General features: G+C 36.3%; 1 protein-coding gene across 2 annotated transcripts; it reads right to left on the bottom strand.

Moving 5' to 3' along the window:
- Positions 1-116,216: 116,216 nt before the first annotated feature.
- On the bottom strand, positions 116,217-274,419 carry LOC118279288 (lachesin). Of its 2 annotated transcripts, none has more exons than XM_035598940.2 (7): positions 274,170-274,419; positions 159,926-160,058; positions 154,232-154,443; positions 151,482-151,695; positions 129,147-129,324; positions 120,220-120,356; positions 116,217-116,538 (listed from the first exon to the last, which is right to left on the bottom strand). In XM_035598940.2, exons 2-7 carry the CDS (start codon positions 159,999-160,001, stop codon positions 116,453-116,455), a joined length of 903 nt encoding a protein of 300 aa, XP_035454833.2. In that variant the 5' UTR covers positions 160,002-160,058; positions 274,170-274,419; the 3' UTR covers positions 116,217-116,452. The 2 variants fall into 2 exon arrangements, with proteins under 2 accessions (XP_035454833.2, XP_035454832.2); XM_035598939.2 differs by lacking the exon at positions 274,170-274,419 and adding an exon at positions 177,813-177,958 and having other exon boundaries at positions 116,224-116,538.
- Between the last annotated feature and the right edge of the window lie 11,893 nt (positions 274,420-286,312).

Raw genomic sequence — 286,312 nt, 5'->3', positions numbered from 1 at the left:
TATGATAGATAGAAGCCAAACGCATCCACAGCAACGTAGCATAACACATCTCTGGTGAAAAAGCACTCTTACATTCGTCATTTAACGTCAAACTCCTAACATAACGATATACATCACTGCCCTATACTGCATTCCCTTATTCCACTGAACCATCCCCTTCCCCCTCGCCTCCCAACCTGACCTCCAAACACGTGATGTTCCCCAAATATAATCCTCTTATCTCTTCTAACTTGTTGCCTCTTAACCAGTGTGTTTATAATTTTTAAGCCAGCTTTGCACTTTCTAACGACTTCTGTACCACATATTTTCACATTAATGCCGCTGGTAAACACTACAAGCTATACAGAACCAGTATAAACTGACCTCCCAATTTAGGAGAGGTTGTACAAAAGCGAGACCATGATAAATTGGTTTTGTATAACTTCATGTGCTGCAGTTACCCAGTCAAATCATTCCTGGAATTAGAGCTTACAGTTCAAAAGGTATGCTTAATGAATCATTTATATTCAACGGTGTTTGAAAGAAAATTTTATTTTCTAAAGTAATAATAATTACTGGGGAGTTTAGAGGTGAAAATTTTATTAGGATGGGATAGGATAAGCTGTGGTGAAGTAAGTGACCATTTTTATTTAAAGAAGCGTTTTATTTTTTCTGACAGTTTCACGTGTTTGAATATTGTTTTAGTTTTTTTTTTCTTGATTATCTTTAAGCCTTTGAGAAACCTACTCAGTTTTTAAAAGATCTTCAACGCATTTGTGACTCTTTTGGTGTTGTGGGTAAAGTTTTATTTTTATTTATTTTTTTACAAAAATCTTATAAAGTATTATAAGATTTTTGTCCACTTTTTATATAGTTTCTAGTTTAATCATCATCATCATCATCATCAGCCTGTTCTCGTCCACTGCTGGACATAGGCCTCTCCAATGGCATGCCACTGAACTCTTGTATAGTTTGGATACTGATAATTCGAAACCTTCTATCCTTTAACATCATTATAAGCCTAACCTTCTTCATAGTTTTCTGTCATACATTTCTTTTCAAGTAAAAGCTAAATCTGAAAGAAAAACCTAAAAGCATGTTTTTGACATAAGAATACAATATTTTGTTACTAACTAGTAATTCTCTAGTCTAGTCCATTTACAATTTGAGCCTAATATCTGTTTATGAAAGGCATATTTTTCGTTGATTTATTTAAATGCTGATTCAAACGCTTTTCTTATGTAATATCCAAAGCGATATGACTACAAAACTAAAGAATGAATAACATAAATTATTAAACACACTTAGTCAAAGGAATATCAAGCTTATTATTAAATTCATTAGTGAAACTTTTTCAATAACAAAGCTAATACGGGATCTCTACTGAACCTCTAGGGACAAAGAAATTGCGTATAGATTCTTTGGTGCCATGGATCTAAGAAATTCAATGGAAGAGATTAAGTACTTGAACAGTTCATTCAAAGATTATGTCTGAAAATGTCTATGCCATTTTTGGTTCTATGCGATTTTTAGATCGGGCCAAATGGCGATTGCTTAATCGGTTTCCGCGAGACACAATGTGTTTTCTATAGTTTTATTATAACCTTTGTGAGACATACTAAATTAATTATTATGTCATCGGCTTACTCACGTAACTGTTTGACGAGGAACTCGACCAGTTTCAAGCCATGCTAGAGGCTCATAAGCAGCGACAGTCACGCTGCTACATGATGAGCCTCGATTATAATTATATGCGATAAGCGATGCAACATAGCATTGCTATGCTACGTTATTGTGTATAGCAATACACATCTTCGGTGGAAAAGCCCCCTAAAACCTGATTTTGATCTATTCACCAATCAACAACAATCACAATAACAAATATTTTTAGGTATTTGTAAATTACTACAAAAATATCAAGGTTACAAATTTGTTTATTTTGTTTTTCATCACATTGAGGTTTATATTTTTTATTTTGCTTCAAATAAAAGGCTGGCTCTTCCCCACAAATCTAAGTATCTTCGTTCAGAACCTTTTTTTCTCCAACTTCATCGAATTTAAGCGAAAGATAAACTTGATTGAAAGCTTCACTAAGATTTCCTTCGGACGTGTATTTATTGGTTCATTCTTTTTTTTTTAAGTAAAATCTTTACATATTGTTTGATACAGTACGATTTAGTTTATTTCCGTCCATGGCTCGGATTCTTTTTAAGTTGATTGGAGTGAATTATTTGTTTTAAGTTTATTTTGTTGGTTTAAGGACGGTGCGTTGGTTGATTATAGAGTTGTTATTTTACAGTGATGTGAATACGAGGCTAGCTGAGGATTAATAGATGAGTAATATTTCTTTGGGTTTGAATGTGAAAGTGCTAATTAAACCATCGTTAACACGAATATATTTGATAGTCAATTATTATTGTGCATCAAAAGTGCATATAAAATCATACTCTATTGTGATCAATTCGTGAGTAGCAATGAGTCACCCTGGGTCACTCATTATTTCCATAAGCCTGTGACAGTTCCATACTAGACTATGGGTATTATTGATTAGAAAAAACCATGCGTACGGCGCGTCGAGTTCCACGCACGCCTCAAAGAAGCATCTGACCACACAAATGAGGCTCAATAAAGATGATGTGGACCCTGAGCTGCCGACTGCCTAGCGGGTTACCGGGGCTTCAGCTTAAAAAGCAGAAGTAGGCACGCCGTGGTTTTTAGTCAGTAAGAGTGTGATACTTCCTCTTGTGGGAGAGAGAAGTCGTTGAATGACATTCCCTTGTTACAAATAATTAATTTTCCACAATGAAAGTTCCTTAACCTAGAACTTCACACAATACAACAAATAACACAGGACCACAACAATATTTTCATCGAAGAATTTTCCATCCAATTTAATAGAAACCCCTTCCCAGACTTGTTATTTTGCTCTCACATCAAAACACGTTAAGTTGAAACACAAAGTCATTATGATTCTAGCAGAGAACGGTTCATGGAGTCGGGTCACGCTCTGCAAGAAGAGAAGACGACAATAATTGCAATATTCAAACCAACCATTACTTACCCTAAGGGACTACTATGAGTTTCTAGTATTATTATTTTATTTGTAGCAAGAATAACCCTATTCTTGCTTAAGATTACTAATTTTCATTCTAATGTCCGTCTTGTAGATTATTTTAAAACATTATACACGTATTTTTTATTTTCTTACGGAAACATAATATACTTTCGAAGATATATTGGGTTGAAATATCGCGTGAAGTCACTTCTAGGTACTATGTATAGGTAGAAATGACGTATTTGCTCCTACTCCTAAACTTTGATTCGTTTTAACTTACAACAATACAAAATCTTATACGATGAAACAAAAAGATACGTATCTGATATTGGGCCACCACACCCTGACGTATATCAACTGCTAACAACAAAAAGGTCATTGACATTTCCCAATTATATTCAAACAAGCACTCTCAATAGGTACTCAATTTTAATTAACCAAGCCAAATGGATTGCAAACATTTAACGATTGAGCGTTCGTGCCAACTTTAATGAACTACCTGTTCCTGCATACCTCTCGAGCCCAAAAATTTTTTTTCACATAGAAAATTTGAAACATATACCCGGTATGGGAATTTCTTTCTTTTCCATTCCATTCCTAGGTTTCCTCCAGGGGTTTGCCTCGTAGATCAAGTGATCGCAAGTGCGACTGCAGGAGTGTCGGGTTCGATTCCCAGTTCGGGCAAAGTATTACTGGGTTTTTTTTCGGTTTTTCGAAAATTTCTCAGTAGTAGCACGGAGTCTGAAATTGTGTCCAGTATATGGCAATAGACTCACCCCCTATTACATGGGACTTATAACACAAATGGTAAAAAGTTGGTGTACATTGTATAGCGGCATTACGTGCTGTAATGTGCACCTCTGCCTACCCCTTCGGGGATAAAAGGCGTGACGAGTATTGTAAGCTCTGGATTCTGTGACTCGTTCTGGTTTATAGTTGAACTTACTGGAATTCTGACTAATGTTATGACCCCCTCCCGAAAATATACTCCCTCAATAATATAAGGCGTGACGTTGTTTTTCTTTTATACTCATACAAAATGGTTAGAAAATTCCTTCACACAAAATAAAATGTCTCGATCGGTAAGATCCCTTGAAATTGCAATGTAAACAAGCAATTTGTACCCTAATTGGGAATCTCTTGAGGATAAAACAATAACCAATGAGGTCAGAGAAGGAAGAAGGGGCTGGGATAATGAAAATGTACAAAGGCTTTGGAAAAATTGTGAATAATAAAATATTGTGCATAATAAATAAGCTTGTTTTGTTTTATTGTTCTGGGCTTAAATAATATTGCGTGTAGACAAGAACAGAACAAGAACGTCAACTGGCGAGTGTTAAACTCGCGTGTTTATCAATAGCGCAGATTTCCTTTAATTTTGCAGTTATAATTAGACCATAATAACCAGTCGTGTGTTTGACACGCGCCAGTTGACGAATAAGTCGGCAAGATTACTGTTGGACAAACGTAAATGCATTCATCAACAGTTTAATTATAAATCTAATTCCTATGAATTTAGAGGTCACTATAAAACTGGTGGACTGGACTGGAAAAAAAGGTGGCATGTAAACTCAAAGAATTTTATTTTGATTTCACATTGTTGTTTCAATAGACTCTCTATTGCCCGAATACTCAAACGCTACTCAATTTTAAGACGCTCTCAAATGTAGTAGTGTCCCTATAAATTGTTTATAAAATGACAGAGATAGCACGATATTTAAGTACAACTTAAAATTGAGTAGCATTTGAGTATTTGGGCGTATGTATCATTGCTGACTCCTTCATCCAATAGTTTTAGATGCCATGAAATAGTTACTTTACCATTTTGCAAAACAATTTTAAAATCTTTTTGAATATTAATTTGGGTAAGTTAATATTATTTTATAATTTTTTTGAGAGGGAATTATCATCCAATTCCTTTCCCGCATAGGGTAAAGCGAGAGGGAGTGTCAGACTCTTACTGACTAAAAACCACCCCGTTCCTACTCCTGCTCTTCGAGCCGGAGCTCCAGCAACTAGCTAGGTAGTCCGCAGCTCCGGATCAGGCATCAGCCCTACTGGGCCCCATCTGCGGTGGTCTGATGGCTCTTTGAAGCGCGCGCAGAACGCGACGCACCGTATGCACGAGCCTAGTTCTGTAAACTTAGTGCAAGTTTGCTTTACGTTTAAAGCAATTGGCTCTGATTGGTTGGTTTATTCGAGCCGGTCACTCAGAGCGTCGAACGCGCTCTGATTGTTGACTGTTTCCATTACTTGACAAATTAAATTGCCTAAGGGAACAGGTCAGGGGGCCTACTCTAATTCAGTGAATGAACGAAAAAACTTCGCAGATTGCATACTACATAATTCACATTCTATTTATTGCAAATTTACGTGAACAAAAATGAACGAATTAAATGAAGCTAAATAAATAGGTTTTTGAAAAAATTAAACGTTATTTGAAGTAATTCTATTAACTTAAAACAATAAAGCCTACGGCCGAAGATTAAACGAAACTTCGCATTCGAGTACCGGAGTAGCCCCATAGGTGACGAGCTACTAATGCTCGCCGTCCGCAGACCCGCACTAGGTGATGTCCTAACACATGTCATGACGCGATATGTCAATAAAAACTAGAGAGAAAAATGATGTTGTTAAATGTTTGGAAAATATTTATTACAAGATTTTTTTTGTTTGTTTGTTTTTTTTTATCGGTAATCGAGCAGACGTATCACCTGATGGTAAGCAATCGCCGCCGCCATGAAACTTGAAACCCCAGAGAATCGAGGATTGGGAAGATTGGGAAGGGGGAATTGGGCCTCCGGTAATCTCACTCACATGAGGCAAGCCTTCTTTCACGTCGGTTTTCTGTGAGGCCGTGGTATCACTCCGGTCGAGCCGGCCTATTTGTGCCGAAGCATGGCTCTCCCACACTTAAATTTTGTATTGTTTGCAATATAATTTTCTTTTCCCTTTTTCAAACCATTATATTCTTTAATGGTTTCACACGACGAGTTTTATTTAAAACTTTTAATTACTTCAATCGTTTTCGAGTTAAATGAATTAATTTTCATTTCAAACGTGTCTCTGTTAAATTGAATACTACTGAGTTTTATAATGAGAACAATAAAGAGTATTTTATTTCGAATACTTTTACTTTGTCTGGTTTAAAACGGGACTAAGTTGGATCATATAACTAATTTTATATTTTTATTTAAATAGAGAACTTTTGCTTTGTATTTGTCTGTGCTATTAAACGTTTATGAGCTTTTATTCGTTTCAGGAAAGTGAAATGTTGACAACGGATTTCGTGAAGCATAAGTTTATTGTTTTGAAAAGTTTGATAAAAAAATAACTAAGAACAGAGAAGCACAAACGAAACCGCGTTTTGCTACTTGTGTATGTTATATAACCGATTATTCGAAAACGCCTGAATCGATTTGAATAATTCTGATTATAGACACACAATCAACACCCTTTCACCAAATAAATACAATACTACATACTACTACACATAAAATACAATACAATACCATTATGAGGTAGTTTTTTTTTTGAAGGGCCTAAATCATTCTACGTCTTCTCCCGCCTTGGGCGAGGCGAGAGGGAGTGTTAGACTCTTACTGACTAAAAACCACCCCGTTCCCACTCCTACTTTTCGAGCCGGAGCCCCGGTAACCCGCTAGGCAGTTCGCAGCTATTATTAGGTATTGAAATGTTTACTTAATCCTAAGATGTCATCAAAAACTCTTTAAAGGAAAATTCCTGGTACTTCATTGTTATTTTTCTCAAATTTAGAGTTCCTTTGGATGATCTTCGAGGAAATAGATTCTGTATTGAAAACTTTGTAGCCAATTTTACCTGTTTCTAAGAACAATGAGCGTTTTGTCTTGTACCAAGAGTTTGCCTTGAATTTTCAAAAGAATAAATATAAGTTTAAAGGAAATGAATTGTTCATTTTGTTTCAAAGGGAAAATTTTATTGATTTTGGTTTTTCCTTATTTGTGTTAATTTAGGTACCAGTTTTGAATAGCAAAAGTTTCGGTCGATACATCATTATGCATTCAATAAGGTAGTAGACAGGGTATGGAAATTAAAAATCTAATTAGTCTGTCAGTTAGATACTTACTTAAAAAAATAAATCTGACATATTATATTATCAGCCATAATATATTGGGCACAATTCCAGACTCCGCGCTACTACTTACTTAATATTCTGTCCGCTACTACTGAGAAATTTTCCGAAAAATCGAAAGAAGACCTAGCAATACTTTGCCCAATTCGGATAACCCCTTGTCCGGCAATCGCACTTGCAACCACTCGACCAACGAGTCTACGAATAAAGAACACCAATCAAAATCAATCCTCCACATTAATCCACTACAATACACCAATAACATTAACCCATCAATCACCAATCACCGCCTGACTTTAACACCATGTTCGATATCGAAAAAACTGTCGAAACTAGTTAAGCTGTCATCTCGGAAAATGTCAAGGTCGATCATCCGTCATCTTGTCCCATAGACTCGATTACAAGTCATCAATCTCGAGTGACGAAGGGCAAGGGACGCTGGCTCGGTATACGTCGTCGCCATGATTCTGTTTAAGGAAAAATAAGGGAAGCAGTTGTTTGAGAATGGTATTAAGATATCTTAGTTTGTTAACTGAAAGTCGTTAGAAACTTAAAAAAGTAAAGTTTTTCTCGTTAATTTACGTGACTGTTTTAGGTAGTTTTGTATGTTTCACGACAGTTATTATAAAAATGTAAGATTGTTGGGTGAAAAAAGAAATTAAAAAAGGGAACAATTTCATATCAAAACCTATTATATATATCTTCATTTCATTAAAGTTTTTTCGTTCGTTCATTTTACAGTAGGCTTCACTGAAATGTTGTCTTGCAACTATAATAGGACTTCGACTTGCATATCTGTCGAAGTTGTTTTTGAACGTTCGTTCGTGTGAATTACATCTTCTGGTAGTTGGCTCTCCTGATATGTGCCTGTCTTGCATTTGTCTACTATAATTCACTTCGACTTCATATATCTTTCAAGTCTGTTTTTGAACATACAAGTTCACATACACATGACACCCAGACCAGAAACAACAATTTGTGGATCACACAAAGAGTTGCTCCGTGCGGAAATCGAACCCGCTAGCCGTTGCGCGGCAGCCAGTTGCCCAGCCACCGCACCAACCGTGCAGTCGTATCAAATTTGCACACAACTTGAGGTGTTATGTTTGAAGTACAGGCACTTCACCATAAACAGCCAATTTAAAATAACTACACACCATTAAAACTAAACATAAGCTCATCAAAATAGTGTTACCATCGAATAAATCTACCTCCCAGTGGCTTAACAAGTGAGCCGTGTAGTCATTTGTCAATATGTTTGTTGTAGTATATTGGACTGGAGCCAAGGTCCCATGGGAGGCCTTGAGATAGGATCTCAGATTCCTAGGTCCTGTGAGATGTTGCTAGCCGAGAATGCTAGTAAATAGGAGGTGTATGGGACAGTTTGGACAATACAATTTTAATTAATGTTGTACATACATAACGTTTTAAATTATTGAAGATAGAAGTACGTGTATGTTTTTTAACACATTGAACGCCGTGGTGGTCACCGGTGACCGACGTTAGCGGAGGATTTGCCTTCAACAGTTTTCTATTGGCAGTCAAAGACTTAATATAACACCCATCTCATTTATGCCTTTAGGCTTAATATATTCTGTCTTCTGCATTAATTTCACCGAGGGAAATGGAAACTATCGATTTCTTTTTCTTCTCCTCTAATAACATATTCTGATTTATTTCGTTGCGGGATCCAAGACAGTCATTCATGTCCCTGAGATGCATCGGACTTCAGCATTCCGTTGTTTTCATGGTTGTATCTACGGTAGATACTAGCTTACAGGAGTTTCAGCGGTATGGGAGGTAACAGCGGGCTTGTCCCATATAAAAAATATTAACTATGTATTTACTTTTTTGTTTATTGATTTACAATCAATTATTGACAGCATATTTTACAACTAGCTTACTGTATAACAGTTATATAAGAGTTTTATGTATGGGGCTATGGAAGACATAAAATAATGATAGAAAGAAGTCAGTACTATTCAAAGTCAATTTTCTTACTATCCTATAAGCAAAACCAGGTATAACAGCAATATCCTTTCATAAACGATTCCAAATTGATCCCTAAACGATATGAAGGTATAAAAACCAACCGGTGATACCTTTATAAATACATAATAGGGTCTAAAGCTCTTGGATTCGGATTTATTTGCAAATATTTACTAAAAGACCTTAAACGATAACTGTATAAGGCAATAATAGTATTAATATTAGGTACTTTGGGTAAGAAAAACATTATGTAAACTAAATATTGTAGTTTTTCTTTGGATTAGTTGAGGTGTACGTACTATTTCTTTTTGTATTTATGTAATTTTTTGTGGTATAAGCCGGTAAACGAGCAGACTGATCACCTTTTGGTAAGCGATCTCCGCCGTCAATGGACACTCGAAACAGCAGAGGCATTCCTAGTGAGTTGCCAGCCTTTTGGGCGTTTTAAGGGTTGTTAGGAAAGCGGGGATTGGGAATATGTATTGGGAAAGGGAGTAATTGGGCCTCCGATAACCTCACTCACACAATGAAACACAACGCAAGCGTTGTTTCACGTCGGTATTCTATGAGCCCGTGGTATCTTTTATTAATTTTTTATATGGAAAGACGCGTGCTGTGGATGTTTGCAATAGACGACTTCCCTTCTATTGATACATCGCTTACTCGAGCTACGCATCTTCCTCGCACAGTTACAGCATAGCTTAGTATCACTGAAAATGATCACATAGTTTCACAGCTTATGCACATGTTAGATAGAAAAGCACCATAAGTATGTTTTGAAATCAATATGCTGATCAGTCTTTATCCAAGTCACAACAAAACCTTTTGATATATTACTTTATTATAGTGCAAAAACCCAAGCGGATAGCTTATAATGGGCCCATTGATGTAACTAACATATTCCGTAACTAGGGTGGTGCTAATATGCTATCCCTAAAGTTGGGGTGCGTTTAACAGCGGGGCGCAAGACTTAGCGGTGAGCGATTTTAATATATTTTTTTAGAGATAAGAAGTTAAGCGATTTGTCGCATAAAAAGTATAATGAATACAAGCAAGGGGCTATGACCAGAACTAGATTCGTGCGTGTGGCGCGTTGCGTTTCACGCGCGCCTGAAAGAGCCATCAGAACACCGCAGATGGGCCAGTAGGGCTGATGCCCGACCCGCAGTTGCAGAGTACCTAGCGAGTTATCGAGGGTCTAGTTCGAAGAACAATAAAAGGAACGATGAGATTTTTAGTCAGTAAGAGTCTGACACTCCCTATCACCTTATCCTAGGCGGGAGAAGACATTGGATGTTTTCCCCTCTCATAAAAAATATGATTTTATGTAGTCTAAATTGCGTCTCAATTCTTGAAGACTTCATTTTGAGCGAGACAAATACTTGTTGGCAATAAAATTGAGAATAATATTTTACAATAAATTCGCTATAAGAATGGTCCTTTAATATAACGAAACTAGTCTAAAGTAACTACAAATAAATGTAACCTTCACTTAATTTCTACGTCTAGACAAATTACAGGCGTTCTAGTTTTCTCCTCAAACTAGTACAGAATCTACAGTCCATCTTTACATTTGTACTAATATTACAAATGCGAAAGTGTGTGTGTCTGTTCATTTGTTCGTGTTTCACGGCAAAGTGGGGCGACGAATTGATGCGATTTTTTTTAGTGAAGATATTTAAATGAATGAAGAGTGACATAGGGATATAAGCCATAAAACATCTACTCCTGAGAAATTTTGGGAAAACCGAAAAACAATAACCAATTCTTTCTTTGCCAGAAGCGGAAATCGAAGCCGAGATCCCTTACCCGGAAGGAACGCTTGCGTTGTTTGAGTGAAGTTTTCGGAGGCCCAATACCTCTTATACCACTACCCTATCTTCCCAATCACAGATTCCCCAAATAACCCTTAAATTCCTAACCCAAAAGACCGGCAACGCACTTGTAACGCCTCTAGTGTTTCAGGTGTCCAGTCCATGTTCGGCGATTGCTCACCATCAGGTGATCTGTCTGGTCGTTTACCGGCTTATACCAGAGAAAACAAGTCGTATTAGCGACCAATCGGCCAACGAGGCAGTAAAACATGCTATCGCTATATTTAAAAGGAGGCTGAATTGCGAGTAAAACCGCGTGCAAGTAGCTAGTTTCAATATAAATCGTTTGACCAAAGTTTTAGTTAACATTGTTGCTAAAAGTTCACCGTTTCTATACAAAACGTAATTAGTCTTGAACTTGTTCAACAGTATTATTGTTGTAGGTCCAAAATGTTTGTTAATGTGAAGATTACATTCATTATTCGTTGATTTATTTATTTATTTTGTAGTCAGACATGTTTATGCAATGGCAAAACAATTTCATTTTATATGTGTAATTGTTTTAATGTGTTTAATTAATGTTGTTTTAAAGTTACAACATAAATGGAATGCGTTTATTTCAATACCAAACACACGTTCTCAGTTTGACCTGTATGTATGGAGCCATGTTTGTGCGCGAATATCTGGTGTTTGGCTGAACCGATTTTGATGCGGGTTTCAGCATAGTATTTTTCAGATTTAGGAGAAGGTTTAGGAATATTACCTGACTTAAAAAAGTGGTGCGGTAAAGGTAATTCAACGCGGGTTCCTTTTCAAAAAACGTTTTCGGGCCGTTGGTGTTTCTCGGAGATAAATAAATACCAGCCGATTTTGCCATTCACTGATAAACAAACAGTCTCAGTTAGAAATTACATATAACTCTAAGTCTCTAAGTCGCTCTGGTACTCATGCATGACAAGTCTTAAGCCCGAATATGATAATATGTTTACATTACAACGTCATTACTAAATCAAACGTTAATAACACGTGACCAATTTCTTAGTTTACCATCAAAAACTTGCACGCTATCACTCGCACCACACCATAACACCAACACGAGCGATCGAACAGTTCCTTTTTATCAAATAGTCGAACATCAATATTTATTTCAATCTATAACGAAAAAGGGAAACGTTTAGTTTGCATGATTCTCACTTTCAGTATTCAGTGAGGTTGATGTATTACAGTGAATGAACACACATGTCTACCGAGTTTTAGGATCAGTTATGTAGATACGATTAGTTTTGGAATATTTTTTTGTAAGATGAGAAGAATGGTAGCTGGGTTTTCCGGGTCGATCAAAGTGCTTTTGGGTATTTACTTCTATGTAAGGATAGAAAATCATCAAATTAAAATTAAAATTCAATATAGACTGTCAAACTTGCCAGCTCCTCTCTACATTAAAGAAGAGCCAATTTAAAAGTACCCTTTACCGACGAGAATGCATGAAAAGACTGATGTCTGTTGATCCTATATAAGATTCGTAGCAATTAGCGTTCTATTATAAGTCTGAAATCACCAACCCGCAATGAGCAACCGCGGTGATTAATGCTTAAACCTTCTCTATGTAATAAGCGGCCTTTGGTCAACAGTTGCCACTTATTGCCTGTTTATGTATGTATATGTTATGACTGTGTCTCTGCCTACCCGCACTAGAGACAGGCGTAAGGTTATGTATGTATGTAGTATTACTTACTATACACCAGAGTCTATCTATAACATGAAATTACAGGCACATCAAAGCTCTCCAAATGTATTGTAAGCCCATAATCTGTTTATTAATATGGAAATAAAGTCTACAGACGGTGGCTTTAATACTCAGTGCGGTATAGCGTTTAATACCATGGCGTGGATTAGTAGTAATGGAGTGTTAACGAAAGAGGGAGTTCTTTGTACTACAATTTTAGTAATAAAGCTTAAAGGACAATTAATTAACTTGTCATTTCAATTTGAACTTTGAATTGTATGTTGTATGGTACATTTTATAATGTCAATACAAAAAAGTGGACGGCGGGTGGCCAACGCGCGTTCGTGTTGCGATGTAATTGAGGCGCCCGCACGCTTCCAGGTTGCGCGGGTCGTGCGACAGCGACCCAGGTGGCGCTGAGCGATCGCCGAGCGAAACAAAGTCGCATCGCGCGCTTGCAGCTAGCCGTCAGCACGTCGTAAGCACGTTGGCAGCTAGCGGTAGCCATTTACAGCAATTCGAAACAACAACGCCAGGCTGGAACCATTCCGAACCCGTGCTGATGAATGGTGATCATATCTGCAGTACCACAGCTGCAATGCCGACCATACCGCATTATAGCTTATCAAATAGTAGTAGCATCTGAAACTCTAACTTATAAGTTGAAACGCAGCAACATTCTGACAGAATTTTGCTGTTTCTTTTTTTTTTAATTACAATGAATTTAATGGTTGACCTTAGATTTCAATTTATTTACCATAGCATTCTTGAGTATATTTTCAATCCAATATAATTTAAGTCAAATTCTGTTATTCATAAGAGCAACATGGAACTAATCAATTACCGAAAAATGGATCCTCCATTACATTTCTCCTCCACGTTCAAAATCGTAGGCTTTAAATGAAATTCTGTAGGAAATGAGTCGGTCTGTAATTACTGAAGCCTCCGATACGCTGTAGAAATCCTTAAGAGCTGAAAATGAGTTCATTTGAGGCTGTAAATTGTTTTCTTTTCAGTTTAACCGCTGGTCTGGGTTTGATTGCTTCCTCGCGTATTTATTTTTCATTTGCTGTTGGTTGCTTTTATGAGCTAGTTTTAAGAAAGGGTTATTTTTAATGGTTTGTAATAAATATTGCTAGATATATTATTGCAAGGAATTATTTTTATATTAATCCACTCCTACTTTGATGGCCTATACATAAGTGATTTTGCTATAATCGCCACGTCTGTTGTCAACAAGTCCTGCCAACCCACGTGGTGGGCTGAATTTATAGGCTTGGTTAGTATCTTGCTTGATGGAAAGCGAAGATGCGGCGTACGATGAAACACTCCAGCCCATAACCAACTTATTCACTTGAGATTTGAAATACCCTTCAGGAAACACAGACTCTGGCAATAGCTTCCACTCCATTGCTGTGCCACTTTCCGATCTCTGACTGACAAAGTATTGTATGAGAGTGTTATCAATTAATGTTTACCCTTTTGGCGAATAAAAAACGTATTAATCTAGCTCTCTAGCCACACCGACTACTAAAAAAATCATGAATTACTCAGGTACATTAAAAAAAACTAAAGCTTACAGCCTCAGTATGCTACGCGACGTCGCCGCATTTGCGAACGCTGCTCAGGATGGAGAGTCCTTCTGTGATTCGAAAAGTAGCGGAGCTTTTCTCCGTTAATGTATGTGATTAAACTGTGATTTTTTATTTAATTTTGTATGTTTCACGATAGTTATTATAAAATACACTGACTACTACTACGTTTTAAATATTTTGGGAAAACTCTTGTTCCATGTTTAGTTGAGCTAGTAGATTTAACAAAACAGTTTTTCAACATAATTTGGTTGACTTTAGGCCTCAAAATTAAAACTGCTCCCCTAATTTATTTACCCAGCACCATCCCTACCATTGAACAGCAAACATCTTTGGTACTGACAACTTCTTAAGACTTCACAATGTAGATCAAGGTTGCCACTTGAAATTCAGTGGAAGAATTGACAAATGGCTTATGGACTAATACCTTTTCTGTTTGTTCTTTACTAAAATGGTGAAGTAAATGCCACGGACACTTTGTATGAGCTTTGCTTGACAATTTCCACGTTGAATGTCCCTTGTTTATTTATTTTTGTGTAATAATAGAATGAGTTTTCTGAGTGCTGAGCTGAGTGACTGCCTCGTTGGTTGAATCGCAAATACGATTGCCGGACAAGGGGTATCAGGTTCCATTTCCGGGCAAAATAATTATGACAGTGCTTTATTCGGTTTTTCGAAAATTTCTCAGTTATAATAGCACGAAGTCTGGATTTGTGCCTAGTATATGGCAATAGACTCTCCACCTATTACATGGGACTTATAGCACAAACGGTGAAAAGTGGGTGTACATAGTATAGCGGCATTACGTGCTGTAAAGTGCACCTCTGTCTACCCCTTTGGGGAATAAAAGGCGTAACAAGTATTGTGAGCTCTGGATTCTGTGACACGGTCTGGTTTTTAGTTAAAATTACTGGAATTCTGACTAATGGTATGAATTTGAACGTAATTTTGTTACTTAAAAGCAACCAAACTCAGTGAAACAACAAACTTCGTAGAATACAAAATATTTATCTCATCGCTTTTAATCCCTCAGAGGAGAATAGAAACTCCTCGTCGACAGTAAACAAACACACGCATGAGTTTTACATAAACTTTTTGAAAGTATATTAAAAAAATGTCTGCGAACATTATATTGAGCATATTGATAATTGAAAAATTCAATGATATTTATAATATATTATATTATTATATAATAATATCGTCACGCCTTCTATCCCCGAAGGGGCAGGCAGATGTGCACATTACGGCACTGTACAATGTACATCCACTTTACACAATTTATGCTGTAAGTCCCATGTAATAGAGGGTGAGCCTATTGCCATATACCGGGCACATTTCCAGACTCCGTGCTACTACTGTGAAATTTTAGAAAAACCGAAAAAAGCCCGGTAATATTTTGCCCGAACCAGGAATCCAACTGTATTTACGACCACTCGGCTAACGAGGCAGTCCAATAATATTTTCTATACTCAAAACTGCAATTGCAAACACACTCAGCAATCATGAATGTACTCCTTCCGATATTCTGACTTGCTTATCCGAGTTACATTAGAAATTTTCGAAAATGTACGATCAATAGCCGCTTTCATGACCGTTAGCCGGCAATCTAAGTTGAAGCCTGGATCCGTGCCAGGGTAATGTCAATGGGCACTTTGAAAGGAAAAACTTGGTATTGGCTATCCAGAGAGTCAGTAAGTCAAAGTACAGTTAGATTAAATGCCAATTTTCGTACTTTCCTGTAAGCGTTACTTACAACAACAACCCGTGACAGTCCGCTGAACTGGACTATATCACGATACGGACCTCCTCTACATTTTTTTTCTTCCATGTGTATCTCTGTATTCAGTCCCAGAACTATGAGCAGACAAGCGGCCTACATATTTGGTTGACGGGGATTGCAATTTAAAATGCTTGAAACCTACCAACGGCAAGTACTAATGTGACTTCTTCCGAGTTATATGTACTTTCTAAGATTATTCAGACACTACTCACTAACGGTGAAGGAAACCTCTTTAGGAAACCTGGGCTTGTAATTTCTAATTTTAAGATTGAAATCGCCAACCCGCATTTAACAAGCGTGGGTATTAATGCTCAAACCTTCTCCATGTGCTAAGAGGCCTTTGGTCAGCAGTGGATACTTATAGGCTGTTGATGAGTTATGAATACCAGCACTCACTCTACTACTCTACTTATACTATAAGGCTACAAGATAGTCTATTTAAAAAAATAAATAATACCTACTTCAAGCAAATAAATTACTAACAACATAACAAAAATTCACGTCAAATTAAATAAAAAAGGAATATCCTAACAAAATATTATGAACAATATTTATTTTCTTCGCGGCTGAACATTTCGTTCCCCGGGGCCAGTGACTATTTGAACATCAAGGAAGTACTAATGATGGAGAACTTCCTCGTGTCTAAACTCGGAAATAAATACACACACAACGTCTCGCCCTTTTATCCCCGAAGGGGTAGGCAGAGGTGTACGTAGAGGCACGTAATGCCGCTATACAATGTACACCCTCTTTTCACCATTTGTGTTATAAATCCCATGTAATAGGAGGAGAGTCTACTAACGAGACTGAAATTATCGAAAGACAAATAAAGTACAGTAATATTTTGCCCGACCCGAGAATCGAATCCGAGACCACTTGTCCGGCAGTCACACTTGCGACCACTCGACCAACTTGACAGAGGAAAGTAATATTATGTGGGATTTTTTATAATGTTGATAAGTCTGCGTGTGGCCGCCAACCCGCTTACTAAACAGGGATTAAACAGGTTTACTATGTATGTATTAATTATTACATTTTTCGGCTTACTCACGTAACTTTTTGAATCTGAACCTGTAGCATAGCTTGAAACTTTTCCATTTCCTAGTCATATACGGGAGTAAGCTGAAAAACATAATAATTACTTTAGTATGTTTCACGAAAGTTTTAATTCAAACATACGTTGTTTTAGTTAAATAATTTGTATCTATGCATTTCCTGAAACATTTAATAATGTAGGTAAATGTGCTTAGCTTGGAAAAAAACCCTTAAAAAATTAGACATAGCGTACCGGCAAGCGTAGCGTAGGACGTCCACCCACAAGGTGGAGAGAAGACCTGATTAAGGTCACAGAGAAATATGTATATTTATATTATATACTAAAGTACAGCTTGACTGCAGGATTGGCGCGTTGGCTGGGTATAACCGGCTGCCTAGCGTCTAGCGGGTTCGATTTCCGCAAGGAGCAACTCTTTGTGTGATCCACAAATCGTTGTTTCGGGTCTGGGTGTCATGTGTATGTGAACTTATATGTCTGTAAATGTACCCATGACACAGGAGAAAATCCTAGTGCGGAGCTACGTTTTAAAAAAAAGTAAATAAATAAACTTATATTATATACTAAAGCTATATAGCCTTCTTGGCAGATGGTACGCCACTTTATAGTCTTCACATACTAGATTCATTGCTACTTCCTGTTTGTTTATTTATTTAAATTCAATACCAAAAAAGTCCAGTTCCAAATATTCAGTACGACAGCCAAGTCCAAACTTTCAACAGTATGTTTGTAGCGTAAAAAACTTAGCGGTTGCAGTGGAGAAACTCGCTGCATTCGCTGCATAAATCACTGCGACACCTAAAGTGGACAAATTCCTTCCTTTTAGCAGCTCGCTTTAAAGCGCTTTTAACTTTAAGGTAATATGACTATCTTGAGAATGCCATTTAACATTGAAATGTTTAGTGAAACGACACTTTAAATTCGTCATTGTTTGTCGTTTCGATTGGTTGAGTGGTCATAAATGTGACTATCTCACAAGGGTTTTTAAACTGACATGGTCACTAACACTAAAATTGGAACTTAAAACGGAATATTCGCCATGATCACGGATCAGTTTATCCGTGATCATGGCGCTTGCAACAGTGCCGAAATATCGGAAACTCATAATAATTGAAAAACATGGTAAATATCCCGTTTTAAGTTCCAATTCTAATCTCACAAGGGGTCTCGAATCCCCGGAATACTGTCAAACAGTAGATCCTTTTATTGAGTGAGGGAAATCATACAATAACTTCTCCCGGCTTGGGCGATTCTAGAGGGATTGTCACTCTTATTGGCTAACTTAGCCTTACTAAGCCCCATCTGTTGTGATCTGATGTCTCTAAGCTCTGGAACCACTACTTGTCGCAGGTCTGTGCTTACAGTGGCCGGAGATCTCTCTCTCTCTCTCTCTCTCTCTCTCTCTCTCTCTCTCTCTCTCTCTCTCTCTCTCTCTCTCTCTCTCTCTCTCTCTCTCTCTCTCTCTCTCTCTCTTTATACATATATGATTTCAATCTTCTTTAAATTTAAATATTTATGTATATGACGAAGGAGAAATCTCCGTGGTGTTTTGAAAAAGTGTGACGTCATCATTGCTGACGTCACAGTTGTTGTTCTCACGATGGTCACCCATTTTGGGACTTAGAAAAACTTCACGAGCACCGTATACCTAGCTTACTCAACTCCCAGAGAGGTCCGTACTGTACGGCGATCGGAGTGCAACTGCCTCGATTGGACGACGGGGCCGTCTCTACGTCCCCGACTGGGGGCGTGAGGACGCGCGATCCAGGCCGAGGCCTGTTTCGGCGGTTTCATGTCGCTGCCCGCGACTGCGGGCGAGGGGTTGGAGTAGTCGGGCCCCTCGCGGGGCCCGATGCGATGTCAAGTCAGTGTAGTCGCGCCGCTAGTGGCCGCGCTCAAGCCGGACTGGCCCAGCGAGCAGCAGGCGTGTTAGCGGAGCGTGGTCAAGTCCGGTGGGGAGCCTCTACCGCCCCGCCCTAGCTAGGGCGGGCGGGAGGCTCATGTGGCTGCGTCAGGTGGGTCGGTCGGGGCGACCAGGTCTCGCGGCAGACCGTATCCGTCGGGGGGGCGCCGATGGTATGGCGCCAGCGCCCGAAGGTGGTCGTGCCGCGACTTGCTGGCGCGCTCAAACATATTTGTGCTCAGGCGCTGCACGAAGTCGTCGACGCTCTCTACGCCGAGGTCTCTCGATATTGTCGCGTTCCGTACGAAGCGCGGGGCCTTGACTATGGTGCGCAGCGTGAGAGACTGCTGCGCACGGAGGCGTTTCTTGTTGGATTCGGACACGAGCGCGTACCAGGCCGGGGCGGCGTAGGTAAGCCGTGTCCGAATGTAGGCCTTGTAGATGCCGAGCTTCGCACGGAGCGGCAGCGACGAGTCGAGGACCGGGCGCAGGAGGTGACGGGCGGCGCGCGCCTGAGCAACAGCCTGCTGCACGTGGGGCGTCATGGACAGGGAGCGGTCGATGGTCACGCCGAGGTATTTAACTCTCGGCGCCCACCGTATTGGCTCACCCATCAGAGTCATAGGTTCCGGCTTCATGATCCCCACGGCGAGTGCTTGAGTCTTGGCCACGTTCACAGCCAGTCTCCACTTCTCCAGCCAGTCAGGGAGTGCATCTAGGGCGCGCTGTAGTTTGACTACTGCGTGCCGGGCGTTCAGCGACGTCGTGTAGAGCGCCGCGTCGTCCGCGTAGAGGGCGAGCTTGGCGCCGTCCACGACGGGGATGTCGTCCGTGTACACGCAGTAGCACACGGGTGAGATGCAGCTTCCCTGGGGCACGCCGGCTTGGATGCCGCGCTCAGTCGACAGAGAGCCTTCCACTGCCACTTGGAAGGTTCTGCCGTGCAGGAAGGTGGCCACGATCTTAACTAGTCGACGAGGAGTAGTAGATGTGGCCAGCTTGCTGAGCAGGCCGGCGTGCCAGACGCGGTCGAACGCCTTCTCCATGTCGAGGAATACTGCAGCGGCCCGCTCGCGCTTGTTACGCGCGGCGGCCAGGTCGTGCAGTACCCTCGCGACTTGCTGGGTCGTGGAGTGTTCGGCCCTAAAGCCGAACTGTTCGCCGCGTGGCTGGAGGTGTGGGCGCAGGTGCAACAGCAGCAGCTTCTCGAAGAGCTTCGATACGGTGTCCAGGAGCGTGATGGGGCGATAGCTCCCCGGCAGCAGCGTGTTCTTCCCCTGTTTGGGCAGCATGATAACTCTGCCGAGCTTCCACTTGGCCGGGAAGTGTCCGGTGCGGAGGATCCCGTTGAAGAGTCGGGTCAGCGTCGCGATTCCTCGCGGCGGCAGGCGGCGAAGGGCCTCGTTGGGGATGCCGTCCGGACCGGGTGCCTTGCGTAGTGGGGCTCGGAGAGCCATACGCCGCACCAGGCCAGGGGAGAACACGATGGGGTCCTCATCGGGGAGGATCGGCTGCTCCAGGTACCCTGCCTCGATTGCCTACAGTGCGGGCGTATTTATAGGACTCGGCGCACGAGCACGTGCTTACAAGTTTTAGGTTAAGTATTGAAATTACAATGATAACGTTAATTTTACATCGTATTAAACTTAAAATAATCAACTGATGATTAATAAACTGATTTTCAGGACAATCAAGTGAATTAACCAAACTTATTCTACTTTCTCTGATTAGTTGATGTGGTTGCGCCGACATATATCATTTAAAAAAATCTCGTTTGTCAAAATGCCACTTCTCCTTTTATATTCAGAGTTCCCATTAGTAAAAAACCCATTTTTATGTTTCAATGATTGCAAAGGGATATACATTTTCTCTTCGTGCGCTTATCAATCAGATTAAAATTTGTAAAACCGAAACCGATTTGTGGTTATCAACCGCAATTCCGTTTTCCGCATCACTGTTACCGCAATTTGTAATTTTTGGTTATCTTTTGTGTATAAAATGTCTGGTATTCGTTAAATCTTGACTTGATGGCAAAACATACATTATTTATCACCTTCCGTACTCTTCATGTGGGTGTCAAAAATTCGATTGAGGGACTTTACCTAAATTTAACAAGTATTAATTATTTAAACACTTACGATATTGTATGGCATAGAAATGATGACATTGTTTGAGCGGGATAAACAACCTGCTTCTTGGTCCTGTTCATCAAGCTGCAGCCCTGGTAACTTGTTAAGTCTTCCGCAGCTCGGACGTCAGCCCTAATGGACCTAATAACTCTATGAGGCACGCGTGAAACGCAACGTGTGTGAACGTACGCTTAGGTCTGGTTCTTGTACCCTTAGTACAAGTTTCCTTTTCGGTAAAGTTATTTTATTTGAACCGGCCAATCAGAGCGCCGCAACTCTCGTTTTGACTATTTTAAATGTAAAGCAAACTCGTACTAAGGGTTCTGGTCGAACTGCAAGCGAGAAATAATGGACAGACTAATCACCATCATCAAAAATTAAAAATTTAAAAAAACCCCCGACCTAAAAACTTAATTTCCCTTTAAAAAGTAAAAAATAATAAAAGAAACCTAATCTTAAAGTACCTAAGAATGTACTAATAATTCTAAAAAAAAATACGTCGCGTTGGGGGACCGCTCCTAATTATTTCTTACTTCTCTACGATTTTTTCATAAGTATCACATGCTTGGGGTTAACATTAAAGTTAATTGATGTTTAAGTATGTAAGTGTGCAGTCCGTATTCATGCGGTCCCCCAACGTGAAGTATTTTTTTTTTTAGAATTATTAGTACATTCTTATGTACTTTAAGATTAGGTTTCTTTTATTATTTTTTACTTTTTAAAGGGAAATTAAGTTTTTAGGTCGGGGTTTTTTTTTAATTTTTAATTTAATTTTTTATTTCATACTTTTTATAGGTAGGTTAGGTTAAGTTAGGCTTAGTATATTACATATGCTTACTATAATTTCAATTCTTGAAGGTTTTTTATTTTTAATTTTTTTTAATTATTTATTATTATTTTTTAATTTTTTATTTTTGTTAATACGAAAAAATGATATCTTTCAATATTTTCTTTCAGTGCGGTTTCATTTGAGACCCCATCCACAGCCCCATCCCAGTATATTTGCAGACCTTCGGTTAATCTCTCGCTTACGTTACTTTCACCGCCCATAACTTTAAAACGGCTCAACCGATTTTTATCAAACATGTCTAAAAACACTTGCACATAAGTCCCCTTTAATACGAAAACTAAATTGAAATCACTGCATCCGTTCGGGAGTTATGATGCCACAGACAGACAGACAGACAGACAGACACGTCAAACTTATAACACCCCTCTTTTTGCGTCGGGGGTTAAAAACTAAGACAGTTCACACTGTCGGACTATGGGTCTCCTCTACACAAGGACCACAAGGGTCTACACAACACACACTACACAGGGATCTTTGCTATAATTTCCAAGCTGTAGATGATTAATGATGGATATCAAAGGTGAGTTCATCAGTCGTATTTACGACTATTACACCAAAACAGAAATATGATACCAGAGTAATCTACTTTACAACAACAATAAAGTATATAGCACAGAACAGAAAAAAATAATATTTTTATTGCTATCGGGCTTCGATAAATAAATTTTATTTGTCCGGTATCGCTATTCCCCGCTCCCATCGGATCGGATCAGAAACGAATTTAAAAATGGCTGCATTGTCTCAATCCGGGCAATAAGTCGTCCAATTCCATTTGTTAGATGCTTTAAAGCTTTGAAATCACTGGGCAACATTTAGACACGTGGATTGTTGCGCAACATTTAGGCATGTGGCATGTTGCGCTACATTTTAACTACTAAACATATTGATAGTTAGCGAGGGACTTTCATTTCACCCAATTCATTTTTAATTTATCGGCTTACACATGTGAATGTTTGACGAGGACCTGAGATAAGACGGCCTCACAGAAAACCGACGTGAAACAAAGCTTGAGTTGTGTTTCGTTTTGTAAGTGAAGTTATAGGAAGTCCAATCACCCTTCCCAATCTCCCAATGGCCAAAAACCCTTAAAATACTTACCCTAAAAAATCAGCAACGCACTTGTATCGCTTCTGGTGTTTCGGGTGTCCATGGGCGGCGGCGATTGCTTACCATCAGGTGATCCGTCTGCTCGTTTACCAGTCTATACCATAAAAAAAGATGTGTAACGTTGCTGAGAATGCCTTACGCATCGCGTCAAATGTTGCCTCGTTGATACGACGCTTAATAAAATTGTACCAAATGGACAGTCAGAGTCTTCTAAAATCAGATGGGACGAAATTGTAGTGAACAATTTTTTGTGCTACAATCTCAAATTGTTTGCACGGAAAATACTTCACATTCGCCTCGTACGTCGGAAGTGCAGTCCAGTTGCCAATTGAATTCGTTTTTTATTTACTTCAAGTGAGACTTGCTACTTTTTTAAAATGTTCTATGATTGTATTCTCTGTTGATTTTCACACTAGCGAGTATTTTGAATTGAATGAAAAATTAGTGTAAGTAAATTTTTAGAATGAAGCATTTTTTACTTTTAAATGAATCGCGTTTTGACTTGGATATTTATTTTAGATGTTATGTTTTATGAATAGCTTTATATCTTTAAGTAAATGGTTATACATTTCAGAAATCAGCTTCAAGGGTCGCCGTACACGTCAAAATCAACTGTTTCAAGCTGTGACTGTATAGAAAACTATAAACTTCTACGTACATACATATACGGCATACTCGAATAGTTAAGCTAACTGGTCGAGCAGTTATCAATAGCAGCTTCAAACTGTTGATTCTAACAGCGAAAGCGGTGCATGCATGTGAATCATTGGGTAACTCTGTTCGAGTAGTCCGTGTACGGCGATTCTAATTGTGCTTAACTTTGACTTACGTGAGATTAATAGATGTATTTGATGTTGTTATAGAATTAACCGGTAAACGAGCAGACGGATCGCCTGATGGTAAGCAATCGCCGTCAACAAAGGACACTTGAAATATCAGAGGCGTTACAAGTGCGTTGCCAGTCTTGTTAGGAATTTAAGGGTTGTTAGGGAATCGGAGATTGAGAAGATTGGGAAGGAGGGGAAATTGGGTCTCCTGTAACCTCAGTCAACGAAAGCGTTGTTTCACGTCGGTCACTCCGTTCGAGTTGGCCCGTTCGTGCCGAAGCATGGCGCTCCCATAGTTGAAATATTAGCAAACTTTTGTCTTACACTTTATTCTAAAAATTCTCCACTCCAGACTACAAACAAGTCTGTAAAAATACTATCACTCTTGAATCTTCTAATCGAAAATTTAAAAAAAAATACACCCTATCCAAATCTATTCAAAGTTAAGTCAAAATCAAAATTATTTATTTCAAATAGACCAGGAAGGCACTTTTGAACGTCAAAGCAAATATGATAATATTAATAACGTCTATCTGTCAGTCAGTCCTCTAGTGAAGCTATTTGCTCGTTCCAAAGTGTAGATTCCTATGGAGAAGAACGAGCAAGAAACTCCATAGGTTACTCTTTTTCAATCAGATTCACAATACAATTCTTGGTTACATTGTTCGTTGTCAAATACTTCCATATTTCAAATCAATGGTCAGCCTCAAATTAATCCGCATTGGTTGGCGCGGACGGTGTAATCAATAGAGAACAATACCGCCGTATTACTAATGACGGCTTAGACAATGGTGTCTAATTAATCAAGGGCTGGAATTAGATGTCTTCGTAATATGATTCATTATTACAGGTTGATGTTTGACTGTGAGTATGTATTGTGACGTAGAACATTTGGGAGTTTCGGCTGCGATACCTGTATGTTATCTTCGTTGTCTTTAAAAAGGTAGGAGGAAAATCATCGCTTTGCTATTTCCTCTTTAGGGAAGAAAATCATCCAGTGGCTTTTCCCGCCTTGGGCGAGGCGGGAGGGAGTGTCAGACTCTTACTGACTAAAAACCACCCCGTTCCTACTCCTGCTTTTCGAGCCGGAGCCCCGGTAAACCCGCTAGGTAGTCTGCAGCTCCGGATAATAATAACCCTGGATGTTCACATACACATATCACCCAACCCTCGCCAAATCTCCAGTTCATAACCAAGCTTGTCTACAATCGAAAATTTCAATACGTTCTACCCTATAATCAAGCTCGAAATTCCATTGTCAAACTCCTCAACTTGATCAAAATTATAACTACACTACACACATATTTCGTGGAACCAAAATTAACTATGTACAAGCAAATTTTGATTTCGTAGAATCGCCAAAATCTATACGCACCGAAAGAGATACTGCTAACTTTAGCCGCACGTGTGTAGTTCGTCTATACAAAGTATACGAAACAACGTGTTCAGTGGCTGTCGCTAGTGCGGGTCTGCGGACGGCGAGTAAGGGTAGCTCGCCGCCCGACCAGATCCAGACGCCATGCGTGCAGCGCGTTGCGTTCTGCGCGCGCCTCAAAGAGCCATCAGACCACCACAGATGGGGCCCAGTAGGGCTGATGCTTAATCCGGAGCTGCGGACTACCTAGCGGGTGTATCGGGGCTCCGGCTCGACAAGCAGGAGTAGGAACGGGGTGGTTTTTAGTCAGTAAGAGTCTGACACTCCCTCTCGCCTCGCCCAGGGCGAGAGAAGTCATTGGATGGTTTTCCACCTCAAAAAAAAAAAAGTGGCTGTCGCTAGCCATCAGTAGATGTGCTCAAAGCCCCGTTTGTATCGACACTAATAAGATAACTTTTCATTTATTTTAAACTATTTTGTCGATTGAATTATTTAGACGATAATAATTTATCTCAAATCAACATCTTAGAGGCTGTTTTGGAGTTTCTCGTAGGGATACCTGCAGTTGCAGTTGCGCAACTATTATAGAGGCATGACCGACAGACAGACATTTTGGTTAATTTTTAATCTTATAAAATTTGCTTTGACGTTCAAAAGTGCCTTCCCTGTCTATTTGAAATAAATAATTTTGACTTTGACACCCAAAACTAAAAATAAACTTCATAAAAATATTAGATTATTTGGTATTTTGAACTAATGCACACTACTACATAGACGAAACTTATAACATCGCTTACGAAGAATCAAAAATATACTTTCATACTTCTACCTCATTAAAAATTCATAAGAATCAATACCCCTGTCTTCCCACCCAACAAGAGGTCATTCACCCTGTATTCACCAGTAAGTAACCAAAACGTTAATAAGTTAAGCAAACTTGAACTCAAGTAAACAATCTGTAATTACGTTCTCATTTTCGCATTCATGGAATTTCGGAACGCGGCTAAGATTCCAGCCAGCAAAGGTCAGACAGGAAGATTTGCTTCATTTAATATGCAGTGGTATTTTGGCTGGCGTATGGTATGGTAAATCATCTTAAGAGAACTACGACTATACATACATACATACAATCGTAACGCAAAAGAAGGGGTAGGCAGAGGTACATAATGGCATGTATCAATTGCCGGTATCTACAAACACCCACTTTTCACAATTTATGTTGCAAGTCCCATGAATAGGGTTGAGCCTATTGCCATATTATACCGGACACATTTTTTCATGCTACCACTTTATGAAATTTTCGATCCGAAAAAGCCCAGTAATACTTTGCCCGACCCGAGAATCGAACCCGTGACCCCTTGTCCGGCAGTCGCACTTGCGACCACTCGGCCAACGAGGCAACTAAAACTATACTACTATTACGACTATACTAAACTAGTATACAACCTGTAACAAAATGTGGGTATACATATCAATTGCACGGTTCTATAATATAACATAACAAACGATACGGAAAGGGTTTTTCAAACATTTTCATGGAACGAAGTTATGAATTTTTCCAATAGCTACGCACGCGCCGCGATACCAAGTATTTGGTACTAATTATTTGAAACACAGTTTTATCTGAAACTTCGTGTAGAGATTCTATTCAACCTGTATTCATCAGCGCTTCTTGATGTATATGGTCATTTTGTTACACGTTGTATAAGTGTGGAAGAGCCTTGCTTTGGCACGAATGGGCCGGTTCGACCGGAGTGGTACCACGGCCTCACGGTAAACCGACGTGAAACAACGCTTGCGTTGTGTTTCTTTGTGTGAGTGAAGTCAACGGAGACCCAATTACCCCTTCCCAATCTTCCCAATCCCCGATTCCCCAATAACCCTTAAATTCCTACCTCTCAAAAGGCCGACAACGCACTTGTAATCTTTCAGTTTTAGGTGTCCATGGACGGCAGCAATTGCTTGACCACCTGCTCGTTTACCGGCTTATACAGTAAAAAACTATGATTACGATGTGAATTAGTGAATAGTTATTGTTTTGTAAACATCACAGAACTATTTCTACCCTTTTTACCCACGTAATAGTAAAGGTATTGTAGGTGTTCGCGTCTAAAGACCTTTTTTCCGGTCATTTCACAAACATATTAATTATTTAAAACACCTTCAACAAGTCATTAGCACCCTCCAATAAATAACACACCAAAACAATATAATTTTAAAGTTGACATTTCAATAACAACTTCGCACGTAACGAGTTTTGTTTTAACAGCAAGGAGTACAGGATTCTCGATCTTAATGTGATGGTTAAAAGGTAAATTTTCGTATAAACATACTGCAGAGTCTCAGTCAATAGATGACGAGCCTTATGGAGATTCAATTCTAAGTTTGTCAAAACGTGTAATCTAGTCGAGCTCGTACAAGTCCCTCGAGATCGACATGTACCGTAGCCAGCTGGTCAAGCTAGTTGTTTCTATATTCAGTAGATTTTCAATTCTATCTTTACGATGTAAAGTTGAAAATCGAATGAAGGAATTGACAGATTGGAGTAGGTTCACTTGCAGCTGCTGGTCACTGTACCTGAGATAAAAGGTCTGAATGGTTTTCCGTATCGAATGTACAATGGAAAATGTGCAAATGGAGTACTAAGATGCAAACTGTTCTTTTGTGAGTAAATAAAACTTTATTCATACATACATAACCTCACGCCTGTTTCCCATGGGGATAGGCAGACACAATGTAACGCCAGTTGCTACGATTCTTACACACTTCTTTCGCTTCATCATCAGTCTTTTCATGCATATTCGTCAGTTAAAAAACTTCATGTAAGTACCTACATAAGAATGTCTCGCTACAATAATGACAAGCAAGAAAGTTGAGATTTCTTGAGATGATAATAAGGACTCTTCAAAATGAGCAGCGTTCGCAGATGCGGCGACGTCTAGGCCTATATTGCTGAGGCTGCAGGCTGTTTAAAAGAAAGAAAAAATTTCCGGTTCATTAAATGCCAAATTGTAAGTGTGTCGAGAATATTCGTATAAAAATACTTAGGAAAATTAATAAAATATGGACAACAAATGCAATGAATCAAGTTCTTATTTAAACATTCATAGTCTACCGTATCAGTTCAGTATCAGATATGTACAATAAGTTCTTAATTTCAATACAATAGTGTTAAATATTTATATACGTTCACTACAACATTAAACAAAACCAACACCTTTTTCATTATCCTCTCATCAAACGTCCCTAACACTCCATTTCTTACGCAACCCATGTCCGATCTACTCAAAGGCCCCAAAAGTTTCATTGTCAACCTTCCTTAGAGAATGGATCGAAACAAGAGTGTTAGCAAGTTACTTGGCAAGATAATGGAATTTCTTTGATCTATATTTGGATCAGCTCAGCATGATTCCTTCGTATTATTGAATATTGTTATGAGAACTAAGTTTGTTGTATCGGTACTTGTTTCATTGAGACGGTTATGAATCGATGGTGGGTGAAGTATACCTTCTGTATGTTTAAGAAGATCAAAAGCGTGACGAAATAAATGCCCGACCATCAGCGGGAATTATTATTTTTATAAGCTGGTAAACTAGCAGACGAATCACCTAATGGTAAGCAATTGCCACCGCCCATGGATACCCGAAACACCAAAGGCGTTACGCGTTAGAGGAGGATGCCAGAATTTCTATGAAATCTAGTCCCAATGCCAATAGCTATGTGTGTTACATCATTGGATAGGTATTTTTGAGCTGAATAAAAGTTACTATGGTGCAACTTCCAAATCTTAGTCCGTTCAGAGTTATCCTTCATTAAACATGGCAGTTTTGGTAGTTTTATCTGTATAGCCAAGTAATGCCAAGTAATGGGCACAAAGGCGGTGTTATTACAAATAGTAATTTCCCCCAGACAACCTTTGGATGGGCATGGTGCAAAAGAAATATTTAGACGCGACATAATATTTTGTCTCTGTCTCTCCAATACAATTTCAAATACAAACAAACGTAGAAATATGTAATTAGTCGCCAACAATCACGTCGCAAGCTGATTTAATAAGCAATAAAGCCGCTTAAAGCGCCTATCGGCAGCGCTATTAACGCTGAAAGATATAAATGTAAACCTATTGAGCAAAGCTTACGGTACAATTAAAGGATGGGATGGAGAAAGCGCTGAATGTATTGGAAATTTATTATACAAACCGCTACTAATGGCTTTGCTTGCAAAAGGATTAGAAGGTAGGCGAAATTAGTACGTTTTAAGTGACTAAAATGAGTTGTTCGGGTACATTTCAAGGTTAGTTTTACAGCCGGTAATCTGTATAAAATTCTTCTTAAGTGAAAGTCAAATCATTTATTGCGTAAGACTAAAAACTTTAAAAAGTCAAGCAAAAATTACAAAAAGTATGTTATATTTATGGAATAAGCCGGTAAATGAGCAGACACTTAATGGTAAGCAATCGCCGTTGCACATGGACACCCAAAACACAAGAGACAAAACAATGATATTAGACAAATTTTTATTTTCTTACAGAAAAAAAACTTTCGAAGATATATGGATTTGAAGTATCGCATTATACGAAAGTTTTATACGTAAAAGTGACATATTTGCTCCCACTTCTAAACGTTGATTCCCTTTATCTAAGTACTGTTATCTAATCTAAAAAATAGGTTTTGAATTCCTATCTAAATAGGTTTCTAATTTTCATACCCCATCATTGTCCCTATTAGAAGTCTTAACAAGTCATCAAAAATATCACCTTACAAGAAAAAACAAAATCCAATCGTTACTACATAAAAAAACAAATGCTGGAAAAAGAACACAAAGTTCAGTCGAAGATAGTTCAATAACATTTTCCGATCGCTTATAATACAGTGCAACGGTTAGGAAGCTAAAAATAACACAGTATGAAACAACGAACCGTGAAGAAATTCTAAGAATTTTGTTGCTTTTCCTGAAACTTAAGTTGTGCAATAATATTATTATAGACTTGCTTGTATCAAGTCAATAACCGTAGCTGTTATATAAGGTGTTCTAAAATTAAAATTGAAAATAATATCGGTACGAAAAGGCTTTTTTTTGGGAAATCATCCAATGACTTTTACCCACCTTGTGCGAGGCGAGAGGGAGTGTCAGACTCTTACTGACTATAAACCTCCCCGTTTCTTCTCCTGCTTGTCGTCCGCAGATATTACCCTTTCACCGTCTCTGTCGCTTCGTCGTTCGTGAGTATTAGTAAAAAAACTTAATACGGAGTACAGTTCGTTTCTCACACGGAACAACTCTTCGTGTGATCCACAGATTGTTGTTGCGGGTCTGAAGGCTTTGTGCATGTGAAATTGTATGTTTGTAAACGCACCCACGACACAGAAGCAAATCATAATATGGGACAACATATTTTTAAAATGAAAATAGTAATGGATTTAAAATCTCCAACCAAAACCAAACCAAAGCATTTGTCCCATCGAATCTGATGTCAAAGGTTCGTTTAATTAGTAACAGTTTCAACGCTAGTCTTCAACGATTTCTGTATAAAACGAGGGTGCCTCTTGAGAATGCTTGGACTTCACTTAGTCCCCTCTCTAGGGACAAAAAGGGGATGTAAAGAATCTAGAATGTTCCGTTTATTTATTTTTTTATTTAAAGTGCTCTTTAATGTTGTATAAATAAAGTATAATATTGCAATTGATTTCTCTCGAAGGAGATTTGTTTAGTTTTATTTGTGTTTGAGATTTTCTAAGTCTGGAATTCTATAAATTAAATTCTGTGAAAAGTTATTCTTAGTTTTATCATGTTTTTGTCATGTCGGATTGCATTGAGCTTAGTATTGTCTTGATTATAGTTTATACAGATGAAGATTGGTAAACCAAATCACTCCAATCGTTATTATTACGAGTATGTAGCGTTTCTGCTTGTATACAAAAAAATAATAACATTTAAGCAGGAAAACTGCCTCCTTTTTCGAGTGGCCGCAAGTGCGACTACCGGACAAGGGGTCTCGGGTTCGATTTTTGGAGTTCGAAAATTTCTCAGTAGTAGCACGGAATCTGGAATTGTGCCCAGTATATGGCAAAAGGCTCACCCCCTATTAAATGGGACTTATAACACAAATGGTGAAAAATTTGTGTACATTGTATAGCGGCATTATACCGTAATGTGCACCTCTGCCTACCCCTTCGGGGAGAACAGACGTGACGTTAAGCAGGAAAATGCACTTCGACAAACAAATAAATATATTATTATCTTCAGTGTTTAAAACTTGCTAGACACTTAGCAGGTGTCCCCGTTGTTAGTTCACTGAGCAAGCCGACATTCACTGGCTGCCTGAACTTTGTCCATCTGTAGAAGCTTGTACCTACATAATATAGAGAAATTGTAACTAGTCATTGTTTGTCTATTATCCATGTTTAAGTGTGGAAGAGCCATGGTTCGGCACGAATGGGCCGGCTCTACCGGAGTGGCTTCACAGAAAACAGACATGAAACAACGCTGGCGTTGTATTCCGTTGTGTGAGTAAGGTTACTGGATGCCCAGTTACCCCTTCGCAATCTTCCTTATCCCCGATTTACAAACAACCCTTAATTTCCTAACCCCCAAAATGCCGGCAACGTTATTGTAACGCCTCTGGTGTTCCGGATGTCCATGGGCGGCGGCGATTGCTTACCATCAGGTGATCAGTCTGCTCATTTACCGGCTTATACCATTAAAAATGTTAAAGAATAGAGAATACAATATCTAGAGCAAAAAAAGGTTCTAATAAAATTAATAGATTTTTAAAACGATGTCTTTTAAAATTAAGTTTGTGTTTATACATAACTTTAACTGCACACAATAGAGTGCAATTTTCTTGAACGTCTTTCCAAAGGTCTTAACTAAAACATTCCACATTAAACTGCACTGTTTACAGTAACACAATAACGTTAAATGAATTTCCTTCACACATATGACAAACAATAACAACAGCAATTATAATATACATAGACTTCATTTTACCTTAACTTTAATTCAAAATTACTTGTACGAAGTCGCGAGTAAAAGCAAGTCACAAGATGAAGCAAAGGTACTGACGTTGCAAACTTTCTGTTATGCCTTGTTCACACTGCACAAGTATTTTAGTCGAGTGGCGAGTAGTTAGTAATTTTCTGTCACTTTTTTGCCAACATCGAAGCGAGAGATTACTACTTAATACTCGCTACGTATGGATCTGCTGATGGCGAATAAGGATAGCGCACCAGCGTCCGACCAGAACCAAACCCGAGCATACGGCACGTCTGCGTTTTTTCCGCGCTTCAAAGAGCCATCAAACCACCAGACATGGGCCCGTGGAAGACCTTCTACCGTCGGTCCGTTCGCCATCGATAGGGAGTTCTCCGATTGTGGAATGTGTTCCCTGCCGAGTTCTTTTCACTACAGCACAATATGGGGTACTACAAAAAGGGAGTAAATAGGTTGCAACCGATCATAGGCCACGGTAACCGCTTGTTATCAGGTGGGCCGTGTGCTTTCTTGCCACCGTCGTGGTATAAAAAACTGGTTACCAGGGGTCTGGTCTCCAGCAAGAATAGAAATGGGGTGGTTTTTAGTCAGTAAGCGACTGATACTCCCTCTCGCTTTTACCCACAGTGGGAAGAGCCATTGAATGATTTTCCCCATTTAAACAAGTGCAAACAAGCTATTAAGTTGGACGCTCTTTGCAGAAGTTGTAAGTCAGGCAAACTATGAAATGTTAAGAATATTAATTAAGTAGATACTTATTATTACTTTGATAGGGTTCGATTTTGTAAGACAGCGGATTGAGAAGAGGGTTCGATGTGAAAATGAAAATGAATCGTTTGAAGAAAATAAAACATTTGATGTTTCATAAAGCAAACTTGTTGATCGAGTGTTAATTTACTGAAAGCAAATTGTAGCAATTTTATGACTTTTGGCTTTTAGGTTTATTCTTATTTCACTAAATAAGGACTGCTTTTTTGAGTAGGGACCATCCACTCACTTCACCCACCTTGGGTGAGGCGCGAGGGAGTATCAGACCTTTACTACCAAAAAACCACCCCGTTCTTACTCCTGCTTTGAGCTGCAGCACCGGTGACCCGTTACGGTGTCCACAGATCCGTATCAGGCATGAGCCCTACTGAGCCCCACGGCTGTATGTACGGGCTTCATGCCTGGCTGGCAAAAACTTTGTCCAAAATTACGTCAGTCTCATAACAAAACTAATGAATAGTAAAGATTAGCACACATAGTACATTGCCCTACACCTTCGAAGACTGTAATGTGTAATTTTGTATTTTGTGATGCAAGTCATTTACTTTTTATAACCACAGTGAGAGATACTAAATTAACTAATAGTCACGGCTGCGATATGTTTGCCGCGTCTGCTCATGATGAAGAATCCTTCTATGACTCAAAACTAGTAGAGCTCAATTAATTTACATGAGTATTCCATCATTAGTTAATCAAGTCATTTATGTACGCTATTTCTTTATTTATTAGAATTTCCATCACTGTTCACTACTGCCGATTCTAGCATCAATTTTACATCAGTGTAAGTGGTTAGAGAGCCACTTCTTTGCTCCATTGTTACCGACAGCCTGGCCTCAGTTTCCGATGCCGCCTGAAAAATAGACGAGCGCATTGCACTAATTATTATTTTGCTCCACTTTAAAGAGATTTGCTTTAAATTATTTTAACCTCGTTTGTGTTATATTTAGTTTAATTGAAGTGAGATTCTGTTCTGTTATTAAAATCGTACTAACAGTTTTAATTTGAAAGTTTTTGTTTGTTTGGATGTTTGTTCGTTGAAGCTACTGAAAGGATTTTGATGAAATTTGTAATACGGACGGGGGATGACCTGACTTAGGAGGTAGGATATTCTTTGTCTCCTATGAAAGCGGGCAAAGCCGCTAGCAGAGCTAGACTTTTAACTCTCGCACTCAAAAAAAAAAAAAAACACTTCTAGTAGAGTACGATCTTATTTCAACAGTGGATTGTCACGAAATGGCATTTATTGATATGATAGTCACACAATTAACTATGTCATAACTATAATATGTAATAAACCTACTAGCTTACCAAAGTAATAAACAAATGATAATTTCCATGAACAATAAAAACCTTTAGAGCTAACTCAGTAGGTAATGTAATCGCGGAAAACAGATCTGTGAAAATAATAATAACAAATACCGATTTATAGACATCAGTGTTCGTAAAAAAGGTTTGTTTATTTCTCCCCTTCAATCCTCCAAACCAGTGGTTCCCAACCGGTGGTCCGCAGAAACAGAAGAGAAAAAAAAAACAAATACACATGACTAAACCTGTCTTAACTAAATGGAGAAATCTCTTTTATTTTTTAGTCGCAGAGGGACTCTCATCATGAGCAACGGCGATTTCGCGCAGCCTACTCAGTAGGCTTCAAAACTAGTAGAGCTTTTCTCCATTAATATACGTGTGTAAACCGTGACTTTTAGTTAATTTACTATGTCTCATGATAGTTCTTATAAAATTATACCGCGCTTTATAAATACTCTGGTTAGAGCTTATATCAAAGGAGACCACTAAGAGAAGTAACTGATTCCAATAATTAAAAAAACACTATCAAGAAAGTAATACTAAATAGTAACAGTGGTCCCTAACTTAACTAGAATTATAAAAGCGGTCCTTAACCAGAAAAGAGTTTAAAAGCCCTGATCTAGATGTAACAGGTGGGTAGACATTACACCTAATATATCACTTCTCAATAAATTTTTACACCGCTACAATTAAATTACGACTCTCCCCCTTTAGGCATGAGGTTGAAAATTGATGTTTATTGCTATTCTAATTGTTTGTTTGAAAAATGTTTGCATGAATGTGTGGAGGTGGTTTTAGATGTTGAGTTAGGATGATTTTTGTTTAATTTTTTTTACTGATTTTGGTTATATGCACCAGTCTGATTGATTAGAGCTCACTAAGAAGGTTTGGTATTGGCATTGAATGCTGACTTATTAGTGACTAGCTTTTGTTAGCGGCTTCTTACGCACAAATAGGGGATTTCCTTTCCCATAGGAATTTAGTCAATCTCTATTCTAATTAGGATATGTATGTATTGTATGTACACTTGTACTCTTAACAACCCCATTTTTCCCAACTAATTACTAACTCTATCCTAAGGTTGTCTGTAAGAAATCGCATTCTGAACCATAATTGTTGTCATTTTTGTTTTATGGTGTACACTAAAGTGTACAAATAAATAAATATTCCAATGTTTAATTCCAATTAATCAATTCCAATTATCCAACAATAGTGCAAACAAGCAAACAAAATTAATGATTCACATCATTAATTTTCTAACTTCACTTAACACCATAACAATATCTGCAAGTTAAACAACACCATTACTTCCCCTAAGACTTAGGGGAGCTCAGAAGTGACCCTAAGGTCCGGTCGGATCAGACCCCTTATGTACTGAAAACTACCACTAAGGAGCTTAACTTGGTCGAGAAAGGACATAATCCTTCCACTCTTAAGTTTCCAAGACGTAAAACATTGCATATAACAAGTAAACAATAAAGAGATCTTTTAAAAAGGACGGAGTACTTTTCAAGAAGTGTAAAACTTCTTTTTCGGTGTTAAACTAGTGTGGTCCTTTTATCCGCGGTTTTTGGTCCTTAATGTAACTTAACACTTTGCTAGGTAGGTTTGTTACAAGTAGTTTTAAAACCGTTAAATTTTAGTTTTTTGTTTAATAGACACCTTACCTTACCTTTCCTCACCTTTTCTCCTTACCTTTTCTAACATAATATTAAGTAATTAAATTATCTCAATGTACCTCTGATTCGCGTTATAATGAGTCTTATGTGTGACGTGTGTGTTTGTGAGAAAAGTCGAAAAATTTAATTGAACAGGGCAAAAATTTAATTGAATTAGATTGCACGGTTGGTGCAGTGGCTGGGCAACTGGCTGCCGTGCAATATTGAGTGGGTTCGAATTTTGCACGGTTTGAGTGTCATGTTTATACATGACCTAGGATTTTCTGTTGTGTCGTGCGTGGGTTTATAAACCCACGCACGACACAACAGAAAATCCTAGATTTGAGCAAGGTTTTTTAAAAAATAAATAAAAATAAAGATATTTTAGTAGAATAAAATTTAAAATGCTTTTTAAATTATTTATTTTGTCAACTCCGATACATGGACAAGAATTACACTCAGAGACACGATAGTATTATCTAAATCCAAAAACGCATTAGCGAAAGAAAAAGCGATATTTGAAACATTTTTCATTTGCAATTCGTTACAAAACTGTTAGTGGAATGTAACATAAATCAGAAGAAAAGCCTTGCAAACCTTTGAATTTATTGTCCGTGCATAATTTATACTTTTAAATTCTGTTTGTTTGTTTATCTAATGCTCTGTTCTCGGTGATCGAGATATTGCTAACACAACTGATTAGTATGAGGTTTAAAGTCCATTGACTGGAGTGATACGGCCCCACAGAAAACCGACGTGAAACAACGCTTGCGTTGTGTTTCATTGTATTAATGAGGTTACCCGAGGCCCAATTACCCCAAATCCTCGATTCCATAATAACACCTAAATTCCTAACCCCTAAATGGTCGGCAACGTACTTGCCGCCTAACGCCTCTGGTGTTGCGGGTGCCATGGGTAACGACGGCGATTGCTTACCATCAGATGATCCGTCTGATCAATTACCGCATTAAACCATAAAAAAAATAATTCAGTAAAACAAAGGATTGTAAAGGCTTAATTTATTTTGAAATTATCAGCGACACATTTATAGTACTAAAGAAAGAAGATTTTCTAACTGGCTGGACTAGCTAATGAAATCGAATATCGAATTGAAATATGTCTATTATATTTTGATAAATGAAGTGAACAATCACAAACACAGATTACCCAATATTCCTAACTAAATGCTGCACGCAAAATTAACCCTTATCATCATCGTTAATATCCTACAGAAAAACAGCCAAACTGCTCACTGCTAACGTTGGAACATAAGGTAAAATTTCGTGTAACAGCAATATTGTGCATTTGTATTTCGCACACGTGATGTCTATTAGCTATCATTATCTATACGTTAACATCTTTTTCCTTGTGGAGGTATACTAGAGAATTACCCGGGTTTGTCCTTATTTGGGGGAAATTTAAGAGAATGTACGAGAAGGCTGATTTGTATGGGTTACCTTAAATTATGCCTGGTTTTCCTCAATAGGGTAAAAATATATGTGTGGGTACTCAGAATATACGCTTTAGTTGTGCATCGTGGCTTAACTCAAGGATTACAACTAACCATGCCGTATAGCAACATTTCTTATTTAAATTGAAAGGCCTTATTTTAACTGACTGCACTGCTGGGCAACCGACAGCCGTGCACCGTATATCGCCGCCCGACCAGAACCAGACCAGGAACGTGCGGCGCGTTGCTTTCCGCGCACGCCTCAAAGAGTCATTAGATCACCACAGATGGGGCCCAGTAGGGACATGATCCGGAGCAGCAGACTAGTTAGCGGCTTACCGAGGCTCCGGCTCGAAAAGCAGCAGTAGAAACAGGATGGTTTTTAGTCGCCCTCGCCCAAGGCAGTAGAAGTCAATGGATGATTTTACCACATCATAAAAAGGGCATTGTCTAACCTCAACGGCTACTAGTCTCACGTTAAAGACTACAATTTTAGCATCCCTACACATACCAAACAATTACACCAAACATGAAACATGAACACACAAACAAACTTCCACATTAACTTAACTACAGACAATTTCCTATACGTATATTTACGTAACTCTGAACTTCGAACATTAGAAAGATTGGTTCACACAATAATTACAATCACTTCCCCTTCTTACCCGGGATTAGGGGAGATTGGGGGTATTTATGTCAAAGGCTGAATCCCTAAGGGGGTGAAAGATAGTGCACGTTTGGGGATGTGTGACCCTTTTCCTTCTTTCTTTCTTGTAGCGGCTAATTAATGTACCCATTAACTGATCTTATTGTCTTGTTGACTGGCTCGTTAGTCGAACCTACTACCACAATTATTAAAACTATGTGTTGTTATAAAGATCTCTTTAAAAAGGTAAGAAAGAGCACTTTTAAACTAGTATAAAAATACTTACCTACTATACTTTTGTTTGGCATAGATCAAGTGTGGTCCTTTTACCCATGCGTTTTGGTCCTTAATGTCACTAAACACTTCGCTAGATCTTTTTAATAATTTAAAATTCAAGATATAATTTCATAAAATATAACTAATTGACTATTTATCTGTTTTCTTTTTAATTGTTTCATCCAAAGGTTGTCTGGAAGAAATCAATTTGTACGCATATTACTTAAAATGTATGTAACCTAGGCTACTTAAATGTGTAGGTACTTTGTGTGTAATAAAGCATATATAAATAAATAATTGACTGCACCGTTGCATTGGCGTGGTGACTAGGCAATTGGCTTGAATTAAAAGTTACATATTTTTTTAGACTCGTAGCGATGCGCGTTCTATAGTCTTTACCTACCCCCATGGGAGACAGGCGTGAGGTTATATACGTATGTATGTATGTACATTTTTGATGTAACTAATATTTAGTTAAAAGCACTTTTAGTAAACAAAATCTATAATAAATCCATCCAAAATAATGGTCCTATTTATAACAGTAGGATTAGTTCGTAGTACAGATAACACGTTTATAGTTTGGATTTAAACCTGTACTAAAATGGCCTTATTTGGTACGTAATCGCTATTTATTGTTATGTATTACGGCTTAACTGGTTTGGGGAACTGTTTATTATAAATATGTATGTAGTATAAACGGTGTACAGAATTATAAATAATTCTGTTATATATCGTCATCATCCACTGCTGATCTAGAACCTTCCCTCTTTAGATGGGGCATTCCATAACCCCCATGCTTGGTGGATCATTAATGATCAGCATTTAGGTTACTTTAATCAGGTCGTCTATCTACCTTGTAGGTGAACGCTGAGCCTACCAGTACGTCGAGAACCCATCTACCCCAGCGGCACCGTTGGATCTCCGCACTATGTGCCAGATTCTGGTCAAGGCTGCAGGGAGCAAGTCGCTTCCAACCGGTCTATCTGGAAGGCATTGCAGGAGACCTATGTTCAGCAGTGGAAGTTTTATGGCTGATATGATAATAATGATGATTTAGGTTACCGTTAATTTTGAAAATATTATGATTGCACAACACTTGGTGACTGATCATAAACAAAGGCACACAACAAAACGATTTGGCTATGAGTAGTATAAAAAATAAAAGGAGCTTGAGCTTCAACCTCCAAGCTTAGTTTATCGTTACAAAACCAAATGCAGATAGTCTAAGAATAAAACTGATTTTGTTCTAAAAATTAAATCTAAAACTACATTCTAAGGCGGTCACCACAATTAGTACTAACAAGACACTCAAACTATAACGTCCTTTGAAACAGTCACCATTCTATTACATTAGCCAAACAGTCTAAAGCAGACGGACCGCTATTATCCTCCAACCAGGAATCCAATTCAGGATTCCACACTTAACATGCTTACATTCTCAATAGGAATAAGCTTCTTCTATTTTTGGTGTGATGTCACCAGACTATTGTATAGTATAGCATTCTTGAAAACAAATGTCAAATAATAAAATTTTTGTTAAAAAGCTTTCATGATGATGTCAAATCAAGGGTCAATTAGACGGTTGGACAAAATTCTCACCAATAGCACAGATACTAAAAATTTGGTTTAAGTATGTTTCCAAACGAACTACACTATTAAAAGAAATCTATCACCACCATAAGATGAACTGCAATGCAGCATCCAATTACCCCCTTACCAATCGCCGATTCCCCAATAACCTTTAAATTGCTAACCCAAAAGGCCAGCAACGCACTTATAATGCATCTGGTGTTTCGCGTGTCCATGGCGGCGGCAATTGCTTACCATCAGGTGTTCCGTCTGTTCGTTTACCAGTTTATACCATAAAAAAGCACGCAGTTGACACAACACAACTGTAACTGGACATTTGGCAAACAGCTTAATACTTCACCTCTACGCGTGTATCCGTTAACGAAATAAAAAGATGCGAAAAAAGACCTCACTTTTGAAGATAATCACTTCATTTGCAAAGGATCTCATGAGGAGTTTACTCCAACATAAGGTGTATTTCTTCTACACTTTACTAGACCATGGTCCTTAAAGAAACAGTGTGTACGCATTTTTTTCTCTTTATTTATTGTTTCTTATTAAGCTTAAACGTGCGAACGACCCCCGAAGTTACTAGCGTAATGATAACAATAGAAAGGGACTGTTTGGATGCGGTTGGGGCTATGAAAGAGGCGAGCGTGTAATGCAATTCTCTAATTGAAACTGTTATATTATGAAAGAGACAAAAAGATTTTGTTCTTGTCTTAACCTAAACTTTTTTTAGGGGGGAAAATGATCCAGTGTCTGCTCTCGCCTTGGGCGAGGCATAGGGAGTTTCAGACTCTAACTGATAAAAACATCTCGTTTCTACTCCTGCTTTTTGATCCGGAGCCCCCGTAAACCGTCTAGGTAGTCCGCAGCTCCGGATCAGGTATCAGACATACTGGGTATAATCCCACACTCCCTCTCGCCTCGCCCAAGGTGGAAGAAGTCAGGATGATATTCCCCCGTTCAAAAAAAATTATCTTACAGAAGATGCAATGAAGTTGGATATTTGAAGTGTAGGTCTTCAAATAATTTTCTAACGCCTGTCATCAACAAAAAATATTCATCCGCTGGTTTCCTACCCACACATTTACGGTCATTTCGGTGGGAAAATGCCACTGTAATCTTTATTTATCGTTTTGCGCCCAAATTTGCTTTGTTTCAGTATGTCGTTCGCTCCCCAATTTTGGTGCAATGCATGGGTTACATTCATACGTTCAAATGACCAAGTTAACTGTTATTCGGATGCTCTGAGATACGAAGTCTTGCGAAGGATTCCATTAAGATCCCTTCAAGATTATTGGGTGATGCGGACTAATGAGCTCAAATGACGGTCTTTTTGCTGTGACTTTTAGTCTTTTGGAGTGTGAATTATTCATGAATTGTCTGTATATGTCGTTTTAAAAGTGAAGCGGTTGCACTTTGTTTTCGTATTATCGCAGGATTTTATTTTGAGTGGTTGACCCATCGAAATTGATGATTCGGTTTGTTTTAGGATTGAACTTACTAGAGACATTTTCTTCTTTTGTTTTACTCACGTGTTAATCATCTAACCACAAGATTATATGAGGCACCGGGATGCGTTAGAGAACGGCCCTCCTCACGCCTTAGCCGTCAAGCCGTCTAGCGAGAACACCGGGCTTCGGGGCTCGTGCGACGATCTCCAGCTTTCATAAACACGGGTCTGCGGACGGCGAGCTAAGGTGTGGCGTGCGTCTCAAAGAGTCATCAAACCAGCACAGATAGGGCCTACCTAGCAGGTTTACTCGGGCTCCGGCTCAAAAAGGAGTAAGAACGGGGTGGTTTAAAAACTACCGCACCACACTCTTTAGTCAGTAAGAGTGTGACACTCCCTCTTGCCTTGCCCATGACTTCTCCCAGTCATTGGATGATTTTCCCCTCTAAAATAAACACGAGTATAATATATCTCTTACATTTTTAAAGATATAATAGTGTCTAATGCAGAGTTCCTTAAAAATTAAATATGGTAAACTAGTAAACAAAGAATTAGCCTAGTCCAACAGTAAGTTTCAAACGACTCCAAGGCGAACTTCTTGAGAAAACAATAAATAAACATCGTTAAAAATCTTTCCAAAGTACTTTTTTAATATTATGACCGTAAAATTAAGTACTCAATATTTACTATGACCTAAACAAATTGTTTTTATCGCTCCCTTTTTTGTAAGCTCTTACGATAATTAATAGAGGAAAAATTAGATGGAAGTGCTTTTAAAATATTTTTTTCTTATATTTTACATTTTACAAGGATCTTGTTGATGTTGAAGAGTTTTTAGAATATTATACTTTTAACTTTTATACTTTTTTTTAGAATAGATTAAAATCAATTTTATTAATTTCAATTTCATAATAGCTTAAGCTTTGTTCTACTGAAGCGAGTAATCTTTCCTTTACATGTTTATTATCGTTTATTGGTATCGTGGATTAGCAATAAACTACGAGATTATAAAAAATGGATTTACTAGCAATAAGTGATTGATATTAATTTCCAAGACCGATTCCATTCTTAGTTGTTATGGATATGGACAAACGGTAAAGGAAAACGTCATGAGGAAACCTAGGCTTATAATATCTTATTTTAAGTTTGAAATTGCTAACTCGCGTTGAGTAAGGTGATTAATGCTCAACCCTTCTCCGTGTCAGAAGAGGCCTTTAGTCAGCAGTGGCCACTTTTAAGTTGTTGATGATGTGTCTCGAGGATCTTTGGCCACCGTAAGCGAGTCAGCGGACTGCAAACAAGGATAGCTTGCCACCCAACCAGAACCAGACACGTGCGTGCTATCAGACCATCACAGATAGGGCCCAGTAGCCGACCCGGAGCAGCGAAAAGCAGGCTCCGGTTCGAAATGCAGAAGTAGGAACGGGGTGGTTTTTAGTCAGTAAGAGTCTGACACTCCCTCTTGCCTCGCCCAAGGCGGGAGAAGTTATTAAAAAAATACTTTCCCTCATGGTAACATAATTTTTCCTAAGCCAAGTAATAAGGTCCAAAAGATACCAAAAATGTACCCCGGACGTACTGACCAAAACAATGTATATAAGAAAGTGGGCAATATATTATGTTCTATTGACCTTGGGTCTTTGATAAATGGCGATCGTATAGACGGTACATCAGACTATGCTGTCCAAAATAACCTGACCTTATTTTATTTCATCCTCTCTTACAATGACGGGTCAAGGTAAACTGGTATATTCAGATGCTCTATAGAGTTATAGGCATACAACGTCTTTCAATTAATTATATTGTAGTAGCTTTGCTTGATTAGATTTCGTCAACGTTGGAAAGAGATGGAAGATGGGCATATTTCATATTTGCCCTCATCAGTTATGTTTGATTAAAACATGTTTGGATTAGATTAGACTCCTAGACTGTATACATGTGTTTAGTACATGTTTCGAGTAAAATTGTATTGTAGGTTAGACTTTCATTAATTAGGTAGCAACCTAATTAATATCACTGTTTGTTTTTTAATTAAAATAAAGTAAAAGTAGCCTAATTTAAATTAGGCTACTTTTAATATATAAGTTAAGTTAAAGAAAACTTTTAAGGATTAATCCTTAGTACATCAGTTTTCTGACAATAAAAGTCCCGTCAAAATTGGTCCAGCCAAACAACAAGCCAATCCCGCTACCCATTGCAGCCAGTTGCTCAGCCACCGTACCAACCGTGCAGTCAAATCAATCAGTCAAATTGAAATGATTTTTAGTTCTGGCTACTCGATGGTTTTCTTTCCTAAAAAAACCTCTATTGCAGAATAGACTACCATTCATCATTATCATCATCATATCAGCCATAAGACGTCCACTGCTGAACATAAGCCTCCCCCAATAACTACCATTAGATAAAATAAATTTTATTTCTACAATAAGCTTTGTACCAACAAATTTTGTTTGATTTATTATTTTATCAATATAATATTGTTTCTTATTACGTATTCAGGTTCCGTACACGGCAGTCCATAACCATATTTTCAGGGATCCGTCCAACATTAAAGGTAATAACAGTAAAATAAGGATTTTGATTTTCAATGTAATGTATTTTTTACATTGTTGAGTTTTTATGTCGTACTTTTAGGATTCAAATTCAATATCTATAAAGAAACAATAAGATATTATGGAATGGAAAAGGCTAACGAGGTCTTTTGTAAAGGAAAGGGCATTATTATGTCTGATTGGATGCCAATGTAGACTTTAATGGTTCTACTTTAGAGTCTAAAAGGTTATTGTTTTTGATGGGAATGGATACTTGATATTAGGAATGCGGACTACCTAGCAGGTTACCAGAGCTCCGTTTGGAAAAGCAGGAGTAGGAATGGAGTGGTTTGTAGTCAGTAAGAGTATGGACACTCCCTCTTGCCGTTTCGGCGGGAGAAGATATTGGATGATACTCCCCACTCAAAAAAAAGGCCCGGTCTTTAGTGCACATGATTATTTGGTTCTTTCTATTTCCAAATTCTCATAGTCTTTAATTTGCATCAGTTTTCAGCCTGTTCGTATAGTCTTATAGCCCATATGGGTTCAAATTCCTATATAACGGAAAAAACGCACTTGCGACCACTCGGCCAGCGATGCAGACCAAAAATTCATATCATATACCCTAAAAACTGCTCATTTAAACTATAGTACTTAGTACCCACTTAAATCTACCTTTCCAGGAAAAACTAAACTAAAAATTAAAAGCACCACAGCAAACGACAAACATCACACCATTCTCCATTAGCAACATTAACACCTCCCGTCTCACTAAATAGCATACTTAAATCCGCAGTCACCCCAATTTCGCAAAGTAAACAAAATCTCACATTTACATAAAACTAATGACGTCATTACCAAAAATGTCTCAATGAGAGGAAGATTATAAGCAGAGTAATGAAATATGAAATAAGAAATCGTGAAATTATACAGTATGCCAAAAAAATGCAGGGGAATCTGATGTGCTATGTTAATTTTCTTTTATTTTTTTGCTATTGTTTGTTTTGTTATGGCGTGTTTGAAAGACAGTGATATTTCACGCTCAATTTTTTCTTAATGAAATATTATTATGAGGTGCATTTATATGTCATAGCGGCCCGGAGATTTAAAACGTCCGCTTCTAATGCATGAAGGTGCGGGTCGAGTTATATGTGCTTTCTAAGATTATTTAAACACCACTGACAAACGGTGAATGTAAATCATCGTGAGGAAACCTGAACTTATAATCTCTGATTTTAAGTTATAAATCGCCAACCGGCAGTGAGCAAAATCGTGGTGATTAATGCTCAAACCTTCTTCATACGAGAAGAGGCCTTTTCGACACCAGCAATTTATACTACGCTAACTCGAAATTTGGAAAAAACTTTTTTTATGCCAAGTTGCTTAAAATGTGTGTTTACATACGTCATAAAAAAATTGAGAAGAAATATGCAAAAATAAGAAAGTTACAAATCTTATAAAACGCTAAGTAAAGGTACTTTTTGAAATCACTCGATTTATATTACGCCAACTATTATTAGCGGAGTGTGCGCGGGGATCACTTTGGTCAAAATCCGTGCAACACTGCACTAACTCATAGTTAGCGTAGTTTAGTGCGTTCGTGTGTATACTTGATCGTTTGTAAAATGAACGACTTAGCGACTTTTACTTATGAGTTAACGTATAAATTAGTTTATTAATGGTACGTTGACTATTCTTTTTGTAAGTAAGTACATGTTCTTTATAAAATATTGAAATATGCATCAGATGATTGATCATGCATTACGACGTCCCGTACTATACTACGCTAACATAAGTTAGACGTGTATAAGATGTAATTTTTTTTGGTGAATTACGTTTATATACGGCTAACTTGCGCTAAATCAAAAAATAGAAATAATTAAGAAAATATTAATATGAGATATTACAATGAATAAATTAAATATTAAGCATACCAAATTTCAAAAAAGTATCTTAATTAATGTAAAAGTTATCACGTTTTTCCCTTTAAAAGCCTCTACTGTAAAGTACGCTTTTTGAGTTAGCGCAGTATAAATTGCTGGTGTCGTTTTGTCAGCACTGGTCATTTATAAGCTGTTGATACGATGTGTGCACTTATATACATGCATAATGCATAATGGTATTTTTATTTGTTTGCTGATACATGTATATGAAACTGAGCGGATGCTTTTTTTCATTTCGTCAGAGTCTCAGAGTTTCAGTACACAGTCATGTAAATGGGTGATAGTCAATGTCAGCCTCATGTACACAATGATGTGGGTGATAGTCATTCAGCGCGGTGGTTCTTAGGAGAGGTCTTTGGTTAACGGTACACGACTGCTGATTGATGATCATGTTAATGATATGGAGGCCATATGAGGTAAATTAAATTCAGTACTGGTCACGGGTAAATGACCGCACGGTTGGTGTGGTGGCTGGGCAACGGGCTGTCGTGTAACGTGTAGCGGGTTTGATTCTCGCAGAAAGCAACTCTTTGTGTGATCCACAAATAGTTGTTTTGTGAACGTTTCATGTGTATGTGAACTTGTATGTTTTTAGACGCACCCACGACACAAGAAAAAGTCTTAATGTGAGGAAAAGTTTTCATAAAGAAATAAAAAGAGACCGAAGATTAGTATAGATATAAACTAGCTTCGATACATAATATATTACTATCATTATTCTAGTTCTCAGTTATCAATAAAAGCTTCTAATACTTTTTCCATTAGCATCCATTGAAAATAAATCAAGATACATTATTATTTTTCTTTAAAAGTAATGGATTACATGGAATACAAATATCCGTTCATCTTTTAAAATTTTCTTTTAGATAAAATAAGATTTCAATGTTCAAAATGTAAATGTTACAAATGATGCTTCAAAGACTCGTACATTGAACTATACCTATCAATCTCATGGATTTACAACCTTATTTCTTTTGCGAATAAAGCTCAAATCTCTTTTCCAATTTTGATAGTTAAGGGTACCTTCATGTGCTGCTAAATAAATTGGTACTAAGTGAATTCTGTACTCAAGATGTCACTGCTTTCTGCACATTATGGAAAAGCCATGTGATTTATTACGTTTCATAATATTGAGTTTTAGTAATAATCTTTTAAATTGATATAGAAATTGAAGTTTTATTTTCACTTTGCTAAAAGCAACAAAGCTTTTAGGGCTCATGATAGTCATTAGTTCACAAAATCTAAGTAGATTAGATACTCTTGCAGCACTAAAAGTTTATTTTTTAAGGGGAGACAATCATCCAGTATCTTCTCCCACCTTGGTCGATGCGAAACAAATGCGACTAAAAACACCCCGTTCGTACTCGTATAAAGCATAAATTAAAATAACAACAACACCTTTTATTAGGTGCGATTTAAAGTCCGATCCATTTGGATCCATTGGATTGAAATCCAAAAGTACCACCTGCAAGCAAAAATAGCCAAGATGTAATAAGAATTTTAAGTCCATTTTCCCCCACAGCTGTTCCACCTCCAAAACTATCCAGACATTTTTGTAACTCCCAACTTCCACCCCAGTTAGGCTTTCAACCGACTTGAGCTACACTCAGGTACAAGTACTAATTCATTTAAAACTCAAACCAATTCATTATACACAAGGTACATTCTAGATCCTCACCTTTTCTTAAATAAAAGGGAATTTTCTGTATAAATTTACGCAAGTCTCTGGGCGAAATAATCGTATTTTCGGTTCATTTAGCGCTTCCTGTGAATAATTTGCTATCTCTGTAAAATCGTACGTACAACCCTGATTTTATTCAGGGGCGACGGTTAAAGTGACGACCCTTTTTTATCTCCTCGACGCATGCTTTTGGTTTTTTTTTTGTATTATTCTACCTCAATTAGATGTTTAGGGCTGCGGTTTCTATTTGGTTAGGATGGTTTGCAGTAATTTGCATTTAATTTTTAAATTGGTTTAAAATTAGAATTTTGTGTTTTCGTCGGTTATATCCATGAAGCAAGTACAAAAGGTGACACATACGATAATGTGATTGTGCACTGTGATAAAAAAAGCGGCTGTGCCCAATGATACCATAAGTAAAAAAGTGTAGATGAGTTATAAGTGCTCAGAAAATGGCACATTAAAATGTAGACATTTGGCAACGTATTTGTAGTACGGGACCTCTACATGGAAAATAGAGAGGGGAGTGGTTTGTAACGCCCTGTGCTCCCCGTAAAGTGTCACGGGTTTATGTTCAAGGGAAATTCAGTTATTACATCTACTCTTTGTATTTACTTCATGGTAATATTCTTGTTGCACATGTATCAGATAGTTAAGAAGTCTGACTTGTTTGTTTGTTTAAATATCGTTACGTTATTTTAATATCCAAAGGGGTAAATAGAGACATTTACATTACAACATTCACTAATAGGCTTAGTATGTATGTAAAAATTACAATTTTAGACTTCGAATCTATTATGCTTTACTCGACAAGGAAATTTAACCCGAAAGCCCTCGATAAGCAATTGCATTTACAACCACTCGTCCAACGACACACAATCAAATTCAAAATTACCAAAACGACATACAATTGAACAGACCATTAGAATAAATAGACTCTTATTCTGAGCACTAAAACCAACTGTCAGTAAAATATTGTCTGAAGATCCACTGATGTTAACGATCGGCGATTGCAAAAGTGTGTTTGTGAAACTTTTAATAGGGAAACTTTGGTTTTAAAGTACCGACTGGTAAGAATAACGTCCCCTTATCTTGTAGTAGTTTTTACTGTGATTCCGCTTGCGTTCTCCGTGGGTTCTTTAATCAGTGGTGTTTGGAAAGAATTAAGGTATTAGATAGGTTTTTGAAATCGAAATGGTACTTAGAGGATTTTCTTTAAAAAACAAAAAAATTATTAAGAAAAACAATAGGAGATCTTTTTTTTATATTTGGTGGGTCGACGTTTGGCCACAGATATTATTTAAAAATTATACAAAATCATTAATTTAATTTGTGTATGTGGTTGACTATTTAAACAATATTTTGAAAAAGTAATTAACAATAATTATAATCATAATTAAAACAAATATTTGATTCAAAACTGGCTCACAGTTTGGCGAATTTTGTATGTATATATTATGTGAATAAACGAATTAAAAAAAATTTCATTAACAAATATTACTAAGAAAAAATAAACATGCTTACCACACCACTTTCTATAATAAACACTTTCAAAATAATATAAAGTACTTTGACGACAAATTCCAACCATCTATGTTCACAGTAATTAGCTTTTTTACCTCCCCACAATACGGAACTGAGAACATTACAGGGAAAATTGCAGGGAAATCAACATTTTCCTTTACGAAAAGCACGTTTAGCCATCCACGCGTTTGTTGGTTCTTCTTTCACTTCAAAACAGAGGATTGTAACGCGGAAATAATTAAAGAATTAATAACGTACGTAGGTATTTAATTAAGAACCTTTCTCTGAGCTTATAATTATAGTCTACTATTTCTGTGAGAAAATATTTATGTTGAATAAAAACATGCAAGGCAAGTCAAGTTAAAAACATTTATTCAAATTACATCCGATTTTTCTAACCAACAGATAACTTTAAGGGTGCTTATCCAACAGAGATATGCTATGCTACGTCGCTGAAGATGCGTTTGGCTCCCACCATTTATATTCATTGGTATAGATAGCTTAGTAGTGGTGGAAACGGGCTCAGTTATGTGTTTTATATAGAAAGATGCGTGCTATTGATGTGGCTTCCCTTCTATCGATACATCGCATACTCGAGCTTAGTATCTTAGCTTAGTAAAAATGTATAAAATCCTAAATTATTCCTTCGATAAACTTATTAGACTAGTAAAAGGCGCCCCTCAACGTCAAATGGCAATTTAGGACATCAAAACGTTTCAAAATTTATTAAAGATATTCACTATACGCCCATAAAACTAATTAGATATGGCGCTGTTGTAGTTTTAAAGTATACAGTCGTGTTTGTGTATCTCACTCTTAGTTACTCTGCCTTGCTAGTGAAGGCCCGTCGGCAACAGTTACCAATATTTATTAATAACGAAACTCACGAACAATATTTAATAGCCAAACTTTATAATACCGGGAACAAATCATGGCAATTTTTACTGACAAACATGGCCGTTTTTACTAAGAGAAAACTCTTATTCGTTGATATATTGTCGAACTTTTTATAGCGTTCGTTGTAGGCAAACTTTGTGGGTAATGGGGAAAAAATGTGTTTTCTCCATATGGTGCCTCTGTTTGGGAGATTTTTGGTTATTAAGCGGCGAACAGGCGCTCTCACATGTGCATCGTTCTTGTTTTTATGATGATTTTTGATGGTATTAAGTTGCAGATATGGTATTTTTTTTTAGGTTTCATTCTAGTACCTATAATAGGTCCCTATCTTTTTCTAGTCTAAGACCATTTTTCTAATTCTTTTTGTTCATTTATCTAGTACAGCTCCCTAGTTTTTTCTGGTCAATGACCACTTTTATAATTCTTGTTATATTAGGGAAGTTGTCCCACTAATTACTATTAGTTTTTTCATGTGGTCCCCGATTTGATTTTCTTATTCACTCATAAAAATAGTGACTTTTGGATCATTCAAATCAGTGGCTGGCCAACCGGCTGCAGCGCAACGTGTGGCGGATTTGATTCTCGCATAGAAGAATTCTTTATGTGATCCACAAATTGTTGTATGTGAACTTGTATGTTTGTAAATGCACCCACAAAAAATCCTAAAATGGAGCAACATTTGTTTTTTAATGGAGTAAGAACTACAACTCATTGAATTAACTGCGGAAAATCGAGTACATTGTCACTACAATCATCTCGTTACTATTGGAAACGTGTAATCGCGTTATCAAACCACAATTTCTTAGAACCTAATCCATACTAACAACCCAATATAAAGACGAACCCATTCAAATAATATTCTCATGAAATAATCTTGGCATTTCCCGATACAATCACTAATTAAACAAGAAGAGCTGCGGACTACCTAGCGGATTTAACGGGGGTCCGGCTCGAAAGGCAGGAGAAGGAACGGGGTGGTTTTTAGTCAGTAAGAGTCTGACACTCCCTCTGGCCTCGCCCAAGGCGGGAGAAGTCATTGGATGAATTTCCCCCTCAAAAAAAAAAAAAAAATCTAAACAAGAAACCATATTCTTTGATCCCTATTGTATCCTCACCTTTAGTTATCATAGGTAATTGTGGAGGTAAGTTGTCTAGTACATTGTGTTTACGTTTAGACGGTCGGAAACTGGGTCACTTTGGTTGTTGATTGTTATATCTTTACTTATTTGTTTAGTATGTGCCACGAACCAGGTTAGTGCGTGTTCACCTGGGTTTAGTATTTATTTTGTTGGTTTTTGGTTTGGGGTGTCAGCGATAAATGACAATTGGTTTAGGGTGATTTCCATTTCTGTGTGGAAAGAAATCTTCTGGTCGGTTAAGGATGAAAGAAAAATTATTATTTTTTGTTGTGATACCACGTGTGTGTTTGGGTGTTCTTTCTTGGATTAGCTAAAACCCTATATTATTTTTCAAATTACTTTTTTATGGACATTCGAAACTCCAAGGGCGTTGTCGGCCTTTTTGGGGTTAAGAATTTTAGGGTGTTTGGGGACCCGATTCCCCAATCCTCTGGTAACATTACTCATACAACGCAAGCGTTGTTTCACGTCGGATTTCACTTCGTTCGAACCGGCTTATTCGTACCGAAGCATGGCTTTCCCACGCTTAATAAGATTCAATTGAGTTAAAACAAGAAATTATTGGCAATCATACACCCAATAAAGTAAATACATGTAATCTTTAAAAACCATTCACGTATCCAATGTCAAGAATATGTGCTATTTTTAACTTAACAAGGTAATTATGAAAGGAATAAATGTAATGTACCTTAACTCAATATTAAATTTTCCGAGCCTCAAAATTAATGATAACCTTCTGTTAAAACACACAAAGAACATCAATTTCAGAAGGCACGTATAAAATATCAACACCGATTTCACTTCAAAAAACAGACATTAAAAAGGCAAAATAAAAGAACGAATCTTAAAAAGTTATAAAAAGACAAGAAAAACACGAGGTACATAAAATCTGCCTATTGTAATAAAACAGGTACATTATACCTTTGGTGAGAACGTTATGTACGTACGTCTGGCGTATTTGATTCTTCAAATATCGCTCTTATTACCCATATAATAAAGACGCCAAATTTACCACTGAAGGTCGGTTCAGCATCTCTATCTGCGATCGTCAATCTTTGATAAGATTACAAACTTTGCTCAGAGACCTTACCAATGACGGGCTGAGCTCTGCATGATCGGCAGAAAAAAAGTTGTTTCATAAATTTCATTAATTTTTTATAAGGGACGTTCCATTCCCCTTGGATCTCTATGAATGGATGTTTAAAAATACATTTGACCTAAATTGACGTTTCGTTGACACTTTACACTTTCGACAGGTCGTAATTGGTTTCGAAACGTTATGACGTTCGAAAAAAAATTAAACATATTTTATGATTTGCTTCGAGATTACTGTTCTAAGTTGAAGCAAGGTGAATGAGATTTCTTTTTCATCTCCTCTAATAATATCTTCTGATTTATTTAATTGCGGGATCCAAGACAGTCATTCATGTCCCTGGGAGACTGTAGATCCTGGCTTACAGGAGTTGCAGCGGTATGGAAGATTGTGGCAGGCTTGTCATAGAAAAAAAAAAAATTGAACGAGAATTTTATTCTAAATCTTGTTTCTGATATAAAAATAAGACGTTAAACACTGTTTTTCATATTGCTGAAACCTAAGAAATGATACTTTGACACTTACGTAAAGTAAATGTAAAGCTTAGACTACATTTTAGTTACAGGGTGACAAAAATATATTTTCAACTCTCTCTTTAAAAACTCAACGCTACCGTGCGACCTAAAAACAAAGAAAGTAGAGATTTTTCCCCCAACGCTACCAACACGTTCAATATTGAATTTATCGGTTTTTTATAATCAAATTTATAGGGTGGCCTGCAGGTATCTCGACAGCTTATTAATACCACAAAATTATTCTACCTGTATAAAAATTCTATTAACATATTTTTATTCAGTCGCCGTCGAAGATTTTTCCGTTGAATCCGAATATAATCTGCTTCACTTTATGGGGTTTGAATGGCTTATGGGAGAAAGTTCGCGACAAATTTATTAGACGTTACATTTTATTATTTATGCTGATGAAACTTTGTCCTTTGTAAGTTTTCACACGATTTTTCTCTTCGCTCCGTTCACGTAATTGGCGTGTGTTTGACTAGATGTATGTACGCTGAGGTATACAGAAAATTTTCTTCTTTCCAATCTGTAATGTTTTGCTTATCTCAACGTTATAGATAATGGTGAAATGTTCCAGTTTCTTTTTTGGCTAGCCAATTTATGTGGGTTTTTGTTTGTAATAGATGAAACTATTGTCATTCCAACAATTTCAACCTCCAAGATGATTACTGAAAATATTTACTATACATACATAACCTCACGCCTGTCTCCCATGGGGGTAGGCAGAGACAATTGATGACGATGCTACGATTCATCTCTTATACATCTTTTTCGCTTCATCAGTCTTTTCATGCATGATCATCGGTTAAAGGTACTTTTAATTTGATTTTGATACTGAAAATATCTGAAATCATAAAGGTAAACAATACATGACATACTCTTCTTAATTCGAGATTCAAATTCCCACATTTGCTTGGCAGTCACATACAAATTCCAAAAGACTACAATCTAACAACAACTTTTGTCTAACCCGCAAATAAAACCTCTTTGCAATCGACCTTATTATCAGACCAACGACTCGCTCAATATACAATTCCTATATTTCAGCAATTATGCACCATTTCACAGCATAACCCGTGAACTGCTCAAGTATTTCAAACTTAAGACAGGCAGTCTGCCATCAGTACTAAGTTTCATGTGATTACCGTCATAGAATGCATCGATATGCAACTCAGAGTATTACCGCTACCATGAGTTTAAAGCGATAAAGTCAAAATCGATGCTTTTATTTCAATTAATCCTTAAGTGTCGGTTTATATCTGTTCTGGCGTTACGTGACCGATAATACGCGATGCATGTTCCATCAGATAAACGAACGTTTAATAAGCACGTTTGAAACGTCAAAATTTAATTGTCCGACAGTCTGTCTGTCAGTGAAGCTAAGTGCTTGTTTTAAAGTGTAGTTTGGAAAGAAGAAGAACGAGCAAGAATCTCCATAGAATTTTTTTTTTTTCAAAAATTGCTTGTTTTTTAAAAATCCTATACATTATTTTATCTATATATACATACAGTCAGTCTTTGTCGAGACCCAAAAGCGACGGCGTACATTTTTTTTTCATGCCAAATTTTAGTTCCATAAGTGACCACTAGAGGCGCTGTAAAGTTTGACATACAAAAAATGTACGTCACCGCTATCGAGTATCGATGAATACTAGATGTAAACTCGTAGTAAAGGCACTGATAGTTACCAAGTGCTGGAATAGTTTAGATGTTTCCTGATTTGCGATGTAAAGTTATGATGAATATGTTAGGAATGGGGATATAGCTTCGAGAGTTTAACACTGATAGAATATTGGACTAAATTGTTGGATTATCGCGTTAACTTGATCTGGCAAATAATAACAGCGTTAGCGTTTTTTGAGCAGGGAAAAATCATCTACTGACTTCGCTCGCCTTGGGCGAGGCGAGAGGGAGTGTCAGACTCTTAGTGACTAAAAACCACCTTTCCACTGCTACCACTCCTGCTTTTTGAGCCGCCAAATATATTTGATTGAACACCACAGATACAATTTAATTGCTACATGCACACAAACGAAGCAGGAAGGCGGGCCTGTATCACATCAAGAGGCCATAAAAATCCATTACCTTATAATGCCAATAATGCAAAGAAATAATAATTGTTATAATTAATATTATTATATTAGACAACAATATAAAGATAAGGTCTAAATAACCCTCCTTCTGGCGCAGTCGGGTAAAAACGTATAACTCTGGCTTAAGAAATTGATGGAAAAAAGCGAAAATATGACCACCATGAATGATAACAAAAAACAACAAGGAAAATAATGAGAAAATACATCCAAGGATCATATTTCAGTACAAAAAATTCGAAAGCAGAATCGGCTTATGCGAACGATGGTGTTTCTTGTTGACCTCGGTTAAAGGAAAATAGATTATAGCGGCTGTTTAATTGGGTTTAATTTGCAATTTGCGAGAGGTTGGTAATTTGTAGAAACTCCCGCAATTGGTTGGTGTTGGTTTGTTTATACTGCTTTGACATCGCGCTGGCCTTTCTAAGCTTATTTTAATATGTTTTTAAAGCGTGGTAGGAATTTATTTGGAACTGTTGCACTGTTGTTTTGGTAGTTCATAATCACTACATAATATAAAACAAAGTCGCTTTGTCCGTCCCTATGTCCCTTTGTATGCTTACATCTTTAAAACTACGCCACGGATTTTAATGCGGTATTTTTTAATATATAGAGTGATTCAAGAGGAAGTTTTATATGTTATAATACATGTATAATACATTACCATTGCACCCATGCGAAGCTGGAGCGGGTCACTAGTTAGCTTATAATAATGTCAGATCACTTTCACTACTTTTTACCACCGATTGATCTCAAGTTCCCATGTGTCTCTTGTCTTCTTTTTTTACAAATTATATTACAATAAGATTAAAATAACGTCACATGGGTTGATCCTCTCTATCTATATACAAAGAACACAAACCATAACAAGTAAAAAGTGCATAAACCTCTACCTATCATTCCCTTAAGGAAAAATAAACTCTATATTACATCACTATAGAGTACATAATGTAACTTCAAAACCACCCCTCGCTATTTACATCCCCTAGATTCCATCATTATAATCCATCAAGCGGGCATCTGCTGAATTTTATGAAGTTTCCTTGCAATGAAGGGGCAGATGTAGTAAAGCGGTTCATATCATATCAGCATTATAATTTGGGGGCCATCTGACCTCTACATTACGTGGGTGGCTATTTTCTGGTCAATGCTTGAGACGGATATAGGTTAGACTGTGGTTTAAGTTGTAGAAGAATGGAGATCGAAAGAGGTATGCCAGAGTTTTCTTTTTTATTTAAAAAAAAAAAAAACGTTGCCCCACACTAGGATTTTCTCCTGTGTCGTGGGTGCGTTTACAAACATACAAGTTCACATACACATGACATCCAGACCCGAAACAACAATTTGTGGATCACACAAAGAATTGCTCCGTGCGGAAATCGAACCCGCTACACGTTGCATGGCAGCCAGTTGCCCAGCCACCGCGCCAATCGTGCAGTTGTAGCAATTGGCGGTTTATTGTCTTTGCCTACCCCCATGGGAGACAGGCGTGAGGTTATGTAGGTATGTATGTATAGAGATCACAATAGTTTGAGTAGCGAAGAAAACTCGGACGTAGCAGTAGTGTAGATCTACCGCGTAGTAGCGTCGATCTACGGCGTAGCAGCGTAGACAATTGGCGTAGCACTGCTATGGTTATGAACACTGTTCAAGAAAGTTGGAAGTAATCATCTTGTATTTGCATGGTATGTTTTTAGTGCTTCGCTTGTGATATTATTGTTTCTTAAACTAAGCTGTGCGGGATTTGTGTAGTTGTTAAATATCTTTTAGTAAGCAAACGAGTCAAAACATTGGTTGAAGGTATTCCACCATTATTTATGTATACATGTATATAGATTAAATTAAAAACATACTCGTATATTATGTTTAAAAGGAAACTGAAGAAGGATTTATTTAGAACCACCCATGACTTTCGTCACCAATTATCTACCTGTCACTAATGTGATAAAACACATCTCTCAAATATTTTCACCCAAAATTCAACAAAATATCTTCCTCGCTTCAACCTTTAATTGGGATCTTTGCAGTAATATCGCAATGTCAATCGATGGGCCACTATGGGCACAATACACGAGCTTCTAGCCGTCCTCCCATCGATCCATTTTATAACATGCCTTGAGAATTACGTCTCAAAGTCAGACACCATAATATATTGCCCATTGATATATTATATTGTCAATGTTTTTTTGTTTGATGTATGAATTGTTTTTGTGGTGAACTGACTTAATGTCCTGTGTCACTTACATAGGATAGAGGGCGTCCACTGAAGCTCTCCATTGCGTTTTGACTTGAGCTTCGGTTTCTGTTTTTATGGTATGGGTATATAAATGCGTTCTTGGACGAAATAGTTTTTTTTTCTGTCTTGAAAGTACATATGTATTATACTATTCTTTTTTATATTTTTTTGGTACAATATTATTTATTGGGTTTTGAAAACTGTGGTAATAATGTTTGTGGTGTATAAAAAGGTCATCATCTCTTTTGGTGATCATCTTCTTTACCGTCCAGTTTGTGAATTGACGTCTTTCGCTGCGGGTACGCACTTGCGGGTATAAACTCTTCCTCCTCCCCCTTCCATCAGGTAATCCGTCTGGTCGTTTACCGGCTTAAACCAATAAACTTCTATCAAATCCTAATAACGATATTATAATACAAACTAAACCCGATATGTTTTCTAGACTAGAAAACTAATAAGCCTAAAATTCTTAGAATACCAGTGTACCTACATTCATTGTGTTTACATCTAGCTTTATTTAAGCCCTATATATTATAACATGTACATATGTGTATATTCGACAAATAATATTAAAAACAGTATTACAATCTTCATTTCCGACCTTTTTGGAAACAAGATCCTTTTAATACACTAATAAAAGAACTCGACTTAGGGTTGTCGGATTCTAGGAAATTTTATTTATCTTGGAGGAGGCAGAAGTCAGGTCGTCTGTAAGGAGAAATGATTAGAATGAGTCCTGATTGATAAATTACAATTACAGTGATTCCTCGAGTATATAGATATTAAGTATCGTAATTTAAAAGTCTTAGGTAACCTAATCGTCGTTTAAGTCCTCTTGCATGAGAGTGCGCGTTTGAAACTTACAAACATTTATACTTTCTAAGATTATTTAGATACCACTGACAAACGGTGAAGGACAACATCTTGAAGAAATCTTATTAGTTTAAAATTGCAAACCCGCTTTGAATAAGCGTGGTGATTAATCCTCAAACCTTCTCCGTGTGAGAGGTCTTTGGTCAACAGTGGCCACTTATAGGCAGATGATGTTTTTTTTTAAGGAACACGAGCAGACGTGTTGCCTGATGGTATGCAATCGCCGCCGCCCATGAACACTTGAAACACCAGAGGCGTTACAAGTGCGTTGCCGGCCTTTTGGGGGTTGGGAATTTAAGGGTTGTTGGGGAATCGGGGATTATGAAACTTGGGAAGGGAGGAAATGGGCCTCCGGTAACCTCACTTACACAATGATGTGATGTGACATATTGTATTTAGTAATATAGTCTACGACCAACTTGATGTTTTTTTTTTTATATAGCTTTACCAACATAAATACCGCTACGCACTAAACATATTTTCAAACCACTTCTAATACATCTCCTATACTAACATCGAAATCTAATCACTACTAAGCACCTACTTACCCGTCTTATATGCCATATCAGACAGCGATATCGAGTAACCCAAAGTCGTGTCAAGTGGTAATCAATATTGATCTTAGAGGCGTAATCTAATTAGGTATATCTTTGAAGGGTCCATACATAACTGAGCGTGACGGCTTCGGTTCCAAGAAAGGGGAGACCGAGCTTAGTTAAAATTTATACAACCAGCTGTGTTGTGGCAGAGAAGTATAAATACACATATTATTCCCTGTTTAATTCCCACGGGAGACGCAAGAGTCGAGTTATCAAAGTCACATTCATTTATCCCAATTAAGTCATTATTATTTATTTTCAGCCATAGTCGTTCCACTGCAGGGCAAAGGCCTCCTTACCCTCCTTTCACTCGTCTCTATGCACAGCTTTCTGTGGCCAATCCTTCAATTAAACCATACATAGGTAATATCATTAGAACTTAAACGGATGGTGTACAATTCATCCGTGATCATGGCACTTGCAACAATTCCGAAATATCGGAAACTCACGGAGACTAATGAACATGGTAAATATACGATTTAAGTTCTAATGATATGTATATTTCTAGTAGCCATGTTACTTTAAAAACTTATATCATAAATAGGTACTTTTGATAAGACAATAAATAAAGAAATAAAAAATCGTCTGTCAGTTTGTCTGTTAGGTTTTCGTTCCAAAGTGTAGCTGGTAGTTATGGTAAACTAGCTTCTGTCAGTGGCTTCGGTCGCGTTTCCATGGGATAAAAAATTGCCTATGTGTTCCCGACCATAATCTATCGCTATTCCAAATTTAAACTAGATTCCCTAAGCCATTTTGATGTGATTAAGTAACAAACATACATACAAACTTAAAATTCTCTAATTTTACTTACTTAAAAAAATCCTTAAAACAACACTGTGATAACCCTACGCGTTAAATAACAAGTTTCCTCGTTATCTACCCGCCCTTGTGTACCTATTTCGGCAGATTAAATCGCTATTCGCATCTTAGCAATCGATACGATTCTCTCACAAATCGAGAAAATTGGTGCATGAAATTAAATCGAGTAAATCTTGTATTCGTTTATTATCCAATCGTCAATTTTTTCCTGTTTGAAATTTGTGTCCCAGTTTTATGGGAATAAAATGGCAATTCCATGAAAACATTATTATTTTTGTATTTTAATCCCTATACAAAAATCCCGTGGCAAAAAATATAGCGTTTATTGCAATTGGATTAAAATTACTTTTTGATAATTGAGTTTTATATAAAAGTCTCCGTATTACTTTACATAATTGAGATCGATATAAAAATCTGCGCATCAATCTCAAATGTTGATTTCCAAAAGCTATGTCCCCATTTTAATAGATAGACTTTCGTTTAAGATTATACCCAGTTAGCAACATCCCATAAAAAAAAAATAAACACAAATCACATAACACAAAGAATTTGTTTACTTTAAAACAGGCTCTAATTTACATCAAACGCGGTCCTACATACTCTAAGCGTGGATTAACCAGTCAATTGCGACTCTAAGCCCAAACAAAACAGTGGTCCTTCGGTCCGCAATATTTATCCCTAATTTCAAACCGAATTAGGACATTAACAGGACCACTAGGCTCATTTTGGAAACTTTTTTATGGGGTAAGTCGATAAATGAGCGGATGTTTTACCTGATGGTAAGCAATTGGCGCTGCCCATGGATAGATTTTTTGTGGATTCAGAAATTAAAGAGATTGAGATGGGAAGCAAAATGGGCCTTAGGCAACATTGCTCATACAGCACCCGCGTTATTTCACGTCAGTTTTCTATAAGACCGTGGTATCACTCTAGTGGAGTCGGCCTGTTCGTACTTACATAGCTCTTCAACATCACTCACACAGGAAAACACAGCACCCGCGTTATATCACGCCAGTTTTCTACGAGACCGTAGTATCATTCTAGTCGAGCCTATTCCTATTTATATAGCTGTCCCATACTTAAGAACTACAACAATTTAGAAACTAAACTAATTACGATGTAGTGATACTGGAAGTGGTTACCAAACTAAGCTGTGTGCATAGTAGCTACGTACATATTCGCACGCATTTGGCTCGTCGCCAACAAGTCTTCATGCGAGAGTATCTTGTGTTTATCCGAGCCTATTGCGATGTTACGCGAGAAGGAACCAGCTCATAACTCTTCAAATGTACACAGAAATTAATATTGAATTGGGACTTTGGTTTATATTGATGGTAAATATTGATTTGGAAGGGATTTTGTTGTTGTGATTGAATGAGGTTGTTATTGCTTGTTTATAAATTATTGTATGCAAATAAATGATATAATGATATGTGATTATGATATTGATGAATTATATAATAATAATGATATTTATTTTTGCAAATAGGTTACAATATAACTCTTTTACACGTCAACCTCTTAAATAACTAGATGAGGCCAGCCGGCTGGCCAAAGATTGTAGCATTAGAATAAAAATGGAACGATTGATATTTTCAATAATAGCTACAACGTAATTTTATTTTACTCCTGATGGAATAGATGATTACAAGATTGAACACGACTACTAGTAAAAGAATCCTTACCTTGAGATCAGATAATCATGTTTTATGTAACAGATTTTAAAAATCAAGGACTACTGGCAACTGAAAAATCAATTTCAAATTAGGTATTCAGGACAATTTTATTCAAAGCGTCAACTCCATACGCACTACTAATAAACAACCAAATCCAATGCCTTAAAAAAAACCTTACATTTCCAAAAAATAATATAATTTTCCAAGAAATTTTCCAAACCAGTTCTTTGGATCATCCAAAAAGCCTTTTTACAAAGGCAGAAGACAGACATTTTCAATCAAGAAAACCCCGACTACATCGATCGCTCAATTTTAATGTTAGATAGAAAAATATAATTACATTCCAATTTCATTTTGCTCTAGAACGTACAAAAAAAGAATATTTGAATTTCGTCGCCCCTTGAAGATATCAATTCATCAATCTTGTATGCTAAAAAAAGTATTCATTTAGCATAAAGGTCGTATATTACATGTCATTATTGACTTGTTAGGATTCTGTGTGATAGCTCAGAAATGAGAAATTGAGAACATTGTATGTAAGTAGGTTAGAATAAAATTGAATTTTTAAAATATAGATAAGTTATACGAATGTTAAAGTGAGTTTATTTGGGTACCCCAGTAACCTATACATGGGGCCCAGAAGGGCTGATGTCTGAACCGGAGTTGCGGAGTACCTAGCGAGTTTACCGGGGCTCCGGCTCGAAAAGCAGGAGTAGGAACAGGGTGATTTTTAGTCAGTAAGGGTTTGACACTCTCTCGGGAAAAGTCATTGCCTTGCCCAAGGCGAGATGGATTATTGGATGATTTTCCCTTCTTAAAAAATAACCTGAAATGTGCAGTATGTTCCTAATAAATAAGTCGACTTGCACAATAAGAACCCAATTAAAAAACTCGATACAGTTTGACGAGAAACTTAATCAGTTTCGTAACATAATATTTAAATTAGTATTTCTTACGAAAGTTTAATAGAAACTCGATATAATAATAATATTTTCGAATTCATTACTCGTACGTCCCATATTCTTCTATAATTGGTAATCTGCGCTATCCAGCATTGCTTTCCAATACACTTAAACCTGTAAAGTGTGAAAAACCCACTAATGTAGAGGAGTTTCATAGTTCAGCCAGTAAACGGTTATAGATTATTAATGAATCGACCATACGAAACTTTAGTTAGCGTAGTTTTATAAGTAATAGACCCAGAGAACTTTGTTTTACCTTGGAAATTTTCTGTGCTTATTTGTTTGTAGTTTTTTTCTTACACAAGAGCCTTCTCTAAACAATAACAACCACAGAGAATTAGCAAAATCAGTTCAGCTGTTCTCGAGATTTGCGCTGAGCATCACATTCTACGATTGATTTTTATATTAAAGAAGTTATGCTTGCTACAAAACACCACACACATTCCCTATTTCCTCTAATTCGTATAAAGTACCTTTCCCTAATTTACTCGCACCTCAATCGTGTTTACTCCACACCTTCGCATTTCCTCGCTAATAGGTTACGTCACAGTTTAAGACACGCGCAACACTCTAAAATTACATATTTAAGCCGCATCATCAATTAACATAACAAAGTTCCTTATTTGATCGCGATCAAATATCTGAAATTTCAGCACATGTTAAAGAGAAGGCTCAATCACTGATTAATAATTCAAAGCAGCAAATTGGTTCGGGCTCATTAATTATTTGACGGAGTTAGAAACCTTGTGTAGATGTACATAAAGAAAGGAATCCTTTGATCCATGTAATCCGAGTAATTAGTTGTCTTAGTAAACGTGTTGGTAGCGATGTGTTTCGATTAATCGGCTTTGACTCGATTTCCCGATTTATTTATTTATGTTTACCTGTTCGTGTAGTGATGTGATTGGGTTTTGTTGGATGGGACTTTAGAATGGATAAGATGGAAGTCCATTAGGAGCATTAAAAAATTAATTAAGTCATGGCGTTTCTGTTTACTATTGCTACTTTTGCCCTCAGGACATTATCATATTATATGGGAAACAAACAGAAGTCGTAATCCCACTCACGAAAGATTGCATGCAGTCATGGTAGCAAGTAATACATCTCCAGTCCAAACACAGTTTCCACATAAAAATATTCATTGACACCTAATCAAATACAATCAAACATCTTGTTCGTCGTTCAGCGCATGACAGAGTACTTGTGGTCATCCAGATTGCTAACAAGTAATACATCTCTACTCCTCACGTACTGGTAGCCTTTTTACATTCGTAAAGCGGACCATTGACTGCAGCTTTAATTTGATCAATCAATCGGTGACTTTCTCTCGCTCAGAAATACATTCTACAGAATTATCCGTAGGACGAAGTATATTCGTTTGAATTTTGACGTGTAAAAGTGCTATTTTTTAACCTATTTACAAAAATAAATTCATTGTTTCATTGATGATTTTACAATTTCAGTATAGTGATAGAGAAATCAAAATAATTTCCCACATTTTTGGTCCTTCGATCCAAAACAATGTTTTTAGTTAAATGTTACACATTCCCAGTAATTCATATTAATGCAACGCTATGGATTAAATATTTAATGGACATTTTATCGAAACAAAATTTATATTCAAATATTTATTTAGAATTCCATTTTAAAACTTAAGAAACTTGAATTGAAAACCTTTGATACGTCGAATTTGTTAGACACTTTTCTTACGAAAGTTATTAAAAATTCAGCCCTCATTCTAAAGAAGTAACTTTTTAGTAATTTTCTCGGGGTCACGTAGCAATGTTGTTATTCCATTGCATGCTTTAAGTAAATACACTTAAGTTCTAAAATACATTAAGTGATAATAATTTAGGATTAAATTTAATTTGATTCTTATTGACACACTGACACAGTACTATAGATTTAAAAATTACAAATTTAATATTACTAATTAAGAATATTAATTTTCTTTCTGTGTTTTTTAAAAAGGCCACTGCTTAATTCATTTTATATGCTTTTTAAGTTATATTTATATTTTAGTTTTTTACCTATATGCCTTAGTCTATATTTTAACAAAGGCTTTTTCTAACATTTTCAGTTGCTTTCTCTAGCGACCCTTCTCGAGTAAGAGCCAATTTAGGGTTTCAACTCATCTTCTGCCAAGTTAGAGATTATCATTATAATACTTAGGATAATACTGAGACTAAATATAGGTAAATAGAATGTTCCTGTCAAGATAGGCAATAATGTCTCTCCTTAAGTGGGTGTATTGTAATCTTCAAACACAACACTACCTCCCATTAAAGCCGTGGCAGATAAATTTAGATCACCTTATATTTATAAGATGACTCCAAATTAATGAAATAAACAGGAGAAGCTATGTGGAACTACAAATTCTGTATCAGATGTCAATTTGGACCCTCGTTTGTACAACTCAATTTTAGTAAGTAATATCGATAGTGTAAGACGATAGGCACTTAACTTTAGGGCTTCAAAACTTCTTGTAACCAACCTTTCAGCATCTCTATAAATATTTAACATGCTTCAGTAAAAAATGTTTTTCCTCAAAAATTATTAATCGACCCTTTAATTAATTAAAAGTGGAAGCGTCTTAATATTTTTTTAGAACTCTTTGGAGATCAATTCTGTGAATTGAGATAAGGGTAATTATTTCTTGTTATTAAAATGCAGGAAAAATATTGTATCTTTAGATCCGGAGCTGCGGATAACGTAACAGGTTACCGGGGCTCCAGCTCAAAGCAGGACGAGGAATGAGGTGGTTTTTAGTCAGTAAGAGTCTGACACTCCCTCTTGCCTCGGGAGTAGTAATTGGATGATTTTCGCCCCTCAAAAAAGAACAATAATATTGTATCTAGCGGATGTACAGGATAAGCTTTCAAAAAAAGATAATTTACCATCCAGCAACCGCGTTCTTATTCGAACAGAAGTAATCAAAACCTAGCTAAGAGCAAAATATCAAGTTTTAAAAACCGACTACAACAAAGCAAAATTTGACTAATAATTAAAATTTTACTCAGAATGCCTACTGTACGATAAAATGGCTTCCATATCATATTCACTTAGTTCAAACAACATATCTATTATCAACTCTATCTACAGCGTGTAACAAAATGCCCATATACATCAAGAAGCACTGAAGAATACAGGTTGAATAGAATCTCGAAACAAAGTTTCAGCTTAAAATACGTTTAAAAAAATTGGTACCAAATACTTGGTGTCGCATGGTTCTTAATTTTATTGTAAATCATACAAACGTATCATAACACTAGGTACAGGGATCAATCGCTAATAATTACGAAACATTTCTTCTGTAAATCTGATCGCCTAGTACCTGTATCTACCTAATTTTGATATTCGGTTTCTGGAATTTTATGTATTGGAAAAATTCATAACTTTGTTCCATGAAAACATGAGTTTAAAAAACCCTTCCCGTATCGTTTGTTATGTTATCTAGAAACCGTGCAATTGATATGTATACCTCCTTTTTGTTACACCGTGTATATTCTTATTAAACACAATTCTGCCTAACCCTCCAATTCATAATAGACCGTGACTCTTCGCAGAACAAAATGCTTCAATATTTTCTTGACAATATTTTTTTTTACTATCTCATTCTCCCAAACGCGTAACCTCATAAGTTGAGACTAACGTCCTCGGCTTCTCCTGTTGAGCTACTTTACAGCTGTTTAACAGCCTTTAAATCACCATCAAAATGTTATAAACCTTAATCGTGTCAGTGTGTGTATGATGGAGGGTTGTACAGAAGGACCAAGTTGATAAAATTAATACATACATACATAATATCACCTCGGTCTCCCATGAGAGTAGGCAGAGACACGCCAGTTGCTACGTCTCTTACTTCTTTTGCTTCATCAACAGTCATAAGTCTTTTCATGCATGCTCGTTGGTTAATGTTTTCGGTTAAATTACTAATAGAGGAACTACTTTCAGGTATATAGAATAACACTGTTTGTACAACATTGAGCACCTTCATTATTTTATGGAACTTATGACGACTTTGGATTTCCAAAATAATATTTGGAACATTAAATTTTTTCCATATTACAAATCATCTTACATTCAAAATTTCAATCCCAATATATAAATCTCTCTAAAAACCTGTCATAAGATCTTACTATAAAATACACATGAAAGTTTAAAATCGCTTATCGAATAACAAACCTTCTACACTAAACTGCGTATTGTCATCGTCAATGTGGTTAAGCGATTTTCACCCTACCCTGTAGTTTAACAGTGTATCGTTTATGGCTGGAAGACAACATAACTTGGGTCATTGTTGCTTGGGGGTAATATGGTATTTATCGGAATATTGCTGATGATCGCTACTCAACTTGTGGGAAGTTCTAGAGAGTTCGTATCAGGGTTGAGTGATTATTTTGCGTGATTTTGTTATGAGATGGTGATTTAGGTTGTTTATTGTATCAAACGTTATAAGACTTGTAATAATAATTTTATTGTTATTAGACAATGATCTAGGAAGTGTGATCCCCAGGTCGGGAAAGGTATGTATAAGGCTATCGGTCCGGATCTGCAGACTACCAAGCGGGTTTACCTGGTCTCCGGCTCGAAAAGCAGGAGTAGGAACAAGACGGCTTATAGTAAGAGTCTGATACTCCCTCTCGCCTCCCCCAAGGCGAGAGAAGTCAGTAGATGATTTCCCCCCCCCCCCAATCTAATTATTAATTGAACCTTTCGGTGTTTTGAATATACCGTAGTCGAATATTGTAGGTGTCTGTAATTCGTCTTTTATCCAGCCAATATTGCATAAGACTCATAATAAAACAGAACATAATATTCTTCCGTAAGATCTCACTCTTAAATCTATACTTAATATTATAAAGCTGAAGAGTTTGTTTGTTTGATTGTTTGAACGCGCTAATCTCCAGAACTACTGGTCCGATTTGAATAATTCTTTTTGTGTTGAATAGTGCCTTTATCTAGGAAGGCCATAGGCTATAAAACATCACGCTATGACCAATAGGAGCCAAGCAGGGCGGGTGAAACCGCGCGGAAGCAGCTAGTCAAAAATAATTAAACAATTTTCAATCTTCAAAAATTCAACCTCAAGAAACAATTTCCAAAAACAAAATGAATAACTAGGTACCCACGCAACATCGCTAAATCTAAAGTTTTCGGTCGAAAAATTTCCCAAAGGCATCATAAATATATCAGATGGATATTCTTGGTTCTTTAACTTATGGAGCTGTTCGTGAAATGTAGGGAAAAACAATGGTGAATGGCAGACGCGCGGACAATCGAGCTTGCTCTGGTTTAGATGACCTCAATAGCTCTTACGGAATGCAGTGGCTATTACGGATTTGCATAATACTGCTGATGACAGATACATCATTTTTAGACCATGTCCAAGTACAAAGTCAAAGTAAAAGTCATTTATTCCAATTAAACCATAAATAGGTACTTGTGAAAAATGACAACAAAAAAAGAAATAAATAATTGTCTGTCAGTCTGTCCGTCAGTGAAACTAGGTGCTCGTTCCAAAGTGTAGCTTTGAATGGAGAAGAACGAGCAAGAAACTCCATTCATCTCTTTTAATACAGAATCAAACATTTAATAGCTAGCTTCTGCCAGCGTCTTTGCCCGCGTTTCCTTAGGATGAAAAGTATCCTATCCACGAAGTTAGCCTGAACCCTGTGTGTACTAATGAATCTGATGTGTGCCGTGGCAAAGTTATTTATTTTTAAATCTTTATTTAATAAAGACATAAAAGAGTTTTATACCAAATAATTCATAATAAGCGATATAGACCTTATAAAGTTAGATGCCTGTACTAGGAAATCCCTGTGTTACAGGCGAAAAACTGCTATAATTCAAGCAATTAGTTATGACGTCTAAATCAATCAACTTGTTGATTTCATACTAATTGAACATACACGTTCTACGAGTATTATTACACGTTGAATTTGATTTATTTGACACGGCCTTTAATTGACTACATAAGGTAATTTTCTTGTAATTTCCTGTAATATTTCATGAAATAATTAGATCACATCGTAATATCACGCCTTTTTATGCCCGAAGGTGTAGATAGAGGTGCACATTACGGCACGTAATGTCGCTATAACATGTATACCCACTTTTCACCATTTTTATGTTATAAATTCCATGTAATAGGGGATTAGTCTATTGCCATATTATACTGGGCACAATTCCAGACTCAATGCTACTACTAAGAAATTTTGGAAAGGTTGCGATTACAAACACACAATTTGTAGATCACAGAAAGAGTTGCGGAAACCGAACCCGATACACATTGACCGGCAGCCCATTGCCCAGCCAACGCAATTGTTAGTAATAGCATGTTTAACTATACAGTCAAACATGCTATTACTAACAATAGTTAGTTTCAGAGATCTGTAGTCAAGCTTACTTCCAACCAAACAACGAAACATTCAAAACTACCGCTTTTAAGACGCCATTTATTTCTTCTTTTACCAACTTCAACGTATAAAAAGAGCAATTGAAAGTTTTAATGTACCATTTAATTGTCTGCACCCATGTAAAAAATAACTGGAAGTAAGAAGAAAAATACACTGGCTTAAGGAAACTTCTCGCTAAGTTAAATACACCAGTACTTAAAATTGTATCGCGAATTAATTTACACGACAAAGGAAGTATTGTGTTTCAGTACCTATTTTAAGTCAAGAAAAATATTAAGTAAATACTTTATTGAAAATCAGAAGAAGAATAAAGAGAATTCATTGTTCTACAATATGTCAACATATACATACAAAACAAAGAGTTTTAATGTGCAAACTCATGGAACGACTAGCTATCCGAAGCTACTCTTTGGCATTTTCATGGCAATGTTACTCACACCGCTACGTAGCTTAGTATCAGTGGAAACGGTTACATAGTTTCACAGCTTAGCTATTAAATCCGCGCAGCATAGCTACAGACCACGGATGGGCTCGTCCAAGACGAGAGAAGAAATTGGATGATTTTCCCTCCCCAGAAAAAAGCATAGCTACAGAGCAAATTTCTGGTGGCTTTCTACAAATCAAACAATAATAACATACGTTCATCTGGTCAGTCCAATCTGTCTTAAATATTTGTATAATGCACCTTTCATCCTCAGAGAAATAACAGGCAATGCAATTTACTATACAAGAGAGGAATTTTGTCTTCTATTTTATAAACATTGGTCTAAGATCGTTAATCTAGAAGACGGCGCTAGTGTCCACTACGGTGACACGCAAGTCTAGTGGTCTAAAATATTGTCTCTCTTTGTTAAACTAAAGTAAGGAAATGTATGGAGATCCCCTGTCTTATTTATGAATATGATAACAACAACGTCACGCCTTTTATTCCTGAAGAAGTATTCAAAAATGCACCTGCACATTACGGTACGTAATGCCAATGTACACACACTTTTCACTACGTATTATAAGTCCCATGTAATAGGAGGTAAGCCTATTGCCATATACTGGACACAATTCCAGACTCCGTGCTACTACTGAGATTTCGAAAAACCGAAAAAAGTCGAGCAGTACTTTGCCTGACCCGGAAATCGAACCCGATATTAGCTCGGCAATCGCGCTCGCGACCACTCGACCAACGAAGCAGTCAGATTTGATTGATACTACTGTAAACTCCGTGAAACAACGATTACGTAGTATTTCGCCGTGCAAGTGAGGCCCAATCAACCCTTCCAAGAAAACCTTGACTGTGCCCTTGTAACTCTTCTGGTAATACAGGTTTCCATGGACTGCGGATAATGTGTAATAAGTTACCGAGGCCCTTGTTTGAAACAGGAGTTGATACGAGGTTTATATTGGTCAATGAGAAGCAAACACTTTCTCACACAGGATATTTCGTAAATTTCTACCTTCAAAAAAAATTTTTTTTTTGGGACAATCCCGCCACGCACTCAAACTGACTCTGTAAGCTAAAACACCGGAACACTGAAGTCCGGCGCATCCCAGGGTCATTGATGACTGTCTTGGATCCCGCAACGACAGACAGAAATTTCAAAAACAAATTATACATTACACGCCTACGAGATTATTGCGTAAAAACTCTGCTACGCGCTACGAACTACGCAGTACGAGCTATGGCTGTAGAATTTCCCCGTAACTTGAGTGTGAAATTAGGGCTTATCGATTTAGGTCTGGGCATGTAGGGTTAGAAACTTGGCTCTACACGGGATCTGATTACTTTTTGACAGTGCGAGCTATACGGTCTCGTCTTGGCAACATTTAACATGAAATGTTTTTTGTGGGATTAAAAATATCTACTAATGCTCGACTGGATATTCCATTACATACCATTTGCCTACATCTCAAACTAACTGCTAACAGTCACACTAACTTTAATATAGGCACATGATTTAAGCGTCACTGCATTAACAGAATCGAAACTGTTCCACCAATTCCAGCACTTTGCTGCACGCTGCCAACAATTGCGATGACACGTGAGCTCCGACGCCATTTCCAACGCATTCAAGTCACGTCCATCTGCCAAAGATGTACAGAATAGTAGTGATTTTATTTTCCAACTAGCTGGAGAAACTTCAAAATGCAATTTCGATTGAGTGACGTCAGTTTAAAGTCGAATTTCATTTGCACGTTATGAGGTTATATGGTTTATTTTTGCTTGGGAATATTTGTGACAATTATGTGCTTGGATCAGGGTGGTCATTAGTGTTGGACATATTTTGGATATAATAAAATAAAAATCCTATCACCCAATTCAGCTCATACCCTGTCTTTATACCTTCATTAAAATTAAAACATTTCCTTTCAGTAGTTTCAACGTGATTGACGGACAAAAAATCCAAAGAAACAAACTTTCACATTTATAATATAAGTGTGATGCCTACTTAAACTGTTTAGGCATAATTGTTAAACACTAATTGAAAATTTGTGCTTATTTAGACCCAACACAAAGATCATAAGTAGGGATGGGAAAATGTTCCTTGATGTCGATACTGTTTAAAGATAATGATATTTGCTAAGCATTTTTTTTATTCTTTAATTGTTTTTCTTTAAATCAGTTAATGTTTTAAACCCACTAAATAATAAAATCGTAGACATAAACACCTGAAAATATATTACAGAAACTTCAAACAACTTTAATAAAGCAATACACAGATCATAACAGTCTTAGTATTGTTACCGAGATTTTTCTAAATTAGTAAATATCAATACTTTTCCCAACTCAGCGAAACAGCAGATCCTTTGCTGATATGCTTACAACTAGTCTAGCAATGACGCATTTTGTTTTAAAATTATTCTTTCGATATCTTCATCGACAAACCTTAATAATACTGCCCAACCCTTTTCCAAAACCGTGTCACAATTCCCCCCACTTTCCGGAATGAATATTTAATCAGATTACAAATACAAACACCGTACTATTTCCACCATTTTGCAAAGAGACCTGTTGTTATCTTTTTTGCCTCCAAAATTGGGAAAGTTTAAACAGCATCCTTTGCTCAACAGACATGCTTACAAGCAATGACGCATTTTGTTTTAAATTTTTTCTTTCGACCGTCAACATCGACAATGTATGCCCAACCCTTTCCCAAAATCGTGTCACAATTCCCCCCACTTTCCGGAATGAATATTTAATCAGATTACAAATACAAACACCGTACTATTTCCACCATTTTGCAAAGAGACCTGCTGTTATCTTTTTTGCCTTCAAAATTGGAGTCAAAATTTCGCTGGAATATTGTACTAATTTGCATTATACGTGGTTTCTAACCAGTGGTGCGTTGACCACCAGTGGTCTGTAGAAGGCAAAATATAGTCCGCGAAATGAAAATGAAACAAATCTGCTAAATATATAACTCGGTCAAAGCTAAAATCATACTTATGTCAAAGGAAACAACAGTAACTCAGCAAGCATTTCGGTTACCAGGGCTCGAAAAGCAGGAGTAGGAACTTGCTAGATTTTAGTCAGTAAGAGTCTTTAGCGGGTTACCGGGGCTCCGGCTTGAAAAGCAGGAGTAGGAACATGGTGGTTTTAAGTCAGTATGAGTCTTATAGTTCCTTGCCCAAGGCGAGAGGAGGCATTGGATGATTTACTCCCTTAACAAAAAGACAATGAAAAGGTTGGGAACCTCAATGTATAAGAATCTTAGACGTTTGGGTTTTGTTTTCTTAAATTTAAAATATGTTTCTGGGCTTTAAGAAACACGTGGCCTGGGTTTCGTCGCTTAAATATAAGTAGGGGGCTTAATAAGCAATATGATCTGTATTAGACTGCACGGTTGGTGCGGTGACTGGGCAACTGGCTGCCGCGCAACGGGTAGCGGGTTCTATTCCCGCACGTAGCAAGTCTCTGTGTGATCCACAGATTGTTGTTTCGGGTCTGGGTGTCATGTGCATGTGAATTGGTATGTTTGTAAACGCACCCACGACACAAGAGAAAATAGTAATGTGGGGCAAGGTTTAAAAAAAATTAAATAAAATTATGAGTCGAATATGAGGTTAACGTTTACGTTTAAGGATAACTACGTGTGTGGGATTTGGGAAAATATATTTTATATTTTAAAAAATGAAATGAAATGCTTATTTTCTGGTCTTAAGTGGATTGTAGTTAGTTTTGAGACTGGTTTAGCGGGAGCGGTATTTAATTTTTGTAGTAAATTTCTGGGTAGAAATTTAGGTAGTCTTAATCTGTTTCGTACAAATATTGTAAGTAAGATGTTTGTTAAATTATAGTTTCAGTTATAATTAAAAAAACATTATAAGTTATGAGGTCATATCTTCTTATCATCAGCTTAATTTCATTGATAATGAAATACATAATCATTTCAATTTGACAAAAATCTTTGTCACCAAGTAGAAAAATTAAACTAAAACATTTTTTTTCATTTATTTAAAGAAAATCACAAGTTAATCACACTAGTATTATTCAAACCTTTAAGAAAAGAGCTTACAAAAAGAAAAGGCTTTATAAAAGGCAACGCATCTGTGACTCCTTATGTGTTGCAGGTGTCCTTGGGCGGCGGCGCTGATCGCTTACCACCAGGTGACCTGCTCATTTGCCCTTTTCCATAAAAACTGCAAGTTTGTTAGTTTGGATGTTTATCAGTCAATCAAGCTGAAACTACTGAACGGATTTTAATCAAATTTGGTAAATAACTGACTTGATTAATAGGATACTTTTTATCCCACGAAAACGCTGTACATAAAAAACTCTTTCGATCCCAAAACCATTGTCGTAAAACAGTAAGTTTTGTAGTTCCACTGTATATCTATGTACAAAAGTTTTAACTAAATCCCTATGAGCTCGGTACGCGGTACTGGGAACATGGAACCAAGCCCAATTATACAACTAATCTGATATGCGCAATGTATGTACGTAACTGCAAACATAATAAATTAGGCAGGATTTTCAGCTACAGAAAGCAGGTGCACAAAATCATAAATACCTACCTGTTGTTGTAGTAGTTTAGATTTGGTAACTTGATTATTTTACTAGTAATAATGCACAGAGTATATTGCAAGAGTATAAGTGGGGAAAATCATCCAATGACTGAGAGTATCAGACTCTTACCAACTAAAAACCACCCCGTTCCTACTCCTGCTTTTGGAGCCGAAGCCCGGGTAAGCCCACTAGCCTGGTCCTATATTACATAGGAATTATAACACGAATAATGAACAGTGGGTGAATATTGTACAGTTGTACAGTGGCATTACTGCCGTAATATGCACATCTGCCTACCCTATCTGGGATAAAAGACGTGATAATTATAATGCATACCTGAAACATTGCTTTTTTGATGTGGGGAAAATCATCCAATGACTTTTCCTACCTTAAGTAATGCGAGAAACCTCAGAAAAATAGAAATTAACATGCACTGAAAACGCTATATTTTAGGTGTAGTAGCAAAACAGTAATATTATAAATTTTTCCATTTCACAATACAACTACAACACACACCACAACTTGCACCCAACAATTTACATACGAGTGAAAGAGACGGCACATAGCCATTACACATATTGCCGCATCAATGCACATGTAAGAGCGAGATGCATAATTTCTTCGCTTTCTATTCATACGTTGAAGAATGTATTGTCGCGATATTGGCGGGAACAAAACGCCAATCAATTATGGACGCAGTGATCGATCATTTTATGAACGATATTGAGATCTGTTTGAATTGTTTAGTTACTTGAGCAAGTTACTGGCTTGCTTGCTTTGGTAATATAAACGTGAAAGTAATTGAATCTAGACTAATAAACAAAATTAGGGGGTCTATTTGTGATATTGAAATAACCGCTTTATACTACATACATGTATATGAATACGACACATAGTATACAATTTTTGTCTAGCTGTCTATCTGTTTGTGCCGGCTTATCTGTGAAACAGCTGGACCGATTTTGAGTGGACTTATACTTGCAGATAGCTGTTATACTAAGGAATAATTTAACCTACTTTTATCTTAGAAAAAATATTTAATTTCGCAGGTTAGTCACAAAGCCCGTAATCCACACAAGCGAAGCCAAGCACATCACCTAGTTATAGAATAACTTCGAGGCTAAATTACGCTCATAGAAAATTACCAACTGTAAGACCAGACAAAACCTCCAAGCTGCTTCCTAAACTTTCATCTCTAATCATACAGAAGCCACTACTAGCTTTAGTACAAGTTTTCCATGAAATTAAGAACTATTTCACTCGACCAGCAGACCAAGCAAGTGAACTAGAACAATGTGAACGCTCCATACAAACAACTATAGGTCGCACGCGCTTAGCTTTTAAAGAAAAATCTCTTTAATGGCCCGGAATATCCGAGGACAAGATTGATAGCAGTACAGTCGGCAACACAGACTGCGCATTAACGTTTTTATGTACGGAACGTATAATTTACAAAGCTGCTGGGAGCATTGTACAAGTTTTATACTCTAGTATTATGTGGGTGCAATAATGGGTACGCTGGGGTTTTAAAATGTTGTTTTTTATTTAAAATAGATTCTATTTATAGTGACGTTGCGGTTTCTTTCCCCTTGGCAATAATTTAAAGCCTTGTTTGGCCTAGTACGCAATAGATCTGAGGTTTAAATAGAATCAAAAACTTAGGTACTGTATCGATTCTGATGACATTTGTTATAGCTGAAGAATATACTTTGAAAAAGATTAATTCAAAAGCCCAATTTCTGCGAGAAGTGATTATTATACGCGGATGAAGTCACGTGGCATCAGCATCAGGGGTTTTGGTTTTCAAAATTCTCAATTAGAGTCACAGAACGTCATGGTCACATGTCTAGTAATTTTTCTCCTTTATAGTGGCTACATACTTTACGATTTAACTTTAAAGTCGAACTGTTAATCTGTATAGAATTAACTGAAAAGAATCAAAAACAGATAAAACTGTACAGTTAAAACTGAACCATTATATCGTATCGTGTGTAGCGTGCATTAGCTAAAACTACTACCATACATTAAAAAAAAAACACATCTGTGTCATTAAACCACTGCAGAAAAAACATCATTATCGTCTACCATAATACAAAGAAAAAAATATTCTTACAAAAGCCTGGTGACACACAAAGCCCAAACTATATATTCAATATCAAAACCTAGTATGAAAACAAAATGGATGACTATAAATATAAAACATACCCCAGTGTAACATAACCTTACGTTTACGATCCCATATTGACGTGTTTCGATACAAGACGAAAAAAAAGGTAGCATTTTACTAGATTTTTTGCTCTAACTAATGTTACGTAAGCGAATGTTTGTTTGTTTGCAAAAATAACCAGTGCTAATTTATATGAACCTGCTCCCTATAATATTCTATAAGACTTCTGACTTTTAATTAACTGCTGAAAAAACTCTTAGGGCTGTATTTCACTGGGACACCACGGTGGTAACCGCTACCAACAAAATGTACATTAATTTACAGTTCTTTAGAGAGTTATTCACCTGGTGTCTGATGCACAATCAATCAGTGACCAGCTCGGACGGCAGCGCAGAATGTTACTGGTCGCACCGCCACTGATGACTATAACACTGTTATGGTCTGTCACTCAGCCAGTGCTATCTCTTCGAGATCAATTTTAATATTGTCGCAGTGTTGACTACATAGTGACAACCACGACTCGCGTCGTAGCTTAGGGACATATAATCATCACTACACCCGAGCTGCGTACTGTCGAGCGGGTTACCAGGGCTCCAGCTCGAAAAGCAGGAGTAGAAATGCAATGGTTTTTAGTCAGTAAGAGTCTGACTGTCCCTTTCGCTTCGTCCAAGCGGGAGGAGTAAATAAGAGGCATGTCGCCCTTTAAAAAAAAATCATCACTACCATATGGATAACTGAAAACCCAATCAATATATTATCAATACATAAATCGATTTTTGTAAGCAAAGCCACGACAAAAACTAAGTCCCTGTTCACATTTTTGTTAGGTATACCTCGTTTTCGCCATCCCGAGTGGTTGGGCACAAAATATTAAGTTTGGAAGCCTTCCTCATATTTCTTCCTTGTAATAGTGTGATCGGGGTATAGTTATTCTAGATTTAGGCACAAACGCGGGAATTAGGAAAACCGATCTTACTGCTAATGTAATAAGGATTATGTTCAAGGTCAAACATATTGTCACCACGTACGTTTTTTCTTTGGACATTTTCCAGATAGGTGAAGGCTGTGTGACTATATTTTAGTGGTTTTCCATTCGCTGCTAGACCTGTTGTTGTTTTTTGTGGTGTCTAGCTAGAAGTAAATAATGTGTTGTTATTTTAAGGCAATTTATTTGCTTTAAAAGCTATTTTTGTTGAGTGTGCTTGACAATAACTGTTGGCATTGGTCAAGTCTACATAAACATTTTTGTGGCATGAAATGGAAAGAAGATCGGAAATATTATTTTCAAGATAGATAGAACAGAATTAGGTATTATCGTTTTTCGTTGACGCGACGTCCTGTGTGAGCGATTTAGAAACGAACGCGAAGTAATGCGGCGTGGCGTGAAAACAACAAACTGTCAAAATCTATTGACGTAGCCTAGGTGTACAACTGCACGTGGGTGGGATGATCAATTGATTTTATATTTTCACGCAACCTGTACGCGATGCCGTGACGTTTTTGTTTATAATCTCAGAAACAGAAATAAAACGATACGATTTACACGCACGTAAGATATGGCTGCCGCGTCACACCGCATCGAGTTGAATTCGCGTTCGCTTCTAGATCGCTCGTGTAGGACATCACGTAATTGACTTCAAAATAAAAGAAAGAGTTTCTCAGTTTGACCTGTATATTGGCATAATATCGCATCTCAAAGAAAAGGGGGTTGAAACCGGTACTTTTTTTTATTATTAAATAACACACAACCCTTAAATTCCTAACCCCCAAAAGGCCAGCAACGCATTTGTAACGCCTTTGGTGTTTTAAGTGTCCATGGGCGGCGGCGATTGCTTACCATGACGTGACACGTCTGCTCGTTTACCAGAAAAAAAAAAACATTCTAAGAAAATCATCAAACCAAATACCCCACTCTCACTCTCTACACTCACAGCCCTTCAACGTCTTACCCAGGCAATAAAGTTAGTTAAAATTCTAGACGAACCTGTCTACTCGTTTCGACATCAATTCCTGACACCGAGCGCCGATTGTAATCACAATCGCACTCGTTACAAGTTGAAGAGTTCACTGTCTTATCTTTTGGAACTTTTATTAACTTTGTAAGAGTAATTAGAAGCTGGATGCTTGGGGGTGGAATCCTTTATGGATCTTCTTTTTTTTTTATTATTGTTTTTTTTTTTTATCCGATGTAGAGAATAGTAAGGTTTTGGTTTTGAGTACTGAGAACATGTGTTAAGTGATCGTAATCTCTAGAATTTGTAAATTTTGTTATTGTAATTGTAATTTTCGATGTGGTCTCAATTTAGAGATATTACACATGAGTGGTATGGTGCCAACGGCAGAGGTAACTGTATTATTTTTTACGGCCAAAAGACGGTGATATAAAAGAATGATTAAAATTGTATAGAAACAAGAGAAATTAATAAAACGGTGAAAGTATTAATTCCGTGCATTAAAAAAAAAATAGTAATGTTACTAGATCGATACGGAACCCAAAAATTATTAAAAATTAGTTTGTATGTCTGTATGCTCAAGCATCACGCTCAAAAACGACCTGTCCGATTACAATGAATTTATTTATTTCAAAAGTTACAACGGTAGACAACCAATTAAAGCAACTTATATACATAACTAAAACATAATTAAACAGGAATTAACAGCATTCATAAGTTCGCCTCGCAGTACTTCAGGCATTCCGACAAAATCTCCTTCCATCCATCCACGAACAGATCATTTGTTGGATTTGCACCAAGAGACCGAGCGCGGCCAGTTGCGAGGAATCGCCACGTGCGACGGTACGACATGAAGGCACGGCAAGTCGGTGCTTTTTACCTCGGCAGTAGTTATTCGGGACGTACAAGCGCGATAATGCCTCTAGTAGATCCGGAGCGTCAATAGACCACGAAGCGTTTTAAGGCTACTGCAAGTTGGTTTCTTGCTCTCCTTATCTAGCGAATTGTAACCTAGAACCTAACAAAAATGTTGTCGGAAGAGGTAAATAGTACCCGTGCAGTCGCTTGTACAGGTTCCTAAGGAAAGCTTTTTGGACTTTCTCCAAATCATAAGTAGTTTCGTGTGGGTTCCACACACAAGCTGGTTTCCAACTTGCTAGAACCATAAAAATAAACCTTAATGGCATGGACGGTGCGGAAATCACGACAATTACGCAAAACAAAACCTAACCTTTGGAAGGATTGCTTCGCTACCGTGGCTATATGGTCATGGAAAGTAAGTTTTTGGTCGAATGTGACTCCCAGGTCTTTCATGATTGTTGACTTCGTAATGCTGCTTTTATTTAGATTATATTCGAAATCATTGGGTTCCGCTTTCGACCAAATGTCATGGCATAGCATTTGGATGAATTAAACTCCATCTTATTATCTAAACTCCAGGTATACTGCATAATATCTTGCTGCAGTAAATGCTATCACGTTCAGAGTTTATTTCTAATAGAGCTAAAGGTCATCCGCAAACAAAAGGCATTTTGCATGTTGTAGAATTGCGGGAAGATCATTGACCATGATAAGGAACAACAAAGGCCCCAATATCAACCATGGCTTACACCAGAACGCGTATGGTAGGTAACACGTACACCCAGTTTGACAAACTGTTGTCGATCGCGAAGGTAGTCAGCAAAGAAACGTAGGAGAGATGGTGAAAACCCTATTTTACTAAGCTTCTCTAGCAAACTCTTCTATGAAGCAAACGAAGCCGCCGCCGTTAGCAGCTAGCTAGTATAGTAATAACACAGGTAAGTTGTAACAATTAATTAATTCAGTACAAATGTTGGCTTGACCGAACAATGGCTGAAAATTCGAGTTTCCCTGTTATCTGATGAACTTCGCTGAACAACTCCTTTAATGGAAATCAAATATGGCGGCTCGTTCAGCTGTTGGACTTGGAGGAGTTTGACCGAATCTGTTTTTATTTGCTCTAATAATAACATTGATAGAATATAAAAATAAACCTTATATTAAGAGGTGAAAAGTACAATCTAGAATTTCTAGATCTCGGAGCTGCGGGCTACCTAGCGGGTTTACCGGGACTTCGACTCGAAAAGCAGGAGTAGGAACGGTGTGGTTTTTAGTCAGTAAGAGTCTGACATTCTCTCTCATTTTACCAAAGGCGGGAGAAGATATTGGATCTCAAAAAAGGACTATGTATAGATCTAGACTAAAAAAAAATTAAGTGTCTGTTTTTTTTTGTTTGCTATGTATATAGCATTGCAGTGCATTGCTATATACATACGATACATACACCAAACAATATTTTTTACAATCTTCGTCTGTCTGTGTGAGTATCAGGAACTTGCTCTAATTGATTTGGACCAATAACTTATCCAAAACAAACATTTCCCATCGATTCATAATCACACATTCATCGCATCTCGTCAAATAATATAAAACGAAGATGTATAAAAATTATCTTCGTAAGGTACCGTACTTAGAAGATGGTAGTACATTATTTCTTTGAAAATTGACAGGTAAGACAAAAGAGAATAAAAATAAACATTAATGTGAAGGGTTTCGATAAAAAAAGGATGATATGAATAACTAATGGACGAAAATATCCACTAGTCTTTAAAAGATATACTATGTTAAAGTTGGTATTTATTTAGCTTGAGTTGTGAAGTTTGGTTAGCTGTATGGCAATAGTATTTATTATGAGGAAGGAAAGTCATCCAATGACTTGGAGTGACTATGGATGGAGTGTCAGACTCTTACTGACTAAAAACACCCCGTTCCTACTCCTGCTTTTCAACCGGAGCCCCGGTAACCCGCTAGGTAATCCGCAGCTCCGGATACTCTTTGCCCTAAACTCCAATTGAACTCCTAATCTAGTTTGAGGATAACTATAAAGAATGAAGACTATCAGTATATGTTATTATAATACATTTATCTACAACATATTATCATAGCCAAAGGGCAATGAACTTGAATACAGACATTTTTCACACTAACTTGTAATATTTTTTCACGCTTTTATTCTTAGTAACTTTCTTACCAAGGAGTGCATTGACCTCATAAAGTTCAACTCAGAAATGTACAGCGTACATCATAATAAAACTGAAGATTATACTCCAACGCAAACACCTCGAAGTATCCAGATTTACAGATAATATATTTTTATTATAGCTTTTCGTGAGACATACTAATTTAATGACTCATATCGACTGACTCACGTAAATATTTGACGAGGAACTCGACTAGTTTCAAGCCATGCTAGAGGCATATATTCTATGTCATTTCCTCATATACTATCTTGTTCGTAAGAAAAAAGTTTGGGGGAGCCCAGAGGGAGTGCTAGACTCTCACTGATTATAAACCACCTCGTTCCTTCTCCTGCTTTTTGAGCCGGAATCCAGGTAACTCCTGCATAGTGGGCTAGTCTAGTTAGACAGACAGGCCACCGTGATCGAAATTGATCGGGAGATTTATACTATGCTAATACATAATACACACATCGATAGCTCAAGTCAGTCAGAATCGTCACAAGCAATACCAAACAAACATCCATACATCTAACAAAAACAAAACCATAAAATATTTACAACTTCCTCGCACTATTTAATGCACAGAACCTTTTACTATAAGTCGATTCTATCAATCCTATTTTCCCCCCACTGTGCCAATCTGTCGTGTACGGGAAAAAACATTACAAATCTCTTTTAAATTTATTTCCATGTATCTGTCGCGTATGCCCATTGTGCTGTGGTTTCAAAGCGTGAATTTTGTATTTATGTGTGTGTTCGAAGTTTGGATATTACCTATGTGGTTATTATTTTATCTTGTGTTTCAATCACTGTGTTTGGTTTGTCATGACTGTTATTTGATATTAAATGAGCTGATAGATGATAGCAGAACTTTTATTTGCCCAACAGTAACGTCACACCTTTTATTCCCGACTAGCTTTTGCCCGCGACTTCGTTCGCGTGGAATAGTGACTTCCGGCAAATTTTTGGTTTTAACCACATAGTTCCCGATCTCGCGGGATCTCTTCAAAAATGAGATGTGGAAGATATTCCAGGGAACTCTTCAAAAATCAACATAATTAATGAGCTCTGCGTTTGATTTTAATAGATGTATACTCACTTAGGGCATTGAAAAAATAGTTAAAAAACGGACTTTAACTAAAGAAATATTATAATCTTTCCGAACTTAAGATGAAAACTAACTTAAGGCAGTTGTCCCACCAACGGCGAGTGAACGACTGACTATCGGCTATTTTCTCGCTCAAGAAACGTACAATAGATATACTTTCCGTGTAAACAAAAGAGATGCATATACAAATAGTTGATCGCTGACTGTTCACACTGCCGGCGAGTGCTCGCTTCACTTGTTTGTTTTTGTTTTCACTCGTTTCTAGTTCTAGCTCTACTCGTTACTCGTTCATCGTTGCCGGTGGGACAACTGCCTAAAACTAAAGAAAGCTACGAATTACGAATTTATAACAATTAAAAAAGAAATTATATTAGAACCTATCCTTTATGCTATAATAACCAAGCTTAAACTAAATAATTTAAAAGAAACGACTTAAATCTAATCTAATTAATTTATAAATTAGACTTACAATTTTATTAAAAAAACTAACTACAGTAACTACTAATAATCGATATCAAACTAAACCTACGTTAAAAAGTTTAACCAGAAAACCAGGAAAACCCAACAAATAAACTTATTAATTGACAAATACAACGAAACCAATTTAGAATATACGAAACAGCAGGACCACTACAGACAAATAATCATACGACTGATAATATAATACACATTTTCTACAATAGTACCGAAGCGCTCGGCCGATACCCAACCAAATAATTGTAACAAAACCATAGCGCAATCTACTTCGCTCCCAACGCCATCTATCGAGGATAAAGACAACTTGGATTATTTATTTATACTCCGTTCGGGCATTTTCTTTGTACAAAAAGTTTAATTATATTGATATAATTTTTTTCATACCTTTTTACTATTTGTTAACTTTTTTTCGATGAATTAAAACAATAACATGAACCGAAGTCGTGTAACGATCGACATAGAATTATCTATACTCCGTTAGAGCGTTTTCTTTGTACTAAAAGTTGTATTATGTTATATTTTTCATTGCTTTTTACTATTTTGTAAAAACAAATTTCCAATGAATTAAAACAATAACATGAACTGAACAATTGTAATTACACCATTGCGCGATCAACGCCATCTATCTACGGAGTATAGGAACAGCCCGACATTCAACGCCATCTATCTACGGAGTATAGGAACAGCCAGATGGCGCTGTATGTCCGGAATAAATTTATTTTTTATTTTATTTTTTTTTATTTTTATTTTATTTTATTATTATTTTATTTTTATTTTATTTTTATTTTTTTTTTATTTTTTTTTTATTTTATTTTTATTTTATTATTATTTTATTTTTATTTTTATTTTATTTTTATTTTATTTTTATTTTATTTTTATTTTATTTTTATTTTATTTTTATTTTATTTTTATTTTATTTTTATTTTATTTTTATTTTATTTTTATTTTATTTTTATTTTATTTTTATTTTTATTTTTATTTTTATTTTTATTTTATTTTATTTTTATTTTTATTTTATTTTTATTTTATTTTTATTTTATTTTTATTTTATTTTTATTTTATTTTTATTTTATTTTTATTTTATTTTTATTTTTATTTTTATTTTTATTTTTATTTTATTTTATTTTTATTTTATTTTTTGATTTTTGAAATAAAAATATATCTATGTCCTTTCTAAGGTTCTAAACTATATCTGTACCAAATTTCAACCAAATCCGTCAAATAGTTGCGGAGATTAATGGTATAAGCATAGAATGTTCGACGTGATTCTTTAATTTGACATAACTTTTTTATTTATGAACCGATTGACATGAAACAAACACTAAATGTAAATTTAAGCATCCCACAATATATTCGTGAAAACCGCATCCAACTCGGATCAGCCGTTTCTGAGATTAGCGCGCACAGACGAACAGACAAACAGACAAACAGACAAACAGACAAACAGACAAACAGACAAAAAAAAAGTTAATTACATTTTTGGGTTCGACATCGACATAACAATAACCCCTGCTATTTTTTTTATTTTTATTTTCAATGTACAGACAGCACTTTTCTACGATTTTATTATATGTAATAATAGATGTTTAGTCAATGTTTAGGTTGAGATTTCAACTCCATGAAAATACTTCACAGTGTGGGAGAGCCATGCTTCGGCATCCGGCTCGACCGAAATGATACCACGGCCTCACAAAAAACCGACGTGAAACAACGTTTGCGTTGTGTGAGTAAGGTTACCGAAGGTCCAATTACCTGATTCCCCAACTACTCTCATATTCCTAACCCTCAAAATTCCAGCAACGCGCAACGCCACTGGTATTTCGAGTATCTATGGGCGGCGGCGATTGCTTATCACCACATAATCTCTCTGCTCGTTCACCAGCTTATACCACAAAAAAAAATTTACCCGAAAAAAAGCAGTTTTAATTATAAAAATTCACGAGAAAAAAAAAGACATCGTGTCACGTAGCACAGAGACGGTTAGACACGAGTGTGTACCGAGCCTTACAAGTAGGTCGGCTTCGTTATAAAAAAAAATCTCACTTCTTAAGCTGAAGTTTAAGTAGAAACATACTTACGTTATGCTAGCCGACGTTTCAACGTGAAGAGATTATAAAATGTTAAATGGAGTAATGTTTTAAAAGTGTTTTAAAAGATACATCGTGAGACGAGATTTTCAAAGATCTTGAGTTTCTACTTATTAGATAATTAGTGTTGTGACGTGTGTATATTAGATGTTTATAAATAAATAAAATGATTATTGTCAAAGTCAGCAAAAAGTTACAGATTTGTATTTGAATCCTTTTAGGCAAACAATGCATGTGTTAGAAGGCTTCGCTTTTCCAAAACAATATAGGTTAGTTTTAGTCTAAGATACCAGGGCCCCTAGATGAGATGAGGGACCTTTGAAGTAACGAACCCCACAGTATAGACACTCCTATATTAGGTAATGAATAAGTAGTATTTTTTATGAGACAAACACGCCATTTTCCCCCGAAACCGCTGCAACTCCTGTTAGCCAGGATCTACAGTAGATACAACCATGAAAACACCGGAACACTGAAGCCCGGTGCGTGCCAGAGACGTGAACGACTGTCTTGGATCCCGCAACTAAATAAATCAGAAGATATTATTAGAGGAGAAGAAAAAGAAAACAACAGTTTCCACTTCCCTCGGTAAATTTAATGCAGAAGACAGAATGACTTTAAGTCCGCACAAACACAAAATGCACCACAAAATTACCTCAACAACAATTCTCTCCAGATTCTAGATTCCACTTGATGACTACAAAACAAAACAGCTTTTGTACTTCATTGAAATCATATTACAGAATAGGACAGTGCCACTAACTAAATGGGTCAACATTCGTGGACAATGAACTAGCAATATCTAACTAGGTATTGTACCACTACTATGAGTCTAAAAGCAACAGTATTTGTCGATACTCGATAGTGACGACGTAATTTTTTTCTATGCCAAGTCTTACAGCGCCTCTAGCGGTCACTTATGGAACTAAAATATGTATTATTATGTATACAACGCCACGCCTCATATCTCCGAAGGGGAAGGTAGATGTGCACATTGCAGCATGTAATGCCACTTTACAATATACATCCACTTTTCACCACAGTTCACCACACACAGTTTCAGGCCCAACAGTGGCCCAACAGGCTGTGACATACGGACGGACGGACGGACGTACGGACAGACATTTATTTCCGAAACTGTTGGGCCTACATAGTTGAAACTTTGTAAGATGGTTTCATATTTTAATAAATTGGTAAACCTGCTGTTAATTCGATGTAGATTTGTGAATAAAAATTTATTAGTAAATTTAAAAAGTAAAGATGGGACACTCCATACTGGAACTGATTACAAAAAAAATTTTTTATTAGCTTACATATAAGTGATGGGTGTCTATAGATCTTACCGGATCTTTAAAAAAGACATTAAGGTTTCTAAAACCACTTTTTGAAGGAAATCAATCGTTTGAAAGTTAGACGCTGGCTCCAAAGTGGAAATAATGTGTGTGGGGAACACACGAATCTTTCTTAGAAACGGTAATACTTATGCAGCTAACAAATGTACACCCACTTTTCACCATTTGTGTTATCAGTCTCATGTAATAGTGAGCCTATTGGCAAATACTGGGCACAATTCCAGACTCCGTGCTACTACTAAGATTTTTTTCGAAAAAAGCCCAACAATACTTTGCCTGTGCCCTTGTTCGGCAGTAGCACTTGCGACCACTCGACCAACGAAACAAATACTGTAGCTTTAAACTATAAACTCATGGTAGAGGTACTACTACTGGTTTAAATGCAACATTATGACATTACTACTGTCGCGACCACTACTGGTACTGAGTACCTGGTACTGATAACACACGAATACTCATGTTTTCATAATCATTTAATAAATTGTAATTGTAAACCTGTTGAAGCTGTTAATTCTGTTACATATCTTGGTGTCAAAATAGATGAAAGTTTTTCATGGTCCTGTCATGTAGATTACATTTGTAGTAAATTAAGAATATTACTTAGTAAATTTTATCATTTAAGTTACAAAGTTCCTATTAAAATATTAAGATGTTTGTATCTATCCTTAGTAGAATCAATAATAAGTTATGCTCTTGATAGCTACGGGCTAACGTTTAAGACTTACATAAATAAATTAGAATCATTACAAATAAGATTTCTTAAACTATTAGTTACAAAAAAGACTAAAGTAAGTTGCAAAGACGATTATAGAAAATTGTTTAAAATTTGTAAGATCTTACCGGTTCATTTAAAACATACATACCTTTTAGCTATAAACCAGCACGGCAGGAAGGAGCATGACTTATCTATTGTGACAAATAACTTTCGTTAGGCGTACTAAATTAATTATTATGTTATCGGCTTACTCACGTAACTGTTAGACGAGGAACTCGACTAGTTTCAAGCCATGCTAGAGGCTCATATTCATAAGCAGTATTCCGCGACACACGACGCTGCGATTGTCGCGCTGCTACTCGTCAAACAGTTACGTGAGTAAGCCGATAACATAATAATTAATACTTTGCCTGACCCGGGAATTGAACCTGACACCTCTTGTTCGGTAGCACTTGCGACCACTCGACCAACGAAACACTTGCTTTAAACTGTAAACTCATGGTAGAGGTACTACTACTGGTTTAAATGCAACATTATGACATTACTACTGTCGCGACCACTACTGGTACTGAGTAGCTAACGTGTATGGTTTTATAGCTCCCGGCTAGTTGCGGGTTATGATTTCATTTTGTTCGTTTAGTTATACTGTAAATTGTAAATAGGAGATGACTTTTTAGCTGTATAGTTTCAAATGCTTGGCTGAGATCGGATCTTGAGTTTAATTGGATTTTTATGTATATATTTTAAACCAATTCACTGTCACTCAACGTAACCTAAGTATACTTTCCTTTTCTCCTTGCGTAATTGTCTCCCAGGCGACACCCTTAATCCTACATACAAGACATTTTTCGCATATTGAGTTTGTTTCAAAATATTTTGCTTATGTGTAAAAAAAAGATAATACCTTCGTACTTATGTATGAGGAGTTGTACTTGGTGTTTTATAAATGGCTTCTTTTCATTGTCATAATTGGTGTGAAGTCGGCGACTAACGATAACAATATAAAATATTCAAAGTTATCATTTGGGTAGTCAAATTTGAACGACACAATTAATTGTGTCCTTAGTATTACAACATGCAGTCTTCTCCCACGGAGAAGGTTCAAGCATTAAACACCGCTTGCGCTATATGGGTTGGCGATTTTTAACTTATAATTATAAATAAAAAGCCCGACTTTCCTCACCGTGAGTCAGTGGTGTAGAAATACTCTTAGAAGGTACATATAACTCAGAAAAAAAAACACATTGGTACTTGTCAAGTTTCAAAGTTAAGAACATACTATTTTATAATCAACACTTGCTCTCTAACTTACATTTTAACACAGAAATGCTTGAAATATAGTACTCTATTAAATACACATAGATACAGCACTAACGACAAAAGAAAATCTTAGTTTAAGACAAAGTTTCACTTCGATCGAGCCACACAGCTGTTACTGAGTCTCGTGAAGGAAGTCCGCGCTACAAGAAAAACTGTGGTCATCCTACACAAAGGAATTCCAAGATAAACATTCTATATAATAATATATTTATTTATATGGTTCCCATAAAATTACATCTAAAAGACTTGTTAAGTGTTTTATTCTTTACTTCCTTGTAGTTCGAATAATTCTTTATTTCATGATAATTATTTTACTTAATGTTGGTCCATTTTCCAGGCAATGCATACAATTTTTCTTTCTATTGCAATGCTTCAAATAACATTACAAATATGAGTTACCATAAAAAGGTATTTCTAGGCTTGACTGTGGACTACCTAACGGATCATCGGAACTCCGGCTCAAAAAATAGGAGTAGGGACGGTGTGGTTTTTAGTCAACGAGGGCCTGACACTCTCTCTCTCTGCCATCACCATTCTGGTCCAAGACTAGATAAGTCATTGGATGATATTTCCCCCTTAAAACCTCCTTGAAAAAGTAAACCGATATTTTTAGTTGATGGAATAATCCATTTTATACACGATATTTAATATATGAGTTCAATTTATAATTTTAATGATGATATATGAAACGATTTAAGTCTTTCAACGAAGAGAGATAAAATTAAATGTAATTTATTCTGTGTTTGGCCACCAACCCGCTTTCTGCCACTTTCCTTTCTTTCTAATAATAACAACCACAATACTATTTTTGGGATTCGAATAATCTACCATGAGATATACTAAAATTAATTAAAAATTAATAACGGTTTACTCAGAAGAAATCTTCCTTATAAGCATCGTATGTGATTAAAACTCGAAACTAGTAGAGCTTTTCTCGGTATATTTACGTGAGTAAACCGATATTTTTAGTTGATGGAATAATCTCTTTATACACGATATTAAATATATGAGTTCAATTTATAATTTTAATGATGATATATGAAACGATTTAAGTCTTTCAACGAAGAGAGATAAAATTAAATGTAATTTATTCGATTGTGCTTGAATTATCGTAATATTGTTTTGGGTGTGTAGTTTAATTTAAACCTTATTAATATGGGATTTTGAACTGTTTTGGAAAAAAATGATTTTTTTTTTCAAAGGATACAGTGTGTTCTTGGATATAACCATGAAGCAAATACAAAGAGGTGATGTCTTAACTGGATTTCCCTTTAACATAAACGCGTGATTTTACGGGTAGCGCAGAATGTCACAAACTATGTCCCTCTCTATTTTGCATTTAGCACCTATAATACAACAATATAGCCAATTGTCTACATTTTAATGTGCTACTTTCTGAGCGTTTTTAACCTATCTACACCTTTTTACTTATAATATCATTGAACAAGGCCGTTTTTTATGTCACAGTGCACAATCACATTATGGCATCTCCTCTTTTAGCATAGCATGCTAAATTTTTACTAGAACTAGTTTCACAGTTTTGCTATTACATCTTCGTCGCATAGCTACATAGCACATCTTTGGTAGAAAAGCACCCTCATGCTAGCCCATTAGTAAACAGACAACTCTTAATAAACATTTCCTATTATTCTCACTGAGATCCTAGTAACTGAGTTAACAGTACATTATCACCAACACATACTTCTAACATAATTTTAATGCCTTCAAAAAGTAAATGTATCTGTGTGTGTGCGTGATATTTTACCGCAAAACAGAAATGTTGACAAAACATTAAATACTTTTTGGTAATAACTTTGAGTATGAATTTGATAAGGTTAGGTAAAGAAGTTAAACATGTTGAACTTCGAATTAGAAATTTAAAATTATTTATTTAGTGGTCTGGTAAATGAAAGCTTCATTTGTATTGCGAATTTATAACCATTTCTGAACCCATATGACTTTCAACCCTTCATGAAAAGAGAGTATTCCTTTTTAAAAGGCCGGCAACGCACCTGTGACTTCTCTGGTGTTGCAGGTGACTATGGGTGGCGATGATCGCTAACCAGGTGAGCCGTTTACTTGTTTGCCCCCTATTCCGTAATAAAGGAAATCTTAAACCTCATTTTTGCTTAAAAAAAGATAACAAAAGTTAGTCACATACGTAATACAGTACAAGTTTACAATGAAACTTATATTTTCCTAATAAACAAAACCTTTAAAAAGGTTTACCTGTGTAATTCTTACTTCAAAAAATTGTTCAAGATGCCTTCTCCAATTCATACTCAAACGTACAACAAAGTTAAACTCTGTAAAAGGACCTGCCAACCGCAACGAGATTAAACGTTAATATAACCGCACCTTTACTGCGAAGTCTTTAGAGTAACTTTTTGAATATCACTTATTTGTATGAAAATATTATGTTGACTAACTTATTGTTTACCAGTCTTTTTATGATACTAGTAGACTGATTACCTGATAGAGAGTAATTCACTGTCGCGTTCCGCGTGCCCTTAAACAGCTATCAGATCACCACAGATGGAACCCAGTAGGACTGATGCTGGAGACCGGAGCCGCAGACTGTCTAGCTAGTTACCGGGGCTTCAGCTCAAAAAGCAGGAGTAGGAACGGGGTGGTTTTGTAGTCAGTAAGAGTCTGACACTCCCTCTCGCCTCGCCCAAAGCGGGAGCATTAGATAAATGTATGATTCCCCCCCCTTTTAAAAAAGGGATTATTTTGGAGTACGTACAAGTAAAAAACTACAAGTACATTTCCGGGCTTTGGGAGGGGAGGGGGGCGTGGGTTCGGCCTCCGGTAACCTCACTCACACGGCGAAACACAACATAAGTGATATTTCACGCCGTTTTCCTGTGAAAATTACACATTGTTGGAAAGTTGTTGGTTTTCATGGGATGAGAGGAAAACTAACTGACGGATCACCTAATGGTAAGTAATTAACAGTAGAGGGGTTAAGGCTATTGATGTTTATGTTGATGAAAGGGTCTCAAATCTAATATAGATAGCTCGCTTGATGCTGTATCTGAGTAACTGGCTGCTACGCTACGTGTCGCATTTGTTATCGCACGGAACAACTCTTTGTGTGATCTACAAATCATTGGTCTGGGTATTTTCTTTTTTTTAGATACTTTGCCTCACAGTACTGTTTTCTCATGTATCATGGGTGCGTTTACAAGCACTTGATACCGAGACACGAAACAACAATTTGTGGATCACACACAGAGATGCTCTGTTCGGAAATCGAAACCGCTACACGTTGCGTGGCAGTCGTTTGGGTTAGTATATACTTATATGTTTTTAACCACTTAATTGTCGGTAGGTAAGACACAACAGAAAATACATTGCACCTCACTCAGATTTGCGTTTCGGCACACCTCGGGTTAAATGCACCCATGACACAAGACAAAGAGTAAGCTTTTCCGGAGCTGCGGATTCCTTAGCAGGATATCGGGGCTCTGTAAAAATCAGAAGTAGGAACTCCGTGGTTTTTAGTCAGTAAGCTTCTGACACTCCATCACGCCTCGCTCAAGACAAGAGAAAACTTCGTAAGAGTATCTCTCTTTAAAAAAAACATGCCAATTTTAGAGTAGGTCAAAATTAGTTTGATCAAACATCTTTAAAAAATTTATATCAAGTAATACAAAACTTAAGGCCACAAGAGCAATGACCTTGAACCCAAAATATAAGTATAAGTACTACAACCTAATCTGCCTAAGAACACAAGACTAATATGAATAATCGTTATCTATAATAGAAATTTTAGCTTACTCTATCCTATACATACATGAATTTGAAACTTAGTATGATTTATACCATCTGTGTAGGTAAGACTTGGTCCCTACGGAAATTAAAGAATTTTTCGACCAGAAAAGGGGCCAAAACTAACACCTTACGCTTACAGGGTTACTATGTAATACGAATTTTGAGAATTCAAACGTGTTTTGTAGGGTTAAGTTGAGGGTTGTTGCTGTGGGTGGCTGTCTTGTTTTGTTTTGATATCGGTGTTGGGTTAATTTGTGTGTGTGTGTGTGTGTGTGAGTAAATTTGTTGTGGTATGGAAACTTTTTTAAGTGGAACGTCAATTTATCCATTATCCATAGTAAATAAATCGTTTTGCTGATTAATATTTTTAAATTTAAACTTAAACGAACGAGTACTAGAACCGATCAATTTAAACATACATCACCACTGGTAATCATATTTTGTTTTTTTAATGTTATGAGCCCGTAAACGAACAAACGGATCACCTGATGGTAAGCAATCGCTGCCGCCCATGGAAACTAGAAACAACAGAGGCAAGTGCGTTGCCGGCCTTTAGTAATTTAAGGTTTGTTGGGAAATCGCGGATTGGAAAAGGGCCTCCGGTAACCTCAGTCACACAACAGAACATAACGCAAGCGTTGCTTCACGTCGGTTTTCTGTGAAGCCGTGGTATCACTTCGGTCGAGTTTTGTTTCGAAATCACTACATTTAACATTCACTACAGCACATAACATATTTTTACAATACAATTTAAACACCCACTTTTACGGACACCCCTGTGAATAAATTCAAAACGTAGGACGGATATCAAACTCTACACATAGACATTCTGAAATCTAAATTCGATTTACTACAACCTACTTCAGCTTGCTACTTAGGTACAAAATGCATCTTTTAGGAGTGTCTCCTTATTCGAGGTGACGACAAAATTCGCAAAATTTTATTTGGGATACGTCTCTCTCTTTTTGAACGTCTCTGTGTGTTGCACTGGACAAAATGGCGGATTAAATAGAATTATGTTTGAAGATGTGTGCTGAATACTTATTCGGGTGCTTTAGAGTGTTTATTAAGGTTCTGTTTGGTTTATTCATTTACTAGCTTCTGTCAGTGGCTTCGCCCGCATTCCGTGCAATAAAAAGTATTATTTCACCCAAGTCAGCTCATAAGTCTAAGCTTAGTCTGGTATAAGCTGACTTGGGTGATAGGACACTTTATACCAAATTTCATCAAAATCCATTACGTAGTTTCAGCGCGATTGATGGAAAAACATCCAAACAAACAAACACTTTTACAATATTAGTATGATTAGTGTGATTTTAAAATATTTATAGATACATATGTTATTTCAGATTCGACATTTAAGGCAGGTCGTTTGGGTCTGCGGACCCAATAAAAATATCTTACTAAAGAATATAATATTCTTTAATATCAACATGGTTGTCAGCCGATACATCTACGTCGACTGATGTCCATGCATAAAACGATGGCATATTTAAAATGTATCGTTCTCTTGAGCACATCCCTATACAGTAGCATAAAGATCATTGATGCATTATGAGTTTTCTCGTGGGGTTGAAGTTTTTTACGGTATAAGCCGGTATACGAGCAGACGGATCACCTGATGATATAATTAGTAATCGGGAATCGCCGCCGACTATGAACGCGCGAAACACTAAAGGCGTTATAAGCGCGTTGCCAGGATTTTGGGGGTTAGGAATTTAAGGATTGTTGGGAAATCGAGGATTGGGAACATTGGGGAGGGAGGGCCAGTATCCTCACTCACACAACGAAACGTAATGCAAGCGTTGTTTCACGTCGGTTTTCTGTGAAGCCGTGGTATCATTCCGGTGGAACCAGCTCATTCATGCCGAAGCCTGGCTCTCCAACATTTATTATAAATTCTTATCTTTCTTACAACTGATGTTCTTAACTGACTTCTTTACAAGACTAACAAAACAACAATACAACGCATACTTCCTTTAACGCTCACAATACGCAAGTAAACCAACATAAAATACCTAGTCTTTGTTATTTACACATCCTCGTCGCATTCTAAAACACAAAGACTTTGAACCTTACTAACAGAATACGTAACATTACGTTACGTCACGACATCGCCGAGATAACCAGAATATATTGCCCTCATATTTCTATGTGCCAATAAAATTGCTGAGTGAATTCGTCATTTGTGGATGGCGTGATGTAAGCTGAAGCTACCCGAATGCGGTCGTCAATTTTTTATTTTGATTTCGTGCACTGTCGATTTCTTGATGTTGGAAAGGTGATGTTGTGTTGTGTTGGCTTTTCATGATTTTTGGATGTTTAGTGTCTTGTATCTTCTCTTCTTCTAATCTCCTCAGATAGACAAGGATAGGCTGAGATACAAATAAATATTTTAAAACACAACATTAATTTTTTTACCAGTTAAATGAGTTCTTTGTAATAAAGGTAAGCCTATTGCCATAACACGGCATAATTTGGCTGGCAACCCACTTGTAACACCTCTGATGTTTCAAGTGTCCCTGGGTGGCGGCGATTGCTTACCTTCAGGTGATAAGTCGGCTTGTATCATAAAAAATTACACCACCGGACACAATTTCAAACTCCGTGCTATTTATTATTGAAAATTATCGAAACCAAGAAAGCCCTGTAATAATTTTCTCCACACGGGATTCTAAAATGAAACCGAAATTTCGGAAAAAATATTATAGAGTCGTCCAATTGACATTTTTAAGTCTACAACCAACAATCGGTATGAACCAATTTCGTTTGCGACAACCTTTATCCGTTCAATCGAGACCTGTGTCAATGATATTTTCGCTGACAATCGAAGCTTTTTTCGAATTGAATTTCAGATGAAATCTCAAGGTTAACTTAAAAAATAGAAACTATTTGTTTTTTGTGTAGATTTTATTTATAAAATGTTTGTATTTTCGACATAAGCCTATAAATGTGACAGTCGCAATCCTCTTTTTATCTCCAAAAGTTTAGACAAAAATTATAGCATTTAAATCCAGTATATAGGTATATCAGAAACTGCACTCATAATAATTTATTTACGAACGAGACTATCACATTCGACTGCATGGTTGGCGCGATGGTTGGTCAACCGACAGCAGCACAACGTATAGCGGGTTCGATTCCCGCATGGAACAACTCTTTGTGTGACCCATAAAAAGTTATTTCAGGTCTGGATGTGTATGTGAACTTGTATGTTTATAAACGCAACCACGACACAGGAGAAAATTCTAATGTGGGACAACGTTTAAAAAACATGTTTAGTATGCAAAACCCACCAACAAAAGCAGAACACAAAAGGAATGTGGGCAAAAAAAGTTAAAAAAAATAATCGTTTAGTACACAAAAACCACCAAACCAACAGTTGACCTTGAAAAAATCGATAGTGTACACCTACCCTTTTAAAATGAGACCTTGAAAATAATTGTAACGTTCTACCCTTATCCTAAAACTGGTTACACAGCGGGAACCTTTGTAACAAATAAGATAAACATTGTAACATATTGTTTGGGCTCGGTGGCGCCGAGACATAGATTTATATCTGTCTACACTCATATTGTAAATGCGAAAGTCTATTCTAATCAGATGTGGAGAATTCGGGATGATATAATGAGTTTGTCTGATGTATTATGTCATTGTGTTGGGTATATTAGGTCTTCTGAGAATGGATGTGTGAATATTAAATGGAACTACTACTGTTTCTGAGACTGAATCTTGAACTTCTTACTCAAATTAGGACGATATTGCGGTAAAATAGTTTTAGTGCGATTTTTTCTATTGTTTGTTGCTTTGGAGCGTTGTTAAAAGTTATTAAATACAAACTAGACATTGCATTTTTGTTTGGTATAAGCCAGTAAACGAACCAACGATCACTAAATAATAAGTAATCGCCACCGCCCATGGACACCCGAAATACCAGAGGTTTACAAGTGCATTGCCGGCCTTTTAGGGGCTAGAAATTTGAGGGGTTTTGGGAAATCGGGGATTGTGGAGGAGGGTAATTGGTCCTCCGGTAACTTCACTTGTACGCCGAAATACATCGCAAGAGTTATTTCCATGAGGTCGTGGAGTCACTCCACTGAGTGAATGGTTCATTGTGGACCATGGTTCTCCCACACTTAATGAAGCCACTGATTGAAGCAGACAAAAAATTATTAATTAACTATAACTAACTTATAACTCACCTCTTCTGGTATTAGAATATCCAAGCACAGAACTGAGTGCTTACCATCAGGTAATTCATCAACTCATTTGTCCTACATCTCATGACAAGAAAATACCCAGAAATGCCACACACTCTAATAAAAAAAGAACCCCTACACAGGAGGTAGCATTGAGCAAATACGTTTATCATGTGTAGACAAATTCAATCAACGTTTTCTTAGTCCGTCCGTATTTGGGTCAGGAGATGGTCTGTATCTTATTATTTACATAGGTTTCGGTAGAAATGCAGGACAACGTAGTCTACTCGTATTCTGTGAAATCCGTTTGACGGATTGTGTTGGTTCAGAAGTATTACAGGCGAAAATTCTATTTATGTCATAGTAAATGTTTTGTATTACGGTTGAAAATTGATTTGGCAGATTTTCGACATTTTTTCACAGATGTGTAAGTCATAGGAATTATCAATTGAGGGCGCTTTTTCATCAGAGATGTGCTACGCTACGTTGCTGTGGATGCCATTGATTGGTGGAAGCACCACCAATTATATTCATTGGTACACATAGTTTAGTACTGCTGAAAACAGATTGAACTAAGCTATATCCTTTTGTATTGAAAGATGGGTGCTATGGATATGTGCTATGGATGGACTATCGATACATCGCATACTTGTGCTGCGTATCTTCTCTGCGCACAATTACATAGTCTAGTATCAGTGGAAACGATCATATAGTTTCACAGCTTAGTTATTACATCTTCGTATCATAGCTACATAGCACATCTCTGGTGGAAAAGCACACTAAAACCCGTACATCTTTTACTAGATAATACCTTATAATGAACCAAAATAACTAAGTTGTCGTGTAATGACCACTACCAACGTTTATTTCTCTAAAATATTAACACTTATAAACTGAACAACAAAAGAATTTTAAAGCCATACATCTCATAAACGAAAAGCTCCTTGCTATGACCAAAAACGTCCGAGGCAGCTTGCCAACTCTGAGCTAAAATGTAAACCATACTACTAAGCAGACACCAGCATGTAAAACTACACCATTCCCTCACCCAACTTTCAACCTTATTCAACTTTAGCATTACAGTTGAAAATCCTTTAATCAGTTTGGTTTTTGAGGGTATTTTGAGGTGCTGGTGACTACAAAGGACAGATTAATTTGATATTACTCCGCGAACTTGCTTCGCCAACTACCGTACATGTTTTACATAACATTATGCTTGTATATCCTTAGGGGATGGGCAGAAATATACCTAGTTATAATGTTCTTGACTAAATGTCGGTAATAGTAAACCTTAGTGCTATGAACCTAGATTGTGTTTTTTTTTTGGAAATTAATAAGAACCTTTTTGAAAGTCTTGCAACGCGGCTGTGACTCCTTTGGTGTTGCGGGTGTCCAAGGGCGACGCTGTTCATTTACCATCCGGGTGATCCGTCTGCTCATTTACCCCTTATTCCATGAAAAAAGAACCTACTAGTTACTACTACTAAATCCCATCAAAAAATGTCTCGCAACTCAGTTTTTCTACTGTAAAAAGTTGTCAGATCCGTTTTATTACCAAGTCCGTTAATTTATTTAGTCCCTACTTAGGAACCTTCTGTCTTAAGTTATTATCATTTCAATATTGAAAATCTTTTGCGTTTTAATTAAACAGACCCACTTGCCCATCGCATAGCTTGGCTATCTGCACATACACACTCCATTATCTCGTAATTCGTCTTGATTTTTGCAAGCACAAATAATTTATGCTCTTATATGCTAATATATACTATTGCCAGCCGCTTCCGCGCAGGTTTACCCACTATCGGCTCCTTTTGATCGCAGCCAAACAAAACAAAAGGACATACAACATGAAAAAAAATATTCAAATCGGTACAATGGTTTAGGCGTAAAGAACAAAGGCGTGAATTACTTTTGTATTTATACTTAAGTTGTTTACCCACTTTTGTATTAATTAATTAATTAATTATTTGTTCTGTGTTGTATAGTATGCACTATACAAAACAGAACAAAAAAATAAATAGAATTATTCAAATCGGACCAGTATTTCCAGAGATAAGCGCGTTCAAACAAACTCTTCAGCTTTATAATATGAGTATAGATTTATCATCCATCACATTAATATAATTAATCTACAAACCCTTTAATTTATGTACATATAGCGCTATAATTACATTGCAAATGACATCTCTCGATATTTCGTTGACAGATATTAAATATTCATTTCAATTTATAACATTATTATGTAATGTATAACAAACAATTTGATAATAAAGCCTCGTTTATACAGGGCAATAATGTACGCGCAACATTAAAGAACCATCAGACCACCATAGATGGGGCCCAGTACGGCAGATGCTTGATCCGGAGCTGCGGACTACCTAGCGGGTTTACCGTGGCTCCGGATCGAAAAGCGGGAGTAAGAACGGTGGTTTTTAGTCACTAACTGCCACACTCAGAGTCATTTAATGCTTACTTAAATTATTCTTTAGTAACGATTTTGTATGGAAAACAATTGCTAAGGACTGGGTTAAGTAACCATTAAATGACTCTGAGTGCGCAGCGTAAGAGTCTGACACTCCTTCTTACCTCACCCAAGGCGAGAGAAGTAATTGATGATTTTCCCCCCTCAAAACAAAACACGTAGCGTTCAACGATGCAGCATGTTGCGTGTCACATATTGTAACAGTGTATACAAGGCTTAAGCTTTATTTCATGTATTTATTATTTTCACATATTTATTATTGTACCTGATGAATAAATTTATGAAGTGACATAAATATCAATCCTTTAACCCAATAGTTAATATTAATTGTACGGTATGATAAATGACGGAAAAGACATACATGTTTTTAATAAAAAATTAAACATGTCATCGGCACGTGAATAAACATAATCTATTCCTAACATTTTGTCGTATTGATTGATCACAAATGATATTTCTGAGCAAATTACAGAATTATTAAATGCTTTTTCTTTTTATTATAACTTTCATAAGACATACTAAATTAATTATTATGTTATCGGCTTACTCAAATAACTGTTCATCTGTAACTATTTAACGTAACTGTGTCACGCCGCGTCGTGTGACGCGGAATGCTGCTCATGAATATGAGCCTCTAGCATAGCATGAAGCTAGTCGAGATCCTCGAGAAATAGTTACGTTAGTAAGCTGATAACATATCTAATAATTAAATGATTTTCAATATTTCTAATTAAGTTTCTACTAGCTTAACGAATATGAATATTTCGTATACAAAATACATTAAAATAATCCATCAGTTATATTAAAAAATAATTTAAATTGTCATTGGAAACACACCCTTAATAACTATGTACATAATTCATAGAAATAATTACGAATTAATCTGACATAAATACAATTCTCAAAATCCAACCTAAATATTAAATACATTGAAATTATTTCCGCCTTATTGAATGCAAATGTCATTTATTTCAAAACTGCGATTTAATTGCTATTGTTATGTGAGTCAATTAAATAACTATAAATCGTGTCAAAACCATTAAATCTCACTGCAATGCTTTACAACACAATAATTGATGTCAACAACGACATCAATTAGTAGCCATAAATTATAATGTAAATATTTCCTAATGAACTCTTTTTCTAATACTGTACTGAATAAGGATTTTATTTTTTTTATACATAGCTTTTTATTAATTACTAAGTATTCGTTTACTAGATTTGACAAATCATTATCAACAGCCTATTAATGGCTACTGTTGACCATAGCCTCTTCTCACACGGAGCAGATTTGAGCATTAATCACCACGCTTGCTCAATGTGGGTTGGCGATTTCAAACTAATCAGAAATAATAAGCCCAGGTTTCCTCTCAAAGTTTTCCTTCATCGTTTGTCAGTATTATCTAAATAATCTTTGAAAGTACATACACCTAAAACTTGAAAAAAAATACTTGAAAGAATTGGTACTTTCCGTTGATAGGTTTTTTACCCGCACTGTCAAGCATGAGGAGCTATTCATCATGCATGTACCAGGCATACCAATGCCTCCCATTTAATCGAGCCATGCCAATTGCATAAAACCATGAAAATGCACATCGTAAAATAAATAGCTTATTAAGAAAATACAATTGGTAACACAAACACATTCTAAATACAACGTCAAAATCATTTCTATAACCCACTTTCCTTCAAAAGCTCGTCATATAGTAGAGCTATCAGGATAATGTTTTTGGGAATACTCTTGAACTAGTCTATTCGAAAACAATAGACGATATAGAGGCAAATTTGCATGGATTAATCGCTACACCAAATAGCGCCCACAGCTTGAAGTGTAGTGCATTTTGCTTGGGAAGTAGGTATTTTAGAATACAATGTGTAGCATGTATACACTGAGTAGAGTTAAAATACCGTTCCACAAAATTTTTGGTTGATTAAACTTGACTGCTAATAGAAAACTGTTGAAGGTAAATCCTCCGCTAACGTCGGTCACCGGTAACCACCACGGCGTACAATGGGTTAAAAGTCGGTTCATATCTAACGTAAAATACGTCGAGCGTATCATCAGTAGTACTGACGTGTCATCGGTTGAGTGTGAATAGTCAATTGTTTTTCTATATATTTGTCTGTTCTGGCGTTACGCGACCGATAGTACGCTACGCATGTTCCGTCAGATATGAACAGACCTCTTAGGGTCGGTTTCTTACTACACAATGTCCTTTCCGATGCTTCATTTTTAAATAAACTAAATTTATTTTGCTTTAACCTCAAAATTGATCCTGTGACACCTAACAATTCAATAGAATTTTAGTTTTCATTCCGCTTATAGTAGCATGGATTTCCGAAAAGTAATGCCTGATTCTATTCTATATATGAACTTGTGATCACTTCACTAACAAGACTGCGACAGGCAAAATAATCTACGAAATAAGTAAAACCTTTGAAAACTGGATAAAAAATACTCCACTACATTACATAGATCCTGAAAATATAATTCGGTCGAATGCTACCATGTGTATACAAAATGCTACCGACTGTATTATATGAATGCTACCCGTTGTATAACGCACGACGCAACTGCATTTGTCATTTTTACACAATGTTTATTTTTATGAAAATTGTAATTGAAAACATGACGTGCGAGCACACAGCGCTAGCGAGACAGATTTTAAATGTAATCGAAAACGTGCTGCATGTAATTTTCATATTCTTGTGACTTTATTTTAATGTAAATCTCACCTTTATTTTCTCATCGATATCATCATCATCATTATCAATATGTAACTGTCCTATTGCTGAAATCCACTCCACGAGACAGGAGAAAATCTTAGTATAGGGCAATATTATTAAAAAAATACGAAAATATTTTGTAGTATTATGTGGTATCAAAGTCAATTTATCGATTACGATTTTTTTTTATAAACTTCGCAAGCACCAATGTGACTCATTAAATTATTTATTACACTCATTTATATTAAATCATAGAGACTTATTTTTACATAATTTATTTATTTTATTTATATATGCTTTATTGTACACATTAAAGTAGCCTAGGTTACATACATTTTTAGTAGTATGCGTACAATGGGCGGTCTTATCACACAATAGTGATTTCTTCCAGACAACCTTTGGATGGAATATTAATAAAAAATAGATAAGGAGAAGATATGTGCACAAAAATAAATAAAACGAGCTTATAAATATACCTAATACACTAACAAGTCTAGAACATTAGTACTAGTTATTAGTTAACTCACCCTTAGTATTAAATTAAGTATAGCATGTTAAAAATGACTAGAAATAATTTAACTTAAAAACTTAATTTATATTCTAATAAATAAGACAAAACCTCTCTGATTAATTGCCTAAATTAAAATAAAAACTAAAACACCTCTCGCTCTTTCTTAATTTTATAAAATAACAAAAAAGGATTTTTCTTTGTCAGGTATTGTTAGCTGTAATCAACTGAAATTTTCTTTCAAACGAGTTATTTTAAGCCACCTTAAGCAGTGGGGTTTAAATTTAATTGTCTGGGTTTTTGATAAAAATCATTAATTTGTGTTGTGTACCTATAAAAATATTTATACTGATTAATCTGATTATATATCTTGTTTTCTTTCGTTTTATTTTGTTTAAAAAAACATTGCCCCATACTAGAATTTTCTCCTGTGTGCCTTCTTTTCTCCTGGGTGCGTACAAACATACAAGTTCACGTACACATGACACCTGAAACAACAATTAGTGGATCACACAAAGTTGATGCGGGAATCGAACGTGCAACGCCTTGCGCTGCAGTCGGTTGTCAAAATTATGCCGTGCAACGTGTAGCGGGTGTAGTCGGTTGTCCAGCCACCGCACCAACCATGCAATCAAATTTGGGATAGTAGAATAATTTGTCAGAACTACAATACTATTTTAGCTGACCAATAAATTAAACTTTAGACAAAGTAGTCGTAAAATATTAGTTGTACCTACATTAAACCTATTTCATTTTAAATAAAAGGTACAAAGGCATCACTTTGTAACTAAAATTCACAAAGAGAATGCATAGCAATATAGTTTGGCGAAGTGTAAAATTGTAATCGCATTTAGTTGAACTCTCCGAGACACCGAGTTGTGGATTAAAAAGTTTCGAACAAAAATCGCCTCGTTTACAAGTTGTAGCAAGTTTCAACTTAGTCATGAAATGGCGAAATATTTTTCGTTTATATACTTATATACTGTTTAATTTTTAACCAACTTCCAAAAAGGAGGAGGTTCTCAATTCGGCCGGTATGTTTTGTTTTTTCTTTGTATGTACACCGATTACGCCATTGTAATAATTTTTAATGTATACTATATTTTAATATATAATATACTAGCGAACCCAGCGAACTCAGTTTAGCCACCAATTATTTTTCCTGTTTTCCTGCTTTTTTCTTGAATATTTCCCGAATTTTCTTTGCTTACCTCACGGAATCCCAGACCTATTACTACTATGCAAAACCGTGGAAATCGATTCGTGCGTTCTGGAGTTGGAGCGTCAGGAAAGTACGCGTCAGGAGCGACGGTATTGTCTCTATATTTGTGACTGATAGCATAGATGACAATAGGCTGGGGTCTTGGTATTTTGCTTTACGTTTAACAAGATCAAAACTAGGATTTTCGACGCTGTGATTGGTTAGTTCATTGGAGCAGGCCAATCAGAGTCCCGAACGCGCTCTCGTTTTGATCTCGTTATACGAAAAGCAAAGTCGTACTAAGGTCCCTTGATCTCTTATTAAATGGAACTTACTCTTATAACATATTTGTTAGATTATGGTCGTTACTACCTGTATCTCTACTCTACCAACAACTTACCATATTAAAGTGTGGGAGAGCCATTTTTCGGCACGAATGGGCCGGCTCGACCGGACTGATACCATGGCCTCTCAGAAAACCGACATGAATCAACGCTCGCTTTGTATTTCGTTTGTGAGTGAGGTTACCAGAGGCCCAATTACCCCCTTCCCGATTCCCCATTCCCTAAGAACCCTCAAATTCCTTACTCTCAAAACCAGTAATGCACTTGTACCGCCTCTGGTGTTTTGGGCGTCCATGGGTGGCGGTGATTGCTTACCATTAGGTGTTCCGTCTGCTCTTTTACTGGTTTCCTTATCCTATGAGCTGATTAAAGAATCTAATTATTAATCTTTAGGGAACAATACAATAAAACCAAATAATTAAATAATAAATAATTTTATTGACACCATTATTTATTACATTGATTTTTATATTACGTTATAGTTTGGGAGATAGTGATGTTGAAATATAAACCAAATTATATTTTATATGCTTATACATAGAGTTCAAACTTGAAAAATAATAGTAACAACAACATGCTTATTCATAAGGTTCATCTATACATAAAATAAGTGTTAAAAGAAATGGTTAACTCAGACAAATGTTCGATGAGTTAGCTTTACTACCCTCCAGCCAATAGTTGCATCTCAATAACTATAGGCTCCTGCCGTGACTTGAAACTAGTCAAGTCGTATCATACAATATTTACGCACTTATTGAAACAATTCAAGTCATATAATGGAATATTTACGTATAGTAGTTAAGTCGCACAAGATAATTTTACATTATCAATTACAAAGAAATTGTTTTTGCCAATCTCTAGCATGAAACTCCACTAGTTTAGGTACTTTAGGTAAATAGTATAGTCATTTGGTTTTATAGAGCTCTTCAATGGGACAATATACCGGTAAAACAAAAGAAGCTCAAACAAAACTTGATCACATTCTTACCAAACGGCTTTAAAAAGTCAGTTAGGTATTTAAATAGAAAAATCTCTTAAAGAAAAATTTTGGCATGAATTTAAATTAGTACCGGGAACAGAATTTAGCTCGCCTCAAATGGCTAATCTAGAAACGATCCAAGAAAACTCCTCTACAGAATTCAATCTTATAAAAATAACAAATTGTTGAAATATCAATGGAGAAAGACCAGTCTTAAATGAACTGTTTGGGAGAACAAAAGAAATGAAGACAAAGGCCAAGAAAAAATGGATGTTTGAAGTATATTTCACTCGGTTTATAAACGGGACTAACTTAAACCCCGTTCGCAAGGATTTGGAATAAAAATTAATGCGAAAACGTTGTGATGACTTGGGCAAACATATAAAGATATTGGCAGTTATAAATGGTTGAAATATTTAAATGAAATAAGGTATGTTCAAGAATAAGTTTCTGCTCAGGTTACTCCGTTCCCTCGGGAGTGTTTAATACATCAGTTTTCTGGCACGAGTTAGAATTACTTTGGAGTAAAGAAAGATGTTAAAGTGCTAGATCTCAAATTGGTATAACAGTATTTTTTTCTTGTGAACATAACATTTTGCGTCTTTAAGCTTTTCTTAACTCGCTTGCTTTATGCTCCTATTATTGGTTGGTCTCTGTATCACTCAAGGGTTTGGCTGGTAGACAATATATAAATAATATGAGTCCATTGACCCCGTTCCATTTTTCAACATATTTGTATACAATCAATTAATTACAATTAGATACTTAAAAATCGAACATAGCATTACTGTCAGGAAACAAAAGTAAAAAGAAAAACATAATACAATTTTTCTATTTCGAAAATAACACAATTTTATTTACCATCATTCCATTCACAGTACTTAGTTATAAATGTAGTAAGTAATAGAAATATCAACATTTTTCTAAGAATCGATATTACGAGAGAGCCAAAAGTATCAGCTTTAACAATCGAAACGATAAGAATTTTCTAAGAAAACTTTATTCTTTCCTTTCACAATTGATCGTCATAGAAAAAATCGTATTCATAAATCACAATGAGACTTAAAAATAAAACCACTCTACACATTGTCAACACGCTGTAGCTAAAATTGTCTACACGTTGTTTAACATACACGAAAATGTCCAAAATGGTCTCAACAACGAAACTCAAAATCAAATCAAATCAAATGTAAATGCTGATTTAAACGGCAACCAATCAGAACAACCTTGAAACATTGTTCCCCAACCGATAAATGATCAATTAACAATCACAGATTAAAGCAAAACATTCCTAGAAACAGCTATCGGCCGTACAAATTACACGGACCATCCAATTTGTTGGATAACCAAAACAGAAAAGATAACAGACCATCGCTATCTCCCCAAAGTTTCAATAACTAACTACAATTCCTCTATCTATGTACAATGTAAATAAACCTATTTACATATTATATAGTTATAGTTACATATAGTTAGGATGGAAACAGAAAGTAATAAAAACTTGGTTAAATTTTAAACTTCATGATAAGCGTTGAAATAGGGTTGTCCAAAGTTGATAAACGGTAAAGCCGTGAGCATACAGTAACGAGGTAACGAGGTTAAATTTTGCAAGCCCTAATTAACGCGGAAATTCAGGTGTGAATGTCAACCCTGCATTGACATGTACGGCGTTCTGATTAACATGTCGTATTTTGGTTGAAATGGATGATTTATTTTTTAATGTAGCGTGATTTATGTTTGAGTTATACGTCAACGGTTTAACCGACTGCTGTCGAAACTGTTTCATTAAATATGACCTAAAAAAGTAAACCAAATAGATTTACTTTTTTTTAGAAATTTTACATGCATGAATTAAAAATTCGTTCATAAATATTTGCGTCATGAAATGTGAAAGGTAAAATTTTAATCATAATTATTTTGATGCGTTCAAACATTTTCGGCTTTGAAGCACTAAATGATAGAATTTAATTAAAAATGGCTGCTGCAATTTTAAATTTGTGGATTTTACTCGTTCAATTTAAATTCATGGCTTAGGCATTCATATCATTGTAATATAAATTGCAATATTTTATATATTGTACAGTCTGCAGAATTATTTGGTATACAAAAATAAAGATTGATTTTGTACGGACAAAGTTAAATTATCTACGTAAGGAATATCTAATAGGGATGATGACGTGGTATGAAAATTTAAAATCTATTTAGTCACTCAGTTACGTATTGAAAAAATATTAGACACGTATTTTTTTTTGTCATATAAGATAACAATACTTAGGTAAAACAAATCAAAGTTTAGAAGTGGCAGCAAATACATCATTTCTGTGTATAAAATGTACCTAGAAGGGACGTCACGCGATATTTCAAATCGAGATATCTTCGAAAGTATTTGTTTTCCTAAAATAGTAAAAAATACGTGTGTAATATTTTAAAATATTCTACAAGACGGACATTAAAATCAAAATTAGTCATCTTTATTGTACACTAATAAAAGTCATTGCCAATTTTCCTTTACCAAGAAAGAAATATTTAAATCTTTCAACGCGAATGCGACCACGAATTAATAAAATTTCTGGGAATAAAATATCTTCCAAGAAAGCCACCTTTAGTCGTTACACCACAACATGAATGTAGACGAAATACTTTAAAACTTCACGAAGCATCTTACCCTTAAAAGCGAGGAACGCTCAACATTTTTGCAAAACTGTAGCAAAATTTTCCGAAACAGATTATAATTTTTTACTAAGAATGTTGTTATATTTACTGCAAAAGCTTCTTTACTAGGAAAATGTAATTAGTCACAGTGCTTTTAAGGTACAAATTTCCGTGAGTTCTAATTATAAAGTCATGATTTTTTGTTGTACTTAATAATTGGCTTGAATAGTCCAATAGTCACTAAGAAGTGGGAATTTATGTTTTGCTTCTACGAATATATTTCGATGCTTCGTGCAAACCATTTTTTTATGGTATAAGCCTGTAAACAAGCAGATAGATCACCTAATGGTAAGCAATCGCCGCTGTCCATGGTCACCCGAAACACCAGAGGCATTACAAGTGCGTTGCCCGCCTTTTGGGGGCTAGGAATGTAAGGGTTGTTGGGGAATCAGGGATTGGTAAGATTGGGAAGGGGGTCAATTGGGCCTCCGGTAACCTCACTCACACAAAGAAACACGACGTAAGCGTTGTTTCATGTCAGTTCTCAGTAAGGCTGTGGTATCACTCCGGTTGACCCGGCTAATTCGTGTCAAAGCGTGGCTATACCACACTTAAATTCTTTATGTATGATTACACATGACAGAACAAAATTGACAAAAACCTGTTTTTCAAAAATCTACGCGATTGTTATATAACTAGCCTTTACAAATACCGTATACCCGACCCTCGGTCGCCGTCCGATTATTCACGAACAAGCAACAATCGTAAAATTAACAAATTTATTTCGGACCGACTCGATTAAAATTCTATTCGATTCACGGCACGTAATTATCGATACTGAATAAATTTTGCTCGAAAGCAATTATAGTCCGCAAAACATTAGCTATGTAGCTGTTGCTCTATTTATTTTAACCTTTATCGATAGTTCCTAGCCCGTATTGTTTGGATTAAAGTCTGAACACTTAGTTAAGTAAATATACTCTGGTTTAAACAATATTGGGGTTAAATAATCGAGACTTAAGAACAACGCTATTGAAATGGATGGTTTCGTTCATTAGTTGGTTTCACAGTAATCGATTCGTTTTGTAACGATAACGCGTTCCGCAACGCAGAGTCGTAAAAGTAGTGATCATGGATTGGTTAGCATAGCTGCATGCTGTGTTTATCATGACAATCTTGATTGGACAGACAGACATGTGATTCATCAAAACAAACATCACAATCATCATCAGCAGCCACTGTGACTAAAAGCCTCTTCTCACACGGACAAGGTTTAAGCATTAGCCACCACGCGTGCTCAATGTAGGTTGGCGATTTAAAAGAAGTAGAGGAATAATAATAAACAACCTTTATTGGGTAAAATCATCCCATGACTTCATCTGCCTTGGGCGAGACGAGAGTAAGTAGCAGACACTTACTGACTAAAATCCACCCTATTCCTAGTCCTGCTGTTTGAGCCGCAGCCTGGTAAGCCCGCTAGGTAGTCCGCAGCTCCGGATCAGGCATCAGCCCTACTGGGCCCCATTTGTGGTGGTCTGATGACTCTTTAAGGCGCACGCAGAGAACGCGAAATAACCTTGGAAATCCATTTTACAGAGAAACTAACCCCAAACATATGAATAATAATAATAATAGTAATATCGTGTATAAAATTGAAGCTATCAGTAGCGATGATAACGGTCGAGGTAATGTTAGTTCGAAACTTTCTTCATTTAACTATTTGATAAACTTTGTGTTGGTCTAAGTAATGAAGTTTCTTAAGGGCTAAGATCTTGCCAATACTCGGACTTAGGTCTCGTTTCAAGCATACCGACGAGTAATACATCATGGATGATTAAAATAGCTTCGTAGTTGTCTGATGCTCTGGTACTTGAGAGGTTTGAACATTCTCTATAGTCTTGTAAAATTTTTGTTTTATTTTTTTCTGTTGATAGTTGAAGAAGTATTGTATATACCTATCATACATATCTAAGGTCATTCCTTCTACGTATTGTGTGGAGATCTCCGTAGATCCATACTAACATATACCTTTGATGATAGAAGAAATATTTTAGGAATGTAGGTATTTACCACACATAAATAATATCATTCCTTCTATGTATTGTCTGGGGATTTCCACAGATTCATACAAATACATACCTAGATTTCTTTGAGAAAAATAAAAAATATTACAACTTCTCCTAACATTTTCATTTTCAATCTCTCAATCTCCGCTTATAAAGGCTTATCGGGCGATCACGTGATTATTGCACACAGAAAAGAAATGTTGACATTAAAAAACCTTTATTTTTAAAAAAATGGAATTCAACAATCAACACAGATCTCATACTAGCTACCTAAACTAACCAAAACAATTCCCATTTCAAACACAAACATTTTGTAAAAATCTCCCAAAAATTTCCATGCGAAAATTAGCCCATGCCACAAGGACGTAGCATTTAAATATTTTTCCGTTCTAAAAAAAGAATTGGGATAAAGAAACAATCTGCACAAAGCACATTTTTGCTTCCCCCTATCATACAAACAACATGTTTGGTGAATTCAAAATGGTCGTATGAAGAAAGAAAACAAAAAATGGCCTTAATTTTTTCTGTTCGCTAATTTTGTTTCTTGATATGCCTTATTTGTCATTTGTACGGTGTTTTCATGTACAGAATCTTATTCCCATGGGTTAGTGTCAATTTTTATTTTTACTTTTGTTCCTTACATGTTCTGTATGTATGTCAAAAATAATAATTTTATCTTGTATATTAACTGTTGTGGATTCCTGTTTTGTCTTTGTTGAAATATTTTGCGGTTTATTCTTTTTTGTAATCATTTGACAATAGGTTTTGTTCCTTTTCGCTCGCAATTATTATCACTGACAATTATTTTAAAGCTGAGTAGTGAGTTTAACACGGGACATGACTAAAAAAGTATGTTGCTAGGTACCTTTTGGCTTCTTTCAAATGTGAGAGAGTCATGCTTATAAATGCGTAACTAGTCGGCTAATGGGCCGATTTGACCGTAGTGATACCACGACATCACAGAAAACCGACGTGAACCAACGTTTGCGTTTTGTGAGTGAGGTTACCGGAGGCCCAACGCCTCTAGTCTTTGAGGGTCCATGGGCGTCAGCGATTGCTTTCCGTCAGGTGATCCGTCAACTCGTTTACCGGCTTATAACGTAACATAAAAAATATGCATGCCTATTAGTTAAAATCATTACTTTTTTCTCATAGTTGCATAAAATATTGAAACATCAAAAGGCGTGGTAGAATTCCGAGTACTTTTTAATTATGGATTCTGTGTACAACCGAAAACATCGACCCGAAGCTCAATATTTTTGAACATCGCAATAATTATGTAAATGAATTTTCTAAAAATGTTTCAACAAAATTTTACTTAAAACACTCACTTTTTTTTCATTGAACTTTTTTATTTTTTTTCGGTAATTGGAAATTGGGTGAGTGAAAAATGTTGGTGGCTATTTAAAAGAAATATTTATAAATGACCTGTCGCTGAAGAGATCTGAGAGTTGGGTAACAGGACAATATTAGTTTCATTGCACAATTAAATATATTCTATGCAACGTCACGCCTTTTATCTCCGACGGGGTAGGCAGAGCTGCACATTAATGCCGCTATACAATGTACATCCACATTTCATCATTTATTTTATAAGTCCCATGTAATAGGTGGTGAGCCTATTGTATAAATGTATATTCTCTTTAAAAAAAAATCAATGCCACCAAACTATGATTTTCTCCCGTGTCGTGAGTGCGTTTACAAACAAACAATTTCACATAAACATGACACCCAGGTCCGTAACAACAATTTGTTCCGTGGGGGAATCAAAATCGCTACATGTTCGGCAACCGGTTGGACACTCAACCGTGTTTAATGGATTAATAACAGTCTATTGATAATAATGTATTTTTTATTGATTGAAAGCTACATATGATAGCTCAAAAACCCGCACTTTCATGCATAGAAGCCGGCGTCTTAAATCTCTGTTCAGGGAACACCCGAACTTTCACGCATATCTGTGTTAATTTGCATGTAAACTTCGTATGTGCGATGCAGGATATTTATGATGTCATCCGTTGATTTGCTCGTCGTGTCATCTGTCATCTGTCACTTGTCAGAGTGTCGCCACATCCGGATCAAGATGTTTACAAGAATTGTATAAAACCAATGTTTCTGGCGCGTCACAACACGACACGAGACGTATGTCGTCTGCCTTTACTCACACACACACACACACACACACACACACACACACACACACAGGCACATTGTTTACTCAGAAGGTTGGAAAAAATACCTACAAACACACTAGATTAAGCAGGCGATTAGCTTAATGACGCGTGGCGAGGGGGGGGAGGGTTACACTGTCTTAACGAAAACATGCCTAAATATTACACCAGTGATAAATCTGAGGGGATAAATTTTTGCAGTAGTAACATGTTTTTATTGAGAAAAAGAATTTTGACTGTCTCTATAATAATATCAGAATATTGGCTTCGATTTTCGGTTCGAGTAAAGTACTACTGAGATTTTTCCAGTTTTTGGAAAATTTCTTAGTTCTAGAACGGAGTCTGGAATTGTGCCCAGTATATGGCAATAGGCTCATCCCCTATTACATGGGACTTATAATATAACACAATTTAATTTAAGTATTATGTCCCGTACCGTGCACCTCTGACCTCTGTATACCCATTAGGGGATAAAAGGCGTGAAGTTATAAATGTAAAATCTAGAAAAACTAGCAGTTAACTAGGAGAATAAATAGCAGTTTAGTGCGATATCAATTTTGAGCATTTGTCAACAAAAAATCGAAAAGAATCAATCACGTTTCGTTCAAGAAAATGTTCACCTAAAAAAGTCGTTTAAAAAACCTTGTCAAACGCAAAACTCTACAGTGAATAAACTAGAGCAACGATTTAAAATACCAAAATAATCGACTACGTTGTAAAGAAAGACATTAAACGAACTAGCCATCATGAATAACAAATGAACACCGATATAATAGAATTCAAGCAATATTTTATCCTTTTTTTACTTGACTTTGTACTGATGAAATATTTTCTTTGAAAAATAGAATTCCCAAGGCATCTATCATATTGGTCTAGCCACTATTTTTCATGTATTTGGTACCTAATTTACAATTGATAGTAATATGAATAGAAAACTAATTTCAAATTCAAATACGGTAAGAATTCGATTTGTTTTCTTTATTCAATTTTTTGAAAGTTTATCGTTCTATTCTTGTACTGGCAGTTTTCAATTATTCTTATTTGAAACTTTATTCAAGTGGTAAACAGTTGAACAATAGATTCTTTGGGATTCAAAAGTTTTACTTCAATTGTAACATTTCAATTAACTATAAGTTGTGGTAACACATGACAAGTGACAGATGATAGAAGTCGCACATAGACGATCGTCGAGCAAATCAACGGAAGACGTCATAAATCCTATATCGTGCATATGAAGTTTACATGCGAATGGTAAATGGTTAGAAAATCCCAACGAACAACAGTTAGGCAGAAAGCTCGTCAGGCATAATCACCTCGCTTGGTCAGAGGATCCTCCTTTTCTTAGGAAACTTTAATCTCTGTTCTCTAAAAAAAAATATAAATTGTAACCTTACGTAAAATTGTAGCGATACGGCTCGCGAATATTCTTAGTAATCTAAAGTATGTGTTGCATGACTGGGTGGTATATACCCTTACCATAAAATACTGGTCCTTCTCTTTCTACGAGTGTCATATGAGCCGCTTTGAATGAACCAACTAATGAGAGGGCCAAACGCTACTTTTTCTGAAGCTGCCGTATGAGCGAGCGCAAATGAACCAACCAATCAGAGGGCTGAACGATTTCGTTAAACGTAAAACAAACTCATACTAAGCCGTCAGAGGTAGATTAGACAGCAGAAAAATGGATGGATTTTTTATGTATTTTAAACTCGTTACTATATGCGTGTGGCTTAAAGTTCTTTTTTGTATAAAATGCACAGTTTATTTAAAATAAAAATTAGTTGAAAGTTTTTTTTCTATTTCGCCCAGTTTTTATTACTTTCGTATCTGAAATATAAATTACAAGTGAACATGTCCAAATATTTGTTTAAAAACAAAAAATAATGACATACACAATTTCAAGGAAAATTATTTTTTACATATTTTTCATTTACAAAAATATTTAGGGCTGTTTATATAACGCTTGATTTTTTATTTTAGTCTGATTGACGGACAATTTTACATATTTTCCTTACAGAAACTAAATCAAGCATTAGAAAACACGCCCTTAATATTTTTAAGCAAAAAAATAAAACATGACACTTAAAATACTGCCATAAAACAGAAAAAAAAACTCTTAAAAATATTACGACGCGACATCAACAAGAAACAACGTACGCAATTCCATTTTTAAAACCAAAACTTCAACAATATATTACTTTTTATAGTTTTCTTTGAAAACTTAAAGTGTCAGCCAGAAGGAAACGATGTACAACGAACAATCAACTTAACGTACTACGGAATAGAGATTAAAATTAACATTCTTTATTATTTAGAATTTTTTATAATACTTTAAGAGAACGAACAGTCGGATATGGTAGGATCTACTTTTAATGACTTCCCAGTTATTTGTTTTTGAATAAAAAAACGTTGAACTTTCGACTTAAATGTGAATTAATGGGTAGAAATTACGATACTTTCATATTGTTTTTTTTTTGGAATCAGAAAAGGGCAGTTCTTTATTGTTTTGCTTTGCAAGAGTTCTTTACAAAGTATTGCTGATTTTGTTTATAATGAGGTATTGGAGTTGCTTTGTGTATGTAATGTAATACTTCCAGTTACTACATGAGCTCTGTGTAACGTGTATAGGTTTGATTGACAGGATGAACTATGCTGGTATTAGAACTTGAAACGGGATATTTACCATGTTTTTCTTTTTCTATGAGTTTCCAATATTTCGGCACTGTTACAAGCGACATGATCACGGATGAAAAAAGGATGATCTAAGCATTATGTTTTTTTTTACTTTTAAACAAAGAAATTTAGCACTGCTAGTGCAGGGCTTTGAAGTTGACTTTGACTTTAACTTTGGCTTTGATTTATACATGGCAAACAAACAATTATTGGGGAAAATCTTTTTAGAAACTGAAAAAAATAAAATTGAATTCTTCTTCAAAAGACTTGACTAGCTATTGCTCTCATTCAGTGTTTGCATTACGCTAGTATTTTGTCAAGTAACGAGTATTTAGTAGCTCTCTCTCGCTTCGATTTTGGAACAGACGCAAAAGAGAGAGCAACTATGTACTGCACTAAGGCATTACATCCATTTTACTAGCGAGTCGGGAAATGAAAAAAATATATATCAATAGCTAATAAATGGTAGCAAACCACAAAAATATACAAACACAGCAATCAGATTAGTAACATACTGGTTTCAACATGTCAGCATGAAAACTATTCCATATTTATTTTTCACGGGAAAACCTAACTCACAAATACCATATTTTTATACACTTTTAATATTCATAGCAGTTTTAAACTTTAGTCAAACATTTCATCACACAATATTTGGAATTCAAACACGTAATATTTCTAGTTAAATTGCGTTTGTATAAACGTTTCTGTGTTTGCTATCATAAATGCATGAATTTTTCAAATTAATTGTTCTAAAACTGCCATCAAACAAATTCATAGAAATCTTTCAAACAAATATATGGAGAGAATAAAAATAAATAATAAATATACAAGGTGGATATGAATGGGGCCAACGGTAGAGGACGCCCTAGATTAATAATATATTAAAGAGAAGATATATCAAAGAACGGCCAAATTAAAAGTACCCTTAACCAACGAGCATGCATGAAAAGACTGATGACAGCGAAAGAGATATGTAAGATTCGTAACAATTGGCGTCCCATTTATTTATTCATTTGAATTTACATCAGGCAACGAAAGCCCATATTAATACAATAATACTATTTTTACCCAAACAAGAAACAAAATAAAAACATTAAACCCTACCCATAAATTCATCTGCAACTATAAAAAAACCCCAAGCATTAAGAATCAAAACGCCAAATTACAGTTAACCCATATTTTATGGGTAATAAATAAAATTTGACAAGTCATTATTTTGATGAAAGTTAGAGGGTTAGAGGCGTGTGGCTTCACTTATAAGAAAAAAGTAAAAATCGTATGTCTGTACATCATATTTTTTAATAAAACAAAAATAGGTAAAAGTAGGGAATGAAAATCGTAATACAGAATTTACAGAAAAAAATATTGTATGTCTGTTTGCACACGCTCATCATCAGAACTGACAAACGAATTTTGATGAAACTTTTTCTGTTTTATAGCTGATAAGCCTGGGCATAGTTTTTAACACCCAGAAGTGACTGCACGATTGACGCAGTGGGCAACCAGCTACTGATCCAAAAATTGTTGGAGTGTAATGTGACACCCACACCCATGACAAGAGAAATTCTAGTGTACCAAGACAAAAAAAAATCTGCCTACACGAACAAAGTAGCGGGCCAAACCTACTCCTAAGTAAGCGATGCATGGATGCGTGTGTGAAAACGATAGGCTATAAAACGGCTATAAAGATTCCTACGTAGCCGGCTGCGGCCATAAACTGAGTCTTGAGACCTTTGAATATCTTTTTTTATAGCCTCTGGTTGTCAATGTCAGGTTCGGTGGCGTTTCAAGTGATTTTTGATTGCAGTTTCCATGTCCGTATTAAGGTCTTTTTTTTAAGGCCGAAAATTGTTTAATAGGTTATTTTAAGGCGGAAAATTGTTTAATAGGTTATTTTGTTTATTTGATTTTCAGCCATGGTCGTCCCACTGCAGGGCAAAGGCCTCCCTAGATTTTTAGGGTAGGGAGAAGGGACGAATTTTTATTTTAATGACAGTCTTGTAGATTATTTTGGAATATTAGACACGTATTTTTTTTTCTTACGGTCATTTAATTTTGAACATTAAATCTTATGTCGTATGATATATTTTGTAACGTCAATACAAAAAGGTTGTAAGCGCGCTGCCAGCGTGCGGACGGCGCGCTTACAGCGTATAGTTTTCAAAGTAGAAACGCCGTGCCATGTCTATGCCATGTATGAGTGCGATGACCCCAATTATGATATAAAATAATATTACTGAGACGGATCACTTGATCATAAGTAATCGGCACGGCCATAGACACTCGCAATCCTAGAAGTACAAGTGCGTTGCCAAAAATAACTAACAAACGATAATAAACCTTATTCCTTAATCCATTTAAGGTATTTTCTTAAATATTCCAATACGTTATTCAAAAGACAGATTTATTTCGAATAAAATAAGGTATCTTTTAAATTAAATCTAAGCTTCATAAAATCCGTTGGCGGTAATGGAAATTTCTAGAAAAGTGTGTAGAACGTTTGACCTTAATTCCGTTGGTCTTACATTTTTCCTTCGAAGAGATAAGTAAGTGCATTAGTGTGTAGTGCTAAAGTAGACCTTATGTGTTACAATGTGGAGATGGTATTGCAGTGTGCCGTTTAGTGTGAATTTTTAGGTTGTGATCATTGTAAAAGAAGGTTTAGTTCAGAGGGATTAAAGCTTATTTTTGTAAATTTCCATGAATTTACAAATTTCAAACAGCGTTTAAATAAAATAAATATAAATAATAATGTCCTAATTTACTATCAAACAAATTGCAACGTTATTGATTTAAAAATAAAATACATTTCAGAATAATGAACCCCCTATTAAAATTCCAAGAACAGCTACAAGCTAAATCAAAACCAATTACATAGATATCAAAGTTCATTTTTCTGAGAAGTCATTAAAGTACGATACAACCAAATACCGACTGAGAAAGATTACTCTAGCGTTTACGAACATAGTAATTGCGACTAATATTACGATTATTACGCATTGTTGCGCGTCCAAAGCGCGCTGGCTATGTGTCAGCTGATGAAAGCGACGGTTACAGCCAGCAATGAATCGGAACTGCATGATGCGCCTCCCCGTTGCATCGCTAGCGGGTTTTCGCCTGTGAAAGAAAGAAATATATTAATGCTTTGTATTAAATATGCTTTATATAAATGTTAGAATAGTGAACAATAAGATTCAATCTCTGTAAGGATGCTTTTCCACCAGAGACGTGCTACGTGTAATAGCTAAGCTGTGAAACTCTGTGACCATATCTACTGATACTAAGCTATGTCGCTGTGCGCGTAAAATACGCAGCTCGAGTATACGCATCTTTCCATATATAAAACATAGCTTAGCTGAGTCCGTTTCCACCTGTGCTGTTATACATATGTACCAATGAATATCATTGGTAGAAGCCACAGCAACGTTGCAGCATATCTCTGGTGGGAAAGCATCCCTATGGATAATTTTAGGACCGTGTCAAAATCACGTGACGTCTTAATCATATAATAGAAGTTTGTTTAATGAAACTATCATATGCCATTCAATACTCAATACTTTATTGCATTCCATATAATGTACACAGATGGCATGGATGGATCAGAGCTAAATTAGGAGAGATAAATAATAAATAATCTCTGCGATGTCTTATGCACCGACTAAAAGTTTTGGCCAAAAATCGATGTGTTCATAATAAATTATAATGTTTTTCACGCTAAACACAGTCTAAAGACACGTTTCACAGAACGCTAGCTTTGAATAACACATTTTCTCCAATTCACGTCAAAACGAAGACGAATTACTAAATATAAAAGCAACAATCCATCTTTCGAGAATTTCAAAGAAAATCGATTCTTCTGATTCGATAATTCAATTCGATTCGGTTCAACTCGGCTACTCGATTTAAAAAATCGTCTCGATTTAATTTTGACTACGATTGTGGAATATTTTACATTACCGATGTTTCGTGTTAGGTCCATTGGGTCCGGGATAATGGAAAAGCCTAGTTTAGGCGTTTTCTTTTTGTTTGGCCTGATTTTAGGTTGTGTTATAGGATATTTTTAGATGCTCCCGTAAAGAGGGTTATTCTGTTAAGAATTAGAAGTAAATAAATGGTAAACTTGTGTTAAAATTGTCAAGTTGATAGTTAAATAGTAGTTTCAACCAATCAAGTGCAGGCCAAAATATGTAGACTCACTATAAGGATACGCTATAGTAGCAGTGCGACAGTCGCCGCGTCGTGTGTCGCGGAATACTGCTCATGAATATGAGCCTCTAGCATGGCTTGAAACTAGCTGAGTTCCTCGTCAAACAGTTACGTGAGTAAGCCGATAACATGATAATTAATTTAGTATGTCTCACGCATGTTATAATGAATTTAATAATAAATTCCTAAATATATTAAACTAGCTTATGCCAATGGCTTTGCTTGCGTTTCGGTGAGATAAAAAACAGCCTTTTTGTTATTCCAGCCCTTAGTTGCTCCGGAGCTGCGGACTACCTAGCGGGTTTACCAGGGCTTGGGCTCGAAAAGCAGGAGTAGGAACGGGGTGTTTTTTAGTCAGTAAGAGTCTGACACTCCTTCTCGTGAAAAGTATTTGGGTATTTTTTACCCTTAAAAACAGACCTTAAACCTACCACTGTTCCAAATTTCATACGCCTAGAATATACCATAAATCCCGATTATATCAAAAGCAACCACAACACAAAGTGATAAAGATCAAAATTCACGTTTTCGATACGCTTGTGTTACAAGCCCCTATGTTGCACAAAGGAGTGCTGAAAATCTGCGAGCCAGCTCAAACAGATGTAATGATGTATGTCCTAGGCTTTACACAGAGCTGAGTCTACTAGCTATGTATGGTGTATAATATAATATATACTTCCATGGTAGTATTAAGTGGTAAAAAACGTGGGAAAATGGTCAGGTGTAGTGTATTATGGTCTATGCCACTACGCGATGACGTCAAATTTTAGAGCGCCTCTTGTGGACACTTGCGAAACTAGAATTTGGCTAATTTTACGGCTTATACCCATCGAGGATAAAAGGCGTGACGATATAAAAAAATATATTTAACATTATGCAAATCGTACATTTTTAACTAAAATTCTATACCTACTGTAGAGTTTGTTTGAACCCGCAATACTCTGAAACTACTAGTCTGATATGCATAATTAAATGGTAAAATGCAAAAATATCTGTATTATGATTCCATCAGTTTGATTGATCTTCAAAATATTTTGATTGAGCAAAGCGTGTACGAAATATGTGTAGTATTTTGCGTATTATATATTTCTTTGACATAGTACAATACTATATAATATAGTACGGTTGGCCACTCTAGGGTAGGCAGAGAGACTATGGAACGCCAATTACTACAACACACTACATAAATAACTCTTTCGCTGCATACATAGCTAATTTAATGAAATACCGCTCAAATTAATGACATTAAACATTTACGTTTAGAATGCAATCTAATTAATATTCCGTGATTAATTATATGTATACAATTTGGACAAACAAAACTATCGTGTGATAACAGTGGATGGTTGTGTGAAAAACATTTGACGTTGTGATTAAAATATTATGAAGTAATTTTCACATTTGTTTGTTAAAGCAAAAGAGTGTCATTTTATTTTTTTACTAGATGGTGCAGCAGCTTCACTTGCATGGATTTCAGATTTTGTGACTAATAAAAGTAGCCTATATTCGTAACATTCTCTTTGCCTACCCTCATGGAAGTCAGGCGTGTGGTTATGTATGTAAAAGTAATGTAAGTTTAGTAATATTATAAATTCTAAAAGTAGCCTAAGTTACTCCTTAGTACATCAGCTATCTGCCAATAAAAATCCCGTCAAAATCGGTCCCGTCATTTTAGGAATAAACAGATCAATAAACAGACAGAAATGGTAAGACAAGACAGGCAAAATCGTTACTAAGGAATAGTTTAAGTAATCATTAAATGACTCTGAGTACGGCAATGTATTGTTCCTATTTTATTTTTTTTTGAGGGCGGAAAATCCAATCCAATAACTTCTCCCGCCTTGGGCGAGGCGAGAGGGAGTGTTAGACTCTTACTGACTAAAAACCACCCCGTTCCTACTCCTGCTTTTTGAGCCGGAGCCCCGGTAAACCCGCTAGGTAGGCCGCAGCTCCAGAATGTGCCGTTCCTGGAGGCATTCTAAACTTTAAAAAAATATAAATAGAGTCCATTTTCCTTACCTCTCAACACATGCACTGATACAGCGGACGCGGCGACGTCTGCCAGTGAGCATGTGTAGTTCCCTGAGTCATTCTGAACTTTAACACCTTATAAATAAAGTCCAATTTCCTTACCTCTCAACACATGCACTGATACAGCGGACGCGGCGACGTCTGCCAGTGAGCATGTGTAGTTCCCTGAGTCATTCTGAACTTTAACACCTTATAAATAGAATCCATTTTTCCTTACCTCTCAACACATGCACTGATACAGCGGACGCGGCGACGTCTGCCAGTGAGCATGTGTAGTTCCCTGAGTCATTCTGAACTTTAACACCTTATAAATAAAATCCATTTTTCCTTACCTCTCAACACATGCACTGATACAGCGGACGCGGCGACGTCTGCCAGTGAGCATGTGTAGTTCCCTGAGTCATTCTGAACTTTAACACCTTATAAATAAAGTCCATTTTTCCTTACCTCTCAACACATGCACTGATACAGCGGACGCGGCGACGTCTGCCAGTGAGCATGTGTAGTTCCCTGAGTCATTCTAAACTTTAACACCTTATAAATAAAGTCCATTTTCCTTACCTCTCAACACATGCACTGATACAGCGGACGCGGCGACGTCTGCCAGTGAGCATGTGTAGTTCCCTGAGTCATTTCTGTTGGCATTCGCTATGTACAGACGTGATAGGGCGCCGTTGGATGTCGCCTCCGTCTTTACACTGTGGACAAAGGAATTTGAATTTAATTGTAGTTTTGTTAAGGCTTATTATCGTTAGATCAGTATCTGGAAAAAAATCAATTCTACTTATACTACGTTGCCTGAAATGGTACCTGAGATTTGTATGTACTTCGGTAATTACATATGCGATCTAATACGCAGGAAAAGTTATTATTTAAAGTAACACAGACTTCATTGGTTATGTCATTACACTAATATTATAATGTGAAAGAATGGTTGTTTAGATGTTTCAATATTTATCCGTCAATCACGTTGAATCTACTGAATAGATTTTAATGAAATTTAGTATACAGACAGGGTAAAAGTTGACTTTGACTGGGTGATAGGATACTTTATATATCACGCTGGCAGAAGTTATTATGAAATAAAATTGACAAAAAAACTAAATTGGAACCAAACTCTTTTAACCTCCAGAAATTAAACAAAATCATCAACACCCAAACAAAAAAACTGCCATTCAATTTTCAACCCTATAAACATCCAACAACATCGCTATCCGATCCAAACTTCAGCTTGAAACAATTAAAGAACCAACAGATTCGACATTTGATTAAACGAGAACTCCGACCAGTCAGGACAGATGGATGCTACTGTCAATCCACCTGATTGGAAAGAGGGAATTCTGACCTAGATTGGGAGAAACTGAATCGAGTTTTCCGACAGTTCGTTTTAAGGCTCATTTTAGTTTCTTTTACGTTTTTCAGATGAGAATGCTTTTGTTGTAGATTGTAATTACTTTTGTGGGAGCGCTACATGGATGTTGGGCAAGGATTTATTAAGATCCTCTAATAAAGTGGGATAGAAAATAGGATACGACGGAGATAGTTTTTCGTAGTCGGTTTCGCTACAAAAAAGAGCAAAAACGAATACTTAATTTTTTACGAGATGTTGTTTAGATTTTCATCAGGGTTCTTGTTAAAAGTGAAAGAATAGCAGTCCTGTTAAGGTAATCAAACTCATTATCCAATAAGAATGACTTTATCGCTACTGATTACTGTTACTAACAAAACGTCAATTAAATATTTATGTTCAAGAAGTACAAGCATAGCTAACCACAAAACTCGTGAACGACTGAATTAAATTAGATCAAATCTAATCTCTGTGTTAATTTTTAACCGACTTCAAAAATAGGAGGAGTATTTTCACTGATTATTCGAAGACCTGAATTGATTTGAATATTTATTTGTAACTCTAAAGGGTAGACACATAATAACCACAGATTATTAGCCATATAGCATTTATAGGATAGCCCAATGATAGGTTCAAAGTCGGTGCCACGATCCCTCTAACATATTATAAATATTATATAGAAGTCACAGTTATACTGTGTGATAAAATTATACAATTTAATATAAGATATCTACTTATTAAGGTTTTAATGAATAATTTCGTCTGAAACTTATGGCACCGACTTCTAACCTAATACTATTACTGGGTGAATAACTTAGTATTACGTATGACTAACTAGTTGTTTTTTGCTTTTAAGAATACTAACATTAGAACTTAAGACGGGATATCGTCACGGATGATCGTATGGTAAACGCAGTTTTATTATTTCTTCAGGACAATATTTCTATAGAGAAGAGTGAGTAAACAAATGGAAATATGGAAATGCCGGAAAACAGTATCAGGAAAAGCCGGGTCGACCCTCTAGTCCCTCTCTATGGACGAGTATTACAAAATATCCCTGAACTTAACAAACGGTATAGTTACGGTATTTCACTTAAAGTTCTCTTTTGTTATAGGACTGAACTAATCGCGCTGCTCGACTTAACATTTTAATTAAACCCGATGGGGGTAAGCAGGAAGGGTGCCTTTTGAATAAATCTTTTGTTTTCGTTATTCTGTATCATTTTGGTATTTGGATGGGGTGCGGTTTATAATATTAAGCCTTGTTTTCTGGCATTATAGAAATTTTGCAGTTATTTTACACGTTTTGGGGTTTTTGTAACAAAATAATATGGTAGTCGTTGCTCGAATGCTCGCAAATGCGACTGTCGGGCAAAGTATTGTTGCGCTTTTTTCAGTTCGCGAAAATTTCTTGTGCTCAACCCAAGTCCAGTATATGGCAACAGCCTCACCCCTTATTACACGGGGTGGTTTAGTCAGTAAGCGTCTGACATCCCCTCTCGTCTCACCCAAGGCGGAAAGGTCATTGGATGATTTCCCCCCTAAAATAAAACCCCTTATTACATGGGACTTATAATAAAAATGGTGAAAATTGACTTCTCCCGCCTTTGTCTAGGGAAGAGCAAGTATCAGACTCTTACTGACTAAAAACCACCCCGTTCCTACTCCCGCTTTTCGAGCCGGAGCCCCAGTAACCCGCTAGGCAGTCCGCAGCTCCGGGTACACCTAACGGTACTCGTATAAGCTCCGATCATCAACAAGTAATTATTGGATTTTCAATATAATTATGTAACTACGAAGGTCGAATTTGGGTCCGATATTTGGCAATATGCTCAACCCCAACACGTACCACTAATAACATAATTTGCAAAGAGTGGGTTTACTGAACACACTTCTGTCTACCCTTTTCCTAATGAGCTTGGCATTTACAAAATTCATATGTATAAGAGCCTTCCTATCAAAAGGCCATTATAATAAAACTAGCTTCTAACAGTGGCTTCACTCGCATATCTAGTGTAAAAAGTAGCAAATGTGCTATTCTTAACTATTATCTATCTCTGTGCTAAATTACATTCAAATCCGTTCAGTAGTTTTTGCGTGAATGATGATCAAACGTACATACACTTATAAATCTTCACAATTTTTTACATCTAGTATGTCTGTAGTACGGGGTTAGTTGGAAAACATATTGATTTAGTTGAAAGTATACAGTATGTAGATCATTCATAATTTGAGCTTGATAAAACTGCAAGTAGTACTCGTCCACAAAAGCATAATACAACTAAATATATCAACGAAAAAAGAAAATTTTCAAACAAATTAAATGTTTAAATAAATTAAGTATTAAATTCTGTGTGAACAGCTCCATGTATGTACCATGACCACAGAGAGCTGTAATGCCTACTACTTTACACACACCTACATTGTCTAGGAATGTTACGGGCATGCGGCGCGACTGTTGTAATGCTGTATTTCTAAATAGTGTTCAAATTAGCTCAAAGAGAAACACTATTTGGCTAAGTTTGTCAGCAACAATAATAACAAATATACGATTTATTAATTATTTTTTCCATATTGTCACGCCTTTTTATCCCTCAAGGGATAGGCAGAGGTGCACATTATGGCACATAATGCCAATGTACACCCACATTTCACAATTTATGTTGTAAGTCCCATGTAATAAGTGGTGAGCCTATTGCCATATACCGGGCACATTTCCAGACTCCGTGCTACCATTGAAAAATTTTCGAAAAACCGAAAAAAGCCCAGTAATACTTTGGCCAACCCAAGACCCCTTGCCCGGCAGTCGCACTTGCAACCTCTCGGCCAACGAGGCAATCAATATAATGTGATGATAACAAATATATGTTTAAGTCATATTATAATGTGTTTGCTCCATACGATATGAAGAAAATGACTAGGTACATTAAATAGTGACTGTTTGTGACATTTTACCCGAGGCCTCATACGCATGGCGAAAGAAACAAATTATTCTATGTCACTCAGGCCTCTTAACTATGTCTATACACAAAAAACATACCACTACGACGTAAAAAAACCGGCCAAGTGCGAGTCGGACTCGCCCATGAAGGGTTCCGCAGCAGCAAGTAGATGACATATGTAATATAAAAGTTATAAAATAACTTGGTTTTACATAGTGTTTGTATGATCGACAAAGTTATATTTGCGGTTTTTGAAAATGTTTTATTTCTTAAAAAATAATAATGATATCTAGTTCAAACCAATTTTCGTTGTAAGTTTCTGTTAAAATCTACAGCATATTTTTTTTTAGCTTTCTCACTCTCTTATTTTAAAAGTTAGAGTCCCTCTAACTTTTAAAATTACACTAATTTTTCCACTTTGGAAGCATCTAACTTTCAAACGATTAATTTTGGCGTAAAATGGTTTTAGAAATCTTAATGTCTTTTCAAATTCCTATCCATAGATACACATCACGGATAGGGAAGCTGGAAAAAAAATTTGAATCAGTTCCATGTATGGAATGCCCCTAATTTATTCAAAATTCGAATAGCGGTTGCCGGAGTGGAGTACATCAACCTACAAAGTTTTAACCATGTAGGCCCAACAGTTTCGGAAATAAATGGCTGTGACATACGGACGGACGGACCGACAGACAGACAGACAGACATGACGAATCTATAAGGGTTCCGTTTTTTGCCATTTAGCTACGCAACCCTAAACAACACAAACAGGAAAATAAATTCGCATTAATAATATCAGGAACTAAGAAATGAATAATTTCAAAACATAAACCGTATTATTATTTAGTTCGCTAAAACAACCCTTTCCGGGGCTTACAACATAATCCTTCCTAAAGGTTGGATAATCACTGTATTCATAATGCATATATTACGGTAATATATTGTGTTAAAATTATAATTATAATGACTACCTACATCGACCAGGTTAAGGTGTTCTAAAATTATTTGCCACGGCTTTAATGGGAGATAGTGTTGTGTTTGAAGATTACAATACTGGAGAAAAATTTTGCTCGCCTCGCCAAAGGCAATAGACAATGATGTTGATGTTAAAAATGGCGATGAAAGAAGAATGGACGAATGAAAGGAATATTTTATCAAACATAGATGATGAAACTGTGATGTCAATCACTTAAACCATATTTTAAGCCAAAAATAAACTACTATTTTTTACTTCTATAACTTACAAATACTACGATTGACAGAGATGAATGGAAAAAAGATGACACAAGAATATCGACCTTAAGGACAACAACATACAAAATATTCTAGAATGTTTAATAAACTATGACACTTCTCTTTACGGTGCTTTTTCACTAGAGATGTGTTATGTAGCTACGCTACTAGCGAAAATGTAATAGTTAAGCTGTGCAAATATGTGACCGTTTCCACCGACACTAAGCTATGTAGCTGTGCGAGGAAGATACGCAGCTCGAGAATGCGACGAATCGATAGTAGGGAAGCCATTCATAGCACGCATCTTTCCATATAAAGAACACAGCTTAGCTGAGTCCGTTTCCACCAGTGCTATGCTATGTGTATCAAAGAATATGATTGGTGATAACCAAACGCATTCACAGCAACGTAGCATAGGAAATCTGTGATGGAAAAACACAAATAAAATTAATGAAAAAAAATGTACGCACATCAGTGCAATTTGAAGAAACAAACCGAGAAAAATGATGAATGAATAAAAATATATTTATGTATCCATAGAAAATTACGGAATAAAATATTTTCCGTGTTGATTACGAAACCAAAGGAAATATAAAAGAAGTTATCGCTTGTTGAATCAGTACTGGTGACAAAGGGAGCAAATCTATTTTTATCCTTTGCTTTAAGTTGAAATTGGGACAAAGATTTGTGGTTATGACGATTGAAATATTTCACGAAATCGAGTCTGAGTGTTGATTATCTGTTTTTGTGATTATCGTTTTAAACAAGCCAATGACGAATCATAAACATTATCTCATCAATAGCTTATTTGTAGCTATTACTGACTAAAGCCTCTTCTCACATGGAGATGGTTTGATCATTAGTCGCTACACTTCCTCAATAGGGGTTAGCGATTTCAAACTTATAATTAGAAATCATAAGTTCAGGTTTCCCCACGATGTTTTCCTTCATCGTTTGATAGTGGTGTCAGAACAATCTTGGAAAGTACATATGAAAAAACAACTGGGAAAACGTCACATTGGTACTTTGATGTTAGTAGGCTTCGAAACCACATCATGCATGAGGAGCTGGCATCTTAAACCTCTGGGTCACTATGATATATCAAACATTATCATGTTACGGAAAGAAAACCAAATAATGCCATTTTCAAAAACCTAGCAATCATACATTACTTCACGCCTATCTCCCATGGGGATAGGCAGAGTCAATGTAACGTCAATTGCTACGAATCTCATATACCTCTTTCGCTTCATCAACAGTCATTACTTAATAATAACCAAATAATTACTAGAAAATTGCCATTCATCGTTGAAATTTGTATACGTAGCCTAATTATCTAAAATACACCCACTATTTAGATTATTCAATTGAATTACTAAGACTAATTTATAATCCTGAGCCTACAATACCAAGTAAACCATCGTGACTTCTCTCAAAACCCTATATACAGTGAAGCGTAGGCCACACCGCCAGATAGCGGGCGGGCTAGGCGGGCGACATCGTTTCACCGAAACAATGTAACCAAGAATTGTATTGTGAATCTAATTGAAAAAGATTAACCTATGGAGTTTCTTGCTCTCATTCTTCTCCATAGGAATCTACACTTTGGCACGATCAAATAGCTTCACTAGAGGACTGACCGACAGACAGACGTTATTAATATTATTATCTTTGCTTTGACGTTCAAAAGGGCCTTCCTGGTCTATTTGAAATAAATGATTTTGACTTTGACTTTGTCTTTTACCTCTTTACATACTTCGGTTCACACCGCGAGCTACCGACTAACCTAACGAGCTAAGCTAACGAAATATCCGACGATTCCATCGAAGCTACTCGTTCACCTCGTTGGCGCGCCCGCGCTTCGCTAGCTTAGCTCGCCCGCCAGCCCGCTCGCCCGATTCGTTCGCCCGTCCTCCCCGTTTCGAGTAGACTAGTCGACGCTAGTGTTTCGAATAGCAGTGTAGTGTTCGCTTCGCCCGCTTCGCCCGCTCCACGCGCTCCGCCCGTCGCTCGTTTGTGCGTAGTTTTCGGTGTGAACCCTATAGTTTAGCTCGCCAATATTTCGCGTTAGTTGAATAGTTTCCTTCGTTCGCTTTGCCTACCCGCCCGCCCGCAAGCTGGCGGTGTGGCCAGCGCTTTATACAGCCAATTAATAAGAAAACAAAGTAATTTCAACTAAATCAATGTGCCTTATAATTAGAAACCTGACATCGACTTTATAAATTCCCGTTATTTGACTTTCTTAGTTCAATTTGCTTGGTATCTAGTTAATTAAATATAACCCTACTAAATCAAGTAGGTAGGCCAGTCGAAACAAATACACCAATTTTACACCTCATAAATTTAAGACGGCTAAAATACGATGCTAGGTGAAATGTTGTATTTTGGTATTACAAGTTGGTCGGGTTAGGTTTCTTCTTTGAAGTCAGTCTGTGACGTAGGCAGAGGCTTCGTCTGTAGTTTACATCTTAAAATCGTAACAATGTGTAAATTACCATCGACAGATACAGAAGTTACCCGTACATCGAATGGGTATAAGTCAAAATTGCTGTTGAATGGTCAAAATTGCTACGAATCATTTCTCAGTAGCAACACGGAATCTGGAATTGTGCCCAGTACATGCCAATAGGCTCACCCCCTATTACATGGGACTTATAAGACAAATAGTGAAAACTAGGTGTACATTGTATATCGGCATTACATTCTGTAATGTGCACCTCTGCCTTCTCTCCTCTCCTCTGCACCCCTTCGGGGATAAATGGCGTGACGTTGTATACTCTCCTGTTACGCTAGGCGAGATAGGGATTTTTCCTAAAGTTGTTCTTTTAAACGATAAACGTAAATTCGTCACTTTTTTACTTCTTTTGACGTTGAAGGTAGGTTAATTAAAAAGAAAAGAAAATTAGTTTATTACGTCACAATACACAAGGGTATCGATAGTAGGGAAGCCATCCATAGCACTCATCTTTCTACCAATGCTAAACTATGAAACAATGAATATATGATTGGTGGAAGCCAAACGCTTCCACGGCAACGTAGCATAGCACATTTTTCGTGGAAAAGCACTCTAATAGGCTCAATCCTTCAATTTACTACGCACTTCAAACCAAAACATTCCTTTTCCAAACCACTCAAAACTAGTTCCGTTGCGATAATCACGTAAAATATTCATTTCTGCCTTGCGGATCCTTTTGAGCGAAGATTCTGTATAGACGGTTTAATTCTAGTGAAATTCCGCGCATAGATGTTGTAGCTTATTGTATTTCGGTAAGTTTTAGAGCATTATGGCTGCTTCCACGAACGATATTTTGGTGGAGGAAAATTAATTTAGGATTGTAGATTTGAGTGGTGAGTAAGAATGTTAGGTAAGGAGGATCTTCTGATTCAATTCTTGGAATGGATGTAGGGAGATTAGGGAATGTCAATTTTAGTAGTTCTCAGTCACGTGTAAAATACAGAATAATAGATAACAATGCTTATAGATTCAACCTTTACTTTCCTATAAAGATAGGTTTTGTGTACTCTTTCACCCTCACTCGATGTAGATTTTGAGTAGATTGCAGAAAACCAAATAGATATAAAGCCGATCACCATTTCCGAGAAAAACCAGAACAAAGACACACTGTACAGCCACTAAAACGCAATCAATATACATGCAGTTTTCTAGAAAAATATTAATTTATTACAAAGTAATTATTAATACAAAGTAATTATTACAAAGTAATATATTTTAGAATAACACTTCCTGAAATTTCTTTGCTATAAACCTCACGGAGCCCGAGACCCTTCCGACGAATGCAAAACCCTAGAAATCGGTTCATGCGTTCTGGAGTTATAGCGTCAGGAAGGAAAACCCGACTTAATTTTAATATAATAGATTTCATAGAGTCACATCAACAAAACCACAACACAGTATCGCCATAGAGTCACTAAAAATAGATCAAAAACATAAAGGCCAGGCTTACCTCACGCCTCCCCTTTTAGTATCATAGTTGAGCAACCTTGAGCCATGCTTCCAGTTGACCTGACGCGTCGGCTGAGGCACTTCGCTGACCACACAGCGAAGCTCTATGATAGAGCCCTCTTTGTAAAACTTGTCTTGCAGAGGCCGACCGCGTTCGTCCACTATCTCTACCTTTGGTACTGAAACAAAAAATTTTGATTAGTATATTATATCTTAGTAGCGACACGCCCCAGCTTCGCATGGGTGCAATGGTGATATATTATGCATGTGTTATACATATAAACCTTCCTTTTTAATCACTCTATGTATTAAAAAAACCGCATCAAAATCCGTTGCGTAGTTTTGAAGATTAAGGCTTACAAAGGAAAATAGCGGCAGTAAAAGCGACTTTGTTTTATACTATGTAGTGAAGAGATAAGTGATTCCCGCAGCATCAGTCGCATGAATTACGGATTTTATGGTTAATAAAAGTACCCTAAATTACTTCTTTCTACATCAGCTACCTGCCAATAAAAGTCCCATCAAAATCGGCTTAGCCATTTTAGAGATTAGCCAGAACAAACAAACAGATACACAAACATTTCAAAAGTAATATTCTGGTGTATGTATCGTGCTGCTCATGAATATGAGCCTCTAACATGACTTGACCTTCACCGATTTCTTCGTCAAACAGTTACGTCAGTAAACCGATAACATAATAATGAATCGTAACAGCTCGACCGTATCACCAAGTTACACTAACAAGCCAGTCAAAAAGCCCGACATTTTAATATTTCCATTTTAAACAATATAATTTTATTGCGAGCGTCGCCAGTAGCGCGTTATTAAGTTTCCACTACAGTGCAATAAAGGGTGTTTTAAAAGAACGAGTGCCACTTGCCCTGTCTTGTAAAACCGAATGAAACTAGCTCCAACTAGGTTTCGGTATACTGCTAGGAAATGTTTGTGGGTAATGATATAAATAGCTTCACGGAGAGACTGACCAACAGGCAGACATTTTTCAATAATATCATATTTGTTTTGACGTTTAAAAAGTGCCTGCTCGGTCTATTTGAAATACATCATTTTGACTTTGATTTCGACTTTATTAATTTTGATCGTTGCTATTGCACTCAAATTAGTTTTTCAGATTGAATGAATTCATGTTTAACTGCTGAATAGATGAACTTGAATACGAGGCAGACAAAATATTATAAAGGATTTTTCATATTTAATAAATGCTCACCAATAAAAAACAAGGGATTCGCGTCCAACGGTTCAGTGTTCAAGATGTATTAGATGACGCTTATAACAGAACTGACGGAAAATGTTGTGTAGCAACACCTCAGTCTATACTGAGAAATAAAATACAATTACTTTTGCAAAACTGGCCAACAGGCGACGCATCAGACTTCTGCCTTAAGGTACGCGTTCACAGGCCCGCATAAACTGCGTCCGCAGAAACTCATAAAACTGCGTTCACCGTTCCACATCGTACGCACCGCATCATCGGCAATGCCTACATGCGATGCGTACAGATGATATCGTACGATGCGTGCGATGCGTACGATGCGGGGCTGTAGACGCTTACCTTTATCCACCAGGGAGGCATGATGTAAATATGAATCCATACTAGTACGACTTGATAATTCAAGTAACAAAACACACGAGCAAAGCCTTACCAAACTACTAGTTCCCACTAAAACCCGTTAGGTCACCTTCTAGTACATACTAACCTAAATATTTATGATTCTATTCTCATCCTAAATATCTATTAAGTCCCCCAAATGTCCTTTATTAGTTTAGGGACCTCAAGCAACGGGTGGCTGATATTAAGGTTAGTCCTTAAGTAAAAATGATAGCCTTACTACCCAGTTAAGCTGTTTACCTAATAGCTAATAGGAGCATGTGGTAGATTTTTTAGTTTTGGTTTTAGAGTGTGATACTTCGGCACGAGTGGAAGTCAGCTAAAACTGAGTGATACGACAGACTCACAGAAAAATTAATCGATTCGGTCATGGTTGCTAGTCTCTGTTTAATTATCTAAATCAAAAAGTACACTGTGTGGTGATTTTTATGGACCGATTTCGACACAAATAAAGGTTCTTTTCTACCACAGATGTGTTAAATGCTGCTTTTTACACTGAAACTATGCGACCGTTTCCACTGGTACTAAGCTATGTAAATAAGATGTGCTATGAAGATGCGTTGCCGCAAAAGCACCCTAAAATGACTGGTAAGCGTTGAAATAATTAATGTATTCGTTCAAAATTTCCACATTTCTTTTAAGCCTTTATTATAACACCTTGGACGTGACACGCGCACAAATCACTCATCTCCAGTATAATTCAGACAACTGCAGAGACACTTAAACAAAAACTAGGCTTAATTAACTTGTCAACAAAAAGCTTATGTAACCAAGTTGGCAAAAATTAAAACACTCTTCGAACAACATTTTTCGGAGCACACTACGCATAAATAGATTTATCCCAAAAACAAAACAAAGAAAGAAAAAATGTAAACATCAGCGTTCTACTTAAAGCAATCCACGCATTACTATTCAACTTTCGTCCTAAACAAATAAATATCACATTTACTGTTTAAACGGGGCAAAAATTTCTAAAAATATATCTGCACACAAATGTAGCTTTTATACTGATTGCAAATAGGAGGATAATGCTGTAGCAATTGCTTCTAATATTAAATGCCCGTTCATGTGGTGAAGGTTAACGGGTATCTGCTGTAAATTATTTAATTTTAGGTGTAATTGTGTATTACAAAATTAATTTAGATACATTTTAATATTTGTATGACTGGTCGAATGGTCCTAAGTTTTTTTGTACGGTATAATCCGATAAACGAGCAGACGAATCACCTAATGGTTAGCAATTGCTGCCGTCCATGTACACCCAAAACACAAGAAGCGATACTAATTCGTTGTCTGTCTTTTGGGGGTTAGGAATTTAAGGGTTGCTTTAGAATAGAGGATTGAGAAGCTTGAGAAGGGGGTAATTGGACTTCCGCTTACCACACTCACATAACGAAATATAACGCAAGCGTTGTTTCATGTCGATTTACTGTGTTCCTAAAATCCACTTCTCAATACTGTCTAAAAATATTTCGTCTGTGTAATATCACGTACATCTATCTATAAAGTCATCACACAAAAATTTTAGGCCTAATTCACACTTTAGTGACATATAACAGATAATCGGGCCTAAGCCTTATATATCCAGAGCTGCGTAATACCTAGCGGGTTACCGGGGCTCTGGCTCGAAAAGCAGGAGTAGGAACGGGGTTGTTTTTAGTCAGTAAGAGTCTAACACTACCCAAGGCGGAAGAAACCCTTTAAAAAAAGTCTTACATACAAAGGATCAACTATAAACATAAAAACAAATGAACTGCCAATACTGTACTCAAGCGTATGGTCTAAACCTAGGCATTATCGATATAAAATCCTGGAAAAATCAGTCCTAAGCCACTTTTATTAAATATGTGATCCACGTTGTAACCTTGGCGGTAGGCGTATGAATTGTAATCAGCTTTTATAGATATACCACGATGCGAATATAAAATATCCCCCAGTTTTGCTTGAGAATATATTTTTTAATAATAAAAGATTTATAATACCACTTTTTTGGATTGAAGAAAAGAAATTTCGTAACGTTTTCGTTTCATGTCGATTTCGTAAGAAAAACGTAGGCGTATCGTTACATTATTATGGTTTTTTTTTCAGTAGTCGTATGTACAAAATTGGTGTTCATTGTGTTTTTTCTTAGGCTATATTTAAAGTTTTCGATTTAAGTTTTTTTTTGCAAAGTATAAAACTTTTACGTGATCAAAATAATTATACGGAGTATTGATTCTGATATAATCGTGACGTGAGTCGTTGTAATACGTATTTGAAAAATATACGCAAGTCGTTTTCTTAATTTAGTTTTGCTATTACTAATTTAACAAGGTCAGAGAAGATTTTTATTTATATATGTTATGAGTCAGTGTTTGACCACCTTCTTGGATGGTAGTAAGCAATGATGCGGTCAAAGATGGCCACGCCTGGCTATAAGCAACCTCAGTCATAGTACGAGTATATGGTACTCTAAAGCCATGAAACTAAATAAAAGTATGCTTTATTTTAGCTCTGTTGCATGAATTGATTGGAATAAAATATTTATAAAAAACTAGCTGACACGGCAAACTTCATACCCACTCGATATAATAAATTAATCACCTTTTAAACCTTCCTTGAACTTAACTTTTCTACTTGACAAAATTTGCCATATCGGTTCAGCCGTTTTGGAGTCTTAACAAACAGGAATTCATTTTCATATATAAGACAAGACAAAAATTTGCCAAATCAATCCAGCCATTCTCGAGTTTTAACCAAATTAACGAACATTAATAAATAAGATTACTTTAAAGAAAATGATAACCTAAAATAAAAGTATCTCTTAAATTGACCGTATTTTACTAGTTCCTACAATCAAATAAAAGTATTTTCAAAACAAAACAATAAAAGTATTTTCGACAATCCAATTTCTTCTAGCAAAGCCAATTGTATGATATTTTTGTAATTGCATTGTCCGCATTGCAAAACTGTTATTCATAATTTGAGTATTGTTGCAATAAACGGAGTATTTTGGCAGTGGTTTCTTATTGGACAAATATTTGACTCGTTATACATTGACCCGGTTTCTTTTGTTTCGTTTCCTTTTGTTTCTTTTGCAGTGTTATTGAAATTATAAGAGTGGGAGACTTTTAAGTGTGGGAGAGCCATGTTTCGGGACGAATGGGCCGATTCGACCGGAATACCGTGAAATAACTCTAAGATCCATCAGACCACCACAGATGAGGCCCAGTTGGGCTGATGCCAAATCCAGAGCTGTGGACTACCTAGTGGGTTGAATGGGGCTCCGACTCGAAGGGCAAGAGTGGAAACGGGGCGACTTTTAGTCGCTAAGAGTCTGACAGTCTCTCTCACCTCGCGTAAGGCAGAAAAAGTCATTGAATGACTGAACCCCCTTAAAAAAAGTCACAGCAATGTGTTGTCAATAGTGCAGCCATATGATCATGTCAGCCAGGAAAAGTGTATAGGTACTAAGTTCCCCCACTGACTTTCAAATCAACCTATTGGCAAAAACGATATTACTAATTTAGAAGCTCCTTTATATAATAAGTACAGAATAACATATAATATATTATACAGAATGTAGCCTTCAAAATGCCGCACAAAACTTATTACGTACACACAAACGTCAAATGCACGTGTGTGTCGCACGCTGTATATGTATACCGTGTCCACACATCAAGCTATGCAATGCCAGTATAAATTGAGCTTTGAACGTGTAGAAGGACCGTACAAAGAGAGGTCATGATAATCTGGTCTTGAGTGTACAATTAAATTCACGTGCAGAAACATGTCCGGCTAACTCAATTTGAACACGTGATATAGCGTAATGTATTTGTTCCAATTTGTATTAGTTAGAGTATAATAGATACTTAATCAGTTTACTATACATATAATAAGGTGTTATTGGTTAGATACGAGAAGAATAGGGTGCTTTGTCTATTTAAATTGTTCATCGATGACTAATTTTAACAAGGTGGGGAGGTCTCTCCGTCTCGGGTCAAACCCGAGACGGAGAAATTTATTTAATTTTTATTTTAATATCTTCTAGATTATTTTAAAACATTAGACACGTATTTTTATTTTATTACAGAAACGTATACTTTCGAAGATATATCGATTTCAAATATTGCGTGAAGTATTTTTTACGTTCATTTTATACGTAGAAATAAGGTGTTTTTGTGGAGAAATTACCGAAATCTGGGAATGTAATTTCTAATTATAAGTTTGAAATCGTCAACATGCATTAAGCAAGCGAGGGTGGTAATGGTCAGCAGTGGCCACTTAAAGGTTGTTATAGGTTGTGAAAGCCAAAGACAAAGATTTTTATTTTTGAGATTTAGTGTGTACATCGATTATGCAAGTTTTTGGGTGTAGTAAGTTTAGTACATATTGGTACTTACCGTTAGTAGTAGAACCCATACCCTCATGCATGAGAAGCAAATATCTTAGAACCGGCCTACCACGACACCAATCTACAACTTAATTCACTATTGTTATCTCACACAAGAAACTGATTACGTTCACAACATAATTATTCGCTCTCAAATAAATACCCGAAATCAGATTACGGTAAAAGTATTAGGTTACGAATACGATGCTAGCGATGTAACTCTAGAGTATGGCTGCCTGTACGCTTGGAATTTTCCGGATATCTCCGGCTATTTAGGGTTTAGTTCGAATTTATTTTTTGTTTCACGTTGCGCCTATATTAGAATTTTCTCCTATGTCGTGGGTGCGTTTACAAACATAGAAGTTTACATACACATGACGCCTAGACCCGGAACAATAATTTGTGGATCACATAAAGTGTTGCTCCGTGCGGAAATCTAACCCGCTACATGTTCCACAGCAGGCAGTTTCCCAGCCACCGTCCGGAATTTTTACATAATTATATAAAAAACTAAACAAAAACCAACTCTACACACTGATCAACGCAGGTGAGAGCTTGATAGCCAATTTTTCTCGACTCATTTTCGTCTGTCAAAAATTTCAACAATTCATGTTTTTTTTTTAAACCTTATTTTAAAATTGACCCAAAAATTTATCAAAAGTCTAGAATTTATTAATATAGATTTGGAAACCCTACTCTAGAGTCGTAGAATTCCTCTCTCAGTTTCAAACGACAATTGCTAACAAGCGAGAGCGTTGAGTCGTACTATCGACTGTGTGAGCATTGAGGTAGTTGTTATAAGAATCGATAAGAAAAAAACTAGTATACAAGGCGAAGTTTTCTTTCTACTAAAAACCACCCCGTTCCTTTTTTTAAGGGGGGAAAATTATCCAATGACTTGTTTCTCTTTGAGCGAGGCGGGAGGGAGTGTCAGACTCTTACTGACTAAAAACCACCCTGTTCCTACTTCTGCTTTTTGAGCCGGAGCTCCAGTAACCCGCTAGGCAGTCCACAGCTCCGGATCGGCATCAATCTTACTGGGCCCAATCTGTGGTGATCTGATGGTTCATTGAGGCGCGCGGGTGGAACGCGACGCGCGGTACGCACGGGTCTGGTTTTAGTCGGGCAGTGAGGTATACGTCCACAGACGTGAATGAATGATGAAAAAATTGGCATTTACCAATTTAATCGCCCCAAAAAGGCAAAAGAAACGAGACATTTTATAAAAAAATGTCATGAATATATTATCACAAACTTTACATAGTTTTAAACGATACAAAATTTACGTAGAAAACTTGTAATTGATAATTTTAACTTTCAAATTTGTTTCTAGATACTTTAAAGAGCATAATTTAAAAGCTAAACTGAGCCAAACGCTTAAAATCAAAGTCGGCGATACTAACTAAACAGTATAATTGAATTATATACTATAACCTTTGCTCAGATTGGTTAAAATTGGTTAGATCTTAACCTCTGTGAAACCATCCGAAAAATTAAAAGACATACCTAACTTAACATCGCCTTTCTTCATAATTTCTTAAGGCAATGTACTCAAATATTACACACTAATTTCATAAAATATGAAAGTTTGTTTGTTCCGATATTTAGATGTTTACTGTCCATCAAACACGCTAAAACTACTGAACGCATATTTATTTTAATACATACATACAACATTACGTCTTTTATCCCCGAAGAGGTAGGCAGAGTTACATTACGGCACGTAATGCCGCTATACAATCCCTACTTTTCACCATTTGTGTTATAAGTCCCATGTAATAGGGGGTCAGCCTATTGCCACACCCAATTGCTATACGAATATTGAACTCCATAAAAATATTGCGATTTTTTTAAAACCAATAAATTCCCAATCACCCTTCATTCGACTCAGGAATTATACCTAAGTCCCTGACACGACATCACCTATTCACCTATGACCACTCGCCCAACAAAGCCGTCAAAAATAGACATACATAAATCCATATAACATAACTTAGACTCAAGCAAAAAAATCCTAATATCTTTACTCGGACACGCTTGAAAAAATCCAACGTCTACCTGAATATTCTACCAAATCATAAAAATGACTGAGAAGACAGTAAAAAAGTGATTCAGGGCTATCTCCGTAAAGCCTCTTTAGGACGGGACAGTCCGAGACGTATTCGGGACAATGTAGTATTGAAAATAAAATGGCAGTACATATTTTAAAGTACCGATATTTTCTTTTCATAGCAGATACTAATAGTTTCTGCTTTTTGGTTTGATATTACATATTGTATAAAATGCTTTCTACACGGGTGTCGCATGAAAAAGAGCGTTAAAAAAATCTATAGCCGCACAATAAGTTTAGCCTAGTTTTTTATGGTATAAGCCGGTAAACGAGTAGACGGACCACCTGATGGTTATAGTCGCCATCCATGGACACCCGAAACTCTAGAGGTATTACAAGTGCGTTGCAAACGAGTAGATGGACCACCTGATGGCAATGGCCGCAACCCATAGATACCCGAATCACTAGACCAGTTACAAGTGCGATACCGGCCTTTTTGGATTACGACTTTTGACGTATAAAAGAGTTACATTGTGACCTATTTGCAAAAATTAATATCATTTATCATTTACAAATTTGAGGTTTGTTGGGGATATTGGTAAGGGGGTAATTGGGTTTCCATGAACCTGACCAATTTCGTCGTGTGACGAAATGTAAAACAAGTGTTGTTTCACGTCGGCTGTTTCTAGTGAGGCCGTGGAATCACTCCGGTAAAATTGGCCCACTCATGCCGAAGCATGACTCCCCCACATATAAAACTCTTTCACGCGTCTTTCTAGCTGAGAACACGCGTATTGCGTTTACCGTATGAAATAACAGTATATAAGGTACTCAAATCGATACGTTATCACCATCTTTATGGTACACAAGGACCCCTAAGTTCCAAGAGCCTACCTGTACAATGTCTGAAAAAATATATCCGATATTTTTTCCATTACCTTCAGTTGACTTAGGCCTTTGGCTTATCATACGCCCAATTTATTTTATGTCCCTGAATAAAATAATGTAACTTCGTGATTCACGAAAGGGAGGCTGAAGTGTAAGTTAAATGTGAAATATTTCTCATTAGTTGTGTTATAAACGTTTTAAATATGATTGCAAGGCAATGCATAAAAGCCTAGGTGCAACTATTGCATATTTTAGACATGTATCTCCTCCCTACTACAACTATGATTGAAGAAAATTTTAAAACCAAACGAACTATAAGAAAATCACTGCAATTATTTTTATTAATATTAACTCGTTCATGGTTACAACCACCAGTCCACTCTACACTATCCATCGATTTAATATCGATTGCACGGTTGACCCTGCAACGCGAAGCGGGTTCGGTTCTCGCACGGAGCAACTCTTTGCAGGATCCACAAGTTATTGTTTCGGGCCTGGGTGTTGTGCATGTGAACTAGTTAGTATGTTTGTAACCGCATTACGACTTAGAAGAAAATACTAGTGTGAGAATAACGTTTTAAATAATATAGTATCAATGATTACAACCTCAAATCTCACTAAACTTCTCAGAAGAGTATCACTACAGTCATGTTTATCGCCCCCTAGTGGAACACAAAACCTCAGCAATACAGAATACAATAAAACATTCGTTTTGTCAAAAACCTTAAACTCCCTACACCTCTGGCGACCATTTAGATTAAAATGGCCCTGTGGTATGTCGTAAAAATTCTAACGAATTTGAGTCACAAAGTAGGGAAGAATACTTAAGATTTCTTTCTTTCTTGAGAGAAGCTTTGCAAACTGATTTTGTGAGTAAGTACTGAATGGAATGTTAACTCTCACACTCACTCATATTATTTTATTACTAATTCGATGTATGGTCTTTTTTTACTGTTAAGTCATCATCAGTATTTTAAAGCTTACATGTTCAGCCCAGAATCTCTAAGCCCTAATTTTACACTTAAATTGTGGCACAATACAGCCGTAGCTCGTAGCATGTAGCTCGTAGCGCGTAGTACGTAACTCATGTTTCGTAGCGTGCAGTTCGTAGCACTACGTAGCACAATAAACGTTAAATACATTTTTAATGTCAAGCCTTTATGACTAATACCAAAATGGTAACTCAGATCAAACACCAGAGGCGTTACAAATGCGTTGCCAGCCTTTTGGGTGTTAAAGTCAAAGTCAAAGGCATTTATTTCAATTAATCCTAAATAAGGCACTTTTGAAACGTCAAATTGAATTGTCCGTCAGTCTGTCTGTCAGTGAAGCTAGGCGCTCGTTCCAAAGTATAGCTTCCAAAGTGTAGTTGTTAGAAATTTAAGGGTTATTGGGGAATTAGAGATTGGGAAGATTGGAAAGGGGGGTAATTGGGTCTTCGATAACCTGACTCACACAACGCAAGCGTTGTTTAACGTCAGTTTTCTGTGAAGCCGTGATATCACTCCGGTCGAGCCGGCCCATTCGTGCCGAAGCATGGCTCTCCCACACTTGAAATTTACCGTCATAGTACTGTATGCACGTTTACCAAAATACATGCAGTATTAAAAACCTAAATTCTAGTCTCAAACTGAAACCTCCCCTCACTCGATACTCCACAACCCGCAGACTTGACATCGAAACGTGTAATTGAACTCAAAGAAGGGATTATCTGAAGAACAGTACCGTATCAATTCCAGTGTACTTTAAATAATTGTCTCTCATTCGTATTTGCCTATTTGAATACTTCAAATAGTAATTCAGAATAAAATGGAATGTATTGGCTTTGATCTCTACAGATGTCGGGCGTTTGTCGGATTATTGTGCTTTGTAGTATATAATATGGAGTAGATGTTGGGTGGGTAATAAAAAGTGTGTGCTTTGACACAGGATTGCTAGGATTCCTATTTTGTTTTTTATTATTATTTTATTGTAATCTCGTGGGTGGAATCGTAGCAAGTGCGACTGATGTTCCAAACTCTCATTTGATTGGGTTGGAAAAAAATATTATTGAGTATTTTTCGGTTTGATTTTTTTTATAAAATCACGGAGTTTGGAATTGAGCTCTGTATGTGTGTGTGTGTGTGTGTGTGTGTGTGTGTGTGTGTGTGTGTGTGTGTGTGTGTGTGTGTGTGTGTGTATGGCAGTAGACTCTCCTCTATAATATGTGTTTCAGAAAGTAACAGAAAAATACGTGTTAAAAGAAAATTGCGCGTTGTTATACTTGAGCACTTTTACCTAAACTTTCAGAAATTAATTGGCGTGAGACATACTAAATTAATCATGTTTTAGCTCACGTAACTATATGACGAGAAGCTAGGATTAGTTTCAAGCCATGCTAGAGGCTCATATTCATGAGCAACATTCCACAACACGCAACGCAGCTATAGCAGCTGAACAGTCGTTACGTGAGTAAACCGATAAACATAATAATTAATTTGGCATGACGGTATGTTTAGTACAAAATCGAATCACAGATTGCAACACCATACCAAAATTATTATTTTTTTTCTTTTTAATAAACGTTGCCCCACACTAGGATTTTCTCCTGTGTCGTGGGTGCATTTACAAACATACAAGTTCACATACACATGACACCCAGACCCGAAACAACAATTTGTGGATCACACAAAGAGTTGCTTCGTGCGGAAATCGAACCCGCTACCCGTTGCGCGGCAGCCAGTTGCCCAGCCACCGCACCAACCGTGCAGTCCGTTCAGTCATTAAGTGTGGGAGAGCCATGCTTCGGTACGAATGGGTCGGCTCGACCGGAGTGATACCACGGTCTCACAGAAATCCGACGTGAAACAACGCTTGCGTTCTATTTCGTTGTGTAAGTGAGGTTACAGGAGACCCAATGACCCCACTCCCCATACTTCCCATCCCCGATTCCCCAACCACCCTTAAATTCCTAACACCCAAAAGGCAACGACCCGGCAACGCACTTGCAACGCCTCTGGTGTTTCAAGTGTCCATGGCCGGCTACAATTGCTTACCATCAGCTGATCCGTCAGCTCGATTACAGGCTTATACCATAAAAAAACTAACAGACATCCATAACCCTAAGCTCCTACTCCGTCTCTGATATTAATTCGTACAAAACTTCCCTTACTCAGATGACAGTACACAACACTCTCACACACACAAAGACATCGCGTTAAGATCATATTTCATGTCGCTGTGTTTGCTGACAACCGCCACAGAGTAGATATGATATGGATGTGCAAACAGGAGTATGTCGCAGGCTGTACTCTTCATTACTCTGTCTATTTATTTATGTAGCTGTGCATTGGACATCGTAAAAGGAGTTTTATTAACTTGAAATAGAGTTTTTTAACCCCTAAAGTTATGGAAGAATAAATGAGAGTATATTTTGTGTGCGTTTTAGGAATAGGCTATAGGGACTATTTAATAAGTTCTCCTCCTAAAACGCGAATTAATGTATATGTATGCCAATAAACAATAGGCAGACACAAAAAATTATTAATTGCAACTAATTCTCGATCTTAAGAATACTGATCCTATAATCTAAATCAAGATTCTTGTTCAGCAGTCACACTTACGTCATGATTGTCGTTTAGTGAAATCCCAGGTTTATTGCAAAATGGTGATTGCTTGGTCTATATCAAATGTGTTGTTAAAATACAATCTCAATATCTCACTAATATTATAAATGTGAAACTTAATTTTTTGGATGTTTGTCTGTCAACCACGTTGAAACTACTGACCGAATTTTAATGAAATTTTGTATACAGACAGGGTACAAAATTTATTTATTATTACAATAGTAATCTTCAAACACAACACTACCTCCCATTGAAGCCGTGACAGATACTTTTAAAGCCCCTTATATACCTATATAACAAGTACATACATCTATCCATTCACACAACACTACCAATAACACCAGCTTCCTAAAAAAAGAACCACCACCAAAACCCAAACCGTTTATTTTATAACGAAAAACAAATGCCAAAAAAAGAACAAACACATTTCACGTAAAGATCATATTTCATATCTCCGTATATTTGCCAAGATCGCGGTACAGTAAATATATCAGTCGCTACGTGTTCTAAGACGCGATGTTCATGCATACACAATATAACACATACATATACATAATATTATGTATGTAAAAAACAATGCATAGTTAATATTTGCAGATGTTGTATATCTGAACGCGGTAACGTGGTTACATTGAAATAATGTACAGAGTTTGTTTATATTTTGATCCTGATCATTTTTTTTAAGTAAAGATCGTGTTTCGTATTTTGTATATATTTTTTTAATATAACGTCAGGTCTTTCATCCGCGAAGGGGTAGGCAGAGGTGCACATTATGGCACGTAATGCCATTGTACAATGTACACCCAAATTTCACTATTTATGATGTAAGTCACATGTAATAGGTGGTGAGCCTTTTGCCATATACCGGACACATATCCAGACTCCGTGCTACCACCGAGAAATTTTCAGAAACCGAAAAAAGCCCAGAAATACTTCGCCTGACCCGGATATCGAACCCGAAACCCCTTGTTCGGCAGTCGCACTTGCAACCACTCGGCCAACGAGGCAGTATTTTGTATATTCTCTTTTTTAATAAAAACCTTGTATCCCCTGTGTCGTAGATGCATTTTCATACCCCGTCATCCCCATTTGTGATGACGGGGTATGAAAATTAAAAATATATTCAGTCCGTCATTTAAGAAATGAAAAAATATTAGACACGTACTTTGTTTTTTTTTTATTTTGTCTAAAAAGATAATAATACTTAGATAATAAGAGTGGGAGCAAATATGTCATTTTTACGTATAAACGGATATTAAAATAAAAATAAGTCGTCTACCTATTCTACTATAAGCCATAAGTTGCATACTGTAAATATTGTTTTTACTCTCACAACCACTCTAAAAAAAAAATAAACCTCTTCTTTTAAAAAACTAACTATATTCCATCCAGGATGTTCCATAATCCATTCAAGCACATGATCACATCAATTCACAGCGTGTTATAAAACTTCAATTTATATTTTAAACTCAACTTAGCACATAATGCCTGGCGTGCTTCGTACGCGAACTAGCCGATTTGTCTCGCTTGTATAGGAAAGCAAGCATACTGATTACATCCTGTATGTAATATATTGTTTGTTAATCGTGTGTGAAAGTGCTAGAGCTGATATAAATAACAGTTTTTAACGATTAAAAGACATTTATAAATAATAACTGTCGTGAGACATGCTAAATTAACTAAAAAATAAACCGTGATTTTTTAGTTTATAATAAGACATGTTTTATTTTATAATTTTTTTCATACCTTTTTACTATTTACTTTTTTTCGATAAATTAAAACAATAACATGAACCGAAGTCGTGTAACGATCGACATAGAATTATTTATAAATAATTTATTTCTTATTTTTATTTTTTGATTTTTGAAATAAAAATATATCTATGTCCTTTCTAAGGTTCTAAACTATATCTGTACCAAATTTCAACCAAATCCATCAAATAGTTGCGGAGATTAATGGTATAAGCATAGAATGTTCGACGTGATTCTTTAATTTGACATAACTTTTTTATTTATGAACCGATTGACATGAAACAAACACTAAATGTAAATTTAAGCATCCCACAATATATTCGTGAAAACCGCATCCAACTCGGATCAGCCGTTTCTGAGATTAGCGCGCACAGACGAACAGACAAACAGACAAACAGACAAACAGACAAACAGACAAAAAAAAAGTTAATTACATTTTTGGGTTCGACATCGACATAACAATAACCCCTGCTATTTTTTTTATTTTTATTTTCAATGTACAGACAGCACTTTTCTACGATTTTATTATATGTATAGATATCCCATATGATTATTCGGTTATTACCATGGCTGAGTGACCAACGATTTGATTCACACACGGACGATACTGAAAAATTGTGTGTATGTAAACGAAAGGATCCAGAAAAAAAGGTTTAGTTTAGGAAATAAAGAAAAGCTGATTTCAATGCTCAGAAAAATATCTCACACTATCAATACACATCCTATAACAAAATTGACGAATGATATTATAATGATTCTAATACAGTCAAAAGGCATACGCCAGCCAATCTATATAACATTCAACACAAAACAAAACAATAATTCATCATTCAATAAAACTCTCGCCGGCCAAACACAAAAAACAGACTCTAAACTCAATAAAAACACAAATATTTTGTTCCCAAATCATCTCCTCGTTCATTTCAATAAACCAAGTCTGATATTGTTTGCCAAACAATTTACTTGTGTTTAAAAAACTCCGCGAATGGACGGTTCTCTTACAAATTGTATTCGCTTTTTACAGCCAGCGTAATGTTCTTTTAGACCCTATTTATGGGCAAGTTAATGTATTATAATGCTTTGGGAAGAGGAAGAAATCAACGATAAGGTTCATTGTGTGTTTTACAATTATATTTTCGATGTTATTGTCAATTATTGTCAACTAGCTTCCGCCCGCGACTCCGTCCGCGTGGATGTCGGTCTTCGCGTGGTAGTTTTATTTCTCCATTTTGAGTAACTCTGACAATATCTTATAAATATCTATTGGACCCAAATACGGCGAGGCCCATAATAATTAAGGAGATCCCTCTATTGAGCTACTGAGCTGTTGAGCTCGCGTTCTGTAGAATAAAACTGAAAAATAAAGATTTTTTTTTCTACGTATTTTTCCAGGATAAAATGTATCCTATTTTATGCCAAGGATAATAAGGTATAATTATACCAAGTTTCATCGAAATCGAACCGTTACTTTTCGAATCGTTAGTTAATTTTCACGTGATGCCTGAACATACAGACAGACAGACAAAAAAAATTTATCACATATTTGGTTTTGGTATCGATCCAGTAACACCCCCTGCTATTTATTCTTTCAATATTTTCAATGTACAGAATTGACCCTTCTACAGATTTATGAATGAAATGACGATATATGATATATAATGAATGAATGAATAAATGAATGAGAGTGTTATTAACGTAAGAGTAGACAAATATAATCAGAAAGCTCCGAACTGCTAAGCTATCGGGAGTTATACGTGTTATTGTGAGTCAACCATAAGAGATAGACATTTGCTGTCGTGGAATATTTTTTAATCAATTTTAAGGATAACATTTTCGTCATACATTATTTCTGTGTAGCTTTAACCATTAAGGCTGCACACGCGACGGAAGCTTAAAAAATGGAGTAAGTTCTCCTGTTTTCCCAACATTTCCCTTCACTGCTCGGCTCCTATTGATCGTAGCGTGATGAAAAGTATACTATAACCTGCCCAGGAGTATGAAGAACAATTGTACCAAGTTTCGTTGAAATCTGTCGAGTGGTTTTTATTTCTATAAAGAACATACAGACAGACAGACAGACAGACAGACAGACAAAAAATTTTCTGATTGCATTTTTGGCGTCAGTATCGATCACTAATGACCCGCTGATAGTTATTTTGGAAATATATTTCATGTACAGAATTGACCTCTCTACAGATTTATTATAAGTATAGATTATGTTGCATCTTCGTGTTTTTTTTTTTTTGGAGTATGTTCTCATATTTTATGAATACTACTGTAATATAGGTCTTCTGTACACCAAAATAGGAGTTGCAAACTGCAACTCCACATATTATGGCTGGTTGGTTGCAAATCGCCGTTGAAAGCAATGGTACCTCTCCGCCCGACCAGAACCAGACCTGTGCGTACTGTGCGTCACGTTCTGCGCGCGCTTTTAAGATTAATCAGACTACCACGGATGGGGCCCAGTAGGGCTGATGCGGAGCCGCGGAAGACCTGACGAACTGCCGGCGCTCCGGTTCGAAGAGTAGTAGTAGGAATGGGGTGGTTTTTAGTCAGTAGGTAAGTGTTCAGGTTTAGCAAAGAGCACTGCTATTCTTTTGAGATCCTAAGAAATTTGTGTTAGAAACAACCAGTCTACTGTGATGAGCAAGGGAACTAAACTAACATTTATGTACAACATTTATTAACATTTAAGATCTACACAAATACTATGCCGTTGAATTGCAGAGCAATAACATTATTGTCAATTTATTGCACATTGTGGTCTATGCTATGTGTTAATAGAGCTCAATTTAGTGTGGTAACAGATATTGTGCTGTTAGTTACTCGTAGGTAGGAAGTTTATCTTAGTGGTGTATTTTTGAGTTGATATTCATTGATATGGCTTTGGTTAAAATCAATAAGATTGTATAACGAATACTAGGTCTAGAATTTTTGCCAATGTGTCGGTTTGACCGGAGTGATACCAGTTTGTTTCCAGAGTTGTTTTTCGTTGTATAAGTGAGATTACCGGAGGCCCAATTACCCTTAAATCTACCTAATCTCCGATTCTCTAACAACCCTTAAATTCTCAAAATTCCCACTTGTAACGTCTTTGGTGTTTCGGATGTCCATGGGCGGCGGCGATTGCTTACCATCAGGTGATCTATCGATCTGTTTGCTCGTTTACCGGCTTATGCCATAAAAAAAGAAATCTGTTAATACATTTCTGCCATTCCTTGCTAAGAATAAGAACTATAACGTTACGTCACTGGTCTTAGATAAATATATACCAAGATACCTTCTATAGAGAGTACAGGTAAGCACGGATCACATTTGCTTGTCCTCTCGAAGATCTAATTTACTTGATCCAACACTTGAACGATTTCCCATTTAGTCGGGTGTCCGTGAAATGGTCTCATAGATTCACTATTCTAGTTTAACTAAAATTGTATTCTTAAGATATAGAATTAAATTTATTGACTTCGAAAGTGAAATTGGTATTATTTTTGTAAGTTTTAGTGTAAAGGAACTTGAGCGATGCTTTATTCTTGAGTAGGAAAATTATACGAGTATATTTTATCAGCTATCGGTTTTTTTTTTTCTAAAAAGATTATCATTTTCATTTTAAGCACACTTACGGTGATTTTGAGAGATGTGCTATGTAGCTATACTACGAAGGTGTAATAGTTAAGCTGTGGAACTATGTTACCGTTTACACTGATTATAAGCTATGTAGCTGTGCGAGGAAGATGCGCAGATCAAGTATGCGATGTATCGATAGTAGGGAAACCATCCATATCACATTCATAGCACACATTTTTCCATATAAAATAACAAATCTTAGCTGAGTCCGTTCCCACTAGTGCAAAAGCCAAAAGCATACACAGCAACGTAGCATAGCACATCTCCGGTGGAAAGTATCCTTTAAATACCTCTACACAGATTTCTCTAAAAAACTTCTTTTTAAAAAACAAAGTTTTGACTAAAAAACCAAACCAAAGTCACGTCGTGCTCAAGACTTCGTTATCCCCATTCTCTCTACCGACAATATCGAATACTATCGACTATTGACAGCCCCCGTCGACAGATAGAAGACTGCTGTTACTCCTGTCGACGACAAAGTGATACTCGTTTGTGATTCAACGTCTTTTATCTTATGTAAACAGTGTCATTGGTATTTTACGTTCAATGCAGTCGATTTGAAAGAAAGAATAGTAGCAGTTTGTGTGATTTGGTATTCATTCTTGTGTCGAAATCGTCTGTAGGTTAATGTTAGAGTAAGGTGAACGAAACAATGTTATTGTGAACCTGATTGAAAAAGAGTAATCTATGGAGTTTCTTGCTCGTTCTTCTCCATAGGAATCTACACTTTGGAACGAGCAAGTAGCTTCACTAGAGGACTGACATTTTTTTTGTATAATATTTGCTTGAGGTTCAAAAGTGCGTTTCCGGTCTATTTGAAATAAATACAAAGACTTTGATTTTGAACACAAATTGCAAAAGTCACGTCGTGCTCAAGACTTCGTTATCCCCATTCTCTTTACCGACAATATCGAATACTATCGAATATTGACAGCACCCGTCGATAGACAGAAGACTGCTGTTACTCCAGTCGACGACAAAGTGATACTCGTTTGTGATTCAACGTCTTTTATCTTATGTAAACAGTGTCATTGGTATTTTACGTTCAATGCAGTCTATTTGGAAGAAAGAATGGTAGCAGTTTAGGTGATTTTGTATTTATTCTTGTGTCGAAAACGTCTATAGGTTAATGTTAGAGTAAGGTGAACGAAACAATGTTATTGTGAACCTGATTGAAAAAGAGTTACCTATGGAGTTTATTGCTCGTTCCTCTCCATAGGAATCTATACTTTGGAACGAGTAAGTAGTTTCACTAGAGGACTGACATTTTTTTTGTATAATATTTGCTTGGAGGTTCAAAAGTGCGTTTCCGGTCTATTTGAAATAAATAATTTTGACTTTGATTTTGGACACAAATTACAATTAAATTCACAGATTTCATGGTATAAAACGTTATGAAGAAGTGTCCACAAATGGCCCTAATTCTTAAAACCATTCCGCGTTCATAATTACGTTATAGTAATATTTTTTATATTATTAATCAAAACTATCTATATTTCAACAGCAAGTAAATTTTCTGGCACAGAGCATTGATGCCAAGGAGACGCGTGGAAGGCGTAAGATTCTGCTCTTGCATGGGGTGCCGGAAGCTAAAGAGGAGGTGACAGCACAAGTGGTGGTCCAGGTTGCAAAGGAACGTTTGAAGGTCGACTTGAAGGTGCCAGACATAAAGCGGTGCCACAGGATGGGTCGTGCAACGCTGAAACCCAGACCTATTCTCTTCAAGCTCCATGATGTCGCTCTTCGAGATAGCATTTGGTTCGGCAAGACTGGGTTAAGGGGCTCCGGTATAACGATTTCTGAGTTCTTGACCAAAACCCGACATAATGTTTTTATGGCTGCTCGCGACAAATTCGGCGTGAACCAGTGTTGGACGAGGGAAGGTGATATTTATGTCCTCGATGGGCAGGGGTCTCGGCATCAAGTTTCTTCCATGGAGGATCTTGATAAGATTGACCTCCCGTCCGACGCCGAGCATCGTGCACCTGGTCGTCCTGAACAGAGGGTTGTGCAGCCTGGTGGTGCCGCAGCAGCCAAGGAGATAGCTCCGAAGCCCAAATTGTCAAAGCGTGTTACACGGAAGTAATTACTTGCAACGTTTTTATCATTATTTCCCTGTTGGTAGTCCAGGTAAGCAATTCTTTTTATCCCTAGTTATATTCCACCGTCACTCTGTATTTATTACAATTTATTTAAACTGCGGTAGCGGTAAATTTGTTATCATAATAACTGCTGTCAAAATCAAACATTGAATTTGTGTCATCTGTCAATTCTGTCAAACTATATCTCTTTTGTCAATGCTCCGTTCCGTTACACGCTTAGCTTTTTATTTCCGATGTTGTTCTTGTATTATCTTTCTTTAAAAATATTTTTATTTGGACTACCATACAATTCTTTAACATGTTTTTTTTTCTGTCTTTTTTTTTACCGACTTTTAACTTCCTTTACCGACTTTCGTCCCATTTCCATACTCCCATTTCTATCCAAAATTCTAGAGAAGCTGGTCCACCAACAACTCAGCATTTTCCTATCCAAACATAATCTCCTTAGTCCCTTCCAATCTGGGTTTCGACCGGGGCATAGCACTACAACGGCTCTTGTTAACATCACAGACGATATCCGGTCGGGCATGGAATCAGGAAAGTTAACGGTTCTCGCACTCCTAGATTTCAGCAACGCTTTTAACACCGTTGACTTCGATTTATTGCTCGGCGTGCTCAGCTCCTTTGGCATGTCCCCATCGGTGATCGACTGGTTTCGAAGTTATCTGTTCGGCCGCCGACAGCGTGTTCACTTTGATGATTCTAAATCTTCATGGTGTTCCACTGCTGCCGGTGTGCCACAGGGCGGCGTTTTATCTCCTCTTCTCTTCACTCTATTTATTAATTCTATCTCTCAAGGCCTGTCTTCTTCCTACCACCTTTATGCAGATGATCTTCAGATCTACACCCAAGCCTGTCTTGAGGATCTTCCGGCCGCCATTAGTTTGATTAACGTCGATATGGCACGGATAGGTGACTGGAGTTCTAGATTCGGTTTGCTGGTAAATCCGACTAAAACACAAGTGACGATCATCGGTAGTGCACGTACAGTCTCCAAAATTAACTGGGCGAGTCTTCCCCAGGTTTCTTTTCTAAGTTCAAACATTCCTTTCTCTCGCGATGTTAAGAACCTGGGGATTTACATCGACAGTAACCTGTCTTGGAACAAACAATTGCAGGAGGTCAGTCGAAAGTTGTTTGCGTCTGCGGGCTCCTTGAGGCGACTTCGGAATTTCTTACCCACAAAAACCAAAATTGCACTTGCTCAGTCTCTTCTTCTACCAATACTCGACTATGCTGATGTCAGCTATCTTGATCTCACCCAAGAACAATTAGACAAGCTTGAGCGACTTCAAAACCTTTCTATCAGATTTATATTTGGTTTGCGCAAGTATGATCATGTTTCTGAATTTCGTAATAAGCTCAAATGGCTTCCTATTCGCCTTCGTCGGAACGCTCATATTCTTTCTTTATTGTTTAATGTACTTTTTAACCCTGCTGCCCCTTCGTACCTAAAGGAACGCTTTCAGTTCCTGGGTGTCACGCATACGAAGTTCCTGAGATCATCGGAGAATCTTAAGCTCAGCATCCGTAAGCACTCCACTTGCTTCTACGACAAGTCCTTCACAATACAAGCGGCTCGGTTGTGGAATGCATTACCAGTGGAAGCGCGACGTGCTAAAACTCCAGGTCAGTTTAAAAGGCTTGTGAAGGAACACTACCTGTCATTGTAGTTTTTTGTATCCTTGTAATTCGAGGACACACACACACACACACACACACACACATACACACACACACACACACTATATAATATTAGTTTATTTATTACTTAGAATTATGTCCAATTTCTCATGTTATTATAGTGAATTTTAGAATAGTTTGTAGATTTTGTTTTTTAGTTGTTTTTTTTTTGTTGTCTTCTTTTCTTTTCCCTTTTGAATTATTGTGCACGCACTACCCATTCCCAGATCATATAATAAATTCCATCCAAAGGTTGTCTGGAAGAAATCGCCGTGTGTGATAAGACCGCCCATTGTACTATAATTACTATTAATTTCAATGTAAATGTGTTTTATGTATGTGTGCAATAAAGTATAAATAAATAAAATAAATAAACTATCATAGAATAGATTGCCACTTGGTGATGATTAAAAAATCATAAATAAACACAATATAATAATAATAAATAACCTTTATTGTACACCTTTAAATAAATTAAGCATAAATTAACATCTTATAGGATGAAAGTGCACAAAGGCGGCCTTATCGCTTATAGCGATCTCTTCCAGGCAACCTTTGGGTGGATGGAGCTGTTGAGTGGTAGTGGAACATAAACATATAATAAATCAAACATTTTTAAAACTACACTCACCAACAACACTAAGATGTACCCTTCTAACTAAAGGAGGGTGGGTAGAGATCTGGCACTCGTAGAAACCTTCATCCCTTTCACTGACGTACTGGATCAGGAGGCGCCAGTCGTTGGGATGTTCGAAGGCTAAGGAGTAGCGAGAGTCTGCTGAGTAGGTGTGGCGGCCAAAGGAAAGCAAGTGAAGCTCATCACCACGACGACGGACCCAGGATATCTGGTGAAGGGAAAAAGAATAATTAAGAAGTTTGACATTTATCGTAAGTTTTTTTTAATTCGTTGTCCCACACTAGGATTTTCTCCTGTATCGTGGGTGCGTTTACAGACATACAATTTCACATACACATGACACCTAGACCCGAAACAACAATTTATGGGTCATACAAAGAGTTGCTTCGTGCGGGAATCGAACCCGTTGCGTGGCAGTCAGTTACCCATCCACCGCGTCAACCGTGCAATCAGAGTCAGTAATGTACCTTATAAACCTGTTACGTTTCGAAATGGTTCCACTGACTGTGCATTGACAAGCAATATTGCTGTGATAATCACTCATACCGATAAATAAAGTGCAAATTTTCTGCTGCGTTTTCGTCGAATTGACGAAGGTTAGGTGTCTACATAACCCCACGCCTGTCTGTCATGGGTTAAGCAGAGACATTGGAACGCAAAACAAAATTCATAACTTAATAATTATTAAAAAATGTAACTAATGACAAATAAAACTTATGAGACAAACTAAATAGCACCATTTCAACTGAACAATAAAAAAGTTTAATAATCACGCATTAAAAATCAAGAATGTTAAAACAAAAGAAAAATATAAAACGACTACATCAAAGTGAAACTAAAAAAAATCATTTAATACAAAGAAATATAAAAGTACTAATGCATAAGTTAAACAATGATATAACATTCCCAACTTGTTAGGAGCGTGAAAGAGTAAACACGATGTTCTATCTCGCTCTCTTTAATGGCATTCTGTGGTTCTTCGCTATAAAATGTCAACATAAAAAGGATTCTATATCATATTTCCTACTACAGTCATATGAGAGTTGTGTGTGCTCGGGTTAATCGCAACTGGAATAGGCCAATAGAAGTTCTTTTTCACAGAGTGAGAGAAATTGTAGACTACGAGTATTCTAGGTATTTTTGCGTCTTATTTTTTAACTATTTGCACTAGCTTACTTTAAATTCATTAGATATTTACGTATCGCTATGCATTTTATCCTCGATGTGGTAGGCAGAGGTGCACATTATGGCACGGATTGCCACTGTACAATGTGCACCCACTTTTCACAATTTACGTTGTAATTCCCATGTAAAATAGGTGATGACCCTATTGCCATTTACTGGACACAATTCTAGACTCCGTGCTACTACTGCCATTTTTTTCGAAAATCCCACAATTTTTTTATTTATTTATTTATTTATTTTTTTGAGGAGAGAAAATCATCCTATGACTTCTCCCGCCTTGGGCGAGGCGAGAGGGAGTGTCAGACTCTTATTGACTAAAAACCACCCCGTTCCTTCTCCTGCTTTTCGAGCCGGAGCCCCGGTAAACCCGCTAGGTAGTCCGCAGCTCCGGATCAGGCATCAGCCCTACTGAGCCACATCTGTGGTGGTCTGATGGCTCTTTGAGGCGCGCGCGGAACGCGACGCGCCGCACGCACGGAAAATCCCACAATAGTCTAGTAATACTTTGCCCCCCGGTTCGGGAACCGAACTCGAAACCCTTTGCCCGACAATGGCACTTGCCGGAAGCCCAATTATTTTCCCAATTTTCTCAACAACCCTTAAATTCCTAAACCCCAAAAGGCCGGCAAAGCACTTGTAACGCCTTTGACCATAAAAAAATAATTGGAATTATAGCATTTTTTTTTTTATATCAACCCTCTACTTTAAAATTATTCTTAACAATTTTTAAACGACCTATTTCTTTATAAATCATGACGTAGACTACATTCTTACGTTTTCAGTTCTGAATTCTTATACAACAAAATTGCAAACGTAGGTATATTCCTCTTTAAAGTGTAGTTCTAGAAGCTACACACGTTTCTTTGTTATGAAACTCCATATACAACGCTATATTTTGCGCTTCGTATTCTCTAAGTAGCTTTGCAGAAAATATCTGAAAGGCGTGAGAGAGACAAAGTGATTCTGATTATACAATCTGATACTGTATTTCTTTAGAAACGATTTTGTATTTTTCTACGTATAGTTCTTGTAATACAAATCACTTGATTCTCTAGCTATACTGTATTACTTGGGACTTACAACTCACTACCTATTTCATGGGACTTACAACATAAATTGTGAAAAGTAGGTATACATTGTACAGCGGCATTACGTGCCATAATGTGCGCCTCTGCCTACCACTTCGGGGATAAAACACGTTTATTTAGTAATTATGATTTATTACTAAGTGAACTTGCAAACCCGCATTGAATAAGTGTGGTGATTAGGCTCAAACCTTCTCTGTATAAGAAGAGGCTTTTGGTCAGCAATGGCTATTTAAAGGCTGTTAAGGTAATGTAAGTAAATTTTATAAACACTAATAATAAAACCTACATATGGCCGTTTTTCTAATATTGTGACTACTGATGTTTGAATTTGAATTAATGAATTTCTCAATTTGATTCACTTTTTTATCTTAACCAAAAACAAATGTATTCAGAAAACTTAGGTCTACTATTTTAACCAATGGTCTTTTCAATAATAAAAAGAAACATAACTTTATAAGCTGGTCTACTCACGGTCTTTTCCCCCAGATCATGAACTCGACAGTGTAAGTGAACGCGACTGCCAAGCTGTGCTGTCACGTTATTAGTAGAAACATCGTCTTCGAAGAAAGGTAAGGGTTCCGAAGTAGTAGTTGAGGGGTCTTCTTCGTGGTCTTCATAAGTCTCTGTGAAGACCTCGTGCCAGAAAGGACCGTTGATGATTTTCTTGTCACCGGTTTTGAAATCTGTTGAAGAGAAAACTATATTTAAGAAGGGACACTTTATGATAATACTTTATCCAAATGGAAAACCCAAGAACTCTTACATAATAATTGCATTTGCAACCCATTGCTAAACAAAGTTATAAAAAAATTAACTTCTTTGCTTTTGTTCTTATTAATTAAAATCGCTCGCTTCGTTGGTCGAGTGATTTTGGACGTTGGTCGTCCGACGATGGACAAGGGGTCTCGTGTCCGATTCCCGAGGCGGACAAAATATTACTGGGCTTTTTTCGGTTTTTCGAAAATTTCTCAGTAGTAGCACGGAGTCTGAAATTGTGCCCAGTATATGGTAATAGGCTCACACCCTATTACATGGAACTTATAACACAAAAGGTGAACATTATATAGGGGCAATACGTGCTGTAATGTGCACCTCTGCCTACCATTTCGGGGATAAAAGGCATGACGTTCCTTTTAATATTAATCCACAAAAAAACTAAACTAAACTAATCCCACTATTCGTCTAACTATTTTATAATAGAATGGAGTGTAAAGTTGCAAACAACAAAAGCGGATTAAAAACTAATTGTCTTGTATCCAAATCAGGATTTCCAGAAACCGCTTTTCCACAATTCTACACCAATTTAACAGAAACAGCAGCGAAATTATCCAAAACAAAGCTGCCAAATTGGTGAGGAGTTTAACGTTGAAAACAAAATTTCTTTCAAAAACAACTCACAAATTAGGCAAACAGTACGTAGACAAAGTTGAAAGAAATCCGTCTAATTACTAATTAGGGTGACTTTTGCTCCAAAGAAAGTCTGCGGGATGTTGGGGCCAGAAATTTAGAGCTCACATAATATACTTTCGTAAGTACTGGAGCAGAAAGACCGCTGCCAAGACAGTACTTAATACTTTTGGAGAGGTTTTTGCGAAAAAAAGGTGGAATTTATACGTCGACGTTTAATTCAGTAGTTTTTACACGAAGATTTGCGATTGGGACGAAAATAGATGTTTTTGCTTTCACGTTTCTAGGTGGGTTCGTGAATTTTACTAGTTCGTTGATCTGACTCTTAACTGTGTATTTAAGACAAAGGTTTTAATTTGCAAATTAGATCTTGGGTGACATGACAAGTTTAGTGACAGATGACAGAAGTCGCACATAGACTATCGACGAGCAAATCAACGGATGACGTCATAAAAATCCTATATCGCACATGCGAAGAAACATTGATAGAAAATCCCAACGAACATTTGGGTAAAAAGCCCGTCAGGCTTGATCATCCTGTCTGGTCGGAAGAAGTTGAAGTTACTGTTCTCTAAAGACCTATTTTGAACTTTAGCATCCCAAAAATAAGGTTTGTTTTAGGTACTTTTGTAGTAACGCTGTTTGCCTCTATATATCTTAAAACAACCATTATCTAAATCCTTTATAAGTAACTACTACAATTTTAACAGCAACACCGCATCATCAGTTTGAAATAAATACCCTGAAAAATAAGTACAACGTACGAACACTTCTGCTAAACATACTAAATAGGATTCTAAACACACCTACTTAGGGTTCAAATCGGAAAATTCAATACCAATTCTACCCAGACCGCCACAGAACCACAATCTCATTCTCAATTAATTAAACGTCTAACAATTTATTACAACCTTACAATGTATCAGCAATATACAGAAAAGGGTAAGAATAAAATGTAATTTTCGTTCAACAATTACATTTCTTTCATTACAAACAAATTGGACAAACATTTCTGCAAAATAATTGCTTTGAACCCATTATTGTATTGAAAATTTGATATTCGATATGATTTAATTTACTTTTTGATCGAAAATTTTGTTTTACCCTGTTTACCTTTTACGAGGTTTTTATTTTTCTGGGTAAGATGTAACAGGGCTAATACCCGATCCGAAGCGAAGGTTTACCGGGGCTCTGGCTTAAAGAGTAGGAGTAGAAACAAGGGGGATTTTAGTCAGTCTGTCATGAGTCTGACACTCCTTCTCGTCTCGCCTAAGGCGGGAGAAGTAATTAGACGATTTCACCCACTTAAAAAAAGGTAAGATGTATTAAAACGTTTTGCATAAAATATTTCAAAATTTAAAAAAGACTTAACTAAAACACCATTATCTTTTCCTGGCCCATCTATGAAGCTCAAAACCCCTGTTGAGCGACGGTCAGTAGCTTTAAAGTGCGGAGTAAAGAAATTAGCATCTTATTTATTTCTTGATGACTATTTTCTTAAATAAGTATTTTATTAATTCGTAACATAATATGTCAATATGAATGGCAATTTAATCACCCTTAAAATGAAAGTATTTTTTTTAAGTCTCTAGTGTTTCCGTTTCTTTGTTCCCAAAAGTAGATCAAAGAAATATATTAGAAAATAAATCTAGTATTACTTACATTTATATAGGTACATAGCACAGACAAATTACAGTAACTAATATTACAAGAACATTCGTATACCGTATTACCTTCAAATACCTACCTAAGAATGGAGGCAAAAAAATCCAGCAAAATCTCCGTAGCTTAGTAATAAATAATAAAATAAGGCCTATAATAAATCTGTGCAAACTGTCTGTGGCCCAAAGAATTTATGAGATAGGTAATAATTTCAACGCACGGGAGCAAACAGAAAGGCTAATTAAAGAACAATAGTGGAAGGTATTTTTGTGGTAGGGAATTCGGATTTTTTTTCGCTTCGTTGAGTTGGTTCAACGGTCATGTTTCGGATAGGCTGCGGTTTAGGTTTAAATCCGGATCGTGTGAAGTATGAATGAACTATTTTTTGTATGGTATGCTGCTCTATTTTATGAAATGGTCTTGTCTATTTTGGTTATTGAATATTTCAATTTTGACGTCCCAAAATTGCAATTAATAAATGCTGAGATGGATAGTAACATTAGATGACAATTGCCGGCTTTTTGAGGTTAGAAATTCGAGGGTTGTGGTGGAATCGGAGATTGGAAAGATTGAGGTAGGGGGTGATTAGGCCTCCGGTAATCTCACTCACACAACAAAATACAACGCTATACTAAGCTATGTAGCTGTGCGAGGAAGATGAGCAGGTCGAGTCTCGAGTATGCGATGTATCGATAGTAGGAAAGCCATCTACAGCACACAACCTTAGCAAGCATATTTCTATATAAGAAACATAGCTTAGCCGAGTCTGTTTCCACCAGTGCTATGATGTGTGTACCAATGAATATGGTTGAAGGAAACCAAACGCATCCACAGCAAGGTAGCACAGCACATCTTTAGTTTAAAAGCACTAAGAAAAATAACAATGAACAATGGTGTACACTGTAGATACTCCTTTATACCTTCAGGTTAACGTTATCGAAGGTGTAAACATATTTTTATCTCAAAAAGGAAAGTAATAGGATATTAACGCGGAGCGTATTTTTACTCATGAAGGTAGATATTGGAAATTTTATCTGATTTTAAATATAGGAAGAGGTTTCGTGTTTGGCTATATGTAGGTATATTCGGGTTTTTGGTTGTTTTCATTCGTTGTTCGCAGAATACGTGCAAATTATATTTCAAGCGGAATTTCGAAGAATTGAGAACCTATTCAGTCTTAGGTCTGTTCGTTGTTGAATGAAAAAAGAACTGCCTGTAGTATATGTTCACAAAACACATTTAGACACATTATTGTTCATGTATTTTCTATCATAGTGATGACATCTTTCTGAGAGGGAAATATTATCCAATGACTTCTCCCGCCTTGGGTGAGGCGAGAGGGAGTGTCCGACTCTTACTGACTAAAAACCACCCCGTTCCTACTCTTGCTGTTCGAGCCACAAATCTACGCATTAGTTATAATAAGCTAGGAATTTTCGTAATACCAGTCATGATAGTTAGATGAAAAATATCAATAATCACGCTACAATATAAGGAAGTAATTACACAAACAATTCGCAGAAAATCAAATAAACTACTAAAGCAGCTTGGTAACAGAACTTCGCATTAAGGTAAGCGTCCACAGGCTCACCTCGTACGCATCGCACTCAACGGATTTTAGTTTGTCTTGTATAGAAACTCATACAACTGCGTTCACTTCCGCATCGTATGGACCGCATCATCAGCAAAGCCTACATGTGATGCGTACCGATGACGTCATACGGAATGCCGATGACAAAAATCCGAGTAAAAGTGGTATCGGCAATTCGATTGCTCCGATTGCCAGTGCAGTCTGAAAAATTAATCCGTTTGATGCGATTCGACTATGTCCGGTCTATGGACGCTTACCTTTACACAAATAAATCGGTGGTCCATAAAAAATGACTGACAAAGGCACATCATGCCACCGCATCATATTTTTGGAAGCACAGTCATTTGTTCGCGGAAGTTTTAGAAAAAGAACGACCGAAAATCATGTCAGGCACGAAGGTACAGAGCAACCGATCGCCATTAGAATTTATATCGTAATTCACGACTGAATATCGTGACAAAGAGAAGTATATATTACTAGCTACTTCCTCGCGGTTTCACCCGCTCTGCTCGGCTCCTATTAATTGTAGCGTGATGTTTTATAGCCTATAACCTTCCTCGATAAATGCCCTATCCAACACAAGAATAATTATTTAAATCGGACCAGTAGTTCCTGAGATTAGCGTGTTCAAACAAACTAGCCGCTTTCGGACCTCAAGGCGAATTTTATAGGAAAATAGTTGTATAATCTATAGATTATTGAGGTCCAAAAGCGGCTAGTTTCTTTGAGTCATTCTCTATAAAAAGGTTATATAACCTTCGGAGAGAAATACGTCGAATTAAAAGTAACCCTGTATATCACACGACCTTAAAAATATCTATCGAAACACATTTACCGTAACCATTTTCTAGTAGCAGTAATATATAACATTTATAATATTTTAACATTTTAACAATAATTTATTACATAAAGTTTTGAAATCTCAAACCAATACGAATAAATAATATTACGCGATCACTGCAACTAATAACATAACTAAAAATGAACTATTTACTACGTCCCGTCCTCTACGTCTGTTTGTTTTGAGTTCCCGATGTTTGAGTTTATTGGGTTATTGATGTTCATCTGTGAGCATCTGTCAATAATAGTGTAATATCGGGAGCTATTAGACATACAATAATGGATATGATAAACAATAAGTTCTTCTTTATTCGACCGGACAAGACTGGATTTAAGTTTGAATAAGAATTCACGTAATGTGTATAATAATAAATGTATGTATAGTAATTAACATGTGAATAAGAGTAAGAATTTACACTTAAATCATTGACATGTTCGAGAAGTTTTGATATGTTTGAATTACAAACAACTTAAGGTTGAATATATAAATGACTCGCTGACCCGGCAAACTTTGTACCGCCTCAAACATTCTCTTCTCACCTTTTAGACGTGGGACGTTTCACAAATAATTCAATACCAAAATTAGACGAATCGGTTAGCCAAAATTAGAGTTTTAGCGAGACTAATAAACAGCAATTAATTTTTATATAAATAGATTATTGTACCTGGAATCTGTGGAGCAATAACGCATAGCGTCCGGGTGAGCACTGAGCAGAAGACCAAAAGACCAGCCGACGTCATCTTGTCAGCCCCTGGAGTTAGGAGCCATAGAGTTCATCTGGACAGCCTTCTCTGACTCTGGAAAGAAGAAAATTTCCGTAATTAAAAGTTGAAATGTCTAATATTAGTCTCTGTTTTGTTTTCCAAGAATTGCCAACGGTTAAGCAGTAATTATTGTTCATTTTGCTAATACTGCCTCGTTGGCCGAGTGGTTGCATGTGCGACTGCCGGGCAAGGGGTCTCGGGTTCGATTCCCGGGTCGGGCGAAGTATTACTGGGCTTTTTTCGGTTTTTCAAAAATTTCTCACTAGTAGCACGGAGTCTGGAAATGTGCTCGGTATATGGCAATAGGCTCACCACCTATTACATGGGACTTACAACATAAATTGTGAAAAGTGAGTGTACACAGTGGCATTACGTGTCATAATGTGCACCTCTGCATACCCCTTCGGGGATTAAAGGCGTGACGATATGTATGTATGTATTTAAAGTCAAATGTCTAATATTAGACTCTGTTTTGTTTTCCAAGAATTGCCAACGGTTAAGCAGTATTGTTCATTTTGCTAATAGTCAAGTTACTAAGAATTTGATACGCGTGACTATAATATAAATATAGAGTATATATCAGTCACCGGAAAATAACAAGATCCGTAAGTTTATAAATTTACTAGGAAGTTTATAAACTTTCGTAGGATTCTAAACGGGAGATAAATTGTAATATTTTACGGCCACATTTTCGTAAATTGATAAACTTACTGAACTCAATCGTAAAATAATAAGTAAGCAGTAACCAAACGCTACGCGCGATCTGATTGGTTGACTGTCACGTGTCCAATCCAAATTTAATACGGCATTCTTCTTCACAAATACGGCATTGCAACAGCCGTGTCAAATGTCCGTAACATTCCTAGACAACCTACAACATTACAGCTCTTCTGTGGTAATTTTTAATTTTCGGTTTTCATTGAAATATTTAGTTGTTTTATGCTTATGAAGACTAATAATACTTATAGTTTCGTTTTAGTCATAAGAGTGATCTTTATACTGCACTACTGTATACATAGTTTTGTTCTGTTCAAAAGTCATTATAAATTCACATTATTCTTCCCCCAAAAAACTGCTCCCACAACCAAAATCAGAATCAAATTCGCTCAAACAACTGCATCAAAAGCAAGTATCAAACGCTTAGGAAAGATCAGACAAACATACGGACGACTGATGTGAGATTGTAGAAGCATGTTCCACCGAACTTTAGGGAGATTAAATTAGTTGAACGGCTTTATTAGACGAGTGGTTACGTCGCGATGTGAAGCGAAGTTCAGCGCAGTTCCATTATGAATATGTAGCGGTAGTGTGCCTTGTTGTGTTCGAAATAGTGGCTGTTCTTTTTATTATTGGGTGGTCTACTAAATAGTTAGGCAAATCTTAAGGGAATAAAACTAAAATCTATTTCGTTTTAGATAAAAAATTTTTAGTCAAAGGTATTTGCCCTGCCGTGGGACTATCATGGCTGATCTAAATCTAATCTAATCAAAGGCTTTTGATGAATCGATTTTGATAAATACGTAAAGTTTAATGTCGTTTTTTACTCTTTCTGCTCTGTATCAGTAACCTGTAGTATTTTGGTATAGTTCTTCTCTACATAATAATACTATCAAAAACTTCAGAAGACCTTAAGTCCCAAAATACCCGGAGCTGCGGACTACCTAGCGGGTTTACTAGGGGTCCGGCTCGAAAGCAGGAGTACGGACAGAGTGGTTTATAGTCAGTAAGAGTCTGACACTCCGTCTCGCCTCGCCTAAGGCGGATCATTGGATGATTATCTCCCCTTAAAACAATGTCCCAAAAAGACAAACTAATACCATTAAATAGAGAACTAAACCCACAAAATACAAACAAAACAATTGAATAATACAACTGCACTACAAGAAGATGTTCAATTAGATGGATAGCGGGGAACACGATGTATTGTTAGCCACTTATCTTCTACAATCGTAGTTAGAGTCACGAGGAAATAAATGGCCCTATATAATTGTATTCCGAATGCTAGCTTTGGCTTAGTAATGTTTAGGAACGTAGGTTAGGTACTGTTGTGTACATATTTGTGTATGTAACTGTTAGTTTAGAGAGTATTAAGTGTTTGGGAGTTTAAGAATATTTAGGGTCTCCACTATAGAAAATAACTATTTTATGGTATAAACCGGTTAACGAGCAGACATATCACCTGATGGGTACAGAGGCATTGCAAGTGCGTTGCCGGTCTTATGGGGGTTAGGAAATTACGGGTCGTTGTTGAATCAAGGTTTGGAAAAGGGTAATTGGGCCTCCGGTAACCTCACTTACACAGCGAAACACAACGCAAGCGTTGTTTCACGTTGGTTTTCTATGAGGCCATGGTATAACTCTGGTCGAGCCGGCCCATTCGTGCCGAAGCATAGCTCTCCCACACTTAAAGAACACCTGTTCTTTCGCTGAAAGTCGATTCTTGGCGCTTGACAGACGATTTAAAGATGGCAGTTAAAGTTTCATTATTATCAGCAGCTGAATCTCAATGTCTGTCATTTGTGTAGTCCCTTAGTCAACTCATACGACACCCCACGAGAAGAGAAGAGGTAGTGACAAAGTTTATTCTACACTACCATCGCTACAAGCCGCATCGTCACTATACGGCCAAAGGAAAATGAGTTTAAAATAAGCAGTCAATAGATTGGTAATCCAACGACTACTTCACAATCATAAGCAACATAAAATCCAATTCAATACCAAAACAGTAACAGACAGCTACACAAAAGAGAATTAACACACAGCTTGTTACTGGCATGTTCAAAGAAAAAATATATATAAAAAAAAATACAAAATATTTTTCAAAAGACGACGATGAAACAAAAATCTTTAGGGTCCGTTCACACAGACCGGCTTGGAGAAGAGAGCAAAGGAGGATGTCAGAGTTTCTATGAAATCTGGTCCCACCTTAAATAGCTATGTGACTTGTATCATTAGATAATGCGGGAGAGCCATGCTTCGGCACGAATGGGCCGGTTCGACTGGACTGATACCACGGCCTCACAGAAAACAGACGTGAAACATAGCTTGCGTTGTGTTTCGTTGTGTGAGTGAGGTTACAACCCTTATATTCCTAACCCCCAAAAGGCCGGCAACGCACTTGTAACGTCTCTGGTGTTTCAAGTGTCCATGGGCGGCGGCGCTTGCTTACCATCAGGTGATCCGTCGTTAATTCTCCGTCAGCTTATTTATTGGCTTGTTACATAAAAAAGACATGTAATTTTGAGCTGAATAAAAGTCACTATGGCGCCAAGTTACAAATCTTAGTCCGTTCAGAGTTATTCTTCATTAAACATGGTAGTTTTATCCGTATCCAAATAATGCTATTTTTGCGTCATAATGCGTCACGTTGAAAACAGAGTTTAAATCCTTAGTATTAAGGTTTATTTTTTAATGTGCACTATTTTTGTCATTAAAAATGTTTAAACACGCTTGGTATGAAATAATAAACGCTTCCAGCTAATCTTCGTGCAATAGTTGGCGACTCCGCTATGACCGACTCCAAGCGTATATGATCCCCGGAGCTGCGGACTACCTAGCGGGTTTATCGGGGCTCCGGCTCGAAAAGCAGGAACAGGGACGGGGTGGTTTTTTAGTCAGTAAGAGTTTGACACTTCCTCCCGCCTCACCCAAGGCGGGAGAAGTCATTGGATGATTCCCCCCCCCTCAAAAAAGGGGTATAAAAGCGTATAAAAAGTGGTCTGTGTGAAAAAAAAATGCGCGGCGATGCTCTCCAAGTCGGTCTGCGTGACCCGACCCTTACAATCAGCCTGTACATATCTGACCCTTTTCATCTTTTTTTTTTCACAAAAGCAAAGCGAATTATTGGCACAAACTCAAGATGACGGATCGTAATTTCGTGACGTAGATAAACAGAGTTCGAACAAGGAAAAATGTTATAGTGACAAGCTGTATACTGACTGGCTGAGATGTTGTATACAGCTGAAATGAATGAAATGAAAGAGAGAATGTTTTATGAATGAATTTCGGTAGAAAATTTTATTTATTGTGAATGACTGCAAGATGTCGTCTGATATGGAATTATTAAATGGCATTTGGAGGCTGTTTTCCTTTTTTTTAGTTAATTTATCCAAGTTTTTTGGTTATTACTATGTATTTTAGACTTAAATGGACATAAATATAACTGATCAATTTATTAAAATTTTGCAACGTCACGCCTTTTTATCCCCGAGAGGTAGGCAGAGTAAGGCACGTAATGCCGCTAAACAATGTACACCCACTTTTCACCATTTGTGTTATAAGTCCCATGTAATAGAGGGTGAGCCTGTTGCCATGTACTGAGCACATTTCCAGTCTCCGTGCTACTACTGAGAATTTTTAAGAAACCGAAAAAACCCTACTATTACTTTGCCCGACCCGGGAATCGAACCCGAGACCCCTTGTCCGGCAATTGCACTAGCAAACACTCAGCCAACGAGGCAGTCTTACTGTTTTCTTTTTTTAGTTAATTTATCCATAGTTTACTATAAATTTTGGTGTTAAATATACATAAATATAACAAATCGATCAAAATATTAAAAAATCTGCATAAATACTCTTTGTTATTTCACTGTCACAACTATTCCTCTTTAGACTTGTAAATTCCAATTTCAAATTCAAAATAAGCGGCCATGCTTTTTTTGTCAATTTATTTACGAAATTGGAAGCTTCTGCGTTTAAATTGCAACGGTATTCCTGCATAGTTCCAATTTTGAAGAGAATGGAAGGTAATTTCCTTGGTATTTTCTGTTCTGTCTCCAAATGGGTGAAATAAAGATGGCGTACTATGCTATTGTAATAACATTTTCTGTTTTGAAACGAAGACATTTTTTCCTTAGGTATTGGCAACGCTTGTAGATTTTCTTTATAAGTATGCTTTTACAGAAAAGTTATGTTCTTATGTCTTATGGCTCATTTACGGCTAGAATTATATGTTTTGGGATATAAGCATATCGACACCAGCAATTTATACTGCGCTAACTCAAAAAGCGTACTTTACAGTAGAGGCGTTTAAAGGGAAAAACGTGATAACTTTTACATTAATTAAGATACTTTTTTGAAATTTCGTATGCTTAATATTTAATTTATTCATTGTAATATCTCATATTTATATTTTCTTAATTATTTCTATTTTTTGATTTAGCGCAAGTTAGCCGTACATAAACGTAATTCATCAAAAAAAAATTACACCTTATACACGTCTAACTTATGTTAGCGTAGTGTAGTACGGGACGTCGTAGTGTATGATCAATCATCTGATGCATATTTCAATATTTTATAAAGAACATGTACTTACTCACAAAAAGAATAGTCAACGTACCATTAATAAACTGATTAATACGTTAACACATAAGTATTTACTATATAAAAGTCGCTAAGTCGTTCATTTTACAAACGAACAAGTATACACACGAACGCACTAAACTACGCTAACTATGAGTAAGTGCAGTGTTGCACGGATTTTGACCAAAGTGATCCCCGCGCACACTCCGCTAATAATAGTTGGCGTAATATAAATCGAGTGATTTCAAAAAGTACCTTTACTTAGCGTTTTTTAAGATTTGTAACTTTCTTATTTTTGCATATTTCTTCTCAATTTTTTTATGACGTATGTAAACACACATTTTAAGCAACTTAGCATAAAAAAAGTTTTTTCCAAATTTCGAGTTAGCGTAGTATAAATTGCTGGTGTCGATATGATCTAGATTATTGTTAAGCCTAACATGTGTCTGGATAGATGTTTCTGTAGGTAAAAAAAATATGTTATTGTATTTATCAGAACAAAATAAGGCTAGACTCTTGAAACAGCAAAATTGAAAGGAATTGGGTAGAGTTTCCTTAAAAACAAAGTGATCAATACAAAAAAATTCTTTCATTTGTAGATTATGATCTAATTAATTTCCAAATTTTTCTAGCATTTTTTGTTTACAAATAAGTCTTCTTATTAACGTAAAATCTGATGACGTCATAATACACTATTTCATACAAAATTAGTAGAAAACATAATGTTTGACGTTTCGAAAATTGTATTGTATATTCATTATTCATATAGAATGTTTTGCTCGCCTATTATTTATATTCTCACAGACTGATTTATTTATTCACACAAGACTATAGATTGCTTGCCATTAGGTGATCGTTTACCGCTTGCTCGTTTATCGGTCTACCATAATTGAGTTAGACCCATATTTTCTATGGATCTAACTTAACTATGGGTGTCAAAGGCATTTTTTTTTTTTGAGGGGATTATAATCATCCAATGACTTCTCCCGCCTTGGTCGAGGCGAGAGGGGGTGTCGGACTTTTACTGACAAAAAACCACCCCGTTCCTACTCCTGTTTTTTGAGCCGGAGCTCCGGTAAACCCCGGAAAATGGTATGCAGCTTAGAAAATGCAATTAGATCATAAAAAAGAAGCCGTAGCACGATTCTTAGTAATAATTCTAATTCAATATTAACATAACGTAATAACATAACGTAATATTCAACAAACATCAAAGACAATTCTACGAAAACAAGCAATTTTATTCTTTCACCATTTTCATAAGACATACTAGAATCCTCACTATTCTCACTATATTTGATTCCCGTAATGTCTTGGCGCAGTGAAGGTATTTATCACTCGGGAACATTGGAGCAAGCCCGGAGTGAAGACATACGTTCGCAATGTGGGAAATGGTTAGTGCTATTCTCATACTTTGAAATGTGCTTTTAATCCCTATCTTATTCTTTAAAAGATGGTTTTCTAGTTTTGAAGTAAAAGATATGGTGTTGTTCTTGATGAAGGTCATGGTGTTTTATAAGTTTTTTTTATGAAATAAATAAAGATTATGTTTGATATATTCTCTAATTTCTTTACTTTAAAACCGACTTCAGCATAGTATTTTTCAGACTTAGAAGGTTTTAGGGATATAACCCGACTTAAAAAAATGGAAAGCGTTCCCCTTATAAAAAAAGTTTTATTCTTTTGGAATAACATAGCTTCACACTAGGATTTTCTCCTATGTCGATGGTGTACGCATGCAAATAGCAGCCGGTTGCCCAGCCAATGCACCAAGCGTATAGTCAATCATTAAAGACAACAACGCTAGGAGAATAAGAATAATACCTTAATACAGTAACTTTACCTTTAAAATATATCTACAACATTTAACCCACATACCCAAAAAAAGACTAACAAACAAACAAAAAAATACTAAAATAAACAGAAAATCAAATTGTATCGGCTTCTCACATACCCCCGTCTACAGACGAATCGTGACTACAAAGGAAGAATCTAAAAATATATTCTATACAACTACCTATATTATGTATGACTAGCTGTTGCCCACAGCTTCGCTCGCGTGGATTGCGGACTTTGTGACCTAATTTTCTAAAATAAATGTAGCCTAAGTTACTCCTTAGTACATTAGCTACCGTCAAAATCGGTCCTGCCAATTCAGAGATTAGGAACAAATAAACAGACAGACAGATACACAATCAGATTTTTTAAATTACCGAAGAAAATTAATTTTGCACTAGTATATTAAAAGAGCTTTAAAGATAGTTACGATACGATCGTCTGTCTCACGATAGTTATTATTAAAATATCATTCTAAAAAAGTTATTTTGGTACCTAGATGTGTCGTATGTATATTCATATGTACGTAGTAACAAAAGCGGTTATACTCGTATCAATATTACAAACAGACACTCCAATTTTATTTATATTAGTCTAGAAAACAAAAAGGAAAACAAAAAAGCGTACGAGTATTTTCATCACGTATACATGTTGGGACGAAACCCGGATCCCTATGTGGAACAAAGCAGTTACACAAAGTTTACTTTAACTTTTCTTGTGTACTCTAATTCTATAAGACGGTTAGCTAACGAAAAACTTTATAATTATCACGGCTAGAATGTTTTGACAATTTTGTCAAATGTATTTGTAATGCTGGGGCCACACTAATGGAATATGCCATTTGATTATGGCGATAATTGATGTTTGTACGAAGCCAAAGTCAAAGCATTTATTTCAATTAATCCTAAATTAGGCACTTTTGAAACGTCAAATTGAATTGTCCGTTAGTCCGTCCGTCAGTGAAGCTAGGCGTTCGTTCCAAAGTGTAGCTTCGAATGGAGAAGAACGAGCAAGAAACTCCATCGTTACTCTTTTTAAAAAAAATGTTTTTTTTACAATATCTCTGATACATTAACGAACATTTAAAGTTCATAATCGTTCATTTGTTTTCAAAATCAATGGCATATTCCATTAGTGTGGCCCCAGCATAAGAGTCGGTTACGAATTTGGTAGAGGCTGTGTAGCAGCGCTTTTAGATAAACCTGAATATTTTAACCGACTGCTAAGCGTGGATTATGGCAAACCCTCTTATGTAAGGTACCTGTAGTCTAATAGTGCAGAGGATCCTGGAGTGGCAGACTGCCTAGCGGGTTTCCGGGGCTTGAAAAGCAGGAGAAGGAACCGGGTGGTTTTTAGTCAGTAAGACAATCTGACACTTATTTTTTATTTTATGAAACACGTAAACGAGCAGGCGTGTCACCTGATGGTAAGCAATCGCCGCCACCCAGGGACACTTGAAACACCAGAGGTGTCGCAAATGCGTTGCCGGCCTTCGGGGGGTTAGGAATTTAAGAGTTCTTGGGGAATCGGGGATTGGGAAGATTGGGAAGGGGAAATTGGGCCTCCGGTTACCTCACTCACACAACCAAACACAATGCAAGCGTCGTTTCACTTCGGTTTTCGGGGTATCACTCCGGTCGAGCCAGCCCATTCGTGCCGAAGCATGACTCTCCCACACTCGCCTCGCCCAAGGGGGGAGAAATAATTGGATGATTTTCCCCCTTCAATAAAATAAGTAGTGCAGTGGTTTGTCGTCAATTGATGATAATGATGATGATGATTTTATATGAGAAGACAAAGGGGATTTCGTTGAATGTTTCTTAAAGCGATAACACAACTAAAGACTATGTGGAATCGGTGTCGATTCCAAAACGTTATTGGATTTTTTGTTCTTAGTATTTTATGCCATGATCTTTGGAACTGTTAAGCGTTTCTACGGAGAAATTGTTCATGTTCTCAGAATTTGGTAACGTATTCGGTGCTTAGATAGACTGTCAACACATGTTTATTTTTTATACTCAGTTCAAAAACATAGTTCAAAACGTATTCAACGTATAAATACGCTAGCAAAAACCGTTTTATATTTTGGGACTTTAGGGTGTTTTCCACCAGAGATGTGCTATGCTACGTTGCTATGGATGTGTTTGGCTTCCACCAATCATATTCATTGGTACACATAGCTTAGCGCTGGTGGAAACGGACTCAGCTATGTTTTTTATATGGAAAGATGCGTGCTATGGATGGCTACCCTACTATCAATACATCGTATACTCGAGCTGCGCATCTTCCTCGCACAGATACATAGCTTAGTACCAATAGAAACGGTTACATAGTTTCACAGCTTAACTATTACATCTTCATAGCATAGCTACATAACACATCTCTGATAGAAAAGCACACTTAGAGTCGAATTTAAATCTCTGTCTATTTTATGATAATGCCTCCCTATTACAAAACCCCACATAACCGTTGAAAACTAGATAGGCACATATATATTTTAAATTTATCGTTCATAACACGCTAAAACTCCAGCAAAACTGATATCACAAACGCCCATACAGCAAAGTTATTATAAAATAAAATAAACTGAACATTTGTTTATCACGGGCGCGGTATAAAAAGTTAATAAAATAAAATATAAGTATCTGCCCGTAACATTGAGATAAAAGGTTAAAATATTAGTGGAACGATTACTTTATGTATACTGGTTAAATTAGTAGGGCCTATAAAAAATAAGTAATATTTTGAATATTTTTGTCGTGGTATATACTTAATTCTATGAAGGACTAGATACATAATAGTCACATTTTTATAGGATAGGAGCAAAAGAGCGCACACTCTCCCGCCTTAAGCGAGGTGAGAGGGAGTGTCAGACTCTTACTAACTAAAAACCATCCCGTTCCTTCTCCAGCTTTGAGCCGGCGTGTGAGTGTCTTCTGCGGCGACTGGGGCGTGAGGAGGATCGTTCTCTCACGCGCTCCCCCTCCTCCTTGACTAGCATGACTGCTTCGCAGGATAAATTCAAGCGTGACAAAACTGGTAAAAAAATAATTTTAAAATATTATAACACCTCTCCCATTTTAAAACTCTATACCATTACTGAAGATATCAAACTACTTAATCTACTGTTTCATACAAGATAGAGAGCCTAAGAACCCTCCTCTTCTTGATAAAAGAAGACTCTCAAGATAGACTTTAGACTTAGATAGAGAGCCTAAGAACCGTCCTCTTCTTGATAAAAGAAGACTCTCAAGATAGACTTTAAACTTAGATATTTACCTTACTTCGCAACAAAACAATTTATCAATTCCAAACAATAACTATATACTAAATTGGTGTCTAAAGGCGATAATTCCCATTTCCACTAAACTACTAATATTAATCAAGTGGGAGTAGTTTGTCTGTCAGTTTGTGCAGTAAAGCGACATAATAAATATGTTTTGCTCACATCTTAAGTAATATAAACGATGTCGACAGATCCGTTGTCGTAGGAACGACAGGGAAGGATAATATTGAGGTTATTTTGTTTAGTCATAGTCGTATAATGGCTGTTGGGGATATAAAAGAAATATGAAAACTACTAAGTGTGTGGGAGCCATGCTTCGGCACGAATGGGTCAACTCGGCCGGAGTGATACCACGGCCTCACCGAAAACCGACGTGAATCAACGATTGTGTTGTGTTTCGTCGTATGAGTGAGGTTATCGGAGGCCCAATTACACCATTCCCAATCTTCCTAATTCCCGATTTCCTAACAACCCTTAAATTCCTAACCCCAAAAGGCCGGCAACGCATTTGTAACGCCTCTGGTGTTTCGGGTGTCTATAGGCAGCAGCGATTGCTCACCACCAGGTGATACGCCGCTCGTTTACCGACTTATACCATTATATAGACTTACTAATACACTTCTGCCAATCCCAAAACAAGATAAACCTACTTACATATGTATATTATAATCTAGTCCCGTCACAATACATCTTAGTTTCCATCGCCGCACTTGTCTCCTTTTCAGGACGTCCGTACATTAAATTTCTGCTCCACAACCGGCTCATATTTCGTTTGGAAAGTTTCCAAGGCGCTGGGGGACAGTTGAATCACTTTGTCGGGAACAAATATTACTATATTTCTTTACTAGATCTGTGCGTGACTTTGGTTGTGTTGAAGTAAATGGTGATTGGAAATTAGACAGTAGGCATCAGACTTTCTTTTACCTTGAGTGCTATGAGACCATTGCTCGTTTTTTTTTTTTTTTTGAGAGAAACAAATTATTTTCAGTTTAAACTATTGAATCGGTAGTGCATTTCTATTTCTATATAAGGAGGTGAAGGAGGAGTAAGGAGTAACTTTTGATCTAAATCCCAATAATTTAATATAATATCTTGTAAGTTTTTTTTTTCATGGTATAAGCAGGTATACTGGCAGTACGGAATTTAAAGGATGTTGGGGAATTGGAGATTGCGAAGATTGGAAAGGGGAGTAATTGGGCCTTCAATAACCTCACTCACACAACGCAAGCATTGTTTCACGTCAGTTTTCTGTGAGGCCGGGGTATCACTCCAGTCGAGCCGGCCCATTCGTGCCGAAGCATGGCTCATACTTAAGCATAGCTCTCCCACACTTAGTAAGTTTTACTTGAGGCGTGTTCAAACACATAAAACAAATGACAAACAGACACCCAGCACTTATAATTAGTAGTTGTATCTATAGATTCTTCACGTCGCAACCGTCCTTTGTTTTCGCGCGTACTCAACCGAAATGGCGGGCGAATTTGAATATTACTCTCTGTACCGTTCCGCCATTTTATTGTTCTTTTTCAAAGACGTGTCGATTTGCTTTTTATTTTTATTTATTTTTTTACCTATACGTTGCCCCCACACTAGGTTTTTCTCCTGTATCGTGGGTGCGTTTACAAACATACAAGTTAATATGCACATGACACATGACACACAGACCCGAAACAATAATTTGTGGATCACACAAAGAGTTGGTTCATGCAGGACTTCGACTTGACGTTGCACGACACCTAGATGCTCAGCCACCACAAAAACCATGCAGTCATTTCAATGACTAATCTAATTAAATGAATCCGGGGCCTCAGTAAACCCGATGGGTAGTCCGCAGCTCTGAATCAGGCATCAGACCTACTGGACCCTATTTGTGGTGGTCTGAACCGTTGAGCTTGATTTTACCATTGCCAAAAGACGTCTGCATTAAATAAATACATTTAAATATTCTTCTAACCGTAGTCAAACGATCATAATAATTTTTGAAATATTGTACAGAATTACTCCTATGTACAGAAATTAAAAAAAAAACTACAATAAAACTGACAATACCAGTTCCCATACAAACCCAACCTATAAAATCTCCCTCCACAAAGTGACAGATGCCATTGACACAAAGAAAAAGTTTCCCGCCCATCGCTCGGCTTTAAACGTTCCACGATGAGAGAGCGTTTAATCTAAAAGTGATATAAACGATTCTGCTTTATTTTCCGAGTGCTCGGTAAGAAAACATGAGGTAGTGTTCAATATATTTGTTCAGCAAACGATGGGTCGTTACATACTTATACGTCTAGTTTTAAGTCTTTTCTAGCTTTAAGTCTTTTGAGTGTAGCTGGCTATTTTCTTTGCAAAGACTTATAGTATAGTTAGTTGATGTGAATATTTGTACTAATAGGTGTTTTCTTTTTTTATGGTATAAGCCGGTAAACGAGCAGATGAATCACTTGATGGTCAGCAATTACCGCCGACCACGGATATTCGAAACACCAGAGGCGTTACAAGTGCGTTGCACAGGGCGTGCGGCCTTTTGGAGGTTAGGAATTTCTGGATTATTGAGGAATTGAGGGTCAGGAAGATTGGGGAGGGAGTATTTGGGCCTCCGGTAACCTCACTCATACATCGAAACAAACAGCAAGCGTTGTTTCACATTGGTTTTGACGTCCGATATTTGAATTTTTAAATATCTGTAGAATTGTTTTAATGATTCTTCAAAGTAGTTTTGAAACTTCAAGTTTGTTACTTAAAACATGACGTAGGTATGAACTACTGTATTATTACTTACTTATCAACTAACAATACTACCTAAATAACAATTTCTATTAATCATACGATGACACGCAGTTACTAAGACTCTTGACAGTCCTAAATAGGGTACAACTGTTCAAGTTCACATACCATCAGACAACAGGCGACGAACGACTAGAAAAGTTTGTCTATCAAAATACAACACAATGTCACGCCTTTTATCCCCGAAGGGGTAGGCAGAGGTGCACATTACGGCACGTTATGCCGCTATACAATGTACACACACTTTTCACCATTCGTGTTATAAGTCCCATGTAATAAGGGGTGAGCCTATTGTCATATACTGGGCACAAGTCCAGACTCCGTGCTACTACTGAGAAATTTTCGAAAAACCGAAAAAAGCTCAGTAATACTTTGCCCGACCCGGAAATTGAACCCGAGACCCCTTGTCAGGCAGTCACACTTGCGACCACTCGACCAACGAGGCAGTTACATTAGTCAAAATACAAGTTGCCTATATTTTTTTCTTGGGACAAAATATTCAACCAAAACTAGCTATATAACAGTATTGAATAAAAACCCCAAACTATTTAGGAAAAGGTAAAAAATGGGAGATTCCTCTTTCAATACCTTTCAAAGATACGTAACAATTCATCCTTATATTCATTGACCTTTGACAAACGACAAAAGGTATAGAAAAGACATTCTTTCTTATAACCTTTTTGTCAACCAATAAGGCTACGTTATATTGAGGAAGAAGATTTAGGGCACAACACACATGGTGCTTAGAAATGAACCTTAACAGAGTGATAATAGAATTGAATTTTCAATAATACAACAACTGCCTTACTAAAGCATGATACTAGTTAATGAAATTCGATTTTATTGTTACGTAATTTTGTCATAAGGCAGCAAAACGTGATCTGCAATTTGAAATTGGAACCTCATATCATATCTCTCTCTCTCTCTCCTCCTGTCGCCAGTTTCCAAACAGCCAATGATAATTCTGTATATGTGTAAATGCTATCTATGTGTGAAGCATGCATGTGAGGTTCGAAACCTACCAACGGCAAGTACCAATGTGACTTTTTGCGAGTTATATGTACTTTCTAAGATTATTTAGACACCACTGACAACGGTGAAGAGAAACATCGTGAGGAAACCTAGGCTTATAATTTCTAATTATAAGTTTGAAATGGCCAACCCGCATTGAGCAAACGTGGTGATTAATGCTCAAACCATCTCCGTGTGACAAGAGGCCTTTGGTCAACAGTGGCCACTTATAAGCTGTGGATGTGATGATGTGTGTGTAAATGCTATAGAAGAGATCTATAAATTGGAAACATCATTTTTGTGAAGGCACTTTTACTGACACTAGTTTCTAGGAAATTTGGCGTGGGTGTCTTATTGAGCTGAAAGATCGTGATGTAGGTACAGAGAGTATAATAGGACATACATACATACATAACGTAATCCTGTCTCCCATAGGGATAGGCAGATAATGGAATGAAAATTGCTACGAATCTTACATACCTCTTTCGCTTCATCAACAGTCATCAGCCTTTTCACGCATGCTCGTCGGTTAAGGGTACTTTTAATTTGGTCCTTCTTTAATATATCGACAATCTGATCGATATATATGTTTGTTTTTTCTTTTTTTTATGTGTTATTTTAGGGGCTTTTATTCTAAGAACATTCTAACCCTGTTGAATTATAAGCAATACAACCACACATTGTATTCTAGGGCATAAGTTCGAGTTGGTTATTATTTACTAGTAAAATGTCGACATAGATTTCCATGGAAAATAGTTCTGTCATACAATACTAGCCCTGACAATAACGAAAACGACAAAAAAGTATAGTTCAGTTTGATGTAGTTGTTTGAAATTTATACGCTTTCAAACAAATTTGATTCAATGGAATGGAAACCCAATAAAATAGCTATAAAAAGTTACAAACCCGATCTGATAGCAAAAAATATTTATAGTCCAATTTTTAAAATAGATACCTCATTGGTTTTTGTGTGATATACGGTAGCATTCTAAAGGATTTTATTTAAAACACATTGGTGATACTCTTTGGTTGGTTGCAGTAAAATATTCTTTGAACCTTGACCAAAAGTTTACACTGAGTCAGCAAGATCTAAAAATTTTGACAGATTTAAAACTGTAGCTCATACACCAATATCACCATAAATGAGAAGAATTTCAACCAAACTTCAATATCTTTTAAAACTTACGAACTCAGTCCTGGCATTCGCAGATTTTTCTATAAACTTCTTTTTATTTTTCTAGTTTATAATATAAAAACAAGTCTAGATTGGTCTCGATAAATAACAATAGTACACAATAAAGCATTGTATTGGATACTAATATAGAAAACGAATAATAAATATCTTATTTTTATATATACCTAATACTAATAATATTTTTGCCCAAGACAACAAAGAAACTTACCTTTAGTGATTTACACTCAATACCAGACCATAAATATCATTAAATTACTTTTAAGCATGGACTAAGTTAGTCTATTAGTCATATTTTATAGACAATAAAACATATTTGTTAAGAATGTGGTCCTTTTGTCTTGGTCTTTCTAGTCAGTTATATGTTTGCCCTCGTTTTTCTATAATCTCATATGTCACAGTTACTTGATGCTAACTGAGATATAAAGACAAAAAGGACCAAAAACGAAAACTATTGAAAACCAAAAAGCATGTTAAATTTTTATAGATTTTTTCTTTTTGATATCTCGTATTTGTTAACTATGATATAAAACTAAGAATTAAGAAAATTATTATTTAAAACCTACAACAGTCAATTAGCAACATTTTTTTTATTTGGTCCTTTACTCTGGTCCTTTGATCCGCCAATAATTTTTGGCATAGTTCATTTGAAAGCCAATGTCTATTTGATGAAAGTCGTTCATTGCAACTGGCTCTAGACTTCCATACAATAAATTTGAGGAAAATTATGAGGAAGACGTTAATTCTGGAAGTTAGAACCACGGAATGTTATTGTGGCTAGAAATGGCATAGTTCTCAATTTGTTCTCGTACTCTTAGCAGTAATAGACAGAACTTGAAATTGTGAAATATGTCTGTAATGGGTTATTATTATAATGTTATTCAATAGTTTGTAGTTCTACAAATTATAGAGTAAACTGAAAAATAATATTGAAGATTTCAGTTTTGGAATCGCTTCATAAAAACAAAAAAAAGGCAATTCTATTTACTAACCTACAACTGACTATTAATGTCAATTTGTTTGAAGACTATTTGACGTAAAATTTCTACAATACTATCAGTATTATAGATATAAAATACTGCAGACAAAATACTCATATATTTTTTCTCCCCTGAACAAATACAGACGCGACATTATAGAGAGAGAGGAGATACGTCAAGTAAAATATCACAAAAAAGCAACCAGATTTAAACAGCTGTCAAATCACAACAGTCTACATGAACCGTATAAAAAAGATGGAACGAACCTCATTTGTACAAAAAGACCAAAATACAGAGCAACCATTGCATTGTAACCCTTTATATGTTCGCACGATTTATGCCTAACATTTTTATTCTGGTGTTATTGTGGCGTGATTTCGAGTTTTCACATTTTTCTCTTGTCTGATAAGAGCGTGGTTAAAAATTTGTGTCGCTGTCTTATGTATTTAGAAGATTGCGTAGGTATGTTTAAGGTGTTGAGGTTTTAAAGGCTTTTATTTTTGTAAAATATATGAGTTGGTCTTCAAAGAGCTTTTTTTTTGAGGTGGTATCATCAGTCATCCAGTACGATTTATCACACCTTGGGCGAGGCGAGAGCTACTTTGAGACACTTACCGACTAAAACCACCTTGATCCTACTCCTGCTATTCGAACCGGAGCCTCGGTAAACCTGATAGGCAGTCTGCAACTCCGGATCACGCATCAGCCCTACTAGGCCCCATCTGTGGTGGTCTGATAGCTCTTTGAAGCGCGCGCAGACCGTGACACGCCAGACGCACGTTCCAAAGAGCAAGTGGGAGTATAATAATTTTAAGTACTTATGGGCTTTTAAAATTTTCACATTTGAACAAGCAATCCACATAGGTCTTTATTGAAGTTTTTCTGAATGAAAATTTAATTTAAACGATATCCTACACAATATTTCGTTTCATAAGCTTCACAAAACCATTGCAATTAAAAAAATAAACTCACAACTACGTACAATAGTCATTCAGTACAATTTTCCGCCGCTGCGTTGCTTTGCCATTCCCTCTTTTGTACATTCGCAACCAATTAACATCTTGACCAATTAAAACGGGAGTTTGCGAAAATGGCTTTCAATTAGTCCATTAGAGAAGAGTCCAGAAGAGTTAATTAATAACAAAGAAACAATTGTTTTGAGATAGAAACTGTATTGTTTATTTCATTTTTCGTATCTTTTTGTTGCAGCTGTCGACAGTACGTATTCAGCAAAGATCGTTAGTTAAGTCCAAGAGGGTCCAAAGAGACGCAAGCGTAGAATTATTAAGAAGGTTTGATTATTCTTGAGTTGGGCAGAAGGGGACGGGGTTTTATCGACTTCCAGATTTCTTGGTTATTTCAAAACTGTATTGGAATTATTATGGCAATTGACTCACCTCGTATTAAGTGAAGCTTATAACAGTCCTGGCAATAAAAACTACCGTTTGCGTTGAACAAAAAAGAATCACTAAAATCGGTCTATAAACCTCGCTGTAATCCATGTATATCCATTGTAAAAAAAGCCGACCATTTGATAACCTCGAAGAATTCGGTTAAAAATAGTGTATTATTACCCAATTATACCCACAGAGGAACAAAATAAGCACTCTATTGATAGCAATTGAGTCAAGAAAGGTTATCTTAGCATAGGCTATGATATTTTTATATTATTGTGAACTTAAAATCATATTATGCATGCTGTGGTTACCCATAATTGTAAATACAGATAAGCCTAAGTTAGTTTGTACGTAATTGTTATTTTTATTGTGCAATATTGCTGTATTTATGTTGGTGACACTAAATAAATAAATAACTTTTTTGACGTATCAAAAGTTCATGCATGTATACTTCTAGAATTAAATGCTTTAAACTTTAACACGCTACACAGATATAAATACAACAAACATACATACATAAGCACTTAGGCAACGTCACTCAGCGTGATCCTGCCAATTACAAAACTTTTACTTTTACAAACTGTAATTACTACGAAAGTGTAAAATGGCGCAAATATCCCGAAAGTTTTTTAATATCATGTCTGAACTGAACTCGGATTCTAGTCGAGTTTCAACGTTTTCGAAAAAGAAAACGAACATTTCTATTTCGTTAGTTGCGTGCCTGAACAAAAAAATACTATTACGCATTTTATTTCTGCAAGGGTAAGCAAAATTGTATTAGATATTAAATGTGACACACACTTGTAGCCAGGTATATTATGATAAACATCCCATACTTTTTACTATATAAAAGGAATATTAGATAAAATTCGAAATTAAGCACCATTATAAAAAAAAACTCGAATCCGAAAATCACACTACTATTATAAATGTGAAAGTTTATTTGTATTTAGATGTTTGTCCGTCAATCACACTGAAACTACTGATCGGATTTTGATGAAATGCAGTATATAGATACGGACAGTGTAGCTGGCTTGGGTTATAGAATACTTTTCATCGTACGAGAACGCGGACAAAGCCGTTGACTGAAGCAAGTTATGATATTTAATAATATATTAATGTGGGAGCCAAATCAGAGAGACCCCATACCCACCAGTCAGACTTTCAACTATTCGACCAATGAGGCAGTTGAATTTAACAAAGAATTTAAAACAGTTTCGATATTATGAATTAAATAGAATCATTTTACGGTTGAATTCAAAATATGTTTGTTATAATAAATGACATTCAATACTGGAATATGATGCGTTATTACAAAAACCACATATCAAATGGACACAAATAAATTAAACTGTTAACTAATTATTAGGTCATTATTTCAATCAATACTTAACAGGATGAATTATAATATGAATGACGTAACAATATGACTTTTAATTCCGAATGGTTAGCCAGATGAACAGAAATACAATATAACACTCACTATTCATTGTTTATAGTTACTATTAGCTTCTGCCATTGGTTTCGTCTGCGTACCTGTAGTATAAAAAATACCATATCAACTTAGTCAGCTCATACCATGTCTTTTCTTTAGCGATTGCAATCACCGCAATTAGACACCCGCAAAGGAGTCACAGGTGCGTTGCCGGCCTTTTAAAAATGACTGTATAATAAATTTTATCAAAATCCGATTTGTAATTTCAGTGTAATTGACGGATAAACATCCAAACAAACTTTGAGATTTATAATTTTATTAGTGTGACTAGTATGATAACTAACTTCTCATTTGTTGTTTCAATTGGTCGTAGCGTGATATTTTATCGCCTATAGCATTCAACCTGCCTGTATAATAAGTATATAAATTTCATGTATACCTATGTATGTATGGGGAGAATCTATAGTTATACAGCATGTAGCCCTATCAACGCTATCCGGAGCTGCGGACTATCTACGGGGTTCCGGCTCGAATAGGAACAGGGTGGTTTTTAGTCAGTAAAGTCTGACAGCATCATTGAAGATTCTCCGCCCTAAAAAAATCCACCAACGCTAAACAACTCAATAATAGTTTGCCCAGGACCCACTGCCACCTAACAAAGCAGTCAAATGTCGTCAGCATTCAGAAATAGAACAAAATATTTGGTCCCTAAATATAGCAATAATATTTGTTTTATATTCGGCACACGACTGTTTAAGAGTCCTTTTGTCCCAAAGAGACGAGTACTGCTTCCAAGTAATTCTATTTACAGAAATATTGACGTGTGAATTTCAGCCTATCGTATTTCGGAAGCTGAAGTCAGTTTTCATGATGATCTAACTGTTTTTCCTTAACAATAGACATGCCAAGACCTCAACCTACCGTTACGTACGTACGTACCGTTTCATACGTATTTGGGAACATCAAATAAAAAGCTGAGAAAGACTGCCTCATTGGTCGATTGGTTACAACCGACTGCCAGGATTAGGGTCTAGGGTTCAATTCCCTGATTGGGCAAAGTATTACTGGGCTTTTTTTCGGTTTTTCGAAAATTTTTCGGTAGTAGCACGGAGTCTGAAATTGAGCCCTGTATAGGGTAATAGACTCATCCTACATTACATGAGACTTATAACACAAAAGGTGAAAAGTGGGTGTACATTGTACCTTTATCGGCTTTATTACGTACTGTAATGCGCACCTCTGCCCACCCCTTCGGGGATAAAAAAGCGTGACGTTGTAAGACAATAAAACGTTTAAAAATTATAAAAGTAAATATTCACATAAAATAAATATCATGATATTATTATTTATGCCAATCCAAACCAGCCATTTGGCTCAGTAAACAATAAAAAATCAAAATACTAAAAAACAACGATCATTATAAACCTATCCCCACCGACCTATATACGATTGCCAAAGGATAAAACAAAAAAACAGAATGAATCTTAAATAAAATTTTATGAACTTTAATATACGTGGTGTTAAAATTTCTGAATCTCTATAACTACACACGTTCCCACATTTGGCTAGGGTCCATTTTGCGAAATATCTTTAGCGCGAATATAAAATTTTAATTTGCAAAGTCCTGCCAACCTTTATTAGTTTAGATAAAACAAACTAAAATATTATGAAAACTAATGAAGTTCGCTATAATTTCAGTTTGGCCTGACTAGATTAGAATATTTTATTGCTTAAAAACCGTTTAACGTAATAAAATAACGTATGCGTAATTTATTAGACTTTATATTCTCCAAATTGAAGGTAAAAATTAAACCACAGAAATGAAATTGGAATTTTTGATTATATCAATAAAATTTACATAACGTCCCGTAGTTACATATACCGCAGATCAAATGACCAATTGGCGAGCAAGCCCGAACAGAAGGACCAGACTAAATAGAAAAACACCTAGAAACACCAATAACGTTTAAAATCTGCCATTAATTACTTCACCGTTTTATTTTTTCTACCCAAAAAATACAGTCTTTTGGAAATTTAAATCAAAAGCTCAGAAGACATGGATTTGACACAAGAGGGACTGCTTCTTGCCCAAATGGGAACGACTATTAATGCGGGCTTAGAGTTCTTCGATATTCAGGACCAAAAAGGTTCACTTTACCAGTGAACCTTTTTGGAAAATGGAAATCAGCCTCCTTCCAATTATGTGGAATCAAAATGTGTCTGTCGAGTGTTTTAGTATAACGTCTTTATTTTGCTTAATTGGAAAATGTATTTTGTGTGAATTACGATTTGAATTAATTTTGATTGTATTTAAATTGCAATGATAAGATGTTTATTATTTTACAACAGATAAGCAAATCAAATCTGTAATTCATTTTTTTATATGGGACAATATACCAAAATTATGGTATTTCATAGTATATACAGAATTTATTCAATTAGAGATCAGATTTTTCTATTTTCCATTAATCTGAAATAACACAATATACTAAAAGCGATCTGCAATAAAACCATATAAAATAGAATTCACAAATAGAATAAATAAAAGTCACATCACAATATTCCGCACAGCTTAAAAATTACAATGACACACGAATGTATAATATGTCACGCGCTATGCACGTAACGAAAAGCTGGTGTAAAAGAAATATCGCTCCGTTCCACGAAGCTGAAAAACTTGAACAATTTCTTACTTTACTTTGAGAATACTAAAAACTTCGTCAGTTTTACGAAAAAAAAAAGGTAAGCCACATGAAATCTATGAAGGTGGAATGTTAAAGGACATTCTGAATTAAATAGTACACAAATGTAGCTAGAAAAGTATGTTTAAGGCGTTGTACACATTCAAGGTTTGGCTAAAATATTTTTCTTTCAATAATGTATTCTTGGCCTAATGTTAGACATACGACTTGTCAGCTAGTACTAATTTTTCTTTTTTTAGAACCCTAACCGAGGTATTTTTAGTCCAAGTGGCTTTTAAAAGTATCTCTTTTATTGTTTTGGGTCTAGAATCTGAAAAACAAGTGCCCCATTCAAGACCAATTTGGTCCTTCGATCCGCAAAAAACACATTACATCGAACAAATTGTAAAAACATGTCAACCTACGTTCGGGTGCCAAAAAGAGTAAAGTACAAATTGCTTTTGTAACTCAAATTTCGTAAATAAGCTTTTTAAAATTCAAAAAAGGAACATTCACACGATGTCGGCGTAATGCCGCATTGCGTAGAAGCCACCGTTTGCTTGGAAAACCCGCCAAAATATATTATTCGTTATCTATCCCCCGGGTGCGGTCCATTTACGCTCGTGAACATGAAACACTATTGGTCCGCATATTATTATATTTAACACGTGAACTCCGCCTCTGATTCTTATTAAGAACTATTGTAGTTCCACAATCCTCCGCTGATTTATGGTTGGCGCTAGTTGTTAAAGGTAAATCGCTTCAGCTTAATTTTATACATGGTTGAAGTATGGGGTTTTTAATTAACATATTTCGTATAGATAAGTTTATTTTCATAATAATATTATGAAATTTTATATTGTGCTTACGCAAATATTTTCGTGGCTAAAATGCAAATGAGTTTTTAAGTTCAGCGAAAATTATAATACAGTTAGGACTTTGAAAATTAATGTCAAATGCCAAAAGCAAGGTTAACGGTCTAGATTAATCCATTCGCAATTCCGAAACTCAATTAGAAGAGAGCGCGGACTATTTAAGATTACGCTTCTTGATCTGACGTTGATGATAAAAACATTTATATTAAATCAAGGAATCAAAGATAATCGAATTCATTAACCAACTTCTTCCAATAAAGTTGAACAATTTCTCAGAATTCTGTGACTCAAGAAAATTATCTTGAGCCCTCTGGTCTTACGTAAGTAATGAGAACCTACGTAAGAAAGTCAAACGTACATACACAGCGTCACGCCTTTTGATCTAGAAATGGGCAGGCAAATGTACAATGGTGGTCACATGCGCCTGACCACCACAAAGTTAATGTTTGCTTACAGCTGATGAGCTTTTTAGCCCCGCCCCATGACCATTGAAATGACGAATGATGCTAGCGCATGTAGACGAACAACACCAAACGCATCCCTGACTAAGGAATTACACGTATTGGGTCATTACGCTGCGAGGTTATTGCTATTGTATTAGATGAGATATTTATTGGGTATGGCATAATGTTTGCTGGGTTCAAGCAATTATTTTAAAATGCTGGGGGATCTGTCTTTCACTGTACACAAACATAATGTAGCACCCATTTATGTAAATGTCTTTTGGTAAATTCAAACATTTCTCATGATTCTTTGCCCGGGAACACAATCAGACCACTCGACCAATGAGTAACTACATCAATACTAGCGACCAATTCCTTTCAATAAACTCACGCAATTCTACAGAACTTTGATCCTAATAGAAATAGGAATATAAGTACTATAATCCTATGTAATAACATAATAATATAACATAATAAATAAAGTTGTCACAAATTACTTCGGTACTTTGGAAACTTTTTAAGGAGTTATAAAAAAATGATATTATTGTAGAAGTCATAAAATGGTAAACAACCCCATTTCGCGTAATACTCTTTCCTATGAGAGAGTTGAAAGATTTGGCAAAGTTACTGTACACCACAGACTTACAGTCACTTCACTAAAATCCCATATCACAAAAGGATTGCTTAATGGAAAACCTCTAACCAAGAATGTCACATACAGCTATCACCTTATTTACCTTTAAATTTTTAATTCTATTCAACAGTTGTAATTATTTAATGTGGGAAAAATTTTCAATGACTTCTCCCGCTTTGGGCGAGTCGAGAGGAAGTGTCAGACTCTTACTGACTAAAAACCACCCCGTTCTTACTCCTGCTTTTCGAGCCGTGATTTTTAGTTAATCTTTGCTAGGATCTCCATCGTAAACCGCATCGCAAAACAGTGAGAACGCCAATCCATTTTAAATAAAAATTCTCCAGAAATGATAAAACCCCTTAACAAATTCAATATCTAAAGGAAAATCCCTACTTAAGTCCTTATTCTAAAGCAAACTCAATACATTTGACTCTTATTATACCCCTCAATCATTTTCAAGTCTCCAACAGTGATGAATTGAGACGCGATGCATATGTCAATTGTCTAGACAGCTACTCTTGAAGCTATAATATACCAACATATCCTGGCCTCACAATATATTGGCTGCTTTGGCTAAGGCAGGTCAGGTTATACTGGTGGATAATGTGCCCGCACTTGAAGCTATACTTGACCAACATAACTTGGACTTATATCACATTGGCTTCTCTTCTACAGATAGGTCAAATTATATTGGCGGTTTATGTGTCCAATCCGTCATTCTGTGAAATGAATGCGAGGATGCAGATCCGCGGGAAGCTACTTCAGTTGATCGATTGAAGTAGATTGAGTAGTTTGAGATTTAAATTAATGTATGTTTGTGGAAAAGTAGGGGGATATCTGTTATCTTGAATATCATTATTCATTGTTATAACTGTTTTGGATCTAAAGCAAGTTATTTATGTCCCTGAGACGACGGGCTAAACTTATTTATTTATTTTATACTTTATTGCACACATACATAAAAACACGTTTACATTGTAATATGTAGTAATTAGAGTACAATGGGCGGTCGGTACACACGGCAATTTCTTGCACACAACCTTTGGGTGGGTTTTTTTAGGGTTCCGTAGCCAAATGGCAAAAAAACTGAACCCTTATAGATTCGTCATGTCTGTCTGTCTGTCCGTCTGTATGTCACAGCCATTTATTTTAAATGATCTTGGTATGGCTACCCATTCCATAATAATGTAAAGCGGGAAAAACACAAAAACAAGAAAAATAAATTAAGAGAGGCATTAAAAAGCAAGGACACCATTTTTATTATAGCTGCACTGCACAGTTTGCGCAGCAACATGTAACGGGTGCGATTCCCGCCTGAAGCAACTCTTTATGTGATCCACAAATTGTTGTTTCGAATCTGGGTGTCATGTGTATGTAAGCGATACAGGCGAAAATACAAGTGTATACGAGCAACGTTTTAAAAAAAATATACTATCATATATTATGTAGATCATCAATAAAACCCAACACGATTTCTCAACGATAGCTCCACACGAACCGCAAAGCATTCAGCTCTACCATTTCATTCTAGCTCAGAAAGTACAGCGTGGTGAAAGGCCAGTCGTGTGAATAATGATCACTGAAGACGTGACCGCTGCTCGGTACGGTTCAAGATTTCTATCTATTGTAGCGTGCCATTAAAACTTATAGAAACGTCACGGCCTTTTTATCCCCAAAGGTAAGGCAGAGGTGCTCAATACGGCACGTAATGCCACTTTACAATGTATGTATACCCAATTTTCACTGTTTATGTTATAAGTCCCATGTAATAGGAGGTGAGTCTATTGCCATATACTGGGCACAATTCCAAACTCCGTGCTACTACTGAGAAATTTTCAGCTCAGCTGTACTTTGCTCGACCCGAGAATCGAATACGAGACCCAGAGAATATAGAGAGATATGTCAATAAACAATATTACAGGTCTGGTTGTAAAAAAAAATAAAATAAAAAAGATACTAAATATTTTTATAATACACAAGACGAACATACAATGTTATAAATGCAAAGCAGACATATTTTGTTTTAGCAAATTAAAATAAAAAAGATTAAATATTTAAATATTCATTACGCTTTCTACAGAAAATGACACGGCACGTGTCTGAAACGTAAAAAAAAATTTTAATGAGACGACACGTGAGTCAAATTGTGTGAAACGTGAAAAAAGACTATGTAATTTTTTTTAGTATAAAAATAAAGAGTGTTCCACTTTATAACCTAAATCAAACATTAAAGTCCTGCATACATTTTGATTCGGCCTGCTTCATACTACATCATTCTTTTTCCACAGCAACACACTTAGGAACAACATGCTTGATTTTGAATAATCATCAGCAACATCAACAGCCTATACGGAGTGGCGATTCCAAACTTATAATTAGAAATTATAAGTCCAGGTTTCCTCACGATATTTTCCTTCACCGTTGGTCAGTGGTGTCTAAATATGCTTAGAAAGTACATATAACCAGTGCCGGCGTTGCTCAATACAAGTTGACAATTTCATATAATCAGAAATGATAAGTCCAACTTTCCTTGCTATGATTTCCTTCACTGTTAGTCAGTGGTGCGTAAATATGCTTGAAAAGTACATGTAACTTAGAAAAAATCACATTGGTACTTTGCCGTTGGTAGATTACGCGCACTCTCATGCATGAGAGAAGCGGGTGTCTTAAGCCTCCAGGCCACCACGACATTATAACTACATACTACATTTACTACGTATTATACATGCTTGTGTCACTTCTAGTATCATACTTACACTACCATAACTAGAGCCCCATACACATTTCACTGACACCATCCTTTTATTAAAAAAATAGTGAAACATTTTCATCACAATTTAGTTTCATTTTCACATCACAAAGCAGGTACAAAGTGACACTCAAATTTAATTTCGAATATCACAAACTATAAAATTCAATTTAAATTCCACGAAATATGTTTTGTGCTATAACTGTACCAGGAAACCGGTTTTATCCGGTTAAAGAGTGCTGACAACATAGCTTGGGGTTATGGGTGATAGTTTTAACACAGGACCGTTGGACCGTGACATAGGTCCTTTGGCAAATGATGCTAGATACAATACGAGGCTCCGGGTCACCACGACATTAACAAGTATGGAGAACACTCATATGATTTAAATAAAATTAGAAGTAGTACTCGTCCACAGAAGTAGAATACAACTAAATATTTCAACGATAACCGAAATTTTAAATAAATTTTCAAACAAAATAAATAAATAACTAAATAAATCATGTATTTAATTCTGTGTGAACAGCTCCATGACCACAGAAGAGTTGTAAGTGTCTAGGAATGTTACGGTCATGTGGCGCGGCTGTTGTAATGCCGTATTTGTAAAAAGTGTTCAAATTAGCTCAAACAGAAAAAAGCAGTTTTTAGCTCAACTACTGGTCCTATGTCGCTCACTTTTCGTATATTGTCAGCCAAGATGACAGCAAATAATATGTGTTTTAAATTAAGTCATAAGAGGTTTCTCCATACGGTACATAATCCATTTAAAATAATCAATGTTATCACTCGGGCTTTGAGTCGGTCAGATTTAAAAATCCTTACTATTACAACATGCAGTCTTATCACACGGAGACCCATTTCGCTATTTTTCCGTACATTGTTAGCCAAGATGTTAACAAATCCGGAGCTGCGGACAACGTTACCGTTACGGTTACCGGAGCTCAGGCTCAAAGTAGGAGAGGGAACGGCGTCATATATAGTCATATGATGATTTTTCACCCTCAACAATAAAGAAAGATTCCTCAACAAAAAACAAATTTAATCATAGGTATGATTTTTTCCCTACGGTATACATACTTGTGTCACTTCTAGTATCACACTCACACTACCATAACTACAGCCCCATACACATACATACAAAGAATATAAAAATGATTGCACAGATTTGAAACCACTATAATGTGCGTTCGTGTTTAATGGAACGACTGGGGAAATGTGGAAGGATTTTCTTGCGTTATATGTCTGGTACGAGAGATTGCAACTACTGCTGTTGTAATAAGAGCTGTATTGTATTTCATTTAGGTAGTTTTTGAAAGGGATTGAGTTTATTAGCGATTTTATCAGATGTGATTTTTTGAAAACGTTCATTTCGCCCAATTAGATAGAATACACGAAAGTAAGAGTATAATTTGAATTAAGAAGCATTTCCACACGGATGAGCAATTCTATTCCTTCTCCGCGTGAAAAGAGGCTTTGGTCAGCAGTGGCCACTTAAAGATGTTGATGATGATGATGATAAAGCAATTCTAAACTCAAACTCATATTATGAAACTTCTGCATACATGACTGCATGGTTGGCGCGGTGGCTGGGCAAGCGGCTGTCGCGCAATGTGTAGCGGGTTCGAGTCCTGCACGGAGCAACTCTTTGTCCGATCCACAAATTGTTGTTTTGGATCTGGGTGAGTGTATGTGTACATTTTTATTTATTCTTGCATTTTCGTTTGTTTTATGATGTGATAATAAATATTTACGAGAATATATTTCTTATATTTAGTTCTTTTTCAAACTTTGACATTTTTGACATTCAGAAAACTAATACGTTACACCACAATGGCCTTCAGCTAACTATCCACTCACTATCTATACGAGACCCAGCAGCGATCGCTTTAAAGAATATTTTTCAAGCAATCAATCACTTCTGGTCTTTTCATCCATAAAAGAGCGGTCAGATGGGTAAAAATCTGACCGAGTTTCCAGTTAGGAACATATCAAGCACGTCAAGCTATATCCACCAGCATATCATGGCCCGGCTTTGTATCATCGTTCTGGACTTTCAAAGGTCAGGTTATACTGGTTTTTTATAGCTCGAAGTGTAGTCGTGTGGACGTTAGGTTGCCTATATTTAGAATGTCGTTTTTAGTAGCAAAAGGTTGATGTGGATTAAAACCGGTTTTAGATTGGAAGTTGGAAAATTTATTATACCTATATAAGGTGTTCTAAATGTATCTGCCACGGCTTTAATAGGAGGTAGTGTTGTGTTTGAAGATTACAATAGTGAAGAAATTACAGACTAGTTAATTCGACTTGAGAACATATTAAAGAAGTTAAATAAACATTGATTCTATTTTGCATAAACGGTGAAACGGCTCTTTCATAACAAACGCATATTATATTATATAGATTTCTGTATGAAAAAATAAACTCATAATCAATCATTTATATTTAATATTGGAATCTTCAAACACAACACAGCCTTCCATTAAAACAGTTAACCATTAAATGTGTTAACCTACTTGAAGAAAAAAAAATCTTACGAGATTAAATAAATTACGTTGATTAAAATCCTGAAACCCAAATCTCACTTTTAACCCACAAAACTTTAATTAAGATCCCCACCAAAAATCGCCACAAAGGACCACAAATATTGAAACTAGCCAAATGTAACATATGTCCATAAAAACCCACTCAATACAAGCCCTTATGTAATTACGAACATTTGTCACTGAATTGTTCTAATAAGTTGTCCTAAGCCAACAACCCTACAAGGTACAGTCATGCCATAAATTTTGGCACAATTAACTCCTGTCCCCTTTGTTTTTGATTAAGTATCTATGTGGAGTGGTGTACAGTTGCGCATAGGGGTATTAGGTTAGTTACTGTTACTTATATTTTAATCAAAAAAGTAAATGTATGAGCTATTTTCGTTTGCCAGGAAGATGATATAATAATACCTAATTGCGTGTTTCCTGTGATGAACAGGTAAATAACTAGCTCTACTGATATAATGTAATGTAATAACGAAAAATAAGTAATGACTAGTTATTTTGGTAATTTACTCAATTACTCTGATATTTCTGGAGTCTTCCTCAACCTAGGACGATTACAATACTTATCGTAATCTAGCCTTAACCTTCAACTTAATACCTACCCAACAAAAATCCGTATAACGTTACCTATTTTCATTAAAAACATTTTCACCAAAATTTAGTTTCATTTCCACATCACAAAGCAGGTACAAAGCGACACTCAAATTTAATTTCGAATATCACAAACTATAAAATTCAATTTAAATTCCACGAAATATGTTTTGTGCTATAACTGTACCAGGAAACCGGTTTTATCCGGTTAAACCTTGCTGACAACATAGCTTGGGGTTATGGGTGATAGTTTGACACAGGACCGTTGGATTGTGACATTGATCCTTTTTGGTCCTTTTGCAAATGAAGCTATACAGCACCAGTTTATCGTGGCCTCGGCTTGTATGATCGTTCTGCACATTCGACGGTCAGTTTATACTGGTTTGTATAGCTTTAGCCGTTAGTAGAACACGTCTTTGAGTATGTACGTTGTAATAAAATGGTTTTATTACCATATGCTTCGCGGTTTAACCCACGTGCTCCATGAGTAAGCGTCGTAACGTGATGCTAGATAGCCTATAAACCTCATAAATAAATGGGCTATCAAATGCAAAATCATTTTTTAAATCGGACTGTTTGTACGTGTAGAAAGAAAATATTTCTTTGGTTTGTTTACATACTTAAGTGTGGGAGTGCCATGCTTTGGCACGAATGGGCCGGCTCGACCGGAGTGATACCACGGCCTCACAGAAAACCGACATGAAACAACGCTTGCGTTGTGTAAGTGAAGTTATCAGACGCCCAATAGAGAAAGGGGGGTACCCTTTCCAATCCCCGATTTCCCAATAACTCCTAAGTTCCTCTCGCTCTTGTGTTAGGGATGAACCATGAACGGCGGCGATTGTTTGCCATCAAGTGATTCGTCTGCTCGTTTACCGGCTTATACCATAAAAAGTCTCATAATATACTTAATATATAAAAATGTCTTAAGCTCAACACTTACCTAACTCAGGGATTATTACATTCTTATAAACGATACAATGAATGACGAAACGATGGTACTCGTACGATACAAAGAAGCAGAACTTGTTACCGAAAATAACTGGACGCAGTTCCAGGAACGGGAACTAATAATAAATAAATAATCTGCCAAAATCAGTAATCAATGATCACAAGACCACTCGAAAGACAACACTGCTCACCACAAAAAGACAAAACAATCAATTTACCGGTTTATCCCAAACAAATTATTACTTATCTACCAATATTTAACGAGAGAGCTACAACTAATATCTCCTCTTTGTACCGAAGGACCAAGAAATTAATCGTTTCAATTAACACTACAATCTCTCATTCTCGTTGCTGATTGGTGCGATTTACGTGAGATAGGAACTGAACAGATGTTTTCTTTTGTTATGAAGTATGTTCTTGTTATATGTAATTATGTAATATCATGGGCTTAGAGATATAATAGTGGGTTTAATTCGGGATAATTGCTGTTACGAGTCCTCTGTCTTGTGTCCATCTCTCATTAGATAAGGTAACGGACGAAATATTTGTATTCAATCATAATTTTTTTATTATTTTTTCTCTTTATGTGTTCCAATATTTTTTGTTCTGGGTGTGATATGTAGGTAAACATGTATGTTTGTAAACACACCCATGACACTGGAGAAAATCCTAGTGTTTTTTGCAACTAACAAAAATTATAATGTACCTAATGTATGTTACTGCAAGAATTTTAAATACGTATAATTATGTATTTGCCCAAAATATGTATTAATATATCAAAATGTGTATTGGTATAATTATTAAGTATTTGCCCAAAACATTTTGTTTGTGTAAACAATCTTTGGTTGACATAGTACGAAGTTTCGCAACTACATAGTTCATTCATATTTATACCAACATCTCATTGCAACTATCCAAACACTCACTCACTGAGATTCATTCAATACTTTACCCTCGATCTCCAACTGAGATAAACGTAATACAATACTTTGGTCGTTCGCAGAACTAATCAACAATGAACTCCTCAAATTATATGTTGCCCTGGTACTTGCTAACAATTCGTTACAATAATAAACAAGTGTCCCCTGTCTTTTCTCGTTGTTTTCCTTCATTTCCGTGTGTGTTTTTGTTTTTGTGGGTTTGTGGATTTATGTGGTAAGAGGTTAAGTAGAATTCTAAGAAGATATATAAACACGATGTTTTTGTTTTATTGTTGTTCATGATTATTGTAATATTTTTTGTGGTATAAGCGGGTATACTAGTAACCTGAAGGTAAGCAATCGCCGCCGCCCATGGACACCCGAAACACCAGAGGCGTTACAAGTGCGTTGCCGACATTTTGGGGGTTATGAATTTAGGGGTTGTTGGGGAATCGGGGATTGGGAAGGGGGGTAATTGGATCTCCGTTCACCTCTCTACAACGAAATACAACCGGGTACACGAGCAAGCGGATAACCTGATGGTAAGCAATAGCCGCCACCCATGGACACGCGAAAGACCACAGGCGTTACAAGTGCTTCGCCGACCTTAGGGTGGTTAGGAATTTAAGGGTTGTTGGGGAATCGGGAAAGATTGGGAAGGGGGGTAATTGAGTCTCCGGTAACCTCACTCACACAACGAAACACAACGCAAACGTTGTTTCTCGTCGGTTTTCTGTGAGGGCGTAGTATCACTCCGTTCGAGCCAGTTATGATCCGGAGCTGCGGACTACCTCGCGGGTTTACCGGGGCTCCGGCTCGGAAGAAGGAACGGGGTGGTTTTTAGTCAGTAAGAGTCTGACACTCCCTCTCGCCTCGGCCAAGGCGGGAGAAGACATTGGATGATAATCCCCCTCTAAAAAAAAAATAATTCGTGCCGAAACATGGCTCTCCCACACTTAAAATATATGTTTAGGAATTTATCAACCCCTTACTTCAACACCAAGGAGTAGGTATTCTATAAATACCCCCCTACTTACCGCTTCAGGATATAATAAGCATCATGTAAATGTAACACAAGTTCGTATTAGCAGCCAACTTGAACATTCAGGCCACAATACGGCGGCGAAACTATTGCATTGTGGTTATATCAGCTCTATTATTATATTCCCTATTTACACTCGCGACGTGTAAGCGATTATAATTGTTATTAGTATGTTTATTAAAGTTTATTGTCGCGTGTAGTTTGAGTTTGTTATTAGAAATAGACTTAAAAAATATGTTTAAAGATTTTGATGACCGATGATATTCTAGTAAATTAGGAATGTATTTTATTTATGGAAATAAAGATGGAATAACGTGTGACGTCGTAGTTTTCATAGGAAGATGTGACGTAACGAGCCCCAACTAAAAAGTTACACTTAGTCAAGAATATACGAAATATTATGGCAATAAAATACACATACTATCATCTTTTTTTAAAATGAGACATGCCCACTACAACCTATCAAAACCGCTGCAATTCTTATCAGCCAGAACCTAAAATAGATACAACCATGAAAACAACGGAACACTGATGTCCCAGGGAATTGAATTTCTGTCTAGGATCCCGCGACGAAATAAATCAGAAGCATAAAGGAAAAGAAAACGATACTTTCCACTTTTCTCGGTGACTTTAAAGCAGGAGATACAATGACTTAAGCTTAAAGGCACAAAAATTACTATCTTATGGGATTGAGTACCTAGTTTCCAAAAAAAAGCTGAAACTATATTTTTTATTTCCCAACTGATGAACTCAGTCCTAACTCCTTTTACCCTTATCTAAAGCACTCCTCTCCTCATCTAGACAACATCACTATGAACATGGCGTACGAAATTGCACATCATGTATATTTAGTAACCGAACTATTCATAAATCTTGGGGAGAACAGTGCCGGACTTACTACAGAGCAAGGGTAGTATTTACTACAGGCCCCGCGCAAAATGGTAGTGTTTAGTGCAGGCCCCGCGCAAAAGGACCCAAAGCGCTCCAGACTCATTTTAGAGTATTTCTTTTAGAAAAATTACACGTTAACTTGGTAACTACGTACTACTTTAAATTATACGGTTTAAAAGTTTCAGGAATGATCTTCTTTTAGCTTCTGTTCAGTTGTATTCGTACTTCCAGTGGTAAAGCAAAATACACATTTATTAAAAGGCATGTTTTAAACCTTAACATATAATTGACCGCCCGTGGAACTGGGTGCTCTCTCCAAAATATTACTGTTATGAAGAAGAATTAGCAAAAAACTCCATCGTGGTCATGCTGTATAAAATCGTGGGCCCCACAATAAATATACTTTATTACGGGCCCCGTGCTTACTAAATCCGTCACTGTACGCCTAGAGATCGCCTAGAGTGGATGGACGTAGGCGGACGGCCGTAGCTCTAATACATTTGAAGGGCAGCCATTCGGATCCTCACACAAAGAGGTTGGTAAATAGTCTTCTAGACTTTTTATACGGAAACTGTTTGAAATGGGGAAACTGGTGTGAATTATGGTCCGTTTTCTCTTTTTTTTTTTTGTAGATGCGAGATTTGCTCAATTTTTCTCCGGTTGAATTCAATTTCAGTTTGAACTGGATTTGTGCCATGATAAGTTACGACATCAAGGTATTAAGATGCCTACTTTCTATAATTTTAGTAACAACATGAAGTCAGCATTAAGTTTATTCTTTAATTATTAAGTTATTGTGGCGATACATCAAAAAAGTCGCACATAGATTATCAACAAGCAAATTAACGGGTCATAAAATCTTACATCGCACATACGAATAAACATGGATAGAAATGCCAACGAACAACAGTTGGGTAGAAAGTCCGCCAGGCATGATCACCACGCCTGGTTGGAGGATCCTCCTTTTCTTAAGGAACTCTCTGTTCCCTAAATTATAATAAAATTGTGGCATTTAAAGCAAACTCCATTGTGATCAGCAATGAATATCGATCATGCGTATCAAAAGTTTGTATTTTCTCCGCACAAAAACACCCAAAATTTGAATATACACAAGTCACTCATAATCCTCTGTAGCAAACAAAATAACTGCTGATCAGCTCTCTACTAAATTGGAGCTCCACCCAACTTGATTTGAATTCCAATCTCTCTGTCTATTGAAGATTCCAGTTTAAAGTTTTGATAGTACATTCTCTTTACTTGCGAAACTTTGTTGGTACGAACCGATCATGAATATAGAAAGATATTGAAGCTTTTGTGTAGTCTAAAATGTATATTACACGCAGTGTTTCTTATTAAACTCCATTGTAAGAGATGACTATGATAAATGTAATCAGATACCTAACCGCCTACGTTTTAATATCTATTTTAAGAGAGAGACACTTTCATCAGAGATGTGCTATGTAGCTATGCTGCGAAGATGTAATAGCTAAGCTGTGAAACTGTTTGACCGTTTCCACTGATACAAGATTCCAAGATCCCATGCATGCTAGTCTCCATCAAGATCGGTCCATCAACAAGGCAATAGATATTTTACAAACATAAAAAATACAACAAGTTTACGTAAGAATATTGTATCACCATTAAGAATTGTGTAGTCCAAATCACACTGACTTACTAACACACAGAAAGAGACCCGTTTCCTATCAGCTTCAATCAAGACTTCCCCAACAAAAACACGTCGATCCATATCTTTGCACACGTAAACGCAACCCCAACTCGCACGACCTTGACAGTGACCGCTAACCACGTACGAGCCAAAAACAAGGCGAAAATAAAGCAAAATCTCCTATTTATTGGCAAATAAATTCTGTTTCTTATAAACAGCAAGACAGGCAACGATTTTGTCGTGTCGTCTAACATTTTGTCAAGTAAGTTTACTTAGGCTAGGGCCACACTAGTGTTTTTCCTGAGGCGCACGCACTACGGTGAAAAACCACAAAACTTTTTGTGATATTTTCAACCTTAAGTCCAAGCACAAAGTTCTCCGAAGCTGCGGACTACCTAGTGGGTTTACCGAAACTCCGGCTCAAAAGTCGGGAGTAGGAACGGGGTGGTTTTTAGTTAGTAAGAGCCTGACACTCACTCTCGCCTCCCCCAAAGCGGAAAAGTCATTGGATGATTTTCTCCCCTTAAAAAAAAGCACAAAGTTCTCCAAACAGCTAGGTAAAATTTCCCGACCTGCTCGAATCAGGAGTCCTGGAGGAGGAAAAGAACGGGGTAGTTTTTGGTCAGTAAGAGTCAGACACTTCCTCTCACTTTACTCAAAGTGAGAAGTTATTTAATGATTATCCATTCTCAGAAAAAAGTAGAAAAGATTTCATTCGCTACAAATATAATATCACAGAGAAGAACACAAGTGATTGTTTGAAATTACCCACACATGTATTTTGTATACGCTATTGTTTCGATGTGTTTTCTGTTAACTAGATAATGTTTTCTTGTTTCCACCAAACCTTAGCGGTTCCTTGATAGTGTGTCCACAGCCTTAAGTAGCAATATTAGTATGCCTGTATTGTACGTTGTTTATCAACAAAATTGCAAGCTGTACAGAAATGTTATTGGGGCCTGAGGGCAGTCATTTGTCCCAAACAATGGTCTGTGATTAATATGACCATGTTTGTTGAGTATTAAGAAGATATAGAGCGCTTCGTGGGTAGGTTATACTGATTTTCATTGTACACTACCTTTATGAAGATTGTTTTATTATTGCCTTTGGTTTTGGTCTTTTGTTAAGAGAATTAAATGTCGCATCAGTCGAATGCTACAAATAGTACTTTCGAGAAAAATATCTCACGTTCAATGCCCTAGTCGAAAAACGAGTTTCTAAGTGGACTTATCCAGGGATTAAAGTCTATACGAGTTGGTTAGATAAATCACTTCAATACTTTTTTTTTCAATTTAACCGAATCGCTTATTTATCTCGCTATTATCAATCATAAAAAAAGTATACCAAGATCCAAATCATACGTCCAAATTGACTCTGCATAGTTTATAATTATTTTTTTACCAAACAAAACCACATTTTTTATGTAACAAGCATTTTGTTTGCCCTGAAACGCTGCCACCCACACCTGTCCTTGTGGTTTTAATACAGGCGATTAAGCTTCGTGGTTGTAGCATGTTACAGAACAAATTGAAATGTGTAACAACTACTTTGGAAGAATTATAATTTGCTGTCTCTTGTGTCTATAAGCCGTGCTTACAAGTATTGAGGCTGGTTCCAATTATGTATATTTAAGCACGTTTTTTTATTATAATAGGTAGGTATGCTAATAAGGAAATACAATTAGACTCGACTGAGACTAAGACGGAAAGGATAAGTTATAATCAAGTAGCACAGTTCTCATCTTAAAAATGTTCCATTGTTAAGTTCAGCCTTGACTGCCTCGTTGGTCGAGTGGTCGCAAGTGCGACTGCTGAACAAGGGGTCTCGGGTTCGATTCCCGGGCCGGGCAAAGTATTGCTGGGCTGTTTTCGGTTTTTTGAAAATTTCTCAGTAGTAGCACGGAGTCTGATATTGTGTCCAGTATATGGCAATAGGCTCACCCCCTATTACATAGGACTTATAACACAAATGGTAAAAAGTAGTTGTACATTGTATAGCGGCATTACGTGTCGTAATGGGCACCTCTGCCTACCCCTTCGGGGATAAAAAGCAACGTCTCGTTGCTTTTTTTGGTTAAGTTCAGCCCGTTCGTTTAAAGCGGATATGAATGGGACCGTCAATAGACCGCCCTAGACGTATATATATCGACCAGATTGGCGATTTATTAAAGAAGGATCAAATTAAAAGTACCTTGTAACTGATGAGCATGCATGAAAAGACTGATGACTGTTGAGGAAACGAAAGAAATATGTAAGATTCGTAAGATTGTTACATATATATAACAGTTAGTACCATAAAGATTTAATCCTTCCTTCTTTATCGCAGAAATCGATACCAAAACCTTAACCATTAATCACACCCAAAATAACTGGACCAACAAAACAGTCAGTACCTATTTCAAACATAATTTTCTATAATATGTTTACAGTTAGATTAAACGCCCATTTTATTTAAGACGCCTCGTAAAACACGGCACAAAGATTATGTTCAAAGATAAGTGCCTCCTTTAGACTTTCTGCTTTAAATATTTAATATATTAGCGAAGACGAGATACGCCTCACATGTCCCTTAAAATTTTGCACAAAGCCAAAGGAAAAAGGCCTTTATTTACATTAGCATTTAATTATAAATGAAACGAAATTTGTTTGTTTCGTGTAATTAAAAAGGGAGGGAGACGTGTGATGTGTGAAATTGATTTTTGGTTGGTGGGTGTAAATTAATAGTTAGGTATCTTATGTATTTACGTTTTCTGTATGTATTATGGAAAACTTAAGAATATGAAGGGAGGCGTGTGACATTATTTCATCAAAGATAAAAGGCTAGTCATCACATCAGTAGCAGAGCACTGATTTAGGTCACTCTCAAGTGTTTTGAAAAAGTATAAAATTAAGGACATATCACACTTTAAAGGCATCGCTCCATCTCAGCAATAAACTTGTCATTTAAATTTAAACATTAAATCTTATGTCGTATGATATATTTCATAACGTCAATACAAAAAGGCTGACAGCGCGCGGTCCGTGAGCTGGCAGCGCGCTTACAGCATTTTCTTATTGTTTCTAAAGCAATAAATGTCGGGCTGTGTCCGTGTCGTTTATGTGTATGCGATAACCCTAATCCATTACATGGCCAGTAAGAAAATACAAAATAATTCAAACTTAAAAATCTAACTAAATTAAAAAATAATCAAAAATTGAAGTTTCACTTCATGAATAATAATAACTGTGATACTATTTAAAACATTTATAACTTAAAAGCATCATCAGATAAAACAGCACAAGATTAGAATGTTTTGCTGTTACCTTTATTATTCATACTCCAACGCCAATAAGAGACAAAATCTTGTTGATACAAACCACTGATTACAGAATTGGTTTCCAAGATATTTGGCTATAGTTTTTGTCGCATCGGAAGATGTTTATCACATCACCCATTATGGTTCTGGAATAAATGGAATCTGGGTTTAATTGAGAAGGATTACAATTCAAAGGCTTGGGTTATAGATGTAGATATCAGGAACAATGGGTGCTTTAGTTACTATGGATGTATAGTTTAGTTATAGTTCAGTTATTATCGATATAATAGTGACTGTTATTTGTATATTTTTGTCGTTTATATTATAATTTTATTCTTTAAGATTAAGCCGTGGAATGAAAAAAATGGAAACCATTCACATTCATAGCACACATCCATAGCACGCATCCATAGCACGCATCCATAGCACGCATCCATAACACGCATCCATAGCACGCATCCATAGCACGCCTCTTTCCATATAAAAAACATAGCTTAACTGAGTCCGTTTCCACCAGAGATGTGCTATTTTACGTTGTTGTGGATAGGTTTGGCTTCCACCAATAATATTCATTGGTACACATAGCGTAGCACTGGTGGAAACGGATTCAGCTAAGTGTGTTTTTATGTAGAATGGTGCGTGCTATGAATGACTTCCGTACTATCGATACATCGCATAATCGTGATGTGCATTTTCCTCGCGCAGCTACATAACTTAGTATCAGTGGAAACGTTTACATAGTTTAGCTATTACATTTTCGTAGCATATACTACATAGCACATCTCTGGTGGAAAAGCACATAAGAGATGCTAATATTTAAAATATTGGAATCGGAAACCCCAGTAATATTTCTTTGGTATCTGAGAAGCGATCTTGAGACTCAATACTAAGTAGTTTCACTTAGCTAAGAGCAATTATTCAACGAGTCTTCGTGTTTATTAACCACGAGTCTATCACGAAAAATAAGCTTATTATAACCAACACGCCCAAATGAAAATAAAATAACTAACTAGGTACTTGATAACATAAAAGAAAACAAACGTTAATTTATACAGCAATAGGTATACAATTTTATATTTCAAAGCCTACTCCACTCTATGTAATTAGAGCGAAATTTATTTCTCTAGAGCACAACTCGATAAGGCAATAAAAATAAAAATTCACTCACTACAATAATAAACAAAAGCATTAAAATTGAGTCGAAAATATTTTCCCAATTATTCAAATTGCTTATAATATCAAAGAGAAACAGGCTTAACCATTAATTTGCGCTTATCACGACATCTCGACGCCATAATGGAGAGAATTTTGACCGAACAAAACATTTTCTTTTTCCATCGAAAAAATCATTGAAAAATAATAATAAGTACGTCATTTTAAGTGTGGGAGAGCCATGCTTCGGCACGAATGGGCCGGCTCGACTGGAGTGATACCACGGCCTCACAGAAAACCGACGTGAAACAACGCTTGCGTTGTGTTTCGTTGTGTGAGTGAAGTTACCGGAGGCCCAATTACCCCTTCCCAATCTTCCCAATCCCCGATTCCCCAAAAACCCTTAAATTCCTAACCCCCAAAAGGCCGATAACGCACTTGTAACGCCTCTGATGTTTCAAGTGTCCATGGGCGGCGGCGATTGCTTACTATCAGGTGCTACGTCTGACGGCGTGTTCCATAAAAAAAAATATCGTTACTTAATTTGCCTATTGAAATAAAATTTTGTATTAACGCAAGAGTTTTTATTAAAGCTTATAGAGCTATTTGTAGATATTTCTCCTTGATAAATTGCCCTCTGTGTATTTTGTTGAGTACAATAATTTCACTGCTGACGTGTCTAATGGCAGTTTCCATTATTTTGTTGTTGCCTAAAGTACTAGCCTAGGCTAGCCTACAAAATACTTGTTAGGAGGCATAAATTCAAATTCTTGAGAAGTTGTTCAAGTAGGGTTTGTTTTATTTAGAAAAGAATTCATTCTGCCCTTTAATATCCTAGCTTTAGGCTATAACTATGTAGAAAGTTGGCGCACACTTAAAACAACGTTAACAGGCATAACTTTTATACCGATTATCTCTTTAATATAAGAGTATTAATCTCTTTAAGTAAGAATATTAACACATTGAACATCGTGGTGGTCACCGGTGACCGACGTTAGCGGAGGATTTGCCTTCAACAGTTTTCTATTGGCAGTCAAAGCTTTATTATAAAAAAAGACATTTAAAAATATAAAAAGCAGTAACCCACCAGTAACAAGAGAAATGTCCGGATAATACGCGCCATGTCCAGAAGTACTGCTTTCTGCATCAGGCTCTTGACCAAACCATCTAACGTTAACCTACTCAGGTGTTGGTCTATATTTTTGACTATAATGCCATTGGCAGATACGACTACCGACACAATGATTGCTGTATCTAATAGATTGGGTGATTATTAATTAATTGTATTATTTTGTACGTAGATAATAGTTAAAAAAATAACATTCTGTGTAATTAGGAACATTAGTAATTTACTGAAAAACTGTTCGCTTGTTGAAACTGCCTCAATAAAATGTCTTATTAGGTATTTAAATGCGCTTACAACATAAATGTGAGAATGCTTCACACTAAAATTTTGTATTTTTAAAACTATCATCTAAGTATTTTATCCACACCACTCACAGCAACTAATTTACCCTACAGCCACGACGAATAACAACTACAAACTAAACACTCCTATACTAAAATAATACCTAATTATAATAATAACAAAACAACTGTTCTGAGTTCTGAAGTTCACAAAACGTAGTGCCCTCAAAAACTTTGCTCTTGTCCAAAGTACGTAAGGTAGGTGCTTAAGACTTATTATTTAATAGTAACAGAGCTCTCCCAACATTGAAGTTACCTGTTAAATAATTACAACGAGAACTACAAGTACTGCCAGTTGTCGAGAACTTTACGAACTCAGCTATTACATAAGAGACCCCAACTGTAATTACCGGACTCCCAACATTTTAATTAAATAGAAACTATTTTGATAGAATAAATGACGAGCATCTGTAATGGTTATACTGTGGTTCTATTTTTTGTGTTACTTGCTACAGGTTATTGTAACAGGATACCTATTTTTTGGATCAAGCCCACCACATCCTTCCAATACCGCTGCAACTTTTGTAAACTAGGATCTACAGTAGACACATCCATAATAGGAAACCTAAATCGTCTTTTTTGTAACAAGCCCGCCACAACCTCCCAAAACCGCTGCAACTCCTGTAAGCTAGGATCTACAGTAAATACAACCATGAAAACACCGGAACATTGAAGTCCGGCGCGTCCCAGGGACATGAATGACTATCTTGGATCCCGCAACGAAATAAATCAGAAAATATTATTAAAGGAGAAGAAAATGAAAACGATGGTTTTCACATTCCTTGGTGAATTTAAGGCAGAAGACAGAGTGACTTAAGCCTACAGAGAGACTGCACAACTGGAAGAAGTCCAGTCGCCAAGCACAACGGAAAAACTTAAAACTTAGTGTGTCCTATGCGTGAGCTGTCTGTTATACTTGCTTCCAATAATAGATACAGCAAAGACGCCTAAACGAACAGAAATTTAAACCTAAATCGTTTGTAAACAGTTCAAAATTGAATGAAGAAATCATAGCTCAATTGTGTCAGACGTCAGCAAAAATAGGAATATTTAATTTCTGTTTGACCAGCTATTTTAAAGCGATTTAACTCAAAGCTTGACCAAATAAATCGCAAATAAGTGTATTTCGAGATTCGTCCTTCGAATACGCGAAAACTACAAGCTTTCAGAGTGTCAGCACCTAAATAAAATATTCCCTTACAAATAATTTAAATGAATGAGGGTGCTTTTCCACCAGAGATGTGCTATAAGCTATGCTACGAAGATGTAGGATAGCTAAGCTGTGAAACTGTGTGACTGATACTAAGCTATGTAGCTATACGAGGAAATTGCGCAGTTCGAGTATACGATGTATCGATAGTACAGGGAAAATGCGTATTATACATATAATACGCATTTTCCCATATAAAAAACATAGCATAGTTGAGTCTGTTTCCACGAGTGTGTTTTATGTGTACCAATATATGATAGGTGGTAGTCAAACACAACCACAGCAATGTAGCATAGCACATCTCTGGTGGAAAAACACACTTAACCAAAAGAAATAAAGACGAAAAAGTTTCTACTTTTTTAAGCCTAAAAGGTAGGTCTAAGCAGAATCTAGACCTCACAAATTCTTTGAAAGCCACCCGAATACAAATAGGATTATCTTTCGCATTCTAGAGTGGAAACTCTGTAGAATATTCTAGACTTTTCTGGAATATTTTTTAAAATATTCCTTTAAAGATTTATATACCTTGCCTATCAAATGGGACTCGACTTGCCGAGCGGTCGCAATTACGCAACAGCAGGTCGGATTCAGGTTCTCGTTGAGTAAATCATTATTAAGGTTTCGAGTTCAAAGTTTTTACTATTAGCATGGAGTCTAGAATTGTGGAGGTAATTAGAATTTGTAGGGAAATATGTTTATTCTGTGTATTATAGGGAAATTTGTTTCAAGTTTTCGATATTTTATGACTGATTCAAGTGCTTTGACCACATGTGACCTCACTTTAATGTCTAATTACTTATAGTGTCAATGACCATGATGTTTAAAACTTTTCCAAAGGTATTTTACAAAAGGTTTGCCTATAATTACGCTATTATTATTTTAACCGACTTCAAAAAAGAAAAAGTTATGTATCGTATGTGTATGTCACGACCTATCTCACGATTGACCAAACCGATTATGATTCGATTTTTAGAAAATTGTTTGTTACATTTGGGAACAGTTTTCAGTATACCCTAACTTCAAAGAGAGCAGTTCGTTTTTTTAAACGTAGTTTACTTAAAAATTTTCAGACATCAGACAAGTCGCGGGAATAACTTGAGGTAGAGTGGCCATAGAAAAGCCAGAATGGAGAAAATTGGAGAAGACCTTTGCCACCTGGCAAACTGGCACAGAGAAGTGAAGGAAGAACGCACTCATAACTTAAATATATGTTGCTATGAGCGAATAAAAAAGCTATAAATTACTTAAAAGAGTTATACTTATAAAGTCACGAAATCATCAAGAGTCTCATTTACAAAAAGTATTAAACAAAAAACTATACCTCCTTTCCATTTGAGTAGGTAAACAAGTAATTTTTCCTTAATATGTGTAAACAAAATATCTCTTATAATATTAGAAAGCACTTTAATTAAGAGAAACCGTTCGTTATAAGATGGCAGCTTCCGTCTTGTAGACAATTAGCAAATTAATTTTAATCAATGATTAATTAAGTTTATGTAATTTTACCTTATTGCGTAATTATATTTTGTTGTTATTTAAAAGTTAGGTGAGACTGTACATATAAAATACTTAGTGTCAGACTCTCACAGACTAAAAACCACCCCATTCCTTTTGCTTTTCGAGCTAGAGCCCCGGTAAACCCGCTAGGTAACCTACCCCTTCAGAGAATCCGGAGCTGTCCACAGCTCCGGATTCTCGAAAGAAAGAAATTATTTTCCTTTCTTTCTTTATTTCGAACTCCCCCACTCAGTCACCCGCAGAACGTATGTGTAGGTAATTAACACATACATTATTAACCCTTTAAAACCCCATTCAACTATTAGTACTTCCACATTACTCTACTTTAGTACTTATTTATTTACAATGGACGTTAAAGTCGAGCCAATCGATAGCTTAACAGATTAACAACGAATCAAAAACCAATTCTCAAGTTTGAGTAACAATCTAACAAGTTTAATTATACTTTAAATAATTGATCGGCCCAATTTGGGAATAAATAAAGGTCGGTGACATAGTCAGTTTGGTGTATTGGACTTCGTGTAGGCTATAGAAGTTGTTTTGTCCCACGAGGATATACATATATATAGCTTCACCTTTAATGTGTTGAAGGTTACAGACAGAAGGTTATAATAATAATTACACCACATTCCCTGTATGACATTCAGCATCACATCAGCGAATCATACGTTTCAATAAACTAGTGGTCGCCTAGTGGCCGAAATTCGACCATATACGATTTAATTTACAATACCACTTAACATACGTTCATGGATAATTTTTATATAACTCAAACTCAAACAAACTCTTTTATAAAACTCTATTCATATAAGACGTGAGAATATCATCGCAATGTCTGTCAATTTTGACGTTTTGTCAAATACGATCAGATACTATGCATGTGTGTGTAATGTTTTATTTATTGATTTAATGTACTTTATAAGCATTATTATTGAAAAATATTAGCGTTCCGTACTTCTCCTACACATAAACTATAAGTGTACCAAATTTTATGCTCCTACGTCCGCGCAATTTTCGTAAAAAGAAGTATAAAGTTTTTGCATCACGTATTAATATATAGATTTGCTTTAAAAACTGTGTAGTTGAGTTCTACCAACACAGTCCTGCAGCAGGATCATGAGACGTCCTCCGGCTACCGTATGTACGAGTCTGTGGACTGCGAGCAAGGGTAGCTCGTCGCCCGACCAGACCAGACCCAATGCATGCGTTGCGTTGCGTTCCGTGCGTCTTTTAGAGCTAGGCCACTACATATGGGGGCCAGTAAGGCTGATGCCTGATCCGGAGCTGCGGACTATCTAGCGGGTTTACCGGGGCTCCAGCTTAAAGCAGGAGTAGAAACGGGGTGGTTTTTAGTCAGCAAGAGTTTTACACTCCTCCTACATTATTTAATGATTTTTCATCCTTACGTAACAAAGTTATATAAAAAGACAAATTAATATTCATTACACAATTCAAGGACAAGAAAATGTGGTTCTTATTTACACGATCACTTTGTTGGCAAAACATTAAAGTTTGAAGTAGAAAGATAAGGAATAATTTATTCATACCTACACATAGTTGCCCGCGGTCTAATTTGTATTAACATAAGAAAATTTTACCTTGTAAATTGACATAGCAACTGAAGTACTTTTCTTATGATAAAAGCCGGTTTTTTTAACGTAGGTAGCTTTTATTCGTTACTTTTGCAGTTACCAAACAACGATTAAAAATTGGTGAAACAATATAATTAGAGTATTTATTTTGTGAATGAACTATGTATGTAGACAATATATTGAAATTAACTTATATGAGGCTGCATTTCCACCACAGATAGGGCCCAATAGGGCTGATGCCTGATCTGGAGTTACCTGGGATCCGGCTCGAAGGGCAGAAGTAGGAACGGGGTGGTTTTTAGTCAGTAAGAGTCTGACACTCCCTCTTGCCGCGCCCAAGGCGGGAGAACGCATTGGATTAATTTCCCCCTTAAAAAAATTTTGCTTTATTTGTATCTAACTATTCTAAGAAAAAATACCAAAACAATGTACTAGATATAGTTCGATTGCTAGTCCCTATAAAATCGTAGGCTTTACCTAAGACTAGGGATCAAAGACTTACTAACAAAAAGGCCAAATAATCCTGTAACTAGTATCTCTAATAGACCTAAGTATGTACCTATGCACACATAGCTACATATTGAGTTATACAAACCAGTATATCATGGTCTTGCTTTGTATGACCTTTCCTCACAATCTACGGCCAGTTTACACTGGATTGTATACCTTGATGTGGAGTTTTGTGTACATCATACAATAGACGTGCGTAAACGAGCCTTAAAACGGCCATAACAAAGGCGTTCAATGGTGCGTATGAGTGAATATCGGTTGTTACCCTTCCGTAGTCAGTTTTAGAAGTGACTAGTCCGTCACAGCTGTTCAGTCTTCTAAGACATTGGGTTTTCATGAAAGAAAATGTTATTATACACCTATAGGTGAAAAGTAAGTCACAGGAAGCTAAGTATATAGCAAGCGGGTCTGTTTTTTCTAGTTTTCTATTTTAAAAAATGTCCCATAATTAACTTCATATTATAACCAAAAGTAAGAGTAGCAGTGCGACATTCACCACGCAATACCGCTAATGAATATGCACCTGTGACTCCTCTAGTGTTGCGGTTGTATCCATGGGCAGCGCTAATCCTTTAACATCATGTATTAAGATCCTGAACTCTGGACCACCTTTCTACCTTCAAGGAATTAAACCGTTGCCAATAAAATACAGAACGGTTGGTTAGTACCGTATGTCTTTCTACCAGGCCACTAAAAATCGGCTTGCAACCTATCAATGGCTCGCAACCCATAGTTTGACAAACCACGAACGTCATAAAAAGGCGTGCAAAAATTAAATGTTTGTTTTGCACTGTACCGGTACCCTTCAAAATTATTTATTTTGTAACTAAGCTAAGTGTACCACCGTCCTAAAGATTTTACATCACCAAAGAGCCTATTATTCAATAATAACTAGTTGCCTTTAATTTTCGTTTCTCTAATCTGTTGAAGAGCAATTATTAATTGTTACAATTTATTTAATTAATAGAGATTTGGGGCCAAATAATTGATTTAATTGGCATACTGAAGCTATTGTAAAGAAAATTCCATTGTCAGCCATTTGAAAAGGTAATTGGAACTTGTTTCTTTTATATATATATTTATAAATATTACATAGTGGGTGTTTTTATTTCGAAACGTAATTTATTTGTTAAATGGTCTCTATGGAAATTTTCGAGTGTTTACCTTTATTTGTGTTGAAAAAGCTGAACTAGGTTTAAAATAAAGTTGTATAAAGAAACACGTTTTAATATTTTTTTAAGAAAATATTTTAACTTAGGACCACATAATATCAGTACTCCTGAATAAACCTGGTTTTGAGTATACTTATCTATTCAAAACATATAATACACTAATTATTATATTATTGGCTTATATTATAGGCTTACTCACATAACTTATAATACCTACATTACTCTATAATAAAATTCTAAAAATATCTCCTATAACCATAGCTTCGTATATAATTTCAGACATCACACATTACAATTGGGTACTGAAAATAGAATTGAAGATTACATTTGTCGAAGAACCGATGACCGTTGGGGTCAACGTGTTCTAGAGTGGATACTGTATCTAGGCAAGCGTAGTATAGCAAGTAGACTGGTAGTGGTTAGATGCAAAGAGCTGAAGATCGAGCTCAATGGCGTGCCATTGTAGAGCGACAAGAGAACAGGCTCATGATAATGATGATGACTGAGAATTCGAAAAATCATTGGCTTATTCGTTGACTTATTCGTTGAGGAAACACGAAGATTTCAAAATACGATGCAATTATAAAAAGAAAAGAAATACATAATTCGGAACCAAAGACCAACAACCTTTCCACCATTGCAACTATCATTCATCACCTAAAAATAATTCTAAACTCACCCAAACTAAAAAAAAGGACCATATACACCAAAACTTCCTCAATAAACAAATAATAAAAAAAAAAACAAGAAAAACTCACGACGCATTCCCAAAGCGAACTTAAACTTCGCAGTACCGAAGTTTGTAACTGCGAAATTATTCATGAAACGTAACCCCATCGTGATTTGTCGTTTGCGAATCACACTAGTCTACGTGACGAGTATGGGGTGAAACACCGTGCTTTGCCTCCACAATGGATTCTTACACCTGAAGTTTTTATTACAGAATTTTCTTACATATATCTCTGTCCCGTGGGAGTTGGAAGGGAAACGATACTTATGGATTACTAAAAAGGTACGGATTTTGATTTTACAGTAGTAGTTACATGTATATTGTAGTCCATAATGTGCATCTCTGCCTACCCCTGTTGGGTGTAAAAGAGTGACGATAATATTTCTTTTAGAATAGCTTACAGATTCATAACATTATTGATGGCTAAAAAGTTTACAAGTTACAAAACCTTGTCCATTTTGCGCCAATCTAAGATTTATAATTATGACTATCTATTTCCATAGCATTAATTTGGAAGTCCAAAATTAGGCCCTATATAGTCTGATTAAGTAAAACCGTCTTATACCAATACAGTCACCGGCTACTATATAAAATCAATATGCATAATACAAGAGTCTAGGTACTACATTACATTGTTATAAGATTTTGAAGAAAACACTAGAATATTTAGAGAAAATCCTAGGATATTATTTATCTCACAGAAAATGGAACAGATTTTTAGAATTGTTCGTACAGGGTGAATATTGGCGTCACAAGGATTCTGATCTGACGTGTATTACCCAACGTTTATCCAGAAAAATTCGAATCGGTCAGGAATATTTGAAACACTTCGGTCCTTTGATCCGCACACATGAAACAGCCCTAGATTCTGTTTATGAAATATACATAATGTAATATCAGGTTTGGTATTTTCGTAAAAAGATTGTTAGAGGTGTATTGTACAGGTTTTCTTCTACTGTTTATACCAGTAAAGTATAAATTTATAGCACGGCTATGATTTTAACGGAGCACAAATCATAGTTTATATAAATTATTAGACATACTATACTTTTCGCGCATTTTTCGTTTATGCTACCCAATGTCAATACAAATTTAAACCTCTGGGACCATTATTCAAAATTGAATATCGTCAGTAAAACCCGGTCCTATAAAATAATTGGACCAAACCTCTCACATCAGCAACTACTAAACCGACACAACAGTCAATTACATTAGAATATGTACAGAATATCCTATTTCACGAAGCCTACTTACAAAGGACCACTTTCTCGAATACTTGGAACTTGTCCTCTATAATTACGGTGTCCTATTACCTTAGGACTTACTTATTTTCGTGGGACTAAGACAAAATGTTAGGAGATCGAAATCATACGCCGTCTTTTGTTTGGTACACTCAAGATGTGGCTTTTGTATCAAATGTTTGGTATAAAGAAAACTTTTTTGTGGTCCTTAGTGTCGCATTTTTCGTTCGTTTAGATAAGGTTTGAATGGCTGGTGGCGTACTAGATATTTTGAAGAAATGTCTATACATTAGCCTTGAAAGTTTGCTTTCGGATTCTGAAGAACTTTACCTTCTTTATAGTTCCTAACTAGGTATCAACAAAGCATTCGTGTGTAGTCTAAGCAGTAAGCGATAAAAGTAATATAAAATTTTCTAGTTATATACGAAAATTCTGGTCTGTAAACCAAGTTTCACTCCCTATTACCTGGATAAAATAAACACTACCTAGCCATTTTCCCGTCTTCTTAGAAAAATAGGATAAATCTTTGGTAAATAAATGTAATGACAAAGATTGTTTACTTGTTTGTTTAGTCGATCGCCAAACTCTACGGGTATAGTTGTTGGATTAAAAAACAACGTATTTTTGTATTAAATTCTAGATAAACATTTAGCCATTTTATTAACATTTTGGAGTTAGGTATGTTCTAAAACTGTGACTCGAAGAATGATAAGTAAACGACTTTAAATACGACTTCAGGAAATGTGTTAATAATTCTAGGAATTGTCGCTAAAATAAGACCTGGATCCAGACAGAATAATTAAGAGCAAGACCCTAAAAAGCTAGTCTTATTTAATAAACAAAACCTCTTCAAACAAATTCATTACAACACAAAAACGTTAAAAGATACATTCAACCTTGAAGAGATCTCTAAAATAATTTAAATCTAACATGTCGTTAGCTAATTAAGCCGACAACTACCACAGAAACTTTTCCTAACATTGAGCCACCGCCTCCATATTACGTAACAGAGAGTATTAAACACACCTCCCTTGAGAAATTCAAGAAAATTACATATGCCAAGGTATTTTAATTTAAAAGGGGCTGAAGGCTGAAAGACAGGTTTAATTTATACTAGAGATATTATTCATAGGTTGCTTTGTGGAATTAGGTATTCACAAATCTTCGTCGGTTTGTTGGTATAGACAGCGAATTAGATTAAGTTGTTTGACTGTATTAGTTACTATTAATATTTGAACTTTTAGGCGTATTAGTACTAGGTTAAATTAATTTATTTAGGTATTTGGTCCTAAAAGCCTAATGATCATAAATTGAATTACAAGTGGTCCTTTGAACCGCAAATGGTATGCTTAATTTGCTGATGTTGAAGAGTGTCAACTCATGTTCAACCGCAATAAATTAATTATACTAAAATTGTGATGTATTTTGTTATGTTTTAAGGCTTAGACTACTAATTGCTAATTTGGTACATTATATTGTCTTACATTGTGTTTAACGAGTATCATATTTACGATGAATATATATTATACCATCTATACCAGCTACCAGTATACAAAGAAAATGTTTAAAAAGATTAATTTTATTTTTAGATCGCGAAATTTACTAAAGCCTTTTTCCTCGGAAGAAAGTAATTTTCCTTATATTTTTCAAATATTGAATTAAACATCTTCACAAATCCAACAAATCAAAAATCATTCTACCTGTCAAAGCAAATAAGACTTTAGGTATTTCGTAATAGATTGAAATCCTTTTCAAAATAAATTACAATTGGTCCTTTTGCCCACAGTCCTTGGGTTGGTATACAAGGGTAATAAGTTTTAGCTTTTAGGTCACAAACCGCACAATTAGCGGCTGGACTGAAGCCAACAACTAAATAACACTTACCTACATTCAATTGTCTTAATTGGATATCTGTATCTATACCTTTGTAGATTTATAACTGTTCATTACGAATGAGAGTACTTAAGGATGCTAGAAGATAATTATTTTAATGAAAAATGTCGTCTGAAAATGAAAATGAAAAATGGAGGGAGTCCTTTAACCGTCTAAAAATAAGTTCATTATTGACATATCTCTAGTTCAATTTTAGATACTGTGCGATTAATGAACAGATTAAGAAACTCAAGATTTTTGTAATTATTCCCATTGGCAATAATTGGATGAATGAAGAACTCGAGACACTGACGAATGAACATTATTGGAATATACTTATATGTATATGAAGAAAAGTCTCTTCACATTCTCTAGTTCAATACTCAATTCTTTATTGCTTTCCCCATGTAGGGCTTTGGTGGTAAACTTAACTAGGACACAATGTGGACCCTGTCGAGCACAAGAAGTTTAGGAGAGAACACAATTTTACATGATATTTGAAACATTCGTGAGACAGACTAAATTATTATGTTATCGGCTTACTCACGTAATTGTTCATCAGTAGCAGCGCGACAATCGCCGCGTCGTGTGTCGCGGAATGCTGCTCATGAATATGAGCCTCTAGCATGGCTTGAAACTAGTCGAGTTCCTCGTCAAACAATTACGTGAGTAAGCCGATAACATAATAATATTTGAAACACACGAAGTTTAGTTTGTTCATAGTAAAACTGGAAACTGAAACTTCTTACTCGTTATTTGACCTTATCCCACTCCACGATTGCGAAAGACAGTTAATTTATGCGTTACGAAATTGAGACTAATTTTAACTTAAATTTAAGTGTATACTCAGAAGAGCACGATCGAAAACCGCAATAATACTATTAAATTACTTAAGTAATAACTCAAACAAATTAATATGGCTGCAGATTTATGAATTTCGTTACGATCTTCGTGGGTGAGTAATTTTATGATTTATTTCTTGGGACTGTGTTTCTAAATAGAGATAACGAAATGGATTTTGGCTTCAGTAATTTTTCTCTAATCAATTATGGTAAGGCGAAAATTAATGAAAGTTTTCTACGAACGTATAACCAGAGCATATATTCTGTATTCTTTGATCTTCTTTTTTAACTTTAAAAGAATATTACTAACACCAGGCTCATTTAAGATTTCACGACTTTGTAAAAAAATACGCTTATCTTAAAAAAACTAAATAATCGAACTCAAACATCGCATTTGCAGTTATATTTGTTTAAAATTGTTCTGAGAAACTGTTCATTTTTACGAGATTGGGAAGCAATAGAAAAGACATGTGATTTATTGATAAGTTGTCAGTGTCGTTCATAGATATACGTAGTACGTCTAGTAAATCCTCATACATAATACTGGAACCTAGGACCTAAAAGGACCACCTAGCACACAGAACTAGCATACATTCACAAACAATTTTCTAACTACAAACATTCCTAGAGGCACAACCTTCAATTCAAATCTTTACGCTTGACGAACCAGCAAACAGAAGTCCAGTATAACTGAAGCTCTCAACACCAATCATTCACCTGCGATCATGGTTCTTTTTATACTGGATACATCTTTGTTCCGTTAGTTGTGTCAGCGTAGGCCACACGGCAGTTACTTTGTTACCGTGTTCTCAAACAATACTAGCTTTGTTAGAACACAGGCTTTGAAACAAAAGAAATGAGATACATATATGTATTTTATATATGTACAGGCGTATTACTTTTTATATTTCATAGTTGGTAAATAATGTATAAAAAAATGTTTGTTTGAGGAAACAAGGAGTTTAAAAATTATGATTTTATATCACACCAAAAGTCTCTACTGGTGTTTTAATTATATTTTGTAGAAGTGACCTCCTAGGCTCTGATTTCATTAACTATTTAACAACTGAAGATCTAAAACAAACTCTCAAGCAAGCTACTACGACCCTGCTTAATTACAGACAATTTATACACATTTAAAAAATATATTGCTGTTTAGTTGCTACTTTTTTTTTTTTTAAACGTTGTCCCACATTAGGATTTTCTCCTGTGTCGTGGGTGCGTTTACAAACATACAATTTCATATGCACATGACACCCAGACCGGAAACAACAATTTGTGGATCACACAAAGAGTTGCTCCGTGCGGGAATCGAACCCGCTACCCGTTGCACGGCAGCCAGTTGCCCAGCCACCGCGCCAACCGTGCAGTCAAACACAAACATTGACAATCATGTTCTATCTTTGGACAACGGAAATATCCACAGGCGATAATACAAGAAATAATCACAACAATTATACGTGTGTAATGTACTTTTCCTCACATAATTATGTGTAAAGAAGGAAAGGAAATAGTTTCTGTTGTACCTTTATTTAGGACCAAAATATCTGGTCCTTTTACCCCCAAAGTCTTTTATTACTTCTTATTATTATTGTTTGCTAAAGGCTTTCTATTGGAGAGCAAATACCGTATTATCTTTGTTTTGTTAACATCTGAGGTGAAACTGAAAGGGATCATGATATTATATCGTGGTTATTTTGTGCCCTCAAAAGGACCGATGACAGTGTAAAGTTAATTAACTTTCTTTTTGAAATAATATTAGTTCCGACTACAATTCTATAAGTGTATTTGTAAATAAAAATAAAAATAGACGAGTAAACTCAGTTGTCGCACTTTCATTTAATGAAAATTAATATCAATTTTGAATAGTTCTTATTTACGATTTGATACTGATCTCATATTTAAATGTCAATATAGTAAAACCACAGTATTAGTCAAAATATTCTTCTCATTTACGATAAGTAATAAAATCAATATAAAATGAAAACTATTTTCTAAGCTGAACATTTTATTACTTTTGAGTAAATAAAGTTTAAAGTAAGGCAGATAATAAAAACTCGTATGATACAGTACAAAAGTAATAAAATGTTGGCTGGATATTTTTTGCTTAACAGGGTCCAACTATTGTAATTAAGGTAAAAGTTATTCAAAACCCCATAACCTTTAAATATCAAAACTAATAATTCTATTTCAATATAACACAAACCAAGGCCAACAATAGCCTATACACACAACTACTTGATTAACATCGTACTGCCAATTACACTAGCGTCCAGTATCAGTAATTTAATAAACGTACTCGTTAATCGAATTATGACTCACAAAGGATATCACGCAATCCATTAAATCTAAAGAGACAAGCATACGCCTTAGTTAATTGAATAAAAAACCTATTCGAAACCAATTTTCATACGTAATTTTCTAATTATTTTCAAAATTAAGTGAGTTTTGATGTTTTCTGCGGTGTAATATGTAATTCTAATCAATTCAAAGAGCAAAACTAATTTTAATTCTACTTACAGCAAAAATTGTAAACTGTACTAGTCATAATAACGTAATTTTTATGTCTCACTCAGGTAAAATGCAAGCAAATAGAAAAACTAATATAATAAGACTCTTATTTGCACACAAAAACTTTGACTGCACGTTTGACGCCGTGGCTGCTGTGCAACATGTAGTGAGTTCGATTCCCGCACGGAGCAACTAATTGTATGATACACAAATTGTTGTTTCAGGTCTAGGTGTCATGTGCATGTGAAATTGTATATTTGTAAACGCACCCACGACACAGGATAAAATCTTAACGTGAAGCAACGTTTAAGAAGAAAAATTAACATAACATTCTTTGAAACTCAAAATCAAACGACTTGTTGAAAATCGTTTGAGTCAATCATTGGCCTCGTATAGTACCAGTATGTACCTGTATCAAATAGAGGTGCACTTTCTATCCCGTCACTATCATAATCCGATGGGATTGCAATCCGACACGACTGAAAAGAGGTCAGTCGTAGTAACAACGACTTTATAAGCTTACTGGAGCATGAAGGTAAAGCAATGTCGAATTGTCAGCCCTCGATCAATTAAAGAGTGGTTCCTAATAGGAAAATCAAATATCCATTTGTCCTTGAGATCCATAAATAGCTATTAACTAGACCAACATATTTAGTCATACTTTAATCAAGTGGCGTGATGTTAGTTCGCTTAAACTTTTATACAGGAAAGGACCATTAAACACGAAATCGTTTCTGTTCATTTATTATTTCGATTAGACTAAATAATATCACAAACAATAAATTTTTGCCGCTGCTAGACGATAAAAATTATAATTTTCTTAAATGTCAACCTTTTACTGTATTATTAAAATTTTATGGTCCTTTTCTCCGCGCTCTCATAGGACCAAAACCAGTGAGGTTAAAAATCTCATATGTGTGCGGCGGCAATTTTACTCCCTCGTGTGCGATTCGCGATGCAGTTATAATTGACCTATTTCATGGGCCAAAAAACATGACGATGAGTTTTTCCACCCATGGGGCCCTTAGAGTTATGATTACAATTATATAATGAATAAGAAAATGTACGAGTATGTTTAAAATATTTTGTATAATACTACGATGGAGTTTTGATTTGCCCCATACTAATAAAGATTTCCCAAGTTAAAAATTAAGTCAAAATAGTATAGGTACATTAACGTAGCATACATGCATGATAATAGCTTGCATATAATAGATAATACCATGTAATTTTATGGATTACTTTTACTATTTCAAAAAAGCCATACCACAAAATTATATAAAAGTAAAAGGACCAATTTCCATTTAAAATTTTTCAACTAAAGTTCTTTAACCGTTCATTCACACCTCAGTCTTCACAAAGTTTTACTTAGGTATCGTTTTATACGTCAATTTTGTTTCAAAATACAGAATATTAATTTAACTACTCCTACAATAATCATGTTTCCTTCCCACACCTTCTTGAAATTCAATACATAAACGTGACTTTTAAAAGTTCAAAAGTAACAGCGAATCATAAATCCCGTATCAAAATAACCTATGATATTTAGTTTGCACAGAATTCTTCTTTGTTTCAAACAATCTCCGTTAATCACTACCCACGTAACTCCATGTTAAGAAGGTATGGCTTCGACACGCAAAGCAAAAACCTTTATAACACCTACGCTTACATTATCTACAGGTCTTCATTTACCTACGCATTTGTGTGGAGGTGTAAAGTCAAAGTCGAATCATTTATTTCTATTATAACCATATACTTTGTCAACAAATAAAGAAATAAATAGAATCAGCTGTCTGTCCGTCAGTGAAGCTAGGTGTTTGTTCCAAAGTGGAAAAGAACGAGCACGAAACTCCATTCGTTACACTTTAAAAAATTAACTTTGCCCGATCTGGGAATCGAACTCGAGACCTCTTGTCCAGCAGTCGCTCTTGCGACCACTCGACCAACGAGGCACTCGATAGTACAACTTACTAAGCAAATATACTAAATAATAAGAACAGGTACTAAATAAATAGAATACTTGAAAGGTTATTTTTAGACCTCCTTCTTGTCTTGGTAATGTCAACATTTTTCCTGGATACAGAAGATATAATTACGCCTGTGTATCAAAAGTAACACCCACATTTTGCCTATTATATCTCAAATCATATATTTGTAATAAGGCCCGTTGGCAAATATACTAGAGCCACATTCATACGTAAACCTACGCCTCTAGAGACATGCCAGGTGTAGCCAGACACTACAGAGTATCAATGGGGATGATGACGAGGTTTGAAAATTAAAAATCTATTAATTACAAAACTAGTAGAAACAAAACTTCGGTAAATCGCCATAAAGTTTAGAAGTGAATCACACTAATATTATAAATATGAAAGTTTGTTTCTTTGGATGTTAGTCCGTCAATCACGTTGAAAGTACTGACCAGTTTTGATGAAATTTAGTATACAGACCGGGTATGAGTTGACTTGGGTGATAGGATACTTTTTATCCCACAGAAAAAAAGCCGCTGTCAGAAGCTAGTAGCTTCAGAAAAAGAAAACAATTATACTGTCGGTCAAACTACCATAATCATAAATACTACATAAAACTATATAAATATGTATCTATTCTTGCCCGGTTTCCACGTTTCAGTGACTATAATAGAAATCATTCTTTCATTATATTCACCTACAATATTTATTCATATAAAATGAAATTGAATTCGTAAAAAAAACGATTAAGTGTGGGACGGACTCACACACGAAGGATTCCGTAACATTCGTTAATTTGTTCATCACTAAATGGCATTAAAATCATCTTTGTTGTTGGAGCCCACATATATTATTAAAAGCCTTATTTTTTCTTTTTTCTGTAAGGCCTCACAGACACCGACGTGAAACAACGCTTGCGTTGTATTTCATTGTGGGGTTACCGGAGGTTCAATGACTCCCCTTCCCTATCCCCAATTCCCTAACAATCCTTAAATTCCTAACCCAAAAAAGGCCGCAAAGAAAAATAACAACACGGGTGGCAGCGATTGCTTACCATCGTCTGCTCGTTTACCTGTTTACATCATAAAAAAGCAGGTGACAATGGACATGGAATCTTAGTAACAAGGTTCCCATTTTTGTCCTTCAGTACGGAGCCCCAAAAATATCGTTCCATAATAAAAATAAGTTTTCAAATAAACTCTTTTTTGTAGTAAAATGTCTAGGACCAACTTGTTATCAATCACGGTTATAGATAACGGACAGATTTTTATTAAAACAACAATATACTTTCATGTAAATTTTTTGAACAAATTATGTTTTATTTATGGAGATAGGATAGGATAGGAAAATTGTTTTTTGATACTATTTTTGAGCACGTGTAACTTTTATATTGAGACACGTGTACTTTTGTATTAAGTTAGAGTATTATATGGAAATCACGTTGCCTGAAGAAGTAGAAATATGTATTTTCTGCTGTGTCGTGGGTGAGTTTACAAACATATAAGTTTATATACACATGACATCTTGAAACAACAACATGCGGGAATTGAACCCGCTACAGTTTGCGCAGCAGCCGGTTGCCCACAACCACGGCAGGAAGGAACGGGGTGGTTTTTAGTCAGTAAGAGTCTGACACTTCCTCTCGCCTCGCCCAAGGCGAGAGAAGCCATCGGATGATTGTGCCCCCTCAAAAAAAAAATTTGTTACACTGTATACTTCTTCCTTTGGAGATTAGAACCGTTTCATAGCTCAAAGTAAACGAACCCATCTATCTACCCCAAAACGAAAACAAGCGTTTTATTACGTAAAGTTATTAATTCATCTTAGCACGTAGACAGATCTTTCTTAATTACATTTGTACGCAAGAGAATTACAGCCGAGGGCTCAAGATACAGACTAATTGCCTAGTATAGTCTTACTTGTATATTAAAATTGTTGTTGTAACTACCTTTAAAGGTTAGGTAGGTAGAACTTAAGTACAGGTGTTGCTTCGGAACTGTGTTTAATTTTGGTCCTAAGATATCTCTTAGGACCAACTATATAGGTTAACGAGGTAAGCTGTATTTATCAATAGAGATGATGACGGGTATGAAAATTAAAAATCTTATTAGTCCGTCAGTTAGGTAATGAAAAAATATTTGACACGTATTTTTTCATTTTGTCATATAAGATAAAACGAGTCAAAGTTTAGGAGTGGGAGCAAAAATGTCTTTTCTACGTATAAAATGTACCTAGAAATAACGTCACGTGATATTTCAAACTAAAAAATACGTGTCTAATATTTTAAAATAATCTACAAGACGGATATTAAAATAAAAATTAGTCATCTACCCTATTGTCTTTTACTCCAGGTAGAAATAAACGGTGTCTTCAAGGCCTCCGTAAACAGGTTTACTCATGGGTAGACATGCTCCATCGTAGGCCACATCATCGCTTACCACCAAGCAACATAGAGGTAGAACGTCGACTCATTTCGTGTAAAAAAAAAATACACAGATTCTTTACCAGTTAAGTATGTATGTAGAAAAACGGGATCATTACCTGTAACAAAAATTACAATAGCTGTGATTAAAGCAGTCAAAATAGTACTGAAATTTTCAAATAAATATGTACATATCTAAAAACACAACCAAAATACTGACTGTTTCGTTGGCCAAGCAGTTGCAAATGCGACTGCCGAGCAAGAGGTCGGGCGAAGTATTGCTGGGCTATTGTCGGGTTTTCGAAAATTTCTCAGTGGTAACAATATATGGCAATAGGCTCACCACCTACATGAGACTTATAACATATATAGTGAAAAGTGGGTGTACATTGTTCAGTGGCATTACGTGTCTTGATGTGCGCCTCTGCCTACTCCTTGCGGGTTAAAAGACGTGAGACGATCAACAACAATACTAGTACAATAGTTTATAATCAAAAATAGAAAACATCTTTATGGATTCTGCTTACTTTAAAATTCATAAGATCCCACGGCTCAAATAAAACCATAATCTTCTCACATAAAACCTCTATTCTATTGGATTAGCGAGTCTAGACATTAAATATTGTTCTACTATCACACTGCGGCTCTAAGGACCAGCTCTCATCTACACAAAAATAAAACGTAACACCTTATCTTAGATTCCATTTTACAAAAACCACTCTTCAGTTTCAATTTAAGGGATAAATAAGATTGGAATAACCTACTGAAATGTTTTAAAGTACTTTTATAGAACCCACTTTAATATTGTGTTATTTGATATAAAATCTCTTAATAACTTCTATTGATTGAAATATAATTTCTTTCGAGTAGGCTTTTAAGTTCAATCTTGTTTGGCTCTATTGAAATGTATAATTTCATAAAAATGTTTTCTTTCAATTCAAGTGCACATTATGTAAAGTATTTGTTATTATAATTGAGTCAAATAAATATTGCACGCGTTTCGTGCGCCTTAAAGAGCCACAACAGACCACCCCACATGGGGCCCAGTAGGGCAGATGCTTGATCTGAAGCTGCGTACTACCTAGCATATTTATCAGGACTCCGGCGTACTCCTGCTGGAACGGGGTAGTATTTAGTCAGTAAGAGTCTGACACTTCGTCTCGCCTCGCTCAAGACGGGAGAAGTAATTGGATGATTATCACGCCTCAAAAAAAAAGGCAACCGGGTTGGAAACCACAGTTCTCTGTCAAAGTGTGGTCCTTTAGTTGGCTTTTACAAACCCCACTGAAAGATTAAGGGTGGAGACACTTTTCTTCTGTTCTGCCATCACTACACAACAGTTTTGGACACCCACGGAAAGAGGAAAGGTGGTGTCAAATATATAGCCTTCCGTCACTACATGGCACATAAATAAATACATATATAAATAAAAATAGCCAACGCAATAACTTCAACACGGTCCGTGAAGCCGCCATATTGGATTACTAGTACCGTCATTTATCATCCGTCAGTTGAAGAAAGATATATGATTTTAAAATACGCTCCGTATATATGTATGTACATATTTCAATTTATTTGATGCAGTATCGGAGTGGGATCGGAGGAAACATTCTGACATATAAATTGGTAACTTATGATATATTTCTGAAAGTATATTATGTTATCGGAATGATTCAATGTAACTATTTCATCAGTTATGTTGTCATAACGTTGCATTATATAGAATGTAAACGGAACGCTACCAAACGCTGAAAACAGGTGAAGGAAAAAAATTAGTTTAGTTTTTCAAAAAATTAAGGAATTTAATGTTTATTTTATGTAATAATATTTGTAATCAACTGCTTAAGGCCGATGTTGCACGTAAATAACACGAAAACAAATTATTATAAAAAATGCGTTTTTCGGGAGCGTTCCGTTTACTCCCTGTATCAAAGTACTAACCACATATCACACTAATATTATAAATGTGAAAGTTTGTTTTGATGTTTGGGTATTTGGTGTTTGTCCGTCAATTACGCTGAAACTACTGAACGGATTTCAATGACTTTGTACACAGACAGGGTATAAGCTGACTTTACGACGAATTATTATTTATTGTACCAAATTTCAGCTAATGCACGTCGAACAAAAACAAAACACCCAAATCAATCCTAAACCTCGACGTAATCGGTGTACATACATTCATAGAAAAATAAACATATCCGCTAAATTGAGAACCTCCTCCTTTTTAGGAAGTCAGTCAAAAGCGAATATACTTCTCAAAGCAAGGGTCCAAGCAGCAGAGCGTTCATATATTGAACGCATCAGTCCTCTAGCCCAAATTTACGGGCGTGCGTCCTGAGCTTACAAATGGTTGCCTTATCCCGCTGTTTTCATGCACCGGCTGCCCTATGTACAATGGTGGTCACATGCGCCTGACCACCAATAAGTTAATGTTTGTTTGCACCTGATGAGATCTGCTGTCTAGCCCCTCCCTTGAATTGACGAATAAAGCGGGATGGTGGAAGGCGAACAATATCAAACACACCACTAACACGTGTTGTGTCACTAAGCTGCGACTATCACTTTTTTATTAACCGAGACATTGGCATATGGCACACGGTTTAATGTTTTACTGTGTTCAAGCAATAAAATTTTAAAATGATTACGCGGATCTGTCCTCCACTGTACCTGTTTTGGGACGTTGAATGAAATTGTATAGGTAGGTATATGTTTTGCTGACTGTACACGTAACGTCCGAAGTAACCGAATACATAATATGTATATCAATAGGTGAGTTGTTGTTCTATTGCTGTCTTCTGGGACTTGTTGTGAACGCGGTCCTAGGTTCCGCGAATTGAACAAAGTTTTATTTGTTTGGTGACAATACCTATACATTAACTAGGAATTTAATAACTATAGTTGTGGCTAGATAATTAATCGTTACCCTAGAAACAGCTTGAAAATAGGAGTAGGAACGGGGTAGTTAGTAAGCAACAATAAAAACCGCCATCATTCACGAGTACCTATTTCTAATACCTATTTCTGTCTTTCAGAATTCATAAAGAACCATTATTCAATCAATTAAATATGATACCACAATAGCCGTAGCAGCGTGACAATCGCCGCGACATGTGTCATGGAATGCTGCTCATAAATATGAGCCTCTAGCATGGCTTAAAAGTAATCAAGTGCCCGTCAAACAGTTACATGATTAAGCCGATAACATTCTAATCAATTTATATAATATCTCACGAAAGTTACAATAAAATAATTTTACACATCAAAGAAACCTAAATTATATTCAATGAAAAGCTGACGCTTTATTCCGAAACACGTACAAACCATTATAGAACAACATCACTACGTTTTCCAATATTTTATCATTTCAAATTATTCAAATTGCCTCCAGGGAGTCAAGGGTAGGTAATGTTGTCCTATAACTATTCAGATATTACTTTTATTTCTCCAAAGAATACGTTTCACAGCTTCGCACCGTTTTTTTAATTGTATAATTAATTGAATAAATTTTTATTTTTTGATGAAAAGTGTGTTATTTATTACGTTTTTTTTTATTATCGTTCTTCGTTTTTTTGACGTACAGACTATGTACCGAACGTTGTAATCAATTTGTCAGACATGCCGCTGACAATTTGTTAATAAAATATTGTTTTTGGCACGAAATTAAAGATTTTTTTGAGGTACAGTTCGATTTTTCAAGAGTTACTCAGCATGATCTTTTTGCGAACTTTATTAATCGACTTTTACCTGTCCAATGCCAGACTCCATAGTTAAAACAGACGTTTAAAATTGCTTTTAGTTCGGTACCTAATTAGATAGTTTTACCATGAAAACACATATACAACATTGCAATTTTTCACGATAAATAACCCCATATTTCCGCCGTACTGATTAAGCTATTTTAGATTATAAGCCGGTAAACGAGCAGACGGATCACCTGATGGTAAGCAGTCAAGTGCGTTGCCGGCTTTTTGGCGGTTAGGAATTTAAGGGTTGTTGGGGAATCGGAGATTGGGTAGATTGGGAAGCGGGGTAATTGGGCCTCCGGTAACCGCACTTACACAACGCAAGCGTTGTTTCACGTCAGTTTTGCTGTGAGCCCGTGCCGGAGCATGGATCTTCCACACTTAATCAAGTTTTTAATAAGTTTAACATCAATGTTAAGTAGTTGCATACTATAAGGAACTAAAACAGACCTACAATAGCATTTAACTACTCATAGAACCGCCTCTGCCTCTTTCCTTCGACTGCACACGAATAAAAGCTCTATTCCCGTTCACTCATTATCTGCAATTAATTAAACTCGTCTGGCATCGATTCCCAAGGCGGGCAAAGGATTATTAGGGTTTAATATGGTTAAGAAGTATCTTATTTAGAATTGGGTGTACAGAATTAGACTTGCCCGCCTTTCTAATATAAAAGAAAAGAACAACCGTTTATTTACAAGTGACCGAAAATACAGATACATAATAAAATTAAATAAGCTGGTGCCTAGCTTAATGCCGAAGCCAGGGCATGAAGACTCGACTCCACAACGCTGATTTTTAGTACCAGTCCCTATGATTTAGATATTGGCTTGGTCGAGTGGTCACAAGTGCGGCAGACAAGGGGTCTCGGGTTCGATTCCTGGGTCGGGCAAAATATGACTGGGCTTTTTTCGGTTTTCGAAAATTTCTCAGTAGTAGCACGGAGTCTGGAAATGTGCCCGGTATATAGCAATAGACTCATCCAAATGATGAAAAGTGGTACATTGTATAGCGACATTACGTGCCGTAGTGTGCACCTCTACCTCTGCCTATCCCTTCGGAGATAAAAGGCGTTACGTTGTGTGTTAAATATAAGTAAATAACTGAATAGATAAGTAGGTATACAATACACTACAATGCTTCATTTCTTAAAGAAACCTCTTTTGTCATTTCCTTTTATAATTATTTAAATGTACAACAATTATTTTATTGTTGTCACCTATTATTATTGTTTGAGAATGAAAAAATAAATTCGAATGACCATTATGAAAAAAAGAAACAAAAAAATATTCCGTGTTCACATAATACGAAGCTTTTAAATTTGGAACACATTTTTTTTCTTTTAGATAAAATTTCTTTTATCTTCTGATTTAAGGTGCCTTTAAACGCTTTTAATATATAAGGAGAGTAACTAGCGCAAGTAGCTTCAGAAACAGAAGATGCAATTTCTAAAAACGTAATTTTACAAATGTTTATAATACGAAAATTGGGTAGATGACTAATTTTTATTTTAATGTCCGTCTGGAAGTTTATTTTAAAATATTACATCATATTTTTTATTTTCTAACGGAAACTAATACTTTCGAAGATAATATATCGAGTTGAAATATCGCGTAACGTTACTTCTAGGTACAATTGATACGTAGAAATGACATATTTGCTCCCACTCTTAAACTTTGATTCGTTTTATCTAAGTATTGTTATCTTATATGACAAAATGAAAAAATACGTGTCTAATATTTATTCAATTACCTAACTAACGGACTAAATAGATTTTATATTTTCATACCCCGTCATCATCCCTATTGAATAGTCTAGTGTAGCAATAATTGTAAAAGGTTAAAGCCCTTTAATGTTTCATTTCGTTCATTTCAAATAATTGTTTGAATTCCAAATTAATATTTGCAAATGAGTGTTCTGTTTTAAAATCGTAATAATAAATACTATTCTAGAATCCAGATGGCTATGTTTAAAATGCTGTTTAAAGGTACGCGTCCACAGGCCCGAATCGTACGCATCGCACGCAACGGATTTTAGTTTGTCTTGTATAGAAACTCATACAACCGCGTCCACTGATCCGCATCGTACGGACATCAGCAATGCCTACATGCAATAACGTCATACGGAATGCGTACGATGCGTGCGATGCGGGTCTGTGGACGCTTACCTTAAAACATCATTTCAACGATCTGGATTGTAGAATATTAGGTATTTGATATTACGATTTTAAAACAGAATGCTCATCTGCGAAACGTAAGTAGGATTGAACATTCGAGTCATATAGAAAGTGATTAAGGTTTAACTAGGTTTTTAAATTAAATTTGTAAATTGAAGTCTTTTTTTGTTTTGGAAAGGACATTGAGTTTTTTTTTTTTTGTTAATAATCATATTTCGGAATAATATCAGTTGCTTTGTTTTATATATTGGCATGGATACAGACTTTTCACTTTGGCAATGCGTAGGGATGTAGTTTCGCTGTGCATTCTGCCTCGCACAGCAAAACTGTGGAATGAGCTGTTGTTGTTGCTGAACCGATACCGACCTGACCTTCAAACCTTAAAGAAAGGGCGATATTCCTTTCTAAAGGCCGGCAACGCACCTGTGACTCCTATTGTTTTGCGCTCTGATTACTTAAACGTAAAGCAAAACTATCATCGCCAATAACTCCAGTTCCACAATGTCCACAAGACAACTTAATATAAAATGCAATTTTCTCAAAACAAAACACATCACTTCCTTCCTTAAGTTAAAATATTAAGATCATTTGGTGAATTCTGGCACAAAAGCCAGTAATAAAAAAAATACCATTACACTAAAATGCCAGACATCACGAAGTTTGTGTTGTCTGGACTAATCAACCATATGTAGGAAAACTTATTTGATAAAGCGTGACGTGTGACAGAGAGGGAAAGAGGAGCGCTTCATTCCATCTCTGTCACACGTTACAAGTAATGGGTGTAGATTATTATGTTAGGATGTGTATGTTCTTTTATTAATGTTGACTGCCTATTTTATGGCCGTACTCAGAGACGTTTAATGATTACTTAAATTATTCCTTAGTAATGACAATTGTGTTCCGGAAAGTACAAGAATGTGGCAGAGCCATGTTTCGGCACGAATGGGCCAGCTCGACCGGAGTGATACCACGACCTCACAGAAAACCGACGTGAAATAACGCTTGCGTTGTGTTTCGTTGTGTAAGTGAGGCCCAATTCCCTCCTTTCCAATCTTCCCAATCCCCGATTCCCGTACAACAACCCTTAAATTCCTAACCCCCAAAAAGCCGGCAACGCACTTGAAACGCCTCAGCTCGGGTGTTTTAAGTGTCCATGGGCGGCGGTGATTGCTTACCATCAGGTGATACGTCTGCTCGTTTACCGTCTGTTTCATTAAAAAAAACAATGGTTAAGGCTCCCCCACACAGGCGCATTATTATCGGTCGATAATATCACATGCGTTATTGTGATAGTGCGTCTTGATTCCTTGCAGTGTGTAACTACATGACCGTCCTAATACAAAATGTACTGAAAACAAATATCGCAATAACGCATGCGATATTATCGACCGATAATAACGCACCTGTGGGCCTTTAAGGACTTTTTTTTTTTGATGGGGGAAAATCTTCCAATGTCTTCTCCCGCCTTGGGCGAGGCGGGAGGGAGGAGTGTCAGACTCTTAATGACTAAAAACCACCCTGTTCCTACTAAAAACCACCCCGTTCCTGGGTTATATAACCATTAAATGACTCTGAGTACGGTGGTTAGTATAGTTTAATGAGATAAAAGTACATTAAATGTTTAAGATGGACGATTACGGCTTTCACTTCTTGGCTACTAATACTAATCTGACATTTACTATTGAGGACTCGTGCCATGTATAAAAAAGAAAACATAATGAAAATCAATCAAAAAAATAAATGAACATTGAATAATTAAATATACAGTATTGAACATATCAATATGAGTAGAATGTTTAGTTAAAATATTATGATTTAATTTCGTATATTTTAATTGCGTGGATGACGCAGTGGTTGACCGCAATATTTATGTTTGTAAATACACACATTAGTAAAATACCTAATGTGAAATCATGTTTAAAAATTAAATTCTAACTTATTGCTTAAATGCGGTCTGTGGACGGCGAGCAAGTGTGGCTTGCCGCCCGACCATAACCAGACCTGTGCGTACGACGGATCGCGTTCCACGCGCGCCATAAAGAGCCATCAGACAATCAGTAAGACTCTGACAGTAGCTCTCACCTCGCCTTAAGGCAGGATAAGTCATTGGATGATTATACCCCTTCAAAAAAAAGCTTAATTGAGATAATTTACAGGGCATCCGCTTAAATTAAAAATTATATTTAAAAAAAAAATATTACTGCTTCCATTTCAAACACTTTATTACCGTGCACCTTTCCACTACTCCAGTAATCCCGTCTAAACGGGTCTAAACACGTACTTATAACGAAGTAGCTTGAAAGAGGCTCTCAGACTTATTACTTTTGTCTAAGCTCTGTTAAAAGTACAATTCCAACTTAACTTTTAGTGCTAAATGCATTACTTTACTTCTAGAAATTAGATTTCAGTCAGCGTTCTAGTCTTTGTCGCATTTAGCTGTGGATTAAACGAGGCTTTGATAAAAGAAGAATATCGAGTAAGAATTATCATGATCATATCAGACACAAGACGTCCATGGACATTAGTTGCTCTGAATGTTTTCCAGATTGCCCGGTTGGCTTTATATTAACTGACTTTAAAAAAAGAGAAAGTTATCGGTTTGACCTATATGTATTTATGTTTGTACGTGAATATCTCGCGTTTGGCTGAAACTTTGTGAAGCTGTTTTCAGCATAGTGTTTTTTAAACATAGAAGAAGGTTTTAGAGATATTACCTGACTTAAAAAAATTAAGTCAGTAAACAATGGCAATCCCTTTTTTAAAACAAAGTCGTCAAATAAGGTCGTCTGGTCGTGGACATTCTTCGCTGTCCTAATTACGTAACTTAATTGCTACCTTAACAAATATCTATACTACTAGTTTCAAGCAGACCGCGGCCGCGGCTGGTGCGCCGACCGCGCGCTTGCACCTCGTGGGCCACGCACCGCAAGCACGCTGGTATCTAGCGGTAGCCACAACTCAAAACAAAGCTGTGCCAGAGCCAAACCAAAGCCGTGCTCGTAAAGTATGTTTTGAACTAAACTATAAACAGCATACACGATTACAGACTCCACTAGTCAAGTAAATTCGCCAGACAGTTTTAAGAGAACCCTTATAAAATAAATTAACTTTATTTATTCCTTCGTAGAATAAACAGGCCGAATATTACTCGTATCTTATGTTTATCAAATGCTCATTCCATATTCAAAACAATACAGCCTATTGTCATCCCTATTTAAATACAATGTGTTCATAAAATGTTGAATGGACTAATTATAACTTTACTCGGTCGATATTACTGGAACCATTGGCCAGGTATATTGCAGAAGAATTAGTTTTGTAGTACTAACACATTGAACGCCGTGGTGGTCACCGGTGACCGACGTCAGCGGAGGATTTGCCTTTAACAGTTTTCTATTGGCAGTCAAAGACTTAACAATATTTTTGGAGATTATGCTTTGACACAAGTGACACCAAGTCCACAGGAATGATATCACGGTCTACAGGAAAACAGCGTGAAACAACTCTTACGTGGTGTTTTGCTGTGTGAGTGAAGTTACGTAACTTATAAGTTCTGACTTATAATTTGTTGAAAGTCAGTGTCACGTGAATGACTGCACTGTTGGCGCGGTGGCTGGGCAACCGGCTGCCACGCAACATGCAGCGGGTGCGAATGCCGCACGGAACAACTCTTCGTTTTGGGTCTGGGTGTCATGTATATATGAACTTGTATGTTTGTAAACCCTCTCACGACACAGGACTAAAATGTTGTGTGGAGCAACGTTATTTAAAAAAAAAATGTCATGGATATTCGCTTGTTTCTTCAGCATTTCAATGCTCTTTGTCTTGTACAATGTACAATCAAACTTTGTATCAACAACCAAACGCATAGCAACATTCATTTGTTTAAATTGAACCTTCTGCAATATTTTTACTTCTTGTCCAAATTCTGACGTCATACAATGATAATTTGGAACAATTGTAGGTACGCAATAATAATTTTGCACTTTTTAGTATTATAGGCTCGTTTTAATTTTAAATATAGCGTTATATATTATGGTGTTGTATATTTTCCTGTTTGTTCAAATATAACGTAATGATACTTTTAAAGGGGAAGGTAAAAGCGATTCTTCTTTTATGTTTTACACAGTGAACCACAAAGCAATCGTTGTGTGACGCGGTCGAACCGGCCCATTTGTCCTGAAGCATGCCGCTGTTATTCAGCTCGCTATGAAAAGGGCTATACTCAGAGTTTCTTTGCGAGACCGAATAAAAATCGAAGAGATCCGCAAAAGAACAAACGTCGCTGACATAGCCCAGCGGATAAGTAAGCTGAAGTGGCAGTGGGCAGGGCACATAGGATACAGAGAACCGACGGCCGCTGGGGCAGAAAGGTTCTCGAGTGGAGGCCGCGTACCGGCAAGCGCAGTGTAGGACATCCACCCACAAGGTGGACAGATGACCTGATTAAGGTTGCAGGGAGCCGCTAAATGCAGGTCGCTTCCAACCGGCCTATCTGGAAGTCATTGGGGGAGGCGTATGTTCAGCAGTGGACATCTTATGGCTGATATGATGATAATGATGATGACTTTCGTACATTATATTCATAATCTACCCTTTACTCTAAATTATGGAAAATAATTATAAAGATGATTGTTACGTAACTATTTAGCTTCTATCAGATAGATATTTAGTTATTTTATATTAGGAGAACCAACTGAAAAAAGAAGAAAGAAAGAAAAACAGTATATTAGCACCGTTATAAAATATTGCAGACAAAAAGAAAATAATTTAAAAACTAAATAAATAAGCAACACAGCACAGTTAATACAAAACTGACAACAACAAACATGGCATACACTAATCAAAACAAAATAATCTTCTAAATATATAAAACTCAAAGGTGACTGACTGACTGACTGACATAGTGATCTATCAACGCACAGCTGAAACCACTGGACGGATCGGGCTGAAATTTGGCATGCAGGTAGATGTTATGACGTAGGCATCCGCTAAGAAAGGATTTTGATCAATTCTACACCCAAGGGGATAAAATAGGGGATGAAAGTTTGTATGAAACTTTGTCAATTTTAAACCAATCGGACTGAGACTAGGCGCTACTATGGCGTTGCGCCTAATGACAGATTAGTAAAGAATATTGTGTACAAAGAAGTTTTGTAGGCCCTAATTTTTTACACACGCTAAACAAAAGTAAAGCCGCAAAAACCATACCTAATTAATAATAATACTTCTTAACGCGAACGAAGCCGCGGGCAAAAGCTAGTATTTTTATAAACCAGTAGATATGACCAGTATTTAATGAATACTAGTCATATCTAATATTATCTATCATTTATTTAGTAGCTTTAAATAAATGTTTAGTTTGGTAAAAGCTTTTATAATTAATATTTAAACGCAGCATATGAATTTGTACGCTAAATCATATGTACATTCAGTAGCGTATTGTACTTTAGTGGGGTCCCGTATAAAAATTTGTTCGGGGGCCCCACTTCTTTGTGATAATCATCCAATGCAACTTTTCAAGCCCTGTCTCTCAAGTCAAAGATTGGGAGTTACCGATGTTATAACAGCGAGGCTATGTTTGGGGGCCCTTACGACAATGTTAATGTTTTTAAAATTGCTACCAACTTTTGAACGCATGTTTTACGCGGAAAAAGAAGGAATTGATAATTTGGATTATTGTAATTTCTGAAATGAAATCAAACATTAGGAAGTTTTTATTCTTTGCTTACACACGTTGGTGGACCCCTTAGCCCGAGGGCCCCGTATAATTAATACGGCGCTAACTACGCCCCTGTATACATTATAACTATTAGTTTTATTTGCTTTTTTGGAATTATTTTAATAGAAATACTAAATTTCATGTTATGTAGAAAATACAGCATTTGCTGTAGAATAAATCTTTACTAGAATAACATAATGTGCAATTAGTTGTTTCTTTTTATACATAAACATTATATTTCCCAAAGGATTAAGCTTAGGTACACATATTAAATGTAAAACCGTATGCAAACCAAGAACTAAGCTAAGTTAGTTCAACTTAGTCCGCATAGCCTGACATAAATGCGAAAGTTTGTAAGTTTGGGTGTAATGTTTGTATGTATGTTTGTTATCTATCACGTCAAAATAGCTGAAGGGATCGGGATGAAATTTGAAACAGGAGTAGATTATGCCCTGGAATTAACACATTGACTACCTACTTATTATACCACGGGAAAACGGACAAAGCCGCGGGCTAAAGCTGTACGTTTGGTGCGGTGGCTGGACAACTGGTTGGCGCGCAACGTGTAGCGAGTGTGATTTCCGCACAGAGCAACTCTTTGTGTGATCCACAAATTGTTGTTTTGGGTCTGAGTGTCATGTGTATGTGACATTGTAAGTTCGTAAACGCACCCACAACACAAGAGGAAGTCCTAGTGTGGACCAATGTTTTTTTTTAAAGTTTGTACCTATAAATTATAGTATTACTTTTAACTGTACAACAATTCCAATCTACTCGTAAAACACACACAATTCTTAACGAAAACTTAAAATCCTTTATCATTGTTAACATTATTTCTTAAAGAAAATAATGTCCTAAGTGGTGTCCGTTACGAAGTTAGGGGACACCCTAAGATCCTTTGTGTGTATGAATGGGACGAGTACAATAGCTGGCTTCAGTCTTTTGTAGTCTTAAAGGCTAGACTTTGAAGGTGACAGTTTTATTTAGACGCTTGTTTTCACGTTTGTGTAAACGTTACATTTTATAATTCGCTATTTTATTTTTTATTCGGAGATGCATTCTGTGTAGCAACTAATGTTTGTAATAGGAGATATAATGTAATAGGAGGAATCATATAATAATCACATCAACTATAAGTGGCCACTACTGACCAAAGGCCTTTATACATCCACAGCCTATAAGTAGTAACTGCTGACCAAAGGCATCTTCTCACAAGATGAAAGTTTGAGCATTAATCATCACCCTTACTCAATTTGGGTTGGCGATTTCAAACTTATATTTAGAAATTATAAGCCTAGGTTGATGATGTTTTCCTTCACTGTTTTTCAGTGGTGTCTAAATAATCTTAGAATAATACCTGGTACTAGAGACACACAATAAAAAATACACAAAATAAATATTATTTTCTCTTTTAATTATGTATATTTTATATTTGAATACAATGGAGTTCCATCTCCAAAAAACGTTCAATTCACAACGACACTCCCCTCAACCTAAATTATTCTCTATGGCCTTCACCATAGAATCCACCTTTGTTCCCCAGCAAACTTAATGAAATCTCAATTTTAATTAACTTAAGCACACACTTTAGATTAAGACGCACGTAATTATAATTATGGTAGTAATTTCATTATACAATTTATGAGTTGATAATTATATTCAGACAATTTTACGCCTTATTATTCTTATTAATTAAGGTATAAATTCGTGCTTGTTTTCTAGAGTAAAGATAGACTAAATTTGTCTGATACATAACACTCTGGCTGGCTTGGCTATTATTAGATTAATATGTTTCAAGTCTAGGTGTATCCAATTATTGTCAGCTCTTCAATCATTTTCGCCATATGGAATTATTTTGGTATTTACAAAGTACCATTTTTGAGGGGAGTAAATGATTCAATCCAATGACTTCTGAGTCGACAGAGGTGGGATGGTTATTATTTACCACCCGTTCCTTTTTCCTTCTTCGAGATAAAGCCCCGGTAACCTGTTAAGTCTTCTTCGTCTCCGTATCGGGCATCAGCCCTAATCGGCCTCATCTGTAGTCTGGTGATTCTAAAAAGCGTACGCTCAGATCACAAAGTACCTAATTAATTAATTCACTAACTGTATTCGGGTTAATAAAATACGGCTTGCTTTTTTTCACAAAAATAAATAACTTGATTTTATGGCATATTAAAACATATTAACATCAATAGTTCTGTAACACATAAATTATGACACGAATAAAAAAATAAACCTTCAAGTAATCAAATGTGATTACTTGAAGGTTTATTTTTTTAAAAATTATGGAAATCTGTCGTTGGTAATGACCAACGACAGATTTCCATAATTTTTTAATTAATCATTTTAATCGCGTGGTAATAAAATCACCAATTGAGCAAATAAATTATTTAAACAAACGCAATTATTTATGAGTTCATAAATTAATGAAATCGTTAATAATGTGTTGTATATTTTATCTTTTAACCTCTTGTATGCCAGTATTTGTATGTAACAAAATACCTATATACATAAAGAAGCACTAAAGAATACAGGTTGAATAGAAATCTCTACACAAAGTTTCAGCTTAAAATACGTTTAAAAAAAATTGGTACCAATTACTTGGTATCGCGTGGTTCTTGATCATACAAACGTATCACAACACTACAGGGGTCACTCGCTAATTACGAAATATTTCTTCTGTAAATCTGATCGCCTAGTACCTGTATCTACCTATTTTTGATGTTCGGTTTCTGGAATTTTATGTATTGGAAAAATTCAGAACTTTGTTCCATGAAAACATGAGTTTAAAAAACCACTTGATATGTTACACTGTTTATAATATGAGACACGATAGAAAACACATTGTATCTCGTGTAGATCTGCGCTCCTGAGATACCAAGAGTTCATACCTTTTCGGGTTTGTGGCTTGAGGTTGGATGAATAAACAAAAGAACGATAGGTGAATGTAAAATTCTAAAGTGTTGTGCAGATCGCAGGCTTGATTCCTACCTGGAGCTGTGGACTACACACCACTGTCTCTTTCTACTTGTACTGATGTACCTAATATGGTTATAAACAATAAAACCATCTACGATATTTTCAATCTTAAGTTCAAACAAGTAAGAAGGTGGGAATTCCAGAGCTACAGATGACCCCGACTCGAAGGAGGAGTAGGAACGGGGTAGTTGTTAGTCAGAAGGAGTCTGACACTCCCTCTCGCCTCAACCAAGGCGAGAGAAGTCATTGGATGATTTTCTCCCTCAAACAAAAGGGTTGATTCCTGGGTAAGGCTCAGTGTTAATGGAAATATTAATAAAATGGAAATGAATGAAATGGACTTCCAGAAGCGACCTGCATCAATTTACAAAAATTACATTTATTTCATCGAAATTTAATTCAATAAAAAAAATAAGTAAAGTCTACACCCAAATGAAAAATAATTGCCGAAAAAAAAGTAAAATAAACTACCGTATTTACATTCAGTACATAGCATACATTTCACATATTATGCAAAAACCATTCGTCCTGAAAGGGCCGTAATAAAAATGTTTAATACCCTGAATTTCATTTAAGACTTTAAAAAAATATATGCATGAATATTCCGCCGAAATTTGTTATGTGGTTGGTACCTACATAATTTTCAGCCGTTTCAATTGCGAAGAATGTTTTAAAAAGGGTATTTTTCAGCGGTTTTTTTATAGGAACAAACATGTTGTTAGGTTGGAAATTAGGGTTTTTGTATGTAGGACCGAAATAATGGTTTGTACCGAAGGACCACGTGATGTAGGGAGATAAAGGACCACAAGCATTTTTCACTTATTTATCAAAGGGTTGGTCGTTATACCCATCTTAAGTATAAGCGACCAGTCCCTATAGGGTAGCAACATTTAAATTTAACCAAATTGTGATCACAAAATCAGTTTTATATGGGACAAGCCCGCTACAACCAACCAAACCGCTGCAACTCCTGTAAGCCAGGATCTACAGTAGATACAACCATGAAAACACCGGAACACTGAAGTCCGGAGCGTCCCAGGGACATGAATGACTGTCTTGGATCCCGCAACGAAATAAATCAGAAGATATTATTAGAGGAGAAGAAAAAGAAAACGATAGTTTCCACTTCCATAAAGTCTCTTGCTTAGCGTGAGGATTATGACAAATCCCCTTATATGACTTTTGTGTGTAACTATAAACATTTAATATTTAATATTTCTAATTTTTATGTTTTATCCATTCCACTAATCTTATTGGAACTACAACACTCACTACTAATTTACATTTTCAAAGACTCGAAGGACCAAAAAAAATTCAAACTAATTTCCAACACACTAAAACTCATTTTCCAATAAAATTAAATAGCAACAGCTAAAACAATACACATCTTCTCGGTTGGTCGGCATTGAATAGCCCTTTCCAGGTCACCTAAAGATATAAGTTGTATGCTAGAAGCGCCTCCATTCTCATAAATGGGTCGCAACGTGATTGTATGCGACGTTCAAAGTAAAACGAACGATAATTTCGTTGCACTTTCTATTATTTTTATATAGTTTTTAAGTGTGGGAGAGCCATGCTTCGGCACAAATAGGCCGGCTCGACCGGAGTGATACCACGGCCTCACAAAAAACCGACGTGAAACAACGCTTGCGTTGTGTTTTGTTGTGTGAGTGAGATTACCGGAGGCCCAATTACCCCCTTCCCAATACCCGATTCCCCAACAACAACCCTTAAATTTCTAACTCCCAAAATGCCGGCAAGGCACTTGTAACGCCTCTGGTGTTTCAAGTGTCCATGGGCGGCGGCGATTGCTTACCATCAGGTGATACGTCTACTCGTTTACTGACGTTTTCAACGTGTTTCATAAAAAAAGTTTTTTTTAACTTGAATATTAGGTAAGTTTAATGCGAATAGAAATAGAGTTCAAGTTGTCCTTAAGGTTATTGTCTTTTTCGATCTCGTTGACTGAATATTGGTGTCATTCTCACATAGTTCACCAACGAAACAATGTAACCAAGAATTGTATTGTAAACCTGATTAAAAAAGAGTAACCTATGGAGTTTCTTACTTGTTCTTCTCAATAGAAATTGACACTTTGGAACGAGCTAATAGCTTCACTAGAGGACTGACTGACAGATTGACATTTTATTTTCTTTGTATTGATATATTTGCTTTTGACGTTCAAAAGTGCCTTCCCGGTCTATTTGAAATAAATTATTTTGTCTTTGACTTTATACTGAGTTACAAAAAACACTGTTCACTAAACAAAGAACAATATAAAAACAAAACATCAAATTCATTTCCATAAATCCATGTAAAAACAAAACATTAACATTGTATAAATCGCCGTAAAGACCAAAACAAAATGGCAATACGACAGTACCATCAAATATGAGCACCAAAAGATTCTATCTAGACAAACTTCTTGAGATCTCGCTCCTAACTAATCAGAAGTGACAGACGACTTCCATTAAGTGTGCTAGAGAACTTTGCTTCAACAGCTAACAGTATTTCAAGTTCCACGATACATTTACATGATCTACGTATCGTCTAATAGCTTGGCAAACTAATTTGTACGAGCAAAGCACATTACAAGTAGCTGGATGTTCAGCAAAAATATACTCAGTTCTTTAAAAGGTAAGGTTGTTATTGCTTTAGCGAAAGTGACATATTTTTTGTAGGAGTATTTTATTGGACGCGGTTATTCTGTTAAGCTTTTGTGCGCACCGATCGACAACGATGACGTGGAGTTTGTGTATTTTATTGTTGATCGAATGGTGGGCATTTTTACTGGGTCAGTGTGCATCACTGGCTAATGTGCGAATGCGAATAATAAAAGGAGTCTTTAACTTAAAAAATATATTCAAACTTGTATATTTATTGGCATAGTAAAGAATAGACATAGAAAGATTAGGACAATTTTTACACCGCACTCAGAGACATTTAATGATTATTTAAACTCTTCATAAGTAACGATTTAGTTTCGAAAACTATTCCTAAGAAAAATAAAGACTGGGTTAAGTAACCATTAAATGAATGAGTACGCCGGTTAGTACTAGTGTGTTTTAAAGTAAATTAATTGAAAGAAGAGCGCGTTTGACGTTGTGAATGGTTGAATTTTTCGAGTCGACCAATCAGACCGCCGGATCCGCTCTAGTTTCGATTACTTTAAACGTGAAGCAAACTCATAATAAGGATACAGGTTACGATGAACCCTTGCTTTGCAACTATGTGACTACTAATGAGGCTAATAAGAGTTGGAATCTTAAAAACACCCGTGTCTTTACAACTACTGCTCAATTTATACCAAATAACTACAAAAAAGGTGGAATTTTTCTAACCACCAAAACTTCTCACAAATTTTCTCACCCAGAAACCTGCGAAACGTACGAGTTTTTTGTCCAAAAATAGAATAGAACGCACTCATCCAAAGACTGGCCATTGATGCCCAATGAAGTGTAAACACACTCACACTCACATGTAACTGAGGCCACTACCGTAAACGAACGAATTTAACATTAACTAAGGGTCAATTCACACCGAGAGGCGACGCGATGCAACAGGACGCGACGATATTAGAAGAGGCCAGTGATTTACGAGGCACATCCCATGAAATGTGTAATTTTTCATGTAGAGATTAATCTTCCCAATTTCATGGAGTATGGGGAGATTTGGAGTCCCCTAGAATCCCCAGTCCCCTATACCCAATCCCCAAAATCCCCATCCAGATCCTAAAATCATAGCTGACAATGCACTTGTAACTTCTCTAGTAATGCAAATGTCCATGGCTATCATCGATTGCTTAGAGGTCTTCTCATAGCCACCGAGAAAAAATAAAACAAATGTTTAAAAAGCTGTTTTTTTTTTTTTAATGTGAACCCAACTTTACGTCGCATCGCATTTCAGTATGAGCTGAACCTAAAGGCAATCAATTACATTTTGATCGGGGCCTTGTCAAAAATGAGCGATGCCCAAAGAATGCCTAATTCCGGGTAACACACGCTGAATAAATATTCTAATATGTTGTTGTTTAGGCTGTTTGCTGAAAGAGTTAGAGTAATTACTGTTCTTAGAATAGTTAATCAGTATTGATGGAAATAAGTGACAACAAAGCCTTAGTCGACACTCGTTAATTCGAAGTTCGAGGGATTCCTAAAATATTACGAATGACCCAATGTTCGAATTATCGAATGGTCCGAATTTGAACTTGCCTCAGACTGTAGGTGTACATACCTCTGCAAACTTTGAGATCTTTCTTTTCTATCTGTCCTTTACAGAAGTTGCAAGAAGCAACTTCGAATTATCGAGAGTTTGACCCCAATGAGTTCGAATTAACAAGACATTTGCTTACGTAGCAAAGACATTTTAGTTCGCATTACCGAGTGTGAAAAATGTATTGGTCTAGTCGCGAAATATAAAGAGATTTTCTCGGGACCTCGTGATAACTTCAGTTTACAGAAATATTCCTAATTATCGATTATCGTTGTTAGTAATTATCGAAGGTTTGAATTACTGAGAGTCGACTGACTCTTTGTACTGTGTTTGCTTTGTGGATGGGCTTTTTTGTTCTTGTTACTACAACCTGTCTCCTTTGTGAGACATTCAGCAGTGTGATGCTTGGTGCTATTGCTGGCACGCTCGGTATGCGACCTTTGTCACATCCTTGTTGTCTAAATAGTAGCTGTGTTTACTATGCTTGTTAAATCTTGAGCTATTTTACGACTGCCTCGTTGGTCGATCGCAAGGGCGACTGCCGGACAAGGGGTCTCGGGTTCGATTCCCGTGTCAGGCAAAGTAAAGCTCCTTTGCTCATCAAAAACGTTCCTTAGCCCTATACTTACCAAACCCAACCTAACCCTTTCCAAAAAAATCCAATCCCAATTAATCTACATTCAGATCACACCTCACTAACGACATCGAACGTAAACTAAAACTTTCTACAGTCTAGAGGCGTCCATCTTAACAAAATTTTCGTCTTTTACACAAAAAGATTACAAGGCAATCGTGGCCACTAATTGCAATTATACCCTACCCCCCTTCCAATTAAGCCAGATAAGAATGGCCCACGTCAATTTCGAGTGCGGTCCGAATGACCTCGCATGCCAATCTGACTGCTTAAGCCTTTGGAATAGATGCTATAATGCCGTGGACGATAATTTGGCTGTGGTGCTAAGTTATTTTTGTGTTGAAAAAATATATCACAAAAATGAAGGTGAAGAGTGCAGGAGTATCTATAGCTCGTCAACAAAAAAAATGTATTGATTAAAGAAGCATATAACCTGGTGGCCCAGAGGTTTAAGACTCTTCATGCATAGAAACCGACTAACGACAAGAACCAATGTGACTCTTTCCGAGTTATATTATGTACTTTCTAAGATTATTTAGACACCAACATTGCATCGTGAGGAAACCTTGGCTTATAATTTCTAATTATAAGTTTGTATTGAGCAAACGTGATGATTAATGCTCTAAACTTCTTCGTGCGAGAAAACGCCTTTGGTCAGCAATGGCCACTATAGAGTGTGAAAGAAGCCTAATGATATGAAGTAGAATTGTTACTACTTAAAATTATTATTATTACGTAAAATTGAAACCCAAAAAGTTAATCAAGATTTTAATTGTTGGGTACAGTTTAACTACCGTACTCAGTCATTTAATGATTACTTAAACTATTCCTTAGTAACAATTTTGTTTCGAAAACAATTGCTAAAGACTGGGTTAAGTAATCATTAAAAGACTGAGTGCGGCAGTTAGCTGGTTCTTATTTTAGATTGAATAAAAACTCTCCATTATATAAAACAGCAAGTCTTATTACTGTTTAACGAGGCAGCTAAAGGGTAAACAAATATTGTTAAGAAAATAAAACATCCAAAAATAGATTCTTTTCTGTCAACATTCTAAGAAAAGGTTTTTATTTACTAACAATAAAGCTCAAAATCCTTTAACAAGAACACTGTAAATGCGACACCTTGCTTCTATCTTAGATTATTTTCATTTAAATTGCAAACTAGTGCCGCGACAACTGCAACTGTGACGTCACTCTATATATCGATAAATTGTCAAAACAAAAAACAAAGTACGCTCAATCAGAATAACTCGAACGAAGTACGAAAATAATGAAACACTCAAAACTCTTACCAACAATGACACTTCGCCGCAGGGAATCCGAAAAAAGCCCTGTGAACTCCCAAACTGATTAGAAAGAAACTCACAAACGCTTTTGATCAATTACTTTAGAAGTGATTACGAAAATTATTCTTTCACCCTCATTTTCCGACCTTAAACGTAAAACTCCCATCAAAAATACATAAAACTTCACGATGGCAGTCAATAGAATGTTTTTCTGTGTTAAATATAGTGCTGTTTGCTTAACCATATCGATATGATATCGATAAATGTTAAATGTGTCAACTGTACCAACAAGAAAGGCACGTAATTTCATTACCAAATATGGATGCTTGAATATTTAAATGCTATTAAGCGTCATTTTGTATACATTGTTAAACAAGTCGACACAGACCTAACTGAATATCTACTGACCTCACGACCTATTTTTGTTTGTTTGTCGCACACAACAAATTATTACGTAACTTTAAGAACAATAAAAAAAAATAACATCTTTGTCAACAAAACAACATTACATCAGTCTCATTCAGAAACGTATTGACCACTCGTCTCACATCATCAGCCTATAAGTGGCCACTGCTGACCAAAGTTCTCTTCTCACACGGAGAAGGTTTGAGCATTAATCACCACGCCTTCTCAATGTGGGTTGGCGATTTCAAACTTATATGTACTTAGAAATTATACGTTTATAATTTCCTCTCGATTTTTTATTCACTGTTTGTCAGTAGTGTCTAAATAATCTTAAAAAGTAGATATGTATAACTCGGAATATGTCACATTGGTACTTGCCGTTGGTAGGTTTCAAACCCGGACTCTCATACATAAGAAGCGGGCTTAAAACGAACACTCGTCTATCGATAACAAAAACAATCGATACATGAACAGCACTAGCTAAAAAGCCGAGTCAAGCATTCTCTAGCATTTCAAGCGATTGAAGCTAGAATAGTGGAGACTTGGAATTGAATGAAAGATATCGGCTCTCTGTTGAATCGAGTCTCATTGTGACGAATGCATTTTTTCCCCCACCATACAAACGCTTTGGAATTTAATAATAGTTCAGACTGAAATATTGCTAGCGTACGATTTTGTTGAGATTAATGCGAATCGAAGAATGGGAGCAACTATTGGTTTGTGACTGGATTTCTTCTGTTCCTGTTAGCATGGCACTATTGTACGGATGACGCTTTTATTAATGGCTTTGTGTGATAAACGAATTTGGGCTTTGATGGCTTTGCTTTTCAGTTTGTTTTGCCTTTTCAGTTTGAAGTGACCAACACTTCATGGTGCTTTTGTAGATTTTGGTGTGACTAAAATTTCTTTTTTAATTCTTTTCTTTTAAGACCTGTGGGCTTAGTCTTGAATTCAATTCCGATCGATCAACATTGATATTGTGAAATGTCGTGCTCTTGAGTTGCAACATTAACGCCTATTGCGTGGATAGTGAATGAACTAAATGATAATTATATTCCATACTCTGAATGCTATTTTAATAGCTACGATTGAGGTTGTATAGTTTTGATATTTTATAATAATTGAGTTTTTTTTCGATTGAAATTATATTGACATTGAGATTGGTTTCAAAAGTAAGCGCCCTTTAGTTACAGGTGATGTAAATAGATTCTTGTGTGATAATATAGAATAGATGCAAAAGGGTGGCAGCCTCAACGATGAAATGAAAGTAATTACGATACTGTCCAATGAACAATAGTAGCGTCACGTCAAAATGAAAAAAAAAGCTTAAATCTGCTTACCATACAGGAATAACATTATGTTAATACGAATTCCCTAAATACAATATATTATTACACCATCCTTTTTTTCTAAAAACGACAAACCCCTCGTCACGTTTTGTCCAAAACCTAATTTCATACTTGACCTAGCTTTATTCAAATCCTAGAATTCGACCCCAAACATACATACATATATATATTACATACCACTATATGTACATAGCTTTTACTCGTGATTTTGGATATATTAAAAGAGACTTTTAATACCCATTCGCATTGTTGTTTTAAGGTACGCGTCCACAGGCCCACATCGTACGCATCGCACGCAATGGATTTTAGTTTGTCTTGTATAGAAACTCATACAACTGCGTCCACTGATCCGCATCGTACGGACCGCATCATCAGCAATGCCTACATGCGATGCGTACTGATGACGTCATACGGAATGCGTACGATGCGAGCCTGTGGACGCTTACCTTTATAAAGCTTTCTCTTAATTTCCTACACAACATAATAGTTTCAATTCTGTGTCTGTCAGTCATTACAAAAATAATTCAAATCAAATGAAATAATTTTATTCTGGATATTCCATTTATTGAGGAAGGTTATCTTTATATATATAATTCTTCTGTACGTGTGTATGTCACTGAACTCCTCTTAAAAACGACTGGACCGATTTTGATGAATTTTTTTGTGTGTGTTCAAGGGGATCTGAGAATGGTTTAGATTCACAATTTTGTCCGCTGGACAATGTTTTTTTAATTCATTTTTAATTAATTAGTAGTTCATTTACCTTCTTATTCCATAAAAAATTGAAACGGTGCACTTTTCTTTATCCAGTATTAAAAATTTAATAGATTTCAGCAAACACACTTTTAGCTTTGTCATCTAAAACGTGTAGCAAACATACACAACTAAATACGTCATCAAGCTACGCTAGTACCTTGCAATAATTGTCTCTTAATCGCCTCCATCTTATTCCTTTGTTCCGAAGAAGAGCTCTGCAATGGCGTCCCCATGGTTCCATTAATTACTTCCTAACATATATTGTGTGAGCGTCGCTGTGTACCGCAAAAATCTTATTTCCCTTGTGTTGGTAAGAAGTTTTTATTGTTATAAACAAATGTTTGGTTTTCGATATAATTGTTGGCAATCTGGATTGGTGAATGACTTCTCCCGCCTTGGGCGAGGCGAGAGGGAGTATCAGACTCTTACTGACAAAAAACTATCCCATTCCTACTTTTGCTTTTCGAGCCGCAGCCCTGGTAAACCCGCTATGCAGTCCGCAGCTCCGGATCAGGTATCAGCCCTACTGGGCCCCATCTGTGTTGGTTTAATGGCCATCTGATTATGCCAATTAGAAATTAGCAGAAATGCTGATGTCTGCTCTTCAATAGCTGGTTGCAGTTATAACTCTTAAATTTCTCTTAAAACAATAACATTGATTCTACCACAAAGACTTTATTTACTACTACGACTCTATATTATACACGTACTGAAAACCATTTAGATGTTCAATACTTCCAATCCCACACCACCTAACTTCAAAATACTCTAAAAAAAAACAACACCGTGCACCCTTTATGCAGAACAAAACGTTTTTATACAAAAATTCTCTGCTACAAAGAGAGAGAGAGAGTAATAGTTTAGAGCACTCCCGCGAACAATGGAGTAACTGGTTCAAGGGTAAAACTTGGGCTTTTGATACCAACCACCGTGAAATAAAAGGTACCACAGCTCTGAATGGGACCTTGGGAACTTTGTAGTAAAGTGGTCGAGAAAATTGAGGGTTGCACTCCGTTTTTTAAATAGTTTTTCGCTGCACAAATTGAGGGTTAAGTAATCCTTGGTTGGAATGAAATTTTGTTGCTGAGCGAACCTTGAGTTGTAATGCTAAGAAAAAGTAAGTATAATTTCAGCAGAATATAATATGTTAACGTAATTTTAGTTCGTAATGTCGTGGTGGCCCGGAGGTTTAAAACTCCCGCTTCTAATATGGGTTCGAAACCGACCAACGGCAACGGCATGTACCAATGTAACTTTTTCTGAGTTATATGTACTTTCTAAGATTGTTTAGACACCACTGATAAACGGTGAAGGAAAACATTGTGAAGAAACCTGGGCTTATAATTTCTAATTGAGGAAGATGCGCAACTCGAGTTTGCGATGTATCGATAGTACAAGTCCATCGCACGCATCTTTCTATATAAAAACATATCTTATTTGAACCTGTTTTCACCAGTGCTAAGCTACACCAAAGACATCCATAGCAAAGTCACCTAGCACATCTCTGTTGGAAAAGCACCATTAACCTTCTAACAAAGCAATCCAAAAATATAATGACAATAATCCAAAACCTTTTTCCTACCAAAATCAAGCCATCAATCCATCAGCCTCGCCACTAAGTAGCTAATGCAGGAGATCTTTCAAAAACAAAACCGTAATGGCCCAATCAAGACTCATTTTCCCGACACAAAGCGCCATAATTGTCCACAATTACACTGTCTTCACACATTCTGAGGATCTGAAGGAAACCTCTTCCGAAGGCATTGTTCACAAAACCGTTTTTGTTCAGACATCAAGATGTTATCTTTGAGAGTTTAACGGAAATGAATGAATCTGTCTTTGTGTGTTGGGTTTTGGCAACGTGAAAGGGGGATGCAGAAGGCCCATTTTAGAATGTGGTAGGTTTATTTTTGAAGGAGTTTTGTCATTAAAGAGTTGTGTGTGTATGTATGATGTTTTTGATAGATTTCATTTTTTTTTTATTCATTTAACAATTAATTTTTTTAGTTAAGAGTATAAGTCTGGTCACTAATTTAATATATTTTTATTTTTATTCGAATTATGGTTTCATTACCAATTTATCATTGGACTAAAAACATAAATAGTAAATGTGAATTTACTTTTGGAACTATAATTGCTTCTAATGTATTTTTTTTACTTTCCAAAATTAATGTCATACTTAGTAGAACCACATTCATTATGATTTTCCATGAAAACAGCAATAAATTAATTTTACTCGACCAATTAACAGACATAGAAATACATATTTTTTGGAGGGGAGAAAATCATTGAATGACTTCTCCCGCCTTGGGCGAGGCGAGATGTAGTGTCAGACTCTTACTGACTAAAAACCACCCCGTTCCTTCTGTTTTGAGCCGGAGCCTCGGTAACCTGTTACGTTGTCCGCAGCCCCGGATAAAAGTACATCTGAGCTCCGGAATATTTATGTTTATCTCTATATATTACGTGATAGATCTTCCAGAGTCCATCTATGATAAAACAACATCATTACAATATCATAACTCCCTTTATGCTTCATAAAAGTCCTAAATGTTACCTTCCAGTCATTACCGCAGAGTTTTATCTACAACTTAATAGGAACATAACCATTAACCAATTATGTGGGTTTACACGTCAAGCTACTGTAGAAAATTTCCTAATGGACAACCTCAGTGAAAAGAGTTTTTATGGTATAAGCCGGTAAACGAGCAGACGGATCACCTGATGGTAAGTAATCGCCGTCGCCCATGGACACCTGAAACTCCAGAGGTTTTTTTCAGTGGGGAAAATCATCCAATGACTTCTCTCGCCAGGGTAAGGCGAGAGAAAGTGTCAGACTCTTACTGACTAAAAACCACCCTGTTCCTACTCTTGCTTGTCGAGCCGGAGCCCTGGTAAACCCGCTAGGTAGTCCGCAGCTCCGGATTAGGCATCAGCCCTAAGTCCAGAAGCGTTACAAGTGCATTGCCGGCCTTTTGAGGGTTAGGAATTTAAGGGTTGTTGAGAAATCGGATTTTGGGAAGATTGGGAAGGGGGGGAATTGGGCTTCTGGTAACCTCACTCACATAACGAAACACAACGCAAGCGTTGTTTCACGTCGGTTTTCTGTGAGGCCGTAGTATCACTCCGGTCGAGCCGGCCCATTCGTGCCGCAGCATGGCTCTCCCACACTTAAACTGGGTGGTGACCCAAATATACTCCTTGCTTACCGTCACACTATTAACGACTTATTGAACAATCATATCTTTGAGAAACATCTAGTGGGTCACTAAAATGGTACATTAATTTTGTTATGAATTGATCGAGTATTCAGAAATGCAACTGGAGCGTAAAGAATCTTAAGATCAAATAGAGTAAATGACTAATTTTTATTTTATTGTCCGTCTTAGAGGTACTAGATTTTGCCTGTAACTTCGTCCGCGTGGAATAACGATTTTTGGCAGAATTTGGGTATTTGAATTAGTCTTTTCCAAGTAATACTATTTCTACAGTAGTAAACGTTATCATTACAAGTGCATTACCAGCCTTTTGGGGGTTAGAAATTTAAGGGTTGTTGGGGTATCGGGTATTGGCAAAATTAAAAAGGGGGTAATTGGGCCTCCGGTAACCTCACTCACACAACGCAAGCGTTGTTTCACATCGGTTTTAGGCCGTGGTATCACTCCGGTCGATCCGGCCCATTCGTGCCGAAGCATGGCTCTCCCACACTTTAAATGATGTTGATGCCTAAACTAAACAAAACAAATAATTTTGTGACTGTTCTAAGTGGAATTTCTGCTTCTACACCTCCCTTGCACACAAACTCAACTGTAGCTTGAAATGTATTAATGCTGGTGATATCCGAAGGTTATTTATTTCCCTTTATACGGCTGTTTTGTCACAGAAAAAACCGCTCAAGGAATCACTTCGAGGCAAAGTATTTAAACGTGTTTCGCGGATTGTGATGTTGTGTACGTCAGTAATGGCTTTGTTTTTATCTTTTATGGGTATCGATGCAGATGACGCGTCTTTTTGTTTACTTAAAGATGTTTATCGATTTATCGAGTATGCGATGTATCGATAGTAGGGAAGTCGTCTATAGCACGCATCCATAGCACGCGTCTTTCCATATAAAAACATATCTTAGTTGAGTCCATTTCTACCAGTGCTTTTTTGAGGAGCGAATATCATCCAATGACTTCTCCCGGCTTTGGGAAGGCCAGGAGTGTCAGACTCTCTAACTAACAACCACTTGTATAATTTTAGTACTAACTAGAAACCAAGGCTAACCGCCTAATATACGACTCGGAGCTGCAGACTGTTTAGCAGGTTACCGGGGCTCTGGCTCGCAAAAGCAGGAGTAAGAACGGGGTGGTTTTTAGTCAGTAATATATCCCTCTCACCCCGCCCAAGGCGGGAGAAGCCATTAGATGATTTCCCCCCTCAAAAAAAAACTACCTATTATAAAAATAAAATAAAAATAACAGCAAATCACGTCCAAAACAAACATGACGTCACTAAAACTCTCAAAATAGGAAACACGCAAACAATGTCCTGTAATAGCTTACTTAAGGAACCGATTGCCCCAGTTTCCCCCTTCATTAAAAAACTCCCAAACTCCTTTTCTTGTTTGTTACAAATTGCACTGTTATCTTCGACCATCTTACGTCACTCTATAGAGCGATAATTATCAAATATTTTACGTCCCCTCTTGCAGTCCTTTAGAAGTTCACGAAAAGTAAATGAAACTAACCTAGTTTTTGTTCCCCGAAGTGTGTAGTGCTTAATTTGTTTGAAACACCACACATTTTTAGCAAATATTGTCGAAATAAATGGTCGAAAATAGGTTAAATCATATCATACGACATCAGACAATAATGAATCCAGGCTCCGGATTATAACTGAGAACGTGAATATGGTGACATTCGAAGGGTCAACCCTTTGCTCAGTAGTTGATATTATTTATTTAACACAAAGGTACAGGGTATGACTTATAATCTATATCTTATTGACGTGTAAAAGTATTATTTTATAACTTACAGAAATAAATATCATTTCATCATTTCATTTCATTAGCGTGATGTCCAACAAAATTAGTACTATAGTTTGACTTATTTTTTTTTTATAATTGCGACTTTATACTTCACTAATGATAAAGGTTTAAAAAGATCTCTGAAACTACTTACATACCTATATAGCCTGCACTTAGCCCAGAATTTAATACGAAACGTGCTCGACTTCCGACCACTCGACCAACGAGCCGGTACACGCAAAGTCGCTCCACTTCTCTCCGTATCTTAATGACGTAATCAGAGTGACGATGACGTCACAGCTCCGTATATAAATCACGACACGGTCTCCTGTCACTTTTTGCCGTAAATACGAGTGTTTATGGGATTTTTTGGGCGTGAAATGCGTTGATGTTGATGCCTTTTTGTGTTTTTTTTTTTTGTGTGTTTTGATGTGAGAAGTGGGATTAATGTGCGCCTTTTTGTGTCGTATTAAGCCGGGGGTGTGTAAGTCATTAATTTGGTAATGGGGTTAATTATATAAAAGAGTTTTGTGGTGTGAATGTGATGGTATTTAGAGAAGTATTTAAGGATGGCAGTAGGTGGCGTAGTAGTAGGAAAATGCAGTATTTAGTCACAATTATGGCATTATTCGGGCACAGCAAATTATAAAATTCGTTGGAGAGATATGGGTGACTAGTACTTTTTTGTATACTCATTAGTTACATTTTTATCACAATAACAAATCAAAGAAATTTCATTAGCATTCACGAGTAAAGTTCTAAAATACCTACTAGTCTTTTGACAACGCGGGCGCAGACTCGCTGCTAATAGCTGATCATGCCGGAGCACACGCGCGCGAAATTTTGTCGTTTTGTTATTGTGATAAAAATAAAACTAATGTGTATACAAAAAAAGTTTCTTTGTGAAAACTGTTTGTAATTATGAGTACAATCACGTGTTTAAATATCGTTCACTAATTACCAGTCACCTAGACCCCATTATTTTATTTAAAAAAAATTACGCAACCCACAAGGAAAGACCTAGAAACCTCATACCTGTCACACACATCACCTAAACAAACTCACTTCAAAAATCAACCTTACCACTATCACAACAAGGTGCAGATAAGCTGACAAGAATTTGATGCGTCTGCCAATATCTGAGTCATAAATCGGTGGCGTTCGTACAATAACTCCAGATGCCTTGGCTCTCGTCCAGACTACGGCAGTACTGTATACTGTATAGGTATATAGGACAATATAACTTCGTGCTTTGTGGCCCTATAACATTGAATTAAGGGTCAATGACTTCTTCTCTTGATCTTTGCTTAGAAATTGATAATGGGTACTAAAATAGGTTTCTGGGAAACATTAATTAGCATTTTGTTGTTTACCGTATGACGAAACCTCTTATGACTTAATTTAAACCACATATTTGTTGTCATCTTGGCTGACAATATACGAAAAATTTACGAAATAGGACCAGTAGTTAAGCCAAAAAGTGCATAATTAGGCATTTTAAAAAAATATTCTCTTTGAACTAATTTGAACACTCTTTACAGATACAGCATTACAACACAACAACACATTGTAACACTTCTATGCTACAGCTTACAGCTCTTCTGTGTAATGTCAAGGAACATGGAACTTTTCACACAGAATTTAATACTCGATTAATTTACTGGTGGAAAATCACCCTCACCCTTTGTATCTCAAAGGCAACTGAGACATCGTGCGTTTTTCCGTTGTGACTACATACGACGAAATACAATGGACGAATTGGCCCATAAAAGATAATGATAAATGATATATATTTCTGTAAGTAGGTTATAAAATAACACTTTTACAGGTCAATATTTCAAATAGCTAGATGAGGCCGGCATTTCCTATCCGACTACTCTGAGAAGAAATGCCGAAACAAAATCAGAAGTTTGTTTCGGCATGACACATAGTCTCTTCTAAAGTCAAGACAATGAAATAGAGGATAATGTGAGAGACCCCGCTCAAACTGTAGTAGTACATAGTATACGAACCAGTACAGTGAACCAGTACTGACTGAATAATAACACGTATTCAGAACAACTAGTTCTGATTGTTTGCCTTGAAAACTGGAACTTTGGTCCGTACTCGAACTTTCAACGAGTCGTACTAGTAACTGTAATAATAACTATTGCTGGAGTACTGAATTTGTGAGTTTGTATGAGTTGATGAAGTGGCGGACTGCCTAGCGGGTTACTGAAGCTCCGACTCGAAAAGCAGGAGTAGGAACGGGGTGGTTTTTAGTCAGTAAGAGGCTGACACTCCCTCTCATCTCGTCCAAGGCGGAAGAAGCAACTAGATGATTAAAATAAAAGACTTACTTAGTGGATAATCCCCAGGAGAGAAGCGTGAGAGAGCCATTTTCGGCACGAATGGGCCGGCTCAATTGGAGTCGTACCACGCCAAAGAGCTCCAAGTGTGGGGGGCCATGCTTCGGCACGAATGAGCCGGCTTGACCGGAACGATACCACAACCTCAAAGAAAACCGACGTGAAACAACGCTCGCGTTGTGTTTCGTTGTGTGAGGGAAGTTATAGGAATCCCAGTTACCCTTTCCCAATTTTCCCAATCCCCGATTCCCCAACAACCCTTAAATTCCTAACCCCCAAAAGGCCGGCAATGCACTTGTAACACCTCTGGTGTTTCACTATCAGGTGATACGATTGCTCGGTTAGCGGCGTGTTCCATAAAAAAAAAAACAGGGTTACTCTTTTTCAATTTAGGTTCTTAATACAATGCTTGGTTATATTGTTCACATACATACATAACAAACCCAAACAAGCAAATAAGATACAAGACACTACATGTGCACTAGGTATTACTAGGTAACCTAAACTCATCGTAACTTACTAAGTCCACAGACTGAGTAGATCTAGATCCTAGGATATATTATCCTAACATAGTTGGCTTACTTGCACTTAACGTTAGTGCTTTAATGCTAATTAATATATTAGAGTGACGTAACTTTAATCAAAGATATAATTTACTTTCAAAAATCTTAAAATAAAATGGGAATCGCCTCCAATTTTTTTACCTGCTCCATTTTTTTTAAGTCAGGATTCTAAAAACCTTCTATTAAGTCTAAAAATACTATGCTGAAAACCGTACCAAAATCGGTTCAGCCAAACGAGAGAATATCGCTTACAAACATACATAGATACAGGTACAGGTCAAACTGAAAACCTCATTTTTTTTTTAAGTGGATGAGGTTACCGGAGCCCCAATTACACACTTCCATAATCTTTCCCAAACAACCCTTAAATTCCTAGCCCCTATCATGCTGGTATCGCACTAGTAACACCTCTAGTGTTTCGGGTGTCCATAGGCAGCGGCGATTGCTTACCATCAGGTAATCCTTCAGCTCGTTTACCAATTTATAATACCATAAAAAATAACAATACCACAAAAAATATGAAAAAAAGACATTTTAGAAAAAGAAAAATACGTAGAATACAGAAATGATATAATAAACTACAAATGTAAAACCCAGTAATGCAGGATTCGTCTGTAAAATCTATTAATATATCTCCGGACTGTGATCTCTAGAAATGTAAGGAGCTTAGGCTTAACTCGGGTGGCCATACGTGACGGTTTATAGGACAAGCGTCGGATTTTAAGTAAATCGGGCGATGAAAATAGGAAAAATGTATGAAGATTATTTTTCTTTTTTTTTTCAAATCGTTTTGTATGTATTTTATTAGGGAATTTTGTTGGTAGGGTAAATGTAACTGGAAAATGTATGTATATTCAATAAGTCAAAGTATTTATTTCAATTAAATCATAAATGGTAGTTTTGAAACGTCAACAATTAAAAGAATAAATAATAGTCTGTCGGTATGTACATCAGTGAAGCTTCGAATGGAGAAGAACGAGCAAGAAACTCAATTCGTTACTCTATTAAAAAAATATATGTTTGCAATTATAAAACTTCGGACCTAGGTCGAAAAATGTATTATTAAGATTTTGATTTGCAAATTATTTGATTTACAAGTATTCAAAGCTTTTCCCCTGAGTTTAAAATAAAAAAATAATACAGATTTTTTTATTGTTCCTAATATAAATAAACCCATTAAAGATACGAGATTTGATTTATTATAATAGCTCTATATTCAATCACATAAACACATTTTTTTAGCAATAAAAACCATTGGCCGTATTTGAAGCCAACTACCCGCACGTTATTTATTTCTTTATTTCCTGTCCATCCAAAAGGACAGATTGCTATTAAGTGATAAGGCTGACTGTTCATTGAATTTTGACCCTTAAGCACTTTATATTAAGGAGTTCCTTACTTAATCATGTGTTCATCAGTGATGATGGAGTGAAATATGGACCACGGATGTCGCAAATAATAAGGATTAATTTAGCAGAGGAAACAGTACCCGTCTAAGGGATGTGGTATGTAGCTATGCTGCGAAGATGTAATAGCTAAGCTATGAAACTATGTGACCGTTCCCACTGATACTAAGCTATGTATGCGTATGCGATGTATCAATAGTAGGGAAGCCATCCATAGCACACATTCATAGCACGCATCTTTCCATATGAAAACACATAGCTTGACTGAGTCCATTTCCACCAGTGCTAAGGTATGAGTACCAATGAACATGATTGGTGGAAGCCAAACGCATCCAACGCAACGTAGCATAGTACATCTCTGGTAGAAAAGCACCCTCATGTGCAAAGGCTCCATAGTCCAACAGTGACACACGGCTGTTGATGTAAATGAAAAGAGACATTCTAAAGAATGTCTTATAAACAATCCTACAAACGGTCACCCTACTTTCGATCTCATAAGATCTCCATCATATTATGTCCTAGTTCGTTTTCCGAGGAAGGTGCAATTTCATATTTTTGAAGGAAATATCATATCATTATTACACTAAGAAAATATTTTCTCATTTCGCGAAGAAGTTAGTCGGAAAAATGTAATAACTTTCAGTGTAAAGTTGTAAATGCGATATTATAGAAGATGTTTTATTGTTGGTTTCCTTTAAATGAGAGTTAATGATGTTGACTCTTTAGTTGAGTTTTTTATGGTATAAGCCGATAAACGAGCAGACGGATCACCTGATGCTAAGCAATCGTCAACGCCCATGGACACCCGAAACACTAGATGCGCTACAAGTGCGTTGCCGACCTTTTGGGAGTTGGGAATTTAAGGGTTGTTGAGGAATCGGGGATTGGGGAGATTGGGAAATGGGGTAATTGGGCCTCCGGTAACCTCACTCACACAACGTTGTTTCACGTCGATTTTCTGTCAGCCTGTGGTATCACTCCGGTCGAGCCGGCCATGACTAACAAATTTCATAAACTGAAACTTCCTATAATACTTTACAATACCAAATTTGAAACCTTAACTCCTTACTTATAACTCAACCATCAAAACGGTGACACAGTATCTATCTCTTCAGAGAATAACACGACATTACGGCTTGGCCAATAACCGGTAAATATCTGACGGCTATCCGAAACCAGTACTCGAAATCAAGGGCTCTTATGTTAATGGAGTTTCATCGAAAACTGCGTGCGGGTGAAGCGTGGGGCGTATATATTATCACAGGTATTTGTAACAGGTATTACAGCTGTGCTCAGGGGTTTATGTAACAGATATAACCATAACATATTTTAACAGTAATTGGGCAGTAGTCTGCTCTAATAAACCTAAACTTCTTAAACCGTGATCTCCATTCTGCCTGGCAAGAATGGATACTATGGCAAAAGCCTTTTATCTAGAGGAGGCTTAGAATCCAGTAGTGGACTAAGTAATAACCAGTCGTTAACAATTGTTTTTGTGATGCAATCACAATCATAGTTCAAATCACAATCATGGCCATACAGGCTAAAGAACTGCATAATATATCATTGTCTGTTAACAAAAACTAATAGATATACAAAAGAGTTCAACGTAGAAAAAAAAATGGTACTTGTTATCGCGAACTGTTATTTTAACAGTTATAATATTTGGAGTGATACAACACACATGACTGTGATGCGGGTAAAACGAGGCTAATATACTGTTGTTGATCAGTGAATTTGTATCTACTCGTTCGTAATTGGCTTTCGATTACGAGGCGTTAACTTGGGAGAGTGTAAACATCAGTTTATAGGTATTTAGTTGGTGGTTGGAGTGGGAGAACAGCTCTGCTTGTGATACGATTGAAGAGTAAAGTTATAATATATTATTTCTTGGAATAAAATATTATGAGTTGTAAGTTGTTAAGACTTATTTCTAACAAGCTTTTTTTTAGAGTGGACATACATCTAATGAGTGCTCTCGCCTTGGTTGAGGTGCGAGTGAGTATCAGACTCTTACTGACTAAAAACCACCCCGTTCCTACTCCGGCTTTGAGCTGGAGCCCCGGCAACCTGTTACGTTGTCTGCAGCTCAAGTTATTTCTAACAAGCTAAGGTTGGTTTGGAATTTGTGTAATACGATTCTTTTAATTGATGAGTTTAAATGTATTCGGCAGCGAATAAAAATCCTAGGCTGGAGACAGAATTACTTTAGCCTAAAGGCACAAAATAGACTGCACAACTGTGAGAAACCCTTATTAATATTAGATAATTATTATTTTTACTAACATTAACAAACGTTATAATGGTACAACATTATATTTATTTTGATTGTTAAAAATAGAATAGAAGAGAAGAAAAGATAAAACAATTATCTACTTATAACAAACTCACACGCCTACAACACTAGCCACGCCTAGTCTACCTCAAACCAAACGATGACTAAGCACAACGATTTGCCATAACCCATAATTCCCAAAAAGCGATTTCTATCAAAAGATTTACTACCACATAAATCAGGGTATGAAATGACAAATATCACCTGAATCCTGATACCTTTGGTACGAAACCTAAAACGAGTGAATCATTTTGGAAACGTACCAAGACATTCTGGGCTAATGTTCGTACTTCACTATAGTATTGAGGTTACTAGTACTTTTGTACGGGCTTTACCTGAAAATTCTATTCATTGTGTACATAGAAATATCATTATGTACATTACTGAACATAATTTTGTGTGAGAACCATGCTTCGGCACGAATGGGCCGGCTCGACCGGAGTGATACCACGGCCTCATGTAAAAAACGCTTGTGTTATGTTTCGTTATGTGAGTGATTACCCTTCCCCAGTCTTCCCAATCCCCGATTCCTCAACAACCCTTAAATTCCAAGCCCCCAAAAGACCGGTAACGCACTTGTAATGCGGTGTTTCGGATGTCCATGGGTGGCGGCGATTGCTTACCATCAGGTGGTCTGTCTGCTCGTTTTATTTCTCGTTCGTTTTATCGTTCGTTATATATTTTCTCGCTCGTGTTATTTACCATAAAAAAACAGCGCGCTAGTTAAGAGTAATTCGCACCTCATTTTTAAGCAATAATTCGTAAATAAAAAAGTCAGATATCCTTACCACAGTTACCAGGTCCACAAAAACAAGGTTGATCAGATTTACAAAGATTATTCCTAAACTACCGGTAGGTAATGTGCTAAGGTAAACTTAATTTCCTGGCCTTTTTCAACCAGATTAGAGGCATTGAGTCTTAACCAAAATTTACTAAGCAACGTCATGCCTTTTATCCCCAAGAGGTAGGCAGAGGTGCACATTACGGCAAGTAATGCCGCTGTACAGTGTACACCCACTTTTCACTATTTGTGTTAGTTATAAGTCCCATGTACTCGTAATATGAGGTGAGCCTATTGCCATACACTGGGCACAATTCCAGACTCCGTGCTACTACTAAGAAATTTTCTAAAAAAGCTCAGTAGTACTTAATCTGACCTGTTTGACCTGAATTGAACCCGAAACCCTTTGCCTGGCAGTCGCACTTGCGACCTCTTGCAACTTTTGCATCCAACGAGGCATAAACATTTTCTAGTAGTTAGTATATTTAGCGAATTTCATATTTTGTTCTCTGCCACCCACTAAGTATGATACCTTTTATAATAACCTCTATTTACTCAAACCTGCTGTAAGTATTTGTGTGACAAACAAACAAAATATTTTCAACTTTATCACCTTTGTATAGATTTGAAAATTGTCTATTCACGGCTATTCATATTGTTGGTTTCCGAAATTGATTTGCCATGGTTTCCTTTACAATAGGACAATCATTTTATATATGAAGTGGTTTTCCATGAAGTGAATTGTTAAAGGTGGCACTATTGATATTTACACGTATAGTCATTTGTCATTTTGACATATTGATATAAACTAAATAATTCTAGGCCAGACCTGATTTTTTTGAAGGGGGGAAAATCATCCAATGTCTTCGCCCGCCGAGAATTTTTATTCAAGGGGGGTCATCCAATCACTTCTTCCGACTTGGGCGAGGCAAGAGGGAGTATAAGACTCTTACTGAGTAAAAACCCACCTCGTTTCTACTCCTGCTTTTCGAGCCGGAGCCCCAGTAACCTGCTAGGTAGACCGACCCATGCAGACAAGAGCCATTAGTCCAGGCAGTAGACTGATAAACGCCATTGATGACAAAGTTACTGGCACCTGCACATCAAGCTACCCCTAATTGACAAAACACTCCAATACATTTTCAACTATAAAACAAAGCAATAAAGCTGAAGATCCACCTCTACTGAACACATATAAAGAAAATCACTACAAAATAGAAACAGACCGTTCGAGACAAAAATATCACATTGTCACCTTTCACCGTACCCTTGCCCTCTGGTCGAGACTTCTAACAATGTAAACCTAATAGGGTTCTACTAACGAGCTGATGTCCACAAATTTCACCGACAATGCTCCATAAGTGGATTTTGTATGGGTTTCCTTCCGTGTATTTATTTTAAGAGGACATTGTTGCTATTTGGTAAAAAAAACTAGTCAAAGTCAAATTTAAGTGTGGGAGAAACATGCTTCGGCACGAATGGGCCGGCTCGACCGGAGTGATACCACGGCCTTACTGAAAGCCGACGTGAAACAACGCTTGCGTTGTGTTTCGTCTCTTTCCAAACTTCAAAATTTCCGATTCCCCAACAACCCTTAAATTCCTAACCTCCAAAAGGCCGGCAACGAACTTGTAACGCCTCTGGTGTTTCAAGTGTCCATGGGCGGCGAAGATTACTTTCTATCAAATAATACGTCTGCTCGATTACGACATGTTCCATAAAAAAAATACCAGAATAACACCAGTTTACGTTCCAGAATAAAAAATTAAATACGTTTTCTCATGCATCGAACTAAAGCTTCATATAGTACCAAGGTATTGTTGACTCGACCGATGAGGTAGAAAACCAGGAAATCTCTTTATAATCAGAAAAACATGGCTCAATTCAAGCCTTCCTAACCGCAACCGCAACAACAAGCAAAAATTCCAGGAAAATAGACCTAAAAAGATCCTGTAATAAGGTCTTATTTCCTAATAATCGGCCCCGGAATAACGTTTAGGCTCTATTCGAAGCAATACCAAACATTTTGGTTGGCCAAACGATGTTGGTTATAACCAGCTAAAACCGGCTCAAACCGCCTCCGGCCGCCAATATCCAGTTGATACCGATATTGGACGAAAACGATTTACCAAAAACTTTGACCCATCGTATTTACCTTTGTGGTGAATTTTTCGTTAGTATTTTCAGGTAGCCATTTTATTTTATTTTTAGATGCTATTTCTATTGTGTGTGACATTTTTTTGATGAAAAGGTCACGCATAATATAAATAAAAAGCCGTTGACACATAACATACATTACCTTACCGAATAAAAGTATTCTAAGAATTTCTGCTTAACACATACTCATACATATGTTTGTATAAAAACTTTTAGTAAAATTAATTTTATGTGACTCAAAACATCTGTTTGAGAAAAATAGGTAAGAGGGTTACTAAAAGACTTGATTTACATAGCGCAAAAAGGCAACATATTTAATTGACTACAGTATCTAAGTGTATTAGCAAAACTAGTTGAATTTGTGATGTGTGTTGGCCCCATTTTAACATCAAAGCCATTTAAACCTTCTGATTCTTAGGGCTTTTTATAGGCAAAAAGTTCATGTCGCAGGTCTGTGGACGGCGCCCGAGCTGCAGACTACCCAGCGGGCTACCGAAGTTCCGGCTCGAAAAGTAGGACTAGGAATGTGATTTTGAGTCAGTAAGAATCTGCAACTCCTTTTCCTTCACCCAAGGTGGGAGAAGAGATTGGTTGATTTTCCCACCTTAAAAAGAAAGATTAGGAATTCTATTAATATTATTTTTGTTTTAGAATTTGCATAAAGAATTGCGTATTAAGGCCCTAACCGCATTGGAAAAACTCTGTATTGATACAATTTAGGTACAATTTCATAAATAAATAAAGATTAAGAACCACTGGTAAAAATAACATTCAACCAGTTAATATCTGTTTCCAAACCTCAACAATTTATCTTTCAGTCATAAAACGTGATTCTCTCAAACTTTATCATAACACAGCCATAACGTCATCTTAAGAGAACTATCTCGAAGATTTGCGGCTTGCAAAAGTACTTGAAAATTCACAGCCGCTTCAGCGCGGTAAAGCGCTGCGCTGTAGCGCTGTCGAACTAAACTTACAATATTGACAAGACTTCCTTTAGTTCTGTGTAAAGTTTTAACTTGATTAATGTAGTGCAGTCACTGTTATAATAGGTTCGTCAGAGTTCGTTCGTCGAGTTTGTCATAGTTCGTTGAGTTCGTCACAGTTTGTCGAAAATTGTTTTTTGGTCGGATATTTAACTTTTAACAGTATTTTTAAGTAATTTTGTAAAATGGAAAATCTTTTTAAGTAACAGTGATATTAAACTTATTCTATATTTTCTTTGTGTGAGTGAGGTTACCGGAGGCTCATTTACTCAATCCCCGATTCCCCAAAAACCCTTAAATTCCTAACCCCTAAAAGGCCGGCAACGCACTTGTAACGCTTCTGGTGTTTCGGGTGTCCATGGGTGGCGACGATTGCTTACCATCAAGTGATCCGTCTGTCTACTCCTTTCCCGGCTTATACCATAAAAAACCACAATTTTACTCTATTTATGACGCCTTCAAATTAGTGCAAAATTTTAATTAACCCCAAAATTTCTGAAAATACACTTAAATATTCAATCACTTCCTCAAAACAACTATAAGTAGTTTTCTAGACAAAAAAAGGAAAAGGGCTCATGAATTTTGTTCCTTTGTTCGACATTCGTAAAATCCCTTCGTAACATGTAAACAACATAAATATTTTACTTCTCTATACAAGGAATCAATAAATACATTGAACATTTGAACACAAAGGACCCTTCAACTAGGAAGGTTTGGTCTTAGGCTGAGTACAGAATGAGTGTTTTTGTTGAAGCCACCATAAAAAGTATAATAGTTGGCAAAAAATCTTAAGTATAAAATAGTACTATTATTTTCAATGGTGGTGGTATGTACAATATAAGTTGCTTTTGAAATGTATGGAATTGTAAAATGTTGAACATTTTGTTTTGTCACAAATCCAAAACTTTTTTTTTGGAAAACCTTATGACATTTTTTTATGGGACAAGCCCGCCACTACCTCCTTTACAGCTGCAACTCCTGTAAAAAGTTATAAGTGTAATACGAAATTAAATTATTAAATACATGGTTTCCTTAATTTTTACAAAACCAAATTTTTATTTAAATTAATTATATTGCCACAATTATACCAAATTCTCGGAATTAGTCCAGCCTTCTGACTTTACAACCGCCTTTTCATCCATATCGTGAATTCATAAAACTAATATTTACATACCAGACTCCATAAAAAAAAAAAACAAATAAAAAATATTCATATTGAACATTCACACCAACCACTGCCCAACAAGAGCAACACAAAACTCACATAGCTCCCGCCCAATCGCGAATCACACTTTGAAAACTGACGTAGAGTGTGATTCGCTCCTAAAGGTGCGTCTGCCCTGATCCGGAGCTGCAGACTACCTAGCGGGTTTAGCGGGACCCCGGCTTGAAAAGCAGGAGAAGGAACGTCTTTAGTCAGTAAGAGTCTGACACTCTCTCTCGCCTCGCCCAAGATGGGAGAAGTCATTGGACGATTTTCCCCCTGTGGACGTACAACGAACCAACGCACATCCCTTTGCGCGAACGTGCAGCAAATCCCTTTGTATTCGTCAAAAACCGACAACAGGCGGAACGCAGCCGAGCACGAACGAAATAATGCTCGCAGCACGCTCGTTCGAGGCTTGTAAAGTTGGTCCCCACTGCCGGCACGGCACGGCATCCCGCGGCGTGCTGTGGCATCCCGCGGCATGCTGCGGCATCGTGGTATCAAAATAAAGTAACATAAATTCTAAATTCATTGAAATAAGGTTTAAAATAACTTAATTTGTATTAAAATCCTTGCCATGCCGTGCCGTGCCGGCAGTGGACGCCGGCCCTAAGTTGGTCCACACTAGACGAATTTTGTTCGGCTCGTGCTCGGCTCGTTTAGTGTAGACGCAGCCCAACATTTTATAGTTGCGATTCGTTTTCAGTGAACTTTATGGCATTTTACTGTCCATAGAAAATGTTTACGATACACTAGCTTTCGCTAGTACTTTTATTACTTTAATATTATCCTTTTTTGTGACTGCCTCGTTGGTCGAGTGGTCGCAATTGCGACTGCCGGGCAAGGGGTCTCGGGTTCGATTCCCGTGTCGGGCAAAGTATTACTGGGTTTTTTCGGTTTTTCGAAAATTTCTCAGTAGTAGCACGGAGTCTGAAATTGTGTCCGGTATTTGGCAATAGGCTCACCCCCTATTACATGGGACTTATAACATAAATGGTGAAAAGTAGGTGTACATTGTACAGCGGCATTACACGCCGTAATGTGCACCTCTGCCTACCCCTTCGGGGATAAAAGGCGTGACGTTGTTTAGTTTTAGTTTTTATTTTATTATCCTTTTTTCTCACATTTACTTCTTTTCCTGGCGTTATCCCAAGTGGGCCGAGGTCAACACGACATAGCCTAATAAATTTTGTCTTCCTTTTAGTGTTTCTAGCTAATTTTTGTGAGGACAGAACAGTTGTAAACGAGTGTTTTTGTCAACTGATGTAATTAAGTAAGATAAATCTGGTTGAAATAGTGAGAAGGTCGTAGGTACGACTGGGAATTTTATAGTATGTGTGTGTAATAAAATGTTACTCTACTAACCACACTAAGGTATAACATGATAAGGCTTGATTTTATATAAGCCTAAGCTCTTTTTATAAGCTCCATACATTTCGAGAGATCAACGCAACGCAAACGCAACGTCACGCATTTTTTCAAAAAGGGGTAGGCAGAGGGGCTCATTCCAAATGTAAAACCCGGTAGTGCAGCAATCTAAAATGCATTAATGTAGGTACATATATCCAGAATTGATCTCTGGAACTGCCTCGCTGGTCGAGTGGTCGCAAGTGCGACAAGGGATCTCGGGTTCGATTCCCGGGTAGGACAATGTACAGCTGGACTTTTTTTTCGGTTTTTTTTTCAAATTTCCCAGGAGCACGAAGTGTGAAATTGTATCTAGGATATGGCAATAGGCTCACCTCCTAATATATGGGACTTATAACACAAATGGTAGAAAGAGGGTGTACATCGTATTACGTGATATAATGTGCACAGCAAAACTGTGGAATGAGCTGTCGTCCGCGGTATTCCCGAACCGATTAGACCTTCAAAACTTCAAGAAACGAGCGTTTTCCTTTTTAAAAGGCCACCAAAGCACCTACTACTGGTGTTGTGAGTGTCAATAGGCAGCGCTGATCGCTTACCATCAGGTGACCCGAATAACCGTTTGCCCTCTATTCCATAAAAAAATGTGCACCTCTGCCTACCCCTTCGGGGATAAAAGGCCTGACGTAACGTCACGCCTATATGATGTAACTGTCTACCCCTTCAAAGATTAAAAAACATAACATTACACTCACACTATCCCAGTGAAAATACATCAGATATGCACAAAGCTCCATTCTCTAAGACTCTTTGTCCGAACATCAAAGAATATGGATGAATTTCCTTTGAAACCAAATTCCTTCGATATGGGAGAGCTTATAACAATATCGAACGATAGATAATGACTGCGCACATTAAGTATGAAAAGCCGTAGAATAGAACTAGTCTTTTGTGATGGATAGTCTTAAGGGAACACTAGAAACCCTATAAGACCTAACTACTAACTATTTGCGTATAACTTATAAGTTTTGGTTTGAAATACTGTTATAATGTTTCGTCTCTTAGTGGGCTGAAGGGAAAATGGGAGGTATGGGAATTGGTTACGCATTTGTTGAGGTACTAGATCTGAAGATAAAAAGGGTTGGATAAGAAAAGATTGTTCATACAGGCCTTCGTTGCTCAATATCAGAAATTCCAGATGATTATTTTTTTGAAGTCGTAATAGCATGTTTTTTTAAGGCAGGAAAATCATCCAAAGCCTTCTCCCGCCTTGGGCGAAGCGAGAGGGAGTGTCAGATTCTTACTGACTAAAAACCACCTCGTTCCTACTCCTGCTTTTCGAGCCGGAGCCCCGATAAACCCACTAGGTAGTCCGCAGCTCCGGGTAATAGCACGTCTGTTAAATTTATTTAACTTTAATACTATCAATAGACTTAGTAAGTAAATGAAATGGATCTAGTAAGATAGAGATTTCTGGGACTTCCTACATAATAGTGAGCAAAAGCCAGTGACTAATAAAAAAACTTCCAAAATCATAATGTGCTACATAAAACCTTTATCTCCGACCAACAAGCAAGAATTAATATAAAGAAAATAAGACCAAATCAGTAAGCATTCACGAAAACAAAAGGACTACCTAACAATCGCTTAGATGAAGAAAATTGACCACCGATGACGTCATTTTCTCCCCAAGGTCATTGGCTGAAAGCTACGTAACGTATGTGTATTAGAGAGCTATGCTTCGGCACAAATGGACCGGCTCGACCGGAGTTGTACCATGGCCTCGTAAAAAACTGGCGTGATACAAAGCTTGCGTTGAGTTTCGCCGTGTGAGTAAGATTAGCGAGCGATTCATTCTTCCAATCTCCATCCCCAAATCCCTAATCCCCAAAGGCTTGTGCCAAGGTGTGTGTTCATGAAGGTGCCAATAGTGAAGATGACAAATTTTTATTTTAATGTCCGTAGATTATTTTAAAATATTAGACACGTATTTTTTATTTTCATACGGAAACAAAAACTTTCGAAGATATATCGATTTGAAATATCGCGTGATGTCACTTCTAGGTACATTTTATTTGCTCCCACTCCTAAACTTTGATTCGTTCGATCTATGTATTGTGTTATCTTATATGACAAAATAAAAAAATACGTGCCTAATATTTTTTCATAACCTAACTGACGAACAAAATAAGATTTTTAATTTTCATACCCCATCATCATCCCTATAACTTAACATTAAGTGATCCGTCTGCTCGTTTACCGCCCTATCCATAGAAGATTGTCCCAAGAAAATTGTTTAGCGATGACGTCATTATTTCAGCCAAGGTCATTGGCCCTAAACTATGTAGTAACATCCCATTATAGGCTCGTCCCACACGACTATACATATATACAAAAACTAGCAACTTTAATTGCTTTCTCGGATATATTGTAGGGGCGAGCAAATTGATCTACATTATAAAAAGTTTGCGGACCTCCTTATGCGATGGGTCGGGTTCGGGTGTGGTTCTAGTAGTAGCGGTTTTGAAGTATAAAGAATTTATTTATTTTGGGCTTTAACTACAGAGACATTTTTAAAACATTTATTTATCTAATGAAAAAAATAGAACGGTACTAAAAACCTGACAAACAGATTGGTACATATCTACATAATGCATTTCGATCTCCTAAGAGGTTCTCATAATTATACAAAACTAGCAAACCCGGCGAACTCCGTTTCGCCACTAATGATTTTCCCTGATTTCCTGCTTTTCTCTTGAATTTTTCCTGAATTTTCTTAGCTATAAACCTCACGGAGCTCGAGACCTTTCCAACGAATGCAAAACCGTGGAAATCGGTTCGTGCGTTCTGGAGTTATAGCGTCAGGAAGGAAAACCCGACTTATTTTTATATTATAGATAACAGTCTCTTTAGACCAGTAATATTGTATTTGCTGTAGGTAATAAGACTTACACCATGATTTCAAACTTCGTGCTTTTCAAACAATAAACACGTGATCCAACAGGAAATTAGGAGGCCTAATTACCCCCATGCCAATCCCCGATTCCCCAACAACACTTAAATTCCTAACCCTTAAAAGGCCGGCAACGCACTTGTAACACCTTTGGAGTTTCAGGTGTCTATAAGTGGCAGTGTTTGCTTACCATCAGGTGATCCGTCTGATCGTTTACCGGCTTATACCATAAAAAATGAAAACGAAACCCCTTGTTCCGCAGTCACACTTGCAACCATACCACCAACAAGACATTAAAATCGCGATATTCAACAATATCATCACATTACCCGCTACCGCTTTCAATAAACCCATACCTTAACATGTAACCTATTGGATAGCGGCCAAATTGTGGGTTGTCATATATCACCACGCTATTGTTGGCTTTTGGGGACCAACAGTGCTATAGCCTCTGTATGATAAGGTGTTTATTAAGTTTCTACTATATGGGTGTTTCATTAACTTCAGGTTTCGAGAAATTATTTGTTAAGTTGCTGTTTCTGGTTAAGTGGTTTTAGCATATCTCGTAGTACTGTAATAGGAATGATGTTGGGATACGGAAATTAAAAATATATTTAGTCTGTCATATAAATAATGAAAAAATATTAGACACGTATTTTTTTATTTTGTCATATAAGATAATAATACTTAGATTAAACGATTCAAAGTTTAGGAGTGTGGGCAAATACGTAATTTATTTACGTGTAAAATGTACCTAGAAGTGACGTTACGGGTTATTTCAAATCGATATATCTATAAATACGTGTCTAAGATATTATCTTCGAAAGTACTTGTTTCCGTAAGAAAATAAAAATACGTGTCTAATATAGCTCATACCCTGTCTCTAAACCAATATTAAACAAAATCCATTCACCGTGATTGACAAACAAACATCCAAACAAAACAAACTTTACGAAACCTAAAAATCTAAATAACATTTTACGCAACCTAGAAACACAACTCAATATCTCCAACTCTGGACCAAGCCAAGCCATTCAGTTTTAATTCCAGCCTTCCTTGAAGATGGAAAAGGAATAAATAATTAAATCCAACTCGCCAACCGGTTTGTAACGGGAACATTGCACTCCGTGTAATTAGGACAAAGGTCGACTCGACACTAATGATAATTATATTACGATCGCTTTATGAGATTCTAGTTTTGATTTGTAGCTGACAGAGGGCGCTGTTTTAATTGTTGTTTAAGGACGTAATATCTAAGTTAAACTGTTTATATTAAAGCGGACTTTTTGAAGAACTTAAACTATCAATGATGTGTGTGTGTGTGAAGTTTTGTCAACTTAACAAAAATCTAAGTGAGATATTTTAACATTTTATTTACATCGACAGCCACATGCCACTACTGGACTATGGACCTTTTGCGGGTGTTTTTCCACCACAGATGTGTTATGCTACGTTGCTGTGGATGCGTTTGGTTTCCGCCAATCATATACATTGTACACATAGCTTAGTACTGAGTGGCAACGGTCACAAAGCTTCACAACTATGTTTTTATAAGAGCTATAGATGTGTCCAATGTTTTCCCTACTTGAGTACAGGCGTTTACTTGAGCTGTCAGACTTCTTCCTCGCACAACTACTTTACCCCGTTCGCACCCTGCTTTGCAGAACGGAGCATAACTTGGGATACCCGCTAGGCAGCGTAGCTCACGGATAGTTTCACAGCTTACCTATTACATATTCGTAGCATAACTACATTATTATTTTCCCTCACATCACAAAATAACAAACACCCAGTAACGTGAGAAGGTAAATAAACTATCAACAATAGCCAAAGCACTTATTTAATGGCCTGCCATCGTCACCCAAACTATTTGAAAAACTATTGACAGCTATCGATTGAACAAAGTGACACCGAGGTGTCGATTGACAGCGCGGGAAAACCGAAACATGGCCGCCACGAGATTTGACAGTTCTTTTTTTTATTCGCTACTATTTATTGGCCTCCAACCAGCCTGTAGTTTTAATTTAAACACTCTCACCTCTTTTGTTTTTATGAACGACATTTTATTGTAGTAGAGGAGTAACCTAATAAAGGTTTTCAATGAAGAATAAATATAGTACAAAGTCTGGAAGAGCCATGATTCGGCACGAATAGGCCCCGGCCTCGACCGGAATAATACCACGGCCTCATAGAAAACCGACGTGAAACAACGCTTGTGTTTCGTTGTGTGATTGAGGTTACCGGAGGCCCAATTACCAATTTCCCAACAACCCTTAAATTCCTAACCCCCGAAAGGCCGGTGACGCACTTGTATCGCCTCTGGTGTCAAGGGTGGTGGCGAATGCTTACCATCAGGTGATCCGTCTGCTCGTTTACTGGTTTATTCCATAAAAAAATGTGTTTGGGACAAAATGAGGTCACATCATTTATTCTCTAAAGGTAAGTACATATTAAAATAAATTATACCAACACGTGGCACGTTCATTATATCTTTTGAACAGTATTGTAATAAAAATTATGAATGACGAAAAATATGTGGCGAGACATGACAAGCGGCGAAATAAAGTTTAATTTACACTGAAGGTAGGTCAGGTGCATTTTACGGACACCAATCGAGGAATTAAATTCGTATTGTATGACCCGTTATATTAAATTCTCTTTACAGCTTACTTACACATCTCTTTTGATTCTGCAAAACGAGATGAAGGAACGCTTTCGTTCATTAAAAATACTTCTTTAAGTATTTTTATGAGTAATCTGAATTCTGCCTCGTTGGTCGAGTGGTCGCAAGTGCGATTTCCATACAAGTGGTATCGGTTTCGATTCCCGGGTTGGACAAAGTATTTACTGGGCATTTTTCGTATTTTCGAAAATTTCTCTGTAGTAACACGGCATCTGGAAATGTGTTCGGTATATGACAAAGGCTCACCCCTTATTGTATAGGACTTATAACATAACATTAATGGCGAAAAGTGGGTGTACATTGTATAGCGGCATTACGTGCCGTAATGTGCACCTATGCCTACCCCTTTATCTGAGTGATCTGAATTCAGCACATTTTTATTTATCAAAAGTAAATCTAAAGTTCTAGGCTATATTTTGAATACTAATAACTAAAACTAATGGAAAGGAACTAGGTAGGGGTACGCCCATTTACTTTCAGTATGTCCTAAGCTTTTTACTGAGGATTGATCGCGTTTTAATCACGATTCCGTGTCGTTAGTGTGAATTTTGATAAAAAAAATTGCTAAATAGGTATTCTTTGCACTACCCGTAGGTGACTCGAAACTAGTAGAGCTTTTCTCAGTATATTTATGTAAGGAAACCGTTATTTTTAGTTAATTCGGTATGTCTTACGATAGGTGTGCTATTGCTGTGTTGAGTGAAGCTCGAATAACTTTTCTTATGAAAATAAATAGACAGTACTAAATTCATAACAAAGAATTCCCAGCTTTGCGATTTCCGGGGCTGCGGACTACCTAGCGGGTTTACAGGGGCTCCGGCTCGAAAAGCAGGAGTAGGAACAGGGTGGTTTTTAGTCGGTAAGAGTATGACACTGCCTCTCGCCTCGCCAAAGGCGGAGAAGACACTGAATGGCACATCTTTGCTGAAAAAGTACCCTTATAATTAGCTTTTTGGAAGCCACCATCCAATTTTAGAAGAAAAAAAAAGCTTTATAATTTCAACCTTATTGCCAATACAAAAGGGGTAAGTTTTGAATACGAAAAACGTAATGACCTGAATAACACCACAAAATGCGTTTGTACAGTCGACTGCATTGCATTTTTCAATGGAAATCACCCACCGACCACATTCCGTTCATGCTTGAATTGTTGGTTCTGAATGTAGAGCAAAAAAATTATGTACTCATATATGGGTACATATTTTTTCTACATATTTTTTATGGACGTATCACCTAATGGTAAGCAATCGCCGCCGCCCATGGACACTTGAAACACCAGAGGCGTTACAAGTTCGTTACCGGCTTTTTGGGGATTAGAAATTTAAGGGTTGTTGGGAATTGGGAAGATTGGGAATGGCATAATTGGGCCTCCAGTTACCTGGTCTCTGCCTACCCCCATGGGAGACAAGCTTGAGGTTATGTATGTATGTATAGAATATTTTTTGTGTTTATACAATTTGCAGTTAGTGATGAAATTCTAAAAGCTAGTAAACATTATAAGTTGTAAGGTATAAGTTCTCCGAATCAACCGCCAAAAATACAGAACAAAGAATAACAGCCCTTAAAACAACGACAGCACAAAGTTCAAAATCCTTAACCTGACGACAAAACAAAAAAAACACAATCTCAAATTACTATCTCATCTCTGACGTTTCATTTAGGCAAACGAAATAAAACTTTATCACAACGTACACAAAGACAACTTTACGTTACACCGCAGCTAAGTCCTATTTTAAAAAGTAAATAAAAAACACCAAAGACTATCAAAATTCAGATGGTTGAGTAAATTACACTCAAGTTGATTACCTTTAAGCTGAATGAGTAATCGTAAAAGTTACTATTACTTTTATTTCGGGGTAAAAGTAAAAATTCAAGGCGGCCATCCGTATTTCTAGATGTTTTGTGGAAAAAGGTATTTATTTATTTATTTATAAAGAGACTCGTTACTTTTGGTTTGATCTTGATGTAGTAGGCATAAAACTGGATTGATAGTTCTTTTTATGCATATTTATGTTCTTTTAGAAGAATTTATTTTCAACGCGTGCCTCAAAGAGCTATCAGACCACCACAGATGGGACACTGTAGGGCTGATGCCTGCAGAGCTGTGGACTACCTAGCGGGTTTACCGCGGCTCCAGATCATAAAGTAGGAGTAGGAACGAGGTGATTTTTGAATCACTAAGAGTTTGAAACTCCCGGATGATTTTTACCTCAAAAAAGTCTTTTAGATCAAATCCAAAATTCATACGTTTTTAAGAAACGGAGAGTAAAGTTCCCTGAGAAAAGGAGAATCCTCCGACCAGGCGATGTCTGCCCAATAATTGCTCGTTGGGATTTTCTATGCATTTTTATTCGCATGTAAACATGGGTGATATAGTATTTATGACGTCATCCGTTGATTTGTTCATCGATCATCTATGTGCGATCTTCTATCATCTCTCACTTGTCATATGTACCCTTATAATCAACACCTTATGAATTGAAATCAAACTATTTTCGTATGTTGTAGAAAACTTTTGAATGTGTATGTGTTTTTCTTTAGGTGAAAATATTAATATCGTGTGTTGTAAAGTAGGTATAATTTTAGGGCCATTACACGAGTAAATAATCACTCCATTGTGACATGACAGACACAATAAAGATAAAACTAGACAAAAGTGGTTGCATGTAATGTAAGTATACTCGAACCACACCATCAAAACCGAGTTTCAAAACCAAAAACCAATTAATACTTGCATGTATAACTAGGAAATCGAATGCAGAGCCTCGTTCTTTACCGTAGCCAGTAACCTCAGTCACGCTAGCTACTTAGCAATGAAGCAGTTTTACTATGATTTTTAACCTATTTTATTTTGCTTGTCCTGTTTGTTTGTTTGGGTCAAAAGTGATTGAAATTTTACTCCCCTTTCCTAAAGATATTTAGTACACACTAATATTTTATATGACACGAAACATTAAATCCGTTTAACATAGAACATATTTTATATGTATTATTTATTTATTTAATCATAAACGTAACGTCATCCCGAATTGTTACACCAGAGATATGCTATGCTACGTTACTGTGGATGCGTTTGGCTTCCGCCAATTATACTCATTGGTACACATGGCTTAGTACTGGGGGATATAGACTCAGCTAAGCTGTATTTTTATATGGAAAGATGCGTGCTACGGATGGCTTCACTATAACTGTCGCATACTCGAGCTGTGCATCTTCCTCGCACAGCTACGTAGCTTAGTATCAGTGGAAACAGTAACATAGTTTCACAGCTTAGCTATTACATCTTCGTAGCATAGCTACATAGCACATCTCTAGTGAAAAGGCACCATTAGAATCTCGAAACGCATACATACATACATACATAACCTCACGCCTGTCTCCCATGGGGGTAGGCAGAGACAATGGAACGCCGATTGCCACGGTTCTTACACACTTCTTTCGCTTCATCAACAGTCATCAGTCTTTTCATGCATGCTCGTCGGTTAAAGGTACTTTTAATTTACTTTTAAATTACTTCTCGAAACGCAGTAATATAAAATTGTCTTCTGACCTGAACATCAAACGTAAGACCTCGTTCTGCGAAATAAATTACATTGAACTTTCTTTGAGGTAAAATAATTATATTGAAATCGTAGACTCGATATACTCAATGGAAACCTATCTAAATGCATTTCTCATTACTTGGGTACTTGGAAATATGTTAATATTGGGAAATGATGAAAACCGATACAGTTTACCGTAAATATCGATAAATTAACCCGTACCGTATAATTTTACAGCTTAATTACATAGTTTCAGTACTGAAATGTTTTATGAAAACTTGTTTTATAGACTTTTGTACCTGATTTTCAACGGTTTTATTTATTTATGGTTTATTGTATACATTTAAGTAGCCTCGGTTACATATATTTTAAGTTCCTAGTATGCGTATAATGATATTGGTCACAATGGTGATTTCTTCCATATAACTTTTGGATGTTTTTTTTTTAATTATCTGGGAATGGGTAGTGATTGCACAATAATGTAAAAGGGGAAATAGAAGAAAAACACAAATAGCAGAAAAAACTAAGAAATTCAACAAACAATATTTTTTTATACTATTCTTTAGAGGAATAAATATGTAACTTTCATCCTACCTATGACATGTTACATGCTAATTTCAAATTTCTGTTGTTTAAACACTAAAGTAATAACTTTCATTTTATATGTATCCTTAATTTGAGTTTGTTTTAAAGTAATCGAATTTAGAGCGCGTTCGGCGCTTCGATTGGCTGGCTCGAATAAAACAACCAATCAGAGCGCCGAACTCATTTCAACTACCTTAAATGTAAAGCAAACCCACACTAATGGTACTTACTGTACACTGTACTGTACTTTGTACCCAAACCCAAAGTACAATCTCAACAGATCCATCAGAGAAACAAAAAGCACAAAAACTAGACCACGTAACAACAATTGTGTCAAAAATACAGCAAAAAAAATAAAATGGCTGACATCTGTGTCGCTAGCGGAGAAAAAACCACCACATTTTGGTAAAAAACTGTACAACAATATGAGATTTTTTGTGCTTAAAACACTGGTTATTTACATAATGGTTAAAATTATTAATATTAGAGGAGCTTTGTTAAGTTATAGTCTAGTAGATTACCTATGTAGATGCTGATATTACATGGATGCCTTCTTTTTAAGGGGATAAAGTCATCAAATATCTTCCCCCATCTTGGGCGAGGCAAGAGAGAGTGTCCGACTCTTACTGACTAAAAACCACCCCTACTCCTGCTTTTCGAGACAGAGCCCCAGTAAACCCGACTTTAAATTCTTCTTTTCTTTTCAATTGACTCACAATAAAATTCTTCTTTTTAAAACATTGTAACAGATCTTATTATACAGAGTGAACTTGTCACTTACAGGTGTGCACAGCACTTATATGTTTCAAGTTTAAAAGTTAAATTATGATAGGTACAAAAAAAAGATTAGAATCTAACCTGGTAACCAAACATAATACCTTGTTCTATGAGATAAGTTACACTGAAATTTAGGTATTAGGTATAATAATTATTCCGAAATGTTTCATTTTAAAGTATATAAAATTTTTCGTCGGTCATTTTACGACTTCTCAGAAAGGATCAAATAATAACTCATTCGTCGTTTTGTAATTGTCTGTCTGTTTATAATAGAGTTTTGCCTCAAAAAGGTAAGCAGAAGTGTCTCAGTCTAAACTTGTCATCACATATTATAATTTCGAAAAAAATTAAAGCAAACTTTTCGGGTTTTCAAAAATTTCTCAGTAGTAACAAGGAGTCTAGAATGATGTCCAGTATATGGCAATAGACTCACCCCCTATTACATGGGACTTATAACACAAATGGTGAAAGTTAGTGTACATTGTATAGCGGCATTACGTGTCGTAATGAGCACCTCTGCCTACCCCTTTGGGGATAAAAGGCGTGACGTTGCTTTTATTAAAGCAAATATCAGCCTTAATATATGTACTCATATAGGTATACAGAATTTTGGTTTAAATACTAAATGACTGCTTCGTTGGTAGAGTGGTCGCAAGTGGGGCTGCCGGACAAGGGGTCTCGGGTTCGAATGCCGGGTCGGGCAAAGTACTACTGGGCGTATTTCGTATTTTCTAAAATTTCTCAGTAGTAGTACGAAGTCTGGAATTATGCCCTCTATGGCACAATATATTAATGCCAAATAATATGGCAAATAATGTACCCATTAAAATTAGGTATAACAAAATTAAACTTAAATAAGTAGGTTTATTTTAAACAAAATTTCACGCAGAATTCTTAAATTATCTCAGACAGCTAAGATGTACTAATTTAGAACTAATTAGAGTAAATTAGGTTCACACCGTTACTTAAACGTTGTACTATAAGTCTTACTCCAGTACTAATTTATGGCATTCGTGACTCTTTGCCGGGACCTTTTTGAGTAAAATGTGGCCTGGAGGATGATAGCGGATGGAAACTATGTGTTAAAGTAAAATGTTTCTTATTACCGTTATGTAAGGTCCTTTTAATGTTAATTATTAAGGGTGACTGTTGTTGATCGGTTTTTTTAACTAGTCAGCTATGTTTTTATAGTATCAAGTGTGCAAGAGCCATGCCTCGACACGAACGGGTCGGCTTCGTTGTGAAAATCATCCAATGACTTCTCCTGCCTTGAATGAGGCGAGAGGAAGTATCAGACTCTTACTGACTAAAAACCACCCCGTTCCTACTCCTGCTTTTCGAGCCGGAGCTCCGGTAAACCCGCTAGGCAGTGCGTAGCTAAAATACTATAGCAAATTCCTAATCTTTGTTAAGTAATCTCTCGCCACCTCTATTACATATGTGAAAATAATAATATAACCAGAAAATATATATACCATTGAATAGTAATAACGATATTTACGTCGAACAACCAGAAAATCTCCAACAACATAAATAAGAGTATCAAAGTAAATTAGCAGAATTGTGGGGCCTTTGACGTGACATAATGAGCTTACAATGATCCCACTGTTCGGCTCGGCTCTCAGAATGACTGCTCCATAATTAGTAATTCACGCAACGATTAGTTTGCTTTGATGAACGTCGTGTGCCAAAGAGGTTTTGTTTGAGTGGTCGGAATAGGGACGTAATAAATTTATGATTTCAGTTACCGTTCAGTTTCTAGGGTAAATAAATAATTGGCTAGAAGACTTGGGTTTTAGTAGATGACTTGTTTTTATTTTAATGTACTACCTAGCGCGTTTACCTGGGCTCCGGCTCGAAAAGTAGGAGTAGGAAAGGAATAGTTTTTAGGCAGTAAGAGTCTGACACTCTCTCTCATCTCACCCAAGGCGAGACAAGTGATTAAATTATATTCCCTTTGACGTGCCATAATGAGCTTACAATGATCCCACTGTTGGGCGTGGGCCTCATCTCAGAATGACTGCTCCATAATTAGTAATTCACGCAACGATTAGTTTGCTTTGATGAACGTCGTGTGCCAAAGAGGTTTTGTTTGAGTGGTCGGAATAGGGGCGGTAATAAATTAATGATTTCAGTTACCGTTCGGTTTCTTAAAGAGAATTGGCTAGAGGAATACATAGGTAGATGATTATTTTTATATTTTAAATAGTGTGTAATAGTGATAGTTTCTTTAGTCTAGATATATCAATCAATTCGGAATACCTATCCTGTAACGTCACTTCTAGGTACGAATTGTAATCAGAAATGACGTAGTAGCTCCCACTCATAAGCTTATATTAATTTTATAGCGAATTATTGTTTTTTATACGACATAATAAAAAAATACTTGTCTAATATTGTTTCATTACCTTACAGACGGACTAAATAGGTTTTCAATTATCATACCCCGTCATCATCTCTATTTATAGAGCAAATAAGTAATTAGAAATGACAAAGTGTAATGTCATAAATTCGGGTGCCTGTCGTCTTTGAGATAGATAGAACGGATGACATTCAGGCCTGGGCTGAATTATCCAGCGCCAGATGAATTTTATCGAGGGAATAATTTTAAATTTTTGACAATTCTTCAACAGAGGTGGTAAGTTCGATAAAGATAGTTCAGTTCGTATTCGATAATATTAAAAAAATCTCTATGATAGTGGTGTACAAGATATTTAACATAATCTCAAATCTGTATAGATGAAGCTTAAAAATAAAAGTAAGAAATGTGTAATTAAGATAAAAATGTTGTGCGTAAAAATGTTAATTAATTGAACATTTACCAACTAAAAAAATTAAAGGTATTTTCTTCAAGTACTAACAGAAATAAAATCATTTTGGTACGAAACTTAATACAAAAATGTTAATTAAAATATACAGCATGACGGTAAGTGATACCTAGCATACTACACTTAAATAATACTATTAATATTTCTCATGAAATTAAAAATATTACTTCACCAATATAGATATTTGACTAAGAGAGAAATAATCAAAAATGTAACCAGATATCTCCTTTTCGTAAAAGCCTCCGGCAAAAATTCAGAGGAAATTGGAAAATAAACAATTCTGAAATATTATACCGCATAAAGAAACAGCTTTAATTAATGTTGAAATTACGGCTACTTTATTTAAATTTTTATGTTAATAATGATAATTAATTTTCCAATTAACACTCAAATGATTATATCAGCCTATCACAATACTCGTATTAGTCAAGACACCAACTAATTATAATTTATTTCATCTAAAAATATGTTTAAAATATTCACTCACTCATTTCAACGTAAAACCATCTCGTCAAAATTACGTACAACTGTCAAAAGTACTAAAAATTCGAGGAACACTCAGATGAAACTCTCAAACAACTTCATTTAAAAATGGAACGTCAAGAAAATCAAATTAAGAATTCCAACTTACCACTCAACACATTATCCGACACCGAAATGCCTTGAATATTCACAAACTCGTCAAAAGAAAAAAAAAATATAAATAAATAAAAATCAAAACTTTCTATTCACAGAGCACTCAGAAATATTCACGTAGAAGTTTCCTTAACTTTCTCACTTGGCATTAAAAAGTACACTCGCCTTTGCGTCACTTAAAAAAAAAACCACATCTGTCACACAACACGTCACACTCTTCGAATTAGGAACACTAACGAAGTCCGTGCTACGGGCTACGAACCGCTACGAGCCGCTACGAACCGCTACGAGTGCTACGTCGTGCTGCTACGGACGCGTATCTACGACTGTGCGTAATGTCGCTACGACCTCTATCGGATGTTTTGAGAAGCGGTCTTGGGGGTAAAGTTTTAGTGTAAAAAAAAAGTTTTTTTACCATATTGATACATTTACCCTTAGGGTAAATTGAGGGTTGGGAAATAGTGTGTTGTGTGTAGTGAATGGTATTGGCGGGGTTTTGTCTCATCAATCTATGGGTGGCATGCGGTTATGGGAGCAATGTACTGGAGTTATTGGGCTAAACAAATTCCGATCTCGTTTATAATGTTTTGTTACGTACTTGTTGACATTTCAAAAGCACCTATTTATGGTTTAATTGGAATGAATGATTTGACTTTGAATTAACTATTAATAGTCTAGTTACTAAACTATCTAGAATTAATTGACCATGACTTCTACCACGTAGAATATAAATGGCCTCTGACAGAATATAGTGCCTTTGATATTTTTCAATAATATTTTTTTTCTAGAATAAAAGTAGCACAGGTTCCTCTGCTTAGTACATCAGCTACCTGCCAATAAAATTCCCGTCAAAATCGGTTCAGCCATTTCAGAGATTATCCAGTACAATACAATAGAAATTCTGATGAATGAGTCTAAATAATAACAAACACATCGCCTAAACCTATAATTACAATTAGTACCTACAATACCTCATTCATACTTCACATATACCAGACACCAGCTTTTCAACCTACCCTACACATCTCCAAAACATTTTCACCTCTACCATCTTATGATAAGGTCGAAAATCCTTTAAACAATTTGACAGATAAGTATAGCTTTACATGCTCTGTACTAGACTTTGGTCCGTCAATCGATTTGTAGACAAGTGCTACTTGACATTAATTAGTTACCCATACGCGATGTCTCATTATCGTATTTTGTAATCTATTGGCATAGGAATAAAGTTTAATATCGATTAGCTAAAAGGGGTTAATAGGTATGTCGATGGGATAATTATGTCATTAAGGGTGAAAATTAAAATGTTTTTCGTTATGTAATCTATTTTTATTTATGGAAAGTCTAATTAAAAGTACCCTTAACCGACGAGTATGCATGAAAAGACTGATGACTGTTGATGAAGCGAAAGAGGTGTGTAAGATTCGACTGCCTCGTTGGCCGAGTGGTCGCAAGTGCGACTGCCGGACAAGGGGTCTCGGGTTCGATTCCCGGGTCGGGCAAAGTATTACTGGGCTTTTTTCGGTTTTTCGAAAATTTCTCAGTGGTAGCACGGAGTCTGGAAATGTGCCCGGTATATGGCAATAGGCTCACCACCTATTACATGGGACTTACAACATAAATTGTGAAAAGTGGGTGTACATTGTACAGTGGCATTACGTGCCATAATGTGCACCTCTGCCTACCCCTTCGGGGATTAAAGGCGTGACGATATGTATGTATGTATGTATGTATGTATGTATGTATGTACATAATTATATAGAAAATACAATTATACTATCCGGAGCTGCGGACTACCTAACGGGTTTACCGGAGGCTTAAAAAGCAGGAGTAGGAGCGGGATGGTTTTTAGTCAGTAAGAGTCTGACACTCCCTCTCGCCTCGCCCAAGGCTAGAGAAGTTATTGCATGATTTTCCCCCATTAAAAAAAGAAATTATACTGATACCTACAATACCTACCTATCTTCAAGTCTAGAGTGAATAGGCTCTTAATAAACTAGTGCGCCTCACCATCAACGATTACATCACTACTTACCATCAGGTGGGATTGTAGTCAAGCATTAGTTTATATCGAATAAAAAAAATACAACTAAAAAAAATATGTACAAAGAACATCTCTGTCTAGCCCAACAAGGACATGATAATATCATATTTGTCACCTTTCCGACTCAATTTTTCAAACAAATAAACAAGAAAGCAAAAATAGTGTTTATAATTCACGACATAGCGCAGAAAATACCGTGGCAATATCACGCAATATTGTTGCACGTTTTGTCACGATCTTTCTAGGAAGCCCTTGTACTAAGAAGGGTTTGTGTAGACATGCGACTTTTGTCTGCTGAGGACAAAAGTTTGTTGTTGACTTCCAGTACCCTTAGTTTACTTTACGTTTAAAATAACCGAAACGTCTGATTGGCCGGCTAACTAACCTATCCATTTTTTAAGAGGGAAAAATCATGCAATGTCTTCTCTCGATTTGGGCGAGGCGAGAGGGAGTGTTAGACTCTTACTAACTAAAAACCACCCCGTTCCTACTCCTGCTTTTCGACCGGTTCCCCAGTAACCCGCTAGGGAGTCCGCTGCTCCGGAAATCAGTATTCTTTCTATCAGTTTGTTTTACGTTTAAAGTAATCGAAACGAGAGCGCGTTCGGCGCTTGATTGACTGGCTTGAACGCCCTCTTGTTTCGATTACTTTAAACGTAATGAAAACTCGTACTAAGGGTACAGATCAATCGACTTATGTATATCCTCTCCTATGCTATCCCATCCTGGTATGAAATTACACATTAATTAACTACTGTTTGTCCTTGGAATACGAGAAAAAGCGCTGGCATTAGGTAGTAGAAAGTTTATAAAGGATATAGGTAATTATTAAAAAAAGTATCACTGGTTGCAGGTCGCTTTCAACACCAGCCGATTCGGAAGACCTTTTGGGAGGTTTATGTTTAGCAGTTAACCTTTAGATAATAACGCAATAGTCGCTCGTCTGCACAGGCAACAAACTGAATACAAATTTACTGTATCAGAGCAAACAAGAGTCGAGAATACATAGCATGTTGAATAATTTATACAAACCATCAACGACCTTAGCAACGTTTTATTAAGATTTCATTTTGAATAACATTGTGTCATCTCATCAACATAACGTTAATGTATCGCTGTCTTGTTCTAATAATTATAAATAGAGTGAGATGGAAACTGTCGCAGTCAAATTAGTCTTGTATACTGCACAAGTTTTGATGAAACATTAATTTTTCTTAAGTTAGTACTAGTGGCGCCATCTAGTTTAGTTGAAGTGAACTATAATTAATGTTGTTTGTCGCAGATTTTTTATTGTTATATTTGACTATCTCGTTGAGTTTTCTTTAGTATTAATGCTGTAAACTTTGGGTTCGAATCCCTTATAAAATATCAGGTTTAACTTTTCTGGAGCTGCGGTCTTCCTAGCGAGATTACCGGGACTCTGTCTCGAAAAGCAGGAGGATGAACGGGGTGGTTTTTAGTCAGTAAGAGTCTGACACTCCCTTTCACCTCGCCCAAGGCAAGAGAAGTCAGTTGATGAATTTCCCCACTTAAAAAAAAAACGTTGTGTACATTGTATAGCGGCCATTACGTGCCGTAATATGCACCTTTACACCTTCGGGGATAAAAAGCGTGACAATACGATACGAATTGCTCATTTCCATTATAAAAATATAATAATAACACACATACGTATGTACATACAAAGTTTAATTTACTTGCAAACATTTCTTTGGAAAACTAGTTCAGTACATGAGTACTATTTTCCATTGGAACTCAGTTAAGCGTTATACTCATAGTACTACCCTCTGTAGTAATATTATACATACATATGTGTGCGTTTGTCCTTTTGTTTGGTATTAAAAATTGAACAGTGATTTGACGTGATTTTTTATTGTGTGTGAATATAATTGTGTAGTTTCTGAGGTAAATTTTTTTTTTTTTTTTTACTTTACTATACAATATATTAATATCCCAAAATAATTGTACTTTAATTTTTTTGGGTATAACCTGAGTATCTTTAAAGCCCGAATGAATAGGTTGCTTAATTATGGGCAAACGTGCTCCATTGTAGGCCGCATCACTTACCATCAGGTGTGATAGTGGCCAAACATCGACACAACAAATGTAAAAAAAAACTGTTTTTTTTCTAGCGCATTTTTGAGAACTAAGTATGCTATTTGTCAATCAAAAAATATTAGTTGACGTCATAAGTAGAGATCTACAAAATTCATAGAAAAGTATAATTTTCAACATTTCAATAAAAAAGTACCGTACATGATTTGAAGTCGACTATATAAATGGAAACTACCGTATTATAAGGACTGCAAAAAGAGAAATAATCATGTAGGCTTCATTTTATAGGAAAATAAATGTTCATTCTCCGGATAAAACAAGGTTTTATTAAAATTTTTCGGTGTCTGAGTCATTTCTTGATTAGTAGTATAAAGTCTAGACTCGTTCGGTGTATGGCATCTCTTATTACTTTTGACTCATTTTATAAATAGTAAACTGTGCGTGTTATAATCTTCAGGATAGTTATTATAAAGACATTGTGCTTTTCTTTAAGTGATGAGGCGCTTAGACGTAAGTTATTAATGTACAAATTATAATCTAATAGCGTAAGTAATTATTGTTGAAAAGCCTAAAATAAATAATTATCTTCTCCATTCGAAGCTACAATTTGGAACGAGTACCTAGACTGACAGACAGACTAACAGACTATTTAATTGTTGATGTTTCATGCATAGCTAATAATAGTTAAATTGAAATAAATGCTTTGGATTTTTGATTTGACATAATATGTGCAGCTCTGATTACTTTCACAATGATTTAAATACAAATACATAATGTTTAGTCAAATTCTCAACTGTCTAGTAAGCAAAACCACGACTAACACTTAGCGAAAAAACATAAATATTCACAAATACTTATAATTTTTTCTATAGGACGCAAGGACCAAACGAGTACCAGGATCAGGTACATACTTTGTGCTACATATTTGGTCCTTATGGGCGAAATTTCTTCCACGCGACAGATCAAAAAAGAGGGTAACCATTATACACAAACGAGTGAATAAAGCTTGTTACTGAGCGAAATACACTGGGCTACTCATCAAACTAAACAAACCAGTATAAACTGACCGTCGAATGTAAGGAAAGACCATACAAAGTAAGACCATGATAAACTGGTCCTTTGTACCTCAATATGTGGCCGTGTATACCATCGCATGTTTATAAATAGTTCTTCATAATACTTTTTTAAATTAAATTGTGTGAGAATCGTCTGGTTGTATTCAATTTTGTGTGAAATTCTGTGTAAATTGAAAGGTGTAATTTTATGTATTTTAAATGTGACAAGGTGGGTGCGTAGAGTACCTAGTTATTTTATTTTTAGCTTTACATAAAAGATTTGTATTTCACTTCTCTTATTGTAGTTTTTTTTTTCTTTGTTACTCAACAACTACTCTATTCTGTAATAGTCAATTGTGAGAATAATCTCGACCGATGACGGGCGAAAATGCGATCGAGCTCACTACGGAATGTTTCGAATTGACATTATCTATTAATTGACTGCTTAGTGGGTTGAATTACAATTAATTAACATAAGCAAAATCATAGATTTTGACTAGTAAAATATAAGCCAAGAGAAACACCACGACTACAGTAAGTATATAAAATGAAATATAGACTTAACCCTTAATAAAAAGAAATACCCAGATACTAGATAGGCAGGTAATAGCCATTCCTAACCTAACTTAATTACATCAAGCACGGCCTCTCCAATACACCTCATACTTACCAACCACTTAAGTTAAAGGTAAACTAACATGCAGGCCCAAGTAAACAGGTCACTAATACTTAACTCAGAATCAAACTTAGGACCACACGCCCAACTTAGTACCATTACCTAATCGATAAACTCTAACCTACTTTCACACCTACGAGCGGGACTCGATTAGATTTTAATCGATTACTTTCTCGATACGACATAATCGAATAATCTTGTGTAGGTATCGAATATTGGTACACAATTGCTTTTTTAAACGAGAAAGGGTGGAAAAACATCATTTATTATCGACTATTGTTGTTGTTGATGTAATCGAATTGTGTCGAGATGTAAGTACGTAACGTGTTTTACGTTAATTCCTTGAGGATTATATGTAGATGTGTTGTCAAAGATACTATGAAGCTAGATTAAGCTACAGATTTTTTAATTGTGGACTTTAATGTACTTTTAATACGCTCGCGTTTTCTTCGTGGCTTCTACATAGAGTAGAAATTTTAAACATAAAATAAAATAAATTCATTGAAATTATTTGTACATACAGCATAAGTAACATCCTTGTTGATTCCTCCACATTTTCCAAGGTATGGAGGAATCTACCAAATATTAAGAATCGAAAAGAACGAAGTCCCACGTAATAGGGGGTGAGTATTGCCATATACTGAGCACAATTCCAGACTCCGTGCTACTACTGAGAAATATTCGAAAAACTGAAAAAAAAACCAGTAATACTTTGCCCGACCTGGGAATCGAACCCGAGAACCCTAATTGTCCTGCAGTTGCACGTATAATACATATAATTGAAAAAATAAAATACTAATAAAAATCCTCCCACATTTTGGCGTCTAGTCAACATAAATGTAATTACTACCATATAAATTCACGTCTAATATCAAATTTAGCTATGAATTAGCATATCTAGCATATAGCTCACATTATTACATCCGTGGCTTCGAATTGATGAATACAATCGTTTGAAGCTTAAGCTCAAGGTGACAAGAGAAGCCATTACAAATAATTGAATCTAACAATTCAACAACAAACATAAGACTTGGTAAATACATTAGATTCGCGGATTTGTGTAACTTATATAGGGTGACTAGTAATAATTAGTGACCGATATTTAAACACGTGATTTTACTCATGACTACAAACAACTTTCCCAAAGAAACATTTTTTGTTTAGTCATTAGTTTTATTTTTATCACAATAACAAAACAACTAAATTTCGCGCGTTAGAATCCATCCTATGTGCAGATCAAAGGACCAATAAAATTATTATAGAAGATTTGAATATCGAAATCCCAATCTTTAAAAGTTAACCGCCGCAAATGTAACTCATCTGTAATTACAAGTGTCTATGGTACATAAGCGACGCTAGTGGCTTATTATCAGGTTATTTCTTTGCCTTGAATCCCATAAATTGAATATTCAGATTGAATTGAATACCTGAATCCCACGCGCAGACCGAAGGACCAAAAATAGCTACAACTAAAACCAAAAGAAAACAATAATAAAAAGATATTACCATTATATTGAAACAACTACTAAAAAAGGAAAAGGTTTGTATTAAACTTAAAGGAAAGTAATATCCTCACAAGTACTTATAGATCAAAAGGACCAATCTGTTCAGAAGGACCACTTCTCGACTCACTAAACTGTTAACGTGCAATAAAAATGCTAAATATGTACTGGGTTCTTTACTTTTTTTATTGTAGGGCCGGTAAACGAGCAGACGGATCATTTGATAATAAGCAATCGCTGCCGTCTATGGATACCCGAAACACCAGAGGCGTTACAAGTGCGTTGCTGGTCTTTTTGGGGGTAAAGAATTTAACAGTTCTTGAGGAATTGGGGATTGGGAAGAGTAGGAAGGGAGGTAATTGGGCCTCCACTAACCTCACTTTCACAACGAAACTCAACGTAGGCGTTGTTTAACATCGGTTTTCATTGAGGCCGTGGTATCACTACGGTCGAGCTCTAGAGTACGGATGGGCCGCCATCCGTACCGTAGCATGGCTCTCCCACATTTACACTTTACGCTTAAATCTTTCTTTATGTATTTACGTATACAATGTGATAGGGGCGAGACTTCTAACCCGTTAAGGCTGAGTTCTACACCTAATTTTATCGACAAAAGTCGGGGGTCGAAGTTGTCGAATCCCCTCCCCCTAAAAGTTATGGCTATTTTAATATTTTTTTTACTTTTTTTGATATCAAAGGTTGTATGCGTCGTAGAAACAAAAAAAAAACGACAAACGGTAGCTAATAACCTTGGCTAACTAATTCATTACTTTTTTCATATGTTTGATAATGTTTTGGTGAGAAAAAAAATCATTTGTGAATTATTTTTACCGAAAAAATCACTATTTTTCAATATTTTCAATTAGGGGTTCAACCCCCCATATTATTATTTTTGTCGATAAAATTAGATGTAGTACTCAGCCTTAACGGGTTAGAAGTCCCACGCCTATCACATTGTATATGATTTACGAATGTTAGACATAGGATCTCCCTAGCCTTACCCAAGTTGGGAGAAGACATTAGATGATTTTCCACTCTCAACAGATGCAGTCTCTCTTATAAATGAGACTCCATTACATAACTGGCGACTCTGCTAGTCTTTTCAGATAAGAAAACGCCTGATACTACAACAAACAGATCCATTATAACTAACATTTTCCGATACGGAACGCCAAAAATCATATCCACAACGCCGAAATATTTGGAAGAGCTCAGAAGTCACTCTTTTCCTTAACGCTCGAAGACATATGACAGCTATAACTGTGAGATATGTTCGCGCTATCCAATATGGGTTTGATTATATTTAGATATGTCACTAACTTTTAGCCTGTTATTGCACAAAGTGGTGATAGAAATGTGGCTCTAATAGCGGCTACACGCCTTATGATGATTAGACTGGACAGTTTTAACTGAATTTAGTTAAGAATAGATAAAACTGTAGGTACAGTTTAATTGAACGGATGACTGTCATGGATCTTTTTTTGAAGGGCAGAAACCATCCAATGACTTCTCCCACCCAGGGTGAGGCGAGAGGGATTGTCTGATTCTTGCTAACTAAAAACTACCCCGTTCCTATTCCTGTTCTTAGAGCTGGAGCCCGGTAACCCGCTATGCAGTCCTCAGCTCCGGGTCGGGCATCAGCCCTATTCTTATGTCCTTTGATATATAGGAGGCACAATGTTATAGATGAAATAAAAACGAGTAAATATACGGATATGTAAAAAAAATGTAATCATTAGGTACAACTAGAAAACTTAATATTGATATTAAAATTTTAAAACACTATTTCGGAAAAAAAAATCGAAAGCAAGCAATACATTACTGCTGTTCCTAGTGTACATATGAGCGCTGAAGCGCTTTTTCAATTTAAACGATTGCAGTCGGTTCATCGCTGCACGATAATAATCGAGATATCTCGATTTCAAAAATCGAGTATCGTTTGCGGTTATCGATATCATATCGTCGAAAGGTTTTTGAATTTAATGTGTGGTATTTGATTCGAGTATCTATCTATGTATGTTGGTTTATTGAGCTATCGTTAGATGAGTCACTACAAATCATCATTTTCAGTCTGTAATGTTCTCACACACATCAACATCAACAGTCTATAAGTGGCCAGTGTTGACCAAAGGCCTTTTCTCATACGAAGAAGGTTTAAACATTAATCACCACCCTTGCTCAATGCGACTCGGTATTTTTAAACTTATAATCAAATATTATAAGTCCAGGTTTTGCCACGATACGCAGGGATTCGGCTTGAAGAACAGGACTGGGAACGGGATGGATTTTAGTTAGTAAGAGTCTGAAACTCTCTTTCGGTTCACCCAAGGCGAGATAGTCAGGAGTCATTGGATAATTTTGCCCCTAAAAAAAGGTATCGTCGCGATGTTTTTCTTCACGGTTTGTCAGTGGTGTCTAAAATTAAATAATCTTACGACTTGTAACTGTCCTACTGCTGACAAAACCCTTATTTGATACAATAATGTGCTATAGCAAAGGAAATTGCTATTCAATAACTATTCGAGCAGTAAATAAATTTCTGACTGAAAAATCTGATAACATAAAGCTTAACCTAAAGATCATATCCTAAGACCACCAAACAGAACACGATACGAGTACTAGCGCAGACCAACAAAAACAAACGAAATCGACATTTTCTCAAGTAAATTGAGTAAATTATCAAAACTTTAAACTGGAATCTTCAATATTCACAGAGATTGGAATTCAAATCAAGTTGGCTGGAGCTCCAATTTACTAGAGAGCTGATCAGCAGTTATTTTGTTGACTGGAGAAGACTTTTGGGTGATTCATACGCAAAATCACTAAAATTTTGTACCCTATAGACACTTGAAACTTTAGCCACTTACCCAGTACTAACCACAATATCAAACTACATGATAGGTAGACACTTTTTATCTATACATATAATAAAATCGTAGAAAAGTGCTGTCTGTACATTGAAAATAAAAATAAAAAAAATAGCAGGGGTTATTGTTACATAACAATAACCCCTGCTATTTCTCCTGGTTCGACATCGACATGATGTCGAACCCAAAAATGTAATTAACTTTTTTTTTGTCTGTTTGTCTGTTTGTCTGTTTGTCTGTTCGTCTGTGCGCGCTAATCTCAGAAACGGCTGATCCGAGTTGGATGCGGTTTTCACGAATATATTGTGGGATGCTTAAATTTACATTTAGTGTTTGTTTCATGTCAATCGGTTCATAAATAAAAAAGTTATGTCAAATTAAAGAATCACGTCGAACATTCTATGCTTATACCATTAATCTCCGCAACTATTTGACGGATTTGGTTGAAATTTGGTACAGATATAGTTTAGAACCTTAGAAAGGACATAGGATAGTTTTTATTTGTTTTCTATCGTTTTTATTATTAGTATTTGTTGGGTATCGGCCGAGCGCTTCGGTACTGTTGTGGAAATAGTGTACTATAAGTCGTATGATTATTTGTCTGCAGTGGTCCTGCTTATTCTAAATTGGTTTCGTTGTATTTGTCTATTAAAAAGTTTATTTGTTGGGTTTTCCTGGTTAAATTATTTAACGTAGGTTTAGTTTGATATCGATTATTAGTAGTTACTGTAGTTAGTTTGTTTAATAAAATTGTAAGTCTATAATTTATAAATTAATTAGATTTAAGTCGTTTCTTTTAAATTATTTAGTTTAAGCTTGGTTTGGCTTGGTATTATAGCATTGAGGATAGGTTGTAATATAATTTCTTTTTTAATTGTTATAAATTCGTAATTCGTAGCTTTCTTTAATTCTTTAGTTTTAAGTTAGTTTTCATCTTAAGTTCGGAAAGATTATAATATTTCTTTAGTTTAAGTCCGTTTTTAAACAATTTTTTCAATGCCCTAAGTGAGTATACATCTATTAAATTCAAACGCAGAGCTCATTATGTTGATTTTTGAGGAGTTCCCTAGAATATTTTCCACATCTCATTTTTGAAGAGATCCCGCGAAATCGGGAACTATGTGGTTAAAACCAAAAATTTGCCGGAAGTCACTATTCCACACGAACGAAGTCGCGGGCTATAATAAATCTGTAGAAGGGTCAATTCTGTTCATTGAAAATATAGAAAAAATAAATAGCAGGGTGCTACTGGGTCGATACCAAACCCAAATATGTGATTATTATTTTTTTGTCTGTCTGTCTATATATGTTCAGGCATCACGTGAAAACTAACGGTTTGATTTCGATGAAACTTGGTATAATTAACTTATTATCCTGGACATAAAATAGGTTACTTATTATCCTGGAAAAATACGTAGAAAAAAAAACTTTATTTTTCAGTTTTATTCTGCTCAACAGCAGTAGCTCAATAGAGGGATCTCCTTAATTATTATGGGCCTTGCCGTATTTGGGTCCAATAGATATTTATAAGATGTCATTTTCACAGTTACTCAAAATTGAGAAATAAAACTTCCACGCGAAGACCGACATCCGCGCGGACGGAGTCGCGGGCAGAAGCTAGTTATACATATAATTGTCATGAGATGTGACGTATTCGACGATGCCCACGGCCACTTTCTATTATCGCACCGCTCGTGATCAACAGGGAGTTCACGCTTACACATTGGAGCCCGAACAGAAATGAGAAATGGTCCCGTACAGTTCGGTTCCAGAGGAATTTCCTCCCACGGCCCCTCGATTGTGGAATGCGCTCCCTGCCGAGGTTTTCCCAGAAGGCTACAATATGGTGTACTTAAACAAGGAAGTGAATAGGTTATTTAAGAGTAGGCAAAGCGCATATAATAATAATTTCAGCGTGATTGATGGAAAAAACATCCGA

This window comes from Spodoptera frugiperda, chromosome 14 (assembly GCF_023101765.2).
Source record: "Spodoptera frugiperda isolate SF20-4 chromosome 14, AGI-APGP_CSIRO_Sfru_2.0, whole genome shotgun sequence".
In the NCBI taxonomy this organism is placed as follows: domain Eukaryota; kingdom Metazoa; phylum Arthropoda; class Insecta; order Lepidoptera; family Noctuidae; genus Spodoptera; species Spodoptera frugiperda.
Note: the sequence above shows the minus strand (reverse complement) of the source record. Positions and strands in the feature narration are given on the sequence as shown.

Coding starts and splice junctions, on each gene's coding strand:
- LOC118279288 (XM_035598940.2), bottom strand. CDS start 160,001: ATGACGTCGGCTGGTCTTTTGGTCTTCTGCTCAGTGCTCACCCGGACG. Junction 129,325..151,481: donor GGTACATCTTAGTGTTGTTG/GTGAGTGTAGTT, acceptor TTTTTGTTTCAG/TACCAAAGGTAGAGATAGTG. Junction 120,357..129,146: donor ACTAAAAGGGGAGGCGTGAG/GTAAGCCTGGCC, acceptor CTTTGTCCACAG/TGTAAAGACGGAGGCGACAT.